Source organism: Delphinus delphis, chromosome 4 (assembly GCF_949987515.2).
Source record: "Delphinus delphis chromosome 4, mDelDel1.2, whole genome shotgun sequence".
Taxonomy (NCBI): domain Eukaryota; kingdom Metazoa; phylum Chordata; class Mammalia; order Artiodactyla; family Delphinidae; genus Delphinus; species Delphinus delphis.
The window spans coordinates 55,570,843-55,859,200 of record NC_082686.1 but is presented as its reverse complement, the minus strand read 5'-3'; the positions used below and the strand labels follow the sequence as shown (position 1 = coordinate 55,859,200).

General features: G+C 38.6%; 2 protein-coding genes and 1 pseudogene across 2 annotated transcripts; all 3 read left to right on the top strand.

Annotated features, from left to right (window-relative positions):
* The first annotated feature begins 48,809 nt into the window (after positions 1-48,809).
* Positions 48,810-228,160, top strand: MORC1 (MORC family CW-type zinc finger 1). Its single transcript, XM_060009873.1, has 27 exons — positions 48,810-48,940; positions 52,371-52,424; positions 56,601-56,635; positions 62,680-62,748; positions 65,895-65,985; positions 66,641-66,749; positions 70,542-70,701; positions 72,494-72,599; positions 113,144-113,269; positions 118,055-118,134; positions 118,834-118,907; positions 121,282-121,346; positions 123,572-123,715; positions 126,160-126,314; positions 144,951-145,079; positions 148,393-148,498; positions 153,563-153,701; positions 173,385-173,450; positions 174,421-174,666; positions 182,215-182,319; positions 201,189-201,258; positions 203,379-203,445; positions 206,699-206,842; positions 215,002-215,089; positions 216,540-216,593; positions 224,224-224,418; positions 227,464-228,160. The coding sequence occupies exons 1-27, from the start codon at positions 48,810-48,812 to the stop codon at positions 227,554-227,556; spliced, it is 2,901 nt and encodes a 966-aa protein (XP_059865856.1). The 3' UTR covers positions 227,557-228,160.
* Positions 115,661-116,543, top strand: LOC132423886 (uncharacterized; annotated as a pseudogene).
* A 12,222-nt stretch (positions 228,161-240,382) lies between the features above and the next one.
* On the top strand, positions 240,383-273,423 carry GUCA1C (guanylate cyclase activator 1C). The gene is given in 8 exon segments (XM_060010131.1): positions 240,383-240,499; positions 240,834-240,908; positions 241,055-241,113; positions 241,115-241,268; positions 261,916-261,967; positions 261,970-262,031; positions 266,755-266,888; positions 273,294-273,423. Coding segments are annotated over 8 exon segments (783 nt in total).
* The last annotated feature ends 14,935 nt before the right edge of the window (positions 273,424-288,358 follow it).

Sequence of the window (288,358 nt, the reverse complement as noted above, 5' to 3'; positions counted from 1 at the left end):
TGTCTCCATTGCTGAGTAGCAGATTATGGTTTAGTGGCCAAGAGCACAGACCTAGGAGCCAAACAGTCTGGCCTTGAATCCCAGCCATGCATGTTCTAATGTGTAACTTTAGACAATCCATTTACTTAGCATGTATCAGTTTTCTCATCAGTAATACGGAAACAATATAAGGAGTACTTTTATCATACGATGTCATGAAGCCAAAAGTCTATAACTGTATATATGTAAAAATGCTTACAGCAGTGTCTAGCACACAGCAAACCCTCTGTGAGGAGGCATTATTGTTGCTGTCTCTATGTCAGTGTCAACTAAGCTGAAACCAGCTTGTTTCTGTTTCCTGTGAATTGCTATTGGTGTAGAAAACAGCCCTGATACTGCCCTCAGTTCAGATAGCAAGTCTGCATGAATGTTTTACATGATAAACTCCTTAGATGATAAAGATAGAGGAACTTTGTACAATATCATGTGTGATTCTTTAGGATACAAATGTGTTTTGATAATATTGTGGACTGAGTTATGCCCCCCACCCCCCGGCAAATTCATATGTTGAAGCTCTAACCCCTGTGACTATAGTAGGAGATAGCGCCCTTAAGGAGGTAACTAAAGTGAATGAGGTCATAAAGGTGGGACCTAATTTGATAGAACTGGTGTCCTTTATAAGAAGAGGAAGAGACACCAGAGATCTCTCTCTCTCTCTGTGCATGCACAGAGAAGACACCTGTGAGGACAAAATGAGAAGGTGACTGCCTATAAGCCAAGAAGAGAGGTCTCACCAGATACCAACCCTGACAGCACCTCAGTCTTGGACTTCTAGCTTCCAGAAATTTGAGAAAATAAATTTATGTTATTTAAGCCACCCAATCTGTGGTATTTTGTTATTGCAGCCTATGCAGACTAATACAGGTGAAAGAGTGTGGTCAAAGATTAAATGTGGAAAGAAAAATTGTGTATAATTTGGGAATTGGGCTAAGAGCATTGGAGGAGCCCTCTATTTAGGTGAGAATTACTAAGTCAAAGGATGCTAAATGAAAAGCTGGTATTGTAAATGTATGAATCTGTTCAAGGATGATACAAAAAGTGAGGACTGTGGTCAAAGTAGACGGTGCATGTCCTGTTTAAAGGCACTGAAATTCTCATTTTCTAAAGCCCCCATACAGGTTAAATGGAACACATCAATAAGGCACTGGTCCTTTGGCCCTGCTCCAGTGAATGTCTTTGGAAGTACAGGTGAGTAGGATTTTGTGCTCTGGAGAGCACTGAGGTGGGGTTTCATGGGTGAGTAGAATCTACACAAGCAGAGCAATAGGGAAAGAGGGTTCCAGAGAGGAAGAATGGTACAGAACAGGATACCTACAGAACTGACTGCTAGGGTTGTTATGTGACACAGGTACATCAGTTTTTTTAGGGTCCTTTTAAGGTAGTCAATTTTGTTAGAGTAGTGGCACCATATAAAGAAGACTGGAAAATAAGAATGGAAAAATTCATATTGTGTTTGGCTACAAATCCTGGAGTAATACATGTGGAATCAAGTGATTCATTTGAGCAACAGAAAGCTACCATTAAAATAATATTTCCAAATGAATCTCAAGTACTGGTTAGAATGCTTTGGAGGAAGAAGGAATTGGAATGAGTTCCTGTGACTGCACACACTCAAGTAGAGGCTGGTTTGCCACTTAATCAGAGGTGGTACATTGCAAGTAAGCAAATCACCTGGGGACCTTGTTAAGACAGAGTGATTCAGCAGGTCTGAGATGAGGTCTGAGGTTCTACATTTTGAACAAACTGATGCTGCTGATGCTGCTGGTTCCTAACTACACTGTAAGTTGCAAGGAAATAGATGACCTGTAAATTCACTTACAACCTGTAGATCCTTGATTTTACTACCTAGCATGCTGAGAAACAAGCTAAAAATTTGCATTCAATATTAGCTTGAGTCATTTTGCTTGTCTCTATGCATGAAATTATGCATTTCATAATGCCAGGTCAAACCATGCAAAAAAAGGATTAAACACAGCTCCTTGCCTTGCAATTACCTCACCACACACTGTGAGTTAACAGGAGCAAGGAGAAAATAAGCACAAGATTCCAAAATGATTGGAACTAGACTTGAGTTTAGTGATGATGAAAGAAAGATATAAAAGAAAGAACTATGGGACTTAATCATAGATTAGTTTTGTTTTATTTCAGAATATGGTTTGGCTATGTGGAATCTAAAACAAAAGTCAAACATAAAAACAGAGTAGAAAAGTGGTTGCCAGGGGTGGAGGGTGGGGGAAATAGGGAGAGGTTGGTAAACAGGTACAAACTTTTAGCTATAAGATGAATAAGTTCTGAGGATCTGATGTATAACATGATGACTATAGTTGATGATACTATGTTGCACAACTGAAATTTGCTAAGAGAGTAGAACTTAAAAGTTCACACCAAAAAAAAAAAAAACAGATGAATATGTGAGGTGATGGATGTGTTTATTAACTAGATGAGGAGAATTTTTTCACAATGTATACCTATATCAAATCACCACATGGTACAATTTAATCTTACAATTTTGTATGTCAATTATACCTTAATAAAGTTGAAATGAAAAAACATATCATTTGGTCTTACCAATCAATATTATACTTAATCCTACCACATCATCATATAATTCCCATGAAACTGCATGTGAACAAAATACTTTCTCAAATCATTTTTTCCTAGTGGCTCCTTTTAGACCTTGAGGTCATATAGAAAATACTTCATCAGCAGCATGTTAAAAATATTTAAGAATCACAGATTTTCATTTTAAGGAGTTTCCTGCATGGGCACCTTTTTACTTTTAGTTCCTTGACAAAATCATTTTTATAAAGTTAGTTAAACATTATTATTTTAAGATTCATTTTAATCACTCATCAAAAGCACTTACAGATTGTTTTATCTATTGGAAAGGGGTGAGGATGACCTTACAGAGGAACTGAGATGAAAGCTTATGGTGAACACAATTATTCTTAGCATGAAATATTAGGAATGGGTAATTATAAAATAGAACATGGTGTGTTCTTGGATTGGAAGAATCAATATTGTGAAAATGACTCTACTACCCAAAGCAATCTACAGATTCAATGCAATCCCTATCAAATTACCAATGGCATTTTTTACGGAACTAGAACAAAAAATCTTAAAATTTGTATGGAGACACAAAAGACCCCGAATAGCCAAAGCAGTCTTAAGGGAAAAAAACGGAGCCAGAGGAATCAGACTCCCTGACTTCTGACTATACTACAAAGCTACAGTAATCAAGACAATATGGTACTGGCACAAAAACAGAAACATAGATCAATGGAACAGGATAGAAAGCCCAGAGGTAAACCCACGCACCTATGGTCAACTAATCTATGACAAAGGAGGCAAGGATATACAATGGAGAAAAGACAGTCTCTTCAATAAGTGGTGCTGGGAAAACTGGACAGCTACATGTAAAAGAATGAAATGAGAACATTCCCTAACACCATACAAAAAATAAACTCAAAATGGATTAGAGACCTCAATGTAAGACTGGACACTATAAAACTCTTAGAGGAAAACATAGGAAGAACACTCTTTGGCATAAATCACAGCAAGATCTTTTTTGATCCACCTCCTAGAGTAATGGAAATAAAAACAAAACTAAACAAATGGGACCTAATGAAACTTCAAAGCTTTTGCACAGCAAAGGAAACCATAAACAAGACAAAAAGACAACCCTCAGAATAGGAGAAAATATTTGCAAACGAATCAATGGACAAAGGATTAATCTCCAAGATATATAAACAGCTCATGCAGCTCAATATTAAGAAAAGAAACAACCCAATCCAAAAATGGGCAGAAGACCTAAATAGACATTTCTCCAAAGAAGACACACAGATGGCCAAGAAGCACCTGAAAAGCTGCTCAACATCACTAATTATTAGAGAAATGAAAATCAAAACTACAGTGAGATATCACCTCACACCAGTTAGAATGGGATCATCAGAAAATATACAAACAACGAATGCTGGAGAGGGTGTGGAGAAAAGGGAACCCTCTTGCACTGTTGGTGGGAATGTAAATTGATACAGCCACTATGGAGAACAGTATAGATGTTCCTTACAAAACTAAAAATAGAATTACCATATGGTCCAGCAATCCCACTACTGGGCATATACCCAGAGAAAACCATAATTCAAAAAGACACATGCACCCCACTGTTCACTGCAGCACTGTTTACAATAGCCGGGTCATGGAAGCAACCTAAATGCCCATCGACAGATGAATGGATAAAGAAGGTGTGGTACATATATACAATGGAATATTACTCAGCCATAGAAAAGAATGAAATTGAGTCATTTGTAGACGTGGATGGATCTAGAGACTGTCATACAGAGTGAAGTAAGTCAGAAAGAGAAAAACAAATATTGTATATTAACGCATATATGTGGAACCTAGAAAAATGGTACAGATGAACCGGTTTATAGGGCAGAAATTGAGACACAGATGTAGAGAGCCAACATATGGACACCAAGGGGGGAAAGCGGTGGGGGGTGGGGATGTTGATGTGATGAACTGGGTGATTGGGATTGACATGTATACACTGATGTGGATAAAACTGATGACTAATAAGAACCTGCTGTATAAAAAAAAATTAAATAAATTTTAAAAATTAAAAAAAATAGAACATGGTGAATTTACTTGTTTTAAAATCAAAAGGAGATTGAACTTTAATGGGAGTAGGTCATAGGATTTTTGTTTATATAAAGTATGCTGACTATAGAATAGTGGAATTTAAGGAAAGAAAAGTGTTCTCTCTTTGAAAGAAATAAAGAATGGCTGATGTTCTTTCTTTGATTTCTTTGAAATCATGTATTCCATTGCCTTCATTTTACAAATGAGAAAATCAAGGCTCAGAGCATCTGAGTGATTTACCAATGACCACTCAGTATATTAGCAGCGAGGGAGGAATGCAGTTCTCTCTAAGCAGTGCTGAGCTGTTTCCACAACACCATATAGATATATTTTGGATAACCAATAATCTCACCATTATTCAGATTAGATATTATCCTTTCATATGTCCCATCATTTCAGAGGAAAGACGTTAGTGATACTTTTATGTGATCAGAGAAGATTTTACTGAAGAAGTAGGCCTTTAGTTTGTCAATAAAAAATTGCATAGCAAGTGAATAAGCAGAAGGATGAAGAAGGGATTTTAGAACCCAGAGGTGATAGTTTAGCAAAGTGCAAAGGCAGAAGTAGCAGGAGATAGTCCTGCGACCTGAGGATACTGACTAGTTGGAGGTATTGGGGCAGCAAAATTGGGTGAGAGGGTGGGACCAATGATCAAAGATCTAGGAAAGCCAGGCAAGTAGTTGAACTTAGTGCCAGAACTTAATTGAACTTAATGTCAGAGTGCAGGGCCAGCACCAACGATATGCTGGGGACCAGCTCAAACCAACTATGAGCTGATTATATGTTTCTCCTCCCAATTTGGAGGTTAGTAACATCATAGAAGCAGCTTGAAACCGGTCATGGTGGGAGTATTTACACCGTGGAAATCAGCAAACACTACCCAGAAATGTTTTTCTTCCTGGAGAGCCAGTGTAGTGGCATATCTAGACAAAATGTAAGTCTGTGTTCTGGTAGCTGGACTAGACAATGCAGAAGGAAGGAGAATTGAGAGGAGGATTGCGGGCATGGAAACCTCCATCACCCTGTCTGTTGAGAAGCTTTAGAGGCATGTTCTCCCTCTAGTTTTCACAGTAAATATTAAGTACATGTCCATGACTCCTTAATTTGTGGAACACAGAGATCCTGATTCGTATCATTCAATCTGGTGCCATACCTAGCATTCTGAATTTGGCTCAATTCCAAAGTGCTTCTGGTAGGATGAGAATGAGCAACCCCATTAGGAAAAGAATAAGCTAAGAAAAAGAGAGTCTAAACACTGAAAATAATTCTGTGTTACATTAAACTCTAACATCTGCCATGCCTAAGGCAAGATAAGATTTCTATTAAAAATTACTGTTATATTTACTCCAGTCATATAGAAGGCTCCCAGCAAACTTCTCATCATGATTTTCATCACCACCATCAGCACATCAGCAGCAGCAGCAGCAGCAGCAGCGGAACGCTCATTTATTGAGCACTTACCCTAAGCCAAGCCCTATTCTAGCAATCCAATCATTATTTTGTTAAGTGGTTACCATGTGCCAGGCTTGTGCTAAATTAGCGGTTCTTGGTTTTCTTGGTCTCAGGACCCCTTTACACTCTTAGAAATTGTTTAAGGCCTCAAAGAAACTTTGATTATGTGAGCTATAGCCATTGATATTTACTGTATTAAAAAGTACATTAAAATGTGTATTTATTAATTCTCTTAACAGTAATAATATAAATCCATTACACGTTAACATAAAACATTTTAATGTGAAAAACTATTTTTTCCAAAGCAAAATGAAGTTAGTGAGAAGAGAGTCGTTGTTTTATAATCTTGCAAATCTCTTTAATAGAAGGCAGCTGGATTTTCTCATGTCTGCTTCCTCGTTCTATCTACTGCAATATCTCTCACCATCTAGTTTCTGGAAAATTCCATTCTGCACTCATGTGAGAATGAGATAAAAAAGGCAAATAGTGTCCTAGTATTTTTACTAAAATAGTTTTGACTTCATGACCCCACCCTGCCAGAGTCTTGGGGATCCCTTAGGAGTCCCCAGACCATGCTTTAAAAACTTCTGTACTGAACTGGATATGTAAGAGTGGAATCAAATTTCTCTCACCCTCACAGAACTTACATTGCAAGTCTCATTCTCTTATATGCCTTATTTAAGCTCACAATAACCCTATGAAATGGTTGCTTTATTGCTTCCATGTCCCACATGAGGAAACTGAGGACCAGAGAAAATATAATATTGAGGTACTATTGGCAGAATTCAAAATGGCAGAGCTGGTACTCGATCCAGAGATGATGCTCGTATCTACTACATATCCTGCTTCCTAAAGCATGACACAAAGAATGAATTTCTTACCCACTTTTCAAAGGTTCCACCTAGTAAGAAAGTGTAATCATCTTTTGAAGAGATCCTTTACAAGACAACTCCCAATCCAGGTATTCTGTCACAACTGAAAGTATTATCCCAAGGCAGGCCTTTCTTTTTTGGAATGATAGCAAGCGATTGGGATGGCTGATGTACTCTCAGAATTTGGAAGTGGAGGATAAGGATGTGTATGGGAGACCTGGCCGGGAAACTGCAGTCTTCGAACCGAGCCCTGCTGTAGTGAGAGTTAAAAAATGAAAAGGTTGTTTCTTGTTTCCAGTCAGCCAGAACAGTGAGCTGCCATGGCCCACAGGACTCTCTACTTCCCCAAAGATTCATTCCTGGCTGCAGAGACATGGTGACACAGGTTAATAGCTTTTCTCTGCTGAGATCAGGCAATAGATCTGAGTGCTACCTATCACCGTACTTACAGGGAGTAATGAATTATAGACATCATTATTGTCAGATGACCCAGTGATGAAACAGAAAATAACTGTGACATCATCGTAATTTATTGAAAAATTCTCAGGAGTTTTATAAATAAAACTCTCTTTACATATAATTTCTACTACCTCAGTACCATGCAATGAGCTTCTTAGGTATAACTACCATAGAATTCTTTCAAGAATTACAAGGTCTGTGAGACTTCCTTGGTGGTGCAGTGATCCTGCCAATGCAGGGGACTCTTGTTCAATCCCTGGTCTGGGAAGATCCCACATGCCGCAGAGCAACTAAGCCCATGTGCCACAACTACTGAGCCTGCATGCCACAACTACTGAAGCCCGCGCACCTAGAGCCCATGCTCTGCAACAGGAGAAGCCACCGCAATGAGAAGCCTGTGCACTGCAATGAACAGTAGCCCCGCTCACTGCAATCAGAGAAAGCCCACGCGCAGCAACAAAGACCCAATGCAGCCAAAATAAAGAAAATTAATTAATTCAAAAAAACCTAAACCTTCAATGGCTCTCATTACATGCAACATGAAGTCTGAAAAGTCTTTGGTGATTTGCCTCTGACTCATTTTTTCCAGCCTCTCTCATCCTTGGCCACTCCTCCAAGAGCACTGTTGTCATTCTACAGTGATGTTGCTTTTTCTTGCACAGGCTGGAAGGCCCAATCCCTAATTTTCACCCCATAATCTCCTTACCTATCTTCAAGACTTAATTTAGGGAGCACCTTTTCTCTAAAGCTTACATCAGTTACCAAAGCTGAGTTTATTTATTCATTTAACAGGGAATTCATTGAGTGCCTATGTTATGCCAGAAACTGCTCTAGGGGTTGGGGGTGCTGCTGTCATCAAGGTAGAGACCAAATTCTTATTCTCAATATTACAGAATAGTGTCGGGGAAATGGGTAGATGAAGGGACTTTCATATAATAAAAGAATGTGTACTAATAAGTAAATTATAAGTAAATAAATAAACAAGAGCAAAATAAATAAGGATTTCATATGATGCTACAAAAAATAATAAGAAATAAAAAGGTAATATAACAGAGACTAGGGGAGAGTTAAGTGTGGCAGTGTGTTAGACAGAACTATGAGACCCCAAAGATGTCCACACTGTAACCCTGGGAATCTGTGATCATGTTATTTTACATGGCAAAAGGGATGTTACAGGTGTGATTAAGATTAAGAACGTTGATATGGGGAGATTATGCTGGATTATTCAGGTGCATCCAGTCTAATCACAAGTCCTTAAAAAAGGAGAACATTTCCCAGCTCTGGTCAAAGTGTGAGGGGAGAAGAGAAAGAGAGAAAGAGAGAGAGAATGACGATTAATAAAGGTGGAAAGGATGCAACATTGTTGGCTTTTGGGGTTTTTTAAAAAATAATTTATTTATTTATTTTTGGCTGTTGGGTCTTCGTTTCTGTGCGAGGGCTTTCTCCAGTTGCAGCGAGCGGGGGCCACTCTTCATCACGGTGCGCGGGCCTCTCACTGTCGTGGCCTCTCCCATTGCGGATCACAGGCTCCGGACGCGCAGGCTCAGTGGCCATGGCTCATGGGCCCAGCCACTCCGCGGCATGTGGGATCTTCCCGGACCGGGGCACGAACCCATGTCCCCTGCATTGGCAGGCGGATTCTTAACCACTGTGCCACCAGGGAAGACCCAACACTGCTGGTTTTGAGCATGGAAGAAAGGGACCATGAGCCAAGGATTTCCTAGAATCTGGGAAAGACAAGGAAACAGATTCTCACCAAGGTTGTTCCGAAAGAAACACAGCCCTGCTGATATTTGACACCTGTGAGATGGGTGTTGGACTTCTGACCTACTGAACTGTAAGATTATAAATTCATATTGTTGGAATATTACCCAGCCATAAAAAGAAAGAAATTGAGTTATCACTTTATTATTTGTAGTGAGGTGGATGGACCTAGAGTCTGTCATACAGAGTGCAGTCAGTCAGAAAGAGAAAACAATACTGTATGCTCACACATATATATGGAGTCTAAAAAAAAAAAAATGGTTCTGAAGAACCTAAGGGCAGGACAGGAATAAAGACGCAGATGTAGAGAATGGACTTGAGGACATGGGGAGGGGGGAGCGTAAGCTGAGATGAAGTGAGAGAGTAGCATGGACATATATGCACTACCAAATGTAAAATAGATAGCCAGTGGGAAGCAGCTGCATAGCACAGGGAGATCAGCTCGGTGCTTTGTGACCACCTAGAGGGGTGGGATAGGTAGGGTGGGAGGGAGACGCAAGAGGGAGGGGATATGGGAATATATGTATATGTATAGCTGATTCACTTTGTTACACAGCAGAAACTAACACACCATTGTAAAGCAATTATACTGCAATAAAGATGTTAAAAAATAAATTCATATTGCTGAAGCCACTACGTCTGTAAACTGATGCAGTTAGCTACTTAAGACCAGTTGGTCAGGGCTGCTTTCACTGAGGAGGAACACTTGACCTGAGATCTAAATGATAAGAAGAAGCCAACGTTGTGAACCTCATGGGAAAAAGAATCCAGGCAGAGGGAAGTGTAAGTCTCTGAGGTTGGAGCAGACTTGGCATGATTTACAATAATGGTGAAGGCCAGTGTGACTGGAACATGTCATGAGTGGGAGCCCAGGATGAGATCAGAGGTACAGGCAGACACCAGGCCATTGAGAGCCTTTTGCTGCTATAACTACCACTGTGGCACTTTCATCACCCCAGCTTACACATAAGGAGACCCCTCATTACACTTGAGTCCCTTGAGATTCTTAACAGCAGGGGCTGCTCCCATTCATCTTTGACACTCAACACAAAGTAGTTATAGTGGTTCAAACATAGCAAGTCACACATGTATAGCTGTGGGGTCACTGTTTGAGATTCTTTAGAAAAACAGAACAATAGTAAGATTAATCTCTGTTGTTTTGGAAATACCCACACTTGGGAGCTCCCTGAGTTTTAATTTCTTCCTGCTTGTCATCATTTGGGTAACCATTTTGTGGTACATTAAGGGAAAATGATCTATGTTGGTCTGTGAACTAAAAAGCAGAAATTCAGGTGATAAAATTGTTGACTGGGGTCCTTAGCGGAAATGTTTTCAACACTGTTATCATAATCAGGTATATTTATAGCTTAAAAAAGAAAGTATCCCTTGTGTGTTTATGAGATACAGAATTTTCCTAATAGTTAAATCTATTTTGGAAAACAAAGTGGAGATAACGTGCATTCCATTACTGCAAGCATGAATTTGTAGAAAGCCTGTTTTGTGCCAGAAACACATCTCGTGCAAGCCCTGCTCCACCCCACTGAGGTCGGTGCACTTATTATTCCTGTTTCACAGATGGCAAACTCAGCCACAGCAGGGATAAGTGACATGACCAAGGAGACAATGCTAGCCAAGGAACCATGACCCCAGGCCTCTGGCTCCAGAGATTACATTCTTAAATACCAGACTACATCCTTCCCATCCCTCAAGGAAGAGGCAGAATTAGGAGTTAAACTTTAAGCCTCTCAGGAAAAATGTCAGAGAGCTGTGTATGGTAAATTTAAAGGTTTCTAAAATTTCAACTATACTACAAGTCATTGTTTTCCTCTCTGTAGTTACTGCCTGGATTAGAGATCATCAAAGAACCCCTTTTAAAATATACTTTTGATGGAGCAAAAGAGGGTAGGCCTAAGAAGGCATACCTTCCCTGAAACTGTCTGCTAAAAAATAATTAGCTTGTTTTCTAACATTATGATCATAAGGAGAAAATGCAGCTGCTTTTGTCACTGTGATGGATGACATAAAATATTTTGAATTTAGATAATTTATTTTATTTTTACATTTGAACTGCCATCCAAGACAGTTCCAGTTTGTGATGTAATCTCCAAAGATTTGTTTTTTGTCTCTAATTTGAAGGAGTCTGGCAATATCTCTGCTTCAGATGGGTAGTTTATATAGTTAACCAGTCAATGCTAAATTACTTTCAATAAAATTAATTCAGGCTGCCACTAGCATTGAAGATTATATATATATATATATATATATATATATATATATATATATTCTCTGCTGGTTCAGTTGCCTAAGATGTCCTAGATCAGTTTGAAGAAAATAAATAGAATAAGTAAAATCAACACATGAAAATAAATAACTTCATTTTTAATTTGTTCTATATGTACAGTACTCCTATTCATTAGTTATTCTATTTAAATTATAATGAATTGCCACAGGAGGATGGATGTCTTTTGAGATTGGGTCTGCTCTGTGGATGAAACTAAAGGCTAGAAATGAAAAAAAAATGTTATTGAGTTCTCTTATTGATTCACTGGATAAATTATATTGCATCTTATTTGTTTGTCCGGCCACTGATACAAGAAGGTGTCTTAGTTCGTTTGTGCTGCTATAACAGAACACCATAAACAACGGAAATTTATTTCCCATAGTTCTGGAGCCTGGGAAGTTTAAAATCAAGGTGCCAGTAGATTTGGTGTCTGGTGAGAGCCTGCTTCTTGGATCCTAAATGGCCATCTTGCTGTGTCCTCACATAGCAGAAAGGGAAAGGGAGATCTCTGGGGTCTTTTTCATAAGGACACTAATCCCATTCATGAAAGTTCCACTCTCTGACCTAATCACCTCAAAGTTCCCACCTCCAAACCCATTACATTGGGGATTAGAATACAACATATGAATTTGGGGGGAGTCACAAACGTTCAGTCTATAGCAAAAGGTAACAGGAAACTCTTGTGAATACTACTTACTTTCCTGATAGTCATCCTTCTTAACAGTACCAATTGATTCATCAAATTCTCACTGAATACCCGGCACTGTCCTGGATATTGGTGGAGTTGCAAATACAAATCTCATGTAAATCTTGATCTTAAAACACTTATACTACAATAGTGTAATAGTATAAATTTATACTATAATAATATTAGTTTAAATATATACTATAAGTATTAAATATAGTATCATAGAAAAGCTGTCATTATAGTGATGGCATATACATGTTATTCTTTTTTTTTTTTTTTTCAGTACGTGGGCCTCTCACTGTTGTGGCCTCTCCCATTGCGGAGCACAGGCTCCGGACGCGCAGGCTCAGTGGCCATGGCTCACGGGCCCAGCCGCTCCGCGGCATGTGGGATCTTCCTGGACCAGGGCACGAACCCATGTCCTCTGCATCAGCAGGTGGACTCTCAACGACTGCGCCACCAGGGAAGCCCTACATGTTATTCTTACGTGTCCTTTGAAACTAAATCTAGAGCTATCTCCTCAGTGAAGCTTTCCCTGATGCCCCCAGGCTGAGTAAGCTCTCTATCCTCTGTGCACACATGATTTGTAAATTGAGCTTCTGTAATTCATCTGTATTAATACAGTGGATACTTATATCTCTTCCTGAATTTAAAGCTCTGTGGAGAAGGGAGTGTGTCTCAGTCCTCTTTGTACCTCTACCTTGACTAGGCCAAAGAAAGATGGCCATGGTGTTTGTTAAATAAGTAAATAAATGAATCAATAAAGGATGCAACGTAGCAAGAGTATTTGAGGAGAGTAGAGGAAATAATAGGAGAGGGGCGAGATCATGGGGAGCTTTGAGTTCTGGGCAACAGAATTCAGGAGCAAAATTGTGATACAGTGAAAAGGGCATGAACTGTCATGAAACATTCGGCAAGGTAAGAATAATAGCTAACTTTTTTTTTTTTAGAATAGCTGACTTTTATTGAGTGTTTATTTACATGCCAGGCAGTGTTCTACGTGCTTTATGTATATCATTTTAAGTATTCCTCACATTAAGTAAGTCCAATTATTCCCATATTACAGAGGAGGAAACTGAGGCCCAGAGGGGTAATTAACTCCACAAGATGGCGTAGCTAGCAATGGTGAAGCCAGTATTTAAATGTAGACATTCTAATTACTATTTTAGAGCTACCTCTAGTTAGCTCTATCTGGGGAATATATCTAAGTATATAAACTGTCTAGTATAGTACACAGCAAAGTCTATGTCAATAAAAAACATGTTATTTCTTCCCCTCTTCATCAGTCAAAAGTTTTAAAACAACAGGTTTTTGAGCAGGATATATAACAATATTAGAACCATGCTTCTCATGAATTGCATTGAGGAAGGCTTGGAATTATTTCCTTGGACCAGTTTAGCATTGGAACATCCACTGGGAAACTATGAAACAGAATTACAGGAATACTAGAGGGTAGAGTGTCCAAGAGACCATTAAAAGGGTCAGTCTGATCTTTGGCATATTTGTTGACTGGTTCTATAAAAATACAGGAAAACTTAACAGATACTGTTTATGCAATAAGAGTGAAGTTGGTGAGCCTCAGATTTGCACTGAAGTCTCAGGGGAGTCTGAATTTAGTGGGAATATCATTATCAGTCACTTCCACTTAAATACTGTGCCTATTTAATCAATCAGACAAAGAGGGCAAATCAACATGGTTCCCTTTAGACCTTAAAATGAAAACCTTCTACTTAGAAGAATTCAGAGTCACCACAGCAGTTATGTTCTTAATGCTGCAGTAGAGCATGTAAACACCCAACCATGGAGATCATGTAGAGGCTCAGGAAGTAAGTGAGGAAAAGTGTCATCTCTGATCCTCTCTATTTTTCCTAATATTGTCCAGATTGCTTTAGTTTGTTCTGGTCTCTTAAAAATGTTGAAAGAGGGCTTCCCTGGTGGCGCAGTGGTTGAGAGTCCGCCTGCCGATGCAGGGGACACGGGTTCGTGCCCCGGTCTGGGAAGATCCCACATGCCGCGGAGCGGCTTGGGCCCATGAGCCATGGCCGCTGAGCCTGCGCGTCCGGAACCTGCGCTCCGCAACGGGAGAGGCCACGACAGTGAGCGGCCCGCGTATCGAAAAAAAAAAAAATTGAATGAATCTTCAGTCTTTAAAAAGGCAGATTTTACATACAATTTGTAAATTAGATACAGACATAAAGGAGTCCCCCACCCCTACCAAAAAAAAATCACTATGTCAATTCACATACCACTGGGAAAATAATCAGTTAGAGTGAGTCAGCCAGATAATTGGTACCTCAATATGATCAATATCTTTAAGCCCTGAATTCAGAGTTCTTGTAGTCTAAGGCAATTTTGTATGCAGATGCTAAATATGTATTACCTGGGTTTTCTTGAATCCTATCTGTACAACTGAGTAGTCACCTCTTCCTGCTCAGCTATGTGGAAGTTAACTACTAGATTTCTACATAAATTATTTTAGGTGGACCTAGGTTGTCTCTGTTTTGTTTGTTCATTTTCTGACATCCTGTTAATTTCTAATAATTTCTTAAAATTGTTTAGACAAGAAACCACCTTTCCATGCTTGTTTGATCAGATAACAACCTAATTGCAGAATCGCTTCTTAGTGTTATCTAAATCAAAATCAACTTGGCAGCTAACTTATAATTTCCCATTATTAGTGCCCCACAAGCCACCAAGCTTCTTTCTTGTGGTATACTGAATAAAATGAATGGATGAAAGTCTTTTTCTTTTTTTTTCCACCATATGTTGCTCCAATCACAGCTTGGTGAGTGTGTGTGTGTGAATATGTGTCGACAATCTAAATAACTTAAACTATGTTGTAGTAGTTAACTTTATGTGTCAACTCAGCTGGGCCACTCTGCCCAGATATGTGGTTAAACATAATTCTGGGTGTTTCAGCAAGGGTGTTTTTGGATGAGATTAACCCTTAAATTGGTGGACTTTGAGTAAAGCAGATTGCCCTCCATAATGTGGGTAGGCCTCATCCAATCAGTTGAAGGCCTGAATAGAACAACAGGCCGACCTCTTCTGAGCAAGAGGGAATTCTACCAGCACATGGCCTGAGGACTTAGACTGCAAGATTGGCTCTTCCGTGATTTTCTAGCCCAATGGCCTTTAGACCTGAATTGCAACGTTGGTGCTTCTCTGGTCTCCAGTCTGCTAACCTACCCTGTAGTTTTGGACTTGCCAGCATCTGTAAACATGAGTCAATTCTTTAAAATAATTCTCTTTTTATTTATATACATATTCTATTGATTCCACCTCTCTGGGAAACCCTGACCAGTACATAGGCATTCTCTAATTTTTTATTAAACAATCAAAGAGTAGAACTTTGTGGTAGCAAAATGTATATCACTGTTGTCAAGTTTGTTTCTTAGTGCAAAACCAAATGATTCGTTTTCTTTCTCTTGTCTATTCAGTTGTGTTTTGATTTAAAAATCTACGTTTATATGTATTAGAGATGAATAACAGTTAACACAATAAATTATGTATTAGCCTCAAATTTCTCACTGAGAATACCTCTAAGGGATGGGATAAGAAATGCGGAATATTGAGCAGCTGCTGGTGCCCTTTTGGAGAAGAAAGTGCTGGGCCAGAGTCTTTACAGTGCAGCTTCTTGGCATCTGATTTTTGTTGCTGAAAAAGTGCTTAAGACTGTTTTAAGACCACATAAGACCAGCTATGGTCTTGTGGGGGATGTTTCTATTTACCAAAAGAAATCCCTGAAGAGACCAATTGACCTAGGTATACAGAGAAATAGACTTCTGAAGGCAAAAAGTCCACTTATCTGTGATTATGGGGGGCAGTCTTGGTGATTGGGTAGATCATCTCTCAGTACTTCTCAAGCTAGAGTACTGAAGTATTCCATGGATATATGGGAAACTCTAGGATAAATGTAGTCCAGTTTTCCATAGAGTCAATTTTTCAGCTTTATTGGAAAGATTAATAAAAGCACATGGCCAGTAAGTTTAAAATGTTATTTCTATCAGTTTTTTATAACTACAGAAAGTTTATTAGTGGTTACTAGGCCTGGGGCATGGGGGGGTTGGGGAGTGACTGATAACGGGTGTGAGATTTCTTTAAAATTATTTCATAGTGAAGCAAACATAAATATATTACAGACCAGAATGCAAAACTTGCACAAATTTTACAAAATTGCTAAGGAAGACTTTACAGATACGTGGCTTCCAGTGGATTCCTAATCATCATGTTTCCCAGTATGAGTTAAGATTTGATTCTCTATTGCCCACAGCAATACAGCTTTTTTTTTTTTTTTTTTTGCTTATTTACTTTTGGCTGCATTGGGTCTTCATTGCTGCATGTGGGCTTTCTGTAGTTGTGGCGAGAGGGGGCTACTCTTTGTTGTGGTGTACGGGCTTCTCGTTGCAGTGGCTTCTTTTGTTGTGGAGCACGGGATCTAGGTGCGCGGGTTTCAGTAGTTGTGGCGCACCGGCTTAGTTGCTCTGCAGCACGTGGGATCTTCCTGGACCAGGGCTCGAACCCGTGTCTCCTGCATTGGCAGGCGGATTCTTAACAACTGTGCCACCAGGGAAGTCCAGCAGTACAGCGTTGATTAAAAACAGTTTCAAAAATATGGTCTTGGAATAGACTGGCTTTAGGAAATGACAAGTATTGAAGAAAAGAGGAGAGGATGAGCTCCATTTGAAAGATCCCATTTCCTTCCTTGGATTAAAAGTGAATTAACTCTCCTAAAGAAGAGTCAATAGAAAGCCGGAGCTACGAACAGAGAGGTTTTTTTTCTTTTTGGACAGACAATTTTAATGACACAACTGTTTTGTTTTATAGTTCCTTTTCCCATGAAAGCCCCTTTTTGGTAAATGTTATTACTACAGTCTCTATTTTAGTTCTTATTTTAAGAGCTACCATTTATTGAGAACTTCTAATTCTAGGTCTATATGTGGGTTTTCGTATTTACTCCTTTCAACAGCTCCATGAGGCAGACATAATAAATAACCTAGTAGACGGTATGGATTTGCCCTCAGGTCTCCAAAGCTGGTTGTTTGGGTACATCGCCACTTTTTGTCTCCCTCTATTCTTGCTATCCTGATTTAACCAGCAAAGCACATTTACTGGGCAGTAGACATGTCAAGGGTGAAAGTATTCACATTCAGATAATACTGTGCTGTTGTTTTCAAAGCAGTCCATGTTTCATGAGCCTGCAACAAAAGGAAACTCAAGTCACGATCTCTGAGTATTTAGAACACATGTTGCATCAAGTATTCTGATTATCATGCAGGTATTCTCAAAAGACTGACAGAAATACAGTGGAAGAATAATACTGAGTAAGGTTTGGTTTTCACACTTTTAGTGACCTGTTTACTTCGGTGCTCAAATGTTTTGCAGTATGTGAGGGGCCACAGTATGAACAAATGTAGTAGGGTCTTGTTACATTATGGTATTTGTCAGTTGATTACAGCAATGGTCTACAATTATAGGCAGGAGTGTGCTTGAAAATTTCAATATTCCATAAAGAAGACACAGTCTACCAGCTTATGTAATTATTTAATTTGCTGAATAAACAAATGTCTTGTTTTAATACTTCTACATGATGCCTGTTGGAGAAAAACAGGTATAAAATGCATTATTCAAGCTGGTGGTTTTCATCAACAAATGCTAAGCAGAAACTGATCCTAGTGGATGAGTTAAAACCCAGCCAAGCAGAATAAGGATAGGACCCAGGCCCCAGAAGAACAAGGACTTCAGTTTCTTTATGACATGATACAACCCTCATGCCTGGTGATAGTGAGAGCCTGATACATGTGAAAAGAAAGAAAAATAAGTGAAGGAATTAATTAAATTATTAATTGTACATTTTTGTTTTCTAAGTTGCTAAATTGTAGAGGGAAATCATGAATAATTGAAATTCTCAGATAATTCAGCAGCTTCATTTGACCCGGAGTTTCAATGTCATCTTCCATCAAAAAGGTAAGCATGAAATAAAACTGGCTAATGAAAGTTTCTTCTTTGTTTCTCTTGGGGTGAGAATATAAGTAAGTAGGAAAATGTACAAGAAGCAAGCAAATGAAGGAATGACATTAAAGGCTTAGATAATTATCATGGAGGAAAATTAGTTACTGAACAGCTAAGGGGGAACTGAAATGTGATAATGGTCCATCCATCTACCTACCCAAACATGTAATAATTAGTTCACTGAAACTTGAGAATAATGACCTTGATGGATAAGACAAGCACCTTACTTTGTAGTCTAGCTAGGGAGATTGGGTACATACGACAAATAATTCCAGGGTGACATTTGAGAGCTATTCACATGTGAACAGCCTGCAAAGGGGAGAGAAAAAGGAAGGACAAATGCCTTCCTGGGAAGAAGGAAAAAGCTTCAGAAAGGAGGGACATTTGATCTTAATCTTGAAAGAGGAGGTGGAATTTACCAGATGAAAGCCACTCCATGGGGAGGGAAAAGCAGGTATAGCTCAGGGCAGCTAGAGAGAAAAACTAGGAATTGGGCTGGTGGTATGTTAATGCCAGCTGAAACCATGCCTATTTAAAAAGAGAGATGGTGTGTATGTATAACTGAATCACTCTGTTGTACACCTGAAACTAACACAACATTGTTAATCAACTGTACTCCAATATAAAATAAAAAGTTTAAAAAATAAAAAAATTAAATTAAAAAAATAAAATAAAAAGAGAGATGGTGAAAGGCCATTTGTTTCTAATGCAAATACCTGATCAGTCAGTGTGTTTCCCCATGTATTCGGACTGTGATCTGGGTTCCAGTAATCCTGAAAATATATGTGTCTTTTCAGATGTAGGAACTGGTTTGATGGGTCCTCCAATAAAAATGGTGCTCCCAACGCTCCTGTAATTGAGTCCAAAAGCACAACATCTCTTAAGGCAATGTTTTACATTTCAGTGTTTCCTCTTAAAGAAACTGTGTCCTTTTAAAGCAGCTGTGGTCTTTGGGAGGATGGACAACTGAGAAGGAAACTCTGGAAAAGCTATGCCCTGGGGGAGAAGGCTGCTTCTCACTCCTGTGGCATCATTGTACTGTCACAACCCTGTGTGACCTGCATATCGTACAGCATGAAAACCAGTGCTGTGTGGTGGTGGAGAAGATTTTCAGAGTTTCTGTTCACGCATGGGAGCCTGCAGACTTAAATTAAAATTTCAGCTCTGTCACTTTTTCAGGCAAGTTGCTTAGTTTCTCTGAGCTCTAGATTTCTTGTCTGTAAAGGGTACAATAATAACACAGTAAGACAATAACAGCCTTACTATAAGGATTGGATACATTAATACATATAAACAACTTGGTTCAAACCTGGAAGTCTACAATCTTATTCTTGCTTTCCTAGCCTTCCAAAATAGAACATATCTTTCATTTTGAAGTAGACTGACCCAAATCTGACACTGTAGTTAAAATTGTTAACATTGATAGAGCCTTCTTTAAATCAAACAGGCTTGCATTTTCTATCTTCTTCCCACTCTAGAATTAAGAAAAAGAAATTTTTTTAAACCCATACTTCTTTAGGATCTTGAAATTTTAACAGTCTATATTGTGCTTTCATTCTTTAAAAAACTGCAATCATGTTCAGAGTTGTAATTTGAATCAATATAAAGCAAGAACATATTCTTGACTTATTCATGATAACAATAAAATCTGTTCATTGCTTGTGATAAAGAAGCATTTATTAAGAATCTAATTGTAAGTAATGTTACATTAGACAGTCTACATCTTCATCATTAACAAGCCTTCATTGACCAATAATCTATAGATCAGGGTTACAGTGAGTTTTCTATAAGATATGAAACCTCTCTTCTATAGGAGAGGGGATGAAGAGTCTAAGATACAAAATAAAACAAGGCAACACAGGATTTGATTGTGCTAAGGGAGCTTAGGAGAAGGTGTTGATATGAAGCATTGGAGCACTGGAGCACAAGCAGACATTTTCATGGTCAGGGAAATTGCTTAGACTATTCCTTGAAGAAAAGAATATATTTAGCATAATGGGAGAAGGGGCAAGTCTTTTAATTTGAAGCTGAAAGAATGATGTGAACAAAGGTATGACATTAGGAATCTAAAGACCAATGTCTGACAATAATGGTTAGAGGTGGCTGGATTAGAGTTTTAAATAAATAAATAAATAAGTTAACACTAATTGAGCATTATGCTGAATGTTCTACCTGAATTACCTTATTTAATACTCACAACAAACCTAAGAAGTGATACTGTCTACTTTATTATGTAGACAAGGAAACTAAGGCACAGAAAAGTTACATAATATGTTCAAGGCTACAGAGCTAGTGGGAAAGGGAGATGGAATTCTCTCTTCAGAGCCACTGCACTATATTATTACTAAGAGAGAGGAATGCTTGGGGCCAGATAACAGTAACAATAATTATAAAAATATTTTGTATTTACAGAAAAAAGGAAATAATCATTCTTTACACATTCCTTATGATCTCATGCTTTTCCAAGCTTGGCCTTGAGCTCTAAGCAGCTCAAGTTATCAGCTCTATTATTCTAGTTATCAGCTCTAGTTATCAGCTCTATTATTTCTACTTTAATTTGTCAATTTAGTCAGCTCTAGTTCTAAACAGATACTGAAAATGACAGCCTCTCTGGATATTATACATCAATCAAGCTGCTTCTGAGTGCAAAACACTGTACTACTAATGGAGGATTGAAAAATGAGTCAGGGGACTTCCCTGGTGGTGCAGTGGTTAAGAATCCGCCTGCCAATGCAGGGGACACGGGTTCAAGCCGTGGTTCGGGAAGATCCCACATGCTGCGGAGCAGCTAAGCCTGTGCACCACAACTACTGGGCCTGCGTGCCACAACTACTGAAGCCCGCGGACCTAGAGTCCATGCTCCGCAACAAGAGAAGCCACTGTAATGAGAAGCCCGTGCACCACAATGAAGAGTAGCCCCCATTCGCCGCAACTAGAGAAAGCCTAAATGCAGCAACAAAGACCCAATGCAGCCAAAAATAAATAAGGAAATAAATAAATTTTTTTTAAAAAGAACAAAGGAGAATGACTCAGATGTATTGTCCATTTATAAAATGTTAACAATTTTATTTATTCAATGATTTAAAAATAAAAAGCAAATGTCAACTTCAGAAGATAATAGTGACAGATGCCAGAAGTAATACTGACCCGCTGCTAGGTAATCTAATCAATATAATCAAACTAGCATGTCTGTGGAAGCTATCCTCTAAGATGACCCCCAAAGATCACCGCCTCCTAGTATTCCTATCCTGGGTTGTCCCCTCTTTCACTTAGTAGGGTTGACATGTATAACCACAGGATAGTGAGGCAATGACAGTGTGTGATTTCTGTGGCTAAGACATAAAAGACATTACAGCTCCTGCCGTGCCCCGCTCTTGGATCACTTGCTCTAAAGGCAGTCAGCTGCCATGTGTGAGGGCACTCAAGCAGCCCTGAGGGAGAGACCTCCATGTCAAAGAACTGAAGTGTCCCACCAACAGTCACGTAAGTGAACCACCTGGGAATCTGATGCTTTTGCTCCACTCAAACCTAAAGAAGACTACAGCCCCCATTAATATCTTTACTGCAACCTCATGAGAGATCCTAAGTCAGAACCTAGGACACTTCCAAATTGCTGACCCTTAGAGACTGTGAAATAGTAAGTGTTTATTGTTTTAAGCTGCTAAGGTATGGGGAAATTAGTTATGCTGTAGTAGATAACTAATACAATGCATTATAAACATTAACAAATGTCAAGGTAAATTGTTAATCACCAGAGTTGAGACTAGGATGAAGTGAGGTCAGTACGGCATAAAATATAAGAAGGAATTAACTCACATAGAAAATGAACTTATGGTTACCAAAGGGGATAGCACGGGAGATGGAGGGGCAGAGAGATAAAACAACAAGGACCTACTGTTTAGCACAGGAAACTCTACTCAGTAGCTTGTAATAACCTATAATGGAAAAGAATCTGAAAAAGAACATATATATGTATAACTGAATCACTTTGCTGTACACTTGAAACTAATGCAACGTGGTAAATGAATCATACCTCAATTAAAAAAATACAAAAAAAGAAGGAATTAACTCTTAAGGTTATACAAATTTTGTGCCATAAGACCTCCACTTGCCTCACCCTAGTTCCTACTCTGAAAATCATCATTGCATGGAAAGACAAACAATAAATAATCCTTGCCACTAAGGAACTCACATTATATTCAGAGTTTAAAAATAATTATAAAAAGATATATTGTGACTAGGTATCTGAAGGGGGAGTGATTAATTCCAATATTGGCAGGAAGACCTCACAGAGAAGTTGGTTCTGAGTTCACCTTCAAAGGCTGTAAAGTTTCCACAGCCAGGAGGAAGGGAGTGGAAGCAAAAAGCATACATGTCAGGCTGAAGAAGCTTGGAGAGCCGAGGAACAGAGGATCAGAGTAAGGCACATGTTCAATGACCCTCGCTTTGCCAATGTGATTGAAAGGTAGGGTTGTTTGTGGTGTAGATGTGTCAGAGATAATGTTGGAAAGATAAGCTGGAGCTCCATTCGGAAGGATTATTGCCATCATACCAAGGAGTTTGGACTTTATAAATAATTATCATTTCTGAACAAGAAAAATGATAGGATAGATATACTTTTAAAATTGTTTTATTGTGATAAAATATACGTAACATAAAACCATTTGAGCCATTTTTCTGGGGTTTTATCTTGTTCCTTCATCTGGTACATAGCCCTCTGCCTTTTCATCTTGTCTATCTTTCTATGAATGTGGTTTTTGTTCCACAGGCTGCAGGACTGTAGTTCTTCTTGCTTCTCTGAACCATTTTTTTTTTTTTTTTTTTTGTGGTACGCGGGCCTCTCACTGTTGTGGCCTCTCCCGTTGCGGAGCACAGGCTCCGGACGCGCAGGCTCAGCGACCGTGGCTCACGGGCCCAGCCGCTCTGCGGCATGTGGGATCTTCCCAGACCGGGGCACAAACCTGTGTCCCCTGCATCGGCAGGCGGACCCTCAACCACTGCGCCACCAGGAAAGCCCTGAACCATTTTTTATTGTACAATTCAATGGCATCAAATGTATTCACAGTGCTATGCAACCATCACCACTATCTCCAGACTTCATCATCCCCAGTAGAAACTCTGTACCCTTTAAACAATAACTCCCATTACCCTCTCCCCCAGGCCCTTGTAACCACCATTTACTTTCTGTCTCTATGAATTTGCTTATTCTAGGTACCACAAGTAAGAGGAGCCATGCAACCTTTATCCTTTTGTGTCTGACTTACTTCACTTAACATAACATCTTCAAGGTTTACCCATGTTGTAGCATAGGCCAGCGTTTCATTCCTTTCTAAGGCTGAATAATATTGTGTATGTATATGCCAACATTTTGTTTATCTATTCACAGATTAACCTTTGCAAAGTCTTTTGTCAGTGTTGTGGAGGACACGTGGTAAAAGGAAGAGAGCAGAGTGAGAGATGCAAAGTCGGATGCTCTCCGAATAGTCCAGATGAGAGATTAGTAGGACCAGAATCAGGTAAGTGACAGCAGGAATGGGAAGACAGGATTGATTTGGAGAGAACAGGAAACTCTCATTCATTTGGGCTGATTTCTGTGGATGAACCAGCATCAAAACTTTGGTTTTACCTGGGATGTGTTAATAGGCGACTTTTCAAATTTCTCTTCATTCTTTTTGAAGAAAATGTGTCAGTTACAGTGTTACATGTTTAATGTAGATTTGTTCTGTTAAAAAAAGGGAAACAAAGGTAGTGGCTAGGCAAGTAGACCCAATACCATCAATATCTAATAAATATTTCTAAAAAAACTATGTTTAGAATATAATTTACAGCCACATAAGAAATTACAGTAATTGCTTAAAATAGTGTTACTTGGAGTCATCCAAAAGTAAAACCAATATTCTGTACCATAATTATCCTGGTGCATTGTACAATAACTAAGAAAAAATGCTATTCATAAGTCTTAGAGGAGGCATGCTTTAAAATATAAGCCATAGGGGCTTCCCTGGTGGCGCAGTGGTTGGGAGTCTGCCTGCCGATGCAGGGGACACGGGTTCGTGCCCCGGTCCGGGAGGATCCCACATGCCGCGAAGCGGCTGGGCCCGTGAGCCATGGCCGCTGAGCCTGCGCGTCCGGAGCCTGTGCTCCGCAACAGGAGAGGCCACAGCAGTGAGAGGCCCGCGTACGGCAAAAAAAAAAAAAAAAAAGCTATAGCTATTTTAAGCTCTAATAATTCTGTCTTTTGTAAACCTTCCATCTCTTTGCTCATGGAAAATGTTCCATCTCTTCTTCCCCCCACCTCCCAGAACAAATTTTCTACCTCAGCATTATGCACCCAACAGGCACCCAATAAATATTAATTGGTGGTGATAACATCACCCATGAGAGAGACAGAAAGCAGTATTTATTATCTTACTTCACAAATGAGAAAATTGATACACGGAGATGAAATGACTCACTCGAGGTCACATAGTAAGTCAGTGGCAGGGCTGGAAATAAAATGGAAGTAATATAGAAGGGCATGCTATTATCCTCTCTGCTTGAGAAATTTCCCCTCCCTTTTTCATTCTGCCTGATCAACCTTGAAAGTTAGTGAGAGCAAGATGAGAGTTTTGTGTTTGTAAGCCTAGATAATACTGCTGGGGATTGAAACTGAACCCTGAGTTTTATTATTCTTTCGGTTTTTAAGTATGTGTGTGTGTGTGTGTGTGTGTGTGTGTGTGTGTGTGTGTGTGTGTGTTTTAATGTAGGCAGTATCAGCCAGGTTAGTTTTAAACTTTATAATCATAAGCTGTAAAAAAAATCTTCCTCTCTTCCTTTCCAACTCCCTATATACCCTCCTTGCTTTCATGCTGTATCACAGTCAGTTGTAATAGGACCTGTCAAGCTTCATACTATTATCTAAACATTTCTGGAATATCCTCTGCAGAAAAGTCTGTATGGCAGAAATAAGGCAGACACTTAAGAGTGTGGAGAGATTTGAGATCACAGCTCTCCCCGTGCAAGCCCAGAAGGATCAGAGATCCAGAGTCACTTCTTACTCCTGCATCTTCATTTTATGCTCTGCAAAACAAGGCTGGATCATATGATCTCTTTCAGCTCTAATATTTTGAACTGGAATATATTCATAACAAATAGGTCCTTAACTGAAAATTTCTTTCTCTGTATGGTATTATATCATTGGAAGCATACAGAATATGCTAAGTGGGCACAGCCCCTACTACTGTCAAGGAATTTACATGCTGAGACTTATTTCTGTCCGAACTGAGACAGAAATAAGTGAAAGGGAAGTCAAAATAGACCTGGCCAATAATTAAAGCAAAACAAATAAAAATGTATTCTCATTAGGCACAAAGAGATGAGTGCCCATCACGGGCTGATAGGCAGTGTGGAAGTAAGGGAAGCTATATAATTAGAAGTGGAAAGACTTCCTATGTTGCTATTGCCCAGGGGAGGTTGAAAAAGAGTCTTTAAATTTGATAATGGGGAAATGACTGAATAGTCTATATACTATGCTCATGACCATGAAATGGCCTATATATTATACTCATAACTGTTCCTACCTATGGTAAGAACCTACACACTGAAAACATCAGAAAGCCTGATGTGCAACTTAAGACGCAGAATGAAAGGGCAGAGTCTGACGGCAGATTCCTTTTTCTCCCATGCAGAGGGGTCTCATTTAGAGCTCCCTCTTGGTAAATCCAAGAGACATAACTTGGCATGTCCAGCTCATTCTTCCTTTTTCTTCTTGAGAGTGAGCTGCCCTTTCTCAGAACTTGCTGTACTGGTTCTGCAACCTGAAATCGTATATGAAATTCGCCCAATTCTGGGGTCCCATCACCTGGCCCTGTACGTACTTGTACTATGCTACATTTTCCTAGTTAGCCTCTCAGTGATAAAGGAAATGGGTTGCTTTACATAATCAACTCTGGTTTATTTCTCAAGTTGATCAAAACCAGGACTCAGAAGGGGAGTGTTGTGTGTTAGAAGGTGTCAGAGAATCCAACAGGTGTGTTGTCACAGAGCCTCACTAAGAAACAGGGAAAAAAAAAAATTAAAAAAAGAGCATAGACCAGGGCACTCAACTAGCAGGAGCTTGTCATCCCTGGATCGCTGCAACTGTAAACTCCTTCCCTCATGTAACCTTCAATGTCTATGAAGGATTCGATGGGGACAAAAGACACTAGAAGTCTGGTAGATTCACAGGATAGGCTCTCATCTAGCTATTTCCCTTAGGTGCTGGGTGATATTGAAGTTTGTACTGGAGCAGGAGACTAGCAGTACAGTCCTGCCACAAGCTCAAAAATACTTATGAATGGGATTCTGCAAGTAAAGCACTTAGCACTCAGTATAAGCAAGTAAAGAATAATATTTTTTTATTTACTATTTTGTTGGACTGAGTCTCCGTACCTGTCCTTAACATGTTTATGTCTTTAAAAAAAGATGAAATAAGTGCCCAGGCAATTATGTGTGCTTATAAATTAAGTACTAAAATAAAGTATAAATGGTCACTAGTAATTAAGTACAAAAAAGGATGGGGAGTAAAGGATATACAGATGTCTTGGAAATAAGATAAAATTTTCGAAGATCTGTCTAATTGTAGGAGAAATTTTATAATTTTGTGAGAGATTAAAATACGCATGTTTAGGTTCATATTTTTTGGACTTGAATATTCTCTGTGTTGTAAAGAATTTTCTTTACAAATAACGAAATTGTTATTTTTTTCCTTCCCACTCTAAACTTTAGTCACTGACACAAAACTTTGTGGCAGAAGATTGAAGAGCTGTATTTTAGTATAATAGATTCTCTCACTTGGCTGAAATTCACATAAAGTTGAGAGAGAGAGAGGAGAAATTTGGATTGTGAGAGAAAAACTGTGAAGAAGAAAAGAAAGGATGAAGGAGAATAGAGAAATCAAGAAAAGAAATCAAAGGAAGGAGAGACGGAAGAAGGGAGGTTACAAAGGTTACAAACGGTGAAAAGCCATGGGGAAAGGGGCAGGGCAAATAGGGGAAGTACAGGCAGAAAACAATGAGGGTTGATGGAAGCAAACTGGAAAAAAAGAGGTGCTGAACTACAAGACCAGCTTACAAATCCCCATGATTTTATTAAACTGTCTGTTAAAACACTTCGAAACTGAACTTTTAACTCAGGAACTTTGGCTTTATTGACGTTACCATTGGCTTTGGCTTTATTGACGTTACCATTGCCACTGTGTCGAGTACTTTGAAAAGCAAACAGAAACTGGTATTACCTGAGTTTAACTTCAATCTGTTTTAACCCACTCTCAGTGCACTAACATACACCCACATACGTGCTCACACACATGGCACTGGCACGTCTTTTATTTGTTCTGAATATTATTTGACACTGGCACGTCTTTTATTAGTTCTGAATTTTGTGGACAGAGACATCTGTGACTCACAAAAGGCAGCATTTTATATGATTCAATCAGTGGTGACCCCTTCTGTGTCACTGCCTATGTGTGTGTGGATGGGATTCCAAACTCTAGAGCCATGACCAATGGTGGCACGTGGGTAGGAAAACAGTTTTTCTACAACATCAAGAGTGCTCAATGAACCTAGTCACGGGCAGTGGCATTTTTTCTCCCACCAGGTTATTTTCCAGTTTACTCTCACTACCCACCTCTTTGACAGCATCAATCAATCTTAAGCCAAAGTGAGTAGGTAAAATTAAGAACAAAATCTTTTTTTTATATATAGTTCCCATCTGGCTAGGTAATACCTTTCAAATTTGAGTTCTTTTTTTTTTTTATTTGGTTGCGTCAGGTCTTAGTTGTGGTGGGCGGGCTCCTTAGCTGTGGCATGCAAACTCTTAGTCGCGGCATGCATGTGGCATCTAGTTTCCCAATCAGGGATCGAACCTGTCTCCCCTGCCTTGGGAGCACGGAGTCCTATCCACTGCTCCACCAGGGAAGTCCCAAGAACAAAATCTTATATAATAAACTAAAACTATATCAGGGACTACAGGCTCTCCGAGGAAGTGGAGGGCTGCAGTGATGACTGAGAAGGTCCATTCCTTCTATGCAGAGAGGAAGGCAAAGGGAAGGATCAGAGGTGCTGACAGTGTTGTGGGGAAGAAAATGTGAGCTTGAAAGCTCTTGTCAAAAACAAACAAACAAACAAAAACAAACAAAATAACCTTTCAAGACAAAGAGGACTTGGTTACGAACTCTGGTTTGAAAAACAGGAGCTGGAACTATGCTAGAGAAACAGGCCAAAGGCAGTTTATTTCTTTCCCTGTCTAAAACCAGAAGGCATACTTGTACTTTATGGACAGATCTGACCATAAGCCAACAATATGGGCGTGAACCCTCAAATTGTTTCATGGATGGGTCAACCCCAAGGACTGCTTTACTTACTCAGTGAAGCACTTTCCAAATATGTGCATTGTCCATATTTCCTCTTTATGAGAAATAAGGCTGTTTCATTTTTAAAAGTGCCCTGTTACAATACTACAAAACTATGGTAATCAAAACAGTATGGTATTGGCATAAAAACAGACATATGAGAATAGAGAGCCCAGAAATAAACCCACACACCTTCAATCAATTAATCTTTGACAAAGGAGGCAGGAATATACAGCAGAAAAAAGACAGTTTCTTCAGCAAGGGGTGTTGGGAAAGCTGGATAGCCACATGTAAATCAACGAAGTTAGTACATTCCCTCATACCATATACAAAAAATAATCTCAAAATGGTTTAAATACTTAAATATAAGACATGACACCATAAAACTCCTAGAAGAGAACATAGGCAAGACATTCTCTGACATAAATTGTAACAGTGTTTTCTTGGTCAGTCTCCCAAGGCAAAAGAAATAAAAGCAAAAATAAACAAATGAGGCCTAATTAAACTTAAAAGCTTTTGCATAGCAAAGGAAACCATAAACAAAATGAAAAGTCAACCTACAGATTGGGAGAAAATATTTGCAAACAATGCAACCAACAAGGGCTTAATTTCCAAAATATACAAACAACTCATACAACTCAATATCAACCAAACAAACAACCACATCAAAAAATGGACAGAAGACCTAAATAGATATGTCTCCAAAGAAGACATAGAGATGGCTGACAGGCACGTGAAAAGATGCTCAACGTTGCTAATTATTACAGAAATGCACATCAAAGCTACAATGAGGTATCACCTCACACCAAGTTAGAATAGCCATCATCAAAATGTCTACAAATAACAAATGCTGCAGAGAGTGTGGAGAAAAGGGAACCCTCCTACACTGTTGGTGGGAATGTAAATTGGTGCAGCTACTATGGAGAACAGTATGGAGGTTCCTTAAAAAACTAAAAATAGAATTACTATATGATCCAGCAATCCCACTCCTGGGCATATATCCAGAAAAGATGAAAACTGTAATTTGAAATGATACATGCACCCCAATGTTCATACAATAGCCAAGACATGGAAGAAACCTAAGTTTCCATCAATGAATGGATAAAGAAGATGTGGTACATACATACAATGGAATATTACTTAGCCATAAAAAAGAATGAAATGTCATCTGCAGCAGCATGGATGGACCTAGAGATTATCATACGAAGTGAAGTAAGTCAGACAATGACAAATATCATATGATATCATTTATTTGTGGAATCTAAAAAATGATACATGTGAACTTATTTACAAAACAGAAATAGATTCACAGACATATAAAACAATCTTACGGTTACCAAAGGGGGAAAGGGAGAGAGAGAAATTAAGAGTTTTGGAGTAACAGATACACAGTATTGCATATAATGTAGATAACCAACAAGGACTTACTATATAACACAGGGAACTATATTCAATATCTTGTAATAAACTATAATGGAAAAAAATCTGAATTTGAATCACTTTACTATACACCTGAAACTAACACAACATTGTAAATCAACTATACTTCAAAAAAATTAAAAATTAAAATAAAAGTGCCCTGTTGAGGTGGAACAAGTTGAGTTTGGGGCTTTTCTTTAAATCAGTACAACTAGGAACTGTTCTTGATTATGTCCTGGTTTGGCTCTATTTTCTCAGATAAAATCACCCAGCTCCCTAACTTCTGACCTTTTCTTGTGGAACCAATGGCTACCATATTGGCTATATTACGTTTTTGGGAGGAGATCTTGTGTGCTCTGCTGCCTATCTGATGCCTGCATATCCCATATCTGGTACTGCAGTGACAGAGGGGACAGTTTGTGTGGCAGAAAGAAGAGTTTTGTTCACAGAAGACCTGGATGTAGAATTTAGATGTAAATCTGGCATTGATCATTTTTGTAAAAAAATTTTATTTATTTATTTTTGGCTGCATTGGGTCTTCATTGCTGCACGCAGGCTTTCTCTAGTTGCAGCGAGCCAGGATGCTCTTCATTGTGGTGCACAGGCTTCTCATTGTGGTGGCTTCTCTTGTTGTGGAACACAGGCTCTAGGCTCAGGAGCTTCAGTAGTTGTGGCATGCGGGCTCAGTCATTGTGGCTCCCGGGCTCTAGAGCACAGGCTCAGTAGTTGTGGCACTCAGGCTTAGTTGCTCTGTGGCATGTGGGATCTTCCTGGACCAGGGCTCGAACCTGTGTCCCCTGCATTGGCAGGCGGATTCTTAACCACTGCACCACCAGGGAAGTCCCTGGCATCGACCATTGACCGACTGTGTAGCTTGGTCATTTAACTTCTCTAAGCCTCAGTTTCCTCTTTGTATGAGACTCATAACACCTATTTTCAGAGTGATTATGAGAGTTGAAGTAACATATGGAAAGGCCCTGACACATAATAAAGATTTAAAATAGTAATATTACTATTTGATGTCTTATTATAGGAGAAGGCAATTCTGGACCTAAATACTAAAGAGAGGATTTTTGTTTTGTTTTGTTTTTTAATCAAATCATGACACTTAGACTTCTAATTGTCTGACCAGGGAATCAGCCCCAATGTGTATAAGTTACTATTTTGAGAAAATCAGTAAAATAATATGGGGACTCTGCTCATAAATTTAATTAGTTGAGTAGGCTCTTCATCATTTTGGGCTTCAGCATTACCACTAGGGAAATGGATAATGAGATCTTTTCCCTACTTACTTCGAATTAAGTTCTAGACAAAAGTAATTTATTAGACAACTAATCTTTAACAGAGAAAATTTTTTTAAATAATAAAAATGAACTTTTAAAAATTGTTGTTTTGTTATGACAAGCAGAAGGGCTCCAGGGAAGTGCAGATGAATAGGCTACATTCTTAAATGAAAAAGGAGGGGGGGAGTGGGTGGGGAAAGAAAAAAGTTGGTTCAAGCTATTATTTCCTACTTTAGAGCTATGTGATTTAGAAAATGTCAGTTAAACTAGTTTTTAGTGTAACAAATGAATCTGGTTCTAAAGACTGCAGTCCCCTCCTCTTGTAAGCAGTAAAGGATTCTTTCCTGAGATCTGAAGGGTTAATCCAGCAGTGTAAACATCCCTCTATCCTTGGATTCTGATCCTCAACTTGTTCTTTCGTGAACTTCAACTACCTAATTTTACTTATTTATTTATCAATCAAGTAAAGTTAGTCAAACCAGTCGTCTTTATAGGTAGACATATTTTCATCTCATCTGGAGTTAAAGTTAATTCCAACTTGTTTTTAAAGAAAGTCAATGAAAGTCTGTTTACAGAACCATTTTCCTTTTGGCCGGTATTTTTTTTTTTTTTTTGCGGTACGTGGGCCTCTCACTGTTGTGGCCTCTCCCGTTGCGGAGCACAGGCTCCGGACGCACAGGCTCAGCGACCATGGCTCACGGGCTTAGCCGCTCCGCAGCATGTGGGATCTTCCCGGACTGGGACACGAACCCGTGTCCCCTGCATCGGCAGGTGGACTCTCAACCACTGCGCCACCAGGGAAGCCCCAGGCCGGTATTTTTGACTCTGCAGTGTTCACAGGTGAATGTGGACCAACTATAGTGCTTTTACCCTTGCGATCATCCACTATCACCCACTCTAAAGTCAGCTGCATGGACGAGTAGTTAAGGCAAAGCATTGTACTGATGGATTATAACCAGCCCCTGACTTCAGTTTACAGTTGCCCCTGAGACACGCTCTTAAACTGAGCCAGACTCACTTACCTCAGCTGGATGTGTGGGCTGTAACTGGGTGTGACTGTATTTGCCTTGATGATAACTGCTTAATAATAACTTGGCTAAAATTTGCTAAATCATTTGTTTAAACATGTCCTAAATGCAAAGTGCAATACAGATGATTAAAGCTCTTTGTTAAAATTATTCATATGCTTAGGAATACAGGGCTAATCATATACACACATATAGATGTGTACACACATTTCTAGATTCATACTCTAAATATATATCTATATCTATCTGTGTGTGTATCTCAAGCGAAATACATATTTCTTTTGCTTGGGTCTCAAGCTTATCATAAAATTAGAAATTTATTATGATTTAAGCACCTTCATCAGAAGTATTTATAAATTATAAAGATTTAAGCATGAAAATAATTTACATCTTTATAAGTATTTGCCGTTTTGGATACAAAGTGACCTCTCAGTTCAATTCAGATATAAGCCACTGAGTTACTGGGTCACTTTGGCAGCAAATCATCTGGCCTTTGGTGCCTTCAGCACTTCTCTGAGCTACAGCTTGCCTAAAAGGTTAATGAATTCACACTCTCAAAGTCCCTTGAGGTTTCCACATAATTGTATCATGTAAGTATTACAGTTTATAAAAGACATTGAAAATTTTTCTTTGTTCAAAGAGCACTTCTTTGGAGGTAGCAGTTAAATAGACTTCTTAGCAACAACAGCGTGTTAATACATAATTAGGAATAGAATGATTGCGCATACAATTAACACTAACATGTCCAAATCCACAGCATGACATAGTAGTTTGGTTTCCCCAATGCTTTAGAATTGGTCTATGAACAAAACATGTTTGTTCATTTCTTTAAAAAGTCAAAAGGGGTTATCAATCAACCTAACAGTTGTAAAAGATATGGTAAAAAAGAAAAAGAAATAGGCTCTTACCTATAAGCAGTGTTGAACACAGGGCCACTTGAAACATTTTATAGGCCATGATCCTGTTTTGGAAAGAAAAGATTTATTTATTTTAATTTAGACTGAGCAAAGCTTTAGGGCATATGGGGTACTTTCCAGGAATATGAAGCATTTGCTGCATACCTGGAGGCCCTATGAGCTGAGACAATTCAGAGAGGCTGCTGCATGCATGAGATGGCCTTTTTATATAACTCCTGCCTTTTTACCCTTTGGACTTTTTGAACTGACTTTTTACAGGCTGTTCTTATATGGGCTGTGTGTTTATTCACTAATTTTACCAGACTAATGTAATGTTAAAAAACATACCACAACAAAACAAAAAAGGTGAAAAAACTGGATCACTTACACATCGCTGTGGGGATAGAAAATGGTACAGTCACTTTGGAAAACAGTTTGGCAGTTTCTTACAAATCTGAGCATACAACTAACCATACAACCCAGCAACTGCACCACTAGGGATTGATCTCAGTGAAATAAAAACTTGTGGGGCTTCCCTGGTGGCGCAGTGGTTGGGAGCCCGCCTGCCGTTGCAGGGGACACGGGTTCGTGCCCCGGTCTGGGAAGATCCCACATGCCGCGGAGCGGCTAGGCCCGTGAGCCATGGCCGCTGAGCCCGTGCTTCCGGAGCCTGTGCTCTGCAACGGGAGAGGCCACAACAGTGAGAGGCCTGCGTACCGCAAAAAAAAAAAAAAAAAAAAAATTGTGTTCTTACGGAAACCTGTATAAGAACGTTCACAGCAGCTTTATTAGTAATAGGCAAAAACTGGAAACAACCCAGATGTCCTTAACAGATCTACACCATGGATTACTACTCAGCAATAATAATATAATAAAAACTATCGATAGACACAAGAACTTGGATAAATCTCTAGGGAATTATGATGAGTAAAAATAGCCAATCTCAACTGGTTACTTCCTGTATGATTCCATTTATATAACCTTCTTGACATGACAAAATTATAGATGAAGAACGTTTTAGTATTTATTAGGGATTAGGATGGAGGCAGTTGGGTGTGGTTATAAAAGGGCAATACAAGGGACTCTTGTGGTGGTGGAACTATTCTGTATCTTGACTGGTGGTGGATTTGTGAACATAAACATGATGCAGTTGTATCATCTTCTTAGATTCCACATGTAAGTGATACAAATTAACTGATTTACAAAACAGAAACAGACTCACAGACTTCGAAAACAAATTTTTTTAAAGATTTTTTTTTTTGATGTGGACCATTTTTAAAGTCTGTATTGAATTTGTTACAATATTGCTTCTGTTTTATGTTTTGGCATGTGGGATCTTAGCTCCCTGACCAGGGATCAAACCTGTACCCCCTGCATTGGAAGGTGAAGTCTTAACCACTGGACCGCCAGGGAAGTCCCCCAAAACAAATTTATGGTTACCAAAGGGAAAGGTGGGGAGGAGGGATAAATTAGGAGTTTGGGATTAACATATACCCACCACTATATATAAAATAGATAATCAACAAGGACCTACTGTATAGCACAGGGAACTATACTCAATATTCTGTAATAACCTATATGGGAAAAGAATTTGAAAAAGAATGGATATATGTATATGTATAACTGAATCACTTTGCCCTACACTTGAAACTAACACACACACACACAAAACATGATAAAATTGCATAGAACTAAATACACCTCTCTCCATCTCTCTTACATACACACACACACGCACACACACACACACACACAAATGACTACATATAAGACTGAGGAAATCTGAATAGGATTAGTAGATATATCAATGTCAACATCCTGGTTGTGATACTGCACTGCATTATCGTTTTGCAAAACATTACCACTGGGGGAAGCTCAGTGAAGGTCACATGGGATTTCTCTGTATTATTTCTTACAAGTGCAAATGCTTCTATAGATCTAAAAATAAAAAGTTTAATTAAAAACAAAGGAATGTTTAACTGAGTGGTAAAATTTGCTTGTTTCCAACAAAAGTGTATAATGAATACAACCAGAACACTTTTTTTATTTTGATTTTTCAAAGAATTCCCTTTTTCAGTGGCATGATTAACAGTTAAATGAATAATTTCATCATCATACAGTTTATTTGTAACAGAAACTATGCATCTTTTAGCCAGTGTCATCAAATTTATGCAATACGTAACAAGTAAAGTGTAGGGATAGAAAAGTGGTAGGAGATGACTTTCTGGATGTTTACCTTTGAATCTTAGAGTGTTTAGAAACCTGGATCTACCTAGCTGGGAGCTGTGCTTCCAATTACTGATGGAGGGCTTGGGAAGACAGGTATCTGGAAATAAGCACAGCAGAGTCTTGGCAGCCTATCCCATGTGTCCATCTAGAAAAGATTTTGTTGGTGCAACAGCTACTGCCACATTTCTGTAAGCCTCCTTGTTTATTACTTGATGGAGTGGTATAAATAGGCACCTGTGTGATAGACTAGAAGAACCTCAAGAAAACCAAAGGGAAAGTACTTTCTTGTTATTTAAAGTTTATAGAACCAAAGGAGAAATTCATCTTTCCCTCTTCTTCTCTTCTTTCCATCATTCTTCAACTTTTGACACCTAAAATGAGCCTTGTCTGGAGGAGGGATGGGAGCAGGGCTGCATCCTATCTCTTTTACTTCTTTCACAAAATGGGTCATTAGTTATTTTGGCTGAAGTGTATAATGCAAGTGTAAAGTAATAATAATTCTTCCATAAATTATATATACAGTCTCATTGAATCCTAGTGACAATTTTATGGTGAAGGTATCATCATTTTACAGATGGGTAAACTGAGGCTCAGAGAGATTTAATAACTTGTTGAAGGAGTGTCCAGAAATTACAGGGTGAAACTTTGAAGCAGAAGTAGAGCGCTGCTTGTGCTTAGAGGCAAAAGCCAGTGAAAGGAAACAAATTAAGGTGAATGTGACCCCAATTTGGCCCACAGGTGAAGGTGGCCTCAGCAACTCAGGTTCGCAAGGGAAGTAAAGGTATTTGATCCTTCATGGGCCAGAAAATCTTGTCCTTCCTGGTGAATGAAGCCATCTCTGATCCCCCCAAATCAGATTTGGCTGCTCTTTCTTACATTTGCGTATCCTTAGTACATAGGCCATCACTCCCTGTATTATGGTTATGTATGTACATTTCAATGTTCCTGAGTAGATTACACGCTTCTTGAAGGCTGGTGCTGCATCTTACTCCTATTTGTATGCCTTCAGCACCTAGCACAGGACCTTTCATACAATAGGTTCATATAATAGACCTCAATAAACATGATTGAACTTTGAACTTAATGAATCAACTGATTCAAATTAAATTGAACTGCGTTAAACTGAGTCAGCATTTTCCTGCACTAGTCTGTCAATATACAGCCTTATCCTACTGGCAGCAAAACAAAACAAAACAAAAAACAGAACTAAAATGTAGCTGTTTTGTTTTTATGTTAAGCTTTGGTTTTTGAAGTGTTCCCTATAACTTGTCTCTTCTTATGATCTATGAAAGAAAAAAGCTAGATCCATAAAAATTGGTAATCTTAATTATAAAGACATAGAAATGCTCTTGGAAATGAAACTGGAATATCTATATTTGAAAAACAGAAATATCAAGTGGCATGAATTAATGAAACTCACCAATGGAGTCTGTTTACAACTTTGATGCTTTATATTTAGAAATTATTACTTTAATATGGTCTGATAGACCTTGGTAATATCCCATGGCCTCTTCCATATCAGTGAAATATAAATGTTAGAAGAAAAATGTGTGAAATCAGATCTAATACTATAAAAAAATTTTTTTAACAAGAAAATAAAGAAAATTTTATTCTACCAAGGAGCAAACTCAATTTAGTTTCTGCTCTGAGTCATGCTACAAATGCAATCAGACCCAACAAATTGCAAAGCTTTGTAGAATGCAATGCTCATGTATAAAATTCTGATAAGAAGTGATGGGGAGCATGGTACAGCCTAGCATGATTCAATGACATCATCAGCATCATGAAAAGGTGGAAGGTTAGTCAACGTGTTGAAGGAGAGGGTACTATCCCTTATAAACATTGTACTGAGCTTTCAGCAGCATTCAACCTATTGAAAATAAGCTGGTGATAGCACTTAGTTTTGTGAAGTTATTTGAGATTCTCAAAGAGTTACTACCTGAGAACAAAATTTTACCATAGCACCTGGTAAAGGGGTCAGTTTTAAACTGATTTGACTGCAAATGGGTTTGATATAGTTTGTATTCTAAGATAGAGTATTAACATGTCATTATTATCATGTCATGTCATTATTATCAGGTCAAACCTCTTAGAGGTACCATTTCCCTCCTAGGACTGAGGGAATAGCCCATTACACTCATGGTTTTGTTTTACATTTAGGCAGAGAATGACACAGCAACTATATCCCAAGATTGAATGAGAGTTTCTGTAGTCTGTCCTACAGGCAGAAAGTAGCTGTTGAGTGAGGCACAAGAAGTCAGATTCAGGCTCAGTTGGTAGAACGCAGAAACTATTTTTGAATTACTATGTAGAATATTGTTTTGCCTTGGAAGCTGGAGCTTTTGTTTTTGTGTTTTTTCTCCATTTGTGAGGAAAACAAAGCCCTGTTGTAGGCAAATAGAAGGTATAGTCTTTCTTTAACCTTTTCCCTCCACTTAAGTATACTATATTCCCTCTTGCCATCATAACTATTGACTTTTCAATGCTGTTGTCAGCACATGGGGGCATGTACCCCCTCCCTTCATATATTAATAGCAGGAGCTGGATTCATTTGGTGATATTAGCTAAAATGTTGGAGAAAAGTATTCTGCTTTTGTATTCATTTTCAGTGTGACTTCTACAGATTTTAAAACTTGCTACAGCTTAAGATGCGTTCGGTTTAATGTGGTTTGGTGAAGTTTAAGGACTTGCCTAATAGACTTCTCTTTTACTAGATGTAGGTGGTTCAGGGTCTTTGAAAGATTGGGCTGATCCTTCCTGGTTTGGGGAGGAGGGGAGAGCTCCCCACTGTCCAGGCTCATTGTCATCTTGAGATCTAGGCTACCCCTATTGTGCGGGGTTCCTCCGCCTCCCTCTTTCCCATTTATTTGTTAATCTGGACACCCACTATAGAGCAGTATGAAGACAGAGAATGGGAAATTTACAGATTTATCCTTCAGGTGTTCCTTCACCCACCTATTTACTGGGCACTTCCTATAATCTAGGCACTTTTCAGAATCCATCTATTTTGAACACATTCCATATACATTGTTCCAAGTACTAGAGTTATAAAGATATGTCAAACATTGTTTCTTGTGTGGGAGAAGATCATTTCAGGGAAAGTCTCCCAGTGAGGCCAACTGGATTTTTTCGTGAGGACAAATACAGTTGAGGGAGGAAGAAAATTCCAGGAAAGGAAAGAGGATGGGTATAGATCAAGGTGCTCAAATGGACACAATACATTAGTCAGCTGTCATTTGAGGCTATCACAATAACATCTGGGAATATTGTACCTAAGCAATCCTCTATGTTATTGATGTTCAATAATTTCATGATTTCTACTGGTTGTCACCATAAACAAATTGGAGTAATTTAAAGATGTGTCATCAATACAAATGTATACAGTCTAGCAGTTTAAGTAAAAATACCAATCTGTTTTATGATATGGTGTCAGAATCACACAACTTCTTGATTAAGCTTTGAGATAATGCATGCCAAGGCATTTTCCTCATTATACACTGAATAATTGATAGTTGATGATATGTGACATTTATTGAGCGTCAGCAATGTGCTAGCTAGTTTACGGAGCACAGAACTATCAAGGGACCTTGCCCAATTGGCTCACTATCAAAACACAGTCTGTCATTTGCTATGTCTTCCATGCTCCACTAAACTAAAAGCAAAGAAAGCATTTCTTGAGAATCACTGTAGTAGTGAATGGGGCTAGGTTTTTCTCTGCAGGTGGCTCTGTGAGCATTAGTATTAGTTTCATAGGGAAGCAATCTGTTCCCATGGTTCTGGTAATCTCAGAAGATAAACTTGATAATCTAGTGTAGATCTGAAGTAAAGGCTGTTCTATCATTTTATGATGCTTTTTTTTCTCTGCTGCAACCTGTAATTGAGCCCTTACCAGTGTGACTTACTCAGGATCAAAATGTAAGGGCATGTGTTTCAGTCTAGTGTATTGAAACAACAGCTGGATTTTCCAGGGAAAGGAATAGCTTTAAAGGATTTAAAGTATTGCTTGAAATGCCTTGTTCCTTGAGGAAAAGATGGGGGAGTTAAGATATAGGAGGTTATGGATGAGGGCATTTGAAAATGAAATGCCATGGGTGGGGAGGCAGATTGGGGAGCATAAACAGAAAATCTTGAGTCCTGGGTTGGAAGGGGCAAGAGGTTAAAAGGAGAACATTTGTTGGCACAGTGGCTGCGTAAGAATGGTAGAAATTGCTTCCCATTAATTGTTGTTGGGTGGCGGGTATTAGTTTGTAATATGCTAGAGCATATTACAGCTAGGGCATGTAATATGGCAGCTAGAGCTGCCATAGCAAATACCACAGAATGGGTGGCATAAGCAAAGGAAATTTATTTCTCACTGTTCTGGAGGCTGTAAATCCAAGATCAAGGTGTCGACAGACTTGCTTTCCTCTGAGACCCTTCATTTCAGCTTTTCTTTAGCCTCCCTCTTGCTGCCTCTTCACATGGCTTTCCCTCTGTGCACGCACACATCCCTGGTGTCCTTGTCCTAGTCTCCTCTTCTTACAAGGACAGCAATCAGACTGAATTAGAGCACACCCTAACATTCTCACTTTAACTTAATTACCTCTTCAAAGGCCCTATCTCCAAATACAGTCACATTCTTAGATACTGGGGGCTAGGTATTCAACATATGAATACATAAAGTTTGGGGGGGATATAGTTCACTCCATAACAAGTTAGCAAAGAGAAAAACCTTCAAACTTGGGTAGTTTTGCTTTTCCCAACTCTTGTTTGTCCATAAGGAATAGGAGTATTTGGAAAGTTAACCAAAAATAGTGGATGGAGGAAGAGTCCCCCTGAGACTCTGTCAGCTGATGATGTTTTCCATGGTGAAATTGTTTTTCTCTCTTCAGTAAAAGAGAGGTTTGAGAAAGAGAAGAAATCTCTCTCACAAGCCTCTCTTTCTGTCTTTGCTGATTCAGATTCCATCCTAGGAATTTAAAAATTGTTGAATTATTTATATCTCTGGGTCAACATGTTGAGGCTAATGTAAAATTTTAGTTCCTGTTCCCATGGAGGTTGACCACCAGGTTGATGGATACATTTCTTTTCCATGGAAGCAAACTGTATTGGGACAGGTATAAATGGGCAAGAGTGAATTAGGGAGCTTGGAAAGAGGCCTTTGTACCATGGCAGCACTGGTTTCATTTTTAACAGGCTATTCAGATAGAATTCATAAATTTCTCATGAGCCCTAAAACCAGATTATATGGTTTATTCCTGGTCATATAATAGGCATTAAATGCATTATTATAGTCATTTTTTGTTATCCACTGTAATATAGTTCTCAAGCAATCCTGAGAATATTATCCTTTGGAACTAGAAAATCAAATTTAGTGCAGGTTCCAAGGCTCCTGGAATTGTGATTATCCCCATACAGAGGGTTACTATAAGGAATAGAGATTTAACTTTTAATAGAGGTATAATGGCTTTCAATGTCCCAGTCCCCTTTAGGTCAGAGAGATGTCATATTCTCTACTGTCACCATCAGACTTTCTGCTCAGGATTAATCCTTTAGTTCCTCTAGATGAGAATTATGATGCCACAAAGAAGAGAACTTTAGGTGGGGATAAGAATGGAGGGGTAATCCTGAAAAGGAGGATGAGAAAAAGGAAGAGACTACAAACACAGAAAGAATAAGCATTAGGACTCAGTCTAAGATAATTAAACAAAGGTATTTTATGGTCTGATTGAGATACGGTTATAAAGACAAGACCATGACAGAGTTTGGGGTATGTTTGTGCTCTAGGGGAAAGTGAAAGACAGAAGAGGGGGTGGGTAAATGATCAACTATATACTATTTTATCATGCACATAGCTGCCTTGAAGAAACTTTTGAATACCTAAGTTATAAAATAATGTGAGGCAATATTTAATAAATCCAGCCAAGTCTAATGAGCCCAGTCCCTCAAACTCCTCAGCCTATGATGGCAAGCTTCTTTGTGGGGGAAGATCCTGCCAGTGGAAAGTTGATAATAATAATTACTTATCACCTCAGGTATTATGGGGATTTTTATCTATAAGAGTTAGGTACAAGAAAAAAAGAAATACCACTTTTGGAGTGGTGATATCCACTGCAAATATGACTTTTCAGTGGTGAGAGACTACCTAGGGATGGGGGCCCCTTAAATGATAGGGTGATTAGCTTTGGCAGGAAGTGATGTTCTGAATAGAGACAACAACCCAATTGACCAATTCGGTGGTTAGTGATCAGAGGGTAGAGAGTGCTTTTCCTAGGAATGGGGAGGAACAAGTGAGAAAGTTAAAGAGAAAGAAATAGCGCCCCCAAAGAAAGAGTGGTGGAGAGAAGCATGTTACAGAAACTGATACAAAGTCAGGAAGCCACTGTGAAAAGGATTCAGGCTCTAAACCAATGACTCACTTCCCACCCCCATCCTCCCTGTGCCACACTCAAACTGAATGATTTGGGGTGAAAAGGTGTGGAATTTGGAAACTCGAGAGATGTTATGAACTCTCAATCCCCACGTGCATACTTCATATCAAAGTCTGTTGGCATTTTTTGTTGATTAGATGTTTTCCAATAGCATTATGTGTTATCAGTCACCACACCCAGGAAGACGCTCCATCATTAACCATATCACTGGGATAAGGTGTAAGAGCAAGTTGCCTCTTCCGGACGGCGCTCCAGTCCCCATCCAAGGTAGGGATATCGAGAAAATACCTCTGAGCCAGAAGAGCAGGATGGCATCAGTGTTTGAACTGGGAACCTTGAAACTAGTTACTTCCACATTCAGCCCACATTCAGTAATTCCTCTCTGCCACACCATATGATTTCCCCCAGCAGTATCTGTGAAATGAAAGGCTTCATACCTTGTTGAGGAAATATCAGGCTACAAATAACAAGATGGTAGAGTGTTAGGCTGATGATAGATGAGCCCTTATATCACATCACAGGCTCATTTCTTCATTTACATGTTGGATTTTTTGCATTACTTTTTTGTTCTATTTATGGTAGAACAAAGATAATTGAAGTTCAACAGTAAAATAAAACCAAAAACTATTCTAAAACGGCTGTGCAGTTTTGATTGTAGACAAAATTTGCCCCTGCTCTAAAAACTTGTTTTTCATTACAACATTCTTTGAGCATACCTCAAATAACAGAAGTTTGGTGATTTGATATGGGAGGGATATGATAATAGTAAAAATAGTCAGCAAATTTTATATTAAAAACAAAAGTTTATTTAAGTTTCTGAAATATACCGGGCATTTCCTGGATGTTATTGTGGTATGTTCTTGGGTGGGGGGGGGGGAGACAATACAATTATGGGTAAGAAAGGTCCCCAGACTGAAAATTGTCCATTGGAGAACATATAGGACAATTTGTTTCATTTCAAAGGTCTGCAATTTGAGTTAGATAAGAAATTTTAAGAGGTGGTTCTTTTTGCCACAGCAGGAAAAATGTGCTTACCTCTCCCTTTGAATTGTCAGTGATTCATTACACGTCTGTAACTGCTGTTCTCAAAGGTCAGGGTACGAGTCTTACTTACATGTGTGAGGTTTTTTCCACCTTTGAACTTTAAAAAAGACTCATTACAGAGTGCCCCAAAGATGAATGTGTGTTGTTTTATCACTTTGCATTCTAATAATGCACTAAGTTTGGCTATTTGCAATGATTTTTTTCTTTCTTTTTAATTTTTATTGGTGCATAGTTGATTTACAATGTTGTGTTTCAGGTGTACAGCAAAGTGAATCAGTTATACATATACATATATCCACTCTTTTTTAGATTCTTTTTCCATATAGGCCATTACAGAGTATTGAGTAGAGTTCCCTGTGCTATACAGTAGGTCCTTATTAGTTATCTATTTCATATACAGTAGTGTGCATATATTAATCTCAATCTCTCATTTATCCCTCCCCTCTCCCTTACCCCCTGGTAACCATAAGTTTTTTTTCTATATCTGTAACTCTATTTCTGTTTTATAGATAAAAGGGTTTTGTTGAAAGAAGATGGAACAAGTTTGAGAGGGATCTGGACACATTATTTCCCCTTCATTTTTAAATGGACAAATCCCAGGAAATACAATTATAAAAAACACTGTCTTGACTTCTCAGGGTGAGGCTATTGTATAATTCTAGGCAGCCTATTGAGTTGATATACAGCCTCAATTCACAAATTAGACATCCGTATGTAAACGGGGGTTCAGGAGGGAAAATTTATTTGCAGATTTTTTTTGATCAGTCTTGACAAATATTAACTCATAGCCACAAAATTCGCATTTCCCCATACATTCACCTGAGTGTGTCTCTTTTCTTCCTGGTATCTTTAACCAGCTTCTCCCATTCCCACGAACTTCTCAGCCTCTGACTTCAGAGGCACACAAGGCTCAATAACTTCACTAATATTTTCCATAACACAAAATTACATTTTGTTGAAAAATGACAACCTGTTGTTAGCTAACTCCATTGAAGACAGGAAAACCGCATATTTATTTAAAGTGTAAGACAATACTCTACTTGGACGTGCTGTTTGTTTCATGCGAAATTCTAACGTGACAAAAATGAACTCATTCTCTTCTACCTTTCAAACTGGTAATTTGGGGTGCCTTACCCAATACTGTCAACGGCAAGACCATCTCCCCAGGACTTCAAGCTTAAAACCATGGAGTAACTTTTGCCCTTTCTTTCTTTCCTGCTTCCCTCAGACCCCTGAAGGACTAAGTTAAGCCAACCAAACTTGCATTTTCTCCTTGCGTTTACTAGTATCTTGTGGTCCCATTGAGGAATGCCCACTCCCAGGTTTTCCTAATATCGACCTTTCTTATTCATCTCTTTCTCTCCATGGGCACCGCTCCAGTCCTCATTTCCGTGGTTTCTTCTCCACTTTATTGCAAGTCTTCCAGAGATGCCCTTTATGGCTACCTAAACTATCAGGGCATCCAGTTCATCTCTTCCCCACATAGTATCAAATTCTCCCCAGCTCAGGAGGCTATTTCTTACTTTCTACTACAACACTCTGCTAACTAGCCTTCCTGCTTCCGGGCTTGAACTCCTCCAACCTAGTACTCACATGCAGCCAGAGCAATCCTTACAAAGCCCAAATTCATTCATAGCCCTCCATTGCTGGAGGCCTGACTCTGGTTTCCAGCCCCCGCAAGATCCACTCCAAATTCCTCAGTACAGCATTCAGGGTCCACCATGACCTGACTCCCACTTCCTTCCCAGTCCTCTTGAAGCTTGCACCCCCTCCTCTCCTACCCCACTTTGTGCCCCTCACTCCAGACACAGTGAGCTGCCCATGGAATGTCTGTGTAGCTTCACATTTTTCCTTTTTTCAACTGAGCACACTACTGAAAATGCCAATCCTGATTCTGTTCACCCAACAAGTATAAGATCATCTTTCAAGGCACTGGTCAAGTGCCATGGCTTCTTTGAAATCTCTCCTAACCCACCTCCCTCCTTGCAACCCAAACTTCTCTCACAGGACCTGTAACACCTTCATGCACGAATGGAGGCTTTAAAAGTCCATCAGTGTGGTGGAAACTGTGCATCATTTCCCTTAGTCTCCAAGCACCTTCTCTCTAATCCCTCCAGTTAGAGAGACTGAAAAACTAGAAACTATACTTAGATTTTGTCTTGTTTTGCTGCTACTAGGCAGGACGTGGGATGTGATTGCGCAGAGGCGATGGCCAGCCTCAGCATTCCTGTACATGGAAACCGCCCTCACGTGTAGCTGGAGGCAGTTGCGACAGTGGCATCAGGAGACTGCTGCCCTCTGTTCTGAAACTTCATGGTGTGAGGCTGAATTCAGCTGTCCTGTGGTGGGCCCCTGACTCGAGCCCTACCATCTCTTCCATGGATTTTGTCAATATCCATTTCCCTGCATCATATTACTTGGTGTCTGACGTATGCAGAATGGTTTCTGTTTCCTACATTGAAACCTGATACACTCTGCCTCTATTAAACTGTAACCAGAAACGTGATATTTGTATTTTTATATTCTTGGAACCTACCATGGAGCTGGCTCTCACCAAATGAATGACTGATTCACTGCATGAGCCAATAATGGCTCAAAATTATACATCACTCTAAACATAAATTTCACCCCGACACTCCAACTTCTCTTTAATGCTCTCCTCCCTTATCTGGCCAACACTGTCTCTTCCTGTGCTTTAGTCTAACAACTCTAGTTATGATATTCTGTATACACACACATGTCTTGCCTCTTCCTCTCTCTCTTTGTTCTAATGGTTCCTGCAAGTGTCTTCCTCTCTACTGACATTTACCACTTCTGTCAAGAAAAGACTTATAAATCACAGTTCATAACAAATAATCTTCTGCTGATGCCCAGTGATGGAAAGAAAGTATGCTTCTGGTGCTTTCTGGCATTATGCTTTGTCTTTATTTCTATTGGTTAAGAACAGTTTTGGCTACAACTAAAAGAAAATCCAATTATAATTACTTAAACCAATAAAGTTTTGTTTCATAATGAAAACTCTGGAGGTGAGTGACTTCTGGCTTTGGTTTAGTAATTCAAGAATGTTTGGGACTGCTTCATGCAATTCTCTTGACTTTCCCTCATGGATGCAAATGACACCTCAATATCCTGTAATTGCACCTGTATTTAAAGCAGAAACAAGAAAGAAGGGAGGTAGAACCAGCCGCGACTGTGCCTTTTATCTAGTGGTTTTCTAGAAACCACTCAACACATTTCTGCTTTTATCTTATTCAAGAGTAGTAAGTCAGATGGCCACCTTTGCTGCAGGGGAGTCTAGAAAAGTAAGTCTTCAGCTTTGATAGTAGAAAGAGGAAAGTTGGGAAAATGGCTAGTGGGTTAGCCAACCCAGAGTGAATACCATATTTTCTAACTCATTTAATACCATCACTATTCTTTGAGCAAGTTTTGGGCCTCATATTTTACACCGTCTCCAGGGATGCTTATCACAGTGCTGAATATTTGGGAATATAAAGATGGTCAATTATATGGGTAACAGAATTTCTATAATGAAAACCCCACCATTGTCTAACCTGGAGTAGATTGGAAGAGATGAGAACACACTGACTAGGTTCACACAAAAGCAAGAAAATGAGCCATAATGGTGTGAGGTGCTTTCAGAGACATTTCATTATTATCGATTGAGGGTTATTGGCCTCTTTCAACATTATCACCTTAATAGCATTTGTTTTCTGTGTTTATTATCTTAGGACGATGTCACTTCTTATAGTTCCTAGGAGATGGCACACCATTGTGCATGGTTGGAAGGTACAAGTGTCCGTTTTTTATGTTTATAAACTTTGTTTTGTGTTTAAACATGTTTGTGTAGAGTAATGAAATGTTGGTTCATACAAAGTTAAGCGAAAGGGGGAAAGTGGAGTTTGAAAAATTTGAGCCGCCATTTGTGACTAGTACATGAATGTTGCAAAGCTGAAATGTTTGGTTAGGAAGAGCTGAAGAGTCTCATATCCCAAATTGACTGTTCTCAACATCAGGATCAACCATAAGATAAGCAGATGATGTTCTCATTTTAAATTTCTCCTCCCTGTTATTCCCCTAGTATTTTTATCATGAAGTAATGTTAAAATGAATACTGAGGCAGGGCTGAGGGGGGTGGCTGAGACAGGCAATCCCAAAAGTATACGTTAAAGAGGAAACAAATTGCCTTTATGACAGCAGAGTGGCAAAGCAGAGTTGAAATGGGGAAAAAGGCTTTTGGTGGGTTGTGCACAATGACCTCAGGGCTCTTTTTCAGCACCATCTAATAGATCCCTCCCGCGTGTCTGTCATCCAGGCCAGCTGGAAATGTCTAGTGCTTTGGGACTGCCCACTTACTGTAGGAGGGCTCTGCTCAGATTATTAGACGGAGTGCTTCTGTGATAATCACACCCTTCCCTCTGGTAGAAATTAGGTATTACAGCCCATTACTAATTATAGGCTAGTGGCTCTGGTGCCCTCCCAAAAGTAAATTTCTTTGAGGTAGCGGCTGGAAATTGGGGGTAATAAAATAAATCCAGGAGAGGCTTGTCAAGCTTTTCTTACCCATAAAATGAAAATAAAATATCATACTTTCATTGAAGTTCTATGAAAGGAAAGATGGGAAAGATAGCTCACGTTCCTTAGTAAAGAGAATTTTGCTATCAAAACACCGTCATAGCCACTGTTAAAACAAAAATGCAATCAGGAAAATTATTTGAAATGTTTGTGCTTACTACCGGTTTTCAAATTAGAGCACCATGTGCGCTTGGGTTGCCATTCAGATTCTCTCTTCCTCTACTGAGTCTTACAAATGTAGTAACAGATAAACTTCTTTCTTTGGAAGTAGAATGAGTACCCCAAAACTGACATTGTTTTTCTTTTTTTTTGTGAGCCTCATTGCTTGTGTAATGCCTGGAAATCACAAACACATCTAGTCCAACTTCTTTATTCCATAGATGCTTGTTTCTGATTTTAAAACTCTCATATAAAACATCTGCTGAGTACTATCGAACTACCTTATTTGCAAGTCATAGTGCCTTAGAATGAATGAGTTTGAACACTTAGAAGTCAACTAGGCCTACTAATTTGTCATCCCAGCCAGCACCTTTCCCTAACACATCCTTGACAAATCTTGTTTCAGCTCAGGGTTTGGTGACTCAGTGCTTTGTATCCCCTTTTGGACAGCTGGCATACACAGCCCTTCCTTATATTTATCCCCAATCCCCCTCTTTCCACCTTCCACTTGCCCAATTCTGTCTTTTGGAACAATACAGAATGTCTATTCTTTGAATCGCGCCAGCACATCAAACAATTGAATGGCAGCTGACAGGTGAAAAAGGTTCTCACGGAACACAAGCCTTCACATTCTGTTCTGATTGCCTTTAGTTCTTCCTTCCTTTCTCTCTCTGGCTGACCGCTTTTCTTCTTTCTTTCCTTCAACTGGAGAAAACACAACCCAAGGGACACGGGTAAGTGCTGGGGTGAGAACACAAAGGGCCTTGACCTCTGCTGTGTAACAACCGCAAAAGGGAAACTATCCATTTTCCTTCCCTACCGTCCCCAGCTCCCTTACCGACCCCGCCTCCCAGATTCTTCCCATTCTGTGTGTTTATGTGTGTATGTGTGTGTGCGATCATTTCTGATCGAATTCTAGCCCCAGCCCTGGGCTCCATTTTCCAGTTGGGGAATGATAGAAAAGAGTGTTTAGTAAGGTTACGTAAACCTCAATTCGGGAAGAGGAGCCTAGCCCAGACGCCTTATCACCAGGTGGATCCAAGATCAGGACCAGACTTAACTTGCCAGACACTCGGGCCCACAGCGCAGGGTGAGCTTCGCGCTCCGGCCACCAGGGGGAGCGCGTGCTCGCCGAGCCATGTGTCTGCGCAAGGGCGTGGGCGTGGGCGTGGACGTGGACGTGGGCGTGGAGATGGGCGAAAGGCTGCTGGGTCTGTCGTCTGGGTGCCCGAGGGCCGCGCGGGTCGCGTTCCAGGCCATGGACGACAAGTATACCGCTCTGCGGCGGGCCCAGCTGAATCTGGACTTCATCCACGCCAACTCGTGAGTACCCTGGCGTAGCCGGAACGGGGGAGCCTGTCCACACAATGGAGACGTTTGTCCATCTCCTCATTCTACCATCCTGGCCTATCTCTAATGATTTCTCTCCCTAACACACTGACATTTTAAAGATTAAATTTGCCCACCAAAGAGTAATTTGTGTTTATCGATTCCAGCCGCTGTTGCATCCTGAGTCTTTCTGAAAATGTAACCTCTATGAGGATAGGAATCTCACATTTTAGTTATTACCAGGGCACTGTTTCTTCTGTCAGGCCAGTAGCCCCTTTGGCTACTCTTTAGGTGTTATATTGAATATTCAGATTGCAGAGGCAGGTGACAGAGGTTTTCTTGTCCATCTGTTATTTCCAACAGAGCAAAGCATAGCAGTGAGTGCTGTGTAATTCACAGTGGTATGTTGAGTTTTTGGAACCTTTTAGTAATTTGTATTTACTGAAAGTACCGATTGATAGAAAGGATGCAGCAGATTTGAAACCACAGAAATGGAAATGTAAAGAAGCCTGGCCTTGCTGCTTGGGAAAAACAGTGTAATTTTTACAGACAACAGAATAAAACAAACAGGCAATATTCAGCAGATATTTAGTTTTATCTTGTTATCATGGAGAATGATTTCAAGCTGGAAAGGATGGTACAAGTAGTTAAAAGTTAACAGGTAGAAGACAAATGAAGAAATAGCAATTTTGAGCAAGTTGAAAAATTATAAGCTGAGTGCTGGAAAGACTGTGAATTTTATCTTAGAAAAGTTCCTCAGCCTCAGTTTTGCATAGTTTCTATAGCTATTGCTCCCCAACCTCCCCCCTGCCACCATACTACCCCATTATCAGTTGGTGGTCTGGTAACTTAACAACAAAAGTGACAGCAGTGTGAAGCCACAGCAACAAAATCAGATACAAATTGGCATAGTCTCAGCTCCCAGAGATAAAATTCTTATCTGAGACTGGCCTCAGTAAAAACAGGAGTGATTTTTTATTCCTCCTTTGCTTCACCCCCACATCCAATCCATCAATCATCAAGTCCTCTTCATGCCACCTCTGTGTCTCAAATTCATCCATTTCTCCCCATCTCTACTGCCATCTCCCCTCTGGATTTCTCATAGCCTCTAAACTAGGTTCTCTGCTTCCCCTTCTTGCTTCCCTATGATCCGTTTTCCTAAAAGCTGCCAGAGTGAGCTTTTAAAAACTTAAACCAGATGTGTCACTCTTCTTTTTTTTTTCTTTTTAATATTTATTTATTTATTTTTATTTTTGACTGCGTTGGGTCTTCGTTGCTGTGCGCGGGCTTTCTCTAGTTGCGGTGAGCTGGGGCTACTCTTCGTTGTGGTGTGCAGGCTTCTCATTGCGGTGGCTTCTCTTGTTGCGGAGCACGGGCTCTAGGCGCGCGGGCTTCAGTAGTTGTGGCATGTGGGCTCAGTAGTTGTGGCTCACGGACCTAGTTGCTCCACGGCATGTGGGATCTTCCCGGACCAGGGCTCGAACCCGTGTCCCCTGCGTTGGCAGGGGGATTCTTAACCACTGAGTCACCAGGGAAGCCCCAAGGTGTGTCATTTTTCTTAAGACATGACAGTGGTTTCCAGTTGCATGGGGACCAAGTATGAGCTCCTAACCATGGAGTAGGAAGCACTGCATGACCTGGCCATCCCATGTCTTGCTGTGATCTCCCCGTTTTACCATAGCCAGAGCAGACTGGCCTGCTTGGCTCTTTTCTGCTTCAAGGTCTTTGCACCTCCTGCTCTTGCTGGAGCATTTTCACTCCAGTTCTGCAAGGGACTGAGCTCTCATCTTTCAGGGTTCAGCTTATGTCTTCTGTGAAGAAAGGCTTTCCCTTCCTCACCAGTTACTCTTCCCCATACCTCTTTCTTAGTAGCATTGAATCATAATCTGTGTTTTCATCTTTATATGTTTGTTTACTTGTGTATTTTTCATATCCCCCACTAACTTGAGCCCGCAGAGTGTAAAGAACATGTCTGCCCACATTGGCACATAGCAGGCAGTCAGTAAAAATCTCAAGTGAAACGGTACAGAAGCTTATATGGCATTTTTGGTGGGGGGATCAGAATGATTGCAGTTACTTTCCTGAAGGATTGTTTAGAAAGGCTTGTGGTTTGAAGTGCTGCTTTTGTAAAGCATGTCACCGACACTTTTCTTTTGCTCCGTTCTAGATTTTTAAGTACTAACTTTCTTTTGAGTGAAGGACACCTTTTTGCAATAATTGCATTTAGTAGGTTTATGCTTTTTTTCACGAACAGTGAATATTTATTAAAAGGCAACTATTTTATAAGAACAGCTAAGCTCAGAAATCAGAGACATCTGATGTCTGCCATTAAAGGAGTTAGTTCTACTGTAGGGTATAATTAAGAGTCAAATGAATGGTGTACTAAGCAATTAGGATAGTGGTTCACAAACTTGTCTCTTCATTAGAAGCATAGTAGGTTTATTCTGATGACGAATTTGAAAGCTGACTGGAGTCAAGAGACCCCCTCATCAGCATGTGTTTATAGTTTAAAATTCCAAAAATAGATATATGTATATATTTTTTTAAAATAAATTTTTAGCTAACATATCATCCTGTGGCCTGAGGTATTTGGAGTCCCTGAGACATTGCAGATTATCCTTCCTCCTGTACAAATGAGCAGATGTTTTCTGATAAATGGGTCTCTCTTGCTTCTGCTACCTGTTTACTAAATATAAAAAGAAAATTGCCTACTGAATCTTACTTTAATGCTGCGATAAGGTTGCTGATTGAAATAGCCACAACAACAAATGAAAAGCAAGTGTGGGACCCTGAAGGTGGCTTGATATCACCCCAGAGGAACATTCAGCCTTCAAAGTATAAATAAGGATGGCTATCTAGTGTGTTCTATTGCCCAGGACTTGGCAAGAGGGATACAGGGGAGAGTGACCACTGGTAATCTGTGAGATTATTTAAGGATCAGGGTTGTCCAAGGTGAAAAGATTGCACAGAAAAGTGTAGATTAGTGGTGCAAACAGGGTCCCCTGCCAGTGCCTGTGTCTGCAGATGGAGTCTTAAGGTCTTTCAGTGAGCCTGGATTTTGATCAAGGTTTTTCAGAAGTAATTTGGCCTTAAATAATACAGCTTTAATGAAACATTCTCTAAAAAAACTTGAGTAAATGCTTATCAAGCAATTTTAAAATGTCAAAATTTGCTTTAAGTACAGTCAGGTCCTTGAAGTCTTTGTTTCATTAGGAGTAGACAGGATATTTTGGCAATAGTGTTCTTAGCCCTGGCTTTGTCATGTACTTCAGAATCTTGACCATGCTGAGAAAGTAGTTTCTAGAATAACTCCGTAATTGATTATCTGCCTAGAACTGGAGAACCTTGTCTGAACGTGTCTTGAACCTTTTACATTGATTACAGAGTTGGTTTAACTTTGGTTTTTCCTCTCTTTCTTCATCAGCACCACTCACAGTTTCCTTTTTGGAGCACTGGCTGAATTGCTGGACAATGCAAGGTAAGGATTATGTGTAAACAAAGGTTATTCAAAGGGACAAAGGCATTTCATAACATTAATAAAGTCTAGTCATATTAAGAGATGAAAATACGTTGTCATTTCCCCACTTGGAATGCTTTGTGACTTGATTTCCTATAAAATCAAGGTATTATAGGAAAAAGAACAGATGAAAGGAGGAATTATTCATCTTTATTCAGTTTGTATTTATGATCATACTTGAAGTGCAGGTAAATTGGGCATCTGTTTTTTTTTTTTACATCTTTATTGGAGTATAATTGCTTTACAGTGGTGTGTTACTTTCTGCTTTATAACAAAGTGAATCAGTTATACATATACATATGTTCCCATATCTCTTCCCTCTTGTGTCTCCCTCTCTCCCACCCTCTCTATCACACTCCTCCAGGTGGTCACAAAGCACCGAGCTGATCTCCCTGTGCTATGCGGCTGCTTCCCACTAGCTATCTACCTTACGTTTGGTAGTGTATATATGTCCATGCCACTCTCTCACTTTGTCCCAGCTTACCCTTCCCCCTCCCCATATCCTCAAGTCCATTCTCTGGTAGGTCTGTGTCTTTATTCCCGTCTTGCCCCTAGGTTCTTCATGACCTTTTTTTTTTTTCTTAGATTCCATATATATGTGTTAGCATACGGTATTTGTTTTTCTCTTTCTGACTTACTTCACTCTGTATGACAGACTCTAGGTCCATCCACCTCACTACAAATAACTCAGTTTCGTTTCTTTTTATGGCTGAGTAATAGTCCATTGTATATATGTGCCACGTCTTCTTTATCCATTCATCTGGACATCTGTTTTTGTGTTTATAACCATGTAATAGCAGATATTCATTTGGATTTTATTTGAATTATGTACCAATGTATACTATGTATTGAGAATTTAGGTTTGGGTTTGGGCATTTACTGAAGTCTGCATCAAAGTGAATTGCATAGTTAAGGAGAAAAGAGCTAAGTGTTGTTGATACCCTGCTGTGTATCAGATCCTGTTCTAAGCTCTTCATGTAGAGGTATTAACTCATTATTCTTGACAACAACACTTTGACCTGGGAATCATTATTTGAATTCCCCAGATGTAGAAATTGATGCACAGAGAGGTTAGATGACCTATTCAAGGAGATACAGTTAATATTTGGTAGAGCTAGAATTCAAATTCAGGCTGTCTGGCTACAGAACTCCCTTGCCCCATTTTACTGTCTCTGACAAAGGTATTGATGTTTAAGGAAATCTCTTTAACAATTTAAGACCTGCTCAATAGTGTGTTTGTGAAGGAGTCAGTTTTACAGCTCACTGAATGTGGCATTTGATTTTTTTATATTTGTATTTGCCTGTAACAGAAGATTTTGTCACCTTTTCTGCAGAAAGCAAAGTCCACCCAGGGAGTAGTATGCGGTTGTTAGATAAGGGATCTCAGTGGGGAGATCTAAATTCCCTGCCACTGATTGATGACTGTATTACAGCATTTTGCATTTTCCTCTCGTTTCTGGCCTTTGAAGGGAGGTGACTGAGTGTGACCACAGGGTGTAGTCATTTAACCAGCCATCTAGAACTTCCTGCACAGCCATGCTCAATGCTAAGTAAAAAGTCCCTAGCTCCTCTTTATATGAAACTCTGCAGGACTAATGGAATCACCGTCATCACAAAAAGGGAGAGGAGAGGAGAAAAAGAAATTTGCTTGGTCAGAAGAGCTGTGAATGCAACTTAGGTGGAGCTAACAGAGATGGGGCTACTACACATGAATGTTCATGGTTAGTCTCTGCAGGAATTCAGGGTTTCTACTGTTTGCTTCTGCCCAAAGCTTTGAAGCAAGGCTCCTCCTGTATCCATTAGTCCTCTGTCCTACTCAGTGTCCATTTCCAGCAACTTGACATCTGTAACTGTGAAAGAACACATCTGTCTCTTTTGCCTACTGTCTTTTCTCCTATAAAGTTGTTTCACTCATTTCAACAAAGGAGGGCAAGTAAAATCATAATGTAGAAGAAATAGAACAGTGGGAACGGTTTATGGAGTAGAGAGGGTGATTAGCAAAGAAAGATTGACTGCAGACTCAGGGGAGTGAGGGAAATGTGATCAATCAAGCAATTCTTCAAGCAGCATTTGTAAACAGGCAGCCCCTGAACAAGTCTAGCCTGTCTCATGTTTCTTTGACTCATACTGAAAGTTTGCACAATATTTATAAAAAAGAAAAGAAGGAATTGTTTGTAAAGTTTGAGAAACATGAGGTGCCACATAAAAGAATCTGGATCCCATGCTTTTTTAATGTTTTTTTAAAGATTAGACGTACCAACCTTGAGGCTGCCTTCCTCAACGGGATCAGGTGTGTAGCAGGTGCACTCTTGGGACCAGCCTGTGTTTTCAGCTTTGCCATTCCCAGTGTTCCCCACGGCCAGCCTGAACTCTTCAGCTCCTCTGTCTTCAGGGCACACTGAAGTTTGTCACCGCTGCTTAGATGCTAGTAATTGACAGCAAATGAAGCTATTTAACAGACTTACGTGAGATGCTTGCTTGGTCTTACAGAGGTCTTCATAAAGTCCCTGTGTTACTCTAAGACGTTATTTTATATCATTGTATTCAAGATTTTGATGATTTCCTGGAGTTGTCAAAATTAGAACTGGAAGGTATTAAAAGAATGTTGTGGAAAGAGGAGGAAAAAATGTGACAGGATAGGAAGGAATTGTTAGGGGACTCTTCCTGATACAACACATTTCAGAGAGAAAGTACCTGGGCTCAAGTACAAAGCTTATTATGAAATGTCTTAATATGCCGTAAAGGTAAATGACTGTTCTTTGTCTCATCCCATGGAATTTTTCTATGAAGAAACTGTTTCTATGAAAAAAACGGTTCAGTACAGTGGTGTTTATTGAGCAATTATTGTATACATGGTACTTTGTATAACATGTAATTATACAATGGAGATAATGATACCTATGTGTCACGGGTCTGTGGTAAGGATTAGAAGGGAAGGTTTAATATTTATTTGTCACATGGATAATGACCAAGAAATGACAGTGGTAACCCCAGAATTTCTTTAGAGGAGGCACTTAGAAGCAGCAGTTGGCTAGAGGAAGGAGCTAAGGGGCCAACTTTGTAGAACAGGTACATTGTACCTACTCCAATTTATCTGGGGTAGTTTTGGGTCAGGACTGATGGAAATTTTGGGAGACACTCAGATTTTCCCACCAGAGTCCCGCTGGTTGTTATTATTCTGAGCTTCCTTCTAGACTCTTCCTTCCCTCAACATACCCACTTCCTCATCAGCTAAGCCCTCATTGCCCTTCTCCTTTCTCTCACAGCCTTCATGTGGAAACCAGGATCTTCTGGCTCTTTCTCCTTTCCTTTTAAAGTTTCTACTTTAAAAAGTAATTTAAGAAAATACATAAATAATATCTGTGAATTGTAGAGAACTAAGAATAAGAAAAAAAGAAAAGGCACCAGTAACCTCATCATTTGTGTGTGTGGGTGTCCAGCATACTTCTCTGTGCAAGACCAAATATTAAATATTTTCACCTTTGTAGGCCATGTGTTCTCTGTTGAAACTACCCAACTCTACTATTGTAGTGTGAAGGCAGACAGACTATAAGCAATAGGTATATGACAATATGTAAATAAACGGTCATGGTTGTGTTCCCGTAACTTTATTCACAAAAACAGTTGGTGGGCCCATAGATCATAGATTGTCAACCTCTGACCTAGAGAAAATCACTGTTAACATTTGATTTCTTTCCTTACAGATATGCACATGAATATCATATATGTTCTTTAAAAATGTGATTATATGGTACACAGTACTTAGTAATTTTCTTTTTCTTTTTGTACTAAAATATATCATGAAAGTCTTCATATGACTTCTGGATTATTCTCCAACCATTTTTTTTAATGTTCATATCCATTTTCTTGAGCTTCTTGTGTAACTACCACTAAATTCCATCTCTTCTTTTAAATTTCTGACTTTTAGGCTTTGTAATATTCTCAAATTACGAGTGATCATAGGTCTTAGTCTACAAATGCAGGGTGAAACATTTTAGTGTTTTTAAAGCAATTTAAGCAGATTTCTCCATTGTTTGCTATCTGACAGTAGATCATATGTCACATGAGCAATTCAGATTAATGTAATTTTTAAAAATACAATTTCATACTGAAGCAGTATTTTTATATTGTTTTCAGAGATGCAGGGGCTGCAAGACTTGATGTGTTTTCAGGTGAGCAGATTTTCTTTCTCCTTTTTTCTTCTAATGGAAAAGCCTGTAGTTATTTTGATTTTCTTTCATTTCATGAAAATCAAACCACATTCTATAGATTTTTAATGTAATCTAAGTGCTTTGTGAGTTCAGTGACCCCGTGGGGAGCCAGGTTGAGAACAATATACTCTTTGAGTGAAATTGTTCACTTGTTAGAGGACTCATTTACAAAATTAGATCTTCCAGGGTTTTGTGAAAGCATCAGTGATTTGGAGCAGTCAGTTTGTCTGCCACGAGAAAACAGTTTTATTTTAAAATGCATATTAACTTAATGGTTATTCATAATTAAGTATACATCATTCCCAACATATCACAGTTTTAAAGTGTGTAAGTGAATGTGTAGTATGAATGTTTGAAGGCTATGAAGTTCAAACCAAGCATGTTTTCTTTACTGACTTCATTTCCAGTCACCAAGTATTTTTTGCACTTATTAGTTCATTTCACTGAATATGATGCAGAGGAAGTTAGGTTTTGTTATCCAGTCCTGTAGTTAACACTACCTGGAGAAACGCCTATTGTGTTAAAACTGATCCCCAACCCAGATTCTATCATCTTTCCTGTGAATATTGGCTGTTGGTCACAGGCCAGAGAATGTGGTCCATGATATAAAGTTTTATCATTATTTAAAAAGCAACTCAGTTCAGTTCAGTTTTCTAAATGTTTTAAGATTTTGTGCTAGGTGGGTGCTTCTGGTTCACGAGGAAGAGAGACATGGACATCTTGAGACATTTGAAGAAACATAATAAATGACACTCTTCTTCCCTTTCTACTCCCAGGTTCTGAGAAGTTTGAGAAATCAAATAAGAGAGTCAGTCTTCATTGCTGATAAATGCTAGGTTGGAGTGTGGAGCTTAGTGTGGGAGAGCATCAGGCACTCGCCCACCTAGTGGAGTCATGCTCTCTGCAGGCAGCTTGCTCTCAGAGGGAACAGGAGAGACCTGAGCAGAACCTTCTTAAGTTACTTTTCCCCAACTTACTAGTCAGATGAGTGAGCTCACTGCTTCAGGGAAAAAATGGTCAAGGTACAGAGAAGGGCCCCATTTACTACTACTGATTGAACTCCATTCTGCATAGAAGGAAATGCCAGTAGTGGAGAAAGGGTGGTCTTTCCATATATATATCCAATTATATAAGAGTGAAAGAGAATAAGCATCTCTTGCCTAGGAGAGACTCAAAGCATGGTGGGAACACAGAGAAAGAACACCCCATATTAAAGAGCCAGGGCTTGAAATATGGATGTGATTTTTGTCAGGTAGTGTAGGAAGAAAAGAATAGTCCTGTCTGAGGAATTATTGTGAAAAAAAGAATGGAGGTAGACTAGTTCAGAGACTCATTCATTTATTCAATAACAATTTACTGGGTATCTATTATCAATGAGCCAAGCAGTTTTTCTAGGTGCTGGGGATAGAGCAATGAGTAAAGTGTTTGATTAAGCCTGTGCTCTCATGGAACATGCATTCTAATGAGGAAAGACAGACAATAAAGAAGTGAACAAATAAATAATATACCAGGTCACGATAAGTGCTAAAAAGAAACAAAACAAAACGAAACATAGTGGGTTAAGAGAACAGAGAGGAATGGGAAAGATGTACTATTTTTCACGTGGTGCTCATGGAAAGTTGCTCTAAATAGGTGATATACCAGCAAAGACCTAAATGGCATGAGGCAGTGAGCCATGTATATATTTGGAGAAAAAGCATCCAGGAGACAATGATGGGGCTTGGTTGACTAGAGCTAAGGGTTAGAGCCAAATGTATGAGCACCTTGAATACCATACTAAGATTTTTTGTTTGTTTCTTTTTCTGTAGCCAGTGAACCATTAAAGAGTTTTGAGCAATGTCAGTTGCAAATTATTCAATAGAAATGTGCTCTTTTCTTTTTAAAGAAAGATACTCTAGCAAGAGCATACAGGATGGTTTGTAGATGGTCTGTAGAAGTGTGAAAGAACGATAGCAGGGAAGTGGGGCTATGGCTGATCTACACAAGATTTTATGAGGATTTGAACAAAGGCAGTGGTCCTAGCAGTGGAGGAAGGAGAAAAGATTCGAGCTGAATTTCATTCAGAGTACACGTATTATTGAAGGGTCGAAGGGTTGAGAAGAATTATCTGGAATCACAGAAAGTACAACAACTGTGATCAGAATTCACACATTATGTTCTTTTGGGTTTGTGCAAGACATCAGGGCATGGCAGTATTCACTTCACCCCACTTTCTTTAGCACTTGGCATTGTCACAAAAAAGAAAAAAGAATCTTTGCAATTTGATTTGAAAGGGGCACGTCTTTCTTTATTTAGGTAATATGTGTTATTGCAGCAAACCACAATATGGCTATCAACTTTTTATTGCAGCAAACCACAATATGGCTATCAACCTAGCAAACTGATTTTTCTTCAAAAAATAAAAAAAATAAATAAACTAGGGCCAGGGCTTATGCACCGATAGAATTGGTATGGGGGTACATAATTAATCTAAGCATTGGACTAGTTTTTAAATTATTTACTGAGGCATGTGAATTACTTTCTTAAGTTTTCTTCAAGTAACTTGAGGGCTATAAAATTCAAACTGAATATGTTTAGCCATGGATGTTTTATCTTTCTGTGTGTATTATTCTAGTAAACATGGGTATGCATTCAGTACATTTTTTTAGTGCTTACCAAGTGGCAGGCACTGGGCCAAGTGCTGAGTACACACAGTGCCTGCTTTTAAGGAATTGGCATCCTAGTAAAGGGATCTGTGGAAAATATTGTGTGCAACTTCACTTTTATGGGTAGAAGGCCGTTGAGCTTTCATCATATCTCTGAGGCAACTGAGTCCCCAAACGTGGAAGAACCACTAGTCTGAAAGAGAAATAGATGCATGAACAGGTATTTGAATATACTTTGAAAAGTGGGAAACACAGATTAGAAAGAAAACATTCATTATGGGCACCTGATGATGTGGAAGGATTAGGAAGGCTTGCTAGAAGAAATCATGTATGAACTAGAGACCTAAAGGGAAAATAGGCCTTAACCTGGAGAATCAAGGATGGAAAGGACGAAGGAGAAGAATGTATAGTCGCTTGAATCTGGAGAGAACATAGGACACCCTGATGGTGTTGAAGAAATGTTTGAGATGTTCAGGATTAGTCGCAGGTGATTATTTGTGTAGAAGTGGAAGAGTGCAGTATGGGCAGGGGAGGGGATGACAAGAGATGAGCTTGGAGGGGTTCTTCAGAGAAACAGAACCAATAGTAGATAAATAGATATCTCTCCCTGCCCCTTCCTCTCTCTCTCTCTCTCTCTCTCTCTCTCTCTCTCTCTCTGTCTCTCTGTCAGTCTCTCTCATTCTATCTATGGATATACATATAGTAGAGAGAGGGAGGAAGAGAAAGAAGGGGATTATTTTAAGAAGCTGGCTCCCATGATTGTGCGGGCTGGCAGGTGTGGAATCTGTAGGGCAGCTGGCAGGTTGGAAATCCAGGTCAGAGTTGACATTGCAGTCTTGAGTTCTAAATCTTCAGGCAGGCCAGCAGCCTGGAAACTCAAGCAGGGTTTCTGTGTTGCAGTCTTGAGGCAGAAAATTGCTGTTTCTTTGGGAAACCTCAGTCTTTGCCTTTACGGCCTGCAACTGATTGGATGAGGCTGACCCACATTATAGAGGGTATCTGCTTTACTTACAGTTAGCTGATTATAAATGTTAATTGTATCTACAAGTACTTTCATAACAACATCGAGTTGACCAAACAATTGGACACCACAGCTTAGCCAAGTTGACACATAAAATTCACCACCACAGAGAGGTTGGAGGGTCAGGTGATGAAAGGCAAGCTAGATTTGCTAACTGGTTGGGTTGCACCCTGTGGGCAGTGGGAAGGCATGCAAGGGTTATAAGCAGGAGAGGAGTGAACTGCATGACTGGCTACAGACTCTCGGCGTGCTCTGATTTGTGGGAGCAAGAAGTGGGGGAGCTGCTACTGGAATCCAGAAGAGAGGGGTGGTTTCCTGAACTAAGGCAGTGTCATGGGGATGGAGAAAGTGGTCAGATTTGAGAGATGTGAGGAGGTGGAATGGAGAAGACATGTCTACATGGGTGGAAGAGGTGGAGAACTTGATCTTGAGGCTTTGACGTGGGCAGCTGAAGCCTAATGGCAGAGAGATGCCATTTATTGAGCAGGACACACCGGAAGGAGGAGGCAGTCTGCTTGGGGAGAAGGTGCTGTGGTTTGTTTCGGACATGCATGCTTAATGGTTAGTAGAAATCGATCTGAAATACATAGTTTTAAGGAATTGAAACAAACAAGTTGGCGCCAAGCCTCTGAGTGGGTACTTGGGGAACGTTAAATTTTGAGGCTGTGATTGTCTGCAGGCCTTCATGGGAAGTTATAGAAAAATTAAGCACTCTATTAAGACTCTTGGGAATTTTGAGCCTTTCCCACCTATTCACCAAAGAAATGCCCTGCTTTCTTACGTGAGAACTATATACCAAGAGCTGCAAAATCAACTGTTGCAACTTCACAGGCTGAGGCTTGTGTTAGGTGGTTCCCAGTTCTGATAAACCTTAGGATAATAGGGAGGAGTTTTTATTGCTGAACTGCATCCAAGACCAATTAATTTAGAATATATCCCGGTGATTCAAATGTGCAGCCAAGGTTGAGAACTATCGCATTGTGCAAAGAACTCAACAAGAGCTGAACAGTGGAGAAGTGTCAGCCTTAGTCAGGGGACGGCTGAACAGAGCAAATACCTAAAGCGGGGAGGAATATTCTGACACAGAAGTTGAGGTAAGCAGACCAGAGGACCAGGTAGGGAGAAGAACTGGGGAAATGAGATGGTAGGGAAGATTCAAAGGGTTTGTAAACAGGAGGTGAATTAGAGAGAGGAGGGGGGATTACAAGTGGACATGTGAGCATAAAATTATGAACCCAGAAAACTTGGGTATGATTTTTAGATATGTATTTATAGATTATTTTGAACATTTAAAAAATGTAGATTAGAGGTGACCATTGAACCCAGAGTTGACTTAACTGATGTGCTAGAAATGAATCTGTAAGGATGGAGTTAGTAAATCCATGGCTGCCTGGGGATGGGGTCGGGGGTGACAGGGCATGGGAGGGGCAGAAGGCAGAGACTACAAGGGGCACCAGGAAACACCTGGGGTGATGGTCATGTTCACTATCCTGAATGTGGTGATGGTTCCACAGGTATTTACATATGTCAAAATGTGTCACATTGTACACTTTAAACGTGTAGCTCTCTTGTGTGTAAGCTATTTCTCAATAAAGTTGTTATGTTAACAAAAAAAAGAGAGAGGTGTGCTGGAATTCACGTATCCACATGTTGAAATTACTTCAAGAGCCAGATTACAAACTGTGCATTAACATTACTCTCATTACTTTTAGTTACACCTTCAAAATTTTTTAAACAAGAGATTATATTATGTAATTTAATATCTCTTAATCATCAAAATTGACTCCAAATAACTTAGCTATTTTCAAAAATCAAATACATTTTTCAAGAGGCAAATATTTGCTGCCACTGAGAAGCATGCACAAATGGCTCTTATGGGAATTAGCTACTTGGAAGAGAGCCTGATGAATTTAATAAGAATGACCTGGACTGACTTCAGAATTAGTGCTTTGGTGGAAGGGCATCAGGACTGATCAATTTGATAGAGGGATCCTGGGGCCACATCACTGGCTACCTTTATTCCCTCCCCCAGGGAGAAAATACCTGAAGTTTAAAGGACCAGTCAGATTCCAGAACAAGGCATGTCATGCTGTATACATAATTTATTAATATGTACATGTTTTATGTTAATTTAAAGCCTTTTTGTTGCATGATTGTTTTCCCCCTGTAGTTTCTCATGAAACTGTAGCCAAGATGCCTTTCTGAGCTTTATCCTTGTGCCATAACTCTGTCACTCAGTGGCTGCATTTGAGGAGGACAAATAATTATGTGAGCAGCATGACTGTCTGATGAACAAATTAAGCCCACTATTTATTAGTAATAACTGCTTTCTCTTACAGTGGATAATGAAGAACTGCAGGGTGGATTCATGTTGTGCTTCCTGGATGATGGATGTGGTATGAGCCCTGGTAAGTGAATTATCTAGATTCCTACCTGGCTGTTAGAACAAACAGCCTGAAAACCTATAAAATAAATAAAAATAAATTGATATATATATATATATATATATATAAACAAGTATGGAGCTATTAGGGAAAATAAACCCCAGACTTAACATCTTGTTGAGCTTTTTAGGTTTAAATATTCCAGCTGACAGAGTAAATTCACTGTAACCATCTAAAGCAAGACCAAAAGTGAACGTAAATCAATATTATCAGAAAAATGACAGGCACAGGGCACAGATTTCTTGTAAGGAACAGCATCTGGGAATGAATGGAAAACAAACACAGACTGTGAGGTTGTGTTTAGCACACCCTTCAGGTACTGCTTGCAAGAGATTTTAAATTTTTTGTTTAACCTTGAGGTAGAGGTCACCTCTCCTTGTTTTTAGCAGTCTGTGTTTTTTCCCTGCACATTCAAAGGTTTAGTTGCTTCTTGAATGTTCTCATCGTAGTGAAAACTACGTATTGAAACTACGTAGTGAAAACTACAATGCATTGCATGATTATCTTCGTATCTTCAAGGCTAGCAAAAGGCAGCACAGGGTAGGTACATAATATTGTTTGCTGTGGAATTGAGATGTTATTCCTTCACATAAAAGATTTGCATGAATTGGGATACCTTATCCCTGAATTCTTATAACACTTGTGTATGTCCCTCAAGCTAGGCTTTTTGACCACCAGATTTAACAAACAGTGAGGGAGTTCAAATAATATGGTAGTGTTCTGGTCAGTTCCACACCAGAGGAAAGAATGATCACCGGTGCTGATAGAAGCTAAGAATAAAAAATAAAGCAATTATCTTCTTTTGAGTCTCCAAAGACCCCCTTGGTCTGAATGGTAAAAGACTATGTGTGACATATTCTAAAGCAATTCCTTAAAAAAAGAAGCAACTCCTTTATATGGGTCCACAAACAAAATAATCAAAACACAGGTAAGACAAATATTCAGCTCTTCAGAAGAAACTCACTTCAGTTGACATATACAGTTGTATTTTAAAAAGGCCCAGTAGTGTTGAGAGCAATTCTTTATTAATGTTGGAACTCAGGTGATAAGTTGGAAGAGTTTTTCTGATGATTGAAAATAGAATCCGTCTGTTGTCCAAGCTGAGCTCAATCAATTTTGACCCTTAGAAGATGACTGCGGTGATTTCCAAACTCTTTTCACTTGCAGTCTTGCCCCATCACAGTGCATTCCCCACACAGCAATCCTGAGTGCATTTTTTTCTTTTAATAGATCATATTGATGCCCCTGCTTAAAACCCTTAGTGGTTTTCCATTACTTTAGAATAAAATTCATATTCCTCAGCAACACTTTCAATTTCTTGCATTATTTGGCCTCTGTCCACCTCTTTGACCTTTTCTCGTACCTCGCACTCCCTTGCTCATAGCACTCCAGCCACACCTGGCTGGCCCTTCATCATTTAAATCTCATCTCAGATGACACCTTATGAAGGAGGCCTTCCCTGAGCATTCTATCTGCAGGCTACATTCTTGTTAATTCCCTGTAACATTACCCTGGTTTTATTTCCCTTACTTAGTACTCTCCAAAAGGATCTTGTTTGTCTACTTCTTTCTCCTACCATGACATAAAGTTATTGAGGACAGGGGTCATGCCTGTCCTATTCAGTGTTCTGTCCCTGTGCTCAGAACTCTGGCCACCATACATGGGAGTCTATATGGTGTGTGATAAAAACCATGGGATTTGGTCTTCTGCAACTCTGGGTGATATTTCTGTGGGTACCATTTATCAGTGTGACCTTGGGAAAGTTACATAAACTCCTAAAACTTAAATTTCCTCATGCGTAATGTGTAGATAATAATAATAATAGTATCTTCCTTGTAGGCTTGTTATAAATATTAAGTAGTTGGTGCAAATAAAGTATATGATATAGTACCTGGCACATACTAAATAATAAGCAGTAGCTAATATTATCATTATGGATACCCTCGTCTAATAGCCAACCCTTAATAAGAACATGTGATAAAATGTCCAGTTAGCTTCAGACAAGCAGAGTGTCTTTACACACCTCATGCCACGTGCCACTGAACTATAGCATGTCTGCCCCCAGACTGACACAGGGTCCTCAGGGCAATTCTGGAGCATGTATTCAGGTAGCCCAATTGGGAGACCCATTTCTATCTCTTCCTATTTCCCTGGGAACATTCCTGTGCTTGGAGGTATGTATATTCTGAAGTTCAGGGGATTCTTCTCTAGAATTCCAGAATGCCCTGGAGAGATCAGGAGAATAACTCTCAAAGTCTGAAATAAGTAGCCCTTCCCAGTTAGTAGCAGACCAAAAGCTATTCTGCCCTTCTCAGTCTCACATGGGACTGGATAAGTGCCAAAAGCATAGAAAATTACTAGTGGTACAAATAATTATAGCACCTTTATTAGCATTTATTAAATGGCATGTATTGTCTTTAAGGTTAACACATCATCTCATTTAATTCATTTCATTTATCTTCATCAACAAATCTGTGATATAAGTGTTAGTAGTTCCCTTTTAGGGACAAGAAAATATTTTTAAAATTAATTAATTAATTTTTGGCTGTGTTGGGTCTTCGTTGCTGAGCGTGGGCTTTCTCTAGTTGCGGCAAATGGGGGCTACTCTTCCTTGTGGTGCGCGGGCTTCTCATTACGCTGGCTTCTCTTGTTGCAGAGCATGGGCTCTAGGCGCATGGGCTTCAGTAGTTGTGGCACGTGGGCTCAGTGGTCGTGGCTCACGGGCTCTAGGGCACATGCTCAGTAGTTGTGGCACACGGGCTTAGCTGCTCCGTGGCATGTGGGATCTTTCCAGACCAGGGCTCGAACCCGTGTCCCTTGCATTGGCAGGAAGATTCTTAACCACTGCACTACCAGGGAGGCCCAGGGAAAAGGAAATTAAGGCTCTACTTCCCCAGGGTCACGTGGCTAGGTCTGTCTGACCTCCTTCAATATATTGCTGTTATGATCCTGGTCAGAGATTATGGGGCCTGACAAGGATCCTTGTCTTTGGACTGACCCAAGAAGTATGGATTTGTCCTAATATATGTGTGACATCCTGACAACTGGACCTCTGGCCGGTGTGAATGACTCATAAGTCCTAACCACTTACATGTCTTTGTCAATTATAGAGGAAGCTTCAGATATCATTTACTTTGGAACATCCAAGAAACGGTTATCAAGTTTGAAGTTTATTGGGCAATATGGCAATGGTCTTAAAAGGTGAGAATTGTTTTCCTTAATGCATATATTATTGATTTTGATTATTGGGACTAATATTTGGTTAAAGGAAATTTTAGAAGCAAATATAAACTTGAGAGTCCTATCTTGTTTTAGAATTTCCACTACCCATAACTGACTTGAACCTTTACAATGTTTTAAAATTTAATTAAAATTAAAATTTAAAATTTAATTCTTAAATAGATGATGAATCTTTTTTTCAGAGATGGCTGAAGTAGCACCCCTGTAGCTTAAAGCTTCATCACATCTCTAGGTCCTATTGTTTCTCAAAGTGTATCTTAGTGTAGGTGTTATATGTGTCCACAGCTTATGTTACTGGTCTGCCTCAAAGAAAAGTGAGGACATGAGGCTACGATCACCTGTGTAGCACCTGCCAGGGACAGATGATTGTTCTTTGCTGGAGCCATGGACAGCACCTTATCTCAAGCCAGAATGTGGGCCTGGATTAGTTCAAATTCTGCTCTGCTTTGAGAAAAAAAAAATATCATACTTATACACTCTTGGTGATGAGTCAGCAAAACAGGGGAGTTATTTCTGTGAAAAGAACAACCTGGTACAGTACACGATATCATGCTCGCCTGTTCCTTCTTTCTAGTGTTTGAGATGTAAACCGTTATGTTCTTGATTTTTAATATAGTGGATCCATGAGGATTGGAAAAGACTTTATTCTTTTCACAAAGAAGGAAGAAACGATGACCTGTGTGTTTTTTTCTCAGACATTTTGTGAAAGAGAAGGTCTAAGTGAGGTAAGGGTTGAGAATTTTCCTTCGGTTCCCATGGTAATGGAATTGTTTTCATTTACCGTTTCAGGAGGTAAAGTCTACCGTGGGTTCTTTCTGATTATGCTTTAGAAATTTAAGAGTATATTTGGGAAATGGAGAGAGGGTAGCTGGCCATTCTGGGGTCATTGGAGGCCTGTCCTATTGATCCTTCCTTGAGTAGGTTTGTAACTCCTAGACAGTTTTCAGAACTTTATTTTTATTATCCATGTACACAAATTTTCCAGAATAAGAGGCTCCCTTTGGCACAATGAGCTTTTTGGAAGAAGCTTGCAAAACATTTCCACCACTTGTCTGTAAATTAGAGTATCTTTTTTTTTTTTTTCGCGGTACGTGGGCCTCTCATCGCCGTGGCCTCTCCCGCCGCAGAGCACAGGCTCCGGACGCGCAGGCTCTGGATGCGGCTCACGGGCCCAGCTGCTCATGGGCCCAGCTGCTCCGCGGCACACGGGATCCTCCCGGACCGGGGAACAAACCCCCGTCCCCTGCATCGGCCACTGCGCCACCAGGGAAGCCCTAGAGTATCATTTTTAAAATAGAATATTGGATTCAAAAGACTTGGAAAACAACATCTAAAGAAATTGAATGCAAAACAGACTTAAAACTGTAACTCTGTTGACCATAATTTCAATTCCATTTGCTGACCCAGAGACATTTTATTAATTTGCAGTGTCTGAGTTTAGTATTATGAACATCAGTTATAATTCAATATAGCAAATACATGTTGAGGAACTGCTGTCTGCCTAGCACTGGGTAGACCCTGTGGAAGGTAGAAAACAAGCGGGACCACCCGACCGTCAGTATTTTCAGTCTTATCACCAAATAAGGCAGACACGTATGAACTGGATAAATAAAAAAACAGGGGTGTTTAAAAAGCATGCTGTTCAATGAGTATGTGTTCCTGCTGTTACTCAATTGTCAAAAGCAGTGATATGGATGGAGAGATGAGAGAGCCTTGAGTGGCCAATGAGGGTTTTATGGGGAGAGGACAACGTGTAACTGGAAAGGTTGGTATATGGTGAGAAATAGCATGTGGCAAGTCTCAGACCTGAGATGACTGTGGGGTTTGGAGGGACAGTGTGGAGATGGGGGACTGTCCAGCAGGAGCCCAGCATGCCCGCTGGCAGCAGTGGAGTGGGGCTGGTTAACAGGAATAGTCTGGAAGCAATAGGGAGTAGCTGAGTGGGATTCTGACATGAGGAAACGCAATACTTTAAGCATTTATATTGTACTTTTTGTATGTAAAGGATGTGGGAAATTGGGCCAAAGCTGAGGTTATAGTTTTCCTAAAATGGGTCATTTCCTTTTTTTTTTTTTAAACTAAAGCCTGCAGCCCCTTTCCATTTCCACTTCTACAGAGGCAATCTCTTTCAACAGTATTAGCTGATTCTTTTGCTATTTTCCTGTAAATCTCTATATAACATGCTTGTATTGCTACTTCTTGATTTGATTTAGGCATTATCTATTCTGTTAACCTCCCACTGTAAAAGGGGAGGATTTATCTGTTTCTTTTTCTTTGCTCCCATCACACATACATACCCTTCCAATTCTCCACCCTCAATATGGCTCAGTTGTAATTTTGGTTGTGCCAATATTCACTATTTACATTAGAGACTATACAGGCACTACATACAATTATACCGTGTCACAAACTATGATTTTCCTCTCTCCTGCAAAACTTTTAATTAATAATTACTAATTGCCTGCTTAGTGTTCTGTATGCTTATCGCTATCACTGAATATTTGCTTGGTCTTATATGTCTTTTATCACTGTGTTAACCCCAGTCTCAGCCTGTTATTTTGATGGTTCCACCGTCTTGAAGAACTCTACTCTGGAATCTTCTTATGTGCTGCACCTCACATTCCTGCTTTCCATGGCTGGTATTCAGCTGCCATCCTGGGATATGCCCCTGCCATCATTCTGGCAATTCTCTTTACTTCTCTTCTGTGTCAGGTCTTTCCTAGTGTGCTCCCTCTTCTTGGTGTAACATATCCTCCATTAGCTTTCTCAGCAAGAGGGCATGAGGGGTAAAATATTTTGAGACTTCACATGCATGAAAATGTTTTTATCCTACCCAAACACTTAATGATAGTTTGGCTTGATGTTTTTTCTTGGAATTAGTTTTCTTTCAGAATTTTGAAGGCATTGCTCCATGATCTTATAATTTCTAGTGTTGAGAAGTCTGAAGCCATTTAAATTCCTGAGTTTTCTAGGTGACCCATTCTTCTCCCCCCTCCCTCTATTTTTGGGAGGGCTTTTCCCCCTCTGTTCTGATTTCAGTGTTTTGCCTCTGGGTGGGTCTGTTTGTACCCATCGTGCTGGGTGCTTGTTGAACATTTTCAGTCTGGAAACTCATGTTCTTTAATTCTGGGATATTTTCCTGTAATATTGCATGATTTTCTTCCATCCATATTATCTTTTCTCTCCTTTTACAACACCTGTTCTTAGCTCTTGGATGTCTAGAGACAGTTCTTTAGTTTTCTTACCCTTTCTCTCCTGTTTTCTGTTCTTTATATTTTTGTTTTGTTTTCTGGGAGATTTTCTTACATTTATCTTCCAACCTTTAAAAAGAAAATTTTTTCTGTAATCATATTCTTTACTTCTAAGGAGTCTTTTTAGTCTCTCAATATTCCTTTTTAAAGATATGTAGTTCTTGTTTCATGGATACAATATTTCTTCTTAGAGCACTGAAGATATTAACTACGATTGAATTTTTTCCCCCTGAAATTTTCATCTTCCTCTTATGGTTTTTGTTACCACTGGGTTGCTTTGTTTGTGCTTGTTTATTTGGTCTCTGTCTGTCACATTAGAGGCTTTTCTTAGATGACTGTTAATCCTGAATACTTTAAAGATTAGTTCAATAAAGTGCCAATTGAAAGCTCTGAGAGTGTGGGTGGGGCTTGACAGCTATGCAGGTCACAATAATGGGATCTAACTGGGATGTTTTATTGGAAAATCCTCAATATAATTTGCCTCATGTCTTTCCTTCTGGGCTGGTCAGATATCTCAAAGAAGACTCTTACAGGCTTCTGCCTGAAGGTCTAGCTGACAGCTTCCTGGGAGCCAAATGAGAGAAGGGATCTGGGGTTCTCAGCATCCAATATGTATACTTTTATTTAATCCCTCTAATCTAAGTAAGGTCCCCTGCCAACTGTGCCTGATATATCCGCTAATCCAGACGTGCTTTGTTCCACTCTTTCCAGTTAATAAACATCAGTCCCTGTGGAGGTGGGGGAGGAGCTATTGCCAGGTGAGGACCTGGATGCTACTTCTAGCTCTCTTCTCCTTTTACCCTACCTCCAGAGTTAATTCATGCCATCAATCTCTGAGCCTTTTAGCAGATTCTGAATTGTAAATCAGGCTAGTGCTTCTCCTGCCTGGCACGGGCTTTAGATTGGTTACTTGGATATGCTGTCATACTTCTTGGATATGCTGTCATACTTGGATATGCTTTTCAACTTCTAAAATGCTGATACTGTTGTCCCCTCTGCCATTCTACCCATAATTCCATAGGGGGCTGAGGTAGATTCCATCTGTTCCCACATTCTACAGTGGAACATTTTAGAATAAAACTCCAAGTATACATATTTGTCATGTGTCTCTTCCTTATAAAACTAGCATACCTGGGAAAAATAAACATTTAACCTAGTGTTTTATAATTTGGCTGCATGGTAAATGAACTGAATTAGGATCAGACAAAAGAATGATGGTTTTTCTTTGTGTATTTCATAGTAAATTGATGTGTGTTTTTTTAATAGGTTGTGGTTCCAATACCTTCATGGTTAACAAGAACCAGAGAATCTGTCACAGATGATCCTCAGAAATTCTCAACGGAATTGTCTATAATTTTTAAGTATTCTCCGTTTAAAACTGAAGCTGAATTGATGCAGCAGTTTGATGTGATCTATGGGAAATGTGGTAAGATCATCACAGCCCTGAAATTTTGATGTGAAAGTATTTGTTTTCAGTGTCTTATGAAAGACTATAAATATGATTTCGTATTTTCTTCTATTTACAATATCACATGGAGTCTCATATGGGGCAGTTATTCATTTTATTTATATAAGTTTTGTCTCAGGAGAGTCCAAACAGGAATAATTCTTAAGTCCCTGACATTGGGAGAAAAGTTTGTACTTGTGTGAGCTTGGTGAAACTGGATAAGAAGAGGATGATACAGGCTATTACCACAGGGAATCACAGTCTCTGCACCAGATGCTATACTGAAGCATCAATGATTAGATGATGCCAGGGTTTATAAGAGAGTTAGCAATTTATAAAATAACGAATCCAGGTTTCTGTGCCAGTCTTTCTCCAGACTTCTAGCACTTTTCATATCTGGAAGCAAAAAGATTCCTACTCTAGAGAAAACTATTTGCATTCTACTTTTTGTAATGTTTATATGCAAAATTCTGTTGTGTTTATATTAAAATTCTGTTTTATGTTATGCTTATAGCAAATTCTGAGATTTTTTTTTTTTGTGACTTGGCCTGTGGTTACCTTCAAAATTTCTTCTCTAAACCTGTGTCATTTTGTTTAAAAGTGATGTTTTATGTCATCCTTTTCCCTTTCTCACAGCAGAAAAATAGTGGCAATTAAATAAATATTCATTTCATTAACATATGTGGCATACTTTATGGACAGTTAATGTAATCTCTTAGTTGCCTTCTAATTGTGAAATACTCATATAAATGAAGGATGTATTGTTTCCTGAATACTTTTCTAAATGCTTTATAAAAATTAACTCATTTAATCCTCTAAACAACTCAGTGGTTTAGGTACCTCATGAGCTCCATCATATAGATTAGAAAACTTAGGTTCAGAGAGGTTAGGAAACTTACCTGAGGTCATTGTGCTAGTAAATGGTTGATCCAGGATGTAACCCAAGTATTTAGGCTCCCAAGTCCAAGTCCAAATTCTTAGTCACTCTGCTGTTCTCCCTTCTGTTTTAGTATTACCAAAAAAAGTGTAATTGGTTGTTCTTAAAATTTCTCTGACAGTGGTGTTTGTCTTGATATTATAATCAATTTCATAAAGAATTTGGATTTTTTTGTTTACTGTGCTTTAGAGCAGGGGTCAGCAAACTCTAGCGCCTGCAGGTCCTATCAGCCCCATAGCTGTTTTTGTTAATAAATTTTTATTGGAAATAGCCTCATCATTCATTTGTGTATTCCCTACGGCAGCTTTCATGCTACAGCTGTGGAGTTGAGTTGTGAGTAGATGTGAGAAGCCTGCAAAGCCTGAAGTAGTTATTATCTGGCCCTTTACAGAAAAAGTTTACCAACACCTGTTTCAGGGTCTAAAAGCAGTACTTCATATTTATACAAATGTTGAAAATTCATCTTTGTTCTTATGTGCATTGACTTCAGTTCTGCCAGTGAGAGCTTTGCCTATAATACAAATTTGGTTCAGGCTTCTAACAGTTTTTGTAATGCAAATTATGAACAGAGTTCCAAAGTTTAAGAATCCACATTGAAAGACATAATGAATAGTAAAAAGAAGCGCTATACTGTAGAAACTCAACACTGTTTGGCAGAGAGTGGAATTTGCTATAAGACGTATATCTTGGAACTTATCCAAGCGTATTATTTACTGAAGTACAAAAAGAAATTTGGTCTATAGCAGGCTTAATTCCATAGGTGAGATAATAGCACCATGACTAACACATAGTATAGTTAAATATTGATGAGTCAAATATCTATTTTTCCACTAGGTACTTTGCTGGTTATTTATAACTTGAAGCTTCTGCTTAGTGGAGAACCTGAGTTGGATGTTAAAACTGACAAGGAAGATATACTGATGGCTGGAGCTCTTGAGGAGTGAGTAATATGAGTGTTTGTCAGAACAGGTGTCAACAATGGCAGTGAGCTGGAGTTAGGAGCTCTACATCCTTGCTCCAGGTTGGGGGCCACCAGGCCTTGTCTCTAGAACAATTAATTTTACCCCAGCTACAGATGAAGTAAGTTAGGCTAGACAACTGATTCCCAAACCTGGCTGAGCCTCTGAGTGATGTAGGTAGCTTCTTGAGAAGTATAGGATCCTATCTCATACCAAAGGTACTGAGTCAGAATCTCCAGATATCAAGCCTAGGAATCAATATTTTTTATATGTTCCACAGGTGATTCAGAGGAATATGACTGAATGACAATTCAGAATGGCCCTATGAACTGTATACTTCCAGTTTATAAATAAATAAATGGACATTCATTTTTCTTGGCTACTGGGGATCCGTAGGAAACAGAATTGAGAAAACAGTAGTGGGCATGGGTGAAAAAGTGTGGAGAAATATGAAATAGTAATTAACCCTGGATTTCTCTAAAGTAACTTTGAAATTAAAACTTACTAGCTTGAACCTATAGTCTCTTAGTGTCAGCATGCTAGAGCTAGACGGGATTTATTTTTTTAACATCTTTATTGGAGTATAATTGCTTTACAATGTTGTGTTAGTTTCTGCTGTGTAACAAAGTGAATCAGCTCTACGTATACATACATCCCCATATCCCCTCCCTCTTGCGTCTTCCTCCCACCCTCCCTATCCCACCCCTCTAGGTGGTCACAAAGCACCAAGCTGGTCACCCTGTGCTATGAAGCTGCTTCCCACTAGCTATGTATTTTACATTTGTTAGTGTATATATGTCAATGCTACTCTCTCACTTTGTCCCAGCTTACCCTCCCCCCTCCCCATGTCCTCAAGTCCATCCTCTACATCTGTGTCTTTATTCCTGTCCTGGCCCTAGGTACATCAGAATCATTTTTGTTTGTTTGTTTGTTTTAGATTCCATATATATGTGTTAGCATATGGTATTTGTTTTTCTCTTTCTGAGTTACTTCACTCTGTATGACAGACTCTAGGTCCATCCACCTCACTACAAATAACTCCATTTCTTTTTATGTCTGAGTAATATTCCATTGTATATAGGTGCCACATCTTTATCCATTCATCTGTCAATGGACATGTAGGTTGCTTCCATATCCTGGCTACTGTAAATAGTGCTGCAGTGAACATTGTGGTACATGTCTCTTTTTGAATTATGGTTTTCTCAGGGTATATGCCCAATAGTGGGATTGCTGGGTCATATGGTAGTTCTATTTTTAGATTTTTAAGGAACCTCCATACTGTTCTCCATAGTGGCTCTATCAATTTACATTCCCAGCAACAGTGCAAGAGGGTTCCCTTTAGAGCTAGAAGGGATTTTAAAGGAATTTAATCTAGTATGATTCATTTCATGAACCATTGTGGTGCAATAGAAATATAGTGAGAGCCGGATAGCCTCATACACTAGAGTGCAGACAGCAGAAGCAAGAACTACAGTCCTGCAGCCTGTGGAACAAAAACCACATTCACAGAAGATAAGACAAGATGAAAAGGCAGAGGACTATGTACCAGATGAATGAACAAGATAAAACCCCAGAAAAACAACTAAATGAAACAGAGATAGGCAATCTTCCAGAAAGAGAATTCAGAATAATGATAGTGAAGATGATCCAGGACCTCGGAAAAAGAATGGAGACAAAGATCGAGAAGATGCAAGAAATGTTTAACAAAGATCTAGAAGAATTAAAAAACAAACAAACAGAGGTGAACAACACAATAACTGAAATGAAAAATACACTAGAAGGAATCAATAGCAGAGTAACTGAGGCAGAAGAACGGATAAGTGACCTGGAAGACAGAATGGGGGAATTCACTGCTGCAGAACACAATAAAGAGAAAAGAAAGAAAAGAAATGAAGAAAGCATAAGAGACCTCATAGAAGAGAGAGAAAAGGACCTGAGAAAATATTTGAAGAGATTATAGTCAAAAACTTCGCTAACATGGGAAAGGAAATAGCCACCCAAGTCCAGGAAGCACAGAGATTTCCATACAGGATAAGCCCAAGGAGAAATATGCTGAGACACACAGTAATCAAATTGGCAAAAATTAAAGACAAAGAAAAATTATTGAAAGCAGCAAGGGAAAAACAACAAATAACATACAAGGGAACTCCCATAAGGTTAACAGAGGATTTCTCAGCAGAAACTCTACAAGCCAGAAGGAAGTGGAATGATATACTTAAAGTGATGAAAGGGAAGAACCTACAACCAAGATTACTCTACCCAGCAAGGATCTCATTCAGATTTGATGGAGAAATCAAAAGCTTTACAGACAAGCAAAAGCTAAGAGAATTCAGCACCACCAAACCAGCTCTACAACAAATGCTAAAAGAATTTCTCTAAGTGGGAAACACAAGAGAAGAAACGGACCTACAAAAACAAACCCAAAACAGTTAAGAAAACGGTAATAGGAACATACATATTGATAATTACCTTAAACGTGAATGGATTAAATGCTCCAACCAAAAGACACAGGCTCACTGAATGGATACAAAAACAAGACCCATATATATGCTGTCTACAAGAGACCCACTTCAGACCTAGGGACACATACAGATTGAAAGTGAGGGGATGGAAAAAATATTCCATGCAAATGGAAATCAAAAGAAAGCTGGAGTAGCAATACTCATATCAGATAAAATAGACTTTAAAATAAAGAATGTTACAAGAGACAAGGAAGGGCACTACATAATGATCAAGGGATCAATCCAAGAAGAAGATATAACAATTATAAATATGTATGCACCCAACATAGGAGCACCTCAATACATAAGGCAACTGCTAACAGCTCTAAAACAGGAAATCGCCAGTAACAAAAAATAGAGGGAGACTTTAACACCTCACTTACACCAATGGACAGATCATCCATACAGAAAATTAATAAGGAAACACAAGCTTTAAATGACACAATAGACCAGATAGATTTAATTGATATTTATAGGACATTACATCCAAGAACAGCAGATTATACTTTCTATTCAGGGCGCATGGAACGTTCTCCAGGATAGATCATATCTTGGGTCACTAATCAAGCCTCAGTAAGCTTAAGAAAATTGAAATCATATCAAGCATCTTTTCTTACCACAATGCTATGAGATTAGAAATCAATTGCAGGGAAAAAAAATGTAAAAAACACAAACACATGAAGGCTAAACAATATGTTACTAAATAAGCAAGAGATCACTGAAGAAATCAAAGAGGAAATAAAAAAATACCTAGAGACAAATGACAATGAACACACAACGAACCAAAACCTATGGGATGCAGCAAAAGCAATTCTAAGAGGGAAGTTTATAGCTATACAAGCCTACCTCAAGAAACAAGAAGAATCTCAAATAAACAATCTAATGTTACACCTAAAGGAATTAGAGAAAGAAGAACAAACAAAACCCAAGTTAGCAGAAGGAAAGAAGTCATAAAGATCAGAGCAGAAATAAATGAAATAGAAACACAGAAAATAGTAGCAAAGATCAATAAAACTAAAAGGGTGTTCTTTGAGAAAATAAAAAAAATAGAGAAACCATTAGCCAGACCCATCAAGAAAAAGAGGGAGAGGACTCAAATCAATAAAATTAGAAACGAAAAAGGAGAAGTTACAAAAGACACCACAGAAATACAAAGTTTCCGAAGAGACTACTACAGGCAACTCTATGCCAATGAAATGGACAACCTGGAAGAAATGGACAAATTCTTAGAAAGGTATAACCTTATAAGACTGAACCAGGAAGAAACAGAAAACATGAACAGACCAATCACAAGGAAATTGAAACTGTGATTAAAAATCTTCCAACAAACAAAAGTCCAGGACAAGATGGCTTCACAGCTGAATTCTATCAAACATTTAGAGAAGAGTTAACACCCATCCTTCTCAGTCTCTTTCAAAAAATTGCAGAGGAAGGAAAACTTCTAAACTCATTCTATGAGGCCACCATCACCCTGATACCAAAACCAGACAAAGGTACTACAAAAAAAGAAAATTACAGACCAATATCACTGATGAATATAGTTGCAAAAATCCTCAACAAAATACTAGCAAACAGAATCCAACAGCACATTAAAAGGATCATACACCATGATAAAATGGGATTTATCCCAGGGAAGCAAGGATTCTTCAATATATGCAAATCAATCAATGCGATACACCATATTAACAAATTGAAGAATAAAGACCATATGATCATCTTAATAGATGCAGAAAAAGCTTTTGACAAAATTCAACACCCATTTATGATAAAAACTCTCCAGAAAGTGGGCATAGAGGGAACCTACCTCAAAATAATAAAGGCCATATGTGACAAACCCACGGCAAACATTCTCAATGGTGAAAAACTGAAGGCATTTCCTCTAAGATCAGGAACAAGACAAGGACGTCCACCCTCACCACTATTATTCAGCATAGTTTTGGAAGTCCTAGCCACTACAATCAGAGAAGAAAAAGAAATAAAGAGAATACAAATTGGAAAAGAAGAAGTAGAACTCACTGTTTGCAGATGACATGATACTATACATAAAGAATCTTAAAGATGCCACCCAGAAACTGCTAGAGCTAATCATTGAATTTGGTAAAGTTTCAGGATACAAGATTAATGCACAGAAATCTCTTGCACTCCTATACACTAATGATGAAAAATCTGAAAGAGAAATTAAGGAAACAACCCCATTTACCATTGGAACAAAAAAAATAAAATACCTAGGAATAAACCTACCTAGGAAGACAAAAGACCTGTATGCAGAAAACTATAAGACACTGATGAAAGAAATTAAAGATGATACCAACAGATGGAGAGATATACCATGTTCTTTGATTGGAAGAATCAATATTGTGAAAATGACTATACTACCCAAAGCAATCTACAGATTCAGTGCAATCCCTATCAACATACCAATGGCATTTTTTACAGAACTACAACAGAAAATCTGAAAATTTGTATGGAGACACAGAGGACCCTGTGTTGCCAAAGCTGTCCTGAGGGAAAAAAATGGCATTGGAGGAATCACACTCACTGACTTCAGACTATACTACAAAGCTACAGTAATCAAGACAATATGGTACTGTCACAAAACCATAAATATAGGTCAATGGAATGGGATAGAAAGCCCAGAGATAAACCCATGCACCTATGGTCAACTAATCTATGATAAAGGGGGCAAGGATATACAATGGAGAAAAGACAGTCTCTTCAATAAGTGGTACTGGGAAAAATGGACAGCTACATGTAAAAGAATGAAATGAGAACATTCCCTAACACCATACACAAAAATAAACTCAAAATGGGTTAGAGACCTAAATGTAAGACCGGACACTATAAAACTCTTAGAAGAAAACATAGGAAGAACACTCTTTGATATAAATCACAGCAAGATATTTTTTAATCCATCTCCTAGAGTAATGGAAACAAAAACAAAACTAAACAAATGGGACTTAATGAAACTTCAAAGCTTTTGCACAGCAAAGGAAACAATAAACAAGACGAAAAGACAACCCTCAGAATGGGAGAAAACATTTGAAAATGAATCAACGGACAAAGGATTAATCTGCAAAATATATAAACAGCTCATGCACCTCAATATTAAAAAAACAAACAACTCAATTCAAAAATGAACAGAAGACCTGAATAGACATTTCTCCAAAGAAGACATACAGATGGCCAAGAGGCACATGAAAAGCTGCTCAACATCACTGTTAGAGAAATGCAAATCAAAACTACACTGAGGTATCACCTCACACCAGTCAGAATGGGTATCATTAGAAAATCTACAAACAACGAATGCTGGAGAGGGTGTGGAGAGAAGGGAACCCTCTTGCTCTGTTGTTGGGAATGTAATTTGATACAGCAACTATGGAGAACAGTATGGACGTTCCTTAAAAATCTAAAAATAGAATTACGATATGACCCAGCAATTCCACTACTGGGCATATACCCAGAGAAAACCGTAATTCAAAAAGACACATGCACCCCAATGTTCATTGCAGCACTATTTACAAAGCCAGGTCATGGAAGCAACCTAAATGCCCATTGACAGACGGAATGAATAAAGAAGGTGTGGTACATATTTACAATGGAATATTCCTCAGCCATAAAAGGAACATAATTGGGTCATTTGTAGAGATGTGGATGGGTCTGGAGACTGTCTTATCGAGTGAAGTAACTCAGAATGGGAAAAACAAATGTCGTATATTAATGCATATATGTGGAACCTAGAAAATGGTACAGATGAACCGGTTTGCAGAGCGGAAATTGAGACACAGAAGTAGAGAAAAGACGGATGGACACCAAGGTGGGAAAGTGGTGGGGGTGGGGGGTGGTGGTATGAATTGGGAGATTGGGATTGACATGTATACACTGATGTGTGTAAAATGGATGACTAATAAGAACCTGCTGTATAAAAATATATATAAAATAAAAATTTTTTAAAAAAGGAAATATAGTGAGAGCCAAAATATGAACCATGTATGTCATCATAAATTTATTAGGAGGTACATTAAGAAAAGTAGAAAGAAACAGATGAAATTAATTTAATAATTTTTTAATAGATCTTCATTGGAGAATAATTGCTTCACAATACCCGGTTAGTTTCTGTTGCACAGCAAAGCGAGTCAGCCATATGCATACACATGTCCGCATATCCCCTCCCACCTTATCCTCCCTCCCATCCTCCCTATCCCATCCCTGTAGGTCCTCACAAAGCACCGAGCCGTTCTCTCTGTGCTATGCTGCTGCTTCCCACCAGCCAGCTGTTTTACATTGGTAGTGTATATATGTCGATGCTACTCTTACTTTGCCCCAGGTTCGCCCTCCCACCCCATGTCATCAAGTCCATTCTCTATGTCTACCTCTAGGTTCATCAGTACCATTTTTTTTTTTTTAAGATTCCATATGTATGCGTTAGCATATGGTATTCGTTTTTCTCTTTCTGACTTACTTCGCTCTGTGTGGCAGTCTCTAGGTCCATCCACCTCACTATAAATAACTCAATTTCATTTCTTTTTATGGCTGAGTAATATTCCATTGTATATATGTGCCACGTCTTCTTTATCAATTCATCTGTTGATGGACATTTCAGTTGGTTCCATGTCCTGGCTATTGTATATAGTGCTGCAGTGAACATTGTGGTGCATGCCTTCTTTTGAATTACAGTTTTCTCAGGGTATATGCTCAGTAGTGATATTGCTGGGTCATATGGTAGTTCCATTTTTAGTTTTTTTTTTTTTAGTTTTTTAAGGAACCTCCATACTGTTTTCCATAGTGATTGTATCAAATTTACATTCCCACCAACAGTGTAGGAGGGTTCCCTTTTCACCACACCCTTTCCAGCATTTATTGTTTCTAGTATTTTTGATAATGGCCATTTTGACCTGTGTGAGGTGATACCTCATTGTAGGTTTGATTTGCATTTCTCTGATAATTAGTGATGCTGAGCATCTTTTTATGTGGCTCTTGGCCGTCTGTATGTCTTCCTTGGTGAAATGTCTATTTAGGTCTTCCACCCATTTTTTAACTGGATTCTTTGTTTTTTTGATATTGATCTCCATGAGCTCTTTGTATATTTTGGAGATTAACCCTTTGTCTGTTGTTTCATTTGCAAATATTTTCTCCCATTCTGAGGGTTGTCTTTTTGTCTTGTTTATGGTTTCCTTTGCTGTGCAAAAGCTTTTAAGTTTCATTAAGTCCTATTTGTTTATTTTTTAAATTTCTGTTAATCTAGGAGATGGGTCAAAAAAGATGTTGTTGTGGTTTATGTCAAAGAGTGTTTTTTCTATGTTTTTCCTCTAAAAGTTTTATTGTGTCTGGTCTCACATTTAAGTCTTTAATCGATTTTGAGTTTATTTTTCTGTATGGTGTTAGGTAGCGTTCTAATTTCATTCTTTTACATGTAGCTGTCCAGTTTTCCCAACACCACTTATTGAAGAGGCTGTCTTTTCTCCATTGTATGTTCTTGCCTTCTTTGTCGTAAATTAGGTGCCCATATGTGCGTGGGTTTATCTCTGGGCATCCAATCCTGTACCATTGATCTATATTTCTCTTTTTGTGCTGGTACCATAATGTCTTGATTACTGTAGCTTTGTGGTACAGTTTGAAGTCGGGGAGCCTGCTTCCTCCAACTCCGTTTTTCTTTCCCAAGATTGCTTTGGCTATTCGGGGTCTTTTGTGCTTCCATATGAATTGTAATATTTTTGTTCTATTTCTGTAAAAAATGCCATTGGTAATTTGACAGGGATTGCACTGAATCTGTAGGTTGCTTTGGGTAGTATAGTCATTTTCACAATATTGATTCTTCCAATCCAAGAACATGGTATATTTCTCCATCTGTTTATGTCATCTTTGATTTCTTTCATCAGTGTCTTATAGTTTTCTGAGTACAAGTCTTCACCTCCTTAGGCAGGTTTATTCATTGGTATTTTATTCTTTTTGTTGCAGTGGTAAATGGGAGTGTTTCCTTAATTTCCTTTTCTGATTTTTCATTGTTGGTGTACAAGAATGCCAGATATTTCTGTGCATTAATTTTGTATCCTGCAACCTTATGAAATTCATTGATTAGTTCAAGTAGCTCTCTGGTGGCATCTTTAGAATATTCTATGTATAGTGTCATGTCATCAGCAAATAGTGACAATTTTACTTCTTTTCCAATTTGTATTCCTTTTATTTCTTTTTCTTCCCTGATATCTGTGGCTAGGACTTCCAAAACTGTGTTGAATAAGAGTGGTGAGAGTGGACATTCTTGTCTTTTTCCTGATTCTAGTGGAAATGCTTTCCATTTTTCACCATTGAGTATGATGCTAGCTGTGGATTTGTCATATATGGCCTTTATTATGTTGAGGTAGTTTCCCTCTATGCCTATTTTCTGGAGAGTTTTTATCATAAATGGGTGTTGAATTTGGCAAAGTTTTTTCTGCATCTATTGAGACGATCCTATGGTTTTTATTCTTCAGTTTGTTAATATGGTGTATCACATTGATTGATTTGTGTATATTGAAGAATCCTTGCATCCCTGGGATAAATCACACTTGATCATGGTGTATGATCCTTTTAGTGTGCTGTTGGATTCTGTTCACTAGTATTTTGTTCAGGATTTTTGCATCTATGTTCATCAGTGATATTGATGTATAATTTTCTTTTTTTGTGATATCTTTTTCTGGTTTTGGTATCAGGGTGATGGGGGCTTTGTAGAATGAATTTGGGAGTGTTTCTTCCTCTGCAATTTTTTGGAAGAGTTTGAGAAGTATCGGTGTTAGCTCTTCTCTAAATGTTTGATAGAATTTGCCTGTGAATCCATCTTGTCCTGGACTTTTGTTTGTTGGAAGATTTTTAATTACAGTTTCATTTCATTACTTGTGATAGGTCTGTTTGTATTTTCTAATTCTTCCTGGTTCAGTCTTGGAAAATTGTACCTTTCCAAGAATTTGTCCATTTCTTTGTGGTTGTCCATTTTATTGGAATATAGTTGTTTGTAGTAGTCTTTTATAATCCTTTGTATTTCTCCAGTGTCAGTTGTGATTTCTCCTTTTTTATTTCTAATTTTATTGATTTGCATCCTCTCCCTTTTTTTCTTGATGAGTCGGGCTAAGGGTTTATCAAGTTTGTTTATCTTCTCAAAGAACCAGCTTTTAGTTTTATTGATCTTTGGTATTGTTTTCTTCATTTCTGTTTCATTTATTTCTGCTTTGATCTTTATGATTCCTTTCTTTGTACTGACTTTTGGTTTTCTTTGTTCTTCTTTCTGTAGTTGTTTTAAGTGCAGTTTAGATTGTGTATTTGAGATTTTTGTTGTTTCTTGAGGTGAGATTGAATTGCTATAAACTTCCCTCTTAGAACTGCTTTTGCTGCGTCCCATAGGTTTTGGGTTGTCGTGTTTTCGTTGTCATTTTTTTCTATGTTTTTTTAAATTTCTTCTTTGATTTCTTCAGTGATATCCTGGTAATTTAGTAGCACACTGTTTAACCTCCATGTATTTGTGTTTTTTATAGTTTTTTTCCTGTAATTGATTTCCAGTCTCATAGCACTGTGGTCTGAAAAGATGCTTGATATGATTTCAGTTTTCTTAAATATTCCAAGGCTTCATTTGTGACCCAAGACATGATCTATCCTGGAGAATGTTCCATGTGTACTTGAGAAGAAAGTGTATTCTGCCACTTTGGGGTGGAATGTTATATAAATATCAATTAGATGTATGTGGTCTATTGTATCATTTAAAACTTTTGTTTCCGTATTTATTTTCTGTTTGGATGATCTGTCCATTGGTATAAGTGGGGTGTTAAAGTCCCCTACTATTTTTGTGTTACTGTTAATTTCTTCTTTCATGGTTGTCAGCATTTGCCTTATGTATTGAGGTGCTCCTCTGTTGGGTGCATAAACATTTATAATTGTTATATCTTCTTCTTTCATTGACCCTTTGATCAATATGTGGTGTCCCTCTGTATCTCTTGTAGCAGTCTTTATTTTAAAGTCTGTTTATCTGATACAAGTATTGCTACTCCAGCTTTCTTTTGATTTGCGTTTGCACGGAGTATCTTTTTCCATCCCTTCACTTTCAGTCTGTATGTGTCTCTAGGTGTGAAGTGGGTCTTTTATAGAGAGCATATATATATGGGTCTTGTTGTTGTATCTCTTGAGCAGTCTGTGTCTTTCCCTTGGGGCATTTAACCATTTATATTCAAGGTTATTATCAATATGTATGTCCCTGTTACCATTTTCTTAATTGCTTTGAGTTTGTTTTTGTGGGTCTTTTTCTTCTCTTGTGTTTTCCACTTAGAGAAGGTTCTTTAGCATTTGTTGTAAAGCTGGTTTGGTGGTGCTGAATTCTCTTAGCTTTTGCTTGTCTGAAAAGCTTTTGACTTCTCCATTGAATCTGAATGAGACTCTTGCTAGGTAGTGTAATCTTGGCTGTAGGTTTTTCTCTTTCATCATTTTAAGAATATCCTGCCACTCCCCTCTGGCCTGCAGAATTTCCACTGAAAAATCAGCTGATAACCTTATGGGGATTCCTTTGTATGTTATTTTTTGTTTTTCCCTTGCTGCTTTTAATACTTTTTCTTTGAATTTAACTTTTGTTAGTTTGATTAATATGTGCCTTGGTGTGTTTTTCCCAGGGTTTATCCTCTATGGGACTTTCTGTGCTTCCCAGACTTGGGTGACTATTTCTTTTCCCATGTTAGGGAAGTTTTCCACTATAATCTCTTTAAGTATTTTCTCAGACCCTTTCTTTTTCTCTTTTCTACTGGGACCCCTATAATTCTAATGTTGGTGTGTTTAGTGTTGTCCCTGAGGTCTCTGAGTTGTCTGCAATTCATTTCATTCTTTTTACTTTATTCTGCTCCTTGGCAGTTATTTCCACCATTTTGTCTTCCAGCTCACTTATTCATTCTGCCTCAGTTATTCTGTTATTGATTCCTTCTAGTGTATTTTTCATTTCAGTTCACTGTGTTATTCATCTCTCTTTTTTGTTCTTTAGTTCTTCTAGATCTTTGTTAAACATTTCTTGTATTTTTCTCAATCTATGCTTCCATTCTATTTCCGAGATTCTGGATCACCTTTACTGTCATTACTCTGAATTCTTTTTCAGGTAGATTGCCTATTTCCTCTTCATTTATTTGGTCTTATAGGTTTTCACCTTACTCCTTGCTTTGCTGTCTCATTTCTTTTTTTTTTTTTATGAGTGGGATTGTTTTCCTGTTTTATTGGTTGTTTGGCCTGAGGCTTCCAGCACTGGAGTTTGTAGGCTATTTTGTAGAGCTGGATCTTGGTGCTGAGATGAAGAACTCTGTGAGACCTCACTCCAATGAATATTCCCTGAGTCTGAGGTTCTCTGTTAGTCCAGTGGTTTGGACTCAGAGCTCCCACCACAGGAGCCATGTGGGTTGACCAAAAAAAAAAAGAGAGCAATAACAAAGTAAAAAATAAAACTAGACTAGGAAGCTAAGAGATATAGAAAGAGAATGTAAAAATAAAAATATAGATGAGTCAGCAACTGGAAGGTACATCAGTACCACAGTAATAAAAAAGAGCAGGAGGGAAAAGAAGAAAAAAAAACGGGGGGGAGGGGAAGGCCTTGGCTGTGGAGAGCGGGTCCTAAGCAAGGGCAAGGTTTGGGTGTTGGGTGGAGCCAATGCTCAGGACCCACAGGGATGAAAAAGGCCCTGGGGACTGTGGGGGGTGGGGCTTAGGCCAAGGAACAGAAGGGGCCCAGGCGTGCCTCCCACCCCTGGTCTCAGAGGGCAGGGGACCTCACCTGGGAGCTTAGTAGGCTTCCTGGGCTCGAGTGGGCAGAGTAAATGCCCTCCTCTCCTCTCCTGCTTCTCTGGTCTGGGAAGGCCCCTCCCACCTGCCTCTCCTGATCTCCCCAGCCTCCCTCCTATGCCCTCAGGACCCATGCGGCCTGGATGGGGCCTTGCGGGGGGATACCAGCTTGGGACTTCAGCAGGCTCCCTGGCCCAAGTGGGTCAGGCGATCGCCCTCTGCTCCTCTCCTGCTCTTCATAGAGAGTCCCTCCCACCTGCCTCTCCTTATCTCCCTGGCCTCAGGGGTGCCGATCTTGTCTGGCCTCTACTTCTCCTCCCCTGCCAGTCCCCCTGTGTCCTACCAGTTCACTCTGGGGTTCCTTCTGTCTCCTTGGGCATCAGGGTCTCCTACCAGTGGCTAGCAGGTGCCCTTGTTGTGGGGAGATGCTAACTCTGTGTCTTCCCACACCTCTGTCTTGACTCCTCCCCCAATAATGTTTTTATTTAATCTGATAAATATAAAATATTATAATTTCAATTTCTGTATGCAAAATATTGAGACATTTTACATTGTTTTTTTTCCATTCTAAATCTTTGAAATCCAGTGTGTGTTCTACACATATACCACATATCAATTTGGACTAGTGCCCAATAGCCACACATGGCCAGTAGCTACCGTATTGGACAGTGCAGCTTTAGACTAAGATATTGAGACCCAAGTAAACACATCAGCTTAGACAACTTCTTTTTCTTTTTCCTTGGAGGTGAAATTTTGAAAGTTCTTTTACCAGTTAGAGAATTTAACATTTGATAACCTCTTTAGATTAGCTTTTCTATATTTTTCTAATTTATATTTTTTCTCATTTTATTCTAACATGTGGAATTCTTAATTTACACAGAAATGGAGGTTTTTTTCCTTTTGGAAAAAAATATCCTGCCTAATTACTGTTCTGCAATTGCTGGGAACCCTTTTGCCAACATTAATGTGCCAATGTCAGAAAGGAGGCCTAGAGTTGTTACTGGCAACTCCATTACTGTGTCCTCCTTTTCTTGCTGGCCTTGTCCTCTGCTTAACAGCTGGTTCAAAAAACAATATCTTATACTATTTAAAAGCTTTGAGCTCAAATTTTCCAAAAGTTCTCTCTCAGAGTGCCTTGGCATTTCAACACTAGCATCAAGAAACAATACATTATTAGAGGAATAATTTGACAGCTAATTCTTTGCAAAAAATTCTTACTGTTTCCAGATTGTTTAATGAAGCCAGAAGCTTCTTAAAGCATTTAGACAGTTAATTACAAAATAAAGAAAATGGATCAGACCCAGGACATGTACAATTGACATGGAACATTGTTCACATTGGAATTTTTTGTTTGTTTGACTTTTCAACAAAAATTTTCACACTTTAATCACAAGAGAAGTTTTTTTAAAGACAAGGATGGGGTTTTATGAGGAAGGATTATTGTAAAGAGGAGCCATACTTTCTATACCAAAGATGCTTTACATTTCATGGCTTCTGATGTGAGCACCTTGATGGTGCCAAGAAGGGACAGCAGTACCTCCTCCTGGGGATGGGGTAATAATGCCACTGTAGTTTTCTCCTCTAAAAAGTCAGTGGATTCTGACAATAACACCTAATTCCTCTTCACTAAGGGACTAGAAAAACATTAACTCTTAAGGCTGAAAGAATACATCTGGTCCCAAGGTGGCTCTTTTTCTGATTCCTTTTCCATTTATGACTTCTGATCTTTGAACTTCTAATCAGGTACAGTTTACATAATCTTGGTTTCGAGAACAAGTGGTTTGTAATATAACAACTTTTTTACTGTTTCTTTTTCTTCTGGCTATTGTATCCCCTCAAAGCCATTGTGCATGATTTGATATCTGTCCAAAGCAAGTTTCAAACCTTCCAATTGTGTAATTTTCACCTTTAGTCTTCGATGGTGTGGTTCTGCTGATTCTGAAAATAATTTAATTTTCTACATAAGAATAGGAAAATCCAGGCTTTCAGACTTTTGTTTGGCCTCAGAGAAGAGGTTTCCTGGTATTATTTACTTTCTTCCAATTTTGTTTATTGTAAAATCAAAAGTAAAACAATATTTTTTAACTTTTTAAGGAAAAGAATTTCTATATCGTAATTGATTATTTTAAAAATTTATTTATTCATTTATTTAATTTTTGGCTGCATTGGGTCTTTGCTGCTGCACGTGGGCTTTCTCTAGTTGCTAAGAGTGGGGGCTACTCTTTGTTGCGGTGCACAGGCTTCTCATTGTGGTGGCTTCTCTTGTTGCGGAGCGTGGGCTCTAGGCGTGCAGGCCTCAGTAGTTGTGGCACATGGGCTCAGTAGTTGTGGCTCGCAGGCTTTAGAGAACAGGCTCAGTAGTTGTGGTGCACGGACTTAGTTGCTCCGCGGCATGTGGGATCCTCCTGGACCAGGGCTCGAACCCGTGTCCCCTGCACTGGCAGGCAGATTCTTAACCACTGCGCCACCAGGAAAGCCCCTCATAATTATTAATTTATTATTCCATTCTAGTGTTTTTTAAGTGCAGTTTCTCTTTTTTCATTTATGATTTGCTTCTAAACTTTATTCTAAGTTATACAGTCTTAATAAGCCTCATTTCATAATGATTTCTTGATAAGTGACCACTGAACTGATTCGTCAAAATTTACATAACAATTCCTGTATTTTTGGACAGTGACATTGGTCTCAGTGTTTCACATTATTTGTGGATGATGTTGGAATAAACATATTCATACAGATAGATTTTTTAATTTTTTGAATTATTTTCTTAAGACAGATTCCCAGGATGGGAACCAGTGAGTCAAAGGGTCTGAACTTTGATACAGTTCTTGTGAGTATTTGGTATCAGTTTTAAACTTAAGAATCAAACCCTTTATCGTCCTGCTTTGGGCTGAGGCTCTAAGAGCAGTAATCTGACCATTGGCAGGACCTTGTTTCAAGATGACAGTAACCTCATGAAAATTTCATTAGGAGTGATGTTTAAGCACAGGGCAGTGGCATGTGCTTTGGCAATGTCAGTCTAAAGACAACCTGTTTTCCCTTAAATTAAAAAAATTGTATGTAGATAGATAACAGTCATCTCAGAATTTCAGAATGCAGATGAGGCAGAAGTTCGCATTTAATGTGTGATATATCACACTGCAGTTTGAATCTGTGACTGTGGTATGTGGTGAGTGCTAGGGAAGCGTACAGAGGTTCCAGGGTGACATGCAGAAAGTCAGTTGTATCTGTAGGGAAAGAATCACGTTGAATTATATCATGTTAAACTTAGTTCCCAGAAAGGGAAGAAGATGATATGAAAAATAGCTTTGTAAGAAATCAGAAGAAAATCAAGTGTTTGGAATAAAACGGAGGTGCAGGGGAGGGCTGAGAATACTGAATATTAAAGGAATAAAAGTGGACTAATAACAGAAAACAAGATGCTTCTTTAGAGCCTGCTTAGACAATTTTTGTTTATTAGTTTATGTTGTGGTAATTTTTGGAACTCTGAACCAAGTCCCACACCTCAAACCTTTGTAACTTTTCCCCCCACTGAGTTGTATTTTTTTCCTTTGAAGTAGTCCATTTGTGCAAAAGAGAATCAGATTAATCCATTTTCTCCTCACTGGTGCCTGTTAGTAACCTTCAGTCACAGTCATACAAATTATTGAAATTTAGAGTCATTTTCAAAGGTCCTGTATTGCTAGAGTGCAGTAGGACTAAGCAAATGGAAGATGACAGGCTGGTGGAGGGTTTTAAAATGAGTCAGTGCCCATCACTACCTCATATGTGGTTAGTATAAATTGGCATCTGCAAAATCTGCAGGGTTGTAATTCTACTTCGGCATTCCTTACTCAGAGAGTTTATGTAGATGCCAGGTGTGGAATTATAATTCTGTAATTTGGATATTTTAAATTTCATTCATAAGACATACAGCTTTTTTATGTGGCTACTGGTATGGAATTATAATTTCATAACTGAGATTTTGAAATTTCATGTAAGATATGCCAGTGAATCCTGGATCCATGTATTAGTTTTCTTTATTCTCTCCTATATCTCACTCTTCCTTGTTTACCTGGTGGTCTATCACCTGTTCCAGGGGCATTAATCTTTGGGGCAGAGGGTGGAGTGTGGATGAAGGGAGGGGCTTCAAGTAGTACACAAATATCAATTTATTGAAAATTATTCAAACCTGCATAAACACACAGATTAGAGTAATAGTGCTTCCTCATTCTCCACACCAGTTCCCTTAGTCTCTCTTCTTCTATAGAAATAATTCTGCAAGTTGAGTTTTTAAATATATCATCTAATTTTTTTCTAGTAATTGTCAGTTTATATTAGATTTAACTCAGACATTTTTCTTCTTAACCTTTTATTTTGAAATAATTTAGACTTTTCAGAAGGGTTGCAAAGATAATACAAAGAATTCCAGTATACTTTGCACTCTGATTCCACAAATGTTATTTTACTGCACTTGCTTTATCTTTCAACCTCTCGCTCTTCCTCTCTTTATATGTACTATGGATCCATGGATTCTCTCTTATTCTCTTTATTCTAAGGGTTATAATCCATCACTATCAATATGAATTTTGTGTCTAAAGTTGTCCTAGATTTGGCTCTGGCTAGTAGGAGACTGTTTAAGCTGAATCTTGTGTTCTTTTCACGTCACCATCATTTTTGAATGTTTCTGTACTTGCTGGAACCACAAGATGTTCCAGGCTCATATTATACTCCTGTTTCCCCTGTCTGCAATAAGCCATTTCTCCAAGGAACCCTGGTTCCCTTTAGTAGATAATGCTATATTTCATTTTAAAAGATAACGCTTTTAAAGATGGTATACTTAATCTTTGAAATAGCTGTATACTGATCAATTATTCTATGTTGGTATATAACAATTTTGCATAATATTCAGTTACTATACACTATAATGTAATGTATAACATGATATTATACATCAACACTCTCCTATTGATGGGACTTCAGTTTTTTCACTCTTTTAACAATGCTGATCTTTATACTTATATTTTGGGGCACATGCACAAGTATTGATATTTCTTTAGTATTCTCAGAAAAAATATTGCCAGATTAAGTGGTGGTAATTTTAAATTTAAATAGTGCTAAAGTATTGTGTGAAATGCTTAAATTTTCTGTGCACCCAACCAATGGTCTGAGTTTTCTTAATGCCCTGATTCTTACCAAGAATTTATATAATCAATCTTTAAAATTTTGCCAGGTAGCAAACGATCAGAACCCAGGCAAAAGTCAGGGAACAGATTTTTCTTCACAGCCCTCAGAAAAACCAACTATGGTGGCATCTTCATCTCACACTTCTAGCCTCTAGAACTGTGAGACAATGAATTTTTGTTGTTTTAAAAAAATTTAGCGGGTAGATTAAATATTTCTCTGCACTCTAGTTTTCTCCTAATTATTGACAAAATTGAGTATATTTTCATGTTTTTTGAACACTTACTTTGCTTCCATAATTTGCTTGTGTGTTTTGCTTATATTTCTATTATGTAGTTTTTCTTGTTGATTTATAGGAATATTTAATTTAGTCTAGCTATTAATACTTTGGGTGTTAAATATGCGGAAAGTATTTTCCTCCAGTCTGACACTTGCCCTTTTTTTAATTGAAATGTTCATTGAGATAATTGTAGACTTACATGCAGTTATAAGAAATAATACAGAGAGAGACCATGTACCCTTTATGCAGCTTGCCCAGTGTTGGCATTTTGCAAAACTATAGTGCAATATTCCAACCAGGATATTGACATTGATACAGTCCACCAACTTTGATGAAAATCCATCAATCCATCAGCACAAGGATCCTTCCTTTTGCTTTTTATAAATACACATACCTCCTTTTCTCTCTCCCCATTTGACTTTTAACATTGTTAATATTGTCCTTTGTGTTATAGATATTTTTGATTTTTTGAGGTCAATTCTGTCAGTGTTTTCCTTTCTGTGCTTCTTACTTTTGCATTCTAAACTCAGAAAGTCCTTCCTCAGCCAAATGTGTTTTTTCTTATAATCTCTTAACATTTGTAGTTTATTTCTGTATAGCCTTTTAATCCATCTGGAATTTGTTTTTGAAGTGTGTGCACATGGGGAAGGATAGATTAATTTCATGTTTTCCTCATGGATATAGCATTTTTAAAATAGTCCAGCCTTTCTTACTTATTTGAAATGCATTGTCAATATAAACTAGATTTCCACCATACATGGATGTGATTCTAGATAATCTGTTCCTTTTCAATGATGTAATTTTTTATTCCTCCCCCATTAGAATTTCTAAATTGCCATAGCCCTTATGATCTGTTTTGTTATTTGGTAAGGGAAGTACCCCTAAGCTCTTTTATAAATTGTCTATGCTTGTAGATGTTCTTTTCTATATGAATTTTTAAAATAAGCTTTTTAAGTTTTATTATAAAAAATTCTTGACATTTTGATTTGTAGTCCATTGAATTTATAGATTAATTGGGGGAGAACTAGCATATTTATGTTTTGGTTCTTATTCCTGTCTTCTATTATATAGCTGAGTGGAGTTTTATAACAGCATAATATATCAAACTAATTAAGAACAGAGCTTTGGTAGTGAGACTGTCTTCAATTTATACTTCTACCTCCTGTGTTATTATGGGGAAGGTAGTTAACCTCACAGAGCCTCAATTTACTCATTTGAGAATGGTAATAATAATAATAGTGTTATATCACAGGTCATTGTGAAGATTAAGCAATGTATGATGTAAAAAGTGCTTAAAACACTTCTTGGAACATAGTTCATACCCAGTAATTGTTAGCTATTATTATTACTTCATATAGCTCTAGTATATTTCTTTTTTTTTGAGATTTTGAATTTTATCTTATTTATTTTTTTATACAGCAGGTTCTTATTAGTTATCCATTTTATACATATTAGTGTATATATGTCAATCCCAGTCTCCCAATTCATCACACCACCACCCGTCCTCCCAGCTTTCCCCCTTGCTGTCCCTATGTTTGTCCTCTACATTTGTGTCTCAATTTCTGCCCTGCAAACCAGTTCATCTGTACCATTTTTCTAGGCTCCACATATATGCGTTAATATACGATATTTGTTTTTCTCTTTCTGACTTACTTGACTCTGAATGACAGTCTCTAGATCCATCCACGTCTCTACAAATGACCCAATTTCGTTCCTTTTTATGGCTGAGTAATACTTCATTGTATATATGTACCACACCTTCTTTATCCATTCCTCTGTCAATGGGCATTTAGGTTGCTTCCATGACCTGGCTATTGTAAATAGTGCTGCAGTGAACAGTGGGGTGCATGTGTCTTTTTGAATTATGGTTTTCTCTGGGTATATGCCCAGTAGTGGAATTGCTGGGTCACATGGTAATTCTACTTTTAGTTTTTTAAGGAACCACTGTACTGTTCTCCATAGTGACTGTATCAATTTACATTCCCACCAACAGTGCAAGAGGATTCCCTTTTCTCCACACCCTCTCCAGCATTTGTTGTTTGTAGATTTTCTGATGATGCCCATTCTAGCTGGTGTGAGGTGATACCTCATTGTAGTTTTGATTTGCATTTCTCTAATAATTAGTGATGCTAAGCAGCTTTTCATGTGCTTCTTGGCCGTCTTTATGTCTTCTTTGGAGAAATGTCTATTTAGGTCTTCTACCCATTTTTGGATTGTGTTGTTTTTTTTTTTAATATTGAGCTACATGAGCTGTTTATATATTTTGCAGATTAATCCTTTCTCCATTGATTCATATGCAAATATTTTCTCCCATTCTGAGGGTTGTCTTTTTGTCTTGTTTATGGTTTCCTTTGCTGTGCAAAAGCTTTGAAGTTTCATTAAGTCCCATTTGTTTAGTTTTGGTTTTATTTCCATTACTCTGGGAGGGGGATCAAAAAAGATCTTGCTGTGATTTATATCAAAGAGTGTTCTTCCTATGTTTTTCTCTAAGAGTTTTATAGTGTCCGGTCTTACATTTAGGTCTCTAATCCATTTTGAGTTTATTTTTGTGTATGGTGTTAGGTAGTGTTCTCATTTCATTCTTTTACATGTAGCTGTCCAATTTTCCCAGCACCACTTATTGAAGAGACTGTCTTTTCTCCATTGCATATCCTTGCCTCCTTTATCATAGATCAGTTGATCATAGGTGCGTGGGTTTATCTCTGGGCTTTCTATCCTGTTCCATTGATCTATATTTCTGTTTCTGTGCCAGTACCATATTGTCTTGATTACTGTAGCTTTGTAGTATAGTCTGAAGTCAGGGAGTCTGATTCCTCTGGCTCCGTTTTTTTCCCTCAAGATTGCTTTGGCTATTCGGGGCCTTTTGTGTCTCCATAAAAATTTTAAGATTATTTGTTCTAGTTCTGTAAAACATGCCATTGGTAATTTGATAGAGATTGCATTGAATCTTTAGATTGCCCTGGGTAGTACAGTTATTTTCACAATATTGATTCTTCCAATCCAAGAACATGGTATATCTCTCCATCTGTTTGTGTCGTCTTTGATTTCATTCATCAGTGTCTTTTAGTTTTCTGAGTACAGGTCTTTTACCTCCTTAGGTAGGTTTATTCCTAGGTATTTTATTCTTTTTTTGCAGTGGTAAATGGGAGTGTTTCCATAAGTTCTTTTTCAGATATTTCATCATTAGTGTATAGGAATGCAAGAGACTTCTGTGCATTAATTTTGCATCCTGCAACTACCAAATGCATTGGTTAGCTCTAGTATTTTTCTGGTGGCATCTTTAGGATTCTCTATGTATAGTATCATGTCATCTGCAAACAGTGACAGTTTTAGTTCTTCTTTTCCAGTTTGTATTCCTTTTATTTCTTTTTCTTCTCTGATTGCTGTGGCTTGGACTCCAAAACTATGTGGAATAATAGTGGTGAGAGTGGGCATCCTTGTGTTGTTCCTGATCTTAAAGGAAATGCTTCCAGTTTTTCACCTTTGAGAATGATGTTTGCTGGGGGTTTGTCGTATATGGCCTTTATTATGTTGAGGTAGGTTTCTTGTTTATTGTTTCTTGAGGTAGGATTGTATTGCTATAAACTTCCCTCTTAGAACTGCTTTGCTGCATCCCATAGGTTTTGGATCATCATGTTTTTGTTGTAATTTGTCTCTAGGTACTTTTTGATTTCCTCAGTGATCTCTTGGTTATTTAATAACATATTGTTTGGCCTCCATGTGTTTGTGTTTTTTATGTTCTTTACCCTGTAATGGATTTCTAATCTCATAACGTTGTGGTCAGAAAAGATGCTTCATATGATTTCAGTTTCTTAAATTTACTGAGGCTTGGATTGTGACCAAAGATGTGATCTATCCTGGAGAATGTTCCATGCACACTTGAGAAGAAAGTGTAATCTGCTGTTTTTGGATGGAATGTCCTATAAATATCAATTAAATGTATCCGGTCTATTGTGTCATTTAAAGCTTGTGTTTCCTTATTTATTTTCTGCCTGGATGATCTGTCCATTGTTGTAAATGAGGTGTTAAAGTCCTCCACTATTATTGTGTTACTGTCAATTTCCTCTTTTATAGCTGTTAGCAGTTGCCTTATGTATTGAGGTGCTCCTGTGTTGGGTGCATATATATTTATAATTGTTGTATCTTCTTCTTGGATTGATCCGTTGATCATTGTGTAGTGTCCTTCCTTGTCTCTTGTAACATTGTTTATTTTAATGTCTGTTTTGTCTGATATGAGTATTGCTACTCCAGCTTTCTTTTGATTTCCATGGAATCATGGAATATCTTTTTCCATCACCTTCTTGCAGTCTGTATGTGTCCCTAGGTCTGAAATGGGTCTCTTGTAGACAGCATATATATGGATCTTGTTTTTGTATCCATTCAGCGAGCCTGTGTCTTTTGGTTGGAGCATTTAATCCATTCACATTTAAGGTAATTATTGATATGTATGTTCTTATTACCATATTTTAACTGTTTGGGGTTTATTTTTGTAGGTCGTTTTCTTTTGTGTTTTCCACTTAGAGAAGTTCCTTTACCATTTGTTGTAGAGCTGGTTTGGTGGTGCTGAATTCTCTCAGCTTTTGCTTGTCTGTAAAGCTTTTTATTTCTCCACTGAATATGAATGAGATCCTTGCTGGGTATGGTAGTCTTGGTTGTAGGTTCTTCCCTTTCATCACTTTAAATATGTCATGCCATTCCCTTCTGGCTTGTAGAGTTTCTGCTCAGAAATCAGCTGTTAACCTTATGGGAGTTCCCTTGTGTCTTATTTGTCATTTTTCCCTTGTTGCTTTCTATAATTTTTCTTTGTCTTTAATTTTTGTCAGTTTGATTACTGTGTGTCTCAGCGTGTTTCTCCTTGGTTTATCTTGTGTGGGATTCTCTGCACTTCTTGGACTTGGGTGGCTATTTCCTTTCCCATGTTAGGGAAGTTTTCAACTATAATCTCTTCAAATATTTTCTCTAGTCCTTTCTCTCTCTCTTCTCCTTCTAGGACCCCTGTATGCAAATGTTGTGTTTAATGTTGTCCCAGATGTCTCTTAGGCTGTCTTCATTTCTTTTCATTCTTTTTTCTTTATTCAGTTATGCAGTGGTAAATTCCACCATTCTGTCTTCCAGGTCACTTATCCGTTCTTCTGCCTTAGTTATTCTGCTATCAATTCCTTCTAGTGTATTTTTCATTTCAGTTATTGCATTGTTCACCTCTGTTTGTTTGCTTTTTAATTCTTCTAGCTCTTTGTTAAACATTTCTTGCATCTTCTCGATCTTTGTCTCCATTCTTTTTCCGATGTCCTGGATCATCTTCACTATCATTATTCTGAATTCTTTTTCTGGAAGGTTGCCTGTCTCCACTTCATTTAGTTGTTTTTCTGGGGTTTTATCTTGTTCCTTCATCTGGTACATAGTCCTCTCCCTTTTCATCTTGTCTATCTCTCTGTGAATGTGGTTTTTGTTCCACTGGCTGCAGGATTGTAGTTTTTCTTGCTTCTGTGTCTGCCCTCTGGTGAATGAGGCTATCTATGAGGATAGTGAAAGTTTCTTGATGGGAGGGACTGGTGGTGGGTAGAGCTGGGTGTTGCTCTGGTGGGCAGAGCTCAGTAAAACCTTAATCTGCTTGTCTGCTGATGGATGGGGCTGGGTTCCCTCCCTTTTGGTTGTTTGGCCTGAGGCGACTCAACACTGGAGCATACCCAGGCTCTTTAGTGGGGCTTATGGCAGACTCTCGGGGAGCTCACGCTAAGGAATACTTCCCAGAATTTCTGCTGCCAGTGTCCTTATCCCTGCAGTGACTCACAGCCACCCCTGGCCTCTGCAGGAGACCCTCCAACACTAGCAGGTAGGTCTGGTTCAGTCTCCTATGGGGTCACTGCTCCTTTCTCTGGGTCCTGATGTGCCCACTACTTTGTGTGTGCACTCCAAGAGTGGAGTCTTGTTTCCCCCAGTCCTGTTGAAATCTTGCAATCAAATCCCGCTAGCCTTCAAAATCTCATTCTCTTGGAATTCCTTCTCCCGTTGCCGGACCCCCAGGTTGGGAAGCCTGACGTGGGGCTCAGAACCTTCACTCCAGTGGTGGACTTCTGTGGTATAAGTGTTCTCCAGTTTGTGAGTCACCCACCCAGAAGTTATGGGATTTGCTTTTATTGTGATTGTGTCCCTCCTACTGTCTCATTGTGGCTTCTCCTTTGTCTTTGGATGTGGGGTATCTTTTTTGGTGACTTCCAGTGTCTTCCTGTGGATAATTGTTCAGCAGTTAGTTGTAATTCCGGTGCTCTCGCAAGAGGGATTGAGAGCACGTCTTTCTACTCTGCCATCTTAAACCAGTCTTCTTTTGTATATTTCTTTTTTTTTTTTGTGGTACGCGGGCCCCTCACTGTTGTGGCCTCTCCCATTGCGGAGCACAGGCTCCAGATGCACAGGCTCAGCAGCCATGGTTCATGGGCCTAGCCGCTCCGCGGCATGTGGTATCTTGCTGGACTGGGGCACGAACCCGTGTCCCCTGCATCGGCAGGCGGACTCTCAACCACTACACCACCAGGGAAGCCCTGTATATTTCTTGTTATGTTTATGCATAGGTATTTTGTGACTCTTCTTGGCATGCAAATAAGACTTTTTTTTTCTCCATTTCTTTTTTGGATTTTTTATTTATTAGTGTACAGTTGGGAATGCCATTGACTTTTTGCCTGTTGATTTTATTTTTTTTTAATTTTTAAAATATTTTATTTATATACTTATTTATTTGGTTTTGCCAGGTCATAGTTGCGGTAGGCGGGCTCCTAGTTATGGCTCGTGGGCTCCTTAGTTGTAGCTCGCTGGCTCCTTAGTTATGGCATGTAAACTCTTAGTTGTGGCATGCCTGTGGGTTCTAGTTCCCTGACCAGTGATCGAATCTGGGCCCCCTGCATTGGGAGCTCGGAGTCTTAACTACCGCGCCACCAGGGAAGTCCCTGCCCAGTTTTTTTTTTTTTGCGGTACGTGGGCCTCTCACTGTTGCGGCCTCTCCAGTTGCAGAGCACAGGCTCTGGACATGCAGGCTCAGCGGCCATGGCTCACGGGCCTAGCCGCTCCGCGGCATGTGGGATCTTCCCAGACCAGGGCACAAACCCATGTGCCCTGCATTGGCAGGTGGACTCTCAACCACTGTGCCACCAGGGAAGCCCTGCCCATTGATTTTATATCTCAACATTTACTGAACCATTTTATTCTAATAGTTTTCAGTTAAATTTTCTATATCGTTTGTATTTTCAAATACTGCTGGTTTGTCTTCATTTCTGTTACTTATACTTATTTCTGTTTTTCCTGTTTTAACTAATTAGCTAGTTAAATAGAAGTGGTAATAGAAGACATGCTTTTTTGTCTTGTTTTTGTCTCAGTGGGGTTCTTTTACGTTTGACCATTAGGTGTGATACTTGTTCTAGTTATTCTTCCTTCAAATCAATGTCTTTTGTCAAACTGAGGAAGTCAGTTATTCCTAGTATACTGAGTAACTTTTATTTATTTTTCACATCAGGAAATGGGTATTAAATTTTTGTCTAATGCTTTCTGATATCTATTGAGGTGATTTAGTTTTGTTTTTCTCCTTTAATCTGTTAGAGCAGTGTATTATTATATTAGAGTTTATGATGTGGAACCATCTTTGCATTGCCCAAATAAACCCAACTAGTTTATGATGTATTATTCACTGTGTTGATTTTGCTAGTATTTTATTTAATATTTTTTGCTTTTATGTTTACACATGAGACTGGCGATAATTATGCTTTTATTATCCTTGTCTTATTTAGTATTGGTGTATATAGACTATAGTAGAATAAGTTGTGAAGTATTTTACCTCTTTTATTGATTTGGAAGTGTTTATGTAAAATGAATCATTAGTTTACCTATAGGTTTTGTAGAAGTTCCCTGAAAAATCTGTGGTCCTGTTACTTCCTTTTTACATTCAATACTTTTCAATTGTGTTATAACTGTTAATCTATTCAAATTTTAAAATTCTTGGGCCAAATTTATCACTTATAACTTCTTATAAAAATATTCATTTTATTTAGATTTTCAAATTTGTTGATATGGTGTTTTACAGAAAATATTCTTATAAAATTTCTATTTTCCTCAAATCTTATAGTTGTGTCCACTTTTACTTCTTTTTTTAAATTTTATTTTATTTATTTATTTTTTGGCTGTGTTGGGTCTTCATTGCTGTGTATGGGCTTTCTCTAGTTGTGGCGAGCTGTGGCTACTCTTCGTTGCTGTGCAAGGGCTTCTCACTGTGATGGCTTCTCTTGTTGCAGAGCACAGGCTCTAGGTGCACATGCTTCAGTAGTTGTGGCTCGTGGGCTCTAGAGCGCAGGCTCAGTAGTTGTGGTGCGTGGGCTTAGTTGTTCCGTGGCATGTGGGATCTTCCTGGACCAGGGCTTGAACCCATGTCCCCTACGTTGGCAGGCAGAGTCTTAACCACTGTGCCACCAGGGAAGCCCACTTTTACTTCTTTTATCATGTAGTTATGCCATTTGTTTTTCTTGCTAGAGATATTTAATTGTTTCAACTGTCTTTAAAAATAAAACAATTTTGGATTCTTCTTATTAAGTCCATTAGGTTTATGTTAATTTTAAATTAAAAATTTTTTTTACATATTTTTTGGATTTATTTCCCTTCTTTCTATTTTCTTGAGGTGTGTATTTTATCTGTTCACTTTCAATCTCATTTTCTTTTTTTCATATATATTTTTACTTTTTTTTAAATAGATCTTTATTGGAGTATAATTGCTTCATTTTCTAATCTAAACAATTAAGGCTCTTATTTACCCCCTGCATATGGCTATATTATACAGATTTCAAAATGTAGAACTATCATTGTTGCTTATTTTTAAATAATTTATAAATTCCATTGTATTTTCTCTTTAGCTCAAAAATTATTTTTAAAAATATTTAAAATATCTACAAGAGTTATATTGGGGCATATCAAATATCCTTTTTCTTATTGTCCTAATTTTATTATATGGTGATCAGAGAATGTAGCCTGTATTATATCTGGTCTTTGAAATCTGCTGAGATTTTCTTGTGACCTAATGTTTTAAACATTGGAAAAAATGTGACACTCTGATAAGGTGAGATTCTGATACATCAAGCTTTCAAATTAAGTTATTCAAACCTTCCATATCTTTTTTCCCCCTTAATCCCTCGATTTCTGAGAGAAGTGTGTTAGAATCTCTGAAGTGCCTATAAATATGTCCATGTTTCTTGTACTTCTATTAGTATTTGCTGTATATTTTTCTGAGTCATTAGATTTGTGGCACATATCTCATTTTGCTTAAGTGAACCTTTTATTAATTTAAAATATCCCTTTATGTTCCAGCTAATGCTTTCCAATAACTTTGATTCTACTTTTGTCTAGGATTAACCTATGCTCTCTTTCTTTTAGTTAACTTCTTCTTACTGTATGTTTTACCACTGCTTTACTAACAACAGTGTTACTTTGTTTTTGGTCTGCCTCATATAAGTGTTATAAAACTAGATTTCCTACTCAGTCTAAATGCATCTATCTTTTAATAGGAAATTTGTCTAATTCACATTTATAATGACATCTGATATGGTTGGAATTACACTGCCTTCTTATTTTATGTTTCATTTTTCTTTGCTTCCTTGGTTGTTATTTGTTTACACTTGTTTTTTATTTGTTTTATTTTGTTCTGCTTTATTTTTCCTTTCTCCCCTTTTGTCAGATTGGTTGAGATGTGATTTTTTTTCTCAAGGAGGAATATTCATTTATTTTCTATTCCATGTTTGAAAAATTATACATTCCATTCTGTTCTTTCAGTGGATTATCTTTACATCTTAAATAAACATATATAAACTTATATATAGTTTTCTTATTAAAGTTTACAGTTAATCAGTATCTATATCATCTCACAAAGAGGCCTTAGTATGCTCTTTTATTTCTCTTCCTTACCAGTTCCTTCTTTTAAAATTATTTTATATTAAATTTATTTACAAATTTTTACAATATTTTTATCACACCCTGCATAAGTAATTATTTAGACTAAATTATAAGATTAAGAAATTTTTTTTTTGCTTACCACAAAATCTTCCACACCGTATCTTCTTTATTGGTTAATTTACTGGATTATGTTCTCAAATAATTACATCAGAGTCTATTGGAGGTAAATTTATGGAAGCTTTATAGCCATAAAAGTGCCTTTATTGAGGGGGATTGGTTCAAGATGGCAGAGTAGAAGGACGTGGGCTCAATCCCTCTTGTGAGAGCACCAGAATCACAACTAACTGTTGAACAGTCATTGACAGGAAGACAGTGGAACTCACCAAAAAAGATACCCCACATCCAAAGACAAAGGAGAAGCCACAATGAGATGGTAGAAGGGGAACAATCACAATAAAATCAAATCCCATAACTGCTAGGTGGGGGACTCACAAACTGGAGAACAGTTATACCACACCAAGTCCACACAGTGGAGTGAAGGTTCTGAGCCCTACGTCAGGCTTCCCAATCTGGGGGTCCGGCAATGGGAGGCAGAATTCCCAGAGAATTAGACTTTGAAGGCTAGCGGGATTTGATTGCAAGACTTTGACAGGACTAGGGGAAACAGAGACTTCACCCTTGGAGGGCACACACAAAGTAGTGTGCCCACCAGGACCCAGGGGGAAGGAGCAGTGACCCTTAGGAGACTGAACCAGACCTACCTGCTAGTAGTGTAGGAGGGTCTCCTACCCGCTAGAGGCAGGGGGTGTCTGTGGCCCATGGCAGGGAGCAGGACACTGGCAGCAGAAGTTCTGGGAAGTACTCCTTGGCGTGAGCCCTTCTGGAGTCCGCCAATAGCCCCACAAAAGAGCCCGTAGGCTCCAGTGCTGGGTTGCCTCAGGCCAAACAACCAACAGGGAGGGGACTCAGCCCCATCCATCAGCAGACAAGTGGATTAAAGTTTTACTGAGCTCTTCCCACCAGAGAAACACCCAGCTCTACTCACCACCAGTCCCTCCCATCAGGAAGCTTGCACAAGCCTCTTAGGTAGCCTCATTGACCAGAGGGCAGACAGCAGAAGCAAGAACTACAATCCTGCAGCCTGTGGAACGAAAACCACATTCACAAAAACATAGACAAAATGAAAAGGCAGAGGACTATGTACCAGATGAAGGAACAAGGTAAAACCCCAGAAAAACAGCTAAATAAAGGGAGATAGGCAACCTTCCAGAAAAAGAATTCAGAATAATGATAGTGGAGATGATCCAGGACCTCAGAAAAAGAATGGAGGCAAAGACTGAGAATATGCAAGAAATGTTTAGCAAACACCTAGAAGAATTAAAGAACAAATAAACAGAAATGAACAATTTAATAAGTGAAATGAAAAATACACTAGAAGGAATCAATAGGAGAATAACTGAGGCAGAAGAACGGACAAGTGACCTGGAAGACAGAATGGTGGAATTCACTGCCGCAGAACAGAATATAGAAAAAAGAATGAAAAGAAATGAAGACAGCCTAAGAGACCTCTGGGACAACATTAAGTGCACTAACATTCCCATTACAGGGGTCCCAGGAGGAGAAGAGAGAGAGAAAGGACCCAAGAAAATATTTGAAGAGATTATAGTTGAAAACTTCCCTAACATGGGAAAGGAAATAGCCATCCAAGTCCAGGAAACGCAGAGAGTCTCAGGCAGGATAAACCCAAGGAGAAACACGCTGAGACACATAGTAATCAAATTGACAAAAATTAAAGACAAAATTTATTAAAAGCAACAAGGGAAAAATGACAAATAACATAGAAGGGAATTCCCATAAGGTTAACAGCTGATTTCTCAGCAGAAACTCTACATGCCAGAAGGGAGTAGCATGATATATTTAAAGTGATGAAGGGGAAGATCCTACAACCAAGGTTAATCTACCTGACAAGGATCTCATTCAGATTCGATGGAGAAATCAAAAGCTTTACAGACAAGCAAACGCTAAGAGGATTCAGCACCACCACCTCTACAACAAATGCTAACGGATCTTTTCTGAGTGGGAAACACAAGAGAAGAAGAGGGCCTACAAAAACAAATGCAAAACAATTAAGAAAATGGTAATAGGTATATACAGATTGATAATTACCTTAAATGTTAATGGATTAAATGCTCCAACCAAAAGACACAGGCTCGCTAAATGGATACAAAAGCAAGACCCATATATATGCTGTCTACAAGAGACCCACTTCACACCTAGGGACACTTACAGACTGAAATTTAGTGGATGGAAAAAGATACTCGATGCAAATGGAAATCCAAAGAAAGCTGGAGTAGCAATACTCATATCAGACAAAATAGAACTTAAAAAAAAGAATGTTACAAGAGACAAGGAAGGGATGCATACGTAATAATGTATGATGTATGTTGTATTACATACATCATTATGATTATATTATATGATCAATATATTATATGATCATATCATATGATCAATAATATGATCAATCTTATTATTGATCCCTACATAATGATCAAGGAATCAATCCAAGAAGAAGATACAACAATTATAAATATATATGCACCCAACATAGGAGCACTTCAATACATAAGGCAACTGCTAACAGCTATAAAAGAGGAAATTGACAGTAACACAGTAATAGTGGGGGACTTTTAACAACTCATTTACAACAATGGACAGATCATCCGGGCAGAAACTAAATAAGGAAACACAAGCTCTAAATGACACAGTAGACCAGATAGATTTAATTGATATTTATAGGACATTCCATCTGAAAACAGCAGATTACATTTTCTTCTCAAGTGCACATGGAACAGTCTCCAGGAGAGACCACATCTTGGGTCACAAATCAAGCCTCCATAAATTTAAGAAAATTGAAATCATATCAAGCATCTTTTCCAACGACCACGCTATGAGATTAGATATCAATTACAGGGAAAAAACTGTAAAAACCACAAACACATGGAGGCTAAACAATATGGTACTAAATAACCAAGAGATAACTGAAGACATCAAAGAGGAAATTAAAAAATACCTAGAGACAAATGACAATGAAAACATGATGATCCAATACCTAGGGAATGCAGCAAAAGCAGTTCTAAGAGGATAGTATATAGCAATACCATCCTACCTCAAGAAACAAGAGAAATCTCAAATAAACAATCTAACCTTACATCTAAAGTAACCAGAGAAAGAAGAAGAAACAAGACCCAAAGTTAGTAGAACAGAAGAAATCATAAAGATCAGAGCAGAAATAAATGAAATAGAAACAAAACAATACCAAAGATCAATAAAAATAAAACTGGTTCTTTGAAATGATAAACAAAATTTATAAACCTTTACCCAGACTCATCAAGAAGAAGAGGGAGAGGACTTAAATCAATAAAATTAGAAATGAAAAAGGAGAAGTTACAACAGACACTGCAAAATACAAAGCATCCTAAGAGACTACTACAAGCAACTTTATGCCAATAAAATGGACAATCTGGAAGAAATGGACCAAATTTTAGAAAGGTATAGCCTTCCAAGACTGTACCAGGAAGAAATAGAAAATATGAACAGACCAGTCACAAGTAGTGAAGTTGAAACTGTGATTAAAAATCTGCCAACAAACAGAAGTCCAGGACCAGATTGCTTCACAGGTGAATTCTATCAAACATTTAGAGAAGTGCTAACACCCATCTTTCTCAAACTCTTCCAGAAAATCACAGAGGAAGGAATACTCTCAAACTCATTCTATGAGGTGACCATCACCCTGATACCAAAACCAGACAAGGATACTACAAAAAAATAAATGTACAGACCAATATCACTGATGGATATAGATGCAAAAATCCTCAACAAAATACTAGCAAACAGAATCCAACAACACATTAAAAGGATCATACACCATGATCAATTGGGATTTATTACAGAGATGCAAGGATTCTTCAATATATGCAAATCAATCAATGTGATACACCATATTAACAAATTGAAGGAGAAGAACCATATGATCATCTCAATAGATGCAGAAATAGCTTTTGACAAAATTCAACACCGATTTACGATAAGAACTCTCCAGAACATGGGCACAGAGGGTACCTACCTCAACATAATAAAGGCCATATACGACAAATCCACAGCAAACATCATTCACAGTGGTGAAAAACGGAAAGCATTTCCTCTAAGATCAGGAACAAGACAAGGTTGCCCACTCTCACCACTATTATCCAGCAGAGACTAGGACTTTTGGAAGTCCTAGCCATGGCAGTCTGAGAAGAAAAAGAAATAAAAGGAACAGAAATTGGAAAAGAAGAAGTAAAGCTGTCACTGTTTGCAGATGACATGATACTATACATAGAGAATCCTAAAGATGCCACCAGAAAACTACTAGAGCTAATTAATGAATTTGGTAAAGTTGCAGGATACAAAATTAATGCACAGAAATCTCTTGCATTCCTTTACACTAATAATGAAAAATCTGAAAGAGAAATTAAGGAAACACTCCTGTTTACCACTGCAACAGTAAGAATAAAATACCTAGGAATAAACATACCTAGGGAGACATAAGACCTGTATGCAGAAAATTATAAGACACTGATAAAAGAAATCAAAGGTGACACAAACAGATGGAGAGATATACCATGTTCTTGAATTGGAAGAATCAGTATTGTGAAAATGACTGTACTACCCAAGGCAATCTACAGATTCAATGCAATCTCTATCAAATTACCAATGGCATTTTTCATAGAACTAGAACAAATAATCTTAAAATTTGTATAGGGACACAAAAGACCCTGAATAGCCAAAGCAATCTTGAGGGAAAAAAACGGAGCTGGAGGAATCAGACTCTCTGACTTCAGAGTATACTACAAAGCTACAGTAATCAAGACAATATGGTACTGGCACAAAAACAGAAATATAGATCAATGGAACAGGATAGAAAGCCCAGAGATAAACCCACACACCTATGCTCAATTAATCTATGACAAAGGGAGTAAGGATATACAATGGAGAAAAGACAGTCTCTTCAATAAGTGGGGCTGGGAAAACTGGACAGCTAGATGTTAAAGAATGAATTTAGAACACTCTCTAACACCATGTACAAAAATAAACTCAAAATGGATTAAAGACCTAAATGTAGAGTGGGCACTATAAAACTCTTAGAGGAAAACATACAAAGAACACTCTTTGACATAAATCACAGCAAGATCTTTTTTGACCCACCTCCTAGAGTAATGGAAATAAAAAAAAAATGCAACCTAATGAAACTTAAAAGCTTTTGCACAGCAAAGAAAGTATAAACAAAATGAAAAGACAGCCCTTAGAATGGGAGAAAATATTTGCTAACAAATCAATGGGGAAAGAATTAATCTCCTCAATATATAAACAGCTCATGCAGCTCAATATTAAAAAAACAAACAACCCAATCAAAAAATGGCTGGAAGACCTAAATAGACATTTCTCCAAAGAAGACATACACATGGCCAAGAGGCACATGACAAGCTGCTCAACGTCACTAATCATTAGAGAAATGCAAATCAAAACTACAGTGAGGTATCACCTCACACCGGTTAGAATGGGCATCATCAGAAAATCTACAAACAACAAATGCTGGAGAGGGTGTGGAGAAAAGGGAACCCTCTTGTACAGTTAATGGGAATGTAAATTGATACAGTCACTATGGAGAACAGTATGGAGGTTCCTTAAAAAACTAAAAATAGAATTACCATATGATCCAGCAATCCCACTACTGGGCATATATCCAGAGAAAACCATAATTCAAAAAGACACATGCACCCCAATATTTATTGCAGTAGTCTTTACAATAGGCAGGACATGGAAGCAACCTAAATGCCCATCAACAGATGAATGGATAAGGAAGATGTGGTACATATATACAATGGAATATTACTCAGCCATAAAAAGGAACGAGATTGGGTCATCTGTAGAGATGTGGATGGACCTAGTGACTGTCATACAGAGTGAAGTAAGTCAGAAAGAAAAACAAATTTCGTATATTAACGCATATATGTGGAATCCAGAAAAATGGTAGTGATGAACTGTTTTGCAAGGCAGGAATAGAGACACAGATGTAGAGAAGAAACCAAGGGGGGAAAGTGGGGGCTGGTTGTGGGATGAATTGGGAGATTGGGATTGACATATATACACTAATATGTATAAAATAGGTAACTAATAAGAACCTGCTGTATAAAAAAAATAAAATAAAATTCAAAAAAACGTACCTTTATTTCCCCTTTGTACCTCAGTATTTAAATGGATAAAGGAATATTGGTTTAAAAATTGTTTTTCTCAGTACTTACTACTTGTTTGACTTCTTGAATCCATGTTGTTAGTGAGAAGTCTGATGAAGATGTAATTATTAAAATTTTGTAATGCTCATTTTTCCTGTGCATAGCTTTTAGGATTTTCTCTTACCTTTAATAATTCCTTAATGTGGGTCTTGGCTTTCTCTAATTCTTCATACTCAGCAGTTGGAGGACTCTTGTAACTTATTACTTTCATATGGGCTCTGCCTTCAAATAGATCCAGATCCAACCACTTATCATCTCCTCTGCTGCTATGTTCCTGGTCCAGGCTACCCTCATATCTCACCTGGATTATTGCAGAAGTCCTCCCACTGGTCGACTGGTCTTCCTGCGTCCACCCTTGGCCCTGTAAAAACTATTCTACCCTTGCTCCTCTGTAGCAGCCAGAGTAGTCTTTTAAACAGTCTCTGTATAGAATTCTCCAGTGACTTCCCATTTCACCCAGAGAAAAAAGTCAATGTCTGTACAGTGTTCTGCAGCATCCTGCATATTAGTCACCTATATTTCTCTGATCTTCTTTCCCCTTTTTCTCATTCCTCTCTACGCACCCAAGCATCCTTACTATTCTTCCTTGGATTTCAGCAGGAGACTAGTATGTGTTCTAAGTCTACCAACTTGATTCTAGCTATGTCTTTGATTTTTAAAAAAAGATTCCTTTATATGATGTCATGGTCTGTCAGCAGAGACATTAGGGTTAATTGAATGAATGGGCAGCATTTGCAGTCTAATGCCATATCATATATTCTTTGTAAAGTCCATACAGAATTAGAAAATATGGGCACCATATCCTTGAATCCTGTTCTGTGGATGGAGTTGAAGGAGCCAGAACCTCAGGCTTACAGGCTGTGGATGGAGGCTGCCTGAGCCCGTCCACTAATTCCCACCACTCTGCAGCAGTGCTGTGCATCCAGCCACTCAGCCTTGGAGGCAGTAGGTACATTATAAAAAGCATGAACTTTGTAGTCACTTAGAACTGGTCTCAAATTCTGGTTCTTCCACTGAGAAACGGACTATAGATAGATTCATTTTACATTCACTCATTCAGTGGATATTTATTGAGTGTAAGTATCAGGCCTTGCTTTAGGATCTGGGGATATATCAGGGAAGAAAACAAATATCTCTGCCCCCAAGTGGCTTGAATTCTGTTGAGAGAGCTTTCATTCTAATGATAAGTTATTTGTGGTCTCTGAACTTCAGTGTTCTCATCTACAGGATGAGGCTATTGCATCATCTACTTAATACGAATACTGTAGAAATAGAAGAGGCACAGTACTGGGCATATGGAAGTTCTCAGTGCATTTTAATTCTGTCCATTCTTCTTCTCCCATAGCACTTCTTTCTAGCACTTACTATAATGCTCTGTAAACTAACTCAGTGCCTGGTACATAGCAAGTAACAGATGAATTAAGGTAAACCGAATTGAATGTCAATGTCTAGGTAATTTTCTAAGGATATTGCAGATACTTTCATTGGAAGGTGCTGGCACTTTCCGTAGTGGGTTCTACTGTCCTCCATCCCTGAAGATCACTGGGGACCTTTATTAGGATGAGAGGGGGAGTTTTAGGAAATTTTGTAAAGTGCTTCTGTTACCTTTGAAATCTTTTTTGACTTCCAAATTGTGAAGGCTTGATCACTCCTATAACATTTTTCCTGATTCCCTTTTGGGGGGCCAGGATCATATGACCATTTCACTTGGTCTGTTATATATGCAATTTCCTTTTGCCCATGTTGTTTTCAATTACTTAATATCTTCTTAACATATTCAACTTTATGAAAAAATGGAAGAAACCACGGACTCTAGTAAAAAAAAAAAGGCATGTCATGGAATTGGCTGTTATCAAAAGGGCCTTTCTTGCCCCTGGAATCCATCATGGCTCAGGATCTCAGGCAACTAGAGGAATCCATCCAAAAGTAATGATATAATACGGAGTAATGGAGTTGAAATTTTGTGCTAAGTAATGTTTTGAAATTACATGTCATGTTGCCAGTGTGTTTCTAAATTGACAGTCGTTGGGCAGCATTCCATAATGTCTCTAGTTTATGTCTTAACTGAGCTGGCTAGGAACACATCAAAAGTCACGGCTTCAGCTTGTTATAATGTAGTGCTTGCCATACTATGGTTATGGCAGAAGCACTTTCATTACTTTGCGCAGCTTATAACTTTTCTTTTAAATTGCCTCTTCGAGTTGACATTTCTCTTAGGTATAATCTACCCTGAGATTAAATTTGGTTAGGCCCTTTATAGTTCAGAACTTAAACTAGTTAAAAATCTTTACGCACTTCTTTATATTCAAGATAATATAGGCCTTGTTAATTTCAACTTCAAGACCTCTTCAGAGATTTTATAGGGATTTTAGCAATAAATTTAGAAAATTATAAACCAGTTTTGGTTATAGTATACAGTATTTTCATGAATAGAAATATGACACTTCAGAGATACTCCAAAAGGGATCTAATTTAGTCTGGTGCCCAGATTTTAGAGTTGTTTTCTCAACTATGGAAGGTAGCTCAGTGGTTGGACTGGATGGGAGTCTGTTGTCTGTGTACCCAGTGTAGATAAATATGGAGGGTGTCCTAGGTCCAAACACCTTCAAGCGATTGTTCTGCTCCCTTCTTTCAGGAAAACTGCTTTACATACTACCCTGTCCAGTAGGTCTACTAGGCAATGGTTCTTAAAACTGGTAGAGTTAAAGAAACACCTGGATAGTTTAAAAAAAATTCACATTCTCAGACTCCAGCCACAGAGAATCTGAATTGGTAGGTAAAGGAGATTTGACCTTGGTCATGAGACCCCTCTTTCTGGACCCTCTCCTACCCTTAACATAGTTTGGTGGTCCCAGCACACCAATCCACCCATGATATGCCACATATGGAGCAACACTTCCAACAGCAGGAGGACAGGGTGATTAGTCTGGGAGAAGAGAGAGGCCACACAGAGGCCACAGCCACAGCTGGAGGCTAAATTTGAGACTTTTTGAGAATACCCATCGCTGAGTAGGGGACAAGCACATAGATTACCCCAGCTCCTCTATCATATTCCACAGACTATAAAGCCAGTTTCTGCCTGAAAATTTTCCCTTCTCAAGTCTGTCACATGACGATGTGTGTGTGTGTGTGTGTGTGTGTGTGTGTGTGTGTGTGTGTTAGGGAGCTTGCTCTCTTCTTTTCTCAGTTTATTATAGACAGTTAAATAGAAAGTAAGAGAGAAAGATGATACAGACAAAGAGAGAGAAATATGGATACTTCTGGAAAACTTTAGGTTGGAAAAGACATTTAGGAGGAAACAAGAGACGAACACCTCTTGGAGAAGATCTATGAAGCAGCTCCTGCATGATGGAGAGTAACACTATATTTTTTCTTAGATCTTCTGAAGATACCATGATGACAGAGTACATTTGTATCTCAGTTTCCCCAGTGGGTGGCTTTATTTGTAAACACTGGTAACATCATCACTGAAGATGATCAGTCATTAAAAAGTCTTGTATAGGGAACCCTCTGTTGTTCGTTTTAAATTAAGCCAAGGAAGTCCTGAATAATTATCATTTATTCAACAAATGTTTATTGGTGAGGATGCTAGCCTCATGGAGGGTACAGCCTGACGGAGATACAAGTAAGTAAACAGTCAACGACACCACAAAGCGGCAAGTGCTGTGGAGGGGGCCACAGAAAAAGGAGGGGAGCACCGGAGAGTGACTCACCCAATCTTGGGGAGTGAGGGAAGGCTTTGAGAGGAAGTGCGATCTGAAGCGTGAAGAGCAGCTCACTGAAAATGGCCACAGAATTGAATGTGTCAAGGCTTGGGGGTAAGAAAGCATGACCCCATATCTGGAGAACTGAAGTGGTCCTAAATGGCTAGACTGAAACTGGCAGGAGACGAGGCTGGAGAGTTAAGTGGGGTCCAGATCATGAAGGACCTTATGTATCACATAAAGACGTTTGAAAGTGACATTGGGAAGCCTGTTTCATATACAGATGTCATATTTAGCCTTCTTTGTCTTTCTATCACTGACATGATAATAGCATAAGAAGTATTGCTGTTCTCTTTGTCACAAGTAAATAGGAACTTTCAAAAGTAGGTGTGTGGGGGCTTCCCTGGTGGCGCAGTGGTTGAGAGTCCACCTGCCGATGCAGGGGACACGGGTTCGTGCCCCGGTCCAGGAGGATCCCACATGCCGCAGAGCAGCTGCGCCATGAGCCGTGGCCGCTGAGCCTGTGTGTCCGGTGCCTGTGCTCCGCAACGGGAGAGGCCACAGCAGTGAGAGCCCCGCGTATCGCAAAAAAAAAAAAAAAAAAAAAAAGTAGGTGTGTGTGTAGAAAAGGGTTAATGCTAGAAGTCTTGCTTGCAAGATTGGCCCTTGGCTGGTAAACAGTTCCCCTCACTGATATAAAACTTTCTGTAACAGGTGAAGGTGGCTCACTGTGTCCAGACTGTGCAAATAACATGATATATGCTGAAAATCTACTTTTTTTTCTGGGTCTCTGGAATTTTTATACATGCTAGGCAGAGGGTGTTTATATGACCAGCCCCAGTAAAAAGACAAAAACAAAAACAGAAGCAAAGAACAAACAATGATGAAAAAGCCTTGAGGGCCCAGAGTCTCTAATGGGCTTCCTGAGGCAGAAGCATCACACACACGTTGCTACGTTTTCATAGCTGGGGAAAGAGTATTCTCTCTGTGACCCTTCATGAGGGGGAGAACATAAGAAAGCCACACGAGGATTCCTCCAGACATCACCTCTCTTTTCCATAGGAGCCATTGTATATCCTTACTTCGTCACCGTGATAAAGCTTAGCCATGAATACAATTACATGCTAAGTCCCGTGAGACCTTCTAGCGCATCTTCCTCACGTAGGGGAGGTCTTGAGGATCCCTAGCAAACATGCTATGAATATTTACCTATAAATATTAATGGAATGAGTAAAGAAGTGACCTGTTAAGAAGTAGACATATTAGTGTCCTTATTTTATATTTGTATAATATTTTTTTAACCAAAACTTGTCTAACCCAGTTGGATCTCTCACCAGATTTCTCAAATTCTCAAACTTGTCTCTGAATTACTTTTGACTTTTACCTTCAAATGACAAAGAAGTGTTAGCTTTGAGGAGAGTCAAAAGAAGGAGCTTCTAGCTGTAAGGGCAATTTCAAATCAGGAGATCCAGAAAGGATTTGAATAATGGCAGAAGTCCTCAGAATTTTTATAGTGTCCCAAGGTGACTTTTTTTTCTCTCTTAACAGGGGAGGACTTACTTGACTGTGCAGCTTCTGGTATACTAATAATTGACTACATTACTGTAGTCATGCAGATAGCCTTTCGTGTCACATTAAAGCTGCACTTGTATTTATGGAGTAATAGCCATGGACTAGATGCCTTTACGTAATTTATATTGGGAAATTCTACTGAAGGCTTTCTTTTTAAACAACTAATAGAAATTCCTGACTTCATAATGAGCTTCAGATCCTGCTTGGAGGAACTTATAACCAACCAGGAAATCCTTGGACTGCCTATGGATTTCGTCTTCATTTTTGTAAATTCCTTGGAGCTCGGTTCTTTCTTACTGAGTAATTGCCAATAATGTGACCCCATTGAGCAGCCACCTCTCAACAGGCTTTATATTTCCTTTCCACCAACTTGTCTCCCTCTGGACTGAGGTAGGATTATAAAAATGATAGGTTTACTGCTCCCTGCTTTCTATTTGTGCCTTGTAGCCCTTCCCTTGTAGACTTTTCTAGCACCCAGGAGATGAAGAGCACTACTTCTTAAGCATGGCTGGGCCTGTTTTTGATCTTTATTTCTTGTCTAATTGGAGAGGATTTACAGTTCACAAGTAGACTTTAATATAGAAGGTCCCTGGAGTTGTTGTTATACAGCAACTCAGCGACTTCTCAACAATGTGCTGTTTTACAAGGGTAGTTTTCTTCATAGGCTATTTATGTTGTTTCTGCTCCCATTTTATTGCCTTTCCACCCTTTATTTTTCTCTTTTCTTTTTCACTTATCATGTTATCAGACTTCTCCCCTCAGCTGGCCATTAATACTTATTTTAACACTTAATTGCACTTACAGAGTGAAGTTTTATGTTTCTTGTTCATAATTTTTAAAGCAAATGAAACATTTTATTGTATTTCTCTGTTTGCAGTAACTTCATGGAAATGTATTTCATTCATGTGGGCCTAGATTCATTTTGTTATGTTTGAGCAGGGGGATTGTTTTGTATATTTGAGGCGGTTTTGTCCTTCTGGGCTGATAGCTTTAATGAAAAGTATCTTTTCTATTGCTGATGTAAGTGTACTTTGAATTGGCTAGTTGCCAACCAGAGTTCAGTTCTAATCAATGTGTAGGTTATTCACGGAAGCCCTTGTATTTAGGGGTGTGTGAGTGTTGCAGGATTTGCTGGTATTTGTTGTGTCATTAGGTTTAGAAAAAAGTTCCTGAAGCTGCTAGTAGTAACCATTATGACTTGGTAGTCTTATTTTTTCTTCTCAAATAATGTCATTATTACATTGTCTACAGTATGGCCTTTGATATTTTCTTTTCTAGTTTTCCAGAGAGACGGTCATTCAGAGCCTATACATCTGTTCTGTATTTTGACCCTTGGATGAGAATATTCATTCAGGCCAAAAGAGTTAAAACAAAATACCTATGTTATTGCCTCTACAGACCCAGGTAACTCACCTTTGTTCAATTATCTTCATAGAGTTTTCATTTGTAAAATACCTCCCACCCCAATTGTTAAAGTGATTTGATAGTAAGATTTTTGTAATTTGATAGTAAGATTTTTACAATTGCAAATAAAATTCAAACTGCATTCTGGAAGGTTTGCTGAAGAGTAATTATATGAAACAAATATTTGGCCATAATAGTAACATACTGGAGTGAACACTGCAGTTAGATGGTCCCCCCAAGTAGGAATATGTTATTTACTTCAGTGACTCCTAGGTGCTTTGATTGTAATGGGTTCTATTAAAAAAATCTGTTCACTTATATTTTCTTTTTACTCAAATATATTTGAACTATTAACATATATGTGTATGTATATTTTATATAGAGAATGCACATATGTACATCTGGTTCACTTATATTTTAATTACCATTTATATTTTAGCATAAGCTTTTTTTAAGCTTACATTTGCCTATGATATAACTTATCTTGCACAACTACGCATGCTATGAGAACAGTTTTTTTTTTCTTGGTGTGTGGTGTGTGGGTGGTCATTTATTTTCTAAACATTTATCAAAACCTGTTAGTCTGAGATTGTGCTAGAAAGATAAGATTAGTTCTAGTTTTCAGGAGTTTACTATCTACTGGGAGGAATATTTAATGCTTGTACATTGTCTATATGGACGCCTTTTGATATACATTGTTATTTAATTTTGGAGTGACCCTGTGGGTTATGTTTTATCATCATTTAGAAATAAATAAATGTCAGAACTAGATAAGAACTCAAATCTTCTGGCTCCGAATTCTGTACCAATTCAAATTCCATGCTCTTTCCCCTATACCACACTAATTCTTTATAACAGACCCACATTTGTTATATTGTCTTATTTCCATGAATAAGTAGTTGCTGTTCTGGGGCCTTGCAATCACTCATATTGATATTAACATGAAAAATTGTGGATCTCTGAATTGAATGCCCTGACCACACACGAATGGATTCCTCAAAAGCTTTACTTTTGATTTCTGATTCTACTGCAGGTCATATTTTGAAAAATGAAGTACACCAAGCCTGAGACTTACTGTATAAATCTGTTTGTTCCTTAATTCATATCAAAGTGATACTTCCTTTTCATCAGTCTCATTCTTCTGGGAAGCACCAAGGGTCTCCTGGATCAATCAATATAGCTCATCTTTTCAAATTAAATTATTCCTCTCTTAGTGAGTTTGGATAAAAAATGGTTTAAGCCAGTGGAAAATGTGGATTTATCCGTATATTCTGAGGGAATTTTATTAAATTGAATTTCGTCTACCTAAATTACTTATATCAAGTGATGGCTGTTTCCTACCCTAGTATATTTTTTAATGCACCTTTCAGTGTAATATTCTTAGATATATCTTACCAGGAAGTAGATATAATATAAATATTTATTTTATTCCTTCAAAGATACTTAAGGAGGCTCTGGTACTTACACGGGGCTCTGATAAACTGTTAAGTCTGATATGTTTTGGGATCTACAGTATAGCCAGGTTTAATTTTTCATGGCTTTATCCCTTAGGCTTAACTTTCTCTCCATTTGACTTATTTACTTGCATATTGTTTTCCTCACAGCTTCTCTGGTGGCAAAAGTTTTGTGTAAGAAGTACGTGGCGTTCTCTGCATGTTATTTCACCCCTAGTGGGGTGACCCTTACTTTATTTCTTCCTTAAAAGGCACTCTAGCTCTAATGGCTGTATGGAAACAAATTAAAAGCTGGGAATGACCCTATAGGACCAGAGTAGAAGCATGTAAAATGTATTAAAAATGATTAAATTCTCTGTCCACTTGACCATCCAGCCTCCAATAAACTTCTAGACATGAACCCTGAAGTATTATTTATAAGAATACATACCTATACTTTATGGTCAGTCATTTCTCTATATTTTCGTAGCAAACAGAAAGAAGAAGATTGCATTTTAATTGTGTGGATGGACTTACAGTTGCTGTAGTTCCTTTACCCCAATGTCTCTAACAAGTTCAGAAGGTGCTAGGGGGGAATTTTTGGTGTCATGTCATTGGTTTCCTCCCTTAATCATATTCTCTTCAGTGTTTTTATCAATAGCTTGGGTAAAAAACAGGCATGTTTGAATTCATAATAGACCCTGAACTAGAAGGAGTATCTTATATCAGGCATAATGCGAACAAGATGTGAGAGAGTTGAAATACGAAAGATAAATGTAGTATAAATAACCTACAGTCCCGAATTTAGATTTAAAAAATCTATTGTGTTAATATCCTAGACTTGGACAGTGATTTACATGAAAAAAAATAGATGTTTTCATTGACCACAAGCTTAATCTAAGCTGATAGTGTGACAGGGTTGCTGAAAATATTTATGGAACTTAGCTAGCAGCACAAGATGGTAGCCATCCGTTCTCCCCCCGCCCCGCCGCGGGTGCCAGCGGCTCGGGCGGCGGGAGCAGCGGCAGCGGCCAGGCAGCCCAGCTTCGCGAAGGCTCTGCGCCCGCAGGCACCCGGTCCGCGCCCGCCCCGCCGCCACGATGCCCACGAGGAAGAAACCGGCTCCTGCAAAAGTAGAAACGAAGCCAAAAAAGGCGGCAGGAAAGGATAAATCTTCAGACAAAAAAGTGCAAACAGAAGGGAAAAGGGGAGCAAAGGGAAAACAGGCTGAAGTGGCTAACCAAGACACTAAGACAGACTCACCTGCAGAAAATGGAGAAGCTAAAAACGAGGAGAGCCCAGCTTCCGATGAAGCAGGAGGGAAAGAAGCCAAGTCTGATTAATATCACCCACCTGGTCCTATCAGGGGTCCCTGTCTCCCTCCTTGTACAATCCAGAGGAATATTTTTATCAACTATTTTGTAAATGCAGGTTTTTTAGTAACTAGAAACATTTTTAAAAAGGAGGGAGTCCCACCTCATCCCATTTTTTAAGTGTAAACGCTCTTTTTTAAGAGCAGCGTTTGCTGGTTGTTTATTTTTTGGTAGAGTCAGAAAATAGTGGGATATTGAATATGGGAGGCTTTGATTGTCTTGGGTGTCAGCTTAACATTCCACAGATGGGGGGTAGCTTTTCTATCCTATAATACAAAGCACACTAAATGGCAGTTTGGAGACAGTTGTGCATTTAATGTCTTAAACGCTTTACATTACTTGTTTCCCATGTTGTTTTTGGTAGAATTGTTTCCTAAAGGAAACCACTCACCCCTTGATCTTGGCTCTCCTGGGCAGAATTTTGTGCACTTTGTAACATCTTTGGTAATGGTAGTCCAGTTCTTCTAGTAACTGTTAATGTGCTGTGGACGACTGACAATTTGAGTGTGTAGTGTATATGATATTAAATTGTGAATTAGTTGGACTTACGATATAATAGCATATTAGTATTTGAAGGTATTGGTACTTGATATCCTGTGAAGGGAAATTTGCCTCCAAATTTTAAGCTGGAAAGTCACTGGAATAACTGTTCAGAAAAGAATCACAACTACATGATTTTTTAGATTTTTGGTACGTATATTGAGAATTGTGTACAAATTGAAATGTCTGTATACTGATCCTCAAAACAACCAATAAAATCTCAATTATAAAAGAAAAGAAAAGAAAAGAGCAAGATGGTAACACTACCAATAAACCATGTCCTGCTTATACCATGTCTGGAGGGTGATGTTCAGATGAGGATGCTTTAGGAGGGAAGGGACTTCCTAGCTCACAGTATAAATTAACTATCTGGTTATCTGGTAGGGGGTCATTGGTGGAATTGAGCATCATGCCGTGGCTGAGGGAATACACAGGGCCTGAGTGAAAACGTGAAAAGCTGCCATGTGATGGTTGGAATTCTAGAGGGCAGAACTTGGATGGCTGGATAGAAGTGGAAGACAGAGCTAGCTCAGCATGAGAGTGTTAGGCTGTTTTTGCAAGGCAGAGACACACAGATTACCTTTTTCTATTGGTGTATATTTATTTATTTAAATTTATTTGTTTATTTATTTATTGGCCGAGTTGGGTCTTCGTTGCTGCGCGAGGGCTTTCTCTAGTTGCGGCGAGTGGGGGCTACTCTTCGTTGCGGTGCGTGGGCTTCTTATTGCGGTGGCTTCTCTTGTTGCAGCGCACAAGGTCTTAGGTCTTAGACTGTAACAGAAACAAGCTGCTGGCCTAATTAGGCCCACGAGCAGTATTTTGCCTATGCCTGGCATAGGCTCATTGGGCATATAGATGTAGACTCTCTCCTCTGCCTGAACAGATGCCTCTTTTTATATGTCTTTAAATGTTTTGGCTTCAAGAGATGTTCTAGAATTCTCCATCTAACTCTCACTGCCTTTCTAAACACTGCCTTTCTAAACATTGAAGTTATCAGAGAATGTTAAGCTCCTGAGTCTACATGGGTATCAGACAAAATTAGGGACTGAGAGAAGCAGTTTATCCAGTATCAGTGATGATCTGGGTAAGAGGGCTAGGTATATTAACCAGAAACTTTGATAATGGAGCAGTTACATAGAAAATTTTCTTTTTAAGAAAATTGTCCTATTTTACATGTATAAGTGAACATTTGTGTGGCCAGAGATTTTCTTATATCTCTCCTGAAGTTCCCTTACTAAAGCAAAATTGCCAAGTATCAAAAGGCAAGAAATTTTTTTTAGGCCTAAACTTTGCTGACTTACCAGCTGAATGCAACTTACTTGATGACTTTTTCTTAATAATAACATATCTCTGGAGTATATAGTCTTCCTAAAGAACATTTTTGTATTATGAACTTTAAAATGATAATCTGACTTACGTTCTTTCTTGTTTCATTTCAGAAAGTATCTGTATGTCACATCTTCTTTTAAAGGAGCATTTAAAAATGAAGTTAAAAAGGCAGAAGAAGCAGTAAAGATAGGTATGTAATTACCTATGGCCTCCATCGTTATTGTTAATTTATCCAGCAGATGTTAATTGAGCAGTTATTCTGAGACATACCCTGCTTTGGGCATTATAGGAATAAACACACGTAATCAAATGTAATTCCTACCTCTAAGGAACTTCATAACACGTTTTCCATCTTTGATTTTGTCTAAATATGATGTTATTATTATAAAAGTAATTCAAGTTCTGCATACACACTTGGAACTAGATTGATGTATATTAGGGTTGTCCTGATGCAGAGTTAGATCATTTTAGAGACTGGTGTTGCATCCACTTTAAGAAGGCATGCTCTACACATTCACTCCTCCCACAAAAGGACAAAGCCATCCTTCCCCAATGATCCAGGAGGGAAGAGTAGCTCTGTATCCATATTTCATGGATTTTAGAGAGTTTCCAGTCAGCCAAACATTCAGTCATGACTTTTGAATTTGTATGTGTGTGTATATATATATATATATATATATATGCCCTATAAGTTGTCATGACTTAGAGGACCCTGTATGGCTACCTAGTCTTGGAATGTGTGAAAGCTATAGAAGGAATACAGGATTTTCTGAGATTATCATCTGTAAGCCATTCTTACTGGTCATGGATATATTATATATATGTAATATTCATTTAAAGATGCTTGAAAGGGTTTCATTTTATTGAATCATCTTGCTTCTGTTTCTAGCTGAACTCATATTGAAAGAAGCACAAATCAAAGGAAACCACTCTGACAGAGCTTCTTTGTCTTCTCCTGCCAAGGTATGACATATAGAGTAGTCTTCTTAAATGGTGAACAGGGTCATTTGCTTTTTCCTGTACACAGATGACTCTTATTTATCACTTACTTCTTAAACCTTTAAACAAGCTCAGAAGATTGTTAATTTTAACACAGGTAAACAGATGGGTGCAGAGAAAGGGGAGGAAACTCAGCAAGTGGGGGTAGGCTGAGATTGAGAGCAAAGGTGAACAAAATGTGGGGTGAATTGAGAAGGAAGGAAGATCATCACAACTCATTTCTTTAAAAGGAAGGGAGGGCTTCCCTGGTGGCGCAGTGGTTGAGAGTCCGCCTGCCGATGCAGGGGACATGGGTTCGTGCCCTGGTCCGGGAAGATCCCACGTGCCGCGGAGCGGCTGGGCCCGTGAGCCATGGCCGCTGAGCCTGCGCGTCCGGAGCCTGTGCTCCGCAACGGGAGAGGCCACAACAGTGAGAGGCCCGCATACCAAAAAAAAAAAAAAAAAGAAGGGAAAAGTGATAGAGAAAAGGAGAAAATAATGAAAAGCTAGCAGAAAAAACTAGCCTATCAAGTCTCCCTGAAAATATCTCTTCAAATTATAGCTCCCTATGGACCTAAATAAATAGGAAGAACAAGGAGAAGACTAATAAGCAATCCTTCTTTCTAGTGCTAAGAATTATTTACTGTAATTATGAATATTAATAACAATGCTTCCAGCTTACAAAGCTCTTTTCTTATGAGTTGCTCCACACAGTTCATAAACATTCTATGTAATCCTTGCAATATGCCCATGAGTAAGATAGGTTATAAAGAACTATTATTATTAATTATAATGCATAGAAACTAAGAGAAAAAGAATATTGCGACCGGACATGTATTTTAAGTTTGCTAACTTTTACCAAAAATATGGTACCAAGCTTGCTACCACAGTAAGTCATTGCACGACATATTTACGTGCTTGCATGGGATAAGGAGGTATAGGGAGAAAAAAATGCTTCACTTCACCCTTTCTTCATCCTCTTCTGCGCACTCAGTATATGAATTCTTTCTGTAATTTGCCCTCAAACTTTCAAGAGCGTGTCTGATAAAGAGCTCTCATATCTAATGGTCATGAATATGGGATGAAATCAAAGAGTAGCACATGTTAATTCCCCAAATCTATCCATGACTTTCCCCAAATTCTTTTACCTTTTTCTTTTCACTTATTTTTTTTAAGGTAAACATAGACCTATCTTATTGTTGTTGACTTTTAAGGAAGAGTTTAAGCTTTCTTTATTTTGTCTCTAAAAAAAATCAATCCTTGGCTGTATGTATTTGGGAGACAAGAGAAACAGACTCTTTCTAACGGGTCAGGACCTTGCTTTCTTCTTGCCTTAGCCAGTTACCTCTCGCTGCCCCTTTGCTCTGTGCTCTAAGTTCATTGACAGGAAGGGCAGGGATGTCTTTGAGCAGCTTGCTTTGTTGCTCTGATGCACACTGGTTTCTTTAACTCAGAGAAGAGAGCTAAGCAGAATGACCTCGGCTTTTGACCTCTTAAATTCCTCTAGGCGGTTGGGTGGTTGAATTTGAAGTGAAGTACTTACCAAGCATTTACCATTTTCTTTTACTTTAAAGGCCGCGAAAATAAGGTTCAGTCAGAGGTATAGCCATCAAATGAGATGCCCATCTTTCACATCAAGTGGATGGATCACATTAAAAGTCTATTCTTATTTGTGAAATAATAACAATGCATTTTTTTTTCTGCCTGGTTATAGAGAGCATACCAGAGATAGGGTAGTGAATGAGCCAGTATATCAAATTAAAAGAGAAGAAAAGAAAGACAGGTGGGTACCAGTATTGAGGCACTCTGAAAGGGAGAAAGCCCAGGATAGGATACCCTATAAAGGGAAAGTTTGCGGAGGATTAGTTAGGGGTATATATGGAATTTGATATAGAGGAGACATTTTCTTTTGGCCTCTGATAAAATTTTTTAATTACAATTTTTTTTTCCCGAAGGAAGCCTTAGTGATGGATCACGTGATTCAGCATTTTCTGTTCTCACAGACAAAAGCCAGAGTCTAGGTGCATTGAATGACTTTCCCAAGCTTTCACATAGTTTGTGTGAAAGCCACTGTGACATTACAGGAAGCAGTGACTCTTTCTGTAACAGCCAGAGAGGACATTGGCATATGTGCAAAGGGAGAACTGTGGGCTTGGATTTGGTTTGTCTTCTTAGCTATTGGAACTTAATCATTTATCAAGTATTTATTGAGTATCTGCTATTGTAGAATTGCATTAGGCAATGTGACCTATCACTATTACCCTTGTGAAACCTTTAGATAATAGGATAATAAATATCAACTCAGCTCTCATTTATTTAATGGCATTATGTGCTCTCCTAACCAAATATACTTCTCCAGGATGTATTATGGAAAGCTTTGGAAGATGTAAAAGCAAAGCAGAAGATTCTTCAAGAGAAACGGAGGTAAGACATAAGATTTTCTGTTTGCTAGAATCCTCTGTACTATGTTAAAACAAATTCTGATTTCTGAGTAGGCAGATTTGGTGATCATTATGACAGTTTCTCTTCCTTAGCTTGTGACATCTTATGATATTAAGCATAATATGGTCAAAATCCCCCAACCAGCGTAATCAATGGAAAGTATTTATAAAGTATAGATTTTCATGTACACATATGTTAAAACTTCTCAATACAGAGTGAAAACTTAGTTCAGTGTTTGATTAGATGAAGAAGAGAACTGCCCAGGGGTCCAGCTGACAACTTCTCTTTCCCTGTGTCCTTTGCCATTTAAACTCTGGAGGGTTGGTCCCAGTTCCTTCCCTCTTCTCGTACTGCTTAACAATTTAAGATAGAGTATGCTTCAAGTAAAAGTATCACTTATATACGGTTAAAATAAAAATAGCAAGCCTATATTACAAAACCATTGTTTACATTGGTAGGGTTGACTTGATGTCCAGTTCAGGTGTTAAGCAAGTTAAATTGAAAATAATCACTGTTGTCCAAGTAAAGTCAGACTTTGGAAGCTGTGATAACTTTGAGAAACAAATTTTTAGGGAAGTGTTATTAGTTTTCAGCATTTTTTGGTGTGTGTGAACCATGATGTGCTATATAACCATAACTTTCTTCAAAACTTAAATTTGAAATGTTAATTATGCATTTATCAAAATAAATATAAAATAAATGTCATAGAAATCTTCAATGAAAAGCAAAGGCCTCTTTAAAGACTTCAGAAAGAAAAAGCTGGTTGATGACTTTTTTTGTCATCACAGTGATAGGCATGAAAGGTGACCATCCTATTACAATAATGCCAGTTGGTGTGAACTTATTTTTATAGCAAAATGCTTTTTTTTAAATTTGAAGACAATCAGTATGCCATTTACTGTCGCAGAGTGATTATGTCATACCCTCCAATACTCTGTTTTGGGGTCCCTTACAAAGTCAGTATTCTATTTAGTTAAACAACGGGAACATAATTATAGAGTAGACATTTTTGAGAAAAACTTTGATTCATATATATTTAACCCGACATGTATATGCATTTAAAAAATACATAATATATTAATTCATGTCAGTAACTCCCTCAGAAAGTCTGATGTACTCTATATATCATATCCATATAGAAGGACTGATACAACTTTGTCATTGTCCTTTAATGATAGATATATTTAATCAGTCCAGTAAGTATGTCAGTTGTAATAGCCCATGATCATGAATTTGAAAAGAAAAGCTGTTTTTGTGGAATGAGAGGAGCTACAGGATGGGTGGAGGGAAAGAATTATATTTGGTACCATTCTTGGTTGGGAAAGGAGAATAACATTTGCCAGGCACCTAATGTCTTCCAAGTTTGTACTGAACATTATCCGTTTTACTCCTCACGGAATCCCAAGTGGCTAGGCAGGTATTATTCCCATTTTTCACACGAGACAGAAAGTTGAAGCGACTCATCCATAGTCACATGGTTGTTGCAAAGACAAGCTTGTATTTGAAGTCACATCCATCTTTCTGGTTCTTACATCCAGGTGATTTTCATAGCTCCAAGCAGCCTCCTGTTATTAGGACTGTTTCTGTCATGTCTGCTATGTCTCATTTTCTATTTTTACACTTTTAATACAAAAGTCACATAAAACATAGTATAGCAGACAGAGTCAGAAAAAACAGGAGCTAATGTCTGTCGCTCTTGTAAACTTGCTTAATTAACTTTGATTTACCTTTGAATTTGGAAAAAGAGAGAAAACTAAAGAATATCTTTTGGCACATTCCAATCTGTGTAGAATATTTGGAAGTTTGAGAACATGCTGAAAGTTAGAAATACCTAAATTTTAAAATGGTCAAATCATCATTTTTCAAAAAATGCTGTGATGTACATATTAGACCAGTTAACATTTTAAAACTTGCACTTTCTAGTTCTTGTAAACTGTAAACTTTCTAGTTCTTGTAAATTTAAATTGGCAAACTCATTTCTGAATCAGAGTGCTTGTGTTTGACTGGTATTGTTATTGCCTATTATGTTTATGCAGAATACTTGGCCATACAGAGATACCGAGTCTGCTTACTAAGTTTTGCAAAATATCTCTATATTTTATGTATATAGTTCCTTTGATATTTATCTTCTGAGTTTGTTTATTAACAGTTTGTAAACTGTATATTTTTATTAATATATTTTTTTCACTTTCTAAATGTAATGCTAGAGAATTAAAAAAGGCAAGGACACTCACCCTGTTCTTTGGTGTGAACATAGAAAACCGAAGCCAAGCCGGGATGTTCATTTACAGTAATAACCGCTTGATCAAAATGCATGAGAAAGTGGGCCCACAGTTGAAACTGAAGTCCTCGTAAGTATGTTTTTGTTTTCAGAGGCGCAGGCAGGATGAGGGAAGTTGCAGTAATCTTTTGTCTGTGGAGTTAAGGGATTAATCATAATGGGAGCAGGTGTCATATCCCCCATCCACCCTTCCCATCAGTGTGCAGGCATTCATCTGCCTAATTTATAATGTCAGTGGAGCTGTGTGCCTGCTCTAAGGAAAAAGCACGCTTTTGGAAACTTTACCATTTCTTGTGCCATCTACTAGGGTTAAGTTTCTGATATTTCACCAATTAAAAAATAATATAAGCAGAGTAAAGAAATTTTAGGGAAGAAAAATCCATAGTCTTATACCACAGCCCTGTTAACATTTTGTGCAGCCCCTGCATGTATGAGTTCCTGCCAGTTACCTGCATGAGCGTATATTCTTAACACTCTTCAGCCTGCTTCGATCCCAGAGTAATACATTCTGGTGCTTTCCCAGTGGTGGGTCTGAAACTCCACAAGCTGCTCTCATGAATTATGTAGAGTCCTGAAGAGAGACCATAGAAAAGCACAGAGTCAGACAGGATAACTGCGAGCAGTAGGATGGCTCAGTGGGGGGCTTCCCTGGTGGCGCAGTGGTTGAGAGTCCGCCTGCCGATGCAGGGGACACGGGTTCGTGCCCTGGTCCAGGAAGATCCCACATGCCGCAGAGCGGCTGGGCCCGTGAGCCATGGCCACTGAGCCTGCGCGTCCGGAGCCTGTGCTCTGCAACGGGAGAGGCCACAATGGTGAGAGGCCCGCGTACAGCAAAAAAAAAAAAAAAGAAAAAAAAAAGGATGGCTCAGGGGGACAGTTTTTCATCTTGTTCCCTCATTCTCAAGGAATTAGTGATTCACTCATTTGTTCATTCAACAAGCACTTGTATTGCAGTATCTTGTGGCAGGCACTGTACTGAGCTCTGCAGACAAAATGTTGAAAACCTACTACCTTTTGCTAAGGAACTTATAGTCCAGTGAGATGGACAAATGTATAAATACGTATTTATTATTGTATGGGAACAGCAAGAATGATCTTTTAAAACATAAATTAGTTTATTCTCTTGCTTAAAATCCCAGTGCATGTAGAATAGAACTGCTTTTCATAGTCTGCCAGTGATCTGGCTGCTGCCTGGCTCTGGGACACACCCCACCCATCCCCAGACTCTGCCTGCATTCCCCTCACACCAGCAGGCTCCCTGTTCCTTTGACATCCTAAGCTTGTTCCTGCCTTAGGGCCTTGACATTTGCTATTCCCTCTGCCTTGAACCTTCTGTCCTCAGATCTTCTTACTGCTGGTCTTAGCGTGTCACTCAGGCACCAGCTCTGAAGTCTGCTCCACAGGAAGGTCTTCTTAGACTGTCTAATTAAAATCAGCCCCTGCCATCACCCCTCTCTACCTTTTCTCTTTTCGCAGATTACAGCACCTGCTGTATTTTCCTTATACAAACTTATTGCCATTTGAAATGCCCTTATCACCCTTAATGGTCGTCATCCCTTAATAGAAGAGAAACTTCATAAACAGGGACCTTGTCTTTCTTATTCATAACGGATTCCTAGTTCCTTGAATAGGGCCAGGTGCTGAGCGTGAATGAATTGATGAATGAACAAATATATGTTAGAGGCAAGTATCAGGTGCAAAAAGCCTCTTAGGAGGAGCAGTAAATGAAACTGGGGGAATTTAAGTTAGGTTTCCTGGAAGAAATGATGCCCAAATTCAGACTTACAGAATGACTGGCTGAAGGGAGGGCAGGGTGGAAGGGGAAAGTAATGAAAAACATGATGGGCAGCGGCCCCAGATTGGGAAGGTGTGACTTGTGTGCCAGGCTGCGGGCACTGGGGAGCCCCTGAAGAGCTAGACTTCTGGATGCCCTTTCCCTCAACAGGTTATAGCACTAAGCAGAATATCCCAGCTACATACATCATGAGCTGCTAAAAATGTGAAAAAAAAATTGCGTTTATCCATCAGGCTGTTACTTCTCAGATACTACAGCCCATATATTCCCACTGAGCACCTGTGTACCTCTGCAATGATGAGGAGAAATCCAACCCGACAGGTGAAATGAGGATGAAAAAAGTGACTGGCTCATATTGCTAAGAGGACCATGTCAGTTTATTGCTGTAAGGGATTGTTAGGGATGTTTATTGCTAAATGGCCTCCTCTTCCCACCCACCTTGACTCCCCATGTCAGGTTATAGGTTTGAAAAGGAGTCATATTAATTCAATAATGATGTATTAAGAGATTTTGTATTATGGGACCGAGCACAACTAGGATAACCGTAGACTTACATTAAAAAGTACAATTGTAAGATAACTTGTTAACTTTGACATGGTTTGGACCAAATGACTGAATTTGTTTTTTAAAAAATTGATTTTGAAAGATGAGGGTATATTAGCTTTTTCTGTTTCCTTAGCTCAATTTCGTATAATTTCTATATGTATTTATTCTTCCAGACTTGATGCAGGTGTGGTTGGAATTGTTGATATACCCTTGGAGTTCATGGAACCATCCCATAATAAGCAGGGATTTCTCAATGTCCAAGAGTATAATCATCTTCTAAAAGTTATGGGACGATACTTGGTCCAGTACTGTAAGGACACTGGAATCAGTGAGTATTCAGTAGTCATAGTAAGAGATACTTAATGGGAGATTAACTTGGTGATGTCTTTAAGCTGGAATGATTGTACTGATTCGGGTAACCAGTAACCCCAAACCCTGAAAGAGAGTGCCTGCGTTAAAAAAACAAACATAAGGGAAATTAGTCTTAAAATCTTCCCCAGAATATTACATGAAAAATAAAGCAGCAGATTAAAAATTCTAAGAGGAGGGCAATCAGAGAGCACTATGAAGTGGCAGCTGATCGTGTAGAGAGGGGGCAGAAGTTTGCTGGAAATAGGCTGAGAAACCCCCAAAGGACACTCTAGGACTCTACTGTGTAGGAATTGCACAGAGTCCCACATGGACGTGAGTAGCACCTGCAGTATTGTTATATCATGCTGTAGAATAATCATTGTTGACCCTGGATAATTGTAGATACATTAAACCATGTTTTGTATATCTAATAAATCTTCAATATGTTAACTCCAGAAAGATTTAGATGAAAAAAATCACTAAAGTACATATGCTTGGAAACGTAAAAAGACAAACTTTAGTTATCTGGAAAATTTGACTTTTTCAGATCACCTCACTCTCCAGAGATACCTGAACAGTGGTGTGCTGTGCATTAATTAAATAAACTTCCTTTAAATTATGCAGACATAGGGCTTCATTTATGGAAAGAAATAGGCTACTGTGTATTTGTTCAGTGAATTGCGTGAAGTATGTATAATTCATGCATATCAAAAATTATGTCTCTAACCTTGAGACAACTTAAAATCTTATTATTGTCCCATTTGAAGTTGTAATCTTAGAATATTTTCTTTTCTTTTGTACCCACTCTGCTTGGTTCTGAAATTTTCTCATACCAGTGAAACAGGAAAGAGTGCAGGAACTCAGGGGAAAAAATGTAAAGGGGGAATGACGTTGAGGGCACAGATTTCCTGCCTAGACTGGATTTTCCTGTCACAGTCTAAAGCCTCCTCAGAGTGTGGTCTGTGGACCGGCAGCATCAGCATTACCTGAGAACTTGTTATAAATGCAGAATCTCAGGTCCCATCCCAGAACTACTGGACTAAAATCTGCATGTTAGCAAAATCTCCAGGGGATGTGTATGCGCACTGAAGTTTAAGAAGCACTTCTCTGAAGAGTACATCTTTTGCTTATCATAGGCATACTTTTTCACGTGGTTTTTTTTTTCTCAGAGACATGTTTGAAGTTATACTAAATGTAGGAATGACTACATTATTTGGCTGGCTGTGCTTAAAGCTGTAGAACACATAGGAATATACAGGGTGAGGTGGTATAAATCAATGATCTACTTGGTGGTCTTTAAATGCTAGCATGACATGGTTCAAAAAGAAAACGCTGAGCATTTGAAAATTATGTCACTTCCCCCATCCTCATATTTTCTCTGGAAGCTCCTTTGTGTGGAGTGTGGGTAGCCTCCCAACTTTGTACTCTCAACTCCAGGGTGTGACGTGCCAGCCTTCCCCCCTGTATGTAACTTCCTATTTCTATCTTATCTACCTAACTTTTTCAAAACATTCTCAGTAGATGTAATAAGATTCAAGATTAGTAAGTTATATTTGTATTGTAATTATTGGTGGTTAATAACATGTTGATTTCCTAATTCCGTAATTGTCTATGAATTGATTTAGGGCTAGAGGATACTCTCACAAAAGATGTTCCTCTAGAAGGAAAGCAGAGAGTGGAGAAAGGACAGTGAGCATGTGCATTTGCTCACGTATCTCACAATTTCATCCCCAGACATCATTATCAAACTGAATCAAGTGATCAAGGTCAGGACCGGTAGACTCAGGAACTGTGCTGAGGAGATTGACCTTCAAGGTCTTTGCTTATTAATTCCCACAGGAGTAAGCAAAGTTATGTAATGCTTGACTAATACTCTGAAAGCTAGTATTCCAGGACACGCATTTTAATGAAAAGTATTTGGGTAGATTTTTTGCCTTATAAATAAAAGATGCAGTCTTTGTATTTGCTGCAAGTCTGATCAGTTTCTGTGGAAAATTGGGCCCTTGTAAAAATCGAATCAGCAGAAAGGGGAATGGAGAGGTAATGACTTTTGTGTCATTTGTCAAATCTGCATTTACTTTTGGCACAGTTCATGCTAAGAGTCTCAGAAGTGTTTTTCTTGTCTCTGAGTCTGTCCTCACCTCACTGTCTGCTACTATGTTTTCTGAAACTTTATGCATCCTTACAGTAAAATGGAAATATTAATCAGCAGCTTTTTGGAATAGGGAGAGAAGGAGAAGAAGAAGATAGAGGGAAATATCAAATGAAATTTGAGTTTGAGCAGCAGCGATTACGTAGAAGTGTATTACTAAAATTTTCCGAAATGGATCAGAATATAGCTGACGTGCTAAAATGAAATCTATGATGTAATAAGCACAGTCTTTCCTAGCAACACTCAAATCATAGGGCTTCAGGTTGATAAGAAGGTTAAAAATCATTTAATTGAGTCACTACCTCCCACCCCATGCTTTAATTCCCCTCTACCTCACGCACCTCTGCCCTAGGCAAGTGGAAGCCACTTTAAGCCTGAACAAGGGTTTTCCATGAAAGAAAAATCGCTACTTCTTGAGGCAGCCCATGAATCTTTGCACAATTGTGTTAGAAAATACATTTTCATGCTAATGTCAAATCTGTTTCTCATATGTTCTTTTACTCATTCGTCTGTGCCAGGCATGGAGTGTTATAGGACCAACACATCAGATGTGGTCCACCCTTTCTGGGAATTTACAGTCTAGCAGGGCTAACGCAATTTCACAATTAGAAATGGGATTGGTGCCCAACAGAGAAGTGGGAGCCAGTGATCAGGAGCTCACAGTTTAGAGGCCAGAGAAGGCCTCAAGGAGGAGTTAGCAAGGGTAACTTCGTTCTCCCCCTTGGGGCCAGGAAGGATAGGTCTAAAGCCTTTTCAAATGACAGCCCTCTATTTGAAGTTTTCTGTCTCTCTTCAGTCTTATATTATCCTAACATTTCCAAGTTCTGTTGTTATTCTTTATTTGACAAGGCATTAAATATATTCACCATTTTCACATTATTTTTTGTGAAGTCTATTACCTGGAAACAAAAGGTTCAGATGAAAACTTGAATAAAATGGGACCATCATCTCTTTAAGTTGTAATTCTGTTGCTATAGCCTAATATATTCTGAGTAAGCACATTATTGACCCTCAGTATCTTTATTACCAATTAAAGTTCTTAATAAAATGTTTAATGTGTGTTCTTGTTAAGCCATACTTCTTTTATATTTTTCCAGTAAGTGTTTTTGGACCCTAGTGTAGAATCCTACATTTATTCCTATTAAATGTTATCACCTTATTAGGCTCAATTTTTTCATGTTGTCAGGACCATTTTTGGAATCTAATGGTGACTTTTACCTAATGTGCTATTCTTCCTGATATGTTAGGTTTGGCCAGTATTTTCTCTCTGATTTTATTTAAATCCTGTTGCACTGGATACAGAAATCAAGCACTTGGCCCTCCACCGATGACCTCCAATGAGGTAGAATTGGGACACTGGGTGAGGACAATTAACCATATTAATTTTTCAGTTTGTGTAATTTTGAAAGTAAGGGATAATATTTGTTAGATGAAAAATTCTTTTAAAAATAGATAACTCTCTATGCCTTAGCTTGGGCTGCTATAGCAAGATACCATAGACTGACCAGTTTATGAGCAACGTAAATTTATTTCTCATAGCTTTGGAGGCTGGAAGTCCAAGATCAGGGTGCCAGCACGGTTGGGTTCTGGTGAGAGCCCTTCTTCCAGTTTGCAGGCTGCTGACATCTTGTTGTATCCTCCCATGGTGGAAAAAGAGTGAGTGAGCTCTCTGCCCTATTCTTATAAGGGCACCAATCCCATTCATGATGGCTCCCCCTAGTGACCTCATTACTTCCCAAAGGCCCCACCTCCAAATACCATCACCTTGGGAGTTAGGCATCAACATAGGAATTTAGGAGGGACACAGATGTTCAGCCCGTAACAGTCCGGTAGCTAGATGTAGCTAGCTGCTCACAACAAAATTTTGTTTCTCTTATTATATTCTTAAGTCTCTGAGATCTCAGGAAGGCACTTCAAGAAAAGTGAAACACAACATTTTACTAGGGATACACACGTTGAGTGAGGAGGCCTGTGTAAGTATTGAAAGATGAGGCTTGAGACAAGTTTATTTGAAGGTGTAGGTTGAGAAGCAAGTCATCTTTTTAAATTCAGTTTTTGAAGTTACGGATTTTATGTATTTATTCTATTTTTAAAATATTGTATTTTATCTTTTATTTAAAAACATTTTTATTATGGTGGTATGGGCTGAATTGTGCCTCACCTGAATTCATATGTTTTAGTCCTAACTCCCAGAAACCCCCAGAATGTGATTGTGTTTGGAGATAGGACCTTTAAAGGGGTGATTAATTTTAAATGAGGCAGTTAGGCTGGGCCCTATCCAATGTCACTGGTGTCCTTATACGAAGAGGAAATGTGGACACATGAAGAGACACCAGGGATGGGTGTGCACAGAGAAAAGAATATGTGAGGACACAGTGAGAAGGTGGAGAGAGGCCTCACAGGAAACCAACCTGCCAACACGTTGATCTTGGGCTTTGAGCCTCTAGAGCTGTGAGGAAATAAATCTCTGTTGTTTAAGCCACCCAGTCTGTGGTGTTTTGTTATGGCAGCCTTAGTAAACTAATATATATGGGAAATTGCAAAATTAGACAGATTTAAGGAAAATGAAATCCGTAAACCCTTCATCCAACCTCAAAAGTTATCAACTTCTGGGCAAACTGGTTTTATCCATGCTCCCACCTACTCCCCCACAACTGGGTTATGAAGGACATTCCAGACACTTTATAATTATATCCGTGTGTGTGTGTGTGTGTGTGTGTGTGTGTGTGTGTGTGTGTATTTTTTTTTTTTAACATGGAAGAACTTTTTAATTAATTTTATTTATTTTTGGCTGCGTTGGGTCTTTGTTGCTGTGCACGGGCGTTCTCTACTTGCAGCGAGTGGGGGCTACTCTTTGTGGCAGTGTGTGGGCTTCTCATTGCAGTGGCTTTTCTTGTTGCGGAGTACAGGCTCTAGGTGTGTGACACCACAAGCTCTACTTGTGGTGCATGGGCTCAGTAGTTGTGGCTCACGGGCTCAGTAGTTGTGGCTTGCGGGCTCTAGAGTGCAGGCTCAGTAGTTGTGGTGCATGGGCTTAGTTGCTCGGCGGCATGCAGGATCTTCCCGGACCAGGGCTTGAACCCTTGTCCCCTGCATTGGAAGGCGGATTCTTAACCACTGTACCACCAGAGAAGCCCAATACTTAATATCATAAAAATATCCTGCCTATCTTTTATATTTCGAATTATTTTCTATTATAATTCATAGCCCCTCTACCCCCATCCTCATATTTCTCTTTACTGCTCACTCTCTGTCTTTTTTTTTTTTTTTTGGCAGGGGGAATTTATTTGTAGGAAAAACTGAGTTGGTTGTCTTATAGTTTTCATGGTTTAAATTTTGCTGACTGAATTACTGGGTGTAGTTTAACAGATTCTTCCATTCTGTTTATTTCTCTGTAAATTGGTAGAATCTAGCAGCTTGACCAAATTCAGATGTGTTTTTTTGTTGCTGTTTCATCAAGATGCTTCAGAGGTGGTAGTGTGTTCTATCAGGAGCCATAAGTCATTCGATTGTCTCTCTTTTAATGATATTAACAGTTAATGATCAAAGCTCAGATCCCTAAGACTTCCAAAATCTTATATTCTAATTCTTTCGTATTTTCTTTGATTATTAACTCTAATACTTCTGTAAAGAAAAACTTTTTTCATCTACTATTTGGTTACCCATGTTAGTTGGTAATTTACTATTTGAGAGCAGAAACAATAGAACTCTATATGACTAAACAAATTACGTTGGCTGAAAGCTTGATTTGAGAGGAATTAGAGATACAATTAAAATATTTAAAAAATTATAGACATTTGCCTAACTGATTTATATGGCATAAATATGTATTCTGTTTAAAATTGTTACTTTGTGCCAGCTCCCAGCAAACAGCAGGATGGTTCAGGAGTTCAGTGGATAGATTTCTGTTTTTTAAAAATGATCACATTCTTAGATTTTATCCATTTACACTGCTTTCACCTGGTAATTGAAATTATCACCATTGACAGCACTTACGCTTCCTTTTCTTTCTGACTGCACTTGTATTGTTATCATGATAATGACATTTTTTACATCTACAATGAAGTTTCTTGCTAAAATATCTCAGAGGATCTCACCTATATTGCAAATAAAATATGAAAAAGCCAGCCCTTCTTCTTTTGTCTGGAATTAAATACACTTGGATTCTTACACTTTGATTTTTCTCTGCCATACCAGAAGCAAGACCTCAAAACTCTCTTCATTAGTCTGTATATGTGTACCTTAGAAGAAAGAGTAAGTTGTATCTAATGACTCTGATATTAAGACAGTGCAATCAGAATTAAACACAAGTTGTATTAACAACAGCAAAAAGAGTCTTTACACTTTTGAGACCATTAAGTCAGTTAGGGGGCTTTGTGTATGTCTGAGTAAGGTAAAGAGAGTCCTGGTAGAAAGAAAAATTATGCTAATCCAGGTATTGAGGAGACTTAGGTAACTAACTAGGCTATTGCCCATGATAACACAATGTTTTATGAATATATTTCTGTTATTATGTCTAATTTTGATTTCCACATTTTAGAAAGAATAAGAAAAAATGAGTATATCTAAAGAAAGCTATGAACATGACGAAATAAAAGTATAACCTAAAAAGGGAAAGTAAAATTGTTCCTTTATAAGGAAAGAACCAGTAGAAACCTAAGTCTCCTGAGGTTTGTTTTTGAAAGTTTGTACCCTGAGACCTCCATCCATCTTCCTTCTAGTCTCCAGTGTGCAGAATGATGTGGTTCTGAACTGGTAGGCAGGAAGCCCTAGGGGACCTTAGAGGGTGGCTTGGAGTCCTTGAATCCCTGGCTACCAGTAATTGTCTAAGGTGGCATTATGTCTTGTACATGTACGTGCTACAGTTTTTCAAATATGTATAGATGTAGTTGTGAGTAGTAAGATGTAAAATCACACAAAAGTATGATTAAATTCATGATTTATTTATTTATTTTTGTCATCATGTATTTTCTCAAGTCGGGAGCAGGGGGTGGTTCTGAAATCATTTTTGCAGCTTAAGGAGATCCTAGTGGGAAGCAGCTGATATGGAACAAGCGAAAATGATGCGGCATTGTCAGGTGAAGTAATGACCTTACTATGAAGTTGGACCAACTCCGCAGATTCCTGGAGTCTGTGGAGTCTGCTGTGTTCACGGTAGAGTGGAGAAGGTAAGGTATTCTGACTGCAGCTGCCACCTACTTCTGCCATTGACTGTACTGTACCATGAGACTGACCCAACCCCACTCCGCCACATCCACGAGCCAAGAGAAAGAATGGCGCTGGAAGCACCTTCAGCACCACTGAAGACATCTTGCCTTGTTTCATCTCGGCTCAATTTTTTTGGTTTTTTATTTTTTTTGCGGTACGCGGGCCTCTCACTGTTGTGGCCTCTCCCGTTGCGGAGCACAGGCTCCGGACGCGCAGGCTCAGTGGCCATGGCTCACGGGCCCAGCTGCTCCGCACCATGTGGAATCCTCCTGGACTGGGGCACGAACCCGTGTCCCCTGCATCGGCAGGCGGACTCTCAGCCACTGCGCCACCAGGGAAGCCCCCATCTCGCATCAATTTAAATAGAGTTCTTTGGGAAGTGATCATATAGGCCTTCTCTCATCTCAAATGCACCACACATTCTCTAGCCATCATGGCAGTTCTTCCTGATAATTGGCCGCTGGCCTCAAGAGTGTACAGGCTTCACTACCAGCTGATGGGAGTTGGCGTATCAGTTGAAACCAGTTTGCTGTCCCTAACCCAGAGATGCCATAAATGATCACACCATGAATCAGCTTAGCAAGAGTCTCATGTCTAGCTTAGCTAAGGTAATGACAAATAGGACAATATTCAACAGAGGAAGAGGTATGATCAACAGTCCTCTGAGAATGGATGTGTAATTTCTATTTGAGATCTTTGAAAATCGAATATAATCATCTATTTAGACGCAGAGCTACCTGAAGGCAGGGACCTCATTTAAATACCTTCTCCATCTTAAGATTTTCCTGGTGCTTTGATTTCATAAACTGTTTTAGGTTTCCTTATTTTGATTGAAAACATCAAAGCTTTGCTTTGGTAGTTTATTACTGAATTTTATTACTTCTCCACTTGGCTAACTGATTCCCTGAATGTCATTATACATTCTATGAATAGATACGAAACTGACATCTAGGAGGCTGTTACATTTCCCTCTTTTTAAGAGGCAAAATCTATGTGAACTGCTCTTTTAGTTACTGGTTTTTGACAATTTTTTTAGTAAGTTATTGCACTAGTTCCCACTATTTTTCCCTGGTTTTAAGAGGCTTCTGAAAAATTAATCAAATTAATTTAAATGTTAGGAATCTTCTGAATACAGTACTCCATACATAGCAATAAATTAAATTTTCACAGCTTTTCTCAGATACTTATTCTAGAAATCAGGACTTTAATTGTGTGCATTGATCCCTGATTATTCCATTAATTTAACAAGCTTGTTGATTATTCAAACAAAAGTCTCAAGGTATGTATTCTATAATTTTGAATATTATAAATATTTCCTGTTTATAAATGTAAACTAAATTTTAAAATCAGAATACCTTGAGGTTGTTAAAATAATATAATTATGAAATTAATAAATTTTGTGTTACATAACATTCTCCATTGGGTGGAAATATTTAAGATGTATTTTTAAAAGTCAAGTACTTTTTCATATTTTGAAATTTCACTTTTTTGCTCTTAATTTTCTTCTTGATGAAAGGGCAATTTAAAAACCTTCATTAATACACATTAACAAAAAATAGTTTATTAAAACCATATATTAAAAATATCCATAATTGTATACCACTTCATATGTTAAGGCCAACCTAGTTTAATAAATTTTATTATTAATTTTACTATTTCTTGCTAGACTAGGATAGACAAGAATTTTTTTCCAGGTTTAGTGGGCTATAATTGACAAAAAAAAATCATGTATGTTTATAAAGTGAACAACATGACAATTCATGAAATATTTGTGAAATATTTACCACAGTCAAGTTAATTAAAACATCTGTCACGTCACACAGTTACCTTGTTGCATGTGTGGGGGGTAAGAATGCTTAAGATCTACCCTCTTAGCAAATTTCAGGTAATGCAATATGGTATTATTAACTATAGTCACCATGCTGTACATTAGATCCTCAGAACTTACTGAGTTTATAACTGAAAGCTTGTACCCTTTGACCAACCTCTCCCCATTACCTCTGGCCCACAGTTGCCAGCAACCACCATTCTACTTTTTGTTTTTATGAGTTCAACTTTATTATTATTATTTTTAGATTCCACATATAAGTCATATCATATATTGTTGTCTGGCTTATTTCATTTAGTAGTAATGACCTCCACATTCATTCTTATAGCAAATGGCAGGATCTTCAACATTTTTGGCTAAATAATATTTTATTCTCTCTCTCTAGCGCACATGTGCACAGACACACACACCATTTTCTTCAACCATTCAACCGTCATTGGACACTTAGGTGGTTTCCATATTTCCATATCTTGCCTGTAGTGACTAATGTTGCAATGAACATGGGAGTGCAAATATCTTCTCAAGATACCAATTCCATTTGCTTCAGATGTATACCCAGAAGTGGGTTTCTGGATCATATAATAGTTATATTTTTAATTTTTGAGGAAACTCCATACTGTTTTCCATAATGCTCATACCAATTTACATTCCCACCAACAGTGCACAAGGCTTCCCTTTTCTCCACATCCCCAACATTTGTTTTATCTTCTCTTTTTGATAATAGCCATCCTAACAGGTATGAAGTGATATCTTATTGTGGTTTTGATTTGCACTTCCCTGATTATTCGTGATGTTGAGTACCTTTTCATGTACCTGTTGGCCATTTGTATGTCTTTTTTGGAAAACTGTCTATTCAGGTCTTTTGCCCATTTTTCAGTAAGAGTTTTTTTGTTGTTATTCACTTGTGTGAGTTCTTTGTACATTTTAGGTATTAACCCCTTATCATATAAATTACTTGCAGATATTTTCTCCCCTTCTGTATGTTACCTTTTCATTTTTTTGATTGTTTCATTTGCTATATAGAGACTGCAGTTTGATATAGTCCCACTTTTTTTTTTTTTTTGCTTGTGCTTTTAGTATCATATCAAAAAAAAATCATCACCCAGACCAATGTTAAGGAGAGCTTTTTGTATGTTTTCTTCTAGGAACTTTATGGTTTCAGGTCTTACAATTAAGTCTTTAATTCATTTTGGGTTAATATTTATGAGTGGTATAAAATAGTTTCATTCTTTTGTGAGTATATCCAGTTTTCCCACCATTTATTGAAAAGAATGTTCTTTATGTATGTTCTTGGCACCCTTGTCAGAGATTAGTTGGCTATATATGTGTAGGTTTATTTCTAGGCTTTCTATTCTATTCCACTGGTCAATCAAATATTCTCTCAATCAAAGAACACAGGATATCTTTCCATTTATTTATGTCTTCAGTGTTTTTCGTCAGTCAATACATTTCAGTGTATAAGTCTTTCATCTCCGTGGTTAAATTTAATCCTAAGTATTTTATTGTTTTTGATACTATTGTAAATGAAATTGCTTTCTTAATTTCTCTGTCAGATAGTTCATTGTTAGTGACAGAGATGCAACTGATTTTTGTATGTTGATTTTGAATCTTGCAACTTTACTGAATTCCTTGTTTAGTTTTTTGGTGGAGTCTTTAGGTTTTGCATATATACTATTATGTCATCTGCAAACAGAGAAAATTTTAACTTCTTCCTTTCTGATTTGGTTGCCTTTTATTTCTTTTTCCATGACTAATTGCTCTGGTTAGGACTTCCAGTACTATGTTGAATAGAAGTGGCAAAATTGGATATCCTTGTCTTATTCCTGATCTTGAAGAAAAACTTTAACTTTTCACTGTTGAGTATGATGTTGGCTGTGGGCTTGTTGTCTATGGCCTTCATTATGTTGAGGTACATAGTTTCTATAATTCATTTGTTGAGAGTTTTTATCATAAAGTGGTGTTGAATTTTGTCAAATGCTCTTTCTGTACCTATTGAGATGATCATATGATTTTTAGTCTTCATTCCATTAATGTAGTGTGTCATATTTATTGATTTATGTATGTTGAACTGTTTTTGCATCCAGGGATAAATACCGCATGATCCTTTTATTGTTCTGTTGAATTTGGTTTGCTTTGTTTCATTGAGGATTTTTGCATCTATGTTCGCCAGTGATATTAGCCTATACTTTTCTTTCCTTATAATGTCCTTACCAGGTTTTGGAATCAGGGTGATACAGACCTCATAAAATGAGTTTGGAAGGGTGTCCTCCTCTTCAGTTTTTCAGAAGAGATAGAGAAGGATACGTATTCATTTCTTTAATGTTTGATAAAATTCACCACTGAAGCCATCTGGTCCTGGGCTTCTTATTTGTTGGGAGATTTTTAAAAAAATGTTTTATTGACATATAGTTGATTTACAATGTTGTGTTAGTTTCAGGTGTACAGCAAAGTGAATCAGTTATACATATACATATATCCACTTTTTTTTTTGATTCTTTTCCCATATAGGCCATTACAGAGTATCGAGTAGAGTTCCCTGTGCTATACAGCAGGTTCTTATTAGTTACCTATTTTATATATGGTAGTGTGTATATGTCAATCCCAGTCTCCCAATTTATCCCTCCTGCCCCTTATCCCCTGGTAACTATAAGTTGGTTTTCTACATCTGTGATTCTACTTCTGTTTTATAAATAAGTTCTTTTGTACCCTTTTTATTAGATTCCACATATAAGTGATATCATATGATGTTTGTCTTTCTGTGTCTGACTTACTTCACTCAGTATGACAGTCTCTAGGTCCATCCATGTTACTGTAAATGGCATTATTTCATTCTTTTTTATGGCAAGTAATATTCCGTTGTATGTATGTACCACATCTTCTTTATCCATTCCTCTGTTGGTGGACATTTAGGTTGCTTAGATGTCCTGGCTACTGTAAGTAGTGCTGCAATGAACATTGGGGTGCATGTATCTTTTCAAATTATGGGTTTCTCTGGGTATATGCCCAGGAGTAGAATTGCTAGGTCATATGGTGGTTCTATTTTTAGTTTTTTAAGGAACCTCCATACTGTTCTCCATAGTGGCTACACCAATTTACATTCCCATCAACAGTGTAGGAGGGGATTTACAACAGTGTAGGAGGGGATTTACATTCCCATCAACAGTGTTCCCTTTTCTCCACACCCTCTCCAGCGTTTACTGTTGGTAGATTTTTTGGTGATGGCCATTCTGACTGGTGTGAGGTGATACCTCATTGTAGTTTTGGTTTGCATTTCTCTAATAATTAGTGATGTTGAGCATCTTTTCATGTGCTATTTGGCCATCTGTATGTCTTCTTTGGAGAAATGTCTATTTAGATCTTATGCCCATTTTTTGTACGGAAACACAAAAGACCCCAAATAACCAAAGCAATCTTGAGAAAGAAAAATGGAGCTGAGGAATCAGACTTCCTGACTTCAGACTGTACTACAAAGCTACAGTCATCAAAACAGTATGGTACTGGCACAGAAACAGAAATATAGATCAATGGAACAGGATAGAAAGCCCAGAGATAAACCCATGCACCTATGGTCACCTAATCTATGACAAAGGTGGCAAGAATATATAATGGAGAAAAAGACAGTCTCTTCAATAAGTGATGCTGGGAAAACTGGACAGCTACATGTAAAAGAATGAAATTAGAACACTCCTTAACACCATACACAAAAATAAACTCAAAATGGATTAAAGACCTAAATGTAAGGCCAGGCCCTATAAAACTCTTAGAGGAAAACTTTGGCATAACACTCTTTGAAATAGCAGCAAGATCTTTTTTCATTCACCAACTAGAGTAATGGAAATAAAAACAAAAATAAACAAATGAGATCTAATTAAACTTAAAAGCTTTTGCACAGAAAAGGAAACCATAAAGAAAACAAAAAGACAACCCTCAGAATGGGAGAAAATATTTGCAAATGAAGCAACCAACAAGGGATTAATCTCCAAAATATACAAACAGCTCATCCAGTTCAATATCAAAAAAAAAAAAAAACCCAATCAAAAAATGCTGGGAGATTTTTGATTACTGATTCAATCTTTTTACTCACTCTTGGTCTGTTCATATTTTCTATTTCTTCATGATTCAGTCTTGGTAGTTTGTATGTTTCTAGGAATTTACCCATTTCTTCTTGGTTATATAATTTGTTGGCATATAATTGTTCATAGCAGTCTCTTAAGATCCTTTGTATTGATAGTTCTGTTGTATCAGCTGTAATGTCCCCTCTTTCATTTCTGACTTTATTTGAGTCTTCACTGTTTTTCTTAGCTAGTCTTATTAACAGTTTAACATTTTTGTTTATCTTTTCAAAAAGCAGCTCTTAGTTTCATTGATCTTTTCTATTGTTTTCTGTTCTCTATTTCATTTATTTCTGTTCTGATCTTTGCTCTTTTTTTCCTTCTGCTAACTTGGGCTTAGTTCTTTTTCTACCTCCTTGAGGTATAAAATTAGGCTATTTGAGATCTTTCTTGTTTCTTAATGTAGGTGTTTATCGCTATGCATGGGTTTATTTATGGGCTTTCTGTTCTATTGCATTGATCTCTATTTCTGTTTTTGTTCCACTGCCATACTGTTTTGATGACTGTAGCTTTGTAGTATAGTCTGAAATCAGGCAACCTGATTCCTCCAGCTCTGTTCTTCTTTCTCAAGATTGCTTTGGCTCTTCAGGGTCTTTTGTATTTCTATACAAATTTTTAAATTATTTGTTTAGTTCTATGAAAAACCCCATTGGTAATTTGATAGGAACTGTATGGAATCTTTAGGTTGCCTTGGGTAGTATGGTCATTTTAACAATATTGATTCTTCCAATCCAAGAACATGGTATATCTTTCCATTTGTTTGTGTCATCTTCAGTTTCTTTCATCAGTGTCTTATAGTTTTCAGAGTATAAGTCTTTTGCCTCCTTAGGTAGATTTATTCCTAGATATTTTATTCTTTTTGTTGTGATGGTAAATGGGTTGTTTCCTTTGCCCTTTTGATTTCCTCTTTGACTCCTTGGTTGTTCAGTTGTCCATTATTTAATTTCCACCTATTTGTGAATTTTCCAGCTTTCTTCCTCTTGTTGATTATTTTAGTTTCATTATGGTCAGAAAAGATACTTGATATGATTCAATCCTTGTAAATTTATTAAGATTTATTTTGTGACCTAACATATGATCTATCCTGGAGAATATTCCATATGCATTTGAGAAGAATGTTTATTTTGTTGCTATTGGATGAAATATTGTGTGTATGTCTGTTAGGTCCATTTTATCTAATGTATAGTTCAAGTCCATTTTTTCTTATAATTTTATCTCTGGATGACCTATCCATTGTTAAAAGAAGGGTAATGCAGACTCCTACTATTATTGCATTGTGGTCTATTTCTCCCTTTAGATCTGTTAATATTTGCTTAATGTATTTAGGTGCTCTGATGTTGGGTGTATGTATTTACAATTATTAATAGCCTCTTGATGAATCAGCTTCTTTATCGTTAAATAATAACCTTCGTTTTCTCTTCCTACAGTTTTTGACTTAAAGTATGTTTTGTCTGATATAAGTATAGCTACCCATGCTCTCTTTTGGTTTCCATTTGCATGGTATCTTTTTTCCATCACTTCAATTTGAGCCTATGTGTGGCCTTAAAACTGATGTGAGTCTTTTATAGACATCATGTAGTTGGGTCTTGGTTTTTATCTATTCAGTCACTTTACATCTTTTGATTGGAGAATTTAATCCACTTATATTTGAAGTAATTATTGATAGATAAGGATTTACTATTGCCATCTTATTAATTGTTTTCTGGCTATTCTGTAGTTCCTTTGTTTCTTTCTTCCTCTCTTGGTCTCTTCCTTTGTGATATGATAATTTTCTGTAGTATTATACTTTGAATCCTTTCTCTTTATGTTTTGTACATCTGCTACAGGTTTTTGCTTTGTGGTTATGAGGCATACATAAAACATGTTATAGTTATAACAGTCAATTTTAAGTTTACAACAACTTAACTTCTATCACATATAAAACTCAACTGTTTTACTCCCTCCCCCCACAAGCATTTTATGTTCTTTATTTCACAATTTACATATTTTAATATTGTGTATTCATTAATAAATATTGTAGCTATGGTTTTAATACTTTGTCTTTTAACCTTTATACTAGAGTTAAGTGATTTATATACCATCATTATAGAATTAGAGTATTCTGAATTTGACTATATACTTACCCTTACCAGTGAGTTTTATATTTTAACATTTTTAAGTTACTAATTAGTTTCCTTTCATTTCAGCTTGAAGAACTCCCTTTAGCATTTCTTGTAAGGCAGGTCTAGTAATGAACTCCCTCAGCTTTTGTTTGGGAAATTCTTTATTTCTCCCTCATTTCTGAAGGATAGCTTCAATACAGGTAATGTATTCATGGTTGGCAGGTTATTTTTTTCTTTCAGCACTTTGATTATATTATCCCACTCTTGCCTGATCTATAAGGTTTCTGCTGAAAAATCCACTGATAGACTTTTGGGGGTTCCCTTGTATGGGAGGAATTTTTTTCTCAGGTTAGTTGTATAAATCTCTAGAGACTGAGTAACACATGAAAGAAAACAGACACTGGTGTGATATGTTTCCTCCTACTGCCGTTTCTCTGGTCTGGCCAACTTACTTATCCACTTGCTGAAGCATCTACCTAGTCTTCAGGGTCCACTCCATGGAAATTTGTTTTAATAACATATTATAAATTATGCATATTGGAGTAGCTGCTATCTGAAGGAAAAAAAAAGTTCCATTGGCAGTTAGGAAAAGCAATTTCTGATTCCCAGATTGAATATCTCTGGTTATTTATTTCCTTTGTCCTGATATCTGCTTTGAATAGTATAATATCTTCTATCAGTCCTGGTCATTAGATGTTGGGCTACTGAGTGTTCTCATTTATATCTTTGATAGCCAGTAATTCTTTAGTATTATTTAGTCTTATAAGTAAACATTAAGCTCTGAGTGTCAGCTACTGAAAGCAAGATCCTAAATATAGCCATTGTCTTCAAGGATTTCACTTTCTAGAGGGAAAATAGACATAAAGTGAACTGAAATGTAACGTGTAAGCATTGTAAGAGTGGTGTGACCACAGAGCAGGTATCACCCCACCCTTGAGAGGCATGTGTCTGTGTTTCTAACATGATAGTAGTTTTATCGCTCTTAAAATGTTTATTTTGGGATTCACAGTTGATGTTCGTTTTATAAGTTTGCTGGGTTGTGTTAACTGTGATTAGTCAATATTTTCAGGGAGAGATGCTATTTCGCTTCCATTTTATCCAAACAAAACATTAATGAGCTATTTTATCAAGAATGGCAGCAAGATTTTTTGAGGGCTTATTAGGTGCAGGTTGCTGAGCTCTGTGTTGAGGGCATGCATAGTGTTAAAGCACAGTTCCTTGTTTGCAAAGGTGAGGTCTTCTTGGGGAAGTAACATTTAGAGAGAGAACAAATACAGAACAGCAGTAACTTAAATTTCTGCACAGCACTACTGTTTTTAATGCACCTTCATTTTATTCTTAGTGATAACCATGTAAGGCAAGTTATTGTTAACACTCACTTTATGGATAAGAAAATTTACGGCTTTCCCGCAATTACACAATAAATCTGTGGTAGACAGCACTCAAAGTCACCTGACTTTAATCTACAGCACTTCCTGCCTTGACATAATAAGAACTGAGTAGTTCATGTGGAAATCAGAGAACAAGGTCTCACGAGCCCTCTCCAGACACTAAAGAGTGTTTCAGGATCTGGTGTGCAGCGAAAAAGTGGAGTCTGGGCTGGGCCAATACCAAATGCTGAGCCAAGAGCAGAAAACCAAAAGTCTGAGTTGAGAGAAGCCCAAGAAGCAGAATCCAAAGGGAAATCTGAGGCAAGAGCTGGTAGGGATTTTGTGAAGGAACAAGGTAAGAGACCCAGGAATTTGTGAGGGTAGCTGTCAGCCCAGCTCAATTGCAAAGCCCCTTTTGAACACTGAGTTCCTTCCCTGCTGGTCTTAAAGGCACATAGCATTCTGAACCTAAATTTTAAAAGGTATAGGAAGGTGTAAAGACGTTTATTGGTATTTTGCCTGGATTACACAGTCAATTGTTAAGGTTGATGTAAGGCTGGCCCTATTTCGTATATTTTATTTCCAAGGTATATATTTTAGAATATTACTCTTTGAACTTTGTACATTGATGAAATGTTCTGTATCTGCCACATTTCAATGCTCAGTAGCCACATGTGGCCAGTTGGTTACCATATTGGACAGAACGGTAAATGTGGGTGCTTTTTTCAAAAAAGTATTTTTAAAGTAATACATGCACATGTAAAAATACTCAAAGTGTTCAGAAAGTAAAAAAAGAAAAGTGAAAGTACCTTCCCCTGCCTTCCTCTCTACCTCTGTCCTTTCTCCAATGGTATCCACTATTAAAACTTTCTTTTGTGTCCTTTTAGGAAAAGAAAAGTGTGCCCTTCAAAATTTTATACGTATATGCTCTGTTTTTACATTACAAAAGCTGATTATACTAGGTTTGCTGTTTTACATCTTTTAAAAAAATTATTATTAAAACTCTGTCTTGGAGATCTTGATGCAATAATATATTTAGCTCTAACTCTGTGTTTTAAAGTTTATCTAATGTTCGCTTGTTTGAAAATGGGATTTATCAGTTCCCTATTCTGGACTTTTACCTTGTTTCCAGGGTTTTTTTTTTTGTTTTTTTGTTTTCTATTCAAACAGTGCTATGATATATATGGCCATTGTGTTATATGTTTGTAGGGAAGATTCCTAGCAGTGCAATTGCTGGATCAACAGATAAGAATACAGCCTCTTAAGGAGGACTCCTGAATGGGCCTCCATGACAAGTACTGTTCTAAGCAAGGAGGAAGTTTAGAATCTAGGGCAAGGGTAGGGCATAAACAATAGAGACTGGAAGAGAAGGGAACCAGAGATAAAATAAAACTCTGACTGTGAGACAAGATGATAAATATTTGTATCAATAGTCTTAAGGGTGGCTTTTAAGTTTAATCAGTGCAGTCTCTCCTAGGAGTATTTAAGAAAAAAGTTTTAAGTGTCAATGTATTTTATTGCAACAATAAAAGTGCGTATTATTTTTATAACTGCAATTGTGTTCAGTTTTATTATAAAGATGTTGCATATTTATTACATATAGTTTGGAAAAATGTAAGAAAGTGTAAAGCAGAAGACAAATTTCACCCATACCCAGAGGAAACCAGTGTCAAATATTTTAATCACTTATTTTTGTATATGTATTAGTTTTTACATGTTCGAGATCGTATTGTATATACATTGTGTTTATATCCAAATTTCCCTTTGCTTATCATCTTTATCTTACTGATTTTATTTTCTTTCATTATTCTTTGCCTGCTTTCTTCTTTCTTTTTTTTTAGGTAATAGAAATCTAACATTGTTTTGGAATGAACTTGGATACCTGAATAATAAGGACATGGAGAAATCTTCAGATTCTATTCAATATCAAAGAAGACAGGCCATGGCCATCCCATTCATTATTCAGTGCGGTGAGTGTTAAATTTCATTCCAATTAGCAAACTTTTAGTGAGAGCCTAATATGCAGGTTGTTGTGTTAAAAAATAGGGCATGAGGAAGACAAAGGTGGGTAAGACAGGGTTTTCGCTTCCAAGGAGATTAGGGGCTAGGAGAAAGGTTAAGATGAGTATGAAAATAATTGTAATAGAGGTGAAAATAGTGTAAATGATGTAAAAGAGGCCCAAAGTTGTTTGAGGGTTCAAAGAAAGGGGAGAGGAGGAGATTAAAGCAAGACTTCATGACAGAGGTAGCTTTGCCATGGTGTTTAAAGTAGACTTTTGAAGGGCAGAGGCGTAGCTGGAAATCTGTGTTAATATCAGGTGTATACTTCAGCTAATATTTTTGTGGTGGATAATAGAAACAGTCATTTTTCTATTTTTAATACTTAACACTATGTTAAATAAGAGTAGGTACTTAGTAATTGACTACTGACTGAATGAATGATGAATAAATAACAAAAGACAAAACTGTTAGGTTGAGTAAACATGTTAAATGGCCTTGAATGCCAGGATAAGGAGTTTTTACTTTAATAAGCAATGGAGAGGCACCAGAAGTTTTTCAGAAGGAGAGTGATATCATTGAAGCATTGAACACTTATTATGTGTCTCTACTGTCTGCAGGGAATCGGCCATTCAGTGGGGAAGGTGGTCAAGCAAACAAAATATCACCCTGTAGCTATTTACACAGGGCCAAGGGAACACCTCCCCAGCCTTGAGCCTGGGGTGGTCCAAAGAGGACCTGACTGGTTAGATGTCACTTGTAGTAAGGTTGCTCTGGCAGCTTAGTGCAGGATGATTTGGAAGAGGGCTAGAGCAGAGGTTGGGTGAGACCTCTGATGAGACTACTGGCATAATCCAGGATCCAGGTGAGAAACTGTAAATGTCTGAATAAAGGCATAGCAGTGAGATTTAAGAGGAACACAAATGACAGACAGATGCTTAGAAGGTATAGCTGAGGAAATTGATGACTATATGCAACAGCCTATTGGATGATAATATTACTGGCTAAAAATGACAGTGTTTTTGATATGTGCAAGGTACTGTCAGAATCCAATCTCCAGTACCTGATAGCTGTGTGAAACTGGGTAAATTCCTTAACTTCTCTAAGCCTCAGTTTTCTTATTTATAAAATGAGGTTAGTATTTGTAGTTACATCATGAAGTTTTGTGAAAATACAATTAATTCACACATGTAAAGTTTACTAAGTGCTTGGGATAGTGTATTAGGGTTCTCCAGAGAAAGAGAACCAATAGGATAGATAGATTTATGGACGGATGGATGGATACTTAGATAGATATTAATTATAGGAAATTGGCTCACATGATTAAGGAGGCTGACAACTCCCAAGATCTGTAGTCAGCAAGCTGAAGACCTAGAAGAGCCATTGGTTTAATTCCAGTTTGAGTCTTAAGGCCTGAGAACCAGAAGACCTGATGATGTAGTTCCAGTCTGAATGTTGACAGGCTCAATACCCAGGAAGAGCCGATGTTTTAGTTCTAGTCTGAAGGCAGGAAAAAACTGATGTCTCAGTTCAAGACAGTCAGAGGTTTCTTCTTACTTGCAAGAGTGTCAGCTTTTTTTTTTTCCCCTCTATTCAGGCCTTCAACTGATTTCTTGAGGCCCACCCATATTAGGGAAGACAGTGTGCTTTACTCATTCTACCAGCTCAAATGTTAATCTCATCCAAAACATCTTCACAGATACACTCACAATAATGTTTGACCAACTATCCAGACACCCCTTGGCCCCATCAAATTGACACATAAAAGTAACCATCACAGATAATACCTAGCAGTGTTGGCTTTTATCATTGTTTTTATATCATATAATCCTCAGGAACTCTTTTAGGTAAGTAGTAATATTAATCTCTTTTTACAGATGATGATGCTGAAACATAACGCAGTAATTTTTCTGAGTTATAGAGGTAGTCATTGTGGAGCTATTCAGATTCTTTTTTGCAATCAAATTTTTAATAACAAAGATACTATATTTTAATATGGTCAGATACATTTGGCTAAGTACAGATTTTAAAAAACACAAGTGTCTAGCCCAACAGTACAACCATACAGCTTTGTACAGAACATTCCATAGATCAACAGAAAATACATTTGAGCACAAAAATAAAAAATATTTAAAGAGAATCTCTAAGCAGCATTTTATTTCTTCAAAACAGACATATAGTACTGATTAAATATCTACAAGTGCTTTTCCTTTACAAAAATACACATATTCGTAATAGACTAAGTCATTAACAATGACCTGGTAATCTTTCACTTCAATTTGAACGATTTATAAGCTAAATCTTACAACTACAAAAAGGTTTGTATTTGTATGTTAAGATGTTACCACTTTTGACCAAAAAAAAAAAGCTTAAAATATTTTACATTTCAAAGGAAAATTAACAACATAACTGTACAATATAGTCTATGATGGTTTTATTTAATGTGAGGGCTACTCTATTAAAAACTGGTGCTTGCTGTTGTGTTGCCAGATGCAGTGAGATGTAGATATTGGTTGTGGGAATTACAAAAATGAGTGAGTTTGCCATAACTTTAATTTTCTGGGCTATTCAGATTCTTAACCACTGTGCAAACTGCCTCCATCTTATATGAGCAGAGGGAAGTATTTACCCAAGAGCCATTAACAGTGGGTCTGGAGGGAACTGAGGATTAAAGTGAGGAATAGCCTGGGGAGAGTAGAGTGCCTTAGTCCTAAAACCCAGGAGGGACTGAAAGGGAGAAAGAGATAAAGAAGTTAAGACTGTAGACTGGAGAGTAGGATAAGAGATGTAAAAAAAAAAAAAAAAAAATGCAGAGCAAGGAACTATGTGTAAATGGTAGAGAGAGCTTGATTTTCCTTGTTATGTTAGTCATGTGGTTGGAGATGAACAGTGGTATTGTTGGCAGATAGATAATAGGTCAGAAAAAATGGGAGAGTCAGGTCACTGGAAGTCTTCATATGGTTTGAGAAGAGGTGAAGAGGGACCTATTAAGATTCTTCTGGCTGAAACTAGTAGAAACCAACTGGAAAGAACTTAAGCAATAATGGCGATAATAATAATAACAGCAGCAACAATAATAATTTATTGATGGTGTCCTAGGGTAGCTCATAGAATCCCGAACTATTTGTGCCATCAAATATAATGGTATATGATCAAGGATTCACTTGTCTTTGGATTGAAATACCTCATACTTTCGGTATATGCAACCTGACATCTTACTATGTTAGATTCACTTCTGATTGTGGTCTTTCTTGTATGTACATGGTTTTGTTTTGATTATTTTAGATCTTTGCCTTAAATGGAGAGTCTTGCCTCCCTCTACTAATTATCAGGAAAAAGAAATTTATGACATCTGGATTTGTGCTAATAACGCTAACCTCTTGGAAAACAGGTAGTTTTTGATAGTTTTCTAAAATTCTTTATTCATTTTTAATTACTAAAATATATATGTGTGAAACTGGATACATAGATAATTTTTAGCTTAGTAGCTGTCATTTCTTCTAACTCTTTCTAGCTCCTTGCCACCTCTGGAAGGATATTTCGTTAGTATTCTTTTCCATCAAGTTAAGAGAGTCCTGGGTGTAACTTTTTGTCAGCATTTGGTGTGCAGCTCTGTGCTTCCACTGGCGGGAGACATACCCTGGTGTTTAAGAGTTCTGCTTTCCAGTTCATTTACACGCAATGTACAATCTTATCCTGCAGGAGTCTTATCTAGAGGGTGTCTCTAGAGGCGCTAAACTGTTAGACTATGTGCTTTTCCTGTTTAAGTCATATATTGATTTCATTGCTTTGTGCTTTTGGAGGAAGAAGTTCAGACTAAAACAGGAAAAAAAACCCAATTAAATATTGATGAATATCAATGTTATTACAAGCCCTTTTTGACTTACTTCTTTTCCTTGTGGGCAAAAGAGTTAATACTCCCCTTTAACAAAGGCACCCTTAAGTGAGGCATCGGTTTTCCATGGAGTTTATTCTAAGTACTTTGACCTGGATAAGTGGATCAATATTGCTAATACAGACATTAGGGTAATAACTCTTGTTTATTTTTATCCAGCCCTGAATAAAAAATAAAGAGCAACTGAATAAAAATTAGAAAGAAGAAAACATTTAGAAACTGCTACTAAAACCCCTTCCACCTGGAGTCTCCAGGTTAATCATATTTAGAGATTAACAAAAAATGTCAGAGGTGACAGGGGCTCTTAGATTTCACATGGCCCGAGGGGTTTTTTAGTCTCCCTTTCTTGGTTTGCAGCAGAACCTTTTTTTTTTTCTCCCCCAAATAAAATTTGTCTCTGACCTCAAGTATATAAAATAGATAAAAACAGAACTGTTCTGATTTAATTGGAGGTTGAGAATCTGGAGGCCAGAGGTATCCACTTCTCATTTCTGTCCCTACTCTCTCTAAAAAGCTTAGAGCTCCAGGGAGCATGATTATAAAACAGTGATATAGTCTCACTTCTTCATTTTAGAGAAATGGAAATTGAAGCCCAAAATGTGGGGGTGAGAAGCCTGTTCATGAAGCCACTGGCCCAGGTCTTCTAACTCCCAACCTGATTCTAGTCCTAACTTGTAACTTAAATATCTCCCAGATAGGAACACAGTGGTGGCTCAGTTTCAATATTAAGAATAGGTAGTGTTTTCATTGTCATTGTCATGATTTTCACCCAAGTGTTGTTTAAGAGAAGTTTTTTTGTTGTTGTTTTGGTTTTGAGTTTTAAATTTCTGTGTGGAAAGCCTTATGCTAGGAAATGTAAGTAAAATTGGTCCAAGCCCGCAACTGTCAAAAAAAAAAAAGTTAATAATATTGATCACTTTCTGTGAGCTCAGAACTTTCATACAGTGTAGGATAGTGTTTAGAATTTAGACTCTGGGTCCAGACTGCCTGGGTTTGACTCCTGGCTTCATTAGCCTCTGAAGCCTTGGACAAATGATATAACCTGTCTTTAAATCATCTTCCCATCACCTAGGATGGAGTGTAATAATAGGACCTTCTGCATGTTTTCTAGGTCCAACTGAGCCCCTTGTAAGGACAATCTAAGTCCCTGGTCACAGGGGGCCCCTTGGTAACAAGCCATGAGAATTTAGATTCCTCCCCACATTCTAACCATATACCCATTACTTCTCACCCCAGTCTTAGGCCTTCTCGGACCCACAGAACTGGGAATGTGTCCTCTGTAGCTTCCCTTTTCTCAAACTTACTATTGTCCTTGAATTGGCATGGTTGCCCCCTCGTCTCCTTGAAAAGTGATGGTGCCATCACTGAACGTTATAAAATTAGTTTCAGAACTGTATTAATTCTCTTTTACACATCAAAACACTGCCACTTGTGATGACAGGCAAGATAAATTTGCCATGTTGGCAGAAAACTGATGGACCTTAAAAGCCTGAAATGCAAAAAATCTTCTTATATTTAAAATTTCTTAAGTCCTTGATTCTTTAAATATACTGACATAATTTTGACCATCTGTATTTCATTTCCACTGAAAAGATTAGGACAAGAAATATGCTTAAAGTGATAGCAAGAGATTTAGAAATGGGAGCTGTAGAGAAAAACTCCTGATTATAAGGGCAGTTTCTTTTTTTTTTTTACTATTTTTTTTTTTTTTGCGATATGCGGGCCTCTCACTGTTGTGGCCTCTCCCGTTGTGGAGCACAGGCTCCGGACGCGCAGGCTCAGTGGCCATGGCTCACGGGCCCAGCCGCTCCACGGCATGTGGGATCTTCCCGGACCGGGGCACGAACCCGTGTCCCCTGCATCGGCAGGCGGACTCTCAACCATTGCGCCACCAGGGAAGCCTGGGCAGTTTCTTGAGAGCTGACACTTCTTTATGGGAGATCGTTAACAGCGATGCAGATGAAGATTCCCAAGGGAAGAGGAGTTGATCTGATGACCTCACTCAGTCCTCTGATTCAGTATGTTTGGATGGACCGTGCATAATTTGAGACTAAGCCATGAAATAGCAAAACCCTGATACATATGTGCTATTGGATTTGGATAGAATCACATAAAATAAGTGTGTTAAAGTGATGAGATGTGAAATATAGTTATTTATTAGGCAACATTTGATGAGCGGAAGGACAGAGTAATGGGGCGAAAAGTGGCATCGTCTGTATTTACAGAAAATACGGTTTATTGTCAGCAGTTAATTGCCAATTGTCCTCAGGGTTAATGCCACTGAATAGCATTTGAGTGAACAATGTCCGTGTAACCAGAACTGGGGCAGGAAACATAATAATAGCTCTCTCTTACATAGCAATTACACGTTATGTCATTTCCTCTTTACAATAATCACGTGAGCTTTCTCTATTTCTCAGAGGAGAAAACAGTGAGACTAAGGGAGGTCCAGTGACCTGTCCAGGATTCCTCCCTAAACCTGAAACTTGAAGCCAAGCAGTTTGATGCAAAACCTGTACTCCTTCTGCCTTACTATATCATGGACTCTCCGAAAGGATCCTTATCTCGGGAAGCCTAATTCCAGACAAATACTTTATGGTGACAAAACACACCATTTTACAAATGGTAGTATTTAGAGTTGGTGACCCAGGCAGGGTAAAAAGGAGCCATTCTTTTTCAGACCACCGAAGCCCCTTTTTGTTTTCCACAGAGGAAGGCTACACATTTTTGTCACGGTACCCAAGAAGTAAACATCAGTGTGCTTCCATTACATTCATTCTATACGTTTCTCTGTATTGAAAATAGGGTTCACCAGCAGGGTAAAAATGATGCCTATCATTTGACTAAACCCAAAAGTCTGAATTTTGAAAAGGATGTTAAAAAGTATCTGTGGCTTGTATTCCATATTAAAATTTAATTTGTTTCTAAAAATCTTTGAGGACAATTGGATGGATTGCATTTTAATAAAATATCTGAGGTTTCTCTTTTCTAAATAAAAACTTAATGCTGCCACAAGGTTCTTTTCTCAAATGAAATAGAAACCTGTGTAGGCACCACCTCACAGATGTCTTCAAATGAACACTGCAGGTGGTTATATATATATAGGTAGGTGTCTCCTGGTTTGTTTACCTACCACCTTTCTTTGAAAATAACAGTAAAAACAAATACCATATGTGGGTGAAATTAAGTGTTTTTTCACAGTAGTATTTGAATTTGATTGTAGTCCTCACTCTTCTCTGCTGGTGGGAGCAAGAAAAGTGTATGCTGCAGCCTTGAAAAATAGAGAAATATAGTGGGTACGATATGCTTTGCTTTTCCTACACTGTTTCAGGTGGAAGAAGTCCTTTTCTCTATTTTCAACCACCTCCTCCCTTTCCTAGCTTAATACCCATTTAGTTTAGAACATGAACTTCCCCCTCTTTTGGGTACCTACCAATGATGAAAAATCGTTCTTGTGTAAAGCAGGCTCTAAGAATAGACCTCAGCATTTTGTTCCCTCCTCCCACCCCCCCACCATGTCCCCAGCCATGCCCTGAACTGAGGCCATGTCCAGTGGGAATGGAACTTCTTGTCTCTGCCAAGCCTCCATACCAAAGTGAATAAGATGATATCTCAATTTTTCAACAGTTTGGCTAGCTCAGCTCCCCAAAACATAGCCATGAAACCAGAAGTAGGAAAAAAAAAAAAAAGGCCTCAAACCTCTCCAACCATATGTCTCAAAAATCATTAGTACTTTTTGTAACTGTAAAGATGGACGCCCTCAGAGCAGGGCGCAGAGGGCCAAAAAAAAGAAAAAAAGATGGGACGCCCTCACGCACAGCCTTTTTATCGCAATTTAAACACAATTCTACTTGACTATGTACAATAATACATGTATTAACCTACTAGTGGTTGGAGACAGCACATCAGTAAGGCTGGGAAGCAGAGTGCCCACCAGCACCAGGTGCACTGACAGCAGCAGGGAGAGGAGGGTGCTAGGGTGCTGCATCAGGTCACCGGGCAGCTTGATGAAGGGCTCCACTACGTGGCTCCGTAACCCCCAAGGTGGTCCCTGAGTACCGCCTCCCATCACAGTAGTTGCTGGTCTTCACAGTGATTCTGAGTCATCAAACGAAGGATCTCTGTGTTTCAGAAGCAGAATTATTTGGTGTATTTTACAGAGACATATAGATTTCAATCCCAAATTTTTTTGGAAGAAAAAAAACGCTTGGTAGTAATAAGGTAAGCTTCAATTATCTAAAAAACATTTTTGCAAAAGGCCTCATTTCATGATAACGCAGGATAAGTGAAGCATTAGTGAATAATGAATATTCTCCCATTCTCATAGATATATACTACCCTCCACATTTTCCAGTAAGTTCTTTTTCAAGCAAATTGGAGATTTAAGGTCATGTATTACCTAAATTCTCAGTATAATGCTCTATTTGAGTAATGCTGCATTTGAGTTTTGGATATAAGCCAGAGAGTTACTCCTGGTAGAAGTAAATAATCTTTTACGGACAGTAAATAGTTTTATATTTCCTCCTGATGTTATCTCTTGTACTTGTTGATTGTGAAAAGTTGTCATCAGACACAACGACTACCTTCCATCCCCCTGGGCACTTCAAGCACAGTATCACCATCAAAAAATGAGAAAGACAAGCAACTTCAAGAGTCAGTCCAGAGGTATCAAAATCGACTGGAAGAACCTCATCGACAGGTGAGCCGTTAGTTATTCTTTCCAACATCTACCCAGAGTCTTGAGCTGTTGATTTTGTGTGTGCAAATTGACTGATGTGGTTTACCCGAGTAAAATATGTAGCCTCTTTTTTTCATCTTTTTTTGTCACCCCCTTTTAATTTTGGATCTAAGGACTGTTCTAGAGTTGATCACAAGTACTCCAAGGGTCCAGAAAGGAAGAGAACTTCTTCAAATAATACTACATTTTGTACGTGATATCCAAGTCCATCTCCACAACAGTGCATGTGAGGAACAGGGGAATATATTTCCACTCTAGGATGTAGAAGTCAACCAGCGTGTCAAAGGGCCCAGGGTCAAGTTTGGGACACTGGTCTGTATGACTCCAAAGATTAGGCTCTTTTTATTTCTTTGGGCTTCTTCCCTGGGTTTTTGAGATAAAGAGTTGTTCTTTTAAAATATTAGCCTATTAATACAGCAACTTAAAGTTGTATTTAATTATTAAGAAAATTCAATAAATAAAATATTACTATCAGTAAATGTAGGTAACCATGACAGTTGCAAGTGAAAGTGGCATGCAGAATTATTGTTTTAATCTCTTAATAAATTAATTACATCTCTGTTTATAAATTTAGCACCCAACTTCAGCATTTTTTAATTGTGTAGCCTGTCGAGTTCCTCAAATAGGAATTGAGGAGGTCCACAGCGTATGTCCAAATATGTTGACTCCTGTGTAGGTGTCAGGAAATAAGATGCTTATTTGAGTAGAAAACTGCCTTCCTGGGTGGGAGTTAAGACATCCAGGCTTACCACCTGATTATTACATGTATTCCTGGGTTCTTAGAAGATGAACTTTCTTTTCTACCCCAGCTTCATCTTCTTACCACTCCCACGTTGCTGGGGATCTGCCATGCAGGTCAGCCAGCACCTGTGATCACAGACAACAAAACCTGACCCTCCCTTTATAGTCTGGAGTCTCAGGGTTTCTTTTGGGAAGATAACTGAGAGTTATTTAGAAACATATTCTCCTAAGCATTCTTCAGTCCCTAAAAGTGGCTCAACTTTTTACAATTCTTAGAGCATCTGGTTGTGGTTTTGAGAACAGGTCAGATGTAAAAATATCACCACCTGTGGTTATTTATTTTATTTTGTTTTTTTGCGATACCCGGGCCTCTCGCTGTTGTGGCCTCTCCACACAGGCTCCGGACGCACAGGCTCAGTGGCCATGGGAGCACAGGCTCTGGGCGCGCAGGCTCAGTGGCCATGGCTCACGGGCCCAGCTGCCCCGCGGCATGTGGGATCTTCCCGGACCAGGGCACGAACCCGTGTCCCCTGCCTCGGCAGGTGGACTCTCAACCACTGCGCCACCAGGGAAGCCCTGTGGTTATTTTTATAAACAATTAGGTGAAGTCAAATCTTTTCAGTGTGAAATATCTTAATTTGTTTTGTTTCTTATTTTGCTTACCACTTCTTGTAGCTTTGTGAAGGCATTCGAAACATCCTGAATTGATTTTATCTTTATTGTAGTCTCTGGATATTTCTTTTCTTACAGAGGTCAGAGCTGACCCTTGGATAGTGATAGTGCCAATCACTAAGTCTTAACTACTTTTTCTTTGTTTGGGATTGGATGTTTGATTCATCATTGAGGTAGAGATTTTGATAGAGGCTGATGGAGTAACAGATTTGGGCCATCTGTTCTGCTTATTCTTTCTTTCTTGGTAGTTGATTTTTTCATAAAAAATTTGAGCCAGGTTTATAGATTCAGTCTGCTTTAGATATAAACAAAGAAGTTTTGGCAGAACTTAAATAGAAACATACTCCTACCAGTTGAAAGGACGTTAAGACTCTTCACCATCCTCCCCTACCCCGTTTTGTGAAAATAATCCTCACATCTTTTTTCTTCTTTTCTTTTTAATTTTTTTGGCCGCATCGTTCGGCATGTGGAATCTTAGTTTCCCGACCAGGGATCAAACTCATGCCACCTGCGGTGGAAGTGTGGGTTCTTAACCACTGGACTACCAGGGAAGTCCCAATCCTTGTATCTCTAACACACTTCCAGCATGCAGGGCCCTTCACTGACCCTGTTTTTGCGGTAGTCAAGGAAAAGTTTGGCTAGGGGTCACCTAACCACGGGCAACCAGTTGATTTTGATGTGGTCATTGAACACATACTTGCCCTTGGGTCTGTCCCATGCTAAGCATGGTGGGGAATAGAGTGACTCTAACACCAGAATGTAAGCCCTGTGACTGCAAGGCTGGTTTTGGTTTTGTTCATTGTCTGTATTACCAAAAACACTGCCTGGCATGTAGTACGTACTCAACAGATAGTTGTTGAATCACGAAATAAAATATGCCCTCAGATAATATACAGTCCCTTTGAGGACCAAGTCTGACAGCTATTTAAAAGATAGCCACTACTGTAAGACAGTACTAGTTTACTACTTGTCTGATCATAGTGGAAACTAAATTAGAAGTTTATTACAAGGAGATAGTGAGGGCAGCTTCATTCAAAAAAGCTTCATAGAGGAAGTGGCACTTAACTTGTATCTTGAAGTCTATTTAGGGTAAATAAAGGGAAAGTACAGGGCATTATATGTGAGAAGAACATTATAAATGTAGACTTGGAGATGAGCACGGGCTTGTTCCTTCATAGAACCAATCTTTTAAATTACATGCTAAACTTATGTATTTTTAAAAATAAAGTCAGCATTTGTGTGACATATTTGTCTTTTAAAAACTGTGTAACTCATTATAAAATATGAATAGAGGACCTCTGAAAGGTGACCTCAGTTCCCCTTTCACAAAAATAAATCATGAAAGTATTCAAAAACTAATTAGGTGATAGCTGCCTGATGCCAGAAAAAAGACTCAAAACCATCCAATGTTCAGTGAGAATTTACTTTCTTCCTGACTGCTTTTTAGAAGAAGTGCTGTTAGACTATGACATAGGAAGGGTGGGAAAGCTATACAAACAGGGCGTTGGTGCCATTCAGGTTCAGGGCAGATGTGATTCAGGTGTAGGGTAGGCACCACTGGAAAATCAAGTAATGGCTAGTATATTACCATGATTCCACTGTCTATTAATGGTGCCCAGTCTCTCAATATCAGGAAATAATGAGCTGCATGCCATGAAATTATGGTTTGCCCACCTCCTGTTCTCTCTTCCTGCCTCCCACTGCCAATGCTCACTTATCCATTGATTAAATCTGGGGAGCAAATATAAAAATGACCTATATCTGCCCACCCTGTTTCTTACTGTCTTGCATTTCAGCTTTAGTGGCAGAAGGCATCCTGATCTGGAAAATGAAATGTTGACTTAGTAAATCAAAGACCTTTCTGGATCTTAGATTCTTTGGTTCTGGGTTTTGTGTCATTGACAACCGAAAGGGATAGAATAATGGTAGGAAGGGTAGTATTATGGTACTAGTATCAGAAATCAGCAGCTACAGCCTCTTTTCCACCCCTCATACACCCTACTGGTATGTAGAGTGACAAAAGTCTAAATTTTAGGTGTCCTACACACAGGGTGCCCTAGTTACAGAAAATTCACAGTGATTCAGAAAACTTTTCTGGTAGAAGAGGTACCTCAATGATTAGATCTTGTCCTCTAGGAGAAAATGAAATAGCTAGGCCCAAAGCTGTCATTTCCACAGATGGTATCATATTTAATCCCCACAACATTACAGCTAATTATATCAATTATAGCATCAGAAGGGGAGTGAATTTCAGAGAAGTTCAATAACTTGAATCAGCCAAACATCTTTAAATGGTGAAGTTGGACTTTGTTTCCTTTTTACCTAATTCCAGCACCGATCTGCTCACAGTATCATATGATAAATACAGACAAAAAGGATATGAGAACATTGACAAAGGTAACAAACTGATAAAATGCAAATCATATTTGTTAAGGGAAATGTGTAAGTTCAGTAAACCTAATAGGAGGGCTCAAATCCAAGATGTAATTGATAAGCTGTGTCAGCAAGCCAAGGGCTCTTTATAAATTGTGCTCCTGGAACAGCCCATTCTTTTTCTCCTTTCTGAATAGATGAATTCCTAACTCCACGTTTCCCCTCATCCTTCTATATCGAGTGACAAGTGCCACCTGCTGGCCAAGCAATGAAGCATTTTCATTTTCATCGTCTCTCATGATTGTTCAGCTACTAATTGGCCTATCATCTAGATAATTGTTATTGTTTTTCAGTAAGCCTAGACAATAATTTTAAAACCATAAGGTAGAGTTACAGAGTCAAGTCCTCTGCATTTGAGGACTTTCCAGTCCTCAATTTTTCCCCTTTCTCAGTTTTAACTCACAATTTACAGTCTCTTCTACCTTCTATTGTACGACAGGACAACTATGTCATAATCAAACACACGGAATATAGTTTTAGGTCCATTTCATTCAGGGATTTTTGGTATCACTTCAAATCCACTTAATGTCTTCAAATCATTATAAGGCAGATGATAACTTGATTCCCCGAATGAAGCCTGCTCTATATTTACCCATTTGTACATAAGTATAGTTAATGGGTAGTATATTTATATAATCAATATGTTTGTGCAAATGTGCTGTATTGCTTATATATTCTCTAGGTCTTTCTGGGTTAATCTTTTCTGATTAATGTTTATTTCTCATCTGGAGCCATAGTTCAGGCTCTCTCTAATCTGACACTACTCCTTTTTTGGCCTGAGTTTCTTCCCTTCTGCAGCATTCTCCCACTGAGCTGCCCCATGTTCCTTATCTGCTTTCTCCACTTCCACGCTGCTGAGTGCCTTCGTTCCTGCCATTTTTTCTGAAATGACCTCTGCCCCTTCCCTAGTCCTTCAAGATCCCAAACTAATGTCATTGCTGTATGAAGTTTTCTCTCATTTCCCTACCTGTAAAAATATTTCCTTCCTTCCAGTCCCCTTTGCCCTTGATGTTTGTCTTTCTCAAGAGCATGTTTCACTTTCTACCTGGTATTATAGTTAGTGTGTACCCGATCGGTCTCCTATATTCGACTATAAGGTTTTTGAAAGAAGAGACCATTCTTATTCATTGCGTTTCCAACAACACCTAGGCCTGGCCATTTTACGGAGTAGGTGTTCACCAAACAACGAGTGAAGGATTGAAGGAACAATTTGATTTGTTCCTTCACAAATAGGTAAAAGGATTCTTCACAAATAGGTAGAAAGATAGTAAATATTTTTCATTGGATCGGTTAAAGTTATGTAGGTTAGACTTAAAATCTTCTGCATATATTCTTGGAGACCATAATGTTCTTACACTTGGTCAAAATAAAGTGTTGCATTTGAGTGGGAGTATAGAGACTGTATTTGGATTTCATTTGTCACATTCATAGTTTTTGCGTCAAATGAATAGCCTTTGTAAAATTCCATGCCTGTTGGAAAGGAACTCCAGCAATAGCATTCTGTTCTTTTGCGGTGCTCGTGTGGACACACAAACTGAAACCGTATAGTCTGGCAATTCCCACATTGGCTGTTTTAGCGGTAAATGTGGAGCAAAGAAGCCTTGCTGAACTTGTAGCTGTGTTTTTCAAATTGAAATGGCATATCTGAGCACAACTTTATAATGAATAATGTGGATGCATTTTCCCATTTAGAATTTAATCGTTTTAATGTGTCATTATTGTGTAGGATGCTGAGATTTCAAATCTGTATAACTATGGAGACAGATGCCTTAGAAAATATATTTATTCGTTGAGTAATTTTCAGCCTCCTTACGTAAACTGTCATGATCTAAAATTTATGACACCTAAAGACCCTTGTCTAACAAGAGGCTAATATACTCCCTGTAATTGAAATGTTTTACTTTATTACTCTTGCTGCAAAGATCCCATTTTTCTATGGTGATGCATTGCCTTTCCAAAAAGGATAATGCATGATATACTCACCCTGGTGGGCCCTGTGTTCACAGCATAGCAGACGAGATGTTATTGCTCATGAGGAACTAATGTAGAAGTTCCTTGAGAGCAGGTATCATGTGTTCATCTTCTCATGTACCTCTCACCATCACATCTGGCTCATTGTTGGGCACAGTAGACGTTGAACTGCAGCTGTTCAACTCCTTAGCTTGATTTACTTGTCCAAATTCTTTTCTTTTTTTTATTGAATTATAATTGACATACAGTGTTATAGTAGTTTCAGGTGTATAACATAGTGATTCAGTATTTTTTATGTGACAAAATGATCACCACAATGTTTAGCTACCATCTGCTACCACAAAGGGTTATTACAATATTATTGACTGTATCTCTTATGCTGTACACTACATCCTCCTGACTTATTTATTTTATAACTGGAATTTTGTATCTCTTAATCAGTTTCACCTATTTTGCCCATTTCCTCATCCCCTTCCCCTCTGGCAGCCACCAGTTTGTGTCTATGAATCTGTTTCTGTTTTGCTTTGTCCACTTTTTTTTTTTTATGCTCTACATATAAGTGAGATCATGTGGTATTTGTCTTTCTCTGTCTGACTTATTTCATTTAGCATAATACCCTCTAGATATAGCCATGTTGTCACAGATGGCAAGAGTTCATTCTATTTTTATGGTGGACTAGTATTCCATTGTGTGTGTATATATATATATATATATATATATATATATATATATATATATATAGGCTACATCTTCTTTATCCATTCATCTGTCCATGGGCATTTAAGTTGTTTCCATGTCTTGGCTATTGTAAATAGTGCTGCAGTGAACATAGGGATACATATACTTTTTGAATTAGTGTTTTTGTTTTCTTCGGATAAATATCCAGAAATGGAATTGCTGGATCGTATGATAGTTCTGTTTTTAGTTTTCTGGGGAACATCCATACTGTTTTTCATAGTGACTGCACCAAGACATTTCTGCCAGTGGTGCACAGGGGTTCCCTTTTCTCCACATCCTCACCAACACTTGTTATTTTTTGTCTTTTTGATGATAGCCATTCTGACAGGTGTGAGGTGTCATCTAATCTCATTGTGGTTTTGGTTTGCATTTCCCTGATGATTAGTGATGTTGAGCATCTTTTCATGTGTTGATCAGCCATCTCTATGTCTTCTTTGGGAAAATGTCTATTTAGGTTCCCTGCCCATTTTTAATTGGGTTGTTTGGGGTTTCTTTGATACTGAGGTTATGTAAGTTCTTTATATATTTTGGATATCAACCCCTTGTCAGATTTGCAAATATCTTCTCCCATTCAGTAGGTTGCCTTTCCTTTTGTTGATGGTTTCCTGTGCTGTGCAAAAGCTTTTTAGTTTGATGTAGTCCCAGTTGTTTATTTTTCCTTTTGTTGCCCTGTCTGAGGAGACAGATCCAAAAAAATATTGCTAAGCCTGATGTCAAAAAGTTTACTGCATATGTTTTCTTCTAGGAGTTTTTTTTTTCGCGGTATGTGGGCCTCTCACTGTTGTGGCCTCTCCCGTTGCGGAGCACAGGCTCCGGATGCGCAGGCTCAGTGGCCATGGCTCATGGGTCTAGCCGCTCCACAGCATGTGGGATCTTCCCGGACCAGGGCACAAACCCGTGTCCCCTGCATCGGCAGGCGGACTCTCAACCACTGTGCCGCCAGGGAAGCCCCTTCTAGGAGTTTTATGGTTTCAGGTCTTACATTTGAGTCTTTAACCCATTTTGAGTTTATTTTTGTATATGGTATGAGAAAGTGGTCCATCAAATTATTTTCTTATTCATCATTTCTTGAGGAGCTGATGTCACGCTACCTGACAGAACAGCACTGTAGTTTACTAAACAGACCAGGACAGTACCTGTGATAGGAGCATCAGAACAGCCTGGCTTCAGGGAACAGTGTGGTGTGGGGAGTCTATGACAGCTCCTGGCTTCATAAGTCACCCTGTTTTGTCCTGGAGGTTGGGACCAAGGAATGCCATCCATTGTTGTCTGCTCCTGGGTTTCACATAAGTGACCAAACGTTGTTGTTGAGGGACAGTAGGAACTCCAGAGGGAGCTCATCCTTCCTCTGAGAAGGACAGAAGTAGCTTTGACAGTGGCTGGCAGTCTTGCCACACTCCGTCCCTCTCTGCATGTCAATCAGCCATTCTTAGTCACATCTGCAGAGACGCAGAGAGAAGGAGAGGTTTAGGTGTGTTGCCTGAATGATTTTCACTGCAGCGAATACTAATTTGGGTTTCACTGCAAATACACCTATTTGATCAGTGCCCATAAGCACCTGAACTCTATCCACAACCAGTTTTTGATGAGTGCACGTACTAATCAGGAACAGTCAGAGGCTGCCTCGTATCCCAGATGCACCTCAGGGCCTGTTTCCTGACTCTTCTCAGAGTGAGGTTCAGGTATTTGGCTTCCTTCCAGAGCAGGCTACTCTCTGGTTCCCTCTGAAGGAACCCTGTGTGTCTGAGCCTGTACCTCTGAGCTTGAATACTGTTTCTCATCTGTTAGACCTAATCTCACTTCTTACTCAGGACCCAACTTTACATTTTGAATTCAGTTTAAGGAAATGTACCTCATGATTTTTCTGATTTTGAACTCAAACCCCATAGCTTGTGCCCCTCAATTTAACCTTGTTAAGTCTTTGTCTCCTGATCATATTCTTTTTTTTTTTTTCCTGATCATATTCTTGATCTGAATCTGTATCCTTCTTCTGTCCTAACTCCTGTAGGCTTAAGCAGAATTTAAACTTAATCTCACTTGAGTTACATTTTCCACCTTGTCCTTTATCAGTCTATGCTTTAACCTCCCACTCCTCCAGTCAGTCTTGCTTGGCTGGGCCCAGCCTTCTAACAAAGGGCATGGAGTCTCTTGACACACTGGGGGGTTCTAATCCAATCCAAGAGAAATAACTGATGTTTGTCCATGACTTTTGCTTTGCAGTGGTCTAGAATCATCCTTCCTCTACTCTGAGAATCCTCAAGAAGGTCTTCTAGCCAAAACCACTAGTAGTAATACCTGGCATTTGAAAATAACTAAGTATTATTTAAAATACTTCTGAACAAGGGCAGATCTAGTTTTTTGGAGTCTGAGGTTTATACATTTTGGGGGATCCCCTTCAAAAAAGAAGGCGCAAAATTATAAACACGAAGTGAGACACAGGGCCCTGTGTAAGGGAGGGGTCCTGAAGCTCACACTTCATTTGCTTCCTGATTTATCTGCCACGTGGTTCTGCATATACTATACCATTTGATCACCACAGGGTTTTTGTAGTAAAAGATAATTGCATAGGTTTCGTATGTCCAATTCCCTTCTCCTCTCCAGTTTCTTCCCTAAGATTTCCATAATTATGTATATTTTGGTGAATTCTAAAACTACCCTGAATGATTACTCTAACTGTACATATTACATACATGTGGAAACTTAAATGAGAAGGGTGAATGGAAGGATTAAATGATAAGAGCACTTACAATGTGCCACCCTTAGAGGTGCTTTATTTATTTGTTTAAAGTTATTTATTTATTTATTTATTTTTGACTGTGTTGGGTCTTTGTTGCTGCACGCGGGCTTTCTCTGGTTGCAGCGAGCAGGGGCTACTCTTCGTTGCGGTGCGCAGGCTTCTCATTGCGGTGGCTTCTCTTGTTGTGGAGCATGGGCTCTAGGTGTGCGGGCTTCAGTAGTTGTGGCACACGAGCTCAGTAGCTGTGGCTCACAGACCCTAGAGCACAGGCTCAGTAGTTGTGGTGCACGGGCTTAGTTGCTCCGCGGCATGTGGGATCTTCCTGGACCAGGACTCGAACCCGTGTTCCCTGCATTGGCAGGTGGATTCTTAACCACTGCGTCATCAGGGAAGTATGACGTGCTTTAAATATACTGACTCATTTAATCCTTATGACCATCCTGTGATTGTTATGAGTCCTGTTTTATCCACAAGGAAACCGAGGCACAGAGAAGTAACTTGCCAAGTGTGGGGTTAGGAATCTGCAGAACTGTGATTTCAACTGACACAGTCAAGCTCCAGACCCCTCATTCTATTACTGGACTATGTTGCCTCTCTGGCTGAGTCACAGAAACAAGGTAGGAACAGAGCTAGATCAAAAATATGAGATTAAAGGCCTTCCCTGGAGGTCCAGTGGTTGAGACTCCGTGCTTCCACGGCATGGGGCACAGGTTCGATTCCTGGTCGGAGAACTAAGATCCCACATGCCACACAGCATGGCCAAAAAAAAAATAAAAAATGAGATTAATTCTTAGTTCAAAGCTGTTTGAACTACTCTGCTCTCCTGCTTTCAGTTTGGATTGATAGCTCTTCAGTGTGGGAGAAATTGGGTAATTAATAACTAATGGTAATCAGATTTTTTTATTTTTTGAGGAGCTCTGACTATATTAGGCAGAGTTGGAGGGCAGTGATCATTTTGGAAAGCTGTGCAGAGGGAGGGATGCTTAGGGGCTCCTTGAAGAAGGAGGCTGTGGAAGCAGAATATGGCGGACAGTACACTGGCCTGCTGTCAGGATACCTAACTTCAGGTCCTGGCTCTGCTGTTTATAAGCTGAGTGACCTCAGGTCTGTCTGATGTCACTAGTCCTTGATCCTAGTATACCCCTCCCCCTCCAGCTCAGTAAAAGGGGATTAGACTAGATATTTATGAAGACACATCCAATTTTAGAGCCTATGCGTATTAGTTGCCCATCTTCATTTACAGGCTAAGTTTAAAATATCTATATATATTAATTTTATTCTGAATGCAAACATGAGGTTTCTGGAGCAGAGCAGATCATTATTTAATTATAGCCAATAATCGTACTGATTCCCTTTTGCCCTAATTTGTACCCCTGGGTCAACGGATGAGATGAGGCAGAGCGTATGTTATCCTACATATACTGGAGTTTGTACCACTAGCATGGAACTCTGAAAGAAATGAATCTGGATATTTATATAGGAGAGGGACAGCCATCTCCCTAATCCTACGCTACCCCCTGACAGACAAGCACACTTCTTTGCTCTTTGAGAAGGATTCTGGGTTCTTACTCTTACCCTTTGGAATATAAATAAATCTCTTGGGGGCAAGATAAGACTAGCTTCTTCGGCTATGTCTCCATGGCCCCAGGTCTCATTCCTTCCTTAAAATGTAAACACATACCTCCAGGGAGGTAAATTTCTTCAGATGCTCTCTCACTAATAATTAGTCATAAATTAAATTCCAAGATTTGTTCTTCTAGGCTAGGTCTCAAGTTTTGGTAAACTTTGATCAGAAAGCCTTCATGGTGCAGAAACATAAAAATATTTTCTCTACAGTCCCACAAAGCATGGATATAAAATTAAAAGGGAGAATCTCCTGCCTTCCAGGGCTGTGAGTCTATGATGATTGGGCCATCTGTGTAAGTATGTCACATGTTTGTAAAAATACAGATTCCTGAGATCTGCAGCAGACTGACTGAACAAGAATCTGTGAGACAGAAGCCTTAGAATCTGCATTTCTGCACAGCTCCCCACACGATTCTTATGCACCGCAGACTTTCTCTTCTTTATTCCTGAGTTAAGGATCCTTCAGTTTTTCTGCTGCCAGAGATACTTCATATTATGCAGGTTTTGCTATTGAATCTGTGATTTTCAGGACTTTCCAAACATGTAAAGAAATGTAACAGTCTTGCCAGGAGAGTTTATGAGTGTCATATAAAAATAAATACTGATATTAGAAAGGTTTCTAGGGTGATGATGATTCTTTGAAATCTGAAAAGGTGATGGTGATGATAAAGATGATACCACTAGTAAACAACTACTCATTAAGTAACTGAGACAGAATTTGAAATGGATTAGCTGTGTTACATGGATTTCTGTTTTGCAAAGAAATACAAAGCTGTGCCAACATTATTGATATTTTTCTATTCAAAATGTAGTTGAGACATTTTCTTTTTGAATATTGTATTTATTTATTTATTTGGCTACACCAGGTCTTAGTTGCGGCATGTGGGATCTAGTTCCCTGACCAGGGAATGAACCTGGGCCCCCTGCATTGGGAGTGTGGAGTCTTAGCCACTGGACCACCAGGGAAGTCCCTAGTTGAGACATTTTTGCTGTGTTTTTCTATGATGTCTGAAGTTCTTTTGTAGAAACACAACTCTGAAATGAATATAAAAAGAGGAAAACTAATGGAATTAAAAATTTTTTTTTATTACTCACAACTCTAGTGATGAGATTAGTAGTTCAGGTCAAAACTCATTACAGTAAAATTTTATAGCCAAAAGTAATTATCTTTAAGCTAGCACCAAAATTATACAAACCCAAATGATTTAAGTGTATCATACATTGTAACTAGGCTAGGCTCAATCCATTTTGCTATATTAGGAACACTGACATTTAATTAAGACACTGACATTTAATATAAAGCATCTCGGGCTTCCCTGGTGGCGCAGTGGTTGGGAGTCCGCCTGCCGATGCAGGGGACGTGGGTTCGTGCTCGAGTCCTGGAAGATCCCACATGCCGCAGAGCGGCTAGGCCCGTGAGCCATGGCCGCTGATCCTGCACGTCCGGAGCCTGTGCTCCGCAACGGGAGAGGCCACAGCAGTGAGAGGCCCGCGTACTGCAAAAAAAAAAAAAAAAAAAAAAAAAAAAAAATATATATATATATATATATATATATATATATATATATAGCATCTCAAAGATGTGATAACATCTGACAGGTAGTGGAGAAGTTTAGTCACATTATGAGTGCAGAATAGACTTGTGGCAGTGTTTCAACAGTGGAAGAGATGAGCAGTAGGCCCTGGCAGCATCTGTTAATCACCAACATTTTATTGAGTACCTATAAAGTGCTAAACATTGTGATAGGTACTACAGATAAAAAATGACTTTGAGAGTTTACAGTCTGTTGAGAGAGATACCCATATTACCATAACTATAAGACAGTGTGATACATACCATGATAAATATAGGTAGAAAGAGATATAGGAGGCTTCTGCTATAAATATGGCTATATAGATGTAGCATCTTCCTGTTTTTTCCTGGGAGTCTTCTAAGAGCAACAGGAAAACAGAAAACAAAAATGCAACTCCAATTTCAGTCAAGCTAGGAAACATATACCAAAATACTGCAGTGCTGCCAAAACCAGTCAAGATAATGCAGGAGCTCCACAGGAGGAAAGGAAGAGGAATGGAAAGACGAGCCCAGCAATAGCACCTCTAAAGAATTAACACAAATACACTTACTGAAGAAGGGTTCATCTGGAGATGGAACAGCTATAGCCTTTATCTACAATAGCTGGGAGGCAACAGGAACCTTACTGGACCTGCTTTGGTTCACAGAAGTAGAAGATGTGGAATGCACATGAAAGTACTCCAAAAAGCCATAGTTGCAGAAGCAGTGTTTTTTGGATAAAGATTAGAAGAAAAGAGGTTTTGCTTGTGGAAAAAAAAAACTTGCCTAAACTCTTATCCTCTACCTACCCTTCCTATAGAAAATTCTGGGAAAGAGCTAGTCCTGGAAAACCTAACTCTTATAATGATAAAACAAACTAGTAGCATAGCTAAATATCTACAAAAAAAAAGAAAAAAATCCAGTAAAATATGAATATGGCACCATATAAATATATAACATATAAATATCATAAACAAAAAGGAAACAAAATCCAGTAAGATATAAATGGCAAAAAAGGAGCAACTACATCCGTTGCTGATAAAAAAAAAAAAACTCTTAGCAAATCAGGAACAGAAGAAAACTCCCTCAGTGTGATAAAGGACATCTACAAAAACCCTACAGCAAAAATTGTACTTACTAGTGAAAGACTAAAATCTCTCCCCTAAGATCAGGAATTAGACAAGGAGGTTTGCTGTCATCACTCCAATTCAGCATTTACAGGAGGTTCTAGAAGTACAAGAAAGACAGAAAAGAAAAGGCATTCTGACTGCAAAGGAAGAGGTAAAACTGGTTCTTTTCAGATGTGATAGTCTATGTAGGAAATTGAATGGAATCTGTTAAAAAGTTACTGGAATTGGTAAAATGAGCTTAGCAAAGTTGCAGCGTTCAAAATCAGTATATAAAAATCAACTATTTTGATTTACTAGCATCAGACAATTGTAATTGAAATTTTAAAATATAATACCATTTCCAATAGCATTAAAATACATGAAATACTTCAGGAAAAATTTGACAAAAGATGAGTAAGACCTGCACTGAAAACTACAAAACACTGATGAAAAAATTAAATAAAGCAAATAAATAGAGAGGTAACCTACGTTCATGAGTTTGAAGACTCAATATTGTTAAGATGTCAATTCTCTCTAATAGGTCTATAGATTTAACCCAATGTTAATCAAAATCCAAGCTAGTTGTTTGTGGGGTTTTTTTTGGTAGAAATTGTAAAATGTATAAAATTCATATGGAGTGCAGAGGATTTAAAATAACTTTGAAAAAGAACAAAGTTGGTGGGGTTGACACCATCTAATTTCAAGGCATTATAAACCTATGGTAATCAAGACAATTTGGTATTGGTGTTAAAAGAGACAAATAGAGCCATGGGACATAATAAAGAGTACAGAAATAGACTCATACATTTGTGGTCAATTGTTTTTCAACAACGGGACCAATACATTTCATTGGGAGAAAGAAATAATCTTTTCAACAAGTGATACCAAAACACTTGGATAGTCATATATACCTCAAAATAATGAACCTTGACTCTTACCTCAAACCAAATAAAAATTATGGGAAATGCAGCATAGGCCAAATGTAAAACCTAAAACTATAAACCTTCTAGAAGAATGTGTGGGAAAAAATTTTAGTGGCCTAGGGTTTGGCAAAGATTTCTTAAATATGATACCAAAAGCATGAGCTATAAAAGAAAATTTAACAAATTTGATTCCATCAAAATTTAAAAACTTTGCTCTTCAAAGGACACAAGAAATCAAAAAATCAAGCCACAGACTGGGAGAAAATATTTACAAAACTCTATCTGATCTGGACTGATATCTAGAATGTATAAAGAACTTTAAAAACAATAATAAGACACACAACACATTTAAAAAGTAGGCAGTTTTGAGACTCTAAACAGAGGACTCAGCTGAGCCACACTGTACTTGGGCTTCTGCCCTATAGAACTGGTACTATCAGTTCTTCCTATTGTCCCTCCAACCTGAGGGCTCTAAGAACTTCCTGCTTTTGCTAACATCTAGGGTACCTTCCATCTGCTGGTAGTCTTCTTAGCCTCTTCCATCTCTTCTGTTACCAATCACTGTAGTAAATTCCTTCTGTTCTAAAAGAGTGGGAAGAACATTTGAACAGACATTTCACTAAGGGAGATATACAGACAGCAAATAAATACATGAATGTAAGCATACATCTACACAAAAACTTATATGCTCATAGTAGTTTTTTAAATTTTTAAAAAAATTTTTAACATCTTATTAGAGTATAATTGCTTTACAATGGTGTGTCAGTTTCTGCTTTATAACAAAGTGGATCAGTTATACATATACATATGTCCCCATATTCCCTCCATCTTGCGTCTCCCTCCCACCCTCCCTATCCCACCCCTCTAGGTGGTCACAAAGCACCGAGCTGATCATCCTATGCTATGTGGCTGCTTCCCACCAGCTATCTATTTGACATTTGGCAATGTATATATGTCAATGCTACTCTCTCACTTTGTTCCCAGCTTACACTTCCCCCTCCCTGTGTCCTCAAGTCCATTCTCTATGTCTGCATCTTTATTCCTGTCCTGCCCCTACGTTCATCAGAACCATTTTTAATTTTTTTAGATTCCATATATATATATGTGTTAGCATATGGTATTTGCTTCTCTCTTTCTGACTTACTTCACTCTGTATGACAGACTCTAGGTCCATCCACCTCACTACAAATAACTCAGTTTCATTTCTTTTTATGGCTGAGTAATATTCCACTGTATATATGTGCCACATCTACTTTATCCATTCATCTGTCGATGGACATTTAGGTTGCTTCCATGTCCTGACTATTGTAAATAGAGCTGCAATGAACATTTTGGTACATGACTCTTTTTGAATTATGGTTTTCTCAGGGTATATGCCCAGTAGTGGGATTGCTGCGTCGTATGGTAGTTCTATTTGTAGTTTTTAAGGAACTTCCATACTGTTCTCTATAGTGGCTGTATCAATTTACATTCCCACCAACAGTGCAAGAGGGTTCCCTTTTCTCTACACCCTCTCCAGCATTTATTGTTTCTAGATTTTTTGATGATGGCCATTCTGACCGGTGTGAGGTGATACCTCATTGTAGTTTTGATTTGCATTTCTCTAATGATTAATGATGTTGAGCATTCTTTCATCCAATTGTTGGCAATCTGTGTATCTTCTTTGGAGAAATGTCTATTTACGTCTTCTGCCCAGTTTTGGATTGGGCTGTTTGTTTTTTTGATGTTGAGCTGCATGAGTTGCTTGTAAATTTTAGAGATTAATCCTTTGTCAGTTGCTTCATTTGCAAATATTTTCTCCCATTCTGAGGGTTGTCTTTTGGTCTTGTTTATGGTTTCCTTTGCTGTGCAAAAGCTTTGAAGTTTCATTAGGTCCCATTTGTTTATTTTGTTTTTATTTCCATTTCTCGAGGAGGTGGGTTAAAAAGGGTCTTGCTGTGATTTATGTCATAGAGTGTTCTGCCTATGTTTTCCTCTAAGAGTTTGATGGTGTCTGGTCTTACATTTAGGTCTTTAATCCATTTTGAGTTTATTTTTGTGTATGGTGTTAGGGAGTGTTCTAATTTCATTCTTTTACATGTAGCTGTCCAGTTTTCCCAGTGCCACTTATTGAAGAGGCTGTCTTTTCTCCACTGTATATTCTTGCCTTTACCAAAGATAAGGTGACCATATGTGTGTGGGTTTACCTCTGGGCTTTCTATCCTGTTCCATTGATCTATATTTCTGTTTTTGTGCCAGTACCATACTGTCTTGATTCATAGTAGTTTTGTTTGTAATAGCCAAACACTGGAAGTCACCCAAGTGACTATCAATAGGTGAAAGGACAAATTGTGGTATGTCCGTTCAGTGGAATACAACTCAGCAATAAAAAGGAATGAACTATTGATCCACAAAGCAATATGGATTAATTTCAAAATAATTCTTCCTAGTGAAAGAAACCAGACGAAAAAGATTTATGATTCCACTTAAGATAAAATTCTAGAAAATGCAGATGATCTATGCTGAGAGAAAGCAGATCAGTGGTTGCCCATGGATGGGATGGGGGTAGGAAGAGGTGTAGGGAGGGGTCAGAGGGAGGGAGCTCAAGGAAACCTTTGGGCATAGTTAACTATAGCAAACACTGTATGATATATATGAAAGTTATTAAGAGAGTAGATCCTAGGAGTTCTCATTACAAGGAAAAACTTTTTTTCTTTTTTTATTGTATCTATATGAGATGATGGATGATAACTAAACTTATTGTGGTAATCATTTCACAATATATGTAAGCCAAGCCATTACCTTAAACTTAATGATGTATGACAATTATATCTCAAAACTAACTGGAGGTGGGGAAGGAATACAATGCAGCTGTAAAAAGGGAATGAAGAAGCTTTTTAAGTACTAATAGAGAAAGATCTGTAGGATATATCCTTAAGTAAAAAAGAAAGATGCAGACTGTGTGTATAATATACTACCATTTTTCCCCACCTCAGAAAAGCAGGGAAACCGTATGTACATATGCTTGTATTATAGATGACGTATAAGCAAATCTCTGGAAAAATAAACAAGAAATAAGTAGCAGTGGTTACTTGTTAGTGGAATATGAACTGGACAAATAGAGAATGGAGTAATAAGGAGACTTAAAAATACACGTTTAAAAATATATGTTTTTCCATGTGAATCTGTATGTATAGTGAGAGATATCTATATAAACATCCAGAAAAATGTCAGGGGAGTATAGAAGTTAAAGCAATTAATTTTCCTTTGGGGAATAGGAGCAGGAATTCGGCGTGGGTAATACTTGAACTGAGACTTGAAGGATGAGTCAAATTCGACAACTGGAGGATATCAGAAAGGTCATTCCAGGCAAAGGAAATGGGTGATACAAGGGCACGGGGACATGAAAGTGAACCTGAGGAATAGTAAATGTGACTGAGCATTTCGTGTATGAGGGCAACAAGGGGTGTCAGATGGAGGGAAAGAGGTTCAGAAGAAGAATTTAGAAAGTTAGTTGCAACCGTTTGAAAGCCGCTTGTATGTCATGCTAGGTGCTGTTTGGCTTTATTTAATAAACTTGAATTGAATGTGGTCTGTGTGCCACACCATGTGGCAGGTGCTACCGAAATGAGACTCTGTCTTCTAAGCTAGTGGTCTCAGTCCTGACTGCGTATGAGAATCACTCAGAGAGCTTTAATAACTACCGATGCCAGGCCCCATCCCCACATAATTGAATTAGAATGTCAGGGTGTAAGGACTTGGCATCAATAGTGTTTTTTTTAAGTCTTACCAGGTGATTCTAAGCAAATGCATCCAAGTTTGAGAATTCCACCTCCCCTTCTCTTTCCCCCTCTTCTTCTCTCTTGTCTTCCTTATTTTAATGAAGTGAATAATATTGTGTAGAAAGGGGTTGTGGCACAGGTCTAGAGAAGTCTCTGAACTGGAAGCAAGAAAATGAGGAGGTTATAGAAAATAGCTCAAGCAAAAGACGGTAAAGTCATTTAAACAGGGAGGTGACTTGAGGCTAGTGCAAACCTGTGGACTGAGAGTGATTATTAGCCCAGGACAGCCTAGTTTGAATGTCTGGGTGTTTGGTGATGTTACTAGTCAAAAGAGGGACTGCACGAGGAAGTACAGATTGGGGGTGGGTACAGGTACACAGGTGAAATAATTCAGGTTTGGAAGGGTTGCCTTAAAGGTACCTACAACTTATAAGATGCCACCAAGGGCCATTTGGATCTCAGGACAGAGGAAAAGGCCCTATTTCAACATCTATGCAGGCCATTCACACTGGAAAAATTTTCAGCAGCTCCAACCCTTAACATCCAACCCAAACTGGAGTCAGGACTCCAGTTTGGATGTTAGGGTATTAACAAGAGCAAGGTAAATTTTCTGTCCTAGAGAGCGTGGACACTGTGCTAGATACCACGATGGCATCTGTGGCACAGCGAAAGAAAGTGGGTGCACCAAAAAGGAGGTGCAAGCGGATCCCCTAACCGGGGTCTCATTCCAAGGGGAGTGACCCTGGGTCTGGGGTGCAGGCCCACATTACTCTTTATGTTCTCTTTGAATATTTCATTAACATCTCATCGTTTTAGTGTAACAATTATCACATCAAAATATTAGCTTAGAAGGTGCTTCTTTTTCAGGAAAAACAAATGCTTTCTCTCTCTACTTATGCCTCTGAGTACAAGACAGGAGTTGGTTGCTGAGGGTAAGGCAGCATCTCAGTTATTAGGGACACAGTTAAGGCCAGTCTATCCTCAAAAGTCCCTTGAAGCTCAGGCCCAGAACTTTGAACTATACAGAGCTGTTGCTGAAGGTCAAGATTTATTCCAGATGCTGGGACCTACAAGTGGAGACAAAGGGTCTCCAGAGAGGGGAGATGAGGGCTGTGGAGACAGTGTTTAATACAGTGGCCCCTTGTATTGCTTTTAAGACATTTGATCTATAATACTTCATTGGATTGTCTTGTACTGTCCAGTCGCTACCAGTCAGACATCATTGCTCTGTGTCTAAACTGAAAGGGACTCCTTAGTAATGATTGGTGAGAGTATGTGATCTTGGCGCTTCTTTAAGAAATGAAGAATATTGAATTATTTTAATATGTCAGTTGAAAGTTATTTTTACTTACATTTGTCTAATGATTTTTTTCCATAATAGCCTCAGTTTATACCAACAATTAGGATCCCTGAGTTCACTACCACCGGCCAAACTTCAGCACCTAAGGTGAGTAATTAAAGTGGGATTGAGCCGTTTGTAACATTTCCCATATGAAGGATAAGACTTATCAAGGGCTAAATGTCATCATGGTTTAATAGGTTCAGAAAGTGAAGCACTGTTACATATTTTTTCACTGTCATCATTTTTTTCTTATTAGAGTAATACATGTTTATTAGGAAAAACTCAGAAAATAAAATATAAATAAGAAATTTAAATCACCTATTGTTTTACTGCCTGGAGACATTGACCATTTTAAATATTTTAATGTATTTATAATTGTATCTTTTCAGTATATCCTTTCCAATATATTTCAAGATATATTTCATAGAAAAATATATATTTGTGTATTATATAAAATTATACATTTAAAATCAGAGAGAGTGTGTGTTTGTCCTTGGATATATATTTGCCTAGAAATATGTTGTGTATGTAATTTCTACATTGTTTCTTGTTTCTGCTAAATGTCATATATTCCTCAAATGTCTGTTATTATCTAAAATTAAAAATTTTTCAAACCTTTAGAGTTATACCAATCACACACAAAAAATTATGGAAAACTCTTTATAATTTTGTTTCTTCACATTTCTTAACAGGCAAATGGTGGGATTGATAAACCCCAACCAAACTTCAGATGAATAGATTACTGACCTATATGCACCAGGGATCCAAAAGCAAGAAAGTCTTTGTTGGGGAGGAAGTCAGGAAGCACAGTGTATTCTCAATTTGCATCCTCAAAATCAGAAAGTTTCTTTACTCAGCTGAGCTCTGCTAAATCAAATTCTGAATGAGCCATTACAGCTGTATACATTTGCCAATGTATTTGCAACATACATTTGCCAAAATTCTAAGCTTCTGATTTTTAAAATTTTTATTAGAAATAAATATCATCTAATGTCATAAGATTATAAGGGAAATGGTAATTAATTATAAATAAGCCAGCTGCCAAAAATTAAAAGCATGTTCTTTGTTATTTAAGGGAAATACGAAAATTCAGAGAATCAGGCCTTCCGGTGATGACTTGATGCATGAGTCTCTTTCATCCTTTGAGCTTTCGGTCAACCATAGAGACTGGAAAAGTAACACAGGAGAGGCGGATTCCGGTGTAGAGTATGTTTCAGAGACTAAAATTACGAAGAAGCCTATGCAGAAGAAAGTGAAACCTCAAAAGTGCAGACATCCAGCCACCCTGCTGGAAAATGTCAAACTAGCTGAGAGATCCCAGGTGTTTTTTTTTTTTCTTCTCTTATTCACAAAATGTATAGTAATTCACTTTTCCAGGAATAGCATTCTGTAAGGGTTTTGCTTCGTTTTCACATTTTTAAAGCACTCTAATTATAGCATACACATTGTAATCTGAGTTTCCTGGACAAGGTCCCAATTTCTTTTTTTTTTTCTATATTCTCTCTTTTGGAGCAAAAGTCAGGTTGCTAATATCAGCACCGAAGGGCTCCTAAAGAACACCTCTGTGGGATAAAGATTTTAATCTGTATTTAAGAGAGAAATATTTGTATAGGATAAACCTGTAATCTTGAGGATTTTGCATTCAATGCTTTATAGCAAAAATGCATAGCCAAATTTTACATAAGTAGTTATCCCTGTAGTCAAAGTTCTGGAAAAATGAGATGTGATGTTGATAATAGAACTAAGTGCTGAGCTTGATTTTAATGAATGTACCACCCTAGAGTTTCCATGTATCTAAGTGAGTTTGTTTCTTTTAAAAGGAATCATTACACTTTTATTCTTACAAGGTTACACTTATTTAATTCCTCTTTGAGAATCTGCCCTCAGATTCAGTATATAACAGTAACAACACTTACAACTGAGTGGGCATTTACCCTGTGCCAGATTCAGTGTTAAATGACTACAGATATTATCTCACTACCTTTTAAAAAATCTTTTATAAGCCAAAATTTATTGCCTAGTTTATCTGCCTTCTTAATCAAATTTGACTTCTAATGTCTTTTTACTGTTTCCAAAAATTAAATTCACCCTTAAAGGGTGAATATGGGGCACATGGAAAATATTCAAATGAGTTACCATAGGTTCTGAAAGCAAGAAACTAATTTGATTAGCAAATATCCCCTGAGCCCTGTGTAAGATACTGTGTTAAGCATGGTGGGAGACAAGATTTCAGGCATGGTTCTTTCAGAAGGAATTATTCTGAATAATAGTTACATTACAGAAATATCTCACACATTTGTGAGATATCTTTGTAATATCTTTGGAAAATGGTATGGATTCTTGAAAATCTTTAGTGATGGAGACTCATTACCTCCTAAGGCAGCCTTTCTCATTTCATTTTTGGGTAGCTCATTCTCTTAAAATATTTGAAATCCAGTTCCCTATAATTTTGAAACTTTGGCCCTAAGTCTTTTCTTGAGACTATAGAAGAAGCTAAGCTGAATCTGTCTACAATCTTCAGAATTTTACTTCAAATTATGTATCATATTTGAATGTAAAAATTCATCTGTTCAGCAGATACTCAACTTCTGCTATGTCTAAAAAACTTCATGCTTATAGTGTAAAAAGTAGTTGCTATTACTTTATAGTTATATCTCCTTTAACCCCTGATTTCCATTCATTAGCTGTGGAATTTCAAGATTTGGGATTTGTAGGCCTATTTTGTGGGTGGATTGCATGCTCCAAAAACAACGTACAAGTGATCGCAAAGTTGAAGTGAGCCCAGGTGTTAGAATAACACATTTTAGACTTTAAATATGGAGATTCACGTAGGTATATGTGAATATATATATATATATGTATATATATATATATATAAAATCATCTATTATGTGCTATTCAGTATGCCAGCCAGCTACAGGGGATTCAACTATGAGCAAAATCACATATGGTCCCAAGCCCCCACTGAACTTATAGTCTAGTGATGGAGACAGACAATCCAATGATTATACAGACAAATGTGAACTGCTACTGTGGTAATTTTTATGAAATAGTAGCATGAGTCCTTGTAATAGGAGATTTGACTCTGGGAGGACAGAGAAGTCTTCCCTGAAAAAGCAATGACATATAACTTTTAGGATAGAATTCCAGCTAAGTGGGTAAGAGGGGAGGAAGAGCATTTCCAATCAATGCAAACATCATTTGCTAATGAGGGAACATGTAATACAAAGTAACTTAAGAAGACAACTAAGCTATGGTGGGGCAGAGAGGGAAAAGGGGGCTGTGGTGTGATCAGAACCATGCAGACCTATAGGCTTTGATAAGTGGTTTTGTATTTATCCTGAAAGCAATGGGAAACTACTGAAGGGTTTTAAGCAGGGAAGTGGTGTGATCTTATCTTCCTTTAGAAAAGATTGCTTTGGTTGAGTATGAAAGATGGATTAGTAGAGAGCAGAGTGAATGTGGGCAGAGCAGTTAAAAGGCTATTGCAATGGCCCTGTGGGGAAATAACGGTGTGGGTGAGGGTGATCCTGTGGAGTGAAGAGGAGTGGATACTTTGTTCCTTGTGTGTTTGCCTTGAGGAGGGAGCACTGACCTGTTTGTTGAGATATTGGGTGTAGATGGTCAGAGAAGCTGAATTCTGTTGAGAGGCTAACTCAACCAGGCAAAGGCCTAAAAAGTCCATTGACTTAATGACTTAGTGGTAATAGGGATGATCACAGGAAGAATTTTATTGTTGTTGGACTAGAGAGAATAGAAACCAGATTAGAATGGATTGATTAGCAAGTGGAAGGTAAAGAAATGAAGACATGTTGTACGTCAACTCTTGGGAAGATAAATTTACCTCAGAAGATAGTCTATACTAAGAAAATCTGGAAGTGAAGTGGATAGATCAGAAGACTGTGAAATTTTTGATAAGAACTTGAAAAATGAATTTAGTCAGGTTTAAACTGCAATTCAAAAGGCTTTTGATTACTTGAGGATTATTTGCAGTACATTCTAATCTCCTATCCAGTTAACACAACAATAGGCATTACCACTTCCATACAGAGGAAGTACAGGAAGTGTGATTAATTTTGATATTAGCCTAAGTAGATGGAATTAGGAAGACAGGCTAAACACTCCAACTAAATCTTATTATGTGTTCCAAAAGCTTGATAAAAATGGCTCTGGAATTAGCCAGTGTTTTACCTTATATATACCACAATTCAGCTCTCTGAATACGGGTAATTAATTAATTGTTCTTCCTAGAGAATTGTTTTATCACATACTTGAATTTCTCAGAAGATTCCACTTTTTTTATACTAATCCCCCCCCACCATTTCCTGAAGATGGGGCTCCCAATAAAAATAATGTATTTGTTTCCTACATCTGCAACTTTTAATTCCTTTGAATTTTCCCTTAGTTTCCTTGATTAATTCATTTCACTCAACAAACATTTATTAAGCATTTACTCTGGGCTGGGTGCTGTGGACTCAGAGATAAATAAGACAGGTTTTGCCCTCAAGAAGTTGAGTCTACCTCTAGCCATTCCAATCAAAGGAGACCTTTCCCTGTATCATAAGCTTTTCATTCCAGTGGTTTCTCACCTTTTCAAGTATGAAGAAACACTTTCCAACATCAAAAAGTGACTGCATTTAGGTCTTTAATCCATTTGAGTTTATCTTTGTATATGTTGTTAGAGAACGTGCTAATTTCATTCCTTTACGTGTAGCTGTCCAGTTTTTCCAGCACCACTCATTGAAGAGACTGTCTTTTCTCTATTGTATATTCTTGCCTCCTTTGTCGGTAATTGACCATAAATGCATGGGTTTATTTCTGGGCTTTCTATCCTGTTGCATTGATCTATGTGTCTGTTCTTATGCCAGTACCATACTGTTTTGATTACTGTAGCTTTGTAGTACAGTCTGGAGTCAGGGAGCATGATTCCTCTAGCCTCTTTGTTCTTTCTCAAGATTGTTTTGGCTATTTGGGGTCTTTTGTGTTTCCATACAAATTAAAACATTTTTTGTTCCAGTTCTGTGAAAATGCTATTGGTAATTTGATAGGGATTGAACTGAATCTGTAGATTGCCTTGGGTAGTATGGTCATTTTAACAGTATTGATTCTTCCAATCCAAGAACACGATATATCTTTCCATTTGTTTGTGTCATCTTCAGTTTCTTTCATCAGTGTCTAATAGTTTCCAGAGTACAGACCTTTTGCCTGCTTAGGTATGTTTATTCCTAGGTATTTTATTCTTTTTGATGTGATGGTAAGTTGGATTGTTTCCTTAATTTCTCTTTTTGATATTTCATTGTTAGTATATAGAACTGCAGCAGATTACTGTATATTAATTTTGTATCCTTCAACTTTACCAAATTCATTGATGAGCTCTAGTCATTTACTGGTGGTGTCTTTAGGATTTTCTCTATATAGTATCATGCCATCTGCAAACAGTGAGTTTTACTTCTTCCTTTCCAATTTGGATTCCTTTTATTTCTTTTTCTTCTCTGATTGCTGTGGCTAGGACTTCCAAAACTATGTTGAATAAAAATGGTGAGAGTGGGCACCCTTGTCTTGTTCCTGATCTAAGAGGAAATGCTTTCAGGTTTTCACCATTGAGTAGGATGTTACCTGTGGGTCTGTCATATTTGGCCTTTATTATGTTGACGTATGTTCCCTCTGTGTCCACTTTCTGGAGAGTTTTTATCATAAATGGATGTTGAATTTTATCCAAAGCTTTTCCTGCATCTATTGAGATGATCATATGGTTTTTAGTTTTCAATTTGTTAATGTGGGATGTATCACGTTGATTGATTTGCAGATATTGAAAATTCTTGCATCTCTGGTATAAATCCCAGTTGATCATGGTGTATGATCCCTTTAATTTATTGTTGGATTCAGTTTGCTAGTATTTCGTTGAGGATTTTTGCATCTATGTTCATCAGCGATATGGAACTGTAATTTTGTTTTGTGAGAGCTTTGGTTTTGGTGTCAGAGTGATGCTGACCTCATAGAATGAGTTTGGAAGTGTTCCTTCCTCTGTAATTTTTTGTAATAGTTTCTAAAGATAGGTGTTAACTCTTCTTTAAATGTTCGATAGAATGCACCTGTGAAGCCATCTGTTCCTGGACTTTTGTTTGCTGGGAGTTTTTTAAATTACTGATTCAATTTCAGTACTGGTAATTGGTCTCTTCATATTTTCTATTTCTTCCTGGTTCAGTCTTGGGAGATTGTACCTTTCTAAGAATTTGTCCATTTTTTTCTAGGTTGTTCATTTTAATGGTATATAGTTGTTCATAGTACTCTCATAATCCTTTGTATTTCTGTGGTGTCCATTTAATTTCTCCTTTTTCATTTCAGATTTTTTTGATTTGGGCCCTCTCCCTTTTTTCCTTGATGAGTCTGGCTAAAGGTTTATCAATTTTGTTTATCTTTTCAAAGAACCAGCTTTTAGTTTCATTTATCTTTTCTATTTTTTTTTCTTTTAGTCTCTATTTCATTTATTTCTGCTCTGATCTTTATGATTTCTTTTCTTCTATTAAATTTGGGTTGGTTTGTTCTTCTTTCTCTAGTTCCCTTAGGTGGAAAGTCAGGTTATTTGAGATTTACCTTTCCTGAGGTAAGCTTGTATTGCTATAAACTTCCCTCCTAGAACTGCTTTTTCTGTGTCCCATAGGTTTTGGATCATTGTGTTTTTGTTTTCATTTATCTCTAGGTATTTTTTGATTTCCTCTTTGATTTCTCCAGTGACCCACTAGCCATTTAGTAGCATATTGTTTAGCCTCCACGTGTTTCTGTTTTTTGCAGTTTTTTCCTTGTAATTGATAATAAAATAAACTCAAAATGATTAAAGACCTAAATGTAAGACCGGATACTATAAAAATCCTAGAGGAAAACATAGGCAGAACACTCTTTGACATAAATCACAGCAATATTTTTTTTGCTCTGTCCCCTATAGTAATGGAAACAAAAGCAAAAATAAATAAATGGAACCTAATTAAACTTAAAAGCTTTTGCACAGCAAAGGAAACAGTAAACAAAATGAAGGGACAGCCTACAGAATGGGAGAAAATATTTGCAAATGATTCAACCAACAAGGGATTAATCTCCAAAATATAAAAGCAGCTTATACAGCTCAATATCAAAAAAAACAAACAACCCGGTCAAAAAATGGCAGAAGATCTAACTACTGTATACATTTCTCCACAGTAGACATACAGAAAGCCAACAGGTACATGAAAAGATGCTCAATATCACTAAACATTAGGGAAATGCAAATCAAAACCATAATGAGATACCACCTTACACCTGTCAGAATGGCTGTCATCAAAAAACCCACAAATAACAAATATTGGTGAGAAAAGGGAATGCTTGTACACTGTTGGTGGGAATGTAAATTGGTGCATTCACTGTGGAAGACAGTATGGAGGTTTCTCAAAAAACTAAAAACAGAACTACCCCATGACCCAGGAGTGCCACTCCTGGATATATATTTGAAAAAACCAAAACACTACTTTGAAAAGATACAAGCCACCCCAATGTTCATAGCAGCATTATTGACAGTTGCCAAGATATGGAAGCAACCTAAGTGTCCATCAACAGATGAATGGCTAAACAGGAGGTGGTTCATATATATACAATGGAATACTACTCCACCATAAAAAAGAATGAAATGTTGCCATTTGCAGCAACATGAATGGACTTTGAGGGCATTATGCTATGAGAAATAAGGCAGACAGAGAAAGACAAATACTGTATGATATCACTTATATGTGGAATCAAACAGTACAACAAACTAGTGAGTATAACAAAAAAGAAGCAGACTCACAGATATAGAGAACAAGCTAGTGGTTATCAGTGGGGAAAGGGAAAGGGGGGCAATATAGGTGTAGGGAATTAAGAGGTACAAACCACTAATGTATAAAATAAGCTACAAGGATATATTGTACAATACTGGGAATATAGCCAATATTTTATAAAATGTATGTTGAAACTGTCAAAAAAATTTTTTTAAATGACTGCAGACATCTCACATGATACTAGGCATATTCAGTATCTACTGATTAAGAACAATATAATAGGGACTTCCCTGGTGGCACAGTGGTTAACAATCTGCCTGCCAATGCAGGGGACACGGGTTCAAGCCCTGGTCCAGGAAGATCCCACATGCTGTGGAGCAACTAAGCCCATGCACCACAACTACTGAGCCTGCGCTCTAGAGCCTGCGAGCCACAACTACTGAGCCTGTGTGCCACAACTACTGAAGCCCATGTGCCTAGAGCCTGTGCTCTGCAACAAGAGAAGCCACTGCAATGAGAAGCCTGCACACTGCAATGAAGAGTAGCCCCTGCTCACTGCAACTAGAGAAAGCCTGCTCACAGCAACGAAGACCCAACGCGGTCAAAAATAAATAAATAAAATAAATAAATGTATTTAAAAAATAATAAAAGAAAGCCATCATAGATATTTTGAAATGAATATATATCTTATTTCCCCCAGCGACATCGGCATAAATTTTAAGAACAACGTATATATCCATATGAGACATTATATATTCAGTATATAGACAGTAATTCATGCAGATTCTTTGCAAAATACTACAAGCCCTTTGATTCACCATTGAGCACTATAATCTACACCACACATTTCATACTTAACTTGCATTATAATATTATGTCGTTGTTGTTTTCTATTATTTAGCCTTCACATGTGAATATCTAAGTCATACTTCTTGAAGGCAAAGATCAAAAAGTGAGTTTCCTCTGTTTATCCTACAGAAGTCAGCAGTTACTAGAGGCTGAAGAAGGAAAGAGTGAAGGTGGTTTAATGTGTACCACTGATTGCTACTAATCCTTGTATATTTTTTGTTAATACCTTGCTATAGGCCTCTTCCTGGGAAATGAAGAGGAAGCAGAGACAAAACCCTGTGCAGGAATGTAAGGCTCTGATTGAAGTTGAAACCAGCAACAGCAATTTGGATATAATCCAGGTGAGATAAACTTTACTGACTAAATGATGCCTTGAAATTTATTCACATCCATAAAGATGAGAGGAATCCAAGAAGCATTTCACATTAGTGCCTCAAGTAACTGAAACGTTTAATTGAATAACCTAGCTTTTAGGTGAAGAAACAAGACTCAGAAAGTTTGTTGCTTGCCTAAAGCTACAGAAACTAGTAAAAATACAACTGGGACTTATACCTCCTGACCACTAGTTCATAATGCTTTTCATTTTAGTTATCAGGGTGAGAAAGCTTTAATATTATGTTAATGTGTATGCGTGTGTATATATAAAACTGAAAGTTCATCTCAAAATCTGCATGCCCAAATCCAAAGCCTCTGAACCTTTCTGTAATTCACAGTGTGGATTCTCACCAGAAAGTATAATTGTAATCTGACTTAAATTAGGCCACTGCCATAAGTCCTGGTAAGAGAAGTCTTTTCAAGAAATATGGACATACTTTCCATTTACTTCTGTAGATTGTGTATCCCTGATTCTAACTTGGTAGTCAATTTCAAAGACCTACATATCTGGACTGCTGTACCCTAGACCCCAGCAGAGTTGCCTTCCCTCACTGAACCAAGTGTAAAAGCCCTTAGCGTATAGGAAGAATCGACTCAAGGAATATGAGCAACACTTCATCTGTGAAGCCATGTTAAAGACACTGTCCATTATGTTATAGAGAGCCCTTTGTGTTATAATAAAAAGGTTCATTTGAATGTTTAAATTTAATATCAGGAAAAAATCAATTTCATATTTTCTTTTATCGGAATATGAATTTTATTACTCACTGTATTTCTCTTTATACCTCAGTTGCCAAGAAGCTTATAACTAAATTTCAATTGAAATAAGAATAACTATAGTTGCCATGATTGTTGTTATTTTCTGACATAATAATATAAGTGAGAGTATTCAGAAAAAGGCCTGTGTCATTATACATGTCTTAAGGTAAATTACCTCAAAATGCTATTTAGGATTGTGGATTAAATTTCAATTATAAATGAGCCAATGAGGAGGATAATGTCTTCTGACTTTAGCCTAATTTATGTGCTCTTCAGCAAAACAATATTGTCACAAGGCACATGATATAACAGTAATGGAGGTTTTATTTTTAAAAGTTTTCATTATGGAACATTTCAGACATAGCACAGTCAACCCGAATGTGCCCATTTCCCAGCTCCAACAGTTATCAACTCATGGCTGGTCTTGTTTCATCTGTATCCTCCCCCTCCCTTGCCACCCTCATTACTCCCAACCATCATATCATTTCATCCATCATTATAATTGGTTTAAGAAGGTATCTGAAGGGATGTTGAAAAGCTCTAGGAGTGATTTGTGAGTGAGAATTTATTGACAGTTAAATCCAGGATGTGAAGAAAGTGAGCACCAACATGTTTCCAAAAGGAAAAGGGTCAAACTTTAATCAGAGGCCAGAAGACTACAACTGGTGTTGTCAATAACTCAACCTCTTTACCTCTTTGAAGCCAAATGTGATATAACTGTACCTGTGAATATTACTAGTCACGACCTGCTTTGCAGAATCTTCAAAGTCTTTGTGTGTTTTTCGTGTAGCCATTGCTTTGTCACCTCCCTAAGCTTTGCATGCAGCTTTTAGCAAGTGCTTTTTCACAAATTAGGTATGACATTTATACTAAATTTTTTGCTTATGTCATATTTCTCAGGTTCTTATGTTACTTGTGTGAATGTGTGTGGTGTGGTTTATTTGTGTCCTATGATCCTGACAGGAGGTCTGTTTTCAAATTCATCGTGTCTGATTAATTTGGATACATACTGTACATTATCCAGTAATGCCCATTAACTTTTCTGTTTGGCTGTGGTTGCAGCAGTTCAAGTGGGAAATAATTGCTTCTGAATGCTTGTCTGCCTGGACTTCTTAAACTCAGAAATTAAAAAAAGATTGTTCTTAACCCCTGGGCTCCTCCCCAGTTATCGTCTAACTGTGGTGCTTGTGTTGTGTATGTGTGTGTGCGTGTGCTTTAATTCTGACCCTGCACCTGTCAAATTTAAAGAAGGAGGGTATGCAGGGCTGCAAGAGGTTATCACTTAAGGAAGAGCAATTGGCTACCCACCACCTGCTGCAATTAGGTGCTTTTTATTATTTTGGTGAATCTACTGCAGCCCAGGATCTTATTTTCAGCTGTAATAGGCTCCAAAATATATGTTCAGCTCCACAAACAAAGTCCGTCTCACAGGAATGACTTCACCTTATCCAAACTCCCAAGACTGTCATATTATATCATAACGGCAGTTTAGTCATTTAAAATATAAATCCAGCCTCAGTCCACTTGGAAGTTACATTCTGACTTTCATCGTGTATTCTTTCCCTTTATACCAGTCTGCATGGGTTGGCCAGTTACAGTCTGATGGTGCTGGTGAGCTATGTGCCTGAATACTTAAAGGGCTTCCAGCTAAGACAGCCCACTGTGTCCATCTCCCTGCATGGGATGACAGGGTTGATGTTACCAATTGCAACTGTAACATTAAAAGGGCACTGGCCCAGCACCCTCATCCTGTGCCTCCCTGTGCTCTTCTGAGTGTGTTTTTTTCACATTATATGGAGAACATCTCTATTCCGGTCAGCACGTTCTTACTTTTGGGTATTGTTAATGTCTGTCAGTCTGCCTTTGGAAAGGATTTTTTTTCATATTAGGGCATTTCATTTCCCTCTCTTCCAAGTTTCAGGCACATGTCACTCTGGCTCTTGTACCAACAGTTGTGCAATTTCAAGTGAAATGATAAGAGTATTGATTACTTTTCAGATTTATATTGAATCTGACCACTGCTGATTATTTCAGCTATATTGTCATATAATCTCCAAGATCACCTCATCTGCTGTGGCGCAGGGTTCTAACAGTTTGATCTGTTTTCCTAACTTCTTCCTCCTCCTACTCCCCTTAATCCTTTTTTATTGGGGGGGGGTGTCAGATTTTATTACAATAATAAAATTGAATTTTTATTCTAATTGAGCTTCTCTTCAAAAATCAGTTAGGGTTTTACTTTATTTTTATTTTTTAAACATCTTTATTGGAGTATAATTGCTTTACAGTAGTGTGTTAGATTCTACTGTATAACAAAGTGAATCAGATATACATATACATATATCCCCATGTCTCCTCCCTCTTGTGTCTCCCTCCCTCCCACCCTCCCTATCCCACCCCTCTGGGTGGTTACAAAGCACCGAGCTGATCTCCCTGTGCTATGTGGCTGCTCCCCACTAGCTATCTATTTTACATTTGAAAAATACTACAAATAACTCAATAACTACAAATAACTCAACTTCGTTTCTTTTGATGGCTGAGTGATATTCCATTGTGCCACATCTTCTTTATCCATTCATCTGCTGAGGGACAATTAGGTTGCTTCCATGTCCTGGCTATTGTAAATAGAGCTGCAATGAACATTTTGGTACATGACTCTTTTTGAATTATGCTTTTCTCAGGGTATATGCCCAGTAGTGGGATTGCTGGGTCGTATGGTAATTCTATTTGTAGTTTTTTAAGGAACCTCCATACTGTTCTCCATAATGGCTGTATCAATTTACATTCCCACCAACAGTGCAAGAGTGTTCCCTTTTCTCCTCATCCTCTCCTGCATTTATTGTTTCTAGATTTTTTAATGATGGCCATTCAGACCAGAGTGAGGTGATACCTCATTGTGGTTTTGATTTGCATTCTCTAATGATTAATGATGTTGAGCATTCTTTCATGCAATTGTTGGCAGTCTGTATATCTTCTTTGCAGAAATGTCTATTTAGGTCTTCTGCCCATTTTTGGATTGTGTTGTTTGTTTTTTTGTTATTGAGCTTCATGAGCTGCTTGTAAATTTTGGAGATTAATCCTTTGTCAGTTGCTTCATTTGCAAATATTTTCTCCCATTCTGAGGGTTGTCTTTTGGTCTTGTTTATGGTTTCCTTTGCTGTGCAAAAGCTTTGAAGTTTCATTAGGTCCCATTTGTTTATTTTTGTTTTTATTTCCATTTCTCTAGGAGGTGGGTCAAAAAGGATCTTGCTGTGATTTATGTCATAGAGTGTTCTGCCTATGTTTTCCTCTAAGAGTTTCATAGTGTCTGGCCTTACATTTAGGTCTTTAATCCATTTTGAGTTTATTTTTGTGTATGGTGTTAGGGAGTGTTCTAATTTCATACTTTTACATGTATCTGTCCAGTTTGTCCAGCACCACTTATTGAAGAGGCTGTCTTTTCTCCACTGTATATTCTTGCCTCCTTTATCAAAGATAAGGTGACCATATGTGTGTGGGTTTATCTCTGGGCTTTCTATCCTGTTCCATTGATCTATCTTTCTGATTTTGTGCCAGTACGATACTGTCAAGATATACTGTAGCTTTGTAGTATAGTCTGAAGTCAGGGAGCCTGATTCCTCCAGCTCCATTTTTCGTTCTCAAGATTGCTTTGGCTATTTGGGGTCTTTTGTGTTTCCATACAAATTGTGAAGTTTTTTGTTCTAGTTCTGTGGAAAATGCCAGTGGTAGTTTGATAGGGATTGCATTGAATCTGTAGATTGCTCTGGGGAGTAGAGTCATTTTCATAATGTTGATTCTTCCAATCCAAGAACATGGTATATCTCTCCATCTGTTGGTATCATTTTTAATTTCTTTCATCAGTGTCTTATAATTTTCTGCATATAGGTCTTCTGTCTCCTTAGGTAGGTTTATTCCTAGATATTTTATTCTTTTTGTTGCAGTGGTAAATGGGAGTGTTTTCTTAATTTCACTTTCAGATATTTCATCATTAGTGTATAAGAATGCCAGAGATTTCTGTGCATTAATTTTGTATCTTGCTACTTTACCAAATTCATTGATTAGCTCTAGTAGTTTTCTGGTAGCATCTTTAGGATTCTCTATGTAGAGTATCATGTCATCTGCAAACAGTGACAGCTTTACTTCTTCTTTTCCAATTTGGATTCCTTTTATTTCTTTTTTTTTCTCTGATTCCTGTGGCTAAAACTTCCAAAACTATGTTGAATAATAGTGGTGAGAGTGGGCAACCTTGTCTTGTTCCTGGTCTTAGTGGAAATGGTTTCAGTATTTCACCATTGAGGACGACGTTGGCTGTGGGTTTGTCAATATGGCCTTTATCATGTTGAGGAAAGTTCCCTGTATGCCTACTTTCTGCAGCTTTTTATCATAAATGGGTGTCGAAGTTTGTCGAAAGCTTTCTCTGCATCTATTGAGATGATCATATGGTTTTTCTCCTTCAGTTTGTTAGTATGGTGTATCACGTTGATTGATTTGTGTATATTGAAGAATCCTTACGTTTCTGGGATAAACCCCACTTGATCATGGTGTATGATTCTTTTAATGTGTTGTTGGATTCTGTTTGCTAGTATTTTGTTGAGGATTTTTGCATCTATTTTCATCAGTGATATTGGCCTGTAGTTTTCCTTCTTTGTGGCATCTTTGTCTGGTTTTGGTATCAGGGTGATGATGGCCTCGTAGAATGAGTTTGGGAGTGTTCCTCCCTCTGCTATATTTTGGAAGAGTTTGAGAAGGATAGGTGTTAGCTCTTCTCTAAATGTTTGATAGAATTTGCCTGTGAAGCCTTCTGGTCCTGTGCTTTTGTTTGTTGGAAGATTTTTAATCACAGTTTCAATTTCAGTGCTTGTGATTGGTCTGTTCATATTTTCTATTTCTTCCTGGTTTAGTCTCGGCAGTTTGTGCATTTCTAAGAATTTGTCCATTTCTTCCAGGTTGTCCATTTTATTGGCATAGAGTTGCTTGTAGTAATCTCTCATGATCCTTTGTATTTCTGCAGTGTCAGTTGTTACTTCTCCATTTTTTTTTTTTTTTTTTTTTTTTTGCGGTATGCGGGCCTCTAACTGTTGTGGCCTCTCCCGTTGCGGAGCACAGGCTCCGGACGCGCAGGCTCAGCTGCCATGGCTCACGGGCCTAGCCGCTCTGCGGCATGTGGGATCCTCCCGGACCGGGACATGAACCCGTGTCCCCTGCATCAGCAGGCGGACTCTCAACCACTGCGCCACCAGGGAAGCCCTACTTCTCCTTTTTCATTTCTAATTCTGTTGATTTGAATCTTCTCCCTTTTCTTCTTGATGAGTCTGGCTAATGGTTTATCAATTTTGTTTATCTTCTCAAAGAACCAGCTTTTTGTTTTATTGGTCTTTGCTATCGTTTTCTTCATTTCTTTTTCATTTATTTCTGATCTGATCTTTATGATTTCTTTCCTTCTGCTACCTTTGGCATTTTTTTGTTCTTCTTTCTCTAATTGCTTTAGGTGCAAGGTTAGGTCGTTTATTCGAAATGTTTCCTGTTTCTTAAGGTAGGATTGTATTGCTATAAACTTCCCTCTTAGAATTGCTTTTGCTGCATCCCATAGGTTTTGGGTCGTCGTGTCTCCATTGTCATTTGTTTCAAGGTATTTTTTGATTTCCTCTTTGATTTCTTCAGTGATCACTTCATTATTAAGTAGTGTATTGTTTAGCCTCCATGTGTTTGTATTTTTTACAGATCTTTTCCTGTAATTGGTATCTAGTCTCATAGCGTTGTGGTTGGAAAAGGTACTTGATGCGATTTCAATTTTTTTAAATTTACCAACGCTAGATTTGTGACCCAAGATATGATCTATCCTGGAGAATATTCCAGAGCACTTGAGAAAAATGTGTATTCTGTTATTTTTGGATGGAATGTCCTATAAATATCAATTAAGTCCATCTTGTTTAATGTATCATTTAAAGCTTGTGTTTCCTTATTTATTTTCATTTTGGACGACCTGTCCATTGGTGAAAGTGGGGTGTTAAAGTCTCCTACAATGAATGTGTTACTGTCGATTTCCCCTTTTATGGCTGTTAGTATTTGCCTTATGTATTGAGGTGCTCCTGTGTTGGATGGGTGCATAAATATTTACAATTGTTATATGTTCTTCTTGGATTGATCCCTTGATCATTATGTAGTGTCCTTCTTTGTCTCTTGTAATAGTCTTTATTTTAAAGTCTATTTTGTCTGATATGAGAATTGCTACTCCAGCTTTCTTTTGATTTTCATTTGCATGGAATATCTTTTTCCATCCCCTTACTTTCAGTCTGTATGTGTCCCGAGGTCTGAAGTGGGTCTCTTGTAGACAGCCTATATACAGGTCTTCTTTTTGTATCCATTCAGCCAGTCTGTCTTTTGGTGGGAACATTTAATCCATTTACATTTAAGGTAATTATCGATATGTATGTTCCTATTCCCATTTTCTTAATTGTTTTGGATTTGTTATTGTAGGTCTTTTCCTTCTCTTGTATTTTTTGCCTAGAGAAGCTCCTTTACCATTTGTTGTAAAGCTGGTTTGGTGGTGCTGAACTCTCTCAGCTTTTGCTTGTCTGTAAAGGTTTTAATTTCTCCATCAAATCTGAATGAGATCCTTGCTGGGTAGAGTAATCTCGGTTGTAGGTTTTTCTCCTTCATCACTTTAAATATGTCATGCCACTCCCTTCTGGCTTGCAGAGTTTCTGCTGAAAGATTAGCTTTTAGCCTTATGGGGATTCCTTTGTGTGTTATTTGTTGTTTTTCCCTTGCTGCTTTTAATATGTTTTGTTTGTATTTAATTTTTGATAGTTTGATTAATATGTGTCTTTGTGTGTTTCTCCTTGGATTTATCCTGTATGGGACTCTCTGTGCTTCCTGGACTTGATTAACTATTTCCTTTCCCATATTAGGGAAGTTTTCAACTATAATCTCTTCAAATATTTTCTCAGTCTCTTTCTTTTTCTCTTCTTCTTCTGGGACCCCTGTAATTTGAATGTTGGTGCATTTACTGTTGTCCCAGAGGTCTCTGAGACTGTCCTCAGTTCTTTTCATTCTTTTTTCTGCTCTGCAGTAGTTATTTCCACTATATTATCTTCCAGGTCACTTATCCGTTCTTTTGCCTCAGTTATTCTGCTATTGATCCCATCTAGAGTATTTTTCATTTCATTTATTGTGTTGTTCCTCATTGCTTGTTTCCTCTTTAGTTCTTCTAGGTCCTTGTTAAATGTTTCTTGCATTTTGTCTATTCTATTTCCAAGATTTTGGATCATCTTTACTATCATTATTCTGAATTCTTTCTCAGGTAGACTGCCTATTTCCTATTCATTTGTTAGGTCTGGTGGGTTTTTACCTTGTTCCTTCATCTGCTGTGTGTTTTTCTGTCTTCTCATTTTGCTTATCTTACTGTGTTTGGGGTCTCCTTTTCGCAGGCTGCAGGTTCGTAGTTCCCGTTGTTTTTGGTGTCTGCCCCCAGTGACTAAAGTTGTTTCAGTGGGGTGTGTAGGCTTCTTGGTGTAGGGGACTAGTGCCTGTGTTCTGGTGAATGAGGCTGGATCTCGTCTTTCTGGTGGGCAGGTCCACGTCTGGTGGTGTGTTTTGGGGTGTCTGTGGCCTTATTATGATTTTAGGCAGCCTCTCTGCTAATGTATGGGGCTGTGTTCCTGTCTTGCTAGTTGTTTGGCATAGGTTGTCCAGCACTGTAGCTTGCTGGTCGTTGAGTGAAGCTGGGTCTTGGTGTTGAGATGGAGATCTCTGGGAGATTTCTCCGTTTGATATTACGTGGAGCTGGGAGGTATCTTGTGGACCAGTGTCCTGAACTTGGCTCTCTCACCTCAGTGGCACAGCCCTGACGCCTGGCTGGAGCACCAAGAGCCTGTACTGTTAGTGTTGGCGGGTCACCTGCCGAGGCGGGGTATGGCTGTGTGTCACCGTGAGGACACTGGCAGCAGAATTTCTGGGAAGTACTCCTTGGCGTGAGCCCTCCCAGGGTCTCTCCAGTTGCTTCTGATCACATAGTTTGTGGGTGTCACTTCTGTGGCATTTTTTCCTTTTCGATATTACTTTGTGCTTGGCCTTTCAGCCAGGGTGGGCCATTTGTTTTCAAAGTCCATGCAGTGAGAGTGCTCTTGGTAAGAGCTTGCTTGCATATGTCGTTTGTGGCTGTGGCAGTTTCCAGCTGGGATTCAGTTAAAACTCCAGACATTTTTTTAGAGATTAAAAAACTGTCATGAGAATAATGAGGAGTTTTTTTTTAAAGGACCTCTTAATCCTCTTCATAATGCCCTAGATAGCTGCTTGATTGGACCTTGGGGCCATTATGTGTGGAGCCATCAGTCTGCGCTGCAGCAAACTTCTTTCATTATTTTACACAATCTTGTTAGCACAGCTACCATTCCATCCCCCATTTCAGGACAACTAGTGTGATCCCGATTTATTATTTCAGCTCCTGCAAAATTGTATTTTACTGAAATTCTACTCTGTGTGTGCATGCATGTGTGTTTTAGTGGAGTTAGCCTTTCCTTTTTCACTGTGGCTGCGATGAAATTCAGCTGCTATTCTTCACATGTATCATCTCATCTAATCCTTTTAATAACCTGAGGGGTACATTCTCTTTTCATCCCCATTTTACAGAGGAAGAAAATAAACTCGCTCAGAATCACAGTCAGGAACTGGTCACCTTAAACCCTAGCTGTTCAACCTCAGCTCCCACTTTCTTAACCACTCCTCATTATGACTTCTCCCTTTATTGCCCATCTGCATGGGCTGACCCCCATATCAGTTCAGCCCATTGCATACAGGTGGGTTGGAGTGCACAAATACACTTTTCTTAGGGGTGAGGATTTGGATATTTTGGCTTAGACAGGTTTCCAAAGTTTCATAGATGGGCATTCTCCAGCCAAGAGTCTTGAATTCGTTTAAAAAAAAATCAAGCCGTCATCCACTCCTTGCCCAGATTAAGCTAACTTCCCGTTAGCCCATTTCTGACCTTATTCACTCCAAATCTGACCTACACAGTAATGTTCTTTTGTGCTCAATATCTGACTCTTTTCTTTCCAGTCAACCTAGAATCACATAGGCACCATCAGGATCATCATCTCAGGGATGATTCCTGGGAAGGAGCGTCTTCTCCTTGCCCAAGATTATGAGTCTAATAATATGGCTGCGGTCATAACCATAGCACCAACCCCTCCCATGAGCTGGTGTCTCCTGACCCTTGGCATCCAGAAAATCCTATTATTTCCCATCTTCCAGCTCAAAACACATGCCCTGCCCTCTCTTTTAATGAATACTGGATGTTCTGAACTGTTTCTGTCTCAAGCATTTACAAACCCATGTGTAAAGTTCAAATATGTCCCAGTTAACCCCAGATGGGGAGGAAGTAGAAATTCTTTTCTGCACCCCTTACAGATGTCAGGGGAATCAACATCTAAGTGAAGCTTGCTACAGCTCTGTTTTACTGGAGCAATGCCCTGTGGTACTGTTGTAATTAAGGGTTTTTCTAAGTTCAATTAAAAACTCCTTGTGCACTGCTATGTGATAAATTGGCACTTCAACTTTACTCCAGGCAAAAATTTGACATATGAGCTCCATAGGACCCCAGTGCCCCTCAGAGTAATGCAATCTGATCAGCTGTCACTGTACCATGCTTAATAGAAGCAATAAAAATAAAAATGAAGCAATGGGACTAGATTCCCAAGCATCTTGTCAAAGAGGTAAGCAGTCTCAAGTTATGTCACCAGTTGAGATGTAAGAAATGACTATACAGAATAGACATCCTAGAGGATCTATTCTGAAAGGTGACTGGGAAAATTAGGTTGCCAAACCACAGCAGATGGTCAGGCAAGCAGATGATCAATTGGGAGAATGCTTCAAAATGCAGGAACACCAGGGGAATAAAATTACCAATGCCAACAGTAAGTTAGAGAAATTGAGCAGGAAAAATATTCTGAGATGTTAAGTCAGACTGATGGAAGTACTAACTTTTTCTTACACATGGGCATGCTTTTGTTCATCTTGGTGGAGCATGTACTCCAAGTTGGCATTATGCAGATGTTCTGACTCTCATATGAAGGAACATTTACCTTTTTCCTATGCTAGTATTTGTTGTTTTTCCATATTTTATAATAACCTTCTTTCAGTTTCTGCTCTGAATATCAGTTGCTAAGGCAGTGAAAGAACATCTATGGGTGTGGTTATTTTAAGTCAGGTTGGACCTGCCTGTTTAATAACTAGGAACCATACTACCTTTTTGGTTGGACTGGCTTTGCCCCTTTTGTCCTCTGTGGTCATTTAGGTCTTTTTGCCTCTCACCTGGCCTCAGGAGCAGACTGGCAGATGGATTCATTTCATTTTCCCAATCTTCAGACATTTAAAAAACTCAACGGCCAGATCACCACTGACAGATGTATTTTAAGAGTTTGGCAATGGAGTCTCTGGGGTTTACTCTGAAAGGTGTAACCTCCAGCATATAGTCCAGAGTGTGATACTTTCTGGGGCTGAAGAAAGATTGATGAATAAAGGAATGAATGGATGGAACCATCTTCCTGTTTGGGCATGAGCTAATAATCCTTTACCAACTACATCTGGTTAGCTCTTTAGGGCATCTTTCAAAAGAAGGTGATGCCAGCTCAGGAAAGGCATCAACCCACTCTGAATCCCTGGGGTCATTGATGGGGCCTCTGTGGTATGTTACAAAAGCTGAGGAATGTCTGGAAGAGTTGATGAGTTTCCAATGTCTAGGTTTATGTTCTATGATAGCCAAAAAAAAAAAAAAAAAAAAACCCAAACTCCCAAACAAACAAACAGACAAACAAAAAACAACAGTAAGTACCCTGTTTTGGCATCACTACTATATAACAATGAAAGTGAAAAGGTGGCTCAGTAATCCAAAAGAGGTGAAGAAAGAAGAAAAGCAAATAACCTGCATAGTCAGTACCTAAATCAGCTGCATCCACCCTAAATAGGCAAATTTTTCTGACTCCTCTAACAGAAATTTTTTTTTAAATGGGAAACTGCATTGATATTGCAATAACATGATTTCTGATGATTAAAGTTGCCTTAATTTCAAAAGCAAGACATTTATTAGTCAGTTTTCCTGGGTGATGATGTTACCATTGCCTCTATATGAACCTGTATAGTCCTGTGATTGTTGCTAACAGTATCAGAACTTTCACAGTCCCGTGATTGTTGCTAACAGTATCAGAACTTTCACAGACAGAGCCACCCCCTTATGAGCTATAAACCAGAGCTGCCCCAAGGGCTTTGGAGGAAGAATTGTCTATACTCACCCTCCATAGCATCATCCATCAACTCACCAACAGACTTACAGACACAAAGACAGTATGTGATACCTCCCCTGACTTATGAAAGGAAAATCTCCTGGGCAATTTATAATGAATCTAAATACTCAAGTGCTAGTGTGTGAACTACCAGGAACCATGCACCAATTCAAGACACATTTACTGAACAGGACTATGTTAGAGATTTTGAAGGACACCAAAAAAAACACCATGATCTCTTCTCTAAAGGAGCAGAAAAATTGGAAGACAATTCTACAAAACCATGAGTTAGCATTATTTTATGGAAAGCAGACAGGCTCTGAACTCTGACAGATTGACCCAGGTTCACATTCAGACCTGCATGCCACATGTCAGTTGTATCAACTTATGGTCTTCTGTTTTCTTTTCTGTAGAAGGGGAATAATAATATTACTGACTCTCAAGGTTATTATGAGAATTAATGGGATGATTTGTGACAGAATGAAAATAATTCCTTGTGTTACAAGAAACAGTTTTTTAAAGATTTTTTTTGATGTGAATCATTTTTTAAAAGTCTTTATTGAATTTGTTACCACATTGCTTCTGTTTTATGTTTTGTTTTTTTGGCCACGAGGCATGTGGGATCTTAGCTCCCTGACCAGGGATCGAGCCCACACCCCCTGCATTGGAAGGTGAAGTCTTAACCACTGGACCCGCCAGGGAAGTCCCCAGAAAAAAAGTTTTTAAAACACACCTTTGTAATTCCAAAGAAGGAAAATTCAGCTTTGGGTAGGCCAGGAGATGGGAGTAAAGAATGAAAATTGGGAGAGTGACATTGCTTTGTGGAAGAAAAGGTAGAGCTAGAGAGTGACCCTGTGTTTGTGGGAAGGGGTGGGAGGAAGGAGAAAGGATGTAATCACACAAGCAGAAAAACACTGGTGCTGCAGAATCGGAGAGTCTGGAGGGGAAGGTTTGTAGAGAGAGATGAGTAGGCTAACAATTGACGAAGTAAAGTAGACCTGCTTTATGGTAATTTTAAGCTGATTTTTGCCTTGTGTAACTATTTCCTCCATTTCTCAACACAATTTTCAGTAAAATCTGTATATTTATTAATGCTTTGTACAGTTGGATTTCTTTTTGGGAGGTGGACCCAAGTGTTGAATTCTGTTTTGAAGTGTCATGGCAAGAATCAAGGCTACTACAGGATCCCAGTCTTATCTGGATCCCGTAGATATGAGGGTTGGCTATTAAAAATAATTAAAACTCTTTGTAATTTACTGTTAATACTTTTTCAGAGAAAGGAAGAAATCAGCATGTGCTAGAGTAAATAAAATAGACATTTTGGAAAGAGTATGACTTATACTTGTCTTAAAAAGTGGGAAAGACATAAGAAAAGGAGGAAAGAATGTATTTCAGGTAGAGAGAACTATGTGGGCAAAGGTATGGAGGCAGAAGTCTACCTAGTGGTTACAGGGAATTCTGAATAGAACTTTTTGGTTATTATAGAGAATGTTTATTAATATTTCCAGATATCTTAGAATCACATTGAGAAGAGTTTTGAATACCAGAAAAGGGTTTGTACTTGAGGGAGAAAGTAGTCAGGACCTGTAGGCAAGTTTTGAGAAGGAACGTTTAATCATGGAGATTTTGTCTAAAGAATTAATTTTTTGTGTTATGAAAATGTTGTGATAATGAAGCAGTACTGGAAAGAGGAGAAACTGAAGACCAAAAAACCAAGTAGGTTGCTGCTGCCTGGAGATTGTAGTACAAGAAGACAAGGAAAAGTGAAACATCTTGAAGGAAAATAGCACAACTTGGAAAGGCATATGGTAGACTAAACAGTGACAGCAGTTTTGAGATGGCACAGTCTGGAATGAAAATGTTATTATAAATAGAAAGAGGACTTGACCAGAGGAATCTAAGTGGGCAAAGGTGAGACTGAGGATTTGAAGTTCAGCAAGACATTCAAGGGTAAGTGTCCTGAAGTCAGTTGGAAATAACTGGGGCACAGATGAGAAGTTAGGGTTGATGATGCTGGGAAGCCATTGTTTGCGTAAGGGTGATAATTTAACCCCCTGAAATTTTCTTTGAGGGAAAATTTTCTTTGAGGGAAAAATAATAATTACCCAGGAAGAGTTGGGACACAGAAGATTATCAAAATCAAGAGAGGAAAGAATTCCAAGGGACTTCTTCATGCTTCCCCATCTCAGTAAATAATACCATCACTCACAGTTGCTCAGGCCGACACCTGAATTTCTCTCCTTTCACACCCTGCACTAAAGCCATCAGCCAATCTTGCTGAATCAACCTTCAAACACATACTCTGTTCTACCCCCTCCACAGCTACCCACCTGGCCAATTCACTAACATTTCTTACCAGGATTATAGCAGTAGCCCTATAAATGATTCCACTGCTTTTGGCCTCCACAGTCTAAAAATCTGAGTATCCCATCCAAAATATAAGTCAGATTATGCTATTCTCCTACTTAGAACCCTCCACTGGCTTCTTTTTTTAAAATTTTATTGAAGTATAATTGAGTTACAATGTTGTATTAATTTCTTTGGTACAGCAAAGTGACTTAGTTATACATATATACGTATATTCTTCGTTTTTTAATTTATTTATTTAATTTATTTATTTTTAGATGTGTTGGGTCTTCGTTGCTGTGTGCAGGCTTTCTCTAGTTGTGGCAAGCGGGGGCTACTCCTTTATGTGGTGCACGGGCTCTAGGCACGTGGGCTTCAGTAGTTGTGGCTCGCGGACTCAGTAGTTGTGGCTCGCGGGCTCTAGAGTGCAGGTTCAGTAGTTGTGGCACACGGGCTTGGTTGCTCCGTGGCATGTGGGACCTTCCTGAACCAGGGCTCAAAGCTGTGTCCCCTGCATTGGCAGGCAGATTCTTAACCACTGCACCACCAGGGAAGCCCCCCATGTATTCTTTTTCATATTCTTTTCCATTATGGTTTGTCACAGGGTATTGAATATAGTCCCCTGTGCTATACAATAGGCTCTTGTTGTTTAAGGAACCTCCATACTGTTCTCCATAGTGGCTGTGACAATTTACATTCCCACCAACAGTGTAAGAGGTGAACCCTCCAATGGCTTCTGCTCACACTTAGAATGAAATATAGTGCCCTCCAAGGCCCTACATGACCTGGCCTGACTTCCTTGCTGTCCTCACTGCCTATAATTCATTCCTTCTCTCACTCCGCTGTAGTTACCCTCACCTTCCTTGGCCTCCAGCACCCTAAGCTTATTTTTCCTTCACAGCCTCTTCCTTTGTTGTTCATAATGCCTGGACTCCACTACTTCCTACCCCCAGCAACATACGTGGATTTTCTTGACTTGCGTTTCAACTTTCTTTTATTCTGTGAGTGTATGGAGCATCAGTTACTGTCCTAGACATTGGGGATACAGCAGGAAAAAATTAGGCGCTACTCCCTGTCTTCATGGTGCTTCCATTCTAGTGGGGAAATCAGACAATAGACAAGATAAATAAGGAAAATATGTTGCATGGTAGGCAATTGTAAGTGCTAAGGAGAGAAATAGAGCAGAGTTAAGGGGACAGGAAGTGTCAGTGTGGGTGTGGTGAGAGTGAGAGCAATTTTATATAGAGGGGACAAGCAAGGCCCAATTGAGGGGAGATGCTTGAGGAAAGACTAGAAAAAAGTTGAGGGGAATAAACAAATCAACAGCAACTCAAAGACCTGGAGAAAGGAGGGTGTAGATGATTACAGTGACCCCAGAGAGGTAGTTGGGTAACCCAGGTCATTCTCCTTCTCTTACCTGTGATATTTTTCTTCAGAGAACTTATATTATTACATATCCATCTTTTTATTTAATATCTTTCTCCCTCACTAGAAAATAAGCTCCATAGTCTTCATCATAACAGTGTCTGACTCAAACTGGGAACTCAGTTTTACTGAACAAATTAATGAACAAAAGGGAGGCGCCTAGAACATAATGTTAACCATGGAAGAGTGAAAACAGGAAGGGCCTTTGAACTTGGCAGGAGGGCAAGAACTGGTAGCCTTTATGGGTCCTTGATAAAATGTTTGGGGTCGGTGTGGAGGGGCAAAGAAGCAGAAGGAAAGAAGCCAGACAAAGTGTTATCAACCAGTTCTTAAGCTTCCTTAATGCGGGTTGAATGAGAAAAGTGTTACACAGTTGACTATGCTATGCTCTTTTTCCTCTCTCTAACTTATTTATGATTTATTTATCCTCTTAAATAGATACTTCACAAAATTGAGCATGTGGTATTATGCTGATCCTTTGCATGCCTTGGAGAATTGACAAATCCCACTCTACTCATTGTTAACATAATTTTAATTAAGGTATCTAAAACTCCTTGTTAAGACTTAACTGTAATCTCATTTACTGTGTGGGAAGTATTATCTATTCCATGACCGAAGTAAAGTCTTAGGAAAGCGATATCCTCAAACTGCAGAGTATGAGACACAGTTAAGCCTAAGTGGCTGGAGAGCATTTCTATACTGAAATGAAGTCATATATGTGAAAGAGCTTCACAAGTATCAAAATACGCAAATAGTGTCATTGAAAAGACAACTGCATGTTTTCTTGTCTCAGCTTGAAAAAATCCAGACCTTCAAAGCCGCAAGTACATTGTAAAAAAAAGGCGGCATCCTATGAACTCAGATATTTACACAGTGTCATTTAAAAGGAAATACTGTAGGCTGTGAATTGTTTATCCAAAATATTTTAAACATTACTATGCCAAAGAATAAAGGAAATAAAAGAAAGGAAAAGAAAAGAAGGAAATCTCTCCTGCAATAGAGACGGTAAAGCCTCGTGTAAGTAACACTTTTGGGGTGAGGGGACCATATCTGACCCTCATGGAAACAGCCCTCACACGGCAGAGCTCAAAGCAGAGAACCAAACAATAAAATGCAAAAATAATTTCAAGAGGCTGTGTTAATAATACCGCCACCAGGAGTTCCCTGCTGGGAGTGCTGTCATTTTTGTTAAGCTTGGATACTTTTATCTTGTCTGATTTCCATCATAAGGAGAAGTTACCAAAGAAAATGAACACATCCTGAGTAGGATCATCATAGATTATTACAAAGTGGTTATTACTAAAGGCGTTAAGTAGTTCTTCTCATGAGCTTATCTTGTGGTTGCTGTTAACTGTGGTAGGAAATAGTCTATGCTGCCTATAAACTGGTCAAAAAATATTCCCTTCAAAGGGAAGACACAAAGTATGGAGCTTTTCCTTACATATCAACACATCAGGAGAAAACTTTAGATTTTATGTTACATCAGAAATAAATAAGATACCATTTTAAAGTCATTTTGCAAAATGAACTTTAAAAATATATGCATTTCTGTCCTGCGACTTGCGGACACAGGGAGGGGGAGGTAAGCTGGGATGAAGTGAGAGAGTAGCATTAACATGTATACACTACCAAATGTAAGATGGATAGCTAGTGGGAAGTAGCTGCATCGCACAGGGAGATCAGCTTGGTGCCTTGTGACCACCTAGTGGGGTGGGATAGGAAGGGTGGGAGGGAAACACAAGAGGGAGGGGATATGGGGATATATGTATACATATAGCTGATTCACTTTGTTATACAGCAGAAACTAACACAACATTGTAAAGCAATTATACACCAATAAAGATGTTAAAAAAAAATATATGCATTTTATTTACTTCCTGGGGCATGAATTTATTTACAGTATAAGAATAAAAGGGCTTCCCTGGTGGCGCAGTGGTTGAGAGTCCACCTACCGATGCAGGGGACACGGGTTCGTGCCCCGGTCTGGGAGGATCCCACATGCCGCGGAGTGGCTGGGCCCGTGAGCCATGGCCATTGAGCCTGTGCGTCCGGAGCCTGTGCTGCGCAACGGGAGAGGCCACAACAGTGAGAGGCCCGCGTACCGCAAAAAAAAAAAAAGAATAAAAATATTTTGAAATGGACCAAAGTAACTTAGAATCAGTTTTTTTTATTTCCCCCTACCTACAAGGCTTGCTTTCTCTTAATTTGGATAAAATAGAAAATGACAGTGATGGACGGCCTCTCAGTTCTTTCGTTACTAGGTTACGTGTGTGTCCATTTAACCTGCTTCCTGACAGAGCACAGTTTCCAGAATGCCGTGTAAAATATATGCCTTTGTTTCCTGGGAGGGGAGAAAAGGAAGGTTGATAGCCTCCCCATCCCACATTTGTTTAGCAGTTTAGAGGGGGCATTGAAAGGCGAAGGATACACACAATGGGTAAGCTCCAGAAAACTGAGAGCTGTACACCTCACACCAGGTGATGGAGTCAGGAGCCCAGTGTGTCTCAGCACGTGTTCAGGGGTCTTCAGATCAAGGAGCAGACAGAGCTTTTGCTTTACCCCCGTCTTCTTCAGATTCCTTTTTTTTACTGCCTTTGCCCCACCTTCTCAGACACTTAAAAATACGTGAAAGGAGCTTCTGGATCTGTTTTCTTGGGTGGCATAAACAAACTCCATCTGTCTCTCTCTCTCTCTCTCTCTCTCTCTCTCTCTCTCTCTGTCTCTCTGATCTAAAGAAGCGCATTCCCAAAATGTAAGTTTTCTATGCAAATATTGGTAGAAATGTAAAAATCCCACTAAAGAAATGATAGACATAAACATGACAATTATAATGCAACCATCCTTGAGCTGCATTCCAGTATAATTTTTGACAACACGTATGTTTGTCTCCCTTCAGAACATGTTCCTAAACTGTCCTGGCAACCTTATGGTCTCTCTCTGATATGGGCATTGATGTTCAAGGTCAGTTCTGCACCTTACTATATGTCCTTTGTTTTTGTACAGCTTTAAATACGGAGCTTGTTTTTCAGGTTTTAGATAAAAGTAACCCTGATGTTTCACTGAGACAAGAAGAAAAGGAAGTTTCTCTTATGAATAAAGGTAAAAAAAGAATTCAGTTTACATATGTTAGCTGTAACGTCTTGAGTCTTTTTCAGTATGACTTATGCGACATATCTTATGTAGGATATAGATCAGAAGTTTGGTAGCAGTTCGGATTTTAAAAAATTAAATCTGTTTTTCCAATAGTGGGAGGAGAGGTGGGTAGAGAGTGACCTGCCAACCTCACACATTTTGGAGGGGCAGGGGGACACTTCCTGCCTGAGCGCACTTTCCCCAGTACTACTCACTGCCTGAAATTCCAACAGTGGACATCTGTCACCCCCTCATTGAATTCTACTTAGAAATTTGCTGACGACTGATATCAGGCCTATAATTTTCAGAAACTGTTTTTGAATATTACGATGACATTCCTCTGTTTTCAGTCATTTTAGTTCTTTCCCTATTTTGCATGATTCCTCTGAGATCACTAAGAATAGTTCAACAAACGCATTTATTAGTTCCTTCATGTCCGTGGGATGTAATTTGTCTTAGGTGAGAGACTTGAGCTTCTTTTAAGCCTAAAGTTGCCATCTGATAATATTCAATCTAAAGACAATTTCCCTGCATAGAGAAGCTGGAAACAAGCTAGACTCAGAAAATTTTATTTTCTTAGTGTCCATTCATTATTATTAGTAGAATTCTTTTATTATGTGTTATATTATTATTATACCATTGTCTCCTTTATTGTAAAATTATACCATTGGGCCTAAGCAGCAGGACCATTCTTTTCATTGTCATCTTCTTATTTTGAAATAAGTTTTAAAGCCTTTCTTAGTCTCCTAAACAGGTCTCAGTTCATTTTGACTCCATAATTTCCAGTTGTTTTTGTGTCGATCCATGCCATCATTTCGTGTTCACTCTTGGTTGTAAGCTCTCCCTTCTTTTATACTTCATTGCTTAGGTAACCTAATCAGTCATTCATTCACATCTTTATATTTGAACCCATTAGTGAGGTCCATAAGAAATCACACTTTTTCTCTTTCATCATAACTAGGATAGTTAGCTATTCCACAATCAAGATTTCTTTTGTAAGGGTCTCTTAATTTTAAAGCCAGTCTTTTATAGAAGTTTCAAACTATTAACATGCCTTCAAGTATGTGCCTGTTGGATTTCCAAATGGTAATGAAAAAATTGTTAATACAATTTTGATCCTAAAATTAATATTTAATTTCAAATACTCCTCCTGGATTTGGAAGGAACGAATCGTGAAATATTTTCAAATGACTGTAGTTATGAATTAGTTGGCTAATGGGTTAAGAAATTTTACTTTGCATGCAGATCATGAGCAAAACCAACTGTGCCTGCAGTGCGCTTGGAAAACCTGTCTATTCTCTTTTATGTTTCCTTAGAGGAGTCAGGCAGGTCCTCAGCCATTTACTCACCATCCAAAACTTTCCTTGTCGCTGTCCTGTTCCCCTTGGCCTTCAGTGGCCCTAAACTTATTGGCAAGGGTTTACTTGGTGGGACAAGATCACAGTTATCAAAAAGAATTCTAGAGATATTAGCTGGAAGAAGAACACATTGACCTATTCCTTAACACGCTCCCCAAGACACTCTTGAAACCAGTCCGAGGAGATCAAAGCATTTCTGCTCTTCTATGGACTGTAAACAAAGCACTAACCTCCTTGAACCTCGGATTCTGAAGTTCCCTGAGTGAGATGAACTCGATGACTGTAGGTCGCTTTCTGCTTTAAAGTTCTGCTCTCTCCTAGAGGCACATTTCTGATTGGGATCTGTCAGGATGTCTTTGAACCTGAACTCAAAATGGAAGAGAGTAAGATACTGGGGGAAGACAAGTGGTTGTCTGGGTAGGGGCTGCTGAGAGAAGGGACACTGGACAGTTCCCATTAGTCATCCCGTGCACAGCAATAGCAAAAAATAAGCATCATTAAAAAGAAATTATAAAAAACAAGCTACAGAGGCTCTTGGATTCTTTATTAAGAGGTTATTATAAATCGCCTTAAGAACATATTGGTGCAGTTTTACAAAAGAGTGTTTGAATACAAAGCCAAATTATATACAAGTTGTTAATGAACTGCTAACACTTCTTTCAGTTCACTTCATTGTGTAATCACCAAAATGTGATTGACTTTCTTCATTTTGTCTATGTTCTTTTGAAGAAACACAGGAGTTGTGCAGTGATACTGCAGAAATAAAGAGAAACCCTTCATCACCTAACTGGGAAAGGTGAGTGTACTGCAATTATACAAATTCCAAGGGAGTACAATTATACTGTTGAAAAGTAATTATCAATGTTTAAATACAAGAAGAAAGAAAATAATAGCAACAAGCAAAGGCAATGAAGAGTGGAACCAGATTTTACAAAGGAGACAGGAAAGAATAGAATACACTAGATTTCTTACCCTTTTCCCAAACTTTTTCATTTTCTTTTGTGAGGATTTGGGAATTATGAAATGGAACAGGCTTAACTTCCCGCTCACAGAAAGCAACTAATTCAAATTATTGTAATATAGTCAAAGAACTAAAAATGTCACATATACGTATGACTGTGAAACCATGAGCTGATTTTTTGTGTGTGGCTCATTATCTTATTGCCATACATATGTGCAATAATCATCGTATGCTAGAATTTTCTTGACATAAGACTCTTGTCACTTTTAAATAGAAGCTGAATATTTTGGTTATCCAATAGAATGAAAAAAAAAAATGTTTTCAAGGAAACAGATTCTTATCCTCACGCTGCTCCAAATTTGTCTAAGCTGCTTTCCAAGCATTCAGACCCAGTGTTGCTGGGAAGAATCCTGTGTTCTTTTTGCAGAGGGGCAGACTGAGTTAAGTACAAGAAAAACAAAACAAAACCAAACCTAGGAGGAGCTGTTATTGTCCTGCACTTGCTGACTGAGTAGTCACTCTAACCCTCAAATCCCATCCCTCCACTCTTCCACTCAGAAGCCTTTCATAGCCCCACCACTTTTAAGACAAGGCAGAAACTCCTGAGCATGGCACAAGCCCCCTGTGCTCATGACTCCCAGGTTAGCTCCCACTTTGCTTCCCAGACTTTCAAAATTGCTTCCCGTTCTGTTATGTCACAAAATTCCACCTCTTTTTCCACACCACTTCCTGGGTTTGAATGCCCTCTTGTGTACTGGTCTGTTACCCTTTCATTCACGTCCCAGTTCAAGTGTTCTCTCCTTTGGGGGCCCCGATTCTCCTGGGCAGACTCAGGTGTTCACAGAGCCACAACTGCGGGGATCAGATTGCATCATAGTTCATTCAACTGCAGTAATTATTTGTTAAATACCAACCACGTTCTGACACACAGTGTGAACAACTCCTCACGTCATGTGGAATTGTTGTCTGAGTATCTGTCTTCCCTCTGCATGTGAGCTTCATGAAGGACAGGGCTCATATCTTTTCTTCTTTGTAACTCTGGCGTCTGACAGGTCTTCCCCGAACACTCCATCTAAAATAGCCCACCCCGCTTCCTGATAACGCACACCTTCAAATTGTATCATCCCACTGCATTTCTTTCAGAGCCTTTATTATTATTTTAAAGTATCTTATTCAATTATCTATTTCTTTTAACACTTTACATTCTAGCTTTCTTATTTTCTGTATTTTCACTTGAAACTAACTCACTCCACAAGAACAGGGGCTATCTTACTCACCGCTGTGTCCTTAGTGTCCAGAATAGCACCTGCCTCAGAGTTGGCACTCTATAATATTTGTTGATTGAATAAATGATGTAATTTCCCCCCCAGTGCTGTTGTTAGGTCATTTTATGGACGATGCGTTAACCTAAAGTTATTTATTAAAATTTGAGTTGAAATTTAAAATCCATCCAAAAACTAAAACATGTTTTTTTGCCTGTGTGTGTATTATTTCATATATTACTTTTAGACTTTTATGACCTTGTGTTTTTTAAAAATAATCTTTGAGTCATAACTACAATATGAATGTTAGAACTATTATCCAATTAAAACAATCTTAATTGGAGAATCTTATCAAATTCATTAGTAGTGGTAGTAATAATGGAGATGATTATAATAACATTGATAACTAGGTACTGTCTGCTGAGCACTTACTGTTAGTAGGCATTGAGCTAAATTCTGTGTATGTATTATGTAATCCTCAGCACAGCTCTGTGAGGCAGGCACTATTATTATTTGGCAGAAGAAGAAACAAAGGTTCAGGGAGGGATCTCTGTGCTCTGGTGTAGTGCATTTTACCCTCCACCTCCCACCCCAGCACGAATTTCCAGCATCCCAAAAATGGTAAAAAAAAAAAAAAGAAAATTTAAATTTAAGGACTTCTTTAATAAAATTTCAGCATAAAAGAGGTTATAATTAATAGGCTTCAGACATTGTGTGAGTGTTCTTTAACAGACAATTAAGCATTAGTTATAACACAGTGTTCTTAATCTTATATAAAGTATCAGCTGAAGTTAGGCAGTATAATTACTGACAAAGAACTGTTGACAGTAGAAACATGTTCCATTTGATATAAGCTATTACCCAATTTTTTAAAAAAGGTCCATACATTGTAAACATAGGAAACTCTCTAGAGTTGCGGTCTTAATTCATGGACGTTAGCATGAAGGGATTACTAAAATCTCCTTTTCACTTGACAAATAAGACCCTACGTGATCTGGCCCCCACCTGCCTACCCAGCTTCGCCTCCCGTATCGCGTGTCCCCCAGCCCTCCTGAGCTTTTTTGTTCCCCCGGTACTGAAAGCCTTGGGGCTCATTAACACACTACACACTACTTTTTGCATCCTCATTGTGAGCTCTTCTCCACGCTGCAGCCAGTTATCTTTTTAAAACATGTATCAATCAGCTCACCTCACTCCCATGGAAGAAACCCTCCAATGGTAGCACCTGCTCTGCTTAAAATAAACTCCAGTCCCCACCCCATGGCCAGTGCCTCTCACCTCCTCTCTCTGCCTCTTCTTCCTGTGCACTCCCCCCCTGCAGCCCTGGCCTTCTCGTGTATCTCTCAACAGCCCTACCTTGTTTCTCCCCCAGGAGCATTACACTCCACCTGGAATGCTCTCCTTCCACCAGATCTTGACTACATATTTCTTTCAGCTGACTTTGCTTTATTTCTGGACCTACCTTCTGTACTTACCTTCCCCCAGGCTAAAGTAGAACTTGGGTTTAAAAGCCTCTTTCAGCAAATAAGAGACAAATGGTATATGACTACTGTTATTAAGAATAAATTACTGCCAATTCTATTTAATTGGGGCTACCCAAAAACCTTGAAACAAGATTTGTCAGGAATAAATAGTAATTCTTATACCTGAGAATTGATTTTATATAACTACATAAATGACAGTTTTCAGCATTACATCTATGTCCTAGCTTTCATTTTTTGCGTATTAACATCTCATTTGTTGTGTATTAATATTTCTGAATTTATTAGTATCTAATGTGATTTCTACTTAGAAACTATAAACCTTGGCTTGTTTTTGCCCAGTAGGCCAGTGGAAGATTTAAATTCAAGTTCTGGATATGAAGCCAGCGTGTCTGTGAGGGGTGGTTGTAAAGTTGCTTCTTCACTGACAACATCTTCTCAAAGCACATCTGTCAAGGAAACAGTAAGAAAACTGACATCTAATTTAAGGTAAAAATACTTACTAGCATATTTCTACATATGCTTTGTTGAATTTTCTAAGCAGTGACAATTCCTGATATTCTTTTCTCTGTTGGGTGGTGATATTATTGAGAAAATTCAATAAAATGACTTTATGACTTGTCTCCTAACTGCACTGATTTAGATATAACGTGGGTGACATGTCTTTTGAAAGAGAACTGTTGTCACTAACTGCCCTCTTGTTACATGGTCCAGCAATATGGTGGATGTTAATCCTCTCTCCAGTGTAATAAAGAACCAGGATTTGTAAGGATAGAAGACAGGACAGAAGGGGCTTTTAAAAACAGATGAATGGTAGTGTATATATGTCCATGCCACTATCTCACTTCGTCCTAGCTTACCCTTCCCCCTCCCCATGTCCTTAAGTCCATTCTCTACATCTGCGTCTTTATTCCTGTCCTGTCCCTAGGTTCTTCAGAACCATTTTTTTTTTTTAGAGTCCATATATATGTGTTAGCATATGGTATTTTTTTTTCCCTTTCTGACTTACTGCACTCTGTATGACAGTGGGAAGCAGCCGCATAGCACAGGGAGATCAGCTCAGTGCTTTGTGTCCACCTAGAGGGGTGGGATAGGGAGGGTGGGAGGGAGACGCAAGAGGGAGGAGACATGGGGATATATGTATATGTATAGCTGATTCACTTTGTTATAAAGCAGAAACTAACACACCATTGTAAAGCAATGATGCTCCAATAAAGATGTTAAAAAAAAAACAAAAACAAAAACAAATAGGGGCCATTTATAATGAACGGGGCAAAAAAAAAAAAGAATTCTTACTGAATTTCTTCCTTCCTTCCTTCTTCCCTCCCTCCCTTTCTTTCCGTTCTTTCTCTTTTTTTTTTTTTTTTACTGCCTCACGAAGACCCTCATGACATTATGGCCTTCTAGAAAGTCTCTTTTTGTAGCTTTAGATACTGAACTTATTGAGAGAAACTGAGTTGTACTTTTTGGTTCAGTGTACAATCTTAACATTTGTGGGCATGGTTAATGAGGGGTTTAAATGTCTGGATCTCAGTTCTCAAAGGATGGAGACAGGGAGGGGGTAAAGTCCAAGGTTCAGAGTTTTTCCAGGTAGGGACCAATGATAGGAGAGGGCTTTACAGTCAAGCCAAAGAAGTTAGTGTACAGAAGAGTGCTCTCAAATAGGTGTCATATGAGCGGGTGGGGGACAGTAGCAGAAGCACCACTAAATTAGTACAGCCAATTGGTTTGGCTGGGCTTCACAAGCTTTGAGGGGCCTGGGTGAGGTAAGAGGCTTTCAGCAGAGGGAAATACAACATGCTCTAGCTGGAACAGTATTTTCCCTTAGGATGTTACTTTGACTTTCTGATCAGTGACTGACAAAATCTTCCTGAAGAAAGGAGTTGGCAAAGGATAGAAACAGGAAGGAAGAGAAAGTTAGAGGTGGGGCATATATATAGGGAGCTATGGCCCCTACGCAGGTCCAGGATAGGGTCTAGGTTCCTGTGTGTGACAGTAGACTGCAAACCACTGGAAGCCATGAATTGCATTCTGCAGTTGCCCTGGGCTTTATGGAAGTTTCTGTGTCTAGGGCTGCGGGGCTGTGCTTACATGGATGAGGGCCCCACCTACCATCCTTTAGGAACACACACCTAACATCCGTCCTGCCCTAGGAGAAAGGAGGATGCTCTTGTTATATTCAGGTGGATCCAACTTGGACTTTGCATCAGGACACATTTTCACTAATGACACTAGGGATCCAGAGACAAGTCACTGATCAAGGAGTGAAGCCAGAGTGCTGCATTCCTGAACAGTAAGTTCTGACTACCAGCTCTGCACAGTGTCTGGGTTGGCAAGCTTGCACGAGCCTGGGAACGGGACAGAAGCAAGCCAGACCTCAGGGTTGTACAAATATTATGAGGTTGAAAAGGCCGTTCGTCCAGTGATCTGGATGGATGTCAGTCTCATACTGCCATGGCCTACGGTATAGTCCCTAGAAAATGGGATTCTCCAACCATCTTCTTGCCTTCTATCAGTGTTCTTCTGGACGTAGTATGTAAGATCCTCATCCTTGATGTTGGGTAGGCTTAAATTTGAATCCTGGTTTCTTACTCACTAGTTCTGAGATTCAGGCATGTCAATTGGTCCCTAAGACATGGTAGTATGGAAAAAATTATATATCAGTATGCCTGTGTATATCTGAATAAATGTGTGCATATTATTAAAAAATGTATGGATATGACATGTCAATGACTGGGACATTGCTTCAAGTGAACCAGGCCTTCTTGATGATAATAATAGCCACTGTTTATGAGTCATTATTATATTTTACACAGTCACCTAAGTGCTTTGTATACATTAGCTCCTTAGACAAACTTACAAGGCTGGTATTATTTTTAATTTTTTTTTTTTAAAACGCTAAACTGAAAAAGAGAAACTAATAACACTCAAAATCACAAAGACAATTACACAGCTACTAAGGACAGGGCTCCCTGATTCGGAAGCTCTTGCTTTTAATCGCGGTGTAGATATATACTCACACATACATATGTACATACTTACGTATATACACACACACTTTTTGTAATGTTCACTACATATACCCACACACAGACACCCACACACGCTTTGCTACTCTCTGCACTATGAGCCTGGAGAGATTTGCCTGGTTGTGTTGCAGCAGAGTTTGGATGTACAACTGTGCATTATCATCTTCTTTATTTTTTCTTGGCTAATTTTTGTTCTGCCTCTAAGTGTATCATCATTATTCATTTTCATGAGTTACATGTGATCAAAAAGGAGATAATCTGATTGAGTGTACTAAGGCTTTAAGGTGCATCCACCTCTATAATTAGGCATCACTAGAAAATTTAAATTTCCCAGAAACCATCTCCCTAATGAACATGTAGAATCTTTAGTACTTGAAATCATCATACTGTTATCAACTGAACACTCTGAAAGCCAAATGAATTGATAAATAAGCTCCTTTCTGTACCAGCTTGAATTTTTTTGTGGTGATTGTTTTATAAAAATATTCAGTGGGAAAAGGATTGTACACAACACAAGGCTTTAACTGGAACAAAAGGAGCTCCTTTTGTTCCAATTTACCAATTTTACCAAATTTTACCAATTTTACCAATTTTTACCAATTTTACCAAATTTTACCAATTTTACCAAATTTTACCAATTTTCTCTTTTGCCTTTGGCAGCATGTCATATGTTTTCTCACATTTCACCAGTGAAAACAGATTTCTTGTCTTCTTTATGTTTTCTTCCCTGTACTGCACTATTCTATTGTCTGGTCCACATATTAGTCCTTGTGTTTACTAGACTTTAAATTCCTCCAGGCATGAAGATTGTGGCTGGCCATGTACAGTGTGGAGGGGACCATGTTCTTTACATTCACGATTGTTCACCAGACTTGCCTTGCTTGTCACAGATAAGAGAGCAGTCAGGCCCTTTGAAGTGTGTGGAGTGTTCCCTCCACTTGGTTCACTTTGAACATGACATCATCCTTATCCCTTCCTACACTGCTAAATGGGCCTCTTCTATTAGTTTCATGTTATAGATTAATAAAAAATAGTCGTTCTTATTATCCTTTTTTATCACCCGATTATGCTCAGTTTAACATTTTCCTATCTTGCATTATGTTTTGTTTTATGTGTATTAATTTATTTAATCCCCAAATGTAGTAACTCCTTTGAAAACAGATTGAATTTTCCACAGTGTCCAATGTGTATTAGTAGATTTTCAAAAATAATTTTAGTTAAATTGAAAGGGATTAATGTAAAAACCAGTGAATAGTACTACTGGATGTTAAAGTATTTTCAAATAATGGGGTGCAACTGAGTTGTGTGAATAAATCAGAGGTAAATAAGGTAAACTGAGATCCAGATTGTTAAATTTTACCAAATGGTCCTAAATATTGAAGCAGTATCAAATCTCAAATCACTTTCAACAATAATAATAATATTTTTTATGTACTTATATGTGCCAGGCACTGTCCTAAGGGCTCTGCATATGTTAACTCACTTAAACCTTACAACAACCCTATAAATAGATACTTTTATTATCCCCATTTTACAGATGAGAAAATTGAGGTATGCAGAGGTTAAGTAATTTGCCCAGCATTACATAACTCTTAAGTGGCAGAGCTGGGATTTAAACATTGGCAGTGTGGTCTCATAGTCCTTACTCACAAATGCTAACCTATAATGCCTTGTTTTAGTTTATCGTTGTATATGTAAACTCGATATAAGTCAGGCTTCATTTATTTCACCTCTACAAAAGTGCAAACATGCTTCATGTTATCTTAACTTTTAAAAATACCAAAAATAAATTTTAAAAAGAAAGTCACTTTTTACAGGTTGCTGCCAGTTACTGAAGCAAAAGAAAAGACCACAAAAAAAATAAAATAAAATTAGCATTTGAGGTCTATCAAAAACCAGGACCTGACTCCTGGTTTTAGAAAGTGGAGCCATGCCATTTCCATAGCCTTTCACTGGGTTGAAGGAGAGAGTTTCGCTCTACCTCAGGTAGGAGGCTTGCTCTTCTCCTTAGCCAAGACCAAGCTTATTATTAACTAGTTTACTCTTTAAAAAGAACAGCAGGATAACCAGGAACCTCTGTGTATCTCTGCTCATGTCTAGAAAGAGCAGAGTTATATTAATGCAAGAAAGATTTTTCTTAAGGAAAAATTACCCTGTTGAGAAAGGATATGACCATGGAATGAAAAGGAAATGGCCCTTAGCTGGAGCTTTTCAAAGCTTTGTCGTCATATATATATGGAGACAGAGCTGATTTAGTGTTGTAGCTCAGCTAGTTGAACTCTATAAAAATTCCCAACTCAAACTTGTAGATATGGATATGGTTTCTGTAGGAATTCAACTGAAATGGGCATTATAGCCGAGAACCTATTACAGTCCTGGGTGCAAACAATAGCTCTGGAAGATCTTCAGGTTACTTATTTCTTGAATCCCCAAGAAGAGAGATAATGTTAATAAAGACAAATTCCTGATTTTATTAGCAAGTTTGGGGTGGAACTATGAATAAAAGCTCCAAGGGAAGAAGGGGTGTTCTTGGTAAGAAAAGACTCCCCTTGAATGGTAGCACTTGGTTCTTGAGTCCCTCCAAAATACACAGTATCCATTTCGATACTCCAGACACCAGGTTATTCCTATAGTTCTGTGCTGAGCACATCGTTGAAGGACCTTTTGTGAATTAGAGGATCACTGTTTCTGTCTTAAAGGAAACCTGAAGTTTGAGGGTGGAGAGAAGTTTGATTATATATACCCTCCTCAGGAACAAAAGAAGGTGTCATTGAAGAATTGCATCGAAGAAAGGGACTCAAGACAATAAATGAAGGAATTTTTAAAGAGTTCTTAAGCATCTACATTCATCTCCCACATTTATGATTTTTGGTAGCTTACAGTTTTTAAGAGGATCTAACAGTTTTCCTGGATTAATTTTTCAGGAAAAGGAAAATGCGGAGGTCTGTGCGTTTGTGCCTAGAGACTACAGGAGCAGGATAATTTGTCTTCCTCTCCAGTCAGTCTCGTGGGACAGAATCCCCAAGGGAAGAGCCTTTTAGCAGAAGTGAGATGGAGGAGAGAGTACAAAGGTGGATACTAAGGTCTTGGAGGGAGAGGGGCAAAGGAGAGTACAGGTGGGCGTGGAGATGAGGATCCTTAACAATTAGGGAACCAGAGAGGTTCAAAATAGGAATAAGTCCTTAATCAAAGAGCTTCCATAGGGCTTCCCTGGTGGCGCAGTGGTTGAGAGTCCGCCTGCCGATGCAGGGGATGTGGGTTCGTGCCCCGGTCCAGGAGCATCCCACATGCCGTGGAGCAGCTGGGCCCGTGAGCCATGGCCGCTGAGCCTGCATGTCCAGAGCCTGTGCTCCGCAACGGGAGAGGCCACAACAGTGAGAGGCCCGTGTACCGCCAAAAAAAAAAAAAAAAAAAAGAGAGCTTCCATAAAGATGACATGAAGTTTTCTATATGAAGCCTATAGCAACACTTAGCACATTACCAGCACTTTATAAAGAATGGATGAATCTGACCAGGGTGCTCAATACCGTCAGAAAATACTCAGTTCCCCAACATGTAGTGCAGTTGGCCTGGCATTCTTCCTTCACAGGCTGTACCCCCCTGCCCCACACAGCTAGCTGACTCCTACTCTTCCTTTGGGGCTTCCCAAATACGAATTTGGGCCCCGCCTCTAGGTAGCCATGGTGCTGCATTCCCTTTCTAGCTTCTGTCACACTGTATTGGAATAGTTTTCTTCCTTGTCTGCGTTCCCTACTAGGCTGAATTCAGTGTAATAAGAATGTATTGGGTTCCTAGCATGGGGCACGATGCCAGGCTCTGGAAGGTGCACTAGATAAAGGCTTTGTTTTAGTAGCATTCAGGGAATGTCTGTGGAATTAATGAGCTTGAGGATATTGAGAAAATACAACATGATGAGCTACTTGTGACAAGTGATTCCAATAAAACCTTTACATAAGGTGTTTCACTTTAAAATAATCTCTCCTTCTCTCTGTGTGTCTTTGTCTCTTTACCTGTCTTTAGAAATAATAGTACACACGTGTGAGACATTATTCAGACTATAATGGTGTTTCATGTAAATTTTGATGTAGAGATTTCAGACTGAGAATCATCCAGAACTGATTCAGAGCTTTGTCTCTCCCCAACCTGCCCCTTCACCCTTTCCCACTCCCCACCAAATGCCACCACCTCCGAATATTTGTTTTTCTAGAAATACTTCCTTGGAAGATTGCTGATTAGCTCTAAATCTAAACCCCACAGAATTTATACCCACCATGAAAAGGACCAATACTCAGGACCAGTACAGGGGTTTCAACCCTGTATTGGAGGAAGGGAGGCTGGATTTAGGGGAGGAAGGAGGTGGTTTGTATTTAAAAATACCTCTCACCACTTCTCCTCCACAAAACCTACCGTAAACTTGACCACAGGCCTCCTTTCCCTGGGACTCCACTTGAAGCTTTTCTTTCTATGCCATCTGATTTCTGCTCAGCTCAAATACCCAGAAGCCCTTTCTCATCCTGCCTCTTCCCTACTCATCTTCTTACCAGCCAGGCAAATAATTCTGAGGACTGTGTGTGTGTGTGTGTGTTACATTTAATGTTGTGAAATGCTGAGGATTTTTAACTTTTTGGATTGAATCTCCTTAAAATTACAAATGAATATTGCCACAAATAATATAATTAAAATACTAGGAATGTAAATTATATAAGAGATAGCTGTCTTATCCTTTGTGTGCCATGTTATTTTATAATTGAAAAATTTTGTAAGTCCCTTGGGTAATATACATGAAGTTCTTGGAACACTTCAACATAAAACACTCTATATACTTTTAAGATGTGGTAACTGTAAATTTCTAGATTTCATATTCTCCCAGGAGTGAAATGTATGTCATCTAGGGGATTAATCCTAGAAAAGCCATCACACTAGAAGGGTGGGGTGCTCCTGCCTTTTGACAAAAGGAAGCACCTGTCAGAACAATGCTGTCTGGAAAGAGCAGGGTCCATGTATGATTTCTAGGGGTAGTCCCGGAGGCCCCGGTGAAAGAATTACTCCGAAGAGTTAAGTTCTTTGGTTTTCTTAGGGAAAAAGTCAGTAAGCCTGTAGTCAGCCTCTTTTCCTCCGGGAATTTTGCAATGCTGACTTAGCTCTCTGCCAAGGAGAAATTCAGGTAGGTGCAAGGCTTTCCTGGACTGCTTGGTTATGCATGGGCATTGTGAGCTCACGCTTGCTTGCTTTAATAAACATTTTATTTTAAGATAAATGTACAGAGATATCCCCTGTACCCTTTACCCAGTTTCTCCCAATGGTAACATTTTGCAAAACTATAGAACAATATGGAAATTAGGATATTGACGTTGACACAGTCAAGATACAGAAGACTTCCATCACCACAAGGATTCTTCCTGTTGCCCTTTTATAGCCATGGCCTCCTCCCTCTCCCCAGTCAATGCCTTTTGAAGAACACTTTGATGCCACTTATAAAAACAAACTACTTGGCAGGCACAAATGTTCGTCTTTGCCAAGGTATTTAACAAAACCCAGGAGATAGAGCCAGTTCAGACACATGAGCGCTGCATCTCTTTTCCTGGTGTATTCTCATCTCTGCTGTGCTTATATTCCTAGGGAGATTCTTCTGTATTTTTTCCCTGAGTATTGTCTACCATCAGAATTTGGCCACACGTCTCTGGAGGAACTTACAGCAAGTTTGGAGGCAAGCTGACTTTTTTTGAACTTTGAGGGAATGACAGAACACCCTGAATTGAATCTTCAGTGAAGAAAAATGTAAAGGGTTACCAATGAGAGGACCTAGAATAGCTTAAGTGAATGACGATGGGGATCTTTGTACTAAGTGGGTAACTCGGAATTAAAACTGCATGGGAAACCAGCATGGCCAAGGTTTAAGTAAACTCTGGGAAGATCGTACAAACTGAGAGTAGTCAGTCTCTGAGATGAAAAGACACGATATAGTCCTTAACTTCTCTCCCTGCACCAAAAATAGTTCCGATCCCTTAGATACACTTCCTCAGCTACCTTTTATGAGGAACTGAGGTGAAGATTGGGTTAGAATCACTAAGACGTCACGGGGAAAGATGAAGAAAATTGCATTTACCAAATCTCCTCTCAGAGGCAATACTATATATGATGGGAAGGAAAACTTTGATCAGCAGCTACCTGGGGTGCACAGGGTGAGCCTGGCACTGGCCCACAGTGGGCGGTCCCTGAGCTGCTGAGTCACAGCAGGCTGTGGTGAAGCTGAGTGAGGGGTGCAGGCCTCAGGCCGCCAGAGCTGCTCACGGGACTGGAAGAGCCCCGCCAGGTACAGGAGGGTGGGGGCCTTCTTCGCCACCCTCATGCTCGGTGTTGCTTGTGGAAGGGATGGATACACATGAAAAGCTATCAGTGAAAAGAGCACCACATGATTAATTTGCACAGGTGCCATGTGTCTTCATCTGATCCTGGATGAAGTCCTACATCATTGTTTCTGCTTCTTCACCGTCTACTCTCACCTCATTCTTTCCCGTGGGGCTTCTGACTCAACAGCGTCACTGGGACTGTCTTGTCAAACCACCAGTGACCACTGTGCTGACAAGTGCAGTAGTCACTTATCTTACCTGACCTCTTCAGCCCAGCTGACCACTCTTTCTTTCTTGAAGCACTTTCTTTATGTAGCTTCCTTGACAACACACTTCTCATTTTCCTGCTTCCCTCCCTCCCATCCTCTGCGCTGGCAGCTCCTTCTCTATTTGGTTTCTAAATGTCGGTGTGTCTGAGGGCTTGTTCCTGGACCACTTTCTTCTCTCTATTAAATGTTGTTTCTAGGTGACCTCAGCTAGTCTCTGACTTTAAATACTATCCCACATGCCAGTGACTCTCCCCGGTCTATTTCTGTGGCGTCCCCATCCAAGATATCTAGACTCCAACGGCTTTATTATTTATCATTTACTTTTCCTTCACCTTGATTTTCTTTTTCATCTGAAAAATTTTAAAACCATGTTGTATAATATAATTAGACCCTGGCTTAAAAGACCCACAGCACCAATGTTGGCAAGTTCTAGGCTTTGATGCTTTTTTATACTAGGTACTTGCATGTTATAACTCTACTGTAGACAGCTCATTCCCTAAAAGTTAATATCCTGTTCTGTTATGATTTATGAAAACAGCTGGAGCAATGCCCAGAACAGACAAACAAGAAGCTGAAAATGTGTTTCAACCAGGTAAGCTTCCTTTCAACGTAATCATTTATATTCTAAATGATCCTGTATTCCAAAGGAGAAATAATATACATTTCTAAATGTTAGGTTTGAAAGGAAATCAAATTTGCATTTACTTATCAAGACTTAGATTAATCTGTAGCATATCAGATGCCACAAAGCAACATCTTTTTGAATTTTAAAGATGCAAATGTTTCCAAACCATAAAGCTTATGAAACACTTGGAGTAGGACTATATTTTGAACAGGAAACATGACATTCTGAGTCTTTAAGCAATAGGTTCACTGGATCCTTGAGACACTGTGCTAAATCAGAAATCTTTTGTATAAAAGTCTTTAATTATTTTGGACAATTTGATATCTCTCTGGGTTTTTTAAATTCTATCAACAGTTTTTTTTAAGTTTATGATTTTTCTATTTTAAAAGCAGCTATAAAATAATGCTAATAAAAGAAAGTAAAAGGAATTTTAAGAAATTCATCCATAGTCCCAAACCATTCCAAGATCACTGGTATTTTTTGGTGTGTTTCATTACAACCTTTCTCTCTCTCTGGGTAGATGGTTTTTTGTTTTTGTTGTTTTGTTTTTTTTTTACAGTTTTCTTATAATACTGTGTATCTAGTTCTTAAAGGTTTCCTTGGTGGTGGCAGGGAAGAGTCCATAGAATCCTTCAGTTCTACTAGAGAAATATCTCAAAAAATCATATGCCCTCAACTTCCTTAAATCACAATCAAGGGAACTGAGACTCCAAGATGTGAACCTGGCCCAACTAACACAGGGGATTAGCACTGGAGCCAGTACAGCCACTGAGGTTCCCAGATACTTCATGGAGGCCACAACAGTCTAGAACTTTTCATGGCACCAGGATCAATATTGAGATGCTTAGGTTTCTGCTGACACTTCACCTGTGTTTGCTCAAACAGGTGCACCAGCTCTATCACTAGCACATATACTAGCATCTTCTTCCAAGTGCTTATGCTTACAGCCATCTTCTGGAAAACTCTCATAATAATATGCAAGACTGGGAGGTGAATGATGCTTCCTGGAATTGTGCACAGCACAGCTGTAAGCACAGGCGCCGCCTCATCTCTTTTGTGGGGAATGGAATATGTTTGAATATTCATGTTTTATAAATGAAATAGAATTGGGAAGTAAGTTCCCCAAAGCATATAACTAGGCAAACTTGAAATGAAAATTAGAACCTAAACTAGATTTCTTCTTAGAAAGGCTGTGTCACAAAGTGTTTGGATTTTAGGGTGTGCCTAAATGTAATACCCCTGTTGATATATTTGCCTCTGATATTTCTGCCTGAGTGCCTACTGGCCTGTGATAAGCAACTGGAAATGAAGGAATATTGTGGTTCTTAATTTCTCATCACTGTTCAACTGAAAATTGAATTTATTTTCTGAGTAGCATTTTTGTTGAAAAAGCAGTAATTGAACATTTTCGGTGTGAAGACTTAGTTGTCATTTCCTAATTAGAGTAAAAGACAGCTTTTATCCAACATATTTTTGACCCTATTCTAGCACTATTATTATTATTATTATTATTTTACTAGTATTATTTTCATCAGCAAATCTAACACTGTGATTGATTAAGAGCCACTAGCTCCAGGCACTAAACTAGGCCTTTTATATATGTTACCTCATTTAATTCTCACAACTTTGGGATGTATAGCTGCCACTATCTCCATGTTAGTAATGAGGAAATGGAGAACCAGAAAGATAACATTCCAATGTCATGATGCAAGTAAGTAGTAGATTCAGGATTGGAACCCAGATTTGTGCCACTCCAGAGCTCTCTTCACTACCTCACTTTATTCCATCTCATTCTTATCCAGACTGTAATACTTGATCCTTATGATAAAGTTTGCAAGTATTACTTGCAGTAGGTATACTACAGCTTCTCAGCCTATTGGCATAAAAGAATTATTGTTTACTTACTAGAGACCTTGACATTACATGGTGAGATGTATATGGGGAGATGCTGACAGTAAAATATGGTGTGGGGAGGGCATGCGGTAGGCAGGTTGTTTACTGTCCCACCAGGAATTGTCCCAACTCTGTGGCAGCCAGCTTGACAAATCACCAGTAGGGTTCCTGGATCTCTTGACACATCCTTATCTACTGGTTAGGGAACTCTGATTTAACTATTTACACTAAAAAACTTAGAAATTTGCTAAGAATTAGTTTATCATACATCTCAGCGTATCCAAGCTTATACATGTCCTTCATGTCTGTTTCTAAATGATATTTTTTCAGTGTCTACACTCAGTAATGGAGCCAAGTTGTTGGGTCTTGGAGGCCAGACTGAATAAGTGTTTATTCAAGGTGTTAGCATAGATGATGAGTAGAATCCTCGTAATGTTCAGGGCAAATGGAATTCAAAGAATCAAAGCAAGATAAACAGTCAAGAGACCATGAGTTCCTGTTGAAATGGAGATGTTGCAAGCAAAATACAGAACAATTGGAATCACGATTTTCTTCACATGAAACTGGTTTTAAGGACTTTATTAATGATTAGTAGCTTTAAGTGGATGGTTATAAAAACTATTGAAATCATTTATTGAAATCCATGTAGGGTTAACTCTATGCCCCTTGCTTTAAGGTGTGTACGTTTAATAAAGGGAGGACCCTTTGTAAAGCACAAACTTTTTTGGTCACCCGCCCTGACCACATCAGCAGTGTCCATAACTATTAGAGTAGCAGATGATTCATGACAGCATTGGTGGTCCTTTGCAACCCAACCTGAACCACCATCTTTTATTCTTTCCTCTTGCAAGCCATCTGCTCCATCCAAAATGGAGTTGCTCCAACCTACTAGACTGGCCTGCCTCTGAGCGTTTCCCCGTGCTGTCCCCCCGAATACTCTTCTCCACTCTCCCAGTCCACGGTTGGCCTCTGGAAATCCTGCCCACCCTTTGTACAGCCTGATCAATGCTACCTTCTACATCAAGCCTACCTCAGTCTCTCCGTGTGAAATTAATCTTGACTTCTGTGTTCTGAGAGGACCTTAAAACTCTACTTTAGCATTAATTAAATTTTCTGCCTTGCATTACAGTAGTTTCCTGTATTTTATTTTCTCCTCAACTAGATTATTGAATCCTTGAAATTAGCAATCCTCTCATATCCTAGCAACATCAATAAGTAGCTTTGAATGCATCTGCACCTTACTATTGTGCATTGACTCAAAGTTGATTGTTTCTGCTGTAGTGTCTGCCCACACAAACACATGCATATTCTTGTAAATAGGGTGCAAAATCTATAGATTTTGTAGTCCTGCCTTACTTTGTGCAAACTTATTAGGATTCTGGAGCTCCAGAGCTGCCAGAGCTCTGACGTTTTAAATTCAAGGCAGAAAATTAAAATCTCAGTTGAATATTCTTTCTTTCAAATCCTAATTCCATTCTGAATTAATGGGGTTTGGAAGAATTCCATTTTTGATCTGCCGCAAATACCTCTACAAAAGTGAGTTTAACCAGCAGAACTAAGCCTCTCATCCTGTTACAATTCTATACTCACCTTAATTAAAATGTTAAAACAACCAGAAGTCCTTTTATATTGAGCTTTAAAAGTTGTCAAAAGTGTTACCTTTTTTAGAAACCTCATTGAGATGTTAGCCTGAGAAAGCAAGAAGCATAAGTCAGGAAACTGGCTAAACTGGCCGCTAGTGCTTGAAGGAAATACAGTTTGCTGGTTACAAAATAGTGAACGTTGAGAGACTGAATATGATTTTGAATGTAGCATGCTGTATAAACATTCTTTTTTTCATTTTTGAATTTTATTTTCTTATACAGCAGGTTCTTATTAGTTATCTATTTTATACATATTAGTGTATACATGTCAATCCCAATCTCCCAGTTCATCCCACCAACACCACCACCACCCCTGCCGCTTTCCCCCCTTGGTGTCCATACGTTTGTTCTCTACATCTGTGTCTCAATTTCTGCCCTGCAAACTGGTGCATCTGTACTATTTTTCTAGGTTCCACAAATATGCGTTAATATACGATAATTGTTTTTCTCTTTCTGACTTACTTCACTCTGTATGACAGTCTCTGTATCCATCCACATCTCTACAAATGTCCCAATTTCGTTCCTTTTTATGGCAGAGTAATATTCCATTGTATATATGTACCACATCTTGTTTATCCATTCGTCTGTCGATGGGCATTTAGGTTGCTTCCATGACCTGGCTATTGTAAATAGTACTGCAATGAACATTGGGGTGCATGTGTCTTTTTGGATTAGGGTTTTCTCTGGGTAGATGCCCAGTAGTGGGATTGATGGGTCATATGGTAGTTCTATTTTTAGTTTTTTAAGGAACGTCCATACCATTCTCCATAATGGCTGTATCAATTTACATTCCCACCAACAGTGCAAGAGGGTTCCCTTTTCTCCACACTCTCTCCAGCATTTGTTGTTTGTAGATTTTCTGATGATGCCCATTCTAACTGGTATGGGGTGATACCTTATTGTAGTTTTGATTTGCATTTCTCTAATAATTAGTGATGTTGAGCAGCTTTTCATATGCTTCTTGGCCATCTGTATGTCTCTGGAGAAATGTCTATTTAGGTCTTCTGCCCATTTTTGGATTGGGTTGTTTGTTTTTTTAATATTGAGCTGCCTGAGCTGTTTATATATTTTGGAGATCAATCCTTTGTCCGTTGATTCGTTTGCAAATATTTTCTCCCATTCTAAGGGTTGTCTTTTCGTTTTGTTTATGGTTTCCTTTGCTGTGCAAAAGCTTTGAAGTTTCATTACGTCCCATTTGTTTAGTTTTGGTTTTATTTCCATTACTCTAGGAGGTGGGTCAAAAAAGATCTTGCTGTGATTTATCTCAAAGAGTGTTCTTCCTATGTTTTCCTCTAAGAGTTTTATAATGTCCGGTCTTACATTGAGGTCTCTAATCCATTTTGAGTTTATTTTTGTGTATGGTGTTAGGGAGTGTTCTAATTTCATTCCTTTACATGTAGCTGTCCATTTTTCCCAGTACCACTTATTGAGGGATGTTATCAAAATGGTATCATACAGTAGGTGTCACTTTATGATTGGCTTTATTCACTCAACATAATGTCCTTCAGATCCATTAAGTATATCAATCGTGTGTTTCTTTTTATTGCTGATGAGCAATACTGTTATTTTTCTAGGTAATATTGTTTTTTATATTTTTAATTTTATTTGTTTTGGTTTGTTTTATTATTGTTGTTGCTTTTTAAAAGAAAGTGTTTCCTGGCTGTTGTTTAGAATGGCAAAAGCTTATAAGATTCTGAAGTTCTGAAAACTAAGAACTATAATTGGCTGCTGACATCTGAACTGTCCATGACTCTGTCCTCATTATTCCAGCTGTGTTGAATTATTTACCCTACTCTACCTTCAGGCCGTGGGAGATCTCACTTCCTGGGTTTGACAGAAGCCTCCACGGGAAGCACCTGTGAAGCTTCTTGGAGGAGGTGGTTATCGCCTTAGTTTTAAGCCATCAACTTCTTGTAGGTTGAATTGAGCATGTTCAAAAAAGGATGCCCCTCCAAGATCTCAGAATGTAGCCTGCATTTCAAGGCAGGTTTGGCCCTCGTATTTGAAGTCCCTTTGCTGTTAATTCTGAACATCTGCTGTCCTAACTCTTCACTATTTAGTGCCCTGTGGCAGGTGTTGGAAATAGAGAGGTGTACAAAACCAATTTTTTTTTTACATTGAGGTTACGTTCCCGAGGGAAAGATAGATAACAAACACTTAAATAAAACATAAATAAACATACAATGTGATGTGCCATAAAATGTGCAAGGCCAGGGGATAGACAGTGACGGTGTGTTGGGGAAGGGGAGGCTATTTCAGATACAGAGAGCAAGGAATATCTGAGCCATGTTTTCTTACTGGTTGAGACCAAGAGTGAGCCTTGTGTATATCTGGAGCTGAATCTGCTGAACAAAGACAGCAGCAAGGGCAAAGGGTCTGTGGCAGGAGGGAGCTTGATGTATACCTGGAAGGGCGAGGCCTAGAACTCAGGAAATGAGGTAAGAAGAGGCAGAGCCAGGTCAAGGATTTCAGAGTCTAATTCCTTGTGCCCTCACACAAACATCCAGGCAGTGTAAGTCTCTAAAGAAATCTAAGATTTCTTTACGTGGCAATCTACAGATTTCACAATTAAGTCTCACCTTTAATACAACATATGAAATATATGTGTGAATGTATGTGTGTATATATATAAACGCACACATATATGGCCATTGTTTACTACTGTGGAGTGGTATTTGGGTCCTTGCTCCCAAATATTCCTCTCAGTTAGTAGCACATGAATAGTATACATAATTGGAGGTAAATTAGTGATGTCAATCCAACTCAAATACCTTAAGTCAGGACTTTAATGCTCTTCTATTTAATGGAGACTCCACACCCGCCTCTCAACTCTGATAATATCTGTGCCTTACTTGGGGCACAATACATTTTCTCCCATAAAGATACAATATTTGCATACTTGTATTATCTCATTTTGTAGACTAGAAGCTTCTTGAGAGCAAAAACTGAATCTTACGTATCTCTGCATCACCTATAATAAAATTCAGTGCCTTGAATTTAGGAAGTAGTTGGTGAACGTCTATTAAACAGAATTCAGTATACTTAGGGGGTTTTGTTTGTTTGTTTAAAGAATTTTATAGAAAAAGGAGAAATGTGTGAGGTCAATGAGTGCTTAAAGGGGATGATGTGGCAGTGTTGGGGAAGGGCCTGCATGTATTAGTGAGTGTAATGGAGGAGGGTGAAGGGGGACAGGGTGGACCCAGAAGACAAACGAGGCTACCGTACAATTTTCCTGGCAACCCAGCATATTAGAATACAGAAATCTTCTTATTGCTGAAACATTCAAATGTTTATCAAAACAGGATTTGCCCTGTATCTCTTTTCTCAGAATATCCCCCGGCCCTCTCAAAATGTTGATACAGGCAATTAATGTCATTTTGAAATTGAAGTGTTTGGCCACTCCATTACTTCTTTCTATTCTGTGAGTGTCTCAGGTGCAACACGAGCTCTTGGAAAATAACCAAGACTCTTGAATTAGCAAAGGTCACATGCGTTAGTATATAACCGTACTCTTTATATCAGATTAGGGAACCCAAGGAGAGTGGCAGACTAGGAATTCCTCTTACTGTAGCTTCTGTGCTTTTCAGATGCTACAGACTTGAGTTATAAATCACACATTTAAAGCCCCAGGTGGCTGGACACTCTGTCGTTATCTGTGAGTTACTGTCGTCATCTGTGAGTTACTGGTGCTGTGGCGAGTAGTCACAGGCACCTATCCTCTTTGTGCCTTGAAGAATACGGTAGCCCTGGTAGGAGAACAAATTCAAGCATTACTAGGTTTCTTCTTTATTCCAAAGCAAGGGTTTCTGAGCTGACCTTGGCGTGCCTCTTTATATTATAGTTACTGGACTATTGTGCATTTTTCCTTCTTTCTCTTCCTCTTCCATCAGATTGTTAGTTCCTTAAGGGATCAACATATCTTAAATGTAGACCACCCATAGTACATATGTACAGAGTTGACACGTGGTATATATGTGTAGGATTGGAATATGATATTTTGCTATTAGGGAGGAAAGTAATATTTTAAAAATATACTAAAACTGTTTTTAAAACATTCCCAGGTCCGTAATGTTTACATGGTCCAATATGAAAAAAAACTAAAGGAAACCATGCAATCCATTATCTATGATGCAAACAGAAGAGGAGTGCTTAATGAAGTATCCCTGGGACAATGTGAAAAAAAAAGAAAAGTCACTGAAGACAAACTGAATAATCTTCGTGTGAAACTGACAGTATTATTGCAGAAACTTCAGCTGGTAAGAAATGAAATTTTATTTGAGTAATAGGAACACACATTGTGTAGAGAGCGCTGGGCTAGCTTCCTCTCCTAATGTCGTCATCCACTTATGACTTTGGACGAGTCACTTAACCGAGCCCTAACTCTCTCTTAATGGATATTGAAATCACAAATAAATGAACTTTGAAAGTATAAATTAGAACACTGTTTTAAAGGCCTATTATATTTTCCCTTTAAAAAATCAGAAGCTTTGCTTGTGCTGTTGGTATAGTTCGATCATGCTGTCTCCTCAGTAGCATATTTCCAGTAGGAAATTTTTTCCTAATTTTTTCAGACAACAAAATATTTTAATTTTTATCCTAATACAGAGGTTAAAAAACCAGACTCTTCTAATCTTAGAGGAAAATATCATGTAACTATGAATTACTGTTCTTCTTGTTTATTTATATATTTGAATGCATAAAGAATTGGGCTTCTATGATAGATTGAGCCAGTGAGGAAATACCCATCTTCTACTATAGCATATACAAATGCTGGGGAGAAAACATCAAAAATTAAAGTATATATATCCAATGTTGAAAAGTCTTTCTGTAGATGCTAGAAATAAATTGAGAAATCAACAGTGAGCCCAGGAACTATGACTGTGTTTCTCAGCTTTCCTTGGAGTATAAACGAAGGTTGTTCAGTGGGACTCCTAGGAAAGCTCCCTGAGAGGGGGTCAGAGAGCTCTCTGGGGGCCCGCAAGGGCAGGTCTGTGTCTGGAGCAACTTGGCATCATACACTCAGCACCCAGCACTTTGTGTTGCTTCCCCAGCACTGGTGATGGAAACCTGGGCACTCTCTGGGCTGCCTCAAGACTAGCCTTTGGTTCAGTTTATTGTCATGGTAAACTGGAAGCTCCTTAGATATCATCTAGCCTGCTTTAAAAAAGTATATGGAAATAGGGTCTGACGGGGAGAAAATTGTCTCAGGACCCAGACAAAACTCAGACATAGGCTCTGAGTCTGGAACAGGAGACAGGTCCTTCCTGGGCCATGCAGGGAGAGAGGGCAGGAGCTGTCTCCCAGAGAAACCTGCCTGGAGGCCTGGAGGACGGCTTTGCCCATGAAGGGGGTCGTGGAGAGACAGACGAGGAAACTTGCTGAGCATCAGTATTGAACATGATGAGCATGGACTTTGAAGCCGACTGTCTGGTTTTCAGTCAGTGTGAGAGTTCATTGCTCTTTCAAAAACTACACATCTTTGGATTTGCTGGGATTTCTCTTATGTAAAATACAAAATAAAAACACAAAGTATTTTTGATTAAGTATATAGCCAAAAGAGACGATCCCTCTCTTCTTGGGTGGTCTAGGCAACAGTTAAAATGTTTCATTATTAAAATAAAAAGGATGATTAAAGCTAACGATTTTCACATAATGGTAATTATATTTGTCCTTCTGTCAACAGTACTACCTAAGCCAATTTGTGAGAGTGGGATTTGAGTGGAGCTCCTTTGGGTTCTTGTGGCTACAGAGGGTGGTGAATGTTTTTGCATGTGAAAGGTCTGGTGGAGCCTCACACATGGTAGGGTTTCAGTGATGACTGTTGTTTCACTAACAAGAACAACTAGAGAGACCAAAGAAGTTCTTTATCATAGTAATGGAATACCACTGTCTATCAAGAAAGTTCATAAAAATTATTTGGTTCTCACAATAGCAAATCTGTTCAGCTAGGAAAAACAAAATGAAAGAATAGCAGTTTACTCTTCCTTCTGTGTCAAACCCCTGGGTTCCCTCACAGTAGCCAGAGTAATTATACTAACTTAATTTGTTTTATTCACAAACATTAGTAAAGAGGTGAAGGGCTTTAGCCCACAGAATGTGAAATGTTTTATCCAGTATCATTGTAGAGGTACTCAAAAGGCTCCTGCCCAGATATGTTTACTCTCATCCCCCACTTGAAATTTACATTCTCAGTGCCTTTAATTGCGCGAGCAGCTACCATGGAGTAGAGCAGACACATGAGATGCGGTGGACCTGGAACAGATGGTTGGGGCAGCACATGAAGAACCTGGGAACAGGATCAACCTGGAGTCCTAGCAGGAAGTCTAGTCTGCAGGGTAGAAAGCAGGAGCCAAAGGATTAGACCAGACTGAACAGGCTGAGAGCTGTCGGTGTCAGAAAGGATCACACAGGGCATTCCTCAGGGTCAGTGAATATTTGGAAATCCCAGTGAATATCAGTATCATGGAAACCCAAACAGCGTCCTAGTTACAAAGCTGGGACTCAGTACAATTCAGGCTTGTTAGAAGACTGAGCAAATCTAGGGCAAAGGGAGCAAAGCAAAAACACATTTAATGGAACCAGATGAGGGATGGAGAAACTATGATAGTGCCAGACACTTATTGGAAACAATAATAACATTGGGATTATTTCTGAAAGGTCCTTCCTAAAAATTCTCCTGTCCATCAGCGCAGTTGGAGAATGAGTTGATCCCATGGTTGGGCCTGAGGGAGTGAGACTTAGGTCAGTAAAGAGGGAGCATTTGTCCAGCTGTTCATGGATCAAGAAGCTCAAGGAAGGAGAGCTTGAGATTACCCCAATAGAGAACTGAGGGAAAGAGAAAAGGGGACAGATCAGGGCAGCAAGCCAAAGGTTGTGGGAAAAGATGCTGCAGAGGAAAAAGGAGAAACAGAGAAGTCAGAATTTGCCTACCCGTCTGTTTTGCCTCTAAGGCTAAAAATTCATGAGAGCCTATAACAGAAAAATGAGATGAGGGCGGGGGCTTTAGGAATATGACAAGTAATTATATAGAAGGGGAAAAAAAAAACCCAAAAAGCACAGTTGAACTAATTGCCACTAAAGAAGAAGAAGAAAAAAAAAAAAGATTCAAGTTCCTAACCACTTGTGAGCATAAAATGAGATTAAATGCAAAAACATTTCAAAAGGTTAAAAGCATTATTCGAATGCAAGCTGGGTTTTGTTGCTACATGAATCATAGGGAAGACTGGTCCAAGGCCACCCAGATTACAGGAATAAACCCTGTAGCTTCTTCCCTTCCTATGATTGTTGCTTCTCTTTTCCAGGGCGGTCCAGCAGGAGACCTGGAGCAAATTGACAGTTATTTAGAAGTTCTGCTTAAAGAAGATAATCTCCTTTTTCAGAAGACTTTTAAATAAAATGACTGCAGGTACATGACATAGTCTCCTTTCAAAAAAAAGGAAAGTACTTCTCAAAATTAAAAGAAAAGACATTCCATTTTTTAAAATGCTAATAAGAAAAAAAGAAGATTCTGTAAAAATATCTCCTTTGCACTTGTTATTGTAAAGTTCATCTTGTTTAACAGTAAGAAAATTTTATGTTTTAGAAATGGAGACTGGTTTACAATTTGTATGTTTCCCAGTTCTATTCCCTAACTCTTCCTGTTCTCTCAGAAACCATTTCTAGAGTTCTCTAGTTCCCGTGAGCTGCTAAGAAAGATGGAAATGTCATTTAGGCTTAAATTTTGTTTTCACTAAAAAGATTGTAAACACTGGAAAACAGTGGTTTTTAAGAGCCAAAGAACTACAGAATCACCTCCTTTTGAAACTTGAGTTGAAAAAGAAAGACATTATACCCCTTCTCCACTACAGCCAGTACTCAGTAAAGCAGATAATATACATCCCAAAAGAACTTTGAGATATATTTTATATGTTAATTTTATTATTGAGTTATAGTAAAAGAGCCAATCTTCTAAGCATAATATGAATACATATTACATATATGTAAGAATTGTGTTTTACATTTTCCTTGACAACTGTTCGTTTTATTTGTTTAGAAATGTCTGCAACTTTGGACAAAAGCAATAAAACATTTAATAAATGTTTGTGTAATTGTATAATTTTAATTTTATGTACATGCACATAGTATAAAATTCAGAACATGTGAAATGGAATACAGTACAGTGAAAAGTCTTCATCCCGTTCTTGTCTTTAGTTACTTAATTACTCTTCTCAAGAGGCATGGTTTTACTAGTTACTTATGAATTCATCCAAAATCAGTCAATGTATATAAAACCATATAAATCATTATGTGGATATAAATATGGATGTAATAGCATCCAGAATATGCTTTTGTTTTTTTCCATTTACTATATCTTCAAGATCATTCCATATCAGGATCAGTATATGCAGCGCTGTCTCATTGTCTTTAAACTGCTCTTTATTATTCGACTCTGTAGGTATACCAAAATTTATTTTAGGTAAATATCCATCTTATGATGGACATTTACATTTTTCTTTTTTTTTCTCTTTTATAAGGCTTTTGCTTTTCTTTCTTTTTAAAAAAATTTATTTTATTAAGGTATAGTTGATTTACAGTGTTTTGTTAGTTTCTGGTGTACAGCAAAGTAATTCAGCTATACATATATATAATAGTTTGCATTTGCTAATCCCAAACTCCCGATTTATCCCTCCCTCTCCCCCGCTCCCTCTTGGCAACCATAAGTCTGTTGTCTATGTCTGTGAGTCTGTTTCTGTTTCATAGGTAAGTTCATTTGTGTCATATTTTAGATTCTACGTATAAGTGATATTATGTGGTACTTCTTTTTCTCTTTCTCACTTACTTTGCTTAGTATGATAATCTCTGAGTCCATCCATGTTGCTGCAAATGGCATTATTTCACTCCTTTTTATGGCTGAATAATATTCCCTTGTGTATATATGTACCACATCTTCTTTATCCATTCATCTGTTGATGGACACTTAGGTTGTTTCCACGTCTTGGCTATTGTAAATAATGCTGCTATGTACATTGGGATGCACGTATCTTTTTGAATTATAGTTTTGTCTGGGTATATGTCCAGGAGTGGGATAGTTGGATCATATGGCAATTCAATTTTTAGTTTTTTGAGGAATCTCCATTCTGTTTTCCGTAGTGGCTGCACCAATTTACATTCCCACCAACAATAGGAGGGTTCCCTTTTCTCCACACCCTCTCTAGCATTTGTTATTTGTAGACTTTTTAATGACGGCTGTTCTGATTGGTGTGAGGTGGTACCTCAGTGTAGTTTTGATTTGCATTTCTCTAATGATTAGTGACGCTGAGCATCTTTTCATGTGCATATTGGCCATATGTATTTCTTCTTTGGAGAAATGTCTATTTAGGTCTTCTGCCCATTTTTTGATTGGATTGTTTGATTTTTTGTTATTGAGTTGTATGAGCTGTTTATATATTTTGGAAATTAAGCCTTCATTGGTCACATCATTTGCAAATAATTTCTCCCAGTCCATAGGTTTTCTTTTCATTTTGTTTATGGTTTCCTTTGCTGTGCAAAAGCTTTTAAGTATGATTAGGTCCCATTTGTTTATTTTTGCTTTATTTCTGTTGCCTTGGGAGACTGACCTAAGAAAACATTGGTATGATTTATGTCAGAGAATGTTTTGCCTGTGTTCTCTTCTAGGAGTTTTGTTGTATCATGTCTTATATTTAAGTCTTTAAGCCATTTTGAATTTATTTTTCTGTATGATTTGAGGGTATGTTCTAACTTCATTGATTGACATGCAGCTGTCCAGCTTTTCCAACACCACTTGCTGAAGAGACTGTCTTTTCTCCATTGTATATTCTTGCCTCCTTTGTCAAAGATTAATTGACTGTAGGTGTTTGGGTTTATTTCTGGGCTCTCTATTCTGTTCTATTGATCCATATGTCTGTTTTTGTGCCAATACCATGCTGTTGTGATTCCTGTAGCTTTGTAGTATCGTCTGAAGTCTGGGAGGGTTATGCCTCCTGCTTTGTTCTTTTTCCTCAGGATTTCTTGGCCAATTCTGGGACTTTTATGGTTCCACATAAATTGTAGGATTATTCTAGTTCTGTGAAAAATGTGATGGGTAATTTGATAGGGATCACATTAAGTCTGTAGATTGCTTTGGGTGGTGTGGCCATTTTAACAATGTTAATTCTTCCAATCCAAGTGCATGGAATATCTTTCCATTTCTTTGAATCATCTTCAGTTTCCTTTATTAATGTTTTAGAGTTCTCAGCATATAAGTCTTTCACCTCCTTGGTCAGGATTATTCCTAAATAATTGTTTTTTGATGCAATTTTAAAACGGATTGTTCTTTTACATTCCCTTTCTGATATTTCATTGTTAGTGCTCATTTTTTTTTCATGTTTACATGTTCTCATCCTTTTGGATTTACATGCACACAACAGTGAACATTTTTGTAAATATGTTCATTTCACATATATGCAATTATACTTGTTAAATAAACTTCAGAAGATGCATTGCTGGGCCAAAGGGTACATACAGATATTATTAATAGATATTGCCTAATAACACTTCATAAAAATTGTATTAATAAATACCCTCCAGCAATATATTAATGTCTGTTTCTCACACCTTCACCTATCCCGTAAATTATCAAGCATTCTTATGTCATTGATCAAACAGGTGAAAAGTGGTATATACTTGTAGCTTTAATGTACATTTCTTATGAGTAAGACTGAGCACCTTTTCATGTTTAAAATTCATTTGAGGGCTTCCCTGGTAGCGCAGTGGTTGAGAGTCCGCCTGCCAATGCAGGGGACACGGGTTTGTGCCCCAGTCCGGGAGTGTCCCACATGCCGCGGAGCGGCTGGGGCCATGAGCCATGGCCGCTGAGCCTGTGTGTCCGGAGCCTGTACTCCACAACAGGAGAGGCCACAACAGTAAGTGGCCTGCGTACTGGAAAAAAAAAAAAAATTCATTTGAATTTTCAAATTTGGCCTTTGTTCATTTTTCAACTTGGTTATATTTTCCTACTAATTTATAGGAACTATTTTCATATTAGGGAAATTATCTTTTTTATATGATGTGTGTCACAAATGTTTTCTCATAATTTTTCATTTTTTAATGTTTTTATTATGTTTTGAGCCATGTGAGATTTTCAAAAATGTTTGCTTTAATTTCCTTTCATTTATGGCTTCTGAGATTTTTAGTCATATTTAGAGAGTACTTTCCAATGCTAAAATTCTAAAGAAATTTTACATTGTTTTCTCTAATGATTTTGATAATCATATTGCTAAATCTTTGATTCATCTAGAATTTATTTTGCTGTCAGGAGTAAGTTACAGATCTGATGTTGTTGTGTGTGTGTGTTTCCACAATAATGTCCCAGAATTATCAGTTGAATAAATCTTTCCCCCAATGATCTGCAATACCACCTTATTGCAGGTTAAATTCCTATTTGTATTTGCACTGAGTTCTAAAACACAAAAAGATCTCTATTTTTTTCCATTGATTGTCTCATCTTTTCTCTTATTGAATCCATGTTGTTTTGGTAGGGCTAGCTAATAATTTTATTTTTCGAAAATTTCCTCTGTATCTTTGCATGTATAATTCTTTTTATTTATTTATATATATATATATATATAAATAATTTTACATCTTTATTGGAGTATAATTGCTTTAAAATGGTGTGTTAGTCTCTGCTTTATAACAAAGTGAATCAGTTATACATATACATATGTTCCCATATCTCTTCCCTCGTGCGTCTCCCTCCCTCCCACCCTCCCTATCCCACCCCTCCAGGCGGTCACAAAGCACCCAGCTGATCTCCCTGTGCTATGCGGCTGCTTCCCACTAGTTATCTACCTTACGTTTGGTAGTGTATAAATGTCCATGCCTCTCTCTCGCTTTGTCACAGCTTACCCTTCCCCCTCCCCATATCCTCAAGTCCATTCTCTAGTAGGTCTCTGTCTTTATTCCTGTCTTACCCCTAGGTTCTTCATGACACTTTTTTTCCCTTAAATTCCATATATATATATGTGTTAGCATACGGTATTTGTCTTTCTCTTTCTGACTTACTTCACTCTGTATGACAGACTCTAGGTCTATCCACCTCATTACAAATAGCTCAATTTCATTTCTTTTTATGGCTGAGTAATATTCCATTGTATATATGTGCCACATCTTCTTTATCCATTCATCTGATGATGAACACTTAGGTTGTTTTCATCTCTGGGCTATTGTAAATAGAGCTGCAATGAACATTTTGGTACATGACTCTTTTTGAATTATGGTTTTCTCAGGGTATATGCCCAGCAGTGGGATTGCTGGGTCATATGGTAGTTCTATTTGTAGTTTTTTAAGGAAACTCCATACTGTTCTCCATAGTGGCTGTATCAATTTACATTCTGACCAACAGTGCAAGAGGGTTCCCTTTTCTCCACACCAGACAGCAGTTATTGTTTCTAGATTTTTTGATGATGGCCATTCTGACTGGTGTGAGATGATATCTCATTGTAGTTTTGATTTGCATTACTCTAAAGATTAATGATATTGAGCATTCTTTCATGTGTTTGTTGGCAGTCTGTATATCTTCTTTGGAGAAACGTCTATTTAATTCTTCTGCCCATTTTTGGATTGGGTTGTTTGTTTTTTTGTTATTGAGCTGCATGAGCTGCTTGTAAATTTTGGAGATTAATCCTTTGTCAATCACTTCATTTGCAAATATTTTCTCCCACTCTGAGGGTTGTCTTTTGGTCTTGTTTATGGTTTCCTTTGCTGTGCAAAAGCTTTGAAGTTTCATTAGGTCCCATTTGTTTATTTTTGTTTTTATTTCCATTTCTCTAGGAGGTGGGTGAAAAAGGATCTTGCTGTGATTTATGGCATAGAGTGTTCTGCCTATGTTTTCCTCTAAGAGTTTCATAATGTCTGGCCTTCCATTTAGGTCTTTAATCCATTTTGAGCTTATTTTTGTGTATGGTGTTAGGGAGTGATCTAATCTCATACTTTTACATGTACCTGTCCTGTTTTCCCAGCACCACTTATTGTAGAGGCTGTCCTTTCTCCATTGTACATTCCTGCCTCCTTTATCGAAGATAAGGTGACCGTATGTGTGTGGGTTTATCTCTGGGCTTTCTATCCTGTTCCACTGATCTATCTTTCTGATTTTGTGCCAGTACGATGCTGTCAAGATTACTGTAGCTTTGTAGTATAGTCTGAAGTCAGGGAGCCTGATTCCTCCAGCTCCGTTTTTCGTTCTCAAGATTGCTTTGGCTATTTGGGGTCTTTTGTGTTTCCATACAAATTGTGAAATTTTTTGTTCTACTTCTGTGAAAAATGCCAGTGATAGTCTGATACAGATTGCATTGAATCTGTAGATTGCTTTGGGTAGTAGAGTCATTTTCACAGTGTTGATTCTTCCACTCCAAGAACATGGTATATCTCTCCATCTATTTGTATCATCTTTAATTTCTTTCATCAGTGTCTTATAATTTTCTGCATACAGGTCTTTTGTCTCCTTAGGTAGGTTTATTCCTAGATATTTTATTCTTTTTGTTGCAATGGTAAATGGGAGTGTGTTCTTGATTTCACTTTCAGATTTTTCATCATTAGTGTATAGGAATACCAGAGATGTCTGTGCATTAATTTTGTATCCTGCTACTTTACCAAATTCATGGATTAGCTCTAGTAGTTTTCTGGTAGCATCTTTAGGATTTTCTATGTATAGTATCATGTCATCTGCAAACAGTGACAGCTTTACTTCTTCTCCGATTTGGATTCCTTTTATTTCCTTTTCTTCTCTGATTCCTGTGGCTAAAACTTCGAAAACTATGTTGAATAAGAGTGGTGAGGGTGGGCAACCTTGTCTTGTTCCTGATCTTAGTGGAAATGCTTTCAGTTTTTCACCATTGAGGACGATGTTGGCTGTGGGTTTGTCATATATGGCCTTTATTATGTTGAGGTAATTCCCGCTATGCCTACTTTATGCAGGGTTTTTATCATAAATGGGTGTTGAATTTTGTCAAAAGCTTCTCTGCATCTATTGAGATGATCATATGGTTTTTCTCCTTCAATTTGTTATATGGTGTATCACATTGACTGATTTGCGTATATTAAAGAATCCTTGCATTCCTGGAATAAACCCCACTTGATCATGGTGTATGATCCATTTAATGTGCTCTTGGATTCTGTTTGCTAGTACTTTGTTGAGGATTTTTGCATCTATGTTCATCAGTGATATTGGCCTGTAGTTTTCTTTCTTTGTGACATCCTTGTCTGGTTTTGGTATTAGGGTGATGGTGGCCTCGTAGAATGAGTTTGGGAGTGTTCCTCCCTCTGGTATATTTTGGAAGAGTTTGAGAAGGATAGGTGTTAGCTCTTCTCTAAATGTTTGATAGTATTCGCCTGTGAAGCCATCTGGTCCTGGGCTTTTGTTTGTTGGAAGATTTTTAATCACAGTTTCAATTTCAGTGCTTGTGATTGGTCTGTTCATATTTTCTATTTCTTCCTGATTCAGTCTCGGCAGTTTGTGCATTTCTAAGAATTTGTCCATTTCTTCCAGGTTGTCCATTTTATTGGCATAGAGTTGCTTGTAGTAATCTCTCATGATCTTTTGTATTTCTGCAGTGTCAGTTGTTAGTTCTCCTTTTTCATTTCTAATTCTATTGATTTTTCTCCCTTTTTTTCTTGATGAGTCTAGCTAATGGTTTATCAATTTTGTTTATCTTTTCAAAGAACCAGCTTTTAGTTTTATTGATCTTTGCTATTATTTCTTCATTTCTTTTTCCTTTATTTCTGATCTGATTTTTATGATTTCTTTCCTTCTGCTAACTTTGGGGTTGGTTTGTTCTTCTTTCTCTAATTGCTTTAGGTGCAAGGTTAGGTTGTTTATTCGAGATGTTTCCTGTTTCTTAAGGTAGGATTGTACTGCTATAAACTTCCCTCTTAGAAGTGCTTTTGATGCATCCCATAGGTTTTGGGTCATCGTGTCTCCATTTTCATTTGTGTCTAGGGATTTTTTGATTTCCTCTTTGATTTCTTCAGTGATCACTTCGTTATTAAGTAGTGTATTGTTTAGCCTCCATGTGTTTGTATTTTTTACACATCTTTTCCTGTAATTGATATCTAGTCTCATAGCATTGTAGTCAGAAAAGATACTTGATGCAATTTCAATTTTCTTAAATTTACCAAGGCTTGATTTGTGACCCAAGATATGATCTATCCTGGAGAATGTTCCATGAGCGCTTGAGAAAATGTGTATTCTGTTGTTTTTGGATGGAATGTTCTATAAATATCAATTAAGTCCATCCTGTTTAATGTATCATTTAAAGCTTGTGTTTCCTTATTTATTTTCATTTTGGATGATCTGTCCATTGCTGAAAGTGGGGTGTTAAAGTCCCCTACTATGAATGTGTTACTGTCGATTTCCCCTTTTATGGCTGTTAGTATTTGCCTTATGTATTGAGGTACTCCTATGTTGGGTGCATAAATATTTACAATTGTTATATGTTCTTCTTGGATTGATCCCTTGATCATTATGTAGTGTCCTTCTTTGTCTCTTGTAAGTCTTTATTTTAAAGTCTATGTTGTCTGATATGAGAATTGCTACACCAGCTTTCTTTTGGTTTCCATTTGTATGAAATATCTTTTTCCATCCCCTTACTTTCAGTCTGTATGTGTCTCTAGGTCTGAAGTGGGTCTCTTGTAGACAGCATATATATGGGTCTTGTTTTTGTATCCATTCAGCCAATCTGTGTCTTTTGGTGAGAGCATTTAGTCCATTTACATTTAAGGTAATTATCCATATGTATGTTCCTTTTACCATTTTCTTAATTGTTTTGGGTTCGTTATTGGAGGTGTTTTCCTTTTCTTGTGTTTCTTGCCTAGAGAAGTTCCTTTACCATTTATTGTAAAGCTGGTTTGGTGGTGCTGAACTCTCTCAGCTTTTGCTTGTCTGTAAAGGTTTTAATTTCTCCATTAAATCTGAATGAGATCCTTGCTGGGTAGAGTAATCTTGGTTGCATGTTTTTCTCCTTCATCACTTTAAATATGTCCTGCGAGTCCCTTCTGGCTTGCAGAGTTTCTGCTGAAAGATCAGCTGTTAACCTTATGGGGATTCCTTTGTGTGTTGTTGTTTTTCCCTTGCTGCTTTTAATATGTTTTGTTTGTATTTAATTTTTGACAGTTTGATTAATATGTGTCTTGGTGTATTTCTCCTTGTATTTATCCTGTATGGGACTCTCTGTGCTTCCTGGACTTGATTAACTATTTCCTTTCCCATATTAGGGAAGTTTTCAACTATAATCTCTTCAAATATTTTCTCAGTCCCTTTCTTTTTCTCTTCATCTTCTGGGACCCCTATAATTTGAATGTTGGTGTGTTTAATGTTGTCCCAGAGGTCTCTTAGACTGTCCTCAGTTCTTTTTTTTCTGTTTATTCTGCTCTGCAGTAGTTATTTCCACTATATTATCTTCCAGGTCACTTATCCGTTCTTCTGCCTCAGTTATTCTGCTATTGATCCCATCTAGATAATTTTTCATTTCATTTATTGTGTTGTTCATCGTTATTTGTTTCATGTTTAGTTCTTCTAGGTCCTTGTTAAATGTTTCTTGCATTTTGTCTATTCTATTTCCAAGATTTTGGATCATCTTTACTGTCATTATTCTGAATTCTTTTTCAGGTAGACTGCCTATTTCCTATTCATTTGTTAGGTCTGGTGGGTTTTTTATCTTGCTCCTTTATCTGCTGTGTGTTTTTCTGTCTTCTCATTTTGCTTATCTTACTGTGTTTCGGGTCTCCTTTTAGCAGGCTCCAGGTTCATAGTTCCCGTTGTTTTTGGTGTCTGTCCCCAGTGGCTAAGGTTGGTTCAGTGGGTTGTGTAGGCTTCCTGGTGGAGGGGAGTAGTGCCTGTGTTCTGGTGGATAAGGCTGGATCTTGTTGTTCTGGTGGGCAGGTCCACGTCTGGTGGTGTGTTTTCGGGTGTCTGTGGACTTATTATGATTTTAGGCAGCCTGTCTGCTAATGGGTGGGTTTGTGTTCCTGTCTTGCTAGTTGTTTGGCATAGGATGTCCAGCACTGTAGCTTGCTGGTTGTTGAGTGAAGCTGGGTGCTGGTGTTGAGATGGAGATCTCTGGGAGATTTTTGCCATTTGATATTATGTGCATCTGGGAGGTCTCTTGTGGACCAGTGTCCTGAATTTGGCTCTCCCACCTCAGAGGCACAGCATTGACTCCTGGCTGAAGCACCAAGATCCTTTCGTGCACATGGCTCAGAATAAAAGGGAGAAAAAGTAGAAAGAAAGAATTAGTAGAAGTACAAAGAAAGAAAGAAAGAAAGAAAGAAAAAGGAGGGAGGGAGGGAAGAAGGAACGAAGGAGGGAAGGAAGGAAAAAGGAAAGAAGATAAAGTAAAATAAAATAAAGTAAGATAAAATATAATATAGTTATTAAAATAAAAAATAATTAAGAGAAAAAAATTTTAAACAAACAAAAAACGGATGGATAGAACCCTTGGACAAATGGTGGAAGCAAAGCTATACAGACAAAATCTGACACAGAAGCATACGCATACACCCTCGCAAAAAGAGGAAAAGGGGAAAAAATCATAAATCTTCCTCTCAAAGTCCACTTCCTTAATTCAGGATGATTCGTTGTCTATTCATGTATCCACAGGTGCAAGGTACATCAAGTTGATTGTGGAGCTTTAATTCGCTGCTTCTGAGGCTGCTGGGAGAGATTTCCCTTTCTCTTCTTTGTTCTCACAGCTCCCAGGGGCTCAGCTTTGGATTTGGCCCCGCCTCTGCGTGTAGGTCGCCGGAGGGCGTCTGTCCTTCGCTCAGACAGGACGGGGTTAAAGGAGCCGCTGATTCGGGGGCTCTGGCTCAGGCCGGGGAGTGGGGGGCGGGGCACAGAGGGCGGGGCGAGCCTGCGGCGGCAGACGCCGCCGGCGTGACGTTGCACCAGCCTGAGGCGTGCCGTGCGTTTTCCCGGGGGAGTTGTCCCTGGATCCCGGGACCCTGGCAGTGGCGGGCTGCACAGGTTCCCAGGAAGAGGGGTGTGGATAGTGACCTGTGCTCGCACACAGGCTTCTTGGGGGCGGCAGCAGCAGCCTTAGCGTCTCATGCCTGTCTCTGGGGTCCGCGCTTTTAGCCGCGGCTCGCGCCCGTCTCTGGAGCTCCTTTAAGCAGGGCTCTTAATCCCCTCTCCTCGCGCACCAGGAAACAAAGAGGGAAGAAAAAGTCTCTTCCCTCTTCGGCAGGTCCAGACTTTCCTGGACTCCCTCGCGCCTAGTCGTGGCGCACTAACCCCTGCAGGCTGTGTTCATGCCGCCAACCCCAGTCCTCACCCGGCGCTCGGACTGAAGCCAGAACCTGAACTCCAGGCCCCGCCCGCCCCGGTGGGTGAGCAGACAAGCCTCTCGGACTGGTGAGTGCCGGTCGGCCCTGATCCTCTGTGCGGAAATCTCTCTGCTTTGCCCTCAGCACCCCTGTTGCTGTGCTCTCCTTCGGTGCTCCGTAGCTTTCCACCTCCGCCACCCGCAGTCTCCGCCCGCGAAGGGGCTTCCTAGTGTTTGGAAACCTTTCGTCGTTCACAGCTCCCTCCCACTGGTGCAGGTCCCGTCCCTATCCTTTTGTCTCTGTTTATTCTTTTTTTCTTTTGCCCTACCCAGGTACGTGGGGACTTTCTTGCCTTTTGGGAGGTCTGAGGTCTTCTGCCAGGCTTCAGTAGGTGTTCTGTAGGAGTTGTTCCACGTGTAGATGTATTTCTGGGGTATCTGTGGGGAGGAAGGTGATCTCCGCGTCTTACTCTTCCGCCATCTTCCCGGAAGCCGCGTGTATAATTCTTATTCAAACTTAGAATTAGGTTTCAATTCAGTACTTACCCCTCAAGTTTTATTTGTACTTTGTTGGGTTTGTGGTTAGGGAGAATTGCATATATATGTATATATATATAAGTCTTTCTACCCAAGACCAAAATATGCCTTTCTATATGTTCAGGGCTTCATTAGTGACCTATATTATTATTTAAAATTTTTCTTCAAATATATCTAGTATATTATAGTTATATTTTTTGTAATTAATTAGATGTACTCTATGGCCTATTAAAAATCAATCTTTTTTCCCATTATCTTATGACTAGTTAATATTTTATACAGCAAGATTTCTGATTTTGAGATATAAATATTGTATCCAGTGTAAGCATTCTCTTTATTTCAAGTAATCATTATGCAGTTTTTTTTAAAGCATAATTTATATGATCAAACAGTTTCTGGATCTCAGGTCCTTGCATTGTTGATCTAAACGAAGTTTTCCTTCCACAAGGGATTTTCTTGGCCCCTTAAAAACTTTCATTATCTTCCTCTGCCAACATCAGTATCCATTCTTCCTTTAATCTAAAAATTGGTGATTAATGAATATTAATGGCGATAAGAAGTCAATGCCTCTGAGCATTCTTCTGGCAGACATTTAGAAAGAGTCTGAAGGGGGACTTCCTCAGAGAATGGTTTTTGAAGATTTTTACAGGATATTCCTCATATTTCCTAACTGAATATTCCCAAGGGCTGAGTCCTCATTATCTCATCTTCTCTCTTTTTACTCTGCATAAGAAATCTCATCTAGTCTAATGGTTTCAAGTAATACTTCCAAATGAATAAGTTCTAAATTTCTATGACCTGATTGAACACTTCATTTAAATCTAGTTATGAAATAGAAATTTTCTATTGAAAGTCTATATTGGTATGTTTGACAGAAAATTAATCATAACCTCTCCGATTCCTGTCAAGGCAGTTCATTTAGGCCCCAGTGCCTCAAGTTCTTTGAGGATCTGGGGTTTTAAACAGGTAATCAGCTAGGACTAAGGAATGGGGACTAAAGTAGTAACTAGACTTATGAACTGAGTCAACATGGGAATCGAGGGGGGGAAATGGAGTAAGTTTAGGGGAGGAGAGCCATGTTGGGACCAGATGACTTCAGGAGGAAATAATATAATTCTGTTGCTCCTAAGTATGGTTGGTAGCAAGATGGCTTGGGGACCACACGGGGCAATTCATTTCCATTATTAGACCATGGATACAGTTCTTAGGCCCATTGGATCAGCTCTGAAGTCCACTGGCAATTTGGGCTTGGCTGGGACCAGATAAGCTCAGGAACTAGAGTGGGATAAAACCAGCAGGCAGAGGGTATGGCTAGATGCAGGTTTGAGAGACAAAAGACAAGAACAGAAAGTGGGGGTGGGGCGGGTGGGTGCGGGCAGCGGCAGGTACAATGCCGGAAGACACAGCCCCATATCTTCCTTTACCTGCAGTCCACACTTTACAGCCTACTACATCTACAACTCTTCTAACTACTTATTATCTGGTTATCTCTGCCTATTTCCCTCTCGTACATAGAATTCCTTTAACAATACTCAGAATGTTTAATTTTTCCATGGCTTGAAACAATGTTCTTCATCTAAATTTATCTTCACAATATTCAGATGTGAGAAGGCAGATACTCTTAATACTATTTTACAGATGGGAAACTGAGACTTAACTGAAGTAATCGTTCAATGTAGTTATTAATAAGTGGTAAACAAAGCCTAGAACCCAGACTTTCTGATTGCAACTCTAAGTTCCTTCCATTAAACCCCACTGTACCACTCAATAATGTAGGCGTAACTTATGGCTAACGATATGGCAAGGGTTACCCTCTAAAATACTGTCTCTGTCCTTTACAGAAAACTCTATCTCTGAATGGCAGTAAGCAACAATCCCATCAGCTAGTAAGTGACCTTGGTCTTAAAATTGTACAGGTATGGCTTTCTATTCTTATTTAGCCTATAGCCGTAAGAGGTTTAGCGTAGTTTCTAAGTGCATATGTTAACCTCAAGTTTTAGTGAAGAGTGAGGGACTAAATCCAGAAAGACCTTACATGAAAACAGCGGGAGAAAACCTGTAGACTGTGAATCATGTTGGGGATAGCGAATCTATAGCTGGTGGTGAGACAGCACCTCCTGCTAGAGACCTGTGTGTGGTACAGAAAACTTAAAATGCAATATCCATCCGGTCTGCAAACACTGTGTGAGTTTAAGACATGCTTGCGTCTGCAAGGTCTGAATCAAAAAGCCAGTCAACGTGTTGATCAAATCTGTAATACCGTTGACAAGAACAAAGTAAGAACTTTCACTTATCATTTGGCTATGATTCTCCATTTCCCTCTTTTTTCAGTAAAATAGCCTAAGGTAAAAACTGTGTGTTCCACTGAATGGGGAGGTCTTCAGAGAACTCACAGCTTGTAGGTGAGTCATTAAACACATTTAGCACTGCCGGCATGAAAATAATTGGGAACTAGCCTCTCTGCCCTTGGAAATGTTCTGCATGTAGGGAGTTATTTTATTTTATTTATTTGTTTATTTTTTGCGGTACGCGGGCCTCTCACTGTTGTGGCCTCTCCCGTTGCGGAGCACAGGCTCTGGACACGCAGGCTCAGCAGACATGGCTCACGGGCCCAGCCGCTCCGGGGCATGTGGGATCTTCCCAGACCGGGGCACGAACCCGTGTCCCCTGAATCGGCAGGCGGACTCTCAACCACTGTGCCACCAGGGAAGCCCGGGAGTTATTTTAAAACCAAATTAAATCTTGGCATGGAATTCTAATGCTGTCCTTTAAACAAATCTAATAAGTGCAGATTGATTTACAAAGACTGTTTTCAAAGTATTTAATGCATTGGTGACATTTTATAGAAAAGCAAATTACAAGAATCTGCTTTTAAAAGTGTGATTGCATCTAGACTGGCAGATAAAAATACAAATTAGCCAACATGTTCATACTCAAATCAAAAGTTAGAATGCTTCATAATCCTTTTCTTTTTTTCATATCTGACCAATTTATTTTGGGGAAAAACAAACTAATTTACAGTTTTAAATTCAGATAAATATTAGTTTCTAAAGATTGTTACTCAACTGTTGTCTTGAATTTACTCATTCCTGAGCTGCAGCACGTTTTATTTCATGTCTTAAAAAAATATAAAAACGAGAAAATAAAATATGGAATAGAAAAAAAAATAAGACAAAAAAGTAACAATGTGAAATACTAGGCTACTGTCTGCTTTTCCTTGTACATTTCAGTTGTTTTACCTCTAGATCTGTATATTTCAAAATGTGCTGATGCCATCTAGAATAAAAGGGAACGGGAAATACTACTGGTAGAAAAATAGATGACTTTAGAAGGCTGTGCATGATAATAGAAGATAAAGAAGGGATAATTAATTCAGTACAGTTAAAACAACTGGCTGTCCATTAGTATGTATGGAATCTAATACAGCCTTTTGAGCCCTTAGGCCAAAAAAACCAGATGACTTAAAAGGAGGTAACATCCAGGAACTGGGGAAAATTAAACCGATGCAAAATTAACAGCTATTTTAATCCTTGTAGCAATGTCAGGAACATTTCTTTTAGGACATTACTGTCCTTTGTTCTTTGTTTTAAAATATGAATTAAGGACTGCCTGCTTATCATGACTGTTTCCCTCCTCATAAATTTTTGCTTAGTGTAGTTGCAAGCAAACCCGGCTCTGCCCCCGAGGAGCTTACAAATCAGTAGAAAAATGAGGCAGATTCTGCTTTTAACTCTGAAAAAGGTTTTCGATATGCTATAGACTGAGTATTTATGTTCCCCTCTCAAATCATATGTTGAAATCCAAACCCCAATATGATGGTATTTGGAGGTGGGGCGTCTTGGGGGGGTGATTAGGTCATGAGGGCAGAGCATTCATGAATGAGATCAGTGCTTTTATAAGGAGGCCCCAGAGAGCTCCCTTGCCCCTTCCTCCATGTGAGGACACAATGAGAAGACGGTTGTCTATGGGAAATGCGTTGTCTATGGGCCCAGGAAATGGGCCCTCACCAGACACTGAATCTGCCTATGCCTTTGATCTTGGACTTCCCAGACTAAGAAATGTGAGAAATAAATGTGTTTAAACCTTCCAGTCTATGGTATTTTTGTTGTAGCAGCCTGGACTAAACAGGACGACCCTGTGTGCACACTGGCATGTTGTCTCTCTTTGTCTCTGCCTGTATATGTATCTCTCTGCTCTCTCTCCCTCTCTGTCATTCTGTGTCTCACTCACGTGGCAGCTGCTGACCCACTGTGCCTGCTGTGAGCGTCCCAATTTCACAATGGAAGTCTGTTGCTCTAGACAGCAGCTTCTTAGGCTCTGATGGTGGCATTCCTGAGAGTTTAGAAGATGAACTATCAAGTTCTTTAGTTATTCTCCAAAGGTGTTGATGTCATGTCCCAGGCCAGTAATTTTGTTGTTAGCCCAATGTTTGTGGAAGCACTGTGAGTGTCAGTGGTTCACATGCAAGAACAGGAACATGCTGTCGAGGAAGCAGGCACAGACAGTGTCCAAAGTGTCTGGGGCTTGTGTGCCACTGGAGTGAGAATCCTCTTAGTGACAGTCATGGGATGGCCAAACCCATCTCAGGAGCTCAACTGAAATGACTTGGAAGTTCTTCTCTTTATGATTTATCATAGAGATTTCATGTTTGCTTAGGGAGCAAGTAAACCTAGGCAGGCAGTGATGACTAATGCCACGAAAGGTGTGGAGATCTCAACATAAAATCAGGTCGTAAAATGAGAATAGTATGGATTGCTCATTATCAGGTGATAGCGAGAAATGATATGCAATTATGCACAGGAAAACAAAAAAGCCACATGTTTAATTAGATCAATGAAACTATCAGCTGTCCAGAAACCTGGAGGATTTACTCTAAGAAGCTCCTCTGCAATTTTACTATTCTGGATGGACATCATTCTGAAGCACTTTCCTGCTTCCTCAAAGTGCTGGTAAAACATTTTCTTGATATTAGAGTCATTATTATGAACATTGGTTATTTCATTTATGAAATGCCAAGAAGCGCCTATGCCTATTGAAGTTGCTGGAGCTAAGTTCTCTGATGTCAAAAACCCTGAAAGTATGCACTTTTGTTGTGTTTGCTCTTACTGTTTTTCTGTCCCTTTCCCTGCTGTCAAACACACTTTACCCATCTTTCTGGTTGTTATAATAGCAAAAAGCTTCCAATCTCTTTCTACTCTGCCATTTCTAAGTGGCTTCGGCTTGTACTCAAGTTAACCAAGACTATTAGAATAGGGCTTAAAGTAAATAGATTCCAAAATTTAGAGAACAAAGTTTATAACTATTCTTTGGCTAATCACACACATTTGCAGCCTGCTCTTTGGCACTCAGTAAAAACAGTTAAGGCGTTCTGAGCACTTGTGATGTGCCTACCGCTGTTCTAGGCACAGTACATAGACTAACACACTCAACATAATGATAATAAAACCTGCTTTATAATAGTGGCCATGATGTTAGCACCCCAGACCTCCAGGGAAGGTAATTGACCAGGGCCCCAGGTGCATTGCTTTGAAATCCATCACTGCACTTGAGCTGAGTCTGTGCCCAGGTTTAGAATATGACCAGTGATTGAGTGCAGCAGAAATAATACGGTCAGCCCATTCCTAAGGCAAGGGGACTCCTCTGTCAGCTGGCTATGGCTCAAGGATTCCCTGGCGGCTTTGTTGAACCGTAAGTTTCAGGAGTGTCAAGGACACTTCCACCCAACCTTCTCTTGCTCTCTTCACCTGGGTCAGATTAGCATCCTGGTCTGGCAGCTCGTTCAACCTTCCCTGACTTCCTTCTTGTTTCCTTCCACACAGCGTTTTTCCAAATAAAATCCTTAAATTGGGATCGATAGGTCTAATATCCTGTGAGTGAGAGTCATGGAAAAACAGCCCAGAGAAAATGTAAGACGACATAACAAACCAGAAAAATCAGACACATGTTTCATAAGGGCCTGGCACAATCAAAAATAGAGATCAACCTATAGCATATGCTGAGAAATTTTATAATTTTCATAAAAGGGGGGAAAAGAAATCAAATTAGCATTGAGCTTCTTAACACCTACACCGGAGACTAGAAGTAAATGGAGAAAATCTTCCAAAATTTTGAGGGGGAAGGTATGAGGCCAAATCAAATGTGGGGAAAAAAACAAAAACATTCAAGGACTGAAAAGTTTTACTTCACATTTATTTTTTCTTAGGAAGCTACTGGAGCAGGTGCTCCAGCAAAAGGAGGGACTAGATCAACAAAGAGGGAGAAAATGAATCCAACATAGGAAAACAGATGTGGGCAGTTGAGGGTCATGGAGGAGGGCAGTGCAGATCAACAGCTATGCAGAAAGCCCAATGTGCTGCTCCTCCGATTGAAAAGGAAGAAGGGGGACTCAGGGAGGAAAACCTGAAGAAATGACATTGATGGATTATCTACTATGTTTAAGGATTTCAAAAACAGTATTAATTCATTAACTGATATTTAACCAATCTGATGTGGTACATTGGAAAAAAGTTACAAGGCTAGTAAGCACAAAGAAAACTATTGAATAGATTTAGAATGAAGCAATTACATTCTTTTATTATGAAAATTTTACACCTAAGTAGAATAATCTAGTAATCTTGCATAGACCCATCATCCATCTTCAACAGTTACCAAATTTTATCACTTTGTTTCATGTCCCCCTATATTTTTCCCAGGGTTTTTTAAAAGAAAAAAATTACTCAAACTTTGCAGGATTTCACCTGCAAATACTTCATTATTCACCTATTACCAATAAGGACACTTTTTAGCCATAACTACTATGCCATTATCATACATGGCAAAGACAACAATAATTCCTAATGTCATCTAATACCTGGTCTATGGGCAGATTTTCCTGATTGTCTCAAGCATACTTTTTAATTTTTCCTTGATTTGAGTTTGGGTCCAAACAAGGTCCATACATGAAAACAGGGGATTATGACTTTTAAGTCTGATTTTTCTATAATAGTAGTTTCCTACCTCCCTGCTCCATTTATGCTATTGAGTTAGTAGGAAAAGTGAGTCGTTGGTCCCGTAGAATATCCTACATTCTAGATTTAGTTGGTTGCTTTCTTGTGTCATCTCATTTGCTTTCTATTCTTTGTATCACCCATAAACTGGTATTTAGCTGTTGAAGCTTAAATAGATTCAGATTCATTTGTTTGGCAAGAATACTTCATAAGCACATAATTACTGATTGCCTTACTTTTTGTGGATTGTCCGTTAACTTCAGGAGGTGTCAGCACGATGAGGCAATTATTAACTCCATGTAAAATAAGGAAGTCAATAATTTTGGTATACCAATGAACTATGCAGAGAGCAAAATTTACCAGAGTTGTTAAAATCAAACTTCTGACTTTTAGATTAATCTACAATTGTGAGAGTATGCAGGAGGAACAGTGGTATGCTGGGAAATGTGTAACAACTAGTTTTCTGGGGGAAAATAGCCCTGATAACATTTGCTGGTTTCCATGGCATAAATACTTCCACCATGGCCAATTCCATGCTACCAATCATTTAATAGTTGACTTGCAGATTTTCTGAAGATTTAACAGTCAGCTCCTATCAGCAGGTAGAATAAGCTCCAGCACACCACTGGGATATGTATAGGAGTCATAGAGTTAAATACTTGTCACTTGCTATAACAGGAAGTAAATAAAGTCTAAAATTGATCAATCAAGACATAAGCAGAATAAGCATCTCAATTGCAAACATGTAAATAAAAGAAAAATAGCCCCAAAGTTCAAAGTTTTAAATTATAAGACTTTTAGTTTAATTTTAGATATGTATGTGTATGATGTATATGATAAAAAATTAAAACTGATTTTTTAAAATTTTATAACAAAAAAGAAATGGAAAAAATTATGGTAACATGAAAGATATTAGCAAATCTTTGTAGGTGAGGTCAGTGATGGAAATAGCTCTCCTCAAAAAAAAAGGTCTGTCTCTGTGCAAGGAACAACATAGATTCCTTCATTTCTACAACTAGGAATCGTCCATTCCATTATGGAAATCCTATGGACTTGAAGCTGAGGGTCTAGCCTGGCCCAAACTTGGTAGTGAGTAACCTCGTCAAAACATGAAGTCTCCATTAAAAAGTACAACATGATGTTTTCTAGATTCCACATATATGCGTTAACATATGATATTTGTTTTTCTCTTTCTGACTTTCTTAGTATGGTTACCAAGAGGGGAAAGGGGGGGGGGGTGGGATTGATTGGGAGATTCGGATTGACATATATACACTACTATGTATAAAATAGATAACTAATGAGAACCAACTGTACAGCACAGGGAACTCTACTCAGTGCTCTGAGGTGACCTAAATGGGAAGGAAATCCAAAAAAGAGGGGATATATGTATATGTATAGCTGATTCACTTTGCTGTACAGCAGAAACTAACACAACATGGTAAAGCAACTATACTCCAATTAAGAAAAAAACTGGAAAAAAAAGTACAACATGATGAAAGCGTGTGGCTCTCGTGGTCAGTATTAAACCCACACAGGGTGAGACTGTGGGACTTGAAGTTAAGTGGGCTCCAAGGACTGACCAGGGCCACCTCCTCCCCCCACATTTACACCATTGGTTTGCTAGGGAAAATGAGTCATTTCCTAATGACTCACTGCCAAAGGAGAAGCTGATGAAAGGCTGATGAGCATTCGAGCTGGGTCTGGGCCAGCACCAATATGCCAAAAACAAGAAACACTGTGAAATTGTAGATGTTGCTGGATACTGGTTCCTAAAAGGCAGTGAAAGTGGACATGGACTACACTGCTCTCACCTAAGTATCCACATGCTTCACCTAGAGATGGATGCAAAATGCCCAGTTCCCTGGAAACTACTTCCTATACTAGACATGACCCTGCACCCTGGGCTGTATGCATCCAGAGTGCATGACACTGAACTTACTTCTGCTCTGCTGAAGTTCGGGCAGAGCCTGGCAATGAAGGAGCACCTAGCACTGCTCTTCATCCTGTACTCCTTGCATTCCAGCCACACTGCTTGCTTCACACTACACCTTCAGTTTGCCCTTCTTCGTGTCTCTTTTTTCTTTTTAAATGCAAGTGGTACATGAGTTCCTCCTCATGAAACAGCAGTGCAGAAACTGAATCATAAAAATGAAGAATTAATCATCCCCTGTAAACCCCACGGGCTTCCGCATACTACGCACCTAGCACAGTGGCATAAAGTGGATGTTGAACGAATACATACTGAGTCATTAAATAAAATAATAAGGGAAGTAACAACTCCAGTACCCTATCTTTTATACATGGATTTCTTTCCTTTCCGTTCCTCTCTCTCTCCTTCACTCCCCCTTTTCCCCATATTTATACCAAGGAAGGCTACTGTGTCTTCCAAATTTTAACCTAGTGCCCAACTGGAGTGATTATCTGAAGGGAAATTTTTAAATGTATTTTTTATTTGTGTAGTTGGTAAGAATTTCAGCTCACACACTCAGGCATTTTAAAAATGTAACTTTTGATTTTCATAATAAAATTAACTTATATTTTGAGTCCCCATCTTACCAAGGAGATTTCTCCCTCCACTTACCAGGGTTGCAAATACACCCCACGGGTGCATCTAAAACTCAAGGTACTAACACAGGTCAGAGGAGCACCCGTCCACACTGGTATTCCCTGAGACAGAATCTCTCATCTCCTGCTTCACTTAGAAGGCTGCTGTCTCCGCACGGCTAGGCCTCCTGAGTCAGATTCTCTCTCAGTTACTTTATACTCCTAGGCTTGGAAGCCTGTTAGGCTGGCTCAGGGTTGTCTGACTAGATACTCCTTACAGACTTTCCTCCCAAGCTATGTTAGGTTCAGGGAAACTTGGTGAGTTTCTACCCAGTAAATCACAAGTGCTTCTGCTCTTACATCTGCCAGCCACACCTGGTATGTCTCTCTCCGCCCCGCCCCCCCCCCAACTAGTCTTGACCCTCACAGAGCAGTGCCCCTAACCCACTGTCTTGTAATTCTCTTTTCCTTCCCTGTTCCACACTTCCCCAGCCTATGGAATTTTTATCTAGCTTGAGAGTAGCCAGGAGAAACTGGCTCTAATTATGTGTTCTTCCAAATCTTTTGTTTGTGGCATAAAATTTATGCTGTGAATCCCAAATGGCTTAAACTATTGAAACTCAAGAGCTAAGAATGAACTCTCGATTTCTGCTTTTCTGTTACAATGACTTATCTCTCAGACAATGAATGTCTTTACTGAATGTGGGAGGGCTGGATGACAGAAGGGATTACCAGGAACAAAGTCACATCCTTGATACACAATATTATTACCCCACTGCATTTGCAAAACTTTATTGAGCTCCTGGGAGGCATGGTGGAAGGAAGGAAGGCACAAAGATGATATAGGAATTGATCCCTGTACTCAAAGGAGTTTACAATCTAGTGAGATGACAAATGCATCCTCAAAAAATAAAAGTTAGTAAATGAAGAGTCAGATTGAAAGAGGGAAAAGCATTGTAATGACTCTCTAGCTTCAAGGTTCCAGATGAGTCTTGGATATTATAGGGCTGCTTTTAAAACCTGCCCAGTATTGTGAGTAATGGTCCAGCCTATGCCTAGACAGGCAAACTGGATGGAAGGGCCAGGGGAACTCTTCAATCCCATCCCAGCAGGGCAGGTAATAGAAAAATCACACTCAAATTTTGAAGGGGTGTGGGGATGGGGGTGAGCAGGCAGGTAGAAGATACGATTTTCTGTGCCCCCAAAGAGTTTACAGTCTACTGGATAAAAGTCATGTCGAGATTAAATGCCTTAAGAAGAAAATAAGGCAGTATAATATAACAAACTATAGCAGGGTTGTGCTATTCAAGGTACATCTACTGGGATCAGAAGATGCAATGAAAACTAAGTTGCCAAGTTAGGAAAGGCTTTTGGAGAAGCTGAGACATTTTGAGCTGTTGAAAGAAGTTAAGAGATTGAATTATTACTAAGAAAAGTAACAGTTGCTGAACATTTCTATACCAGTCACTGTCTTAAACACTTTACATTTATTATAGAATCCTCAACAATAATGTAAAAGTAGGTACTATTTTTATCATTCCCATTTTACAGATGAGGACACTGAGGCACAGAGAGGTTAAGTAAATTGCCTAAAACTACACAGCAGAATTGGAATGCTGGCAGTCTGACTCCAGGGGCTTCACTCTAAATTGCTATGGTATTCCACCTTTAACAAAATAGTTGAATATTTCAACAAAGAGAACAGCTCAAATTAAAGTACAAGGTAGGAGACAGAAGGGTCAGTGGGGACCTAACTAAGGCAGAGGGTTACCGCTAGAGCACAACTTGGAAGCACACACTCTAGGCGTCTCACCTATATCTTTTGCTCCATGCAGACAACCAGTGTGTTGCTGGGACTACATTTATTCTTACATTGTGGCTGAGAAATGAGGCACTCAAAGAACCAAGATGCTAGGAGGGACTTGCCTGGAGAATCTCAAAGCAGAAAACCAGCCCTCGGTCCCTCTGGCTCCTGATCCACATTCTTGCTGCTGTAATAGGTGTGAAGGTCAATGCACAACCCTCAGGGCCACACCTAGGCATCTGGGGATGAAACCGTGGGTTAAATCCATTTCACCTGCCTTCACTAATCAAGGTCATTTTAAGATTTGCATGTCCTCCAAGCTGCACGTAGCCTATATAATAAGATGTTTGCCCAAGTTGTTGTCCAGGAACTCAGAGTCAGCTGCGCCTAGTTCGAGCTGAGTCGATTAAGATGAGATAGGACCACCGACCATCCAACTGGGCATGCGCGAGTGTCGCTCAGTCACCTTTTGAACGTGGAGGCCCGTAGCCTAGTTACGCCTGCGCAGAATGTCGATTACCACACCTTTTTCCAATCACCTTTCCCCACCTCTCCATGCTCTCCACGCCTCAGACCACCCTGCTGCTTCATTCCTCATCCCATAAATACCCCCGCCCCTTGCCTTCTGCGGGGAAGGTTTGAGTTCTGTTTTTCTGTGTCTTCGTCTGACTGCCTTGCCGCAAATATATATAACTGCCTCAAATCTCGGTATCTCAGCATCTTGGCTTGCTGTGGTCAGGGCAAAACAAACCGCAACTGGTGCTCTCCAAGCAGTGCCATTGTCAGCTCTTAAACTGAGTCCAGGTTTCTCTAAGAATAATCTTTTGTTAGCTATGGACCTGCAGGAGGGCAGGGATGAGGCCATTTCCTCAGACAGAAGTAGGGTAACAGAAGTCTGATTACCGGTCTAGAAGAAATGGTGGGGGGAAAAGGGACCTAAAAGACTTGTCAGAAGCTTTGGCTCCTGTAAAACTCTGAGGGCTTACAAGGGAGGTAGAATAGTTTCTCTAAATTGGTGGGTTTGGAACTCAAACTCTTACCGAGTCCCAGCTCGTACAACTTGCTTTCTGCACGGCAGGCCAATAAGTCAGGGGATAGTGTTAGGGCCAGAATACAGACTTTTTGGAAAGACAGCAGACCGAGAAGATGGCGGGCTAACGTCCTAAAGAGCTATCTTAATTCGGGGTACAGTTCAGGCCTCTCTTCTGCTAACGAAAAAGCGGGATTGCAGACTTCTTAGAGCCACTTGGCCTTGAAGGAAAGCATCACATTTCTTTCTCTGCTTGCTCAGGTGGGCTGGATCACAGAGCTCCAGCAAAAAATTCAAGTAGTTAAGTTACTTTTACTTTATCACTCTTATCTCTGCTTATTCGAAAGGTTTCTAGGCTAAAAGTGAATTTATCTACAAGTAATGTCTGTAACTAACCCAGGACTACGGGATGGGAACTTTCTTAAGGGGACTTAATGAGCTATTCGGTCACAAGAAACATTTCTTTAACGCTTAACTTTTGACCTGAAGGGCTAAAGTAGTAAAATACATAGGCTAAAGAATGAGGGAAACAGTTTCAATGTGGTGTTCTGTTCTTTGTTACAAAACCATAAATAGAGCAGTGGTTTGAGCCAGAAAACATTGTCAACAAGGATACATTGGAACACTAGGATAAAACAAAACCGCCAACACAAATTCTCAGATTATTTAAATTAGCGACCTCAGACAAATCCTGGGAATCAAGCATGAGGGAATGGTGAGGAATTTTTAGAAGCATGGGTGATTAACCTGTTTACAGAAAGAAAAGTGAGAAGGGCAAGCTGTGGGATTTAATGATGACTACAATGTAATAGTTTACTCATAATATGTACACAAATCAAATCTTTGCTTTAACATATCAGAAGTCCTTGCTCTTTTTAAGGAGCCCTCTGTGAATCTCTTAAATCACCGGCCGGTCACCGAAGGGCCAGTGGGGGCAGTACCTTGGGAAGAGTGGGATTGCTGGGCTCCTGGCTCACCTCTGACCCTTACTGCTGTGGACAAGGCTCATGACCTCTTTGTGTCAAAGTCTTCAATCCCAAAACTGAGGCAAAACCTATACTGCCTACATTATCACTGAGCTCATGTGAAATAATGTTGGAGAAAACTTTGAAAATATGTGTAATAAACAGCCCACAAAGGGAGGGTATGTTTATCTGTAAAATGCAGGTAACACTGACCTCAGGCCCCAACAGAGATTAACTCTCCTTGTTATCAGCTCCAGTTATACTTCCAAACGACGAGACATGCCTACACGTGCAGGGGTTGCTTTCCTGCAATTTCTTGTCTTTTATTGACCTGAGTGCATCAGACATTCACCTTGCTGGTTGGGGCAACACTGGCCCTATGTAATGGTTGCCAGTCACAGAACAAAATTTATTACATGGGAATCATCTTAAGCGTTTTGACTGTCTTCTTAATCTAACCCAGGACACCTGAAAGGGAGCCCCAGCTCTACTTGACGTTCAGAAGTGACCTTTGGTTACCTGGTTTCTTAGCTTCTCTTTGTGTGAGAGCCCTTAAAAATTGCAGTAGGCCACCTGGCTTTTTAACTTGTGTCATAATTGTTGCTGGTCATTAACCCCCTGGCTGCCCTGCAGCCTGTGATACTGTATCTGGTTGTCTGGCCTACAAGGTGACTGCAATTACTGCTGCTATTCATAGGACACACTTACTGGAAACAAATGACCATCTATTCGATTGTAAACAACTAGGCCAAAATCTCTTAATAAGGGTGAAAACCAAGGCTACTAACTTCAGAACTCCCAGCACAGACATTCTTAGGAAACATTTGTTGGTGATTAATAAAAAGACCTCATTTGTTTAGCACTTTAGAATTTACAGAGCCTTTTCCCATATACCACCGATTATTAACATTTTGGCTGAGTCTCTCAGGCTTTTACCTGTTAAAGATACCAACCGTACTTGCTGATGTACAGTACATTTAAACTTAAGCTGTTGTAACTCATATGTTAACAAAAATCTGTTGGAATGGTGGTTCTCAATTCTGGTTGCATACTAGAGGTGCAACTGAGTAGAACCCTATGGGACCTTCCTGGGAGAGACCACCCCATGTCCTCTGCCTGCCTCTTGCTTACAGAAAACTTGAGCCTCTAAGGCCTTCCCCAGATTCCAAAGAGCAAATTTAATCAGAAAAGTGAGAAAAACGCAGAAACAAAGGAAAACAGTCAAGCAAGACAAAAATAATAGCTTAGCCATTCAAGTCAAGGACCTTTAGTTCCTCCTGAACCACACCCTTGAGCTCTTGGGCAGATACTGAAATGCCCACCAGGTGGAAGAAGTTAAACTGCCTGCTGACCACAAGCACATAGATCCCCAAACTGGTTGGAACTGGAAGGTTGATGTTGACTTCGGATTACCTCACCACCAGCTAACTAGAAGTATGTCCACAAGCTGATCAAGCACTCAGCAGCCTTCTCCCTCACCCTGTCTTTAAAAACCTTTTCCTAAAATCCACTGGGGAGTTCAGGTCTTTTGAGCATTAGCCGCTAATACGCCTTGCTTGGCCTTGCAATCAAACCCTGCACTTTCCTTCAGCACAACCCGGTATCGGTAAATTGGACTTACTGCACGCAGCTGAGCGGACCCAAGTTTGGTTCGGTAACAGAAGCACCTGGGGGTATTACAAATACCAGGGGCTGGGTCTCCACCTCAGTCCAACTGAATCAAAATGATGTTTTGTTTTACTCTGTCAGGGGGTTCAAATGTGCAGCCAGCGCTGCTGTTATACCAGAAAGACCGCAGAGTGGCAGAAAACTGGGTTCTAGGCCCATTGGTACAAAGAGCTGTGTACCATGGATACATATAAAAAGGGAATTCTGGGTCCCAAACTATTAATTCAGAAACAGTTCCTCTGACTGTTCTTTTAGATACAGCCATAGTAAGAAAAAAAAGTGCTGAAGCCAGGAATTATATAGGTACACACTTTCCACCTTCTAGCCTGCTGGCGTCCACATCCCCACTTCTCCTAGTTACTAAAGAACTAAGGTCCAGCCTTCTCCATGGGAAATAATACAGTCTTAGGAGGCAGGCTGACTGAGTTAGGGTGAGGCTGGATTTTATTTTATCTGTTGCAGTATCAGTTGAAGGAGACAGGTGCTCGTAAGAAGAAACCCACATTGGCTAGTTGAAGAAGTTCCTTGCGGAAGGCTGCGGTTGCTATAGTCGGGGGCAGGTCTTCTGAAGTTAGCTTGTGCACAAGTGATCAAACTCAGACGATTATCTTGCCTTCTCCCAAACGTATGCGAGACTGGCTTCTAATTCACCGTGGGCCGGGTACGTTGCTGGCTGCATTCTGGGGTCAGATGGTCAAGGCTCCCTGATACCCAGGAGACCTATTAACAGTCAGGATCTTATTTGACAAGGCTTTGTCCTAGAATCCTCAAATTTTGTACAGTCACGGCCAAGACAAGAACGACCATGTCTGATCTGCATAACAATCACATTATAGAACCAATTTACCAGGCCAGCATCATATTTCTCATATCACAGAGACAAGGTTCTCCTTAGGACATTCCAGCAATTCCATGGCTGAAAGAGACTATGTTTGCTGTTAGTAGAAGTGTCAGTAGGTGAAAATGAGCTAGGTCATAAATGCCAAACGTCATGTTTCCCTTAACAGGTTTTAAAAATTCACAAAAGTATTTAAAAAGTATTCACGTGTATTTGATGTGACAGAGATGGCCCTTATTGCCTACTTTCTTTTCAGTTCCTAAAATGCAACATAAGTATCACTGACAATTGTTGATCAACAATATAATGTGCTTATACTCGCTCTCTGGGTTTCCTTCTGACCATCTGAGTAACCATTTTCAGGCAGAAATTTCAGTTCATATGTTGCTACTGACCTGCCACAACTGGCAAAATGTCACTGAAGTGTCACATGTAAAAGAATGAAAACATCAGAATGTCTCTAGGTTAGAGGCTGTGACGATTCATGAATTTTTCACAGATAGTGATTCTGTGAAAAGTAGCAGAAAGTTAATGCTGTTGAAGGGAATAGTTTTAATCTGGGCTAAAGTTTGGATTTTTGTTGGATTTGGATTATTTCCTGAGGGTGCACTAGAACAAATGGGGTTTTATGGCTAGTTGTTGTAATAACACTCATTTCTATTTCCACGATCTTAATGTTACTAGAACCCAGATGCTGCGCTTCATGGTTAATACTGTTAGGGCCTTGTTAGGGTTAAATGAGCTCCTATATGTAAAGCACAATGCCTGGCCCTATATGTATAGCAAAGATTACATCAACACCAACAGTTGTCACTGCCGTCATGATTATTATTATAATTGTTATTACTAGTCCAGTCCATTTTTCATCTGCAAAATGAAGGACTGTTTCCACTAAAATTCTATGATTTGAATCAATGAAATGAAGCCAAGTTTCCCTAATGATATTACCCAGTTCATAAATTCATGGTTCTATCATTGAGACAAAACCCTAAAGAGAATGTCTCAAATATACTGAGATAGCTTTCAACGTACGTATCTCAAGGTCACTCAGGCAAACAATGGTGGCGGGACCATATTGAGCCTATCAGATGATATCTACAGTGAGATTTTACCCAAAGGTTTTATAGGGTGGGGAGAATGGAGGAGTGAGGGCTGTAATGCAGAATGTAATGCAGGTGTGAAGCCCTGAAGAGGGGGGAAATGCTGAACCAAAGCAAGGACCAGCTGCACAGTAAAGGAAGGCTCTAGATTCCCAGCCAAGAGCGTGGGTGAAGACTAAGAACAGGATCGGCTGAAACAGAACCAGTTTGTGTGCTGGTTCAGCCAATCAGCTATCCTGGAGGAGCAGCTGGGGATATTTCCTAGGGGAAACTGTAAGCAGAGAGAGGCTGTTCTCTATGGGGTGCTGGGGGCTAAACCATGGGCCAGGAGAGAGGGGCTAAGGATTCCAGAATGGACAGAAGTGTTCATCAAACATGGGAGCAGGAGAGGGCAAGAGGAAGGATGAACACCTTCTGTCCTGCTGAGCCAGATGCTTACGGTGGCAGGATGAGGGAAGGCCTGGCAGTGGAGGCTCACAAGTCTCCCCCAGGCTGAGTGGCTTAGAGCACGTGGCCAGCTTTACCTTGGGCAACACCAGGTATGAAGGAAACAGGCTCCAAGGTGCAGCATCTTCAGACGCTCTTGAGTTAGCTCACCTTATATGATTGCACTACCAAGTAGTTCACACGTAGGAATCCACAACAACCCACTGCACTGAACATGTCCCATCTATTCAAGTCTACAAACCCCTCTTCCAGAAAGAGAATTCAATTGTTATGAATTTTGAGGGCAATATTGGATGATATGAAGAAAAGTCTTAGAGTAAGGCTGACTGGATCTTAAATCCTGGATCTACCCACACCCCAGTTTTGCTACTTTAACTAGTTTATTTAACGTCTCTGAAAATCAGTTTTCTCTTCTGTAAGATAAGAATAAGGCTACCTATAAGGCTGCTGTTAGAATGAGAGAGATGCATGGAGAGTGACCAGCACAGTCACTGGGACGTGGGCTACTCCCGACCTTTTCTTAAAATATATTAATTGTCATTCTTATACTTAGTAATAAATAATAAAACAGTTGTCTTCATATGCATATCAGCTTTATAATTTAACTTTCTACCTTCATTTCAAATTGATTATACTCTTAAAACAACTGTGATTTATGGCGGGGCATGAACATCACCTGGAGATCACACATTCACCTGTGGCTTTCCCGTTGGACAAAAACATATGACTGATTTCCTGATTTTTTATTAGACTTATAAAATTTCATCTCTTTATTGGTAGCAAAAACTTAGTTTTTAAATCTTTAATCTTTATAGATATAAAGTATACCTTATATTTTCTGTACATTTTAGAGACCATGAGAAAGCTTAAATTTGAAGTTTCCATGCATTTTTTTCTCTTTCTCTCATTTGAACCCCCCTCTACAAAATGATAACATATTAATGGAGCCAAACTCCTTCAGGAACCTGAGGAACTGTCACGTTTCCATATTTTGACCCCTGTTTAACTCTTTCCTGTAATCTGCTCCATCCTAAGAACAAGATATATAAATCTATAAACATGTTGGGAGTAAAATTATTTTTGTACATAGGCTCCCAAACTCTCCTTTCCTGAGGCTCACCAGAATGGCTTTGTCTGCACCCAATTTTCCCCTCTCCTTCAACCTCAAAGGAGGATCCTGCCCTTGCCAAACTCATTTTTTAGGATTTTGTGATGCAGAATTAGGAGAGAAGTTGGTGGAAGAAAAGAATGAAATGTTCTCATGGTAGGGCTGGCAGTGAAGGAATAGGGCCGTGGAGATCGCTGAAGACTGAGCAGCAGGGTGTACGTGGAGGAACAGATGGGAGAGGAAGGCGGTGTTGTGAAGAAACCCATAAATGTCTTGCAAGTTGTGTTCTTTCCAGAAATGAAAGACTTGCTGTTATTTTGAAATTAATTTTTGATGGCTGGACTGTATTCATGACTATGTCATTATTCTGGAATAATAATTATTATTAATCATTAATAATAATAATTAATATATATTATTAATAATAATTATTAATATTATTATATATTATTTATATATTTATATTTATTATATATTATTTATATTATTTATAAGTAATAAATTTATATATTATTTATATATTTATATTTATTATATATTATTTATATTTATTATATATTATTTATATATTTATATTATTATTATATTATTAATATATTAATAATTATTATTAATATTAATTAATTATTATTAATCATTATTCTGGAACCATGTGGGTCATAATTTTTCTAATTAGTCTTAATAAGGTTAAATTCATGTGAGACTAAGCCACAATGATAAGAGCCACTTGGAGTGATGGTTAGATGTTAACATTGCCTACGAAGAGACACGGATAAGAAAAACAGCGTAGGTCCGTGGTTCGCAGATCTTAGGATACATAAGAGTCACCTGAGGATCATTTTACATCTTGGACCCCATCCCAAGTAGTTTTGATGCTTTGTTGGGGTCAGAGTCTAGGAATCTGCATATTTCATTGTCCCCACATGATTCTGACACAGAGTGTTTATGAACCCCATTCTGGCTCAAGGCCAGTGTCAGTCTTCTCCAGAGTTCTGTGTGCCATGGGGGCTCCTGTAGCTCAACCACAGAAATATAATCTTAGCAGTGTTCCTTTGGATTGGCCCAAAGGAAAGTCTCTAGACGTTTTCTATTGCATGCTTCCTAGTCATTTTTGCAGAGACATCTCGGCTTCTCTGGGGCTCTTTATCTCCCCTCACCCTTCTTTGTAATCTATAGATCAACTGAAGACAAGAATTGTTTTTTTCTGTTTTACAGAACAAGCATTTATCTAAAACCCTCTCCAACACGAACACAAGCTATTAAATTACATTCACCGGGGTTGTCTCACCAATGCAAATTTCTACAAAATCTTAATAGGACGATAATTGGAAAAAAGAGTAGTAGGCTGCAGATTGTAAGGATTAATTTGCCTGACTACATAACAGAATGCTGCAATGAAAACACGAAATGTTTTGCTTACAGGGGCCTTTGAATGAGGCTGCATCTGTCTAAGTAGAAATGTTTCCTCACCCATAATCAACTTTGGCTGTAGATTACCCAGGTTGCCCATTTGTAAACCACACAATGAAAATATTTATGCTTGTCTCCTGGTAGGGTTTGCCTAGAGCTTTCAGAGCCTTGATTGGAAGGTGTTAGGACCACCCACCCATGGTGCCTCATCATAAAATACCAAAAGTTCTAAAGACAACATTGCTCAATCTAGCCTGTCGCCATTCATCATGCAGGTGACACAGAAAATTGTGATCCCTGAAGCGGGACTCAATGTGAAATGAATCATCATGAAATATATGATTTTGTGGAAACGCTGGAATATCAACTTGCCAGCTCAGTCCTCACAGGGAAGATGCTTCTGTGACCTTTTGATAAACATGCACAGTAACTACCCAGGAAATGGCTGTATTGATTGGTCAGCCCTGGAGACACAGGAGTAAGAAGACCTAGGAGCAGATGTACCCATGATTAGATACTGTTCCACCTAGCTTATATCCTCCATACCTGTCCATCCTGTAATGATCATGTCCCACCAAATCTGGAGATGATAACTTGAAGATGATACTCATCTTAAATAAATTTCAACTTTATAATAATGTATTTCCCTTGTCTCAGCCATAGCTCTGCTAGGGATTAATAAGTGAAGCGGTAGCAAGCAATAAGAAAGGCAGATGGAGAAAAGGTAAAACCACTTAACGTTTTGGATACTTGAGCCAACTTCCTTTAGGAAACCATTCTACCGGACTCCTGTCTGTTAGCAGATGTCTTATCTCTTAAAAGACATATTAATTATTGATGGGCTAAAGATGCCTGTTGTAAAAATCTAATACCCAAAGGTAGTGAAATGATTTTTAAATATTTTCTTTTTTTTCTTTCTTTCCACAGTGTAGAAAATTTTAAAGTGTAATACATTTTGAAGACAATGCTATAGTGATTAACACACTGGCTTCCAATATCTGAGATGTTGTTGTTGTCTTAAAAAAAAAAAAAAAAAAAAGCATTAACCAGCCAAACAGGCTTGCTTCACATCCAGAACTGCTGGTGGTTTCTCAGTTACTTTTCTTAGAGACTTGGGGGAACTAGACTTAAAAGCTTAAGACTCAAATCAAACACATATCACTTTACAGACCAATAAGCCTAAAGCCCTTTATCTCCAAGGGAAAGGGGTACGTTATATCACATTCTGTTTTGTAAATAGGACTTGATATCCCAAATATTCCAAAGAGAATGCAGCAGATAGCATGTTTTCCTGGGCTGAAGATGCTACCATCAGCAGCTGAAAGCACATGGAGAAACAGTGGAGAGTGAATCAGACACCTGCCTAGAGCTGGCCACCTTTCTCAAAACAGCTGAGCCTTTGGCTGAGCAAGGTTTGAAGTATATGATTCTTAAGAATGGCACGGGCTGTTTCTGTTTTCAACTGAGAATGTTTTACAGATTTAAAACAGAACGAGGGGAACTACCTGAGCTTGCACCCCTTAAACAATCTTTTCTAAGATTGAATATAACAAAAATCATTATTAAAAAAGAGGCTAGGGGACACACAGTTTTTGAAGCACAAGCCTACTGTGTCCCCCTCTGCCTGGCAAAGCAATAAAGTTATTCTTTTCCACTTCACCCAAAACTCTGCCTCTGAGATTTGATTTGGCACTGGTGCACAGATGCCAAGATTTTGGCTTCACTGGCATATGTCTGCATTATTTCCTTTCAGGTACTTTGATTGAATATGAAATGAGCTAACATGTAAAAGTGATTATCTGAGGGATACTGCTCCCTCCCCTCCCTCCCTCCCTCCTTTCCTCCCTCCCCCCCCTTCTTCCTTCCTTTCTTTCTCTTTCTCTCTCTCTCTCTCTCTCTCTCTTTCTTTCTTCCTCTTTTTCTTCTTTCCACCAGGACCAGGGGAAATTTCTTCCTATACTGCACATTAGGTCCAAGATTAAACCAAATCTGCCATGGCTTCAAGTTCAAGGCTCTTTCTGCTTCACAAACCTCTTGCTGTTACAATCTCTGAAAACCATGTCTAATACAAAAGTGTTTCTGAATTTTGAATCTATTGGAGTCATAATGTCATGTTGATATGCTTTTGGAGAATTTGAGAGGTAAGGCTGAATTCAACTTCTTACTGAAACCGAGCAAGACCCTGTGGGGCCCTCCTGGGCACAAAAGCCTTTCCAGGTCCCCCATTTCTTATTTCCAGGGTAAAGGTTTCAGCCTCCTAGACCTGCCCTGAGTTCCAAAGGGCCGATTCAAACAGCTACTAATCAAGGAAAGAGGGAATACAGTAACAAAGGAGGAACAATCAAGAAACTATAGTGCAGCAATTAAAACAGGATCCTGGTCCCTCCTCAAGAAAAAAAGAAAAAAACAGAAAAAAAGAGGCTAATAAGGGGACTTCCCCGGGGGTCCAGTGGTTAAGACTTCGCCTTCCAATGTAGGGGGCACAGGTTCGATCTCCCCTGTGAGGCCAAAATTTTTTTTTAAAAAAAGGCTAATAAATTTTGATTCATACTGAAAATGATGCAATTAAAAGGAATCCTGGAGATTAGCAGTCCAAAAACTTCCACCAGTTTCTCTAAAACAGTACAGAATTTAGCTATGTTTCCCTTCAATTAAAAATTCGTTCCTGGTCTTCTCGCTGAGTGGACGACAAAACCTGAAGATATTCAGAAGAAGACAACTGCTGTAGGGTGCTCAGTGGTGAGGACTCAGCCTTCCATCATGGCATTTGAGAACCTTTTTTTTTTTTTTGTCATAAGAAGTAGACATTTTCTCTAAAAATGTACTCACCTATTTAAAGTTACTTGTTTTTGTACACTTTATACCCATTTAAAAAAATTAAGTGCCAGGGAAAATTTTATGCCAAAATCTTGTGGGTTGTATTAAATTGTACTGATGGTCCTGCTCATGAATGATGACTTTGCAAATAAAAAATAATTGGTCTTAAATATTTATTTCCCTTTCCACCTTGCTTTCCATAGGATGGATGTATTGCTGCTGTAAATCTAGTAGTACAAGGAAAAATGAAGCAAAACTTCTCCATGATGCAGATGGAAATGGTTCTATTGACAAACGGGAACTACTGAACATCTTCGTGGTAAGTGAAGTAGTAAAGTATCCTTTTCAGGTCATTATATAGTTAATTCAATTTTCTTCCCTGTGGAGTCAGTGACAGTGCCCTATGTGGTCGGCTGTTCTCGGGATATACGTTTGGAATGGCTGAAGCAATGTCAGTTTCACCATCCTGTTGGTTACTGAATGTGCAATTGTGTATCAGCATTTTCTTCTGGGTGCAGTCCACTCTGAAGCTTACAAACTTAGCAAGGTATTGAGATGAAATATAAACATGATCATGGGTTTCCCTGGTGGCGCAGTGGTTGAGAGTCCGCCTGCGGCTGCAGGAGACGCGGGTTCGTGCCCCAGTCCGGGAGGATCCCACATGCCACGAAGCAGCTGGGCTCGTGAGCCATGGCCGCTGAGCCTGTGCGTCCGGAGCCCGCGTACCGCAAAAAAAAAAATAATAATAATAATAAAGTAAACATGATGTCCTAAAACAACTTATCATGTTTTCTCTGCCTCGGTGCAGAAAGTCTGTGGGAGCAGCTAAAATACAAGATGGTTTATATAGCAAAAAGACATGGACAAAGAATAAAGGTACCTGAGGAACTAATCTTTCTGGGAGCTTGACTAAAGTATTTTCTAATAGATAGCTCAGGGGTCTCAGAGGTCCTGTCCACCTCTGAAGTTCAAGGAGTCCCTTTATAAATCTTACCCCCCCACCCTCTGCCAGTGGAATGAGGATAGTGATTACCATGGTATGAGATAAAACGGATCCCAGAGTAAAAGAGTATTAAGTGGGACACTGTGCCTGAATAAAGATATGAAGTAAAATAAACATTATGAATGTAATACACTGAATTTGTAACACAGAATCAGAACAAGAATCAGATATCTTAGAAATGATCTGGTCCAAATGCTCTCATTTATAGATGGAGCTGAGTCCCAAACATGATACATCGTATAAATCTTAGCAAAAATGCGAGGAAACATCAATGGGTAGAGCTACAATTATGACTGAATATTTTAACAAATGGACAAAGCTGTTAAAAATTTAAAACTATTTTAACAAATGTATAGTTAACCAATATATGAAAAGAATTCAAGAGTATGATAATACTAATATTGCTTCCACTTTAATCTCATCAGAAAGAGTACTAAGATATATTTTTGTAGTTGAACTTTGTAAGCATTAAAATTCAGAAATTCTGCATACATACTATATGTTGCAACACAAAATTGGGAATCTAAAATATTCTATAGAGAATTCCCAACCCCATGTAAATTTTCAAATATCCCCTTAAATATACTTATTTTAAAAACATTAAATAAGTAATACAGCATATAAGTATTAGGGGTGCCTCCAAAGCAGTACTCAGATCAGGGGTTCGTATTCTGGGATCTATGGATCTATGGCCTGTAGGAATCCTTGGCCACCCCCTTGGAATCAAGGGCAAAATTTTGCCTGCACATGATCCATTTTCTTCAGGGGAGGGAGAGGGTCATCAGATTCTCAAAAGAACTAGAAAGAACAAAAGGATAAAAGTGATTATTTTCTAAATCTTATAGGAAAATTTACATAGGTTTTCATTAGTTAAAATGTGTAGCTTAGTGAGTCAAGGAAAGAGAAATATTAAGTAGCTAGTTGAGTAGCTAGTTGAGTAGCTAGTTGAGTAGCTAGTTGAGTTTTTCCTTAAAATGTTTAGAAAGAGAACAAAATAAAAGTAGGGAAACAATAAAAGCACAGAGCAGAAATTAATTTAATAATTGGATACTATATGTCTTTGATTAAATCAATAAAGATTAAAAACAATAAGATGTAATTCTGTCAAGGGCACTGTGAGAAGAGCGCCCTTACACACTGTGGAGGGAGCATAAATGGATATAACATTCCTGGAAACTGGGTGGTCTGCATTAACAGGCTAAAATTTATCTTCATTTTTAGGGTCAACGTTACTTACTTGTGGTCAGGAAAAACAATAATTAATGTTGCCAAAGATAAACGTTCTATGATTTTACATCACAAAATCATTTAAGATAGTAAAAATAAAAAACAACCTAAAGGAGGGTAATTTTAAAATTAATGCAATGGAATATGTACTTATAAAAAAAATCAGTGGTCTACAAACATACTCTCTATATAATGGCAAATGAAAGAAAAACAGGGTAAAGAATAATACATACTGTATAACATAAGTTCTCTCAACATATGATAACAGGATGTTAAAATGGAATTCAGCCCAGGTATCAAGAGATTCGAAGGAAGTACTAGATTATAGGCAGGATTTACAATGGAAGTAGTTACATCTTAATCTCACTTTAAGGGTATGAAACGGTCAAGATGAGGGTTTTGGAGAAGGACTACTGGAGAGGATTTCTTGTGTGAAAGCCCCCACGTCAGTAGCATGAGGGTTTAAGGAGACCAGTGAGGTGTGGCGTGCCCTGCAGTTTGGGGAACATGATGTTGCAGTGTTTGAGTCACACGTGAGAGATCTGAAGAGCAGACCGTGGCAGCAGAGTAGCAGGATGCATTCCTGGAATCTGCTGCTGGGACAAAGGATGCTTGGGTTTCTCCATGGATCAGCTATGGGCCACTGAGAGAAGAAGCTGGCAGAGAGCTGTCTTGGATCTTGTCCAGCTGAGCCACTTGGAGAAGTGAGGAATCCTCAGAAGAAGAAAGCTGGAGGTAGATCTGGAGAGTGGTTCTCAACCAGGAGCGATTTTCCACTCCTATTCCCCCAGGGGACACTTGGCAGAGTGTGGAGACATTTTGGTTGTCAACTGGAGAGATGGGGAGGGTGTGGTTCTACTACTGTCTATTGTTTAGGGACCAGGGATGCTGCTAAACATTCTACCATGCACAGGACAATGCAGAGCGAGAAAGAATTGTCGAGTCCAAAATGTCAGTGGTGCAGATGTTGAGAAACCCAGACTTGGAGCCTGTAGAGGGAGCCTCAAGATATCAGCTGGAATAGGTAGAAATAGAAATACCATTCTTGCATATATGCTCAACAAAAATTTGTGTACATGATCATCAAAAGACCTGACCAGGAGTGTTCATAACAATTTTTGTAATAACCAAAAAGTGGAAATAGCTCATGTACATCAACAGTAGAATGGCTTTAAATTGTGGTATATTTTCCCAATGATATACTATAAAACAATGAGGATAAACAAACTATTGCTGTGTACAACAACATGCATGAATTCCACACACTTTAAAAAAAGTGCGTGATTCGTGTCTAGGGAGTTGCAGGAGAGTCTCAGTAGTGAAAAGGGGGTAGGAGGCCTCAGAGAAATAGTGGTCTTTAAACATCTGCTATCCGGAGAGCTCTGAAACTATATGATCATGACAGTACTTGCCAAGTCAGGGCTCTCCTGGTCCCCTTTTCTCTCCTCTCTCCTGCTGTTCACACTCAGAGGGGTCAGAGAAGGGCTTAGTAAGATGCAGGAGAAAGAGTAGATGTACTAAATGAGGAAGGAAAGAAGGAAACAAACCATGCCTCCTTGCCCCACCCCCATGCTTCTCCTAGAAGAAGAGGGAAAGTATGAGGCATCCTGACGTCTCCCTTCAAATTATTATCCTCTTAGGCCTCATCAATCTTCCAGTCAATCCTTCACTCTCACTTATATTGCCTGGAGTTGGGTGATGGACAAATTCTAGAAATTTCATAATCTTTTCTTATGACTTATGCATGCAGTCTAGTATCACTTAAGGAGGTGGGAATACTGGATGCCTAGCCTAATTTTCAAGGCTTTCGGAGCCTCTGCAAAGACACTGAGAAACCTTAAAAACTTTCATCTAATAGGCAACCTGTATCTAACCGTTACTCTTGTATTATTGGACTGTGAGATCTTAGCTTGCTAAGGCCAAGAGTGATGCTTTGCCACTGTTAATTATGATTGTTCCTTGGATTCAGGATTAGTCATGCTTGGGAAGCAGCAAGAGAGAGTTCTATTTAAGACCATGCCTCTAATTGAAATATGTTGCCAGCAGTTTTTCTAAAGATTCCTTCATGTTCAATCAGGATAGTTATGTTCAAATTCCCAGATGACTAATCCATTCTCTCTCTGTCTCTCTTTCATTTTATTAGGAATTTCTACATCAAATATGGGTCATTTAATTTAATCACCTGGGGCAAGGGTGGGGGTGGGGAGGGAAGGGTGGTTGAATCGTCTCTCTAGGAAAGCTGGAAATGTCATTTTCCCTGCGTCCCCTGAATAGCTTTTATGATGAAAAGTTGCTAGTGGAGTGTGAGAAATTCAGTGTCCTTCCAAGGCATGCGTATCTGTCTTCCCAGTTGATCACTCTGCAGAAGGGCACAAAAAAAACCAAAGGTGCCAGTGGCAGAAGCCAGAGAGGAAGGATTAGATGCTTACAGAGCATCCTTTTATATTCATCTTAAGATCAAAGATAATTAGTCTAAAATGAGAACACTGTTTTCTGGGTCCAGAATTCTTATGACAGTTACCCCTTCGATGTTTTCTCCAATGGGCTCTTAGAATCTTTTGTTACTTAATATGTTGAATGGATCCCTTTGTTCTGTAGGAAAAACCTAGACTATACTCAGTTCATTTGATTTCCAAGCCTCATTACCCAGAACTGATATACAATCTTTTTATTTGTTTTTAACAACTGAAACAGGTTGGATAGCAAAACTGACATAAACAATTGCCCCAATTCTGTCACATTGGGGTAAGAAATGTCACAAAATGAGTTTGCTTCCAGAGGAGTTGAACTCTCTGATTTAGTTTCTTTGCAGGCACTACAAGCCCTCAATGGCCAGCAAACTCTGCATCTTGAAGAATTTACCAACTTGGTATTCCATAAGATCGATACAAACGATGACAGCAAAGTAGCTACTTACCTTGGTCTCACTTTTCTTACTGAGCAGGAGTTAGTGGCAGTGTGCGAGATGCCCCATTTAGACAAAAGCATGAACCTTTCAAGCAAACCCCACTTGTAATATCACTGGGGCTTCATAATTTGACCGGTACAGTGTTCTCCAGTTGATACAATTGAATTGAATAAATATTTATTGACCATATTTATACTTAATGCACAGGGATTGAGACTTTGGTATATATAAAGAAGAGTAAAGGGAGATAAAAGGAAAAAAAGTTAGAGAATAGGAGATGAAGGGCCCTCTGCTGTTTGCTCTGGGAATTTCTTTCTACTGGAGGCTTCTCATTAACTTACAAATAAACTTGTTTTCCCTCCTAACTTCAATTATGCCATCTTCTATCAGATTTTTCCTTCCATTTGACAGTACATTTCTGGAAAGAGTTGTCCACACTTGCCTCCACTTCTGCTCTATCTTTTCTACATTTCTACTCTTTCTGCTCATTTCTTCAGCTGCGTTTTTTACCTGAAAATCTGGTCTCCTCTTTATCTCAGAGAAGGTGCACTTCTTCAGAGGTAGGAGTGAGAAGGGAGGGTGCTTACACCAAATGGCTTTAATCTGTAAACTGGGAGATGAGCATATTGATTTGAGATTGAGGCATCATATCTAGGGATGATCCTTGAGAAACAGAAAGCTTGGAATTGTGAAAATATGATGTTAGTAAGATTAAAAAGGGGTGGGGTTTCCCTGGTGGCGCATTGGTTGAGAGTCCGCCTGCCGTTGCAGGGGACGCGGGTTCGTGCCCCGGTCCGGGAGGATCCCACATGCTGCGGAGCGGCTGGGCCCGTGAGCCATGGCCGCTGAGTCTGCGCATCCGGAGCCTGTGCTCCACAACGGGAGAGGCCACAACAGTGAGAGGCCCGCGTACCGCAAAAAACAAACAAACAAAACAAACGAACAAGTCAGTTCATGTGAAAGCTTGCAAGGAACAGATTCAGACCACTCAGAGTTGATAAGGAGGCTAAGTAAAGCTAGAAAAGAACCAGAAAAATGGAGAGAGGAAGGCCCGGTGAGGCCAGTGAAAACTTTACTTGGAATATGCATCCGAAAATGGTAATCATCAAACAGGAGAAATGCCAGAGATTTTGTCGTGTTTTGTTTTCATTTTTAATCCCAGAGGTGCTGCAGGATGGCAGGGGTTGGAGTAGAGAGGATAAACCATTCAACCCAGGGTCAAAATCGTTGCTCAAAGGATGAGTATTCTGGAAGTAGACGGAACATCATGAACGTTTAAGACTTAGCATCGTAAGTGAATTTCAGAAGGACAGGTCAAGAATGTTTGAAAATATCCATGGATCCTGCTTCTAGTGCTGGCAGCGGGCGGGGGAGGGGGGGAATAGGAAAAGTGACTTCCCATAGAGAAGTATGAGGGTGGTTCAGTTCGAGGAGTCGGAAAACATGTTCCAGAAAACAGAAAATTGTGCAGGACTTTTTGTTTCCTATCTGTGCTGCTTCCTCAAGAACAAAGTATAAGGAACCAATAAAATGGGGAATGTAGTTGGAAGGGGCCTAGAAATAGAAAGAGCTGAGTTGAAAAAGGATGCGAATCTGAAAGAGAGAAGGAGTTGGGCTCAGGCAACTGAGGTTACCTGCAATTCGGGAACGAGGATCTTTGACCTATAAGAGTATCTCAGAAGGAAGAGGATACATTATGATTTCTGGACAGTTTACAGATCTAATCACACAAATCATTTTCTCTGATATAAAAATTTATATTTGAAGAAAAAATATTGGCTTTTATAAAATGAAGATATCAAATAAACTAGTTGCACTCTGGAGTAACAATGAACCACTGTTTCTTGGCAAATGCATATACGGAATTAAAACTGATAGAACTTGCTTTTACATGGAAATCATTGGAGACTGTTGTATTGTCTCGTCAAGGGACAGTGAGGTCATTCCACGTATCAAGAAAAAAGATGCTAAGATTGTTCTGTTGAACACAGACAGCTCGGTGCACCAGAGGACAAGGAAGAGAGAGTAATGAAGACATAGAGGGCTGATATTTGCAGAAGTGTAAAAGGACTTTGCCAGTATTTGACAGAGGAGAATAAAGTGCTTCACTCACACGTAAAGGGAAAGTGAGCATCACAGAGAATATTTGCAGTTGTACAAGCCTAAGTATATATACCTCAAATAAGATTTCTGTTGTTATCATTGTTTTCGAAACATCAGTGTTGGGAGAAATGGAGATGTTTGATGAGGTGTGCCAGAATAGCGTTGCCTATGTGACAACATACATCTTTTTTGATTTCTCAAAATAAAAAGCAGCAAGCACACCGTTGGTATCTGGTGATCCAATGAGTATTGAAACCAAAGGTCCCCAGCACACCCAGATACAACCAAAACAACTTCAGGAACGTATATGAAAATCCCAATTTGAATGCCAATTGTCTGCAAAAGAATGACCAACATCAAATCTGTTGGAACAGAAAAATACACAATAGCTATAGAATTCTAGACATAATTATCATGGTCATTAGCAAATCAAAGTTAGAAGATTAATCAAAAGAGAGGTATAGGGTTAATGCTAAGATAATAAAACGCTGAAGAGCCGTAAGCTCCATGAGGCCAAGAGCTATTCTGTTTTACGTACTTTGGTATTTCCTGTGCTCTCACACTTTCTGGCACATAATAGGTGCTCCATAAATAGTTGTAAAGTGAATGAGTGTCTGATAAGATGTCATATGAAAAGCAAATGAAGAAATAAAGAAGAAACAAGAGCAATATGCAATGCTATCTGTAGGAAGAAAGGCCTCTAGGAGACAAGTTTGGAAATTAACATATATTTGAAAATGCATTGCAAATGTCAAAATATAAACACAGATAGATTAGCAGAAGTTAATTACCAGTGGAAAGTAGCACTGGGGGGGCCAGAGAGAGGTTAAAGGGAGATTCTTTCTTTTTATTACACTTTTCTGTAGGGTTAGTTGTTTTTTGTTTTTGTTTTTGTTACCATAAGCATGTATCATTGCTATAATTCAACAAGTTAGTTTTTATTTTTATTTTATGAACAAAAGCATCCAGGAAGGAGATCTTGAAGAGAATCACAAGGACAGAAAATTGAAGCTCAACATTCAATATTATTGAAGAATGAAAACAGAAGGGACCTCAAGACAAGTCAGGATACATGATCAAGCATGAAATTCTGCAGACTTTACTTGGAAGTATAGCAATTGGCATGCTACCATGCGCCGCTTAGGAGTCGTTCTTGACATGATTTAGGAAGATTTATAGATACTGTTCACAACCTCAAGAGCAGAAAGTGTCCAGACGACAAAGCGCCAAATAGCCCAGGGACAAAGGAGACTTAAGTGGCTCGTAATAATAAACCATGAAAGTGAAAAGAGAGGAAATGAAAGGTTATTGAGCAGATATTTGGAGTAAAAGAAAACAGGGACAGAACATAATGGAAGACCTTTTACTGAGCGACTAACCAGAAAGACCAGTGTTTTAGACTGGAACACCATGGAATCAAACTGGGAAACTGGGAACTACCAGGAGATAATAGGGAATCAAGTTTCCTTATAAAAGAGAAAAAACTGCAGCGTTTAACACTGCTATAAAATGCTGCTAAATGCCTCTAGTGCCACCTTGCTAATGAATACAGAACTTGTCATTTAAAATCCTGCATCCTCCCTTGAAAATCTGGTCATTCTCATCTCCTGAGACACTCCAGTCCCACCTTTGCTAATTTCCCAGCCCCAGCACAAATTTTCATGAAGTTCTTATTTGAAAGAATTGAAAAACAATTCCTTGACACAGGTTGGCTTCTTTTCTAGGTTGACTTCTTTAGAGCAAGAAATGCTAATGTGAGCATGTACAGTAAATTTTGACTTTTTGGAGGGAAGAGGCAATTTTTTGGTAGTGTTATAAAAACATTTAAGATATTAATGGGAAGAAATACATGATCCATAAATATCAACAAAATAACCAGATTGCAAAAACAAGACTAAAGACAATATTCGAGCAGCTGTCCTATCACCAATAAAACTGCTGAACTTGGTAGTGAGTAATGGAAAAGCGTCCATAACACTGAACTTCAGAGTCCCCAGGAGGAGCGAATGTGTTCACCAACACAACAAACAGCCCTGAATAACGTGGATATAAATTACGTGCATATGTATATTTCAACATATAAAAACGGTGCAATTCTGAATTATGCCTGACAAAGATGGATATGTGTTTTTAAATAGAAAAAAAAAATAATGAAAACTCAGACATGATTTTAGGTCCTTCTGAGTCCCATGATCTCCAGCTCAATCATCTCTCAGCAGCTTCAGCTCTTGGCTGGTCGATCTTTTGATGGGAAGCTTCTGGATCTGCACAGGCAATCCTTTCTAGGGAGACCCAGCAACCAACCTTCTAATTTGTCTGGGCATAAATCCACAGGCAAACTGAAGAGGATTAGGAAGCAATGTGTAAGAATATCAGAAGAAGGAAAGCAATGCATCAGCCTAGGATTTCTGGGCACCTTCCACATTCACAACCCTGGTTGGCTGTGCTGGTGGGGCCGTGTGGTGAAGGAAATGGCAGTTGTAGTCAGGGCTTGATAAATGTTCGGAGAATGAATGAACGAATGCTAAGACTTAGAAGGAAAGGAGCGAGGAAAACTTCAAAATAAGTATTTAGAAATAGTAAGCATCATAAGTTGCTATAGGTAGAGGTTGGCTTAATTTGGAAAAGAGAAATTCTTTTTTGGTAAGTGATAACGTGGAAAAAGCAAATATGCAGAGTTCATGGTATTTTGAAAAACGTGATGAAACATCAGCGAAAAATTCCATCTTTTAAGTTGTTAAAAGAGGAAATCTTAAAAGTTGTCATCACAAGAAAAATATTTGTAACTATGTGAGGTGATGGTTATTGACGAAACTTACTGTGGTAATCATTTTACAATATATACATATCAAATTATTATGTTGCACCCCTTAAACTAATATGTCAATTATATTGCAATAAAAAGAATCCCCAAAAAGCATTTTCTTTCTTCTCTTTTCCACATCAGTAACCTGCATTGCTTTTCAACACAGGCAACTATCTCCCAGCACCTTCCAATACAGCTTCTTTCCTTGCCAGCAGTGAGAATGGAGAAGTGTTATTATAACTAAGTGGTCAAAACAGATTTCAGCTCCCCTGTCTCCACTCCCACTTCTCTGTGGGTCATGCTGAGTCCCTAGAAGTTTGAAAAATCTTTTGGGTTGTGAACTTAGAAGTGTGTTTTCCCTTTGCAAAGGATGGTTATTCTTCTGTTAGCTATGATCCCCCTGACTTTCCCTGGGATACATAGGGAATTCTAGTCCTACCTGCTGTTACCGGGGTTTTGCACAGACTTCTTTGGCATAAGGAAAACATAAGGAACAAAGATTAGATTTCTCTGTAAAAAAAAAAAAAAAATAGACAAAACATATATTAGTATTTTGCCATGGAAACCAAAAGGAAAGTATCTTATGAGAATGTGATGATTTATGCTTTATATTTGAGCCACTAATTGTGGCGTTTAGATATTTGTCTTTATCCATTAAAAAGTACAGGGACAGTATAACACTTGCTTTCACTTCCTGCTGACTTTCTGCCTCAGGGGCATGTTCCCTAGTTAGTGACTCAGTGTACTTCGCTTGTCCTTGGTTGACCTCCCACCAAGCCACAAACCCTATTAAGTACAATCTCCTTAAGATCAGAAAATTCATCTGTACCTTTCAACTTGAATATGCCCATAATTACAATCCAGATGATTTAAATTGAGAACCCCTCATGCCCAACCCCCAAATGTTGAAAAGTTGTCTTGTAGGATGAGGGTAGTGGGAAACAAGGCAGCAGGTGCCCATGGGTATAAGGCGATAGTTTTATAGCACTGAGCTGGTCAGCATAGACCTAAGGCTTAAGTCAAGGTGATACAATGAGAAATCAAAAAATCAGAAAAGGAACGGAGAACTAGGGAATGAATAAATGTTTAACCTTCTGCACAGCTTTGGATGGTCCTTGAAATTATTTCCTCAGGGAGAAGAATATTGAAAACAGCCTTGCAAACAGTCATTTCCTTCTGATCTTAGAAGTCTGCAATTTTCATGCTCCTATGACTTGGTCATAGCTTCAAGATTAAAGATCAAATAATCAATATCGTATAGAGATGTAAATGAATATGTGAACACAGGTACATTACCTGATGTTCTCAACTCAAAATGAAAAGAGATTTTATTCGTCACTTGTATTTTCACCTAACAACCCTACCACTGAATGCTTTTCTATATAAGGATATTCAAGGAATTGAGAGTCTGGTTGAGATGAAAGGATATAAAAAGATGAATGTCAATAAAAATGCAAGTGAATATATTGTATATGCTAGTGGGTGGTATTAGACAAAGGCTCTTGCTAATTGTTCTTTTACTATTTTCTGGGAGAATTGACTTTAGAAGAATTTATCAATGGCATGGAAAAAGAATAGCATCTTCTGGAGGTTGTTTCCAAGAGTTTCGACCTTTCCAATGTACTGAAAGTAATCTGTGTTGGGAAACAGCCAGACAGACATAGGAGAGAGGCTTCTTCCAAACCATCTGACAAGGCTTGTCTAGGGAAGGTGAAAATGAAGTGGCTATGGGAACGCCTTAGCCAGCCTTCAGTGGATACAAATCTTTCAGTGGAGAAGAAATGTGATTTTCTGTACATACATGCTATTGATTTCAGGTTTTTATTATCATTGGTATCCGCTTATGAATGACCCACTTAAGTCCCACAGAGACTGTCATAAAGATCCTAGACAGAAGCAGTGTTGCTTCTGTTTATACATTAGTCCTCTCTCTGCAGATTAGAATGGGGTGATTAAACTGAAGGATTGCCTCCATAGCTATCAGTTCAAAATAGAGCTCGCATGTATGCTTTCTTGCCCACCTAAGTTGGTCTGCATCTTGAAATAGAACTGGGTTATCTGGGCAGTGTCTCCACAGTTTAGCATTCTTAGACTAAACGTGCACTTGGCACATGTGTTTGCTGCCTCATGGCTCTTGTCGCATTTGTATATTATAAGTGACTGAGTTCTGGTCTGTTGAGAAACTTTTTTTTTTTCTGCCCTTTTTCTCCTCCCTTACTCTGAACGCTGTCTTGAATCAGTAGTAATGCCCTGCTCCGAAGGAAAAGTCTTAAACTATGTAGTAAAAGGAGAAAATTTCCAGCCGGGCAATGAGAATGTTTCCATCTGATTTGTTAAAAATCTGGGTCCAATTGTGCATGAAAATGCGATGCATCATCTGTAATTATTATGCCAGTTGGAGGTTTGATCAGAACAGCAGACAGCCAGGCTGTGCAACAATAAGCACTTGACATTTCAAACAGTCCTGACATTATAGCTCTGACATTTCATTTTTTATATCCTTTCCCAAAAATGAAATGATGAATGGGATTTCTTGATGGGTTAGAACTTTTAAAGTTTTGGGTTCTATATCACAGGCCCATTAGTACCTCTGTCAATGCCATGCTTCTTATGGAAGCACAGTGGAGATTGAAGAGGAGATGTAAGCTGTCTTTATGTTAAAAGCTTCCTAATTACACTTTCAAATTTGAGTTAAAAACACACAACTTAAACTACAAAGACAGGAGTGGACTGTCCCTATCTCCTCCATAGTTACAGATGTGGATAAACTATAGATAGAATTATAGATGAGACACACATGGCAGTAGAAAAGAAGTGTAAATGGAGGTAGGAAAGTTATAGGCAAATATATTGATGAAGATACAGATGAAGGTCATATAGATGGAAGTAGAAATATTCTAGGATCTTCCAGTAGGCTTTGAGGAGATTTACAAAGTACATAATGTAATGTAAAATATGTTGAAATAAAATGATCACAGATAAAGTAAGGCGAGAAAAATCATTGCAGCCATAATGCCACAAAGTCCTGCTCATTTGGTGAAGGTGGGCTACCCACTGGACTCTGAGCTCCCTAGCAGTAGAGGTGAAAAGGAAAACATCATTACAGTCTTACCCCAGCATCAGCCCCATCCTGCAGTAGTGGTTGATTTCATTTTTTTTCTTCACCCACATTCCTCTGAGGCACCCAATATCCTTTCCACATAAAAATGGGTCCCAGTTCCCCCTTCCAGGCTTCTGTGTTCTAATAACCTCAACCCCTTCCCTTGTTTTCCCAGTCTAGGATGGAAGCTGCTCCCTGCCATTTCTGTGTTACTTTAGTGTCTTCCCTGTGCTTTTCCAGTCCTCCAATGTCTTTTTAACCATTTTTTTGTATTAAATTCTCTCTGGTAAAATAACTGGTGTGTTTCCTGTTTCCCTGACCGGGATCCTGACTGATCCTGGGCCCTGACCGATTGAAGGGTCAGTTCTCTTTAGGGTGGGAAACTCACCCCTTCCTTTCCCTCTATGTACTGAGTCCTTACTCTGGAATTGTGCTGAGTGGGCTTGTTTAATACTAATAGCCCAGTGACGTGACTGTTATCCCCACTTTATGTCTGGTAGCTGAGACTCAAAGAAGTGATCATTTTCCCAGATTATTGCCCGATAGTATCACATGTTACAGGTTGAGCATAACAGGGAAACTGCTGGCAACAGAGCAATGTAGTCAGCAGGACCCCAGCCCAGCACCACAGAGAGGAATATGGAAAGATGGGTTTGGAGCTGAGGGTTTATAGCTTAATTACCAGCACAGATGGAATACGTGGGACAAGCCCAGTAGACAACTTAAGGACACCTCCCCACCCATAGGTACCATAGTAAGAGCATCCAAGCTCTGCTTTATCCCAGGTCCCATCTCCCACTTTATGCTTTGAACCCTGTAGTTCTCAGGTGGCCTCCCCAGGCTCCAGTCACCCTGTTGCCTCCTTGGATTCTCCTCCTCCATTCATCACCCGCTTTGGAATCATGACTGGTTTGTCTAATTTACCAGGTTCAGTTTCAGTTTTTTCTTGGATGCTGCCTGTTAGATTTCTAAGCTCTGTTCCATCACTGTACCCAGCTCTCACTCCAGATCTACCTCTTCTCAAGTTGACCCAAGGCTTATGGAGGAGAGGTGAGAGCAGTACTCCCTTCCCTTTCCAAAGAATAGCTTCGTTCATTTGTGAGAAGGGTAGGTAAGCCCACAGGGCATACACTTGTCAGCTTCTTAGGAAGATGGGTTTGTGGGTATAGTTGAAGGATGTGAAGATACTAGCTGTCTGTTATTAGAAAACAAATCATAAAATAATGTCTACTACATAGTTTTGCTGAGGATGGTCCTAACAAGGAGATGAGCTGAAATTCAGGTACAAAAGAATTTAGATTAAATCATGGATAGGTGAAGTCAAAAAAAAAAATCTGGAAAAACAGAACCATATTCTTTCCTTCCAGTCTCCATCTCTTAAGACCATATCTCCCCAAAGTCATGTTCTTCTCTATGGTTTCTTCTGTAACTTAGCATTGTGACGCTGAGTCCTAGGAAATAGTCCTAATTGAAATATGAGGTCATGTTACTTTAATGAACTGAATATTTTAAAGTAAATTTAAATTCCTCCTTTAGATGATAAGCTTTAATCAGAGCCTCTGCCCAGTGATTTTTTTTTGAATTTTTATTGTATTTATCAGAATTCCATGTGTTTCCCCACTAATGGTTTTACAGTAAAATTTCAGGCAAGGGATTCCATGACAAGTAGGGACTGATGTGTGAAGAACCTCAACAACTTTAACTTCTGAGACTGTCACTCCCATTTATCAAAGGGCAGTAGAATTATAGCATCTAACGAGATCCTAGATCTTCCAATGTATTTTCCTCTTTTTAAAAAATAATTCCTTGATGTTTTGAAGGAAAGTGACTCTATTTTAAGAAGAGAAAAAGATAAAAGGGAAGGTATTAAAGGAGCTAATAATCTTTACCTTTATAAAAATACCCCCCCCCCCTTAAAAAAGAAGGCTGAAATCCTATCACTCACATCTCTCTACATAAAGATGCAGCAGAAGGAATATGGCCTGTTTCTTTGGCCCAAATATCCACAAAGAAGGGAAATAAGAAGGGAAAACAGATGAGTGGCAGCTGGCGCAGGATGAGAATGAGCTCTCTAATGCAATTTCTCTTCTTTCTCCTCAAGTCAGAGACTGGTGTGTAGTTGTTGCTTGCCTTGGTCCTTTCTGGCACAGAGAGAGGACACTCCCCCTAGAGAAGTCTACTGACATAGAACTGTGGTTTAAAGCAGAAGAGTATGCTTGTGGGGACAGCAGAATGGTTTAGGTGGGGCAAATATTTCCTTCATTTTTCTTTCCAAAATGTATTGGCATAAGTGTAATGGGAAAAGAAATGAGAAAATATGGTTTGTTTAAAATTAAGTATATGTCTGAGAGGCAAATGAAGAGGCCTAAAGGAAGGGTTACTGCATTAAAGATGAGTGCTGGAAAGAGCCTGCCTCCTCTGCTCCCTCCCTCACCCACCAAATTTATATTAGAGTAACCTTTAAAATGAAAATGAAATACAGAAAATTCCTGACATTTAAGACCAAGCTAGGGTCTTATGCTTGCTGAAGAAACCTAAATCGTTAAAACAGTGTGGTCAGGGAGTAGCTTTTTCAATACTCAGAGTCTGTGGGGACAGCTGTAGTTAGGCAAAATTGGACATCCAGACTAAACCCAGGGAATACAAAGTTTTATCAGTAGGATGACTGACAAGATTGAGAAAAATACTTGGGGAGGCAGAATTGCTTGGTGGAAAGATCAGTGGCCCGGATTCTTGTGACCTTTGACAAGCCATTTACCCCTCTGAGTCTCGGTCTGCTCAGCTCACAAAGCAGTGTGGGTGTGGGGAAAATCTCTGAGGTCCCTTCCATCTTTAGTTTTCTATGATTCCATGACACATTCATAATGCAGGGAATGACACCTCAGTACCTCAAGAAGATTAGTTGCTTAGAAACAAAATTTAAGAGAAAACTTGTTTGACACAATTTGCATGAAGCCCAGATTTCTTTAGACTCGTGGCCAGTGAGTTTCAGGTTGCTCCCTGTGGGCTCTATGTTTCCGTTTGTTACTTTGGGGCCTAACCCCTCAATCTGAGTTGCTCCCCATCCTGAATGGAAGGGAAGATAATTGACAGGCTGCCTACAGAGAAGTCACCTGAAAGTCTTTTTCAAAATAAATGTTTTGATATCCCCGATATCCCTGGTGATTCTAATGCATGACCAGGTGTTGAAACCACAACTGCCCACATCTCCTCTCTGAGATACCCACCCCCGTGGTCATCCATCCACACTGTCTCCCAGCATTGATCTTTTTAAGTTCTTTGGAGCCATGGAGTCCTGCATACTTCATTTATAACATACAACAAAAAGATCAGTCTTGCATGTAGGCCTGCAGACTAATTTAAATCCTACCTCCCTCACTCATGAACTGTATTACCCTTTAAGTCATTTTCCCTCAATGTGTCTGAGTTTCCACACTCATGAAATGAGATTAAAAATACTCCAATGAATTGTTATGAAGATGGCAGGAGAGAACATATATAAGCACCTACCACAGAGCTTGGCCTAGTATACGCTTAGTACATGCTGTTTCTCTAACTTTTAGAATATTTAAGGCCTTAGATACATGGAGCTAAGCCTACTTCTTAGGGAATAGATTCCATTCTGGCCTAGGGAGAGACTATATGCTTGTCCCAGACACTTTAATCCCTAGCTTCTCAAGCCATATTTAATTGGCTCTTCTAATGAAATCTGAGAAAAGAGTCATCGATAAACTATTATCTCTAGGTGGGCAAAACCTTTAACATGCCCACAGGGAATGGGTCATCTAACTGTCAGCTGCAGACTTTTACTATTTTGCCCATGTTCTTCAAATGACAATGAACCCTCATATGCATTTACAGACAAGAGTCTTACAATCAGACTGTACACTTGGTCCCTGCTCCAGTACATACGATCATTCCTTCTGATCACGCACTTTACATTTCTATAACATTTTATACTTTTATGAGCATCTTAAGAAACATAATATCAAAACTATTCACAATTTATTAAGATAATTTAGATATTACGATTATCATATTATGAGCAATCCATATGAATATTGAATAAAATTGAATAAAATTCAATAAAATTGAATAAAATAAAATTGAATAAAATAAAATTGAATTCAATAAAATTGAATAAAATAAAATTGAATAAAAAAATATATCCAGAACTTGACCCCATTCTCTACCAAGCTAACACCTCCCACACAACCAGAAGCTCCAGGCTGCCATCGTCCCTCACCTGGATTATCATAGCAACCTCCTGACTAGACTCCCTGCTCCCACCCTCTTCCCTCCACAACCTGTTCTCAGCAGAGCGCCACAGTGCTCCAGCTAAAGCAAAAGGCAGATCACGTCAATCCAAACGTCGTGTGGCTCCTAGTTTCTCTTGAAATAAAAGCCAGAGTTCTTGGACTGATCTGCCCTCCCCATTCCCCATATCTTTCTCAGCTCCTCTGCTGCGACTCTTCCCCTCATTCATCTCACCTCAGCCATAGTAGCCGCTTTCTCTTCCTAAAATATCCCTGGCACCAGTCCTCCTCAGGGACTTTCTTCTTCTCTCTGCCTAGGATGCTTCTCCCCAGATAGCAACCAGGCTTTTTCTCTCACCTCCTTCAAGCTTAACTTCTCACCTTCTCAATGAGGTCTTCCCTGACTACCTACTTAAAATTGCAAATGTCCCTTCTCTCCACCCTCATGCTCCCTATGGCCCTACTCTACTTAACTAGTGCTATGGAATAAATTTCGAATAGATTTATCTTCTAATCTACTATTTCACTGCTTGTTTTGTTTATTCTTTGCCACTTCCCATTGGAATACAAATTCTACAAAGCAAAGTTGTTGGCTGTTTGGTTTATTAACATATCTCCAGTGCTTAGGACAGAGCCCAGCATGCAGTAAGCACTCAACAAGTATTTGGTTTTTTTGTTTTGTTTATTTTTTTAATTGTTAATTAATTTATTTTGTTTATTTTTATTTATTTTTTCTTATTAGTCATCCATTTTATACACATCAGTGTATACATGTCAATCCCATTCTCTCAATTCATCCCACCACCACCCCACCCGCCGCCACTTTCTCCCCTTGGTGTCCAAACGTCTTTTCTCTACTTCAATATCTGCTCTGCAAACCAGTTCATCTGTACCATTTTCTAGGTTCCACATATATGTGTTAATAAACAATATTTGTTTTTCTCTTTCTGACTTACTTCACTCTGTATGACAGTCTCTGGATCCATCCACATCTCTACAAATAAACCAATTTCATTCCTTTTTATGGCTGAGTAATATTCCATTGTATATATGTACCACACCTTCTTTATCCATTCATCTGTCGATGGGCATTTAGGTTGCTTCCATGACCTGGCTATTGTAAATAGTACTGCAATGAACATTGGGGTGTATGCGTCTTCTTGAATTATGGTTTTCTCTGGGTATATGCCCAGTAGTGGGATTGCTGGATCATATGGTAATTCTATATTTAGTTCTTTAAGGAATCTCCATACTGTTCTCCATAGTGGCTGTATCAATTTACATTTCCACCAACAGTGCAAGAGGGTTCCCTTTTCTCTACACCCTCTCCAGCAATTGTTGTTTGTAGATTTTCTGATGATGCCCGTTCTAACTGGTGTGAGGTGATACCTCATTGTAGTTTTGATTTACATTTCTCTAATAATTAGTAATGTTGAGAGCATTTCATGTGCTTTGTGGCCATCTGTATGTCTTCTTTGGAGAAATGTCTATTTAGGTTTTCTGCCCATTTTTGGATTGGGTTGTTTGTTTTATTAATATTGAGCTGCATGAGCTGTTTATATATTTTGGAGATTAATCCTTTGTCCAATGGTTCATTTGCAAATATTTTCTCCCATTCAGAGGGTTGTCTTTTTGTCTTGTTTATGGTTTCCTTTGCTGTGCAAAAGCTTTGAAGTTTCATTAGGTCCCATTTGTTTATTTTTTTTTTATTTCCATTACTCTAGGAGGTGGGTCAAAAAAGTTCTTGCTGTGATTTATGTCAAAGAGTGTTCTTCCTATGTTTTCCTCTAAGAGTTTTATAGTGTCCGGTCTTACGTTTAGGTCTCTACTCCATTTTGAATTTATTTTTGTGTATGGTGTTAGGGAGTGTTCTAATTTCATTCTTTTACATGTAGCTCTCCAGTTTTCCCACCACCACTTATTGAAGACACTGTCTTTTCTCCATTGTATGTCCTTGCCTCCTTTCTCATAGATTAGTGGACCATAGGTGCATGGGTTTATCTCTGGGCTTTCTATCATGTTCCATTGATCTATATTTCTGTTTTTGTGCCAGTACCATATTGTCTTGATAACTGTAGCTTTGTAGTAAAGTCTGAAGTCAGGGAGTCAGATTCCTCTGCTCCATTTTTTTCCCTCAAGACTGCTTTGACTATTCACGGTCTTTTGTGTCTCCATACAAATTTGGATACAAATTTGTGTCTCCATACAAAGATTTTTTGTTCTAGTTCTGTAAAAAATGCCATTGGCAATTTGATAGGGATTACATTGAATCTGTAGATTGCTTAGGGTAATACAGTCATTTTCACATTATTGATTCTTCCCATCCTAGAACATGGTATATCTCTCCGTCTGTTGGTATCATCTTTAATTTCTTTCATCAGTGTCTTATAGTTTTCTACATACAGGTCTTTTCTCTCCCTAAGTAGGTTTATTCCTAGGTATTTTATTCTTTTTGTTGCAATGGTAAATGGGAGTGTTTCCTTAATTTCTCTTTCAGATTTTTCATCATTAGTGTATAGGAATGCAAGAGAATTCTGTGCATTAATTTTGTATCCTGCAACTTTACCAAATTCATTGATTAACTCTAGTAGTTTTCTGGTGGTATCTTTAGGATTCTCTATGTATAGTATCATGTCATCTGCAAACAGTGACTGTTTTACTTCTTCTTTTCCAATTTGTATTCCTTTTATTTCTTTTTCTTCTCTGATTGCCATCGCTAGGACTTTCAAAAGTATGTTGAATAATAGTGGTGAGAGTGGACATCCTTGTCTTCTTCCTGATCTTAGAGGAAATGCTTTCAGTTTTTCGACATTGAGTATGATGTTAGCTGTGGGTGTGTCATATATGGCCTTTATTATGTTGAGGTAGGTTCCCTCTATGCCCACTTTCTGGAGAGTTTTTATCATAAATGGGTGTTGAATTTTGTCAAAAGCTTTTTCTGCATCTATTGAGATGATCCTATGGTTTTTATTTTTCAATTTGTTAATACGGTGTATCACATTGATTGATTTGCATATATTGAAGAATCCTTGCAACCCTGTGATAAATCCCACTTGATCATGGTGTATGATCCTTTTAATGTGTTGTTGGATTCTGTTTGCTAGTATTTTGTTGAGGATTTTTGCATCTATATTCATCAGTGATATCGGTCTGTGATTTTCTTTTTATGTAGTATCTTTGTCTGATTTTGGTATCAGGGTGATGGTGGACTCATAGAATGAGTTTGAGAGTATTCTTTCCTCTGCAATTTTTGGGAAGAGTTTGAGAAGGATGGGTGTTAGCTCTTCTCTAAATGTTTGATAGAATTCACCTGTGAAGCCATCTTGTCCTGGACTTCTATTTGTTGGAAGATTTTTAATCACAGTTTCAATTTCATTACTTATGATTGGTCTGTTCATATTTTCTATTTCTTCCTGATTCAGTCTTGGAAGGTTATACCTTTCTAAGAATTTGTCCATTTCTTCCAGGTTGTCCATTTTATTGGCATAGAGTTGCTTGTAGTAGTCTCTTAGGATGCTTTGTATTTCTGTGGTGGCTGTTGTAACTTCTCCTTTTTCATTTCTACTTTTATTGATTTGAGTCCTCTCCCTCTTTTTCTTGATCAGTTTGGCTCATGGTTTATCAATTTTGTTTATCTTCTCATACAACCAGCTTTTAGTTTTATTAATCTTTGCTATTGTTTTCTTTGTTTCTATTTCATTTATTTCTGTTCTGATCTTTATGATTTCTTTCCTTCTGCTAACTTTGGAGTTTGTTTGCTCTTCTCTCTCTAGTTCCTTTAGGCGTAACGTTAGATTGTTTATTTGAGATCTTTCTTGTTTCTTGAGGTATGCTTGTATAGCTATAAATTTCCCTCTTAGGACTGCTTTTGCTACATCCCATAGGTTTTGGATTGTTGTGTTTTCTTTGTCATTTGTCTCTAGGTATTTTTTGATTTCCTCTTTGATTTCTTCAGTGATCTCTTGGTTATTTAGTAATGTATTGTTTAGCTGCCATGTGTTGTGTTTTTTACGTTTTTTTCCCCTGTAATTCATTTCTAATCTCATAACGTTGTGGTCAGAAAAGATGCTTGATATGATTTCAATTTTCTTAAATTTACTGAGGCTTGGTTTGGGACCCAAGATGTGATCTGTCCTGGAGAGTGTTCTGTGAGCACTTGAGAAGAAAGTGTGATCTGCAGTTTTGGGATTGAATGTCCTCTAAATATCAGTTATATCTATCTGGTCTATTGTGCCATTTAAAGCTTGTGTTTCCTTATTAATTTTCTGTTTGGATGATCTGTCCATTGGTGTAAGTGAGGTGTTAAAGTCCCCCACTATTATTGTGTTACTGTTGATTTCCTCTTTTATAGCTGTTAGCAGTTGCCTTAGGTATTGAGGTGTTCCTATGTTGGATGCATATATATTTATAAGTGTTATATCTTCTTCTTGGATTGATCCCTTGATTATTATGTAGTGTCCTTCCTTGTCTCTTGTAACATTCTTTATTTTAAATTCTATTTTATCTGATATGAGTATTGCTACTCCAGCTTTCTTCTGAATTCCATTTGCATGAATTATTCTTTTCCATCCCCTCACTTTCAGTCTGTATGTGTCCCTAGGTCTGAAGTGGGTCTCTTGTAGACAGCATATATATGGATCTTGTTTTTGTATCCATTCAGCAAGCCTGTGTCTTTTGGTTGGCACATTTGATCCATTCATGTTTAAGGTAATTATTGATATGTTTGTTCCTATTACCATTTTCTTAATTGATTTGGGTTTGTTTTTGTAGGTCCTTTTCTTCTCTTGTGTTTCCCACTTAGAGAATTTCCTTTAGCGTTTGTGTAGAGCTGGTTTGGTGGTGCTGAATTCTCTTAGCTTTTGCTTATCTGTAAAGCTTTTGATTTCTCCATCGAATCTGAATGAGATCCTTGCTGGGTAGAGTAATCTTTGTTGTAATTTCTTCCCTTTCATCACTTTAAGTATATCATGCCACTCCCTTCTAGCTTGTAGAGTTTCTGCTGAAAAATCAGCTGTTAACGTTATGGGAGTTCCCTTTTATGTTATTTTTCCCTTGCTGCTTTCAATAATTTTTCTTTGTGTTTAATTTTTGCCAGTTTCATTACTTTGTGTCTTGGTTTGTTTCTCCTTGGGTTTATCCCGTATGGGACTCTCTGTGCTTCCTGGACTTGGATGGGTATTTCCTTTCCCATGTTAGGGAAATTTTTGGCTATAATTTCTTCAAATATTTTCTCAGGTCCTTTCTGTCTCTCTTCTCCTTCCTGGCCCCATATAATGCGAATGTTTTTGCATTTAATGTTGTCCCAGAGGTCTCTTAAGCTGTCTTCGTTTCTTTTCATTCTCTTTTCTTTATTTTGTTCTGTGGCAGTGGATTCCACCATTCTGTCTTCCAGGTCACTTATCCGTTCTTCTGCTTCAGTTATTCTGCTATTGATTCCTTCTAGTGTATTTTTCATTTCAGTTATTGTATTGTTCATCTCTGTTTGTTTGTTCTTTAATTCTTCTAGATCTTTGTTAAACATTTCTTGCATCTTCTCGATCTTTGCCTCCATTCTTTTTCCGAGGTCCTGGATCATCTTCACTATCATTATTCTGAATTCTTTTTCTGGAAGATTGCCTATCTCCATTTCATTTAGTTGTTTTTCTGGGGTTTTATGTTGTTCCTTCATCTGGTACATAGCCCTCTGCCTTTTCATCTTGTCTATTTTTCTGTGAATGTGGTTTTTGTTCCACAGGCGGCAGAACTGTAGTTCTCTTGCTTCTGCTCAATAAGTATTTGTTGAATGAATAGAGGAATTGTGAAACTTGCCAATGATTATACATCTTAATAGTGACTGGAGCTAACAGAGCTCCTCTGAGTCTCTCTGCAGAGCCTTTCTTCCACCCCATGTGTCCCTTCATTATGTCACAAAAGTCAGAATGGCGAAATAATTTTTTCCATTATCCTTCAAATTATCTTCCATAAGATCTCATATAATCCATCTGATGCTGCCATTTAAAAAATGCTTTTGAAATTTGCTTTCAAGCAGTTTCTTAATCACACAAGAAAATCATAATGTTATCATCATATTATCGTCACAGCTGGCTGATGGTTTTGTTTTCCAGTTTGTTCATTTTTTTTACCAAAATGATATTTGTGTATCTGTACTCTGGTTACCAGAACCAGCTATGAATGGTTCCTGGCTCTTTTCAGAATTCAAAATATTTCTCAAAGAGTAAAATGATATGTCACCATTGAGAGCAATATAGCTCTCAAAATGTGAATAGATTTTTAAAAAGATGTTTAAGTATTAGATTTTTAACTAAACTATTGGATCAAAAAATTAAAAGATAAATAATATGTTGAATTTATTTGTACCAGTGTGACATCACATTTAAAATATAAAAGTTCAGACAAATTTACAGGAAAACCACTAAGACTCCAAAGATTGGGAAGTCATCAGGAAAGAAAATGTGCAAAGTAGAAAATACAACTGAAAACTTTTCTTTGTGTTTGTTAATCAGTATTCAAGGTCACAGATAATAGGAAAAAAAGCACCACAAATTTAAACAAAACAAACAGTTTCACGTTTCAAATATACACTACCATGTGTAAAATAAATAGCTAGTGGGAACCTGCTGTATAGCACAGGGAGCTCATCTTGATGACCTAGATGGGTGGAATGGCTGGGCAGGGGGGGAAAGGAAGGTCAAAGAGGGAGGGGATATATGTATACATATACCTGATTCACTTTGTTGTAGAGCAGAAACTAACACAACATTGTAAAGCAATTATACTCCAATAAAAAATAGCTTATTTTAAAAGTCAGTCATAAGATGGTAATATTAGGGGTTGTGGGGTACTGGATATAAGATAATTGTTTTGTACTATTCTTGCAACTTTTCTGTAAGTTTAAAATTTGTTCAAAAAGTTTAGAAAAATAATAGATGCTCTGTTCTATCTCTATCTCTGCAGTGATTTATACTCTTAATTACTACGATGTTATAAGTCTTGATATCTGATATCTGCTTTCTACTTTGCAATTGTCTCAGCTATTCTTGACCCTTGGCATTCTCATATAAAGTATAAAATCAGCTTGTCAACTTCCACAAAAATCACTAGAATTACTTTGAATTTATAAGTCAGTTTAGGGAGAATGAACTGAAAGATAGGGGATGTGTATGTCTTCCTCTGTTAATGCTCCCTGAGCTCCTCTCTCAGGTCCTGTATATGGAATAAAACTGGACCTGATCAGAGCTTAGGTCTCTGCAGATTTACTGGCTGTAATGGGTATATTTTTCCACTTGGATTATTCCCTTCTGATAAAATTTTAATCTGGTGTAGAAAAGAAAGCTCATTTTTCCTGTCTTCTGAACTAAGTCCATTTTAGCAGGTGTGTGTATCATGGTTTAGAGTAAATTGATGACCCTACTCACACCAGTTTAGGAATTGAGGATGCAGATTAATTCCAATGCAGTAGTCAACCGCAGAAAACTAGCTTAAAATAGCTTAGGTAGAAAAGGGAATCTACTCACATAACAAACATTCAGACAGCTGGATACGGGGCTCAAAGAATGTATCAGCTCTTGGATCTCTCATGTCTGATTGTCTCTGTACTTGGCCTCATTCTTTTCAATGTCCTCCCTGAGGCTGAGACAGATGGCTGCAAATGAACCTAACCTAAATTATTTTTACAATGCTCCATTCCAAAGAAAGAGAGCCTCCCCGCCCCCCCATCTCTCTATCCCTCTCTATTTCTTTCTTTATCTCTATAGCTCCAACTCTATCAGTATCTGTCTTTTCCCCCCTTCCTCCCAAAAAGCACCCAGATATCAAATCTTAGGGAAGACTGACTCTCTCAGGTCATTGCCTGCATCAATCACTGGCCAGGAGGATGGGGGGCTTGGCTAACCTTGCTCACGTGCTCACCCTCTTTGAATTGGTGTATATTGAGGTGCTGGGAGTGGGAGCAAACATCACCCTCTCCTGAATCTTAAGAATGGTTTTCCACAACAGAGAAGAGCTCTGTTTCCAGAGGGGAGGGAAAGCTGGATAGACGAGAATAGCATATGTCACTGAAGCTCCAAAAGTACTCGACCTCATTTCACACCACCTGTGGCAGTGTTCAACTACCTCTCCTTTAGAGAACTAAGTGCATGACAAAGTAAGACAAAACATCTTTCATGAAATATTGTAGAAACACAAACTTTGCAGAGTCTATGCAAATTTTAATCGTGGTCTGAAACATTAAACATGGTCTAAAAATACTGTATAAATCCTTTCCTGTTTAGGATTTTAATGTCAGTGCTCAAAACTATTTCCTTTTCTGATGTGGATCCCCATAAGGCTTCAGCACTTTCCCACTTCTGTCTGAATGTACTAACAACCACTACTCTAGGTGTTGGGCAAACTCTCCACTTCCCTTTATCACTTTGGTGACAACAACTGGGCTGCACATTAGAATCGCTTGGGAAATTTTACAAAATTCCCATGCTTGGGATGTAAACCAGGTCAGGTGAATTGGAATCTCTGGGATTGGGACCTAGGCATCAGCATTTTTGAAAGCTCTTCAGATGATCACAATGTGCAACCAAGGTTGCCACCACTGACCCGCTGATGTCAGTCTGCTTGCTCACTCCTCCCTAGACAGGTCTTGCTTCTAAAACACAAAGGACTGAGATGTAATCGGAACCTCAGAGGGAATAGACAAGGAAGTAGCTCTGCCTGTGTTGGTTGTAGGCCATGAATCCCAAGTAAGAAGTTCATGGGCCAGATGCAACCATTTTTTGCTGCCCACAGTATATTTTGAAAATTGGAAAACAAATTCCATAAAAATCTAGATTTTTATCTTCTCTTAAAGTTGGAAGATTGGGGAAATAGTGGGTAGCTGTTGAGTAGCAGCTGTGGCCTCTAGACAAAAAGTTCTTCCCAGTTTCCACCACCTTGTATTGATATGACCAGTCAGGGTCACTAATTAAAATAATTTGCTTTGGCTTTCTGAGCATTTCAGTTTACAGACACTTCTAGGTACTAAGCCTCCCTGTAACCTAGGCAAAAGGAATTCTTTATGTAATAGAATGTAACTCATTAGAATTGGGTTCTCCATTGTTATGGATAAAGGCCTCACAGTAGCAAGGTGTGTTTATTATCTTGAAGTTTTCCCCTGGACACAAATCTCTCTTGAGTGACTGTGTCAGAATAAGTCATAGAGATACTAGGTTCCATATGGATACAGAGATATATTGATGCATATGTCCTTGTAGA

Excerpts from the sequence above, each read along its gene's own strand:
- MORC1 (XM_060009873.1), top strand. The coding sequence starts at position 48,810 with ATGGGCGAAAGGCTGCTGGGTCTGTCGTCTGGGTGCCCGAGGGCCGCG. Across the intron at positions 66,750-70,541 it reads AAAGAGAAGGTCTAAGTGAG|GTTGTGGTTCCAATACCTTC; the intron begins GTAAGGGTTGAG and ends TTTTTTTAATAG. Across the intron at positions 203,446-206,698 it reads TCATCACCTAACTGGGAAAG|GCCAGTGGAAGATTTAAATT; the intron begins GTGAGTGTACTG and ends TTTGCCCAGTAG.